Genomic DNA, 288,358 nt, shown 5'->3' with positions numbered 1-288,358 from the left:
TATATGATTGAGACATGAGTTTTTACACAGAAACTCTATAGTGGTCATTAAACTACTTTCCCTTTTCTGCTCCAGGTTCATTTGTACATCATTAGAAGCTGAACTTCCAGAGTTTGTTTGTAGACATAAAACTTGGTTGTCAAAACCTCTTAGGCTAAAAGCCTTTAATCTTCCTATCTAGCCATCTTAACATGGGTTATGTTTGTTTTTATAAACATACTAGTAAAAGATTTGAAATGGTTTGGGCTCCGTGAGAGAAAATGCTGACTGAATAACTGAATGGATTGTTGGAAGGCTCCGTGGTGGGTGTTTTACTAGTTGTGAAATCAAAGGCTGCATAATCTCAGTTGATTTTCTGTGTCACAATACACTGCCTCCAGATGAGGGAGGTAACACATTTAGTCAGAGGAGAACTTGGAGGCAGTCGACACCCTTCTATATCATTGTTCACCATCATTGGCCCAGTACTCTGTTTCCCAGAACAAATAATTGCTTCTTAATTTTTATTTTAATTTCAAAAAGTATGTGACAGATGTGCCAATTTTTTTTTTGGCGATAGTTATAATTTCCTTTGTGATTACAAAGCTCTACAGAATTTCAACATCCTCTTGACCTAATTTGGTAAAATAGCCTATGATGCCAGAGTACTAAAAAGTGGAGCTTGTAATTTACATTCAAGACAATGGTATGGTTTTGATATGCCCCATCTAAGTTCATTCCACAAGTTTGGCTTTAACTAGTCACTAGCTTCATGCTGTCCACACTGACTCATAGAAAGCATGTTCTTTGTCAGACTTGCAAGACATGGCAACAGTCTGTACTCTTCTTTTTTCCCCTGATTAAAGCAACTGCTTAAATCAGGCTCTTTGGCCTGAGATTTGTGGCTGCCAGGAGTATATTTCTAGACTAGAGTAGAGAACTCATTCTTGGTTGGTCATGTGACTACCTATCCCAAATCTGTTTCCATTAAAATTTCTTGCCACAGTGGACAATCTTGGGGTGTTTTATGAATTGAGTTGTGTTCGCTCGAATGATAATATGAAGTTCTAACTCTGGCACTTGCATGACACAGCTGCCAACATCTGTTTATCAGTACCAGAATAGACAAGGAGAGTCTCAGAGAGTGTGGCCAGGTTGCTACTCTGACTCAAGAGATCTAGCTCCCAGGAAAAGGAGATTTCTGTTGTGTTAAGTGTTCGGTGTGTTACATGTTGTAGCTGCAGAAGATTGATATAGATGGAATCCCTTCAAGATGATAAAAATCATGACATTTCCTCTGCTGTTTTTCCAGCTGGTCTCTAGGCCAGAGGTTCTCATCCTTCCTATTGTTGCAGCCCTTTAACATGGTTCTTCATGGTGTGGTGGCCCGTAACCATAAAATTATTTCGTTACTACGTCATAACCATAAATTTACTACTGTTATGAATCATAATGTAAATATCCGACGTTCAGGATACCTGATATGTGACCCACCAAAGAGGTCTCAGCCCGCAGATTGAGAACTGCTGCTTTAGGTATTGTGCAATCGAATCTGCTAATAGTGAGAAAGTAGTAGCTTCTGAGCTTTGCCATTGGAGTTTATCTTCAAGAGTGCATCAGGTACCATCCTGACTCTGGTGGCACACAGGCAAAGGGAACCAAACTCTCATTTCCAAAACCACCAACCCTTTCATAGCCTCTCCTTAAAGTTAGGCCATGCAGGAGACAGGGATGCTGCTAGGTCTGCACTGGTCTGCATTGAGAATCCCACTTTGGAGACTAAGGCTATACACCTGGCTTTTGTTTATTGTTTTGGAGACTCTACCGAAACGGAAACCGAAGCTCTTCCACTTCTAACACTCCAACTTAAGCCTAAATTAATTTATGCTTCATCAAGTTTACTGACATTAAGTTGGACACAATATTTTATGAATTTGTTAAAAAAATTATGTATTTAAATATATGTTCCATCTCTGGTCTGTATCCACAAATACACACACACACGTACACACATATACATACATGTGTGTATTACATCTCTCTCTTTTATTTGATCAAATTGCTGACCCTTATCTTGAATACTTTATCAGTCTTTTTAGGGTCAGTTTTCTGTTTTATTGGTAATTCACCGCTGTCAGCATCATTCCTTTTCTGTTGTAATTTTCTTCTTTCTCTGGTTTACATTATTGTTTCTTAGCTTCTAGAGTTCAAAGTGTATTTAATTTTTTTTAACATAATTTTTTAAAATTGATTCTTAGGGAATATCACAACATGCACCCCAATCCTACTCATTTCCCAGTTCCTCTATATCCATCCCTCACCCTTGTAGCATCTCCAAAAGAAAATTAAAAAAAAAATACTGATTAAAAACAAAACAAGGGCTGGGGATTAGGTCAGTGGTTGAGTCCTTGCCTAGCAAGCGCAAGGCCCTGGGTTCGGTCCTCAGCTCCGGGGAGGGGGGGGGAGAAAAGAAAAGAAAAGCAAAACATAACAAAGAAACAAAAAACACTTGGCTCTTCTATCTTTCCCGCCTCTCCAACATTGCCTTATTCGACTTAGCGGCATTGGGAGCTGCAGTGTGTCACACAGTATATCCTTCTGTCCGCTGGCTTAATTAGGGTTTCTATTGCTGTGAAGAGACACCATAACCACAGCAACTCTTATAAAGGAGAAACATTTAATTGAGATGGCTAACTCTTAATTTTTGGAGATTTAGTTCAGTATCATGGTGTGATATGGTGGTGTGCAGGCAGATATGGTGCTAGAGAAGTAACGGAGAGTCCTACATCTTAACATGCAGGCAACAGGAAGGGGTCTGTCTCACTGGGTATGGCTTGAGCATATATGAGACCTCAAAGCCTGGCTCTACAGTAACACACTTCCTCCGACCAGGCCACACCTACTTCAAACATGCCACACTTCCTAATGGCGCCACTCCCTTTGGGGGCCATTTTCTTTCAAACCACCACATCCACTCATGTTTACCTGCAAATGTTCCTTGCAATGAATTGAAGGTCTGGTTCAAGGTCTCTGGCCTCTGGCGCACCATCAACACTGGACCCTCACTGAAACTCCCAGAGTCATGGAGCTTCTGTGGCTGTGGTTGCACAGTAATAGCCCCTTCACATACTGAGGGCACATACACTGGGGCAGGTCATAGAAGGGATAGATGTTGGGGTGGGCCAACTCAAAGTCCTGGATGTGGGTCTGGGTGGTAGTTGAGCTGGATTTGCCCATGGTAAGCGTGAAGTATATTTAATTTTTATGAAAAACTTAACACTAATCACTACATTTTTTAATGAACATTGGTTTGATTGTACAGCATATGTGCCCATTCAGTATACATCTGCATGCTGTTTTTTTCTTTCTGATTTCTAAGATCTTAGTAAACCATCCCATTTCTAGATGTATGGGGCTTTTGCGCTAATTCTCTTTTAGTATTTCTGGTCCATTTGATTTCTTCTTTTACCCAAAGGTTCTGCTGCTCTGGACTTGTTTGGATTGCTATCATTTTGATGTGAACTTTGAGTTTTAATTGGATTTATTTTATAGGATTTCAATATAATTATACTGGATTCTAACACATTAAAATGGTCCACTTGACTTCTGCTCTGAAACTATCACTACTGATTTTTAATTTCCTAATACATGGCACATTTGTAAATGCCTCAAGTGTTTGTAATGAACCTGTGTGGAGTGTTCTTTGTGTGGAGAACAGAGTCCTATGACAACTTACGTTTCAAACAATACAGACTTTACAAATCTCCTACATCCTTGTTAATGTTTTTAAAGATACTTGAGTTAAATTTTTCTCACTGATTGTGGTACTGTCAGATTTTTAAGTTTTATAAGATTTTGATTTCGAAGGTAAATGGTGAGGAGTGTGAACATCCATGACCATACTAATGCTTTAATGGATTTTATAGTTCATTAATGTGAAACATCAACACCCTTCTTCCCTCTTAAGAAATTTTATTCTTAATTCGATTTTGTCTTTAATACTATTGTATCTACTATTTTGTTGTTTGCACTTGCTTTGAATAGCTTTTTTTAAATCTTCCTTTGTTTTTAAGCCCTCTCTCTGTGTTGAATCATTGCACTTAGGTTTCTGAAGATATACACTGCAGTCTTCATCTTCCAGCCCTAGCATAAAAATCTTTACCTCTCAATCCAGGTTGAGACTCCCTGACCCCCAAATCCCGAATCTGAACTGCTCCAAAGTTTGAAATGTTTTGGCTGATATGATGCCGCAGGTGGAAAAGTCTATATTATGAATTACTAACATCTTTTATAAAATGACCTCCAAGCAAAATTTATACATGAACATGAAATATAAATGAATTTTAAATTCATTTATATTTGGATTTCATTCCCAATATATCTCATTATGTATATGCAGATATTCAGATATTTCTTATATCTAAAAATATCTGAAACTGGAAACAGCTCTGGTCCTATGCATTTGAAGTAAGTATGTTAAGCTGTGCATGGGCTTAACCCAGAGACAGTACAATAATTACTGATACACTCGGTTGTGTTTGTGTAATCATATTTTGTGGCTCTTTATTTCTGTGCTTTTTGCTATTTTCTTTTTTCTTGGATGCAAACATACATACATACATACGTATATATATATATATATACATAAATACATATTTTTATTATATGATTAAGTTCTTTGTACATTTTTTTCCTCCAGCTGACTTAAGAGTAATATGTTATAATTTACGATGGTTAACTTAAGTATTTCTTACAGGCATGCTAAACTGTGCAACACAATCCCTAGCTGACCAGCATCCGACTTTTTCCTCCCATGTGATGGGACCGTCAATCCTGCGTTTGTTTGCCCACCTCTGGTCTTTGCCACACTGCACTGGTTTCTTTCACTTTCCTTTTATACTCTGTAATACCTCAACTTCCTATGAAGGTTCACTTGCATTTTATCTTTAGATTTAGGTTGGAAACAGGTGCAGCTACAAGTTTTAGTTCTTCTGTGTTGATGGTAGACGTCTTCAAGTGATGAAGGACTTCAAACTAAACACAGACAAAAGACAAAATATGAAAAAGAATATGACTTCCATAGTTATCACATATTAAATTTCAGTGCACAATTTCGGAAACAATAAACATGAGGTCAATAAAGGGACAGAGAGTTGTGATTTCTCTTTAAAAAAACCTCAGTTGAAAGTTTCCTCAAATTCAACTTGCTGACATATTCCAGGAACATAAATTTTATGAAGAAACTTGAACAGCTAAAGATGTGGAGTAAGTCAAGACATAACTCAAAGAGAAAAAAATGGAAAATCAGTAAAGAAATGAACACCCTAGAAGGCTGGAGTAGAAATGACAATACCAGATGAAGAAATTATAAGGGAATTCAAAGGCAATAAGAATCAACACTATCTGAAGATGAATGATGGAACTACTGAATCAAGGAACACAAGTCAGATTGAACAAAACGGCAAGCGAGCCTGACAAACCTTTGGAGCACTTTCAAGCTGACACTGTAGAGGTTCCAGGAGACAAGCAGAACAGGCAGCTAAATATGGCTACAAACTTCCTAAATCTGATCGTTGACATCAGTACAACATTCCAGAGAGTCTCATTGCTCCTCTGACTGTGGATGCAATGAGGCCACCTGTTTCAGTCCACTATTGTCTTGATGTCCCCACTGTATATACTGGACTATGAGCTAAGTGAACTCTTTTCCCCATAAGTTGCTTTTGCCAAGTGTTTTTTTTATCACAGCAACAGAAAAAGGAACTAAAATGTTTGGTTATTTCTAATAATGTATTTTTTTTCCTGACACCTCAAATGTAAACAGCCAGTTCATCACTGCTAAGAACTGACCTTGCAAAAATAATATACTAGAATGTTTAAAGACATTTTAAACATTCAAGCAAAGGCATTTGATGGCCATTAAATGCAGATCCATAAATGCAGTGTGCCCGGTTCTTTTCTTTGTAAACATTGGAATCTGGTTGTCATCTGGTATATCAAAAATAGTTTTTTGTAATGATCACTATGAGATATTTGACATTGCTAAGAGTTTAAAATTTTAATTTTTTTCTTAGTTAAAATGACATTGAGCAGTGAATAAAAGCACTATGGCAAATCAAGAGCAGTATCTTAAAGAAAGTGGTTGTACTTATTATTCTTAATTAAAAAATTAATTGATATAAAACCTACATGAAAATGGTGTAGTGCTATAGTTAGATATATGCGCACAGGAAATTATCAATTAATATTTCCATCTCCACAAATGTGATCATTTCTATACAATAAGAATCTGCATGCTTTCCCCTAATTGTTTTGAGTTGTATAACTGCCACAGATTACAGTATCTTACCACACTCTAAAACAATGGAACTGCTTCCCCACTATTACTGTATTTTGATATCCACTGTTCACCCCCTCTCTCTTTCTGTCCCCATTTTAACCCATCAATGACCTCTATTGTGCTCTCTAATATTATGTGGTCAACGAACTGTTTTAGTCTCTACAAGTGAGAGAATGCAGTACTTGGTTTTTGGTGCCTGTTTTATTTCAGTTAACATAATACCCTCCACTTCCTTTCATATTACCAAAAAAGATAATATTTTAGTCTCTTCATTCTACTAGATACATATACTATGTTAAAAACCTATTCATCTGTCTATTACATCTCAGTTGATACTATGTTTTGCAATGCTTCATAGTGTTACAATGTACATGCTATTCATGTTTGATGTAATGATCTTATTTCCTTTGTATTGTACACAACAATGAAGTTTATCGAGTTACATAACAATTCCATTTTTAATATTTTGATAAACCTCCACACCGTTTTCCCTAATGGCTGGACTTACTTACATTCCCACCAATAGTGTACAAGAATTCTCCTTTGTCTCTAACTTTGCCAACATTTGTTATTTTTTTCTTTTTTATAATAACAATTGTTTTCACTCTGATGAGATGATTTTATGGTTTTTTATTTGTTTTACCCTGATAATCAGTGAGTGAAGCTAGTATTTTTTCATATAGTTGTTGGCCATTTGTTTTTATCATTTTAAAAGAAATGTTAATTCAGATCACTTGGCTATTGCTTTATTCATTTTTTTCTGTTATGCTGCCTGTGTTTCTTCTATGTTCTAGATATGAATCAGATGAGAAATTTAGAAATATTTCATTCTGTCACTCTATAGGTTATATCTTTTGCTATACAGAAAGAAGTTTTGTAGTTTGTTATAATCCCATTAGTCTAATTCTGCTTTTGTTGCCTGGAGTTTTAGGAACTTATCCAAAACTCTTTGTTCCAATGCCTGGAAGTATATCCCATTTTAAATAATAGTTTCAGATTTTGAATGCTGGTCCTTAATCTCGTTTATATTGATTGTCTTGTGTATATATGGTAAGAAGTAGGGCTATGGGATTTCTCAGTATTGCTTATTGAGGGGAAGGTTTTTGTGTGTATTTGCATCAACTTGTTGAATTCACTGCCTATAAATATGTGGGTTAACATTAGGACTTTCCATTCTGTTCCATCAATCTGTATAGCTATGTGCCTTTATGCTGGTGATTTGGTAGGATGCTTTGAAGTCAGGCATTGTGATGTTACTCTCTCTGATCTCCTTGATGTTTTTGTCCAATATTGCTTTGGCTATTCTTGGCTTCATTTGGTTTCATATGAATTTTGTAATTATTTTTCATTCTTTGGCAAATGTCATATTTTGATGGAGATTTCATTGAATATGTGGACTGCTTTGGGTAGATTGGGCATTCAAACTATTTTATTTTACACAATCCATGAGGTTAGAATCTCTCCCCCTTTCTCTATGTGTGTGACACCTCTATAATTTGTTTCATCAGTTTCTTATACTTTTCATCATAGGGATTATTTCCTTTTTACTTATGATGCAGGAGGCATCTCATTGCATAGTGAAAGGTGTACTTATTTTTGGTTATAAAAATAAGTATGAAGAATAAAGGATAGGTATTAAAAATGCAGCTAGAGGGGCTAGAGAGATGGCTCAGTGGTTAAGAGTATTTGCTGCTCTTGCAGAGGACCTGGGTTCAGACCCCAGGACACACATGGCAGCTTACAACGGTGTGTAATCCCATTTCCAAGGTATCTAATGTCCTCCATGGCAGTGGTTCTCAACCTGTGGGTCACAACTATTAGAGGCAAGACTATTAGCAATTCAAGCCCAGACAAGGCATTTTAAGGAGACCCTGATTCAAAATTAAAAAAGAAAAAGAAAAGGAAGGCTTGGTATATAATGAAGTGGTAGAGGACTTTCTTAACATGCATGAGCCTTTGAGCTCAACCTGCAGTAAACTATCTGTCTGTCTCTCTCTCGGTCCCTCTTTTGGTCTCTCTCTCTGTCTCTCACTGTCTCTCTCTAACACACACACACACACAGAACACACACACACTCTGCCAAATTTTTCCATGGGTGCATAAACATTGTATTGCTGTTCAATTTTATATTTTGATTTTATGACAATTAACCTTACTTTTTTCTTCATAAATTCTACCAGTTTCTTTTTTAAAGAAAGATTTTAGGGTTTCTACATATGAAGTAATGGGAAAACAGGAGTAATTTGAAATATTCCTTTCTCATTTGTGTGTCCTCTGTTTCTTTGTCTTGTAGTACTAGAAGGTACCATGTAAACTGCTAAGGAAGAAAAGTAATCAGTAGTCCTACCCAGTTGTGCCCAGGGAGGCCAGAGAGCAGTGTTTTTCAGTCTTCCAAATGCTGTGACCCTTTAATACAGTTCTCATGTTTTGGTGACCCCCCAACCTAAAATCATTTCATTGCTACTTCATAACCATAATTTTGCTGCTGTTATGAATCGTAATGTATATATCTGATATGCAGGATATCTGACATGCAACCTCCAAAGGGTTGTGAAGCACAGGTTGAAAACTGCTGCTGTAGAGGGCATGAGATACCTTGGAAATGAAGATACTTACAGATGTAAGCAGCCATGTGAGTATTGGGATCTGAACCCTGGTCCTCTGCAAGAGCAGCAAGTGCTTTCAACCATTGACCCATCTCTCCAACCCCTCTAACTGCATTCTTAATACTTATTCTATATCCTTAATACTTATCCTTATAACCAAAGATAAGTGCACCTCCACTACGCAACAGAGAAACTTATTTTTGCAGCAGATGGAGACCATTAGAGAAACCCACATGTGATCTAAATGCAGAGGACCACTCATTATGGATTCCCAGCCCCAACTGATACATCTTCAGTACAACCCTTAGCCCCTATAACTCACGAAACATCAAGGAAAAGGAGGTAGAAAAATTGTAAGAGCCAGAAGACATGTACTGTGAGAGTGTGTCATCTGTATATTACAGGGAAAATGCGCTCATGAAATTTTAACAGTATGTCTGCCTAAACAAGACCTGAATAGTGACAATACCAGTTAACGTGCCAATCTGGAGAGGAAAATCTCACAAGCCCCACCCCTAGATCAAGAGCTACAGGCAATTAATGACTACTAAGAGAGGGATAATCATTCTCCAGAGATGAACCCTCAACCTGGTTATCCAGGATCAAATGGTCAGCCACAAAACATATATATATATATATATATATATATATATATATAGACTTAGTAGGCTCTATTTATATGTTTATTCATATATGTACATCTATATGTGTATAAAACATTTATATATTATGTCATATATAATATATAAATAATTTATAAATAAATTATATTCATATATTATATGTTTATATAATATATACATATATAATATCAAAGAAAAAGAAGCCATGATTTGAGAGGGAGCCAGGGAGACATGGGAGGGGCAGAAGAGATTGGGAAATGATGTAAATGGAATATACATGTATGAAAATTACAAAAGAAGTTCTGGTACTATGTTGAATAGGAGTGTTGAAAATGAATACCTTTATTTTATTCCAGATATTTAAAAAAAATCTCTTCATGTTTTCTCCCTTTAGCATGTTGTTAGTTGTGGGTTTGTCATTTCTCACTTATTAATGCTGAGGTGTGGTTCTTCTTACACAATTTGTGGAAGGAGTTTAAAACAAAGGTCTGTTAAATTTTATCAAATGCCTTTTCTGTATCTACTACAGATTATTGTATTATTCGATCTGTTGGAGTGCTCTATTATGCTGATTCATTTTTGCATGCTGGGATGAACGCCATGTGATGGTGGCATATAAAATTTGTGATGTGTTGTTGAACTCAGTTTACTAGTACTTGGTCAATAATATTTGCATTTATGTTTATCAAGAATGCTGGGTTCTAGTTTTCTTTTGTTTTTACATCTTTGGTTTTGGCATCATTGTAATGCCTATTTTGTAGGCTAAGTGTGGCCAAGTTCTCTCCTTTTCAATTTATTGAAATAGTATAGAAAGAATTGGCATCATCTTTCCTTAGATGTTTTGTAGAATGAACCATCAAAGCTATCAGGTCCCGGTCTTTACTATATTGTGTCTTCTTGTGACTTGCATTTCTTCATAGTTTCCTATTTATAGACTTCATGAATTTTGAAATTCATCCATTTCTTATAGGCTTTTTAGCTGGTTAGTGTATAGTTGTTTATGATAGCCCTTAATAATCTTTTGTGTCAAAAAGCTTAAATCTCAAATATTAGGTATAACTTAGTGTATTGGTTTGTAAGGGCTTCTTTTCACGTCTAGTTTCAGTTTTTGGAATCTTTTCCTTTATACTTGTTTAGCTAGTTTGTGTGTTTACTCACTCCATCCCCACCCCCAAGTCAACATTATTTCATTGTTCTTTAGTATTTGTCTATTTTGTTGATTTCTGCTCTGCTCTTTGTTAATATATGTATACACACACACACACACACATACACACACACACACATACACACACACACACACACACACATATATATATATAAAACTAATGTTGCATTTGTTTTGTTTTGGCTTTTATTTATATGATAGTTGGTGTTAAAACTATCAGTGTGCCAAGATCCAAAATCAGCTGGGAGATGGACCTCCGGCTATGTCTGTAGGGGATTATCTTGATTACATTCATTGATATTGGAAGGTCCATCTTAATTGTGTTTGTGTGTTGGGGACATTATTTCCAGAGCAAGGAATGCTGGATCGTATACAATGGAGAAAGTGAGCTGAGTACCAGCATTGTTGCATCTACTGCTCTGTTCACGATTGTTTCCCATGTGAACCTTGAATTGTGAGCTAAAATAGGTCCTTTCTCCCTTAAGTTGCTTTTGTTAGAGTATTTCATCTTGACCACAGTGAAGAAAACTCAAACATCTTTTTTGTTTTCTCTCTTTCTCTCTCTTTATGTAGGTAGTCATTGACTAAAAACTTCCTTATAATATTGCTTTGTCTGTATCCCATAAGCATTTGTAAATTGTATTTTCTTTTCTGTTTATTTTAAGACAAAATTTAATTGTCCTTTGGATTTCTTCATTGACTCAGTAATTCAAGAACATATTGTTTTTCATGTATTTTTTTTTATAATTTCCTGAGTTCCTCCTGATTCTGATCTTTAGTTTCATTTTCTTATGATCAGAGAAAATGATACAATTTTAATTTTTAAAAATTTGTTGATGTTTGCCTTGTGGGGATAATGTATAGTTTCTCTTGAGTAATACTCTGTGTGCTTGTGAAAATAATATCAATTGTTTGGCTATTGTGTAAGTTCTATAAATGTTGTTAGGTCCATTTGGTTCATAGTGTAATTTAATTTTGCTCTTTGCTCATTGACTTTCTTTGCTCTGTGTGATTTGTCCATGGGTGAAAATAGGTATTCAAGTCCCCAAAGATTATTGAGTTGGAATCTTTCTTTCCCTTTTGGTCTTATAAGGTTTGTTTTGCATAATTAATTTTCCAGACTTGGGGGTCCATTTATAATTGTATCCTCTTGATAAATTGATCACTTATTGTTATCTACTAACATCCCTTATTACTTTAATAAATCTTGACTTAAAAGCTTCTTTACTTGATCTAAGTATAAAACTACTCTAGCTGGCTTGTGTTTCCATTTTTTTTTTTTTGAGGAATACAGTTTTCTCTCTCTTTATTTTCAGTCTATATTTTAAGAGAGTTTCTTGTAGGCAGCATGTAACTAGATTGCATTTAAAAAAATCCCATCAAGTTACCCCATTTCTTTTGATTGAGGGATTTAATTTCTGTGTCCAGGGTTAGTAATAAGTCAAATTTATTACTGTCATTTTCCTCATTGTTTTTAAATTATTTTGTATGGTCTGTGTATCTTACTGTTTGCTTTTATGTTTTGGTGTTTCCTATAGCAGTAAGATTGAATTATTTTGATTTTTCCTTTGTATATTTGTTTTACCAATGATTTCTGTTCCTTTGTGTGTTATTATATGTTGCTTCCACACATAGGACTCCTTTAAACATTTTTCTATATGTCCGTCTTGGTGATGCCTTCTCTGTTTTGCATGTTTTAGGAAGCATATTTTAGTTTATCCTTCCTTTCTGAACACTTTTTTTGATATAATTTTCTTTGAGGGGTGTATTATTCTTCATTGACACTTTCATTCTTTCACAAATTTGAATATGCCATTCTATTTCCTCCGAATCAAGTTTACTGCTGAGAAACATTCTATTAGTTTAGTAGGGAGTCTCCTGAAGGAACTGGAACACTTGTTATTTTCAGCATTCTCTGTCTTAAGAGTATTTTTTCACAAATCGGCTATAGTATATATTGTGATTCCTGTTAAATGTCAACTCGACAGCCTTTGGAATCAAATGGGACATTGGCCTCTGGGCATGTCTGTGAGGAATTCTCCAGACGATGTGATTGGAATATGAATGTCCCCGTGGGCTCGTTTGTTTGCACACCAGACCCTCCGTCGGTGGCACGGTTTGGGGAGGTTGTAGAACCTTAGGAGGAAAGCCTTGCTGGAGGAAGTGGGTCGCTTGAGACAGGCCTTGAAGCTTTATAGTCTGACCTCACTTCCTGTTCACTCGCTGTTTCCCGAGTGGAAATGCAGTGTGACGAGCCAGCCCTCTGCTCTATCATTTTGGGAAGTTACAGAGGCAGAAGCTGGGGCAGCTAGTCATGTCACATCTGCAGTTAAGAAGCAGGGTGATGGTGATAGCGCTCAGCTCACTTTATTTCATACCGTAAAGGAGCCTCGGACAGCAAACTTGGGTCTTCCTGAACAGATTACCCTAATCCAGTGTCTGTGTTACTGTCTTGCTGCTGTGATAAGATGTCCTGATAAAAGCAACTTAAGGGATACAGGGGTGGCTTTGGCTTATAGTCTCAGGTGATTATAGTTCATCATGGTGGGGAAGATGTATTAGCAGTCACAGAGGTCATGGTGGCAGGAGCAGGAAGCTGTTTGCACAATATCCCCAAACAGTACCAGTCAGGGACAAAATGTTTAGATCAGTGGTTTTCACCCTGTGGGTTGTAACCCCTTTGAGGGTCGAATGACCCTTTCACAGGGGTTGCTTAAGACCATCAGAAAATAGGGACATTTACATTATGATTCATAACAGTGGCAAAATTACAGTTATGAAGTAGCAATGACATAATCTTATGGTTGGGGTCACTACAACATGAGGAATTATATTAAAGGGTCACAGCATTAGGAAGGTTGGGAACCACGGGTTTAAATGCATGAGACTGTAATGCATTTTACATTTGGATTCTAACAAGTAATTCAAGACCCCTAGAACTGACTCGTCATCAGTTTCTTTCCAATAATTTGCTTTTCTTCATTTAGTTTGTTGAATAAATGTTTTGTCTTTTATCTTGTGTTATCCTTCTGGAATATTCATAATTATTTCCTTCACTGCTCTATAAATCTCATAGACTTTGCTAATTATTTCCCCTTTTTCTTTTCCTTTCTCTCTGTCCCTCTTCTCTGACCCTCCCTTTATTCGTTTCTTCTTTTTTACTACTATTTCAAAAGACAGGTTAAATTCATAAATCACTTCTCCTGTTCAATCTAGTCTGAGGCTGAAGCTCTCGGTTGTACTTTTCCTCCTCGGTGACTGAATTTTTCAGCTCAAAGATTTTGAGAAATTATTTTTCACCATCTCTATCTCTCTGTTGAATTTATCATTAAAATAACAAATCTATATCTTGTACAACACTTACCCTGTTCTAATTTTATAGAGCAACTTTCATCAGGAGAGCTGTTTTCCTGTAGATAGGTTGTAGGATGTCAGTTGATTGCGGTACACCACTGGCCTCGGTTACAAGGAAGTACAAAGGAGAAATCTCTGTGTGAATCTCCAGATGTTGTCAACTCACCAGTAACTCCGTGTCCTAGTGTAGTATGTGATTTTTGCATAGGATGAAGACTTCCAGAAGTGAATGATTTCAAGAACTTGGGGGCAGGTTTGACTTCTGGTATTGGGAGGGACAGCGCTGAGGTGTAGGCTGTAGAGGCTGCCCAGGGAGTCTTGATGCTAAGGGTATGGAACGTGAGGATATGTCTTCAGATCCCACTTGTTTGTGCTCTTCTAGAGAGAGAAAGACCTCTTGTCAGTGACAAGAAGGACATGGTGCTCTGTGAATATGTTTTCTAGCCCCTCAGTAACAAGATATTTTGTCATCTGGAGCCTTAATCCGTGTCAGTAACAATACCATAGACACACACACACACACACGCACATACACACACACACACCAAATGGGAGATGTGTCCTTGGAACTCACAAGTATGAGCCTTTATAGAGGTAAGTTTTTCTGTCAACGGTGGTAGCAGTGTGGGGATGTAGAGTACAGGGGGTACCTATATCTCTTTAGATTCAAGTGCTGCAGAACACAGCTTCCGTTTTACAATGTTGTATATGAATGGTAATTGTGTTGGGATGCATGGGCCGTAGGAGGTGCATCCTTAGATTGCACTGGTAGAGTGGAATATATATAGAATGCAGGCATCAGGTTCCAGAGGTGTGAGCCCTCGTTCCTTAAAGACTGGCGGGAACTTTCTTGAAGTTTGGGGGACATGCCTGTACTATGGGACTTAGAAAGGGTTGACCCTTCTGAACTACCGTGAAGCAAAGCTTCTTGGAGGACTCTAGGCATTGCCTTCTGTTTGGCTCCATGCCTGTGTCAGTTGGGAAACTCTCCTGTGTGTAGGATTTCTGCCATCTACAGTCATGTGGTTTAAGGACTCTTCCATTTACTGTTTATCCAAAATCCAGAGTGCCCAGTCCCCTTGACCTGAGAATAGGGAGTCAGGGCTCTGCTTGCCATGCCAGGTCTTTGCACCTTACAGGATGTCTATTCCCCATTGCTGAGTTCCAGCACACTCTCTCATCTTCAAGAGTGACTACTCCTTTTTTTCCCCTACAGTTCTTTGTAGAGAAAGTGGTGGCTAGGTACTTACACTTCACCATTCTGGATTCTCTCCTCTTCATGCTGTCTTTATACCATCCATTTGCAAACTGTGTGGACAATTCTCTTTCTTTCAGAAAAGTGCCAATAAATAAACATAGCACTCCCCTTTTAGGGGAGCAGGATGACATGAGATGGTGAGGGTAGACTTGGAGATCACTTGGCGTGATCTGAGCTGCCTGACTGATCTTTTTTCCAGTGACTGAGTGGTAATTCAGTGCCAGGGTAGAGGAGAAGATTCTTGACTCTGTGCCACACTCTTCAATCTAGCTCTACAATAACAAAATGACAGTTGGATGACCATCTGACTCTGTTGTTGTTTCCTGAGATAGAAATAGAGTAAAATTTCAGTAGAGAACTTTAATTTCTGTTTCTCAAACAGACCTTAGAGTGTGAGGACGTATTTGTTTATTCTTAGGAAACAACATTGTAGCTACCCTAGTCTTCTCAAAGGGCTTTTATACTTACTATTAGATGCAGAAGGTAGATTTTTGCAGGAAGATGTGAAGAAATAACTTACTGTCTGCAATGAGTCTTTTTCAGTCCTGCCAGCCAGCTCCCAAATAACGACACTGAGACTTATTATTAATTATGAAAGCTTGGCATTAGCCTAGGCTTGCTTTTAACTAGCTCTTATAACTTAAATTAACCCATTTCTATTAATCTACATTCTGTCATGTACCACCCATCCTGCTTCTTCCGTGTCTTCTGGCATCTCTCTCAAGCACCTAGATTCACCTCTGATTTCCCCTCCTCTTCCTGGAAGTCTGGCCTATACCTCCTGCCTAGCTATTGGCCATTCAGCTCTTTATTAAACCAATCACAACAATATATCTTCACACAGTGTACAAATAGCCCACAACAACTGTCACAGTTTGTGTATGTTGGAACCATATAAATTAGTGGTTAATATGGAATGTTACCAATGGAGTCAGCTAGAATTCAGCTCATTCCAAGCTTTTGTTCTTGCTTCAGTATATGATTGATGGGATTTTCTTCATACGTGTCTAGCACATAAGCATGTTACAGGGATGAGAAAGGCAAAATAATAAAGATGTGCTTAGCACAGAGCATGCTATTAAAGTCCTCAGCAAATAAATGTGAATTTGTTATTATTCCTAAGGCTTGGGAGTACTTCTCATGCAGAAGCATATATGCTCTTCCACACTCCTCTCTTTCCTCTGGTTTGGCTCTCTTTACTCAGTAAATTTACTTGTTAAGGACATAGAGATTCCTGGGCGAGGCTTAGATGAGACAACGTGGAAGTGCATTCAAAGCAACATGCTTAGGGAAGAACGAGTCCCACATGAACAGTTTCCTCATATAGTGTGCAATCATCCAGTCAGCCTTTGGTCTTACGGGCATGTGTTGATGTCTGCTTGTACTCAGAGAGGCTGTCGTTTAATGGGTGAACAATTGTATAGTCTTGAGGTGTCACTATGATAGTGGAGACAATGAGTAGAGGGGGAGTATGGGGATGTCACCTGATGCTTTTCTGGAAACTGTCTTGGAACAGATGGCATTAGCTGGATTTCGAAAAAGAAGGAAAGAAAAACCTAGAAGTTATCCAGGTGGATAGAAAAGGGTTTAAGAGCAAAATATTGAGTTCTTTGGTGCTTTCATAGACTTGGGAAAGAGGAGGGTTGGATGATGATCATTTATTTTCCTTTACTGAATACATACATATATATATATATATATATATATATATATAAAATTTAGAATAATCTAGTTTCATTGATTAGCAAAGCAAAGTGCTGGTGCATGGCTATAAAGCTAACCTGGGTTTTCAAGCCACAATTGTCATATATAATCCCACTTTTAATAAATAGTATAATCAGTTTGCATCAGTAGTTACATTGAATTTACTCTGATATTCTATTCTTTTATAATTCCTTCACTCTAGAAGTTTATTCAAATATCTGAATTAGGTACATCTATTCTTGATCCTTGGTGTCCTATCCATTAGCCACATGAGTACATGCTGTACTAGAACATGCGTCTCTCACAAGCACTCTGTTTGGATAGATGGAATGAAGAAGTTCATATTTCTGCATACTTTAGGCAGTGGTTCTCAATCTCCCTAATTCTGTGACCCTTTAATACAGTTCCTCATGCTGTGATGACCTCCAACTATAAAATTATTTTCATTGCTGCTTTATAACTGTCATTTTGCTACTATTATAAATAGTAATGTAAATATCTGTGTTTTCTGGTGGTCCTAGGTAACCCCACGTGAAAGGGTTGAATGGCCCCCAGGGGGTCTTGACCCACAGGTTGAGAACTGCTGCTTTGGCAGTTCCTCCACCTCTTACTCTTTCCCATTTCCCTGGTGCAGTGCACACAGTGTGCCGTCACCCTGCCGACAGTCTTGTCTCACCTCACCTCTTAACTCCCCCAAGTGATGAGAACAAGTGGATGTCCCTCCTGGATGATGATAAAGTTAAGGGGATACCCTGTAATCTCATCTCCTTCCGTCTTATACATTCCACCTATGGCTCACATTCTCATTTCCAGGGATTCGTAGCAGCAGCCTCCATAAGGTAGCCTTCTGGGAAGCAAACCCTTCTTCACACTTGGTGCAGATGGTCACTGTGCCTGCTTCACTTTCTAAAAGAAGCTTTACTCCGTTTTGTGGTTAGCTCACACTGTTCCTATAATAATGTGCTTTAGTAGAATATTGTGATGAAAATGGTTATGAGTCATCTCGGAAAGTTACCTCAAAAAGCGTTTTTGTGCATTTTTTTTTCTTAAAATGGAGATTTGACTCTCCCAGCCCCGAGACTGTCAAACAGAAGTCCAGACTTGTTCTGTTACTAGAGAGGGGTGTCCGTGGACGATGTGGGGTGCCAGCTCACTCCTGCCTTTTGTCCTCTCCACTCACTTCCAGCCGCTTGCTGTGTTGGCTGACTGCCCAGAGTGAAGCCCTTCTCCAGAAACGTTCCTCTTCAAAGAGAAGCCATTCAGAGTCCTGTCCTGTACTTCCTCAATGGGATGAGTACCCATCTGGTGACCTTCCAGTGGAGCCAAAGGCCTGGCCCTTCGCTGTATTTGGGGCAACTCTAATTGGTTATGTTGGCTCCAGGGTATCATGAAAGGCATCTGCTGCCATGGTATCTTATTTAGATACTTCTTTGTCCTATCAGGTTCCCTTAATTCACTTGGTGACTAGCATTCCCCAAAACTCTCTTTCTGATTTCTTCCACACACCTTTCACTGGGGTGCATTTTCCTATTCTTTGGCGCACACATCATGACATTGAGGAAAGACGAATTAGAGACTAGCCTGCAGTCACACAAGGGGTTAAAATAAACTGAGATAAGAAAAACTAGCTTCATCCTAAGTGATTTTGTTAGGTGTTTCATATATCCAGAAACGGTGAAAACACTAATATTATTGTTTCCTAGCTCCGTATTAACTGATTTTGACTGTTTTCCTATTCTTCTTGAGAAAAACCTGCCTCAGTCAAATGTGCTCATGAAAGAGCAGATTTTATCCAACACTGTCGTTACCTCATCGCAATGACTCATCATTCGGAACCCTGGACTTTACTTCCCTTTACCCAATATCTGTTATTTATTGGTGGGAATTCCAGTGGTGGAATTAATTTTTATTTTCTGTTCACAATTCGGCTATTACATCACATTTCCTCAACAGGTAATATTGATCTCTTCCTCAGCTGCAGGCACAGTGCCAGACACTATGGAAAAACCACAAACAAGAAGACTGTTCTCAAGTCAATGACGTCCACTTTGTGTCTGTGGGCCCGGGATAGAGGCCGATGTCAGGTGGGGAGGTGAAGGCCCGGAGGCTGGACTGTAATGAGGGAAGTTGGGGGACAGTATACATGAGCTATAAGAGCACATTACAGAAAGCCATCCCAGAGAAGAGAAAAGTAATTAGGGGAAGCATGAACAGTTACAATCTATGGAGATTAGACACAACTAATAATGAATATCTTCAATTTTCTACTCTCAATCTGTTTTCCAGATAATGACAAATACACAAGAGACAGAGAGCTGCAGCTAGAACTTGCCAAATACTACCCCAGTGAAAGCCTCAGACTGCAGAGTCACTGAAGACTGATAGGTGGTGGTTGTTTTAGTCGTTATTTTGGGGGGTTAATTTGTTATATGGTAATAGGTAAGACAAACACCTGGGTTAATTATTCGTCCAAGCACAAGTCCTTTTACAAACTAAGGTCCCAGTATCATTGGCCTAGAAAATCTGTTTTTACAGGATGCATCCTTTTTTTTTTTTTTTTGTTTTCGAGACAGGGTTTCTCTGTGTAGCTTTGCTCCTTTCTTGGAACTTGCTTTGGAGACCAAGCTGGCCTCAAACTCAGAGATCTGCCTGCTTCTGCATCCTGAGTGCTGGGATTAAAGGCATGTGCTACCACCGCCCGGCTACAGGATGCATTCTTATACTTTCAAGCTGCCCGAGGTATGGGACAAGGGGCTCTTGCTATTCTCCAGCGCTTCCTCGTATCATCCAAGTATCAGCAAATACTGGCCTGAAACACTTTGGGGGTGGGGAGAGATATTCAGGAGAAAGCCCAAGCCCAAATGGAATGTTTTCCTTTTGGTTTTATTTGAATATAGTTTGCTTCATTCCAATCAGAATTGCCACAGCCAAGTAGAACTGTGTCTACATGATTAAAATACTGTGTTAATGCCAACAAAGAGGCTCTCTGAGGTAAACAACAACAGCAACAACACTGCTTCCACACTGAAGCTTGCTTTGCATGACTGAACAACCTTTAGAAACACCTCTAACGCCATCTGTGTTTGGGAGCCACAAAGGATGTAAAAGGAAGAGCCTGGGGTGGCTGGGGTAGAGGGAGACCTCTCAGAGGGACCAGTGTTTGTGTTAGAGCAGGAGTTATGTCTTGAAGAGATTACTTCCTACATCTGTGAGTAACTTGATGGTCTCACAGGATGTCAGGTGTAGGCGATAGCGGCTAGACAAACCTACCACCTTTGGACCAGGAACATTTTGAAAAATTCTCTAACCGCCTACCCTCAGAATATGACTTGTCTTCAACATATTTTGTTTCTCTCTCAGGGAGCAGTCTTTGCTCTGACAAGGTGGCTCTCCAGAGTCTTGTTACACAACAGATTACAGAATCAACACTTGCTCTGGAAATCTGCAGCAATTTGTGCTGAACTGACCCTCCCTAGGCCTGGAGGATTTGGCAAACCGAATGAGATTTAAAAAAGGCAAAGCAGAGTTCAGCTATTTATTTCTTTATTAGTTAATGTAACCTAAACAGACTCCAAATGATGATTCAAAAGCCACGGACCAGTTTTGCTTAGCAGAGATTTGATGAAATAGTTGACATACGATAATACTTACCATTACATCATTGAAACCTGAGACAAATTCGAAAGGGTAGGGTGGTCTTATCCCTCCTAAGCCCATAATATAAAACAACTTTCTTATCTAGTTCTATTTATATGCTGAAGCAGTTACATTTCTCTGGGAATAAAACTTTTAATGTGCTCTAAACTCTGTTCAGGGAGAATTGACTTAAAATTCTTTCCCAGTGTCCTTGATAACCTTGGCCATGTCCCTTTTAACACCCACTTTCTCTACAAATCTTTAATCAACTCAAATGTTTGCCTTCACTCCTCCTACAACTTGATGGCCCTAAGTGACACCCTCACAGGAATGATGCTACTTGAAGTGTGTAGAACACGGTGCAGCAAGCTGGATCTTCACATCTCCCATCAGTTCTTGCTCCATGTTGTCCCCATCCTTCCCAAACACAGGACACATCCCTTACTGCCTTCTTTCCTTTTACCAAATGACTGTTTCCGACAGAACCCGAGAAGCAAACAGAAGCCGCAGTAGGTGTTTGTCGAGGGATGTTGAGGGCAGGAAATCGATTACAGAAAACTGGAAAAACAAAAAACAAAACCCCCAAACAGAAGGGGAACCTGGAGCTAACCCAGCGAAAGTGACAGCAAGAAATATTTCCTCTCTCTTAAAGTTGGTGAAGGTAGAAGACAAGTTGGGGATATTGATGAAGCTCGCTGACAGGGCATCTGTAGAGTTCAGACCCCTGAGGAGAGAGTCTGGCCAGGATGCTGCCATAGTGTTGAAGGATCCAAGAGACTGAGGAAGGGACCACAAGACGCTGACAGAGGAGTCGGGGGAAATGAGTTTGCAGAGCCGTAGTGTCATTGTGGTAAGAGCACGGTGTAAAAAGCACCATTTAGAAAGGCAGTAGCGCCGGGCGGTGGTGGCGCATGCCTTTAATCCCAGCACTCGGGAGGCAGAGGCAGGCGGATCTCTGTGAGTTCGAGGCCAGCCTGGTCTCCAAAGCGATTTCAGGAAAGGTACAAAGCTACACAGAGGAAACCCTGTCTCAAAAAACAAAGAAAGAAAGAAAGAAAGAGAGAGAGAGAGAAAGGCAGTAGCATAATAACTGGGGCAATCTATCACTTTGGTCCACATCTTAGCCTGCTCTCTTGCAAATGTTGTGGCTGCATTGAGAGACCCTCCAGGCAAGACCACCACAGAGCTGATATCCGATGCAAAACACACAGGGATTTATTACAGACTTGGGCTTGGTCCCTGTCCTGGTTAGCCAGGTGAAGGAGGACGGCCCTGAGCTCTCAGGGTGAGGGGTTTTTAAAGGAAAAAACTGTGAACAGGGTGGTACAAGCCTTGGCGTCATATAATTGGGTGAGGGTGTGTAACCTTTGAATTTACTGGTTGGAGGTTACAGTTATCATTTTGGGGGTAGGCCTGGACAAGTCCCAGGCTTTGTCCTTGAGCTGCCATGGGGGCTGGCTGGACTTGCATGTTCACATTGACCCATGCGCGTAGCTCTAAGTTGGTGAGGGGTCCCAGACAGTAAACAACTGGCTGAACCTTGAGCAGTCAGAGTACATGCAGAAAGGGAGCTACTGCAAGGACTATGTCATAGCCCTTCTAGAAACTGCTTGCTCAAGTCTCAGGAAACTGAAATTAAGGCTTGATCTCTGAGAGAAGACTGAGCAGCCTGTTATGGCATCTGCTTGGTCCTTTCAAAAACAACAAACTTTGAAACAAAACTGTATGGACTCTGACCCAAGTGAAGAGTAGATAGTGAGTTCTAGGGAAAAAACATGGCACCCAATGATTCTCCAATTAGATTTCTTCATTGAGGCCATTCCTCATCTGCTCAGCACCCCAGCTTTTAAAGGCTCACAACTGCGCTGTGCCTGGAAATTGTCCTTGAGCAGAGGAAATTGCTTCTCCCAAGGTTATTCTATCATGGGTAGCTCAGAGTCAAGGTCTGGCATCCAAAAGCTCCAAGTTCTTATTTCAGGTTAAGACTTTCCTGGACAGACATCCTGACACTCTTAAGATCATCTGAGGTCTCTGTTGAAACCAGACTGAATGTCAGCGCATCCGCCTACTTCCCTATGACTCTTCCTCATGTCCTTTCAGTTGTATCTTACAAAAGAAGTCTCCTAACAGTTCCCACCGACTTTCATGCATCACCTCCAGCTCTGCTTCCAGAAAATGAATGCGAGCTAGTGGAACAGGACTAATCCTGGGAAGTGGCTTCTGGAATGGAATCTCGTGGATGGATCACTCACAGATACTTTGGCTCTAGGGACACAATTACTAGTAGTCAGTGGAATGATGGTAATCCTTGGCATGCAAAGGAAGTACAATTGTTAGAATTTTTTTTTTTTTAACCAGAAATGAACCAGCAGAGCATATAGGTGGAAGGGGACACACCAGGTAATGGAACACTTTAGGCATTTCAAGAGTATGAAGGAAATGGTAAGGATAAGAACTATGGAATTGGTTGGCTTTTTGGAGTACTGTTTAACTGTTAAAGAGATGGTGGCATGTGCAGAGATATTATTCACTAAGTCAAGAGGAAAGATAAAAGCTAGATTGTCCTCTGTGAGCATTCCAGGTAACCTTTAAATGTCCTAGAGCCAGAGGACAGAATCAAAGAGCAGGCTGAGTTAATCATTGAAGTAGGAAGGTTTGACAGAAGGTTGAATTCCTTTCAGCAGATGTTTTGTATCAAGCTCAGGGAACGAATGGAGAAGGCAGGTGACCCTGGGATTTGGGAGGGCAAAATCCAAGTACATGCACTTTAGAACCAAGTCCCCAGAAACCTAAAGTTTTACAGAGTTGGTCCAACATTTCCATTAACAACTGGAGATTTCTTCTTGTTTTAAGGCTATGCAAAGGCCTGAAATGAGCCAGGTACTTGCAAGAGTTGGGCCTAGATCAAATTCCCTGTTGGGCAACTGGTGTCTTGTAACACATGCCAAATACCTGCACAGCCAGGCTGGACGCTGCTTTTTCCTGATAAAGGAAAAGCATTTTTATGCATATGAACTAAGGAATATATGACAGCTAGTTTGAAAGCGTATAGATTAGAACAAGTACTAAGGATGTTGGATCAAGGAAAGTAGAACACACAATTAGATGAGTGAATGCTTAAAGCTGTCAAGATTTCTGATAGACAGCACTTTGTGCCCACAGCCACAGATTTGCTCACTCGCTTTCCCTCTGAACCATCTTGTCCTAAAACATTGACCTTTGTTACTGCAGGGCACTGATCTATGAAAGAGGCAATGACACACAAAGGCAACTCTAATCAATGGACTTAGCTTACAAATATTCGAAAAAGCTCTTCATATCGTAACTGAAGAGTTATCACTTAAAACAATAGACTGATTCCTCCTGCCAAATGAACGAAGATTTAAAAGATTGAGAAAATGGTATGTGAGAATGTTGAAAATTAGGCACTTCCATAAATAACTAATAAGATTTCAAATGGCTATGACAGTTCTTGAGAGGGATGGATACTGGTGTACATTATCAAAATGTTATATTGTGATGGGACAAGACAGTACAGATGTTCCTCCATCTTGTATTCTTGCTGAGACCATTTCAGGCTTAATTAGAATCTAGATTCCTTGGTGAAGAATCCCATGGAAAACTACCCAACTCTATTCTAGGAACCAAAGGTTAGGAAGTCCCAGCTACCCTACCTTAGATTTTGTTAAAACTGCTTGTTTGTGCGGAACTTCCTCCAGGAACCACTTACTTATCTCAACTGCTTGTTTTTGTGGAGCCCCTCACCCCCGACTGGCTAACTGCTTATCTTGGCTTCTGTTAAAACTTCTTGCTTCAATCTGCTTACTAGGTGAATTCCCCACCTCCCTACCTGTAGTTGCTGAGTGAGATGCCTGGATGAATCTCTGCCCTTAAAAACATGTGTCCACATGTTCTGGACACTCGAGGCCACACCTAGGTCCTTAAATATTTAGGTGTTGTCCCAGGCAGTGGGAATAAAGACTTTCAATTGGCTACACACTGTGTCTGAGTGGTCACCTCTGGTGAGCTCCCCATAACAACATATTTGGCCACGTTGAATAATAGTTATTGCAGTCTTTTACATTGTCTCATTTTTCTTTTAAATTTTTAGGAAACTATATAAAGAATACAAGCCTCTGATTTCTTACATTCTACAAATATTTGTATAGATTTATTTTGTTTCCAAATTGTAGTTATCAAGAGTGGAACTAGATGAGGAAAGGGAGATGCTTATTGTGCAAAATTCAAGGAATTACTTGGTGGGGGGGACTTTGTGGTGTTTGTCTGGTGGGACTTTGTGGATGATTTTTCAGGGAGAAGAGCCCCCAAAATATATACCATTGCCTGAACTGAGAAACCAGATAGGAGTTTACAGCAGGCCAAGCACCTGATGACATAAGTTTGTGATCTCAGCTACTCAGGAAGACAAGAGCAGGAAGGATCATATATTCAAAGTCTATCTGGGCTACAGAATGATTTCAAAAGCACCTCAGGCAACTTACAGAGACCATGTCTCCAAAGGAAGAATTAAAAGAAGGCTGAGGATCTAGGTGTGGTAGAGTACATGCCTATCATGCACAAGGCCTTGGGTTTAATCCCCAGCATTCCCTCCCACTGGCCAAAAAGTTTATGGCCCTTTAAGCAGTAGGAATTTGTAGCACAGAGGACCAGAGGAGAAAAACTCCAGGCTTGCAGAGGCATTTCTGTAATGATCTCACTGCTGAAGGTTGAGGCATTCATGCATATGACAAAATTGCATGGGCCTGAGCACAGAGCTACTGATGAATGATAAGGGTAGACAGTGCATGACTCTCAGAGGGCAGAAAAACACGTTCATTGTATTTTAGCACACATAAAAAAATCAAGCCTTGAAGGAATCTAGTTTATCTGCAAATAATTGAATTGGCTATTTTTGTTTAATTTTGGGTTCTTTGTGTGTGTGAGTGATATGTATATGCATATGTTCGCATGTTTTTGTGTTTGGTTACTAGCATGTGCATGCTACAGAATATATGTGACAGTCAGAAGACAACCTCTAGTATTCTGCCTTGTTTGAGCCAAATTCCCTTGTTCTTCACCTACATGCCATTGTAGCTGGCCCATGAACTTCCAGGGATTCTTCTCTCTCTACTTTGCATCCTGCAGTAAAAGGGCTGGGATCATAGATGTCTGTAACTGTGTCTGGTTTTTTACATGGGTTCTGGCTATCTGAACTCAGTCCTTGGGTTTGGCAAGTGTTTTACATACTAAGCCCTGTTCACTGTCCCAAACTTTGACAGTCTTTAAAGGAAAATAACAGAATTCAGTTATTCATGATACAAAATCATAACACCTAGTACCCAAACCAAAATTACTTGTAATTTTTGCAAAGAAATTTCGTAAACTTGTAATTTTTGTAAAGAAGAATGTACATGTGATTAACAGCCAGGAGTTAAAAAAAAATCAAGGCTAGAAAAGTTACCTAGAAATTGTAGATGTTAGAACTATTGAAGATGACAGACTTAAAAGACTGGAAGATCATGAGGAGAAACATGGAGGAGATAATAAATACCAAATGGAACTTTAAGAAATCAAAAAGATAATATTGGACTAATAATTCATGCATGTTTACCTCTGGCCATAGAGCATAACGATATAGAAATAATTTTGAGTCATTAATGGATAATACCTGACCTAAGTACTCAGTAAAATGGCTGAAAATAATGGAGATTTTCATCATGTTCCTGAGAGTGGACACTTGTAGTCTAAGCTGTGTACACTTGGGGTCTCAGAGGAAAAAAAAAAGAATGTCAATTAAATAGGTTAATAATTGAAAAAAGAAAGCTTGATGGAAGCCATACACCTGTAAGTCCAAGGCCCTCAATGACATTTAAACAAAATAAACATAAAAGTGAATCACTGTGATGTGTATCACACCCACACTGATGAAAGCAGTCAAGTCTGAAGATCACCTAGTGGTCAATGATACCTTATCGAGAGGGCTAGAATGAGTATAAAGTTTTCATCAGAAATCATCCAAAAGCAAGGGCAGTGTCTCTGCAGTGTAGATGGGGAAATGGAATAATATTCTGAAGAGGTAGGGACAATAATTAAATCTTTATGAAATTTAGAATTCCAACCTAGTGAAAGCATACTTTAAAAATTAAAATAATGCGTATAATTTTTTGAGGCAAAGAAAAGAACCCATCGCTATTATGTTTTTATTAAGAGAAAGAAAGGTTTTCAGAACAAGGGCAAATAGCAGTAGATAGAAATTTGGATCTATAAGAAGGGAAAAAAGGTCACAAATTCTAAAAATAAAGGAAAATAAAGTATGTATGTATTTGTTTGTATATATATATATATGTATATATATATATATATTTCCTAAATTTCTTTACAAATGATATTTTAAGATAAAAGAACAAAATTTATTCTTTTAATGTGTAGAAAATTAGAGCATGAAATTTACACAGTGAATTGAAGGGTGAAATGAAAGCATTCTCTTCTTATGTTTTACATGAATTAGAATATGTGAAGATAGATCTCACAGTCTTAATATAGAGTAGAAACCATGGAGCAGCCATGACACACACCATGATCAAGTTGAATATGTAATAGATAAGCCAGCTGGTGGTAGTTAATACTCAACACAAAGGGAATCAGAGACAAGGCTACAAAGACAGACGAGAAGGAGCAAACTAGAACCATGAAGCCAAATGTTAGCTTTAAACCCAAATGGCTGGCATGGTGGCTCATGATGATCCCAGCACTCAGGAGGCTGGGGAGTGTGAGACCAAAATGAGCCATCTTAGAAATAAGACCAAAATGCTTTCACCCTAAAATTAAGGCCTAAGATTTCTCCTTTTGGGAATAGGCCATTAGTTTCTGAAACCAGTCAGTTCAGATTCCAGAAACCAGGAAGTGTAAAAGTACAGAGTCACAAGATAGTCACGAGGTAATGCCTGCCAGACTATGGAATGTCCTCTCCCTGGTTTCCAGGGTAACTGACCACAGAAATGTCCTCTCCTGAGGGCAGCCAATGAGAAATGGTGGCAGGCAACCACTCCCTTAGAAGCAATTTCTAGAAGTCCCTAGAACCGAGCCAATCAGAATTGTATCCATACTAGCACCCCTAAATGATGTAACCTTGTGACTTTTCCCTTTAAAAACTGAGCTTGCAGACAGGTGGGCACTTCCTCCAGCCTCCACTGCGTTGGATGTATTGGACGAAGTCCCTGCCTAGGCTTGTATTGCTTTTGGATATCCAGAACTAAACCTTGCTTTTGCATTCTGGCATGCTTGTCTTTGGTGGTCTCTCTGGGGATCACGATCTAGGCACAACAAGGAGGAGGCTGTAGAGTTTGAGGGTAGCTTGTTCTACATCATAAGCCCTAGATCATTCTGGGCTACATAGGTAGACCCTGTCTCAAAACAACAAAAGCAAACAAACAAACAAAAAATAAGGCCCTGAACAACTACAACAACAACAAAACAAAACTAAAATCAGAACAACAACAACAAACCAAGCAACAACAAAACTACTAAAGCCCAATCAAAATGACTTCATTTAATTTAAGTGGTTTAAGCATTCTTTTAAAATACTGGGATTGTCGACTAAATATTGAAACTAAGACTGAATAATTCACTCTCTAAAAGTTATATTTTAAATGTAAAGAAACAGGTTGCAACTAAAATATAAAAACTATGCAGTATGCAAACATTAACCATACATAAGATGTCACTGAGATCATATTAATAACAAAACTAACTTCAGAATATTGTTATTACCAGAGACATATTAAAAAAAACCCCTCTTACTAATGATAAAATGATCAGGAAGACATAATTCCAAATGGGTATTTGCTTAATAAGAAAGCTTTTAGAACATAGGAAATAAAAACTGACAAAGTACAAGGCAACAATTTGAGACAGGCTTCCTTATGGGTCTAGAGCTGGCTGAGTAAGTCTGGCTAGCTGGCCTGTGAAGCTCAGCAATCCTCCTGTCTCTGCCTCCCCTGCTCTACTTCCCACCACATCTCTGGGGCTACATCCAGCCGTACCAGGCTGTTATGTGACTACTGGGAACCTGAACACAGGCATCTATATGTACACAGCAAACACTCTTTTCTACTGAGACATCTCTCTGGCCCCAAATTTCTTAAATAGAATATCAAAAGCATATTCCGTTATTTGTAACAGATATCTAATTTTTCTGAAAGACATGATTTTCAAGACTAATAAAACCATAGATTAGGAAGACAACATTTACAGAGCACATATTTTTTCCCCAAAGGGCTTATTTCCAGAATATGTAAGAAATACTAGTACAAAAATATCATAATTGAAAACATGGGGAAATGACCAATTAGTATGGGAAAAAAATGTTAAGTAGTATTATGTGTATTAAAAATACCAAGTAAAGGCATAATAAAACACCAGTAGATGCTATATCATCAAAGAATGTTTGAAATGAAGAAAACTGACAAAACCTCCTGTTGGTGAGGGCATAAAAAGCAAAAGTTCTCACATTTTGATGGGAATGCAAAATGGAAAACTCATTTGCAAAATGAAAGTGTTTGACTGGTTAGTATACAACTAATGGCTCATTATTATGCTAGTAATTACATTTCAATATAGTTACTGAACAGGAGTAAAAATTTACTCATATATATGCTGGCTGGTTCCTATGACAAGTAGACACAAGCTAGAGTCATTTTGGAAGAGGGAACCTTAACTGAGAAAATGCCCCCATCAGATTGGCTTGCGGGCAAACCTGTGAAGCATTTACTTGATTAATGATTGATGTGGAAGGATCCAGCTCACTGTGGGTGGTTCCACCCCTGAGCTGCTGGTCTTGGGTGTTATAAGAAAGCAGACTGAGCAAAGCTTGCCAATAAGTATCACCTCTCCATGACCTCTCCATTAGCTCCCGCATCCTGGTTCCTGCCCTGTTTGAGTTCCTGATCTGACTTTCTTCAGTGATGGGCTGTGATATGAAACTGTAATCTGAAATGAACCATTTTCCTTCCCAATGTCATGTGGTCACTCCACTAGAGAACACACACAGAAACTCTTAAAGCAGAATAGAAAGTTTTTATTGCTGACTCTAGCCTGCAAAGGGAACTTGCCCAAGTCATGCTGCCTAAGCCTTACCATTTTTTTTTGTCATTAATGCACAAAACTATGTCCTGGTTGGCACACTTCAGTTAGCAAGAACGGGTAGCAATACGTGAAACTACAGAAGCCTAGAAGCAAGCTTAGCACATGTAGGGACTTTCCTGGATCCTGGAGCCATGGACTAGGTCTTTGATGGATTAGGTATTTATTCAAGTTTTGACAGGTGGTGGGGCCTATGAGCTGGCTTTTAAGGTCAGAATGGTGCCTTCAACATGTCACTTGTGCTAAGGTCTGGGGGCCTGTTATACCAAGTTGCCTTAGTTATGGTGTTTTATCACAATAATAGAATCTTACCTAAGACAGTATACAAAGACTTCCATATGAGCAAATACATTTTTGAGTAATAGCCCAATCTGGAAGTGACCCAGATTTCCATCGCAAGGTAAATGGATGAATGGACATTGTGTACATTAATTTTATGGAGTAGGAGTAAGTGGAAAAATAAAGGAGCTACTGACAAATAAAATAATGTAGTTGTATGGCAAAACCATGCTGAGTGAAAGAAGTTACATTCAAGAGTACATGTGTAGGAGTCCATGTCTATGAAATTCTAGGAAAAGGAAATGAGATTAATGTACACAGATCAGTGATGAGGTGAGGTTGACTGTAAATTATTATAGAAGAACTTTATATTTAATGCATTTTGTATCTTGATTATAGTAGTAGTTATATGGGTGTATCTGTCAAAGTATGTTGGTCATAATTAATCCATACACTTAAAATGGTACATTGTATATGCAAATAATATATCTATACATTTGATTAAAGTAATTAAAGCTGAGTAACCATTGAAATAAAATTCTCTCAGACTATATCAGAAGAGGTTGGATGGTTGCTTCTTGTAGAATATTATTTTAAGGTGTGTTACTTTTGCTTATGTTGCATTTGTTTAACTCTGTGAAGCTGTGTTACTGTCCCTGTGTAAAACACCTGATGGTCTAATAAAGAACTAAACATGCAATAGCAAGGCAGGAGAAAGGATAGACAGGGTGACAGGCAGAGAGAATATATAGAAGGAGAAATCTGGGAGGAAAGGAAAAAAGAAGTAGCCAGAGAAGAAAGGCTTCCAGGGGCCAGTCACCCAGCTACACAGCCAGCCAAGGACAGGAATGAAAGTAAGATATACAGAAGTAAGAAAAGGAAAAAGCCCAAGGGCAAAAGGTAGATGGGTTAATTTAAAGTTAAGAAAAGCTGGCAAGAAACAAGGCAAGCTAAGGCCCAGCATTTATAATTAAGAAAAAGCTTTCATGAGTGTTTTATAATTTCCCCTTCACTTTCCTCCCTCCATATTCTTTATGCTCTTTCTCAAATCTATGACTTCTTTTTCAGTTAATTGTTATTACACACAAATATGTATAAACAAACACACACAAACACACACACAATGTAGAATAGACAATCTGTGCATAAACTGTGGAGTATGTTTTTAATCTGTGTCTATCGACACATACATGTACATGTATTTGTTGGTGTTCTTTGGAGAAACAGAATTAATGTGATATATACTGGCTTATGTATTTTATTCACTTACATTAAGGAATTGACTATGGAGGCTTGGTGAGTCCCACATATGATGGGGAAAGCCCAGACTGTAAGACCAAAAGAACTATAGCTCTCTTTCAAAGACAGTCTGCTGTGGAACCATGATGACCAGAGATTGTAGTTGAGGCTCATGTCTCACTGCAGGAGAATGCCCTCATACAGAAGGGTGGGCAACCTTTTGTTCTACTTAATGCTGACCAATTGGACAAGGCTACTCAACATTTTGGAGGGCAATCTGCCTTGCTCAGATTCCAGCAATTTAAATGTCAATCTTATCCAGAAACGATCTTGCAGAAACTTTCAGAATAACGTTTTAACAAATATCCAGGCACAAGCCAAGGTATACACAAAATTATCACTAGAATATCACTTTTTCCATTTATTGCTTTTACAGTCCTTGCTTGTTGAAGCTGGGGTATTTGTTGAGTGTTTAGCCAGTAGAATGAAGACAGTTTTGTTTGTTTATTAATCATTTTTCATTTCATTTATTTTCAAAGTTATTTTTACTGAAGTAGCATATACAAAACATAAAATTTATCAGTTTTAAAATTTAAAGTGCATATTTCTTTGAAATTAAGAACATTCACATTCCTATGCAACCACCACCATTAACCATTTAATATAAGCATTAGCAAGGGAAAAGAGATCCATGGAAAATGCTATAATCTTACTTTTCATATTTGTTTTTGTTTGTGCTAAGATTGAACCCAGGCCCTGTGTGTGCTGGGAAAGTTTACTTAGTGAGCCACAAATTCCAGTCCAAGTCTTTATTATCATTATTTTGCTGAGACTGGGAACTGAGCCTAGTACTTCATATATGCTGCTCTGCCACTCTGCTACTGGGCTATATCCTCTGGCCCAAGACTCTACTAAAACATATTTATTTACTTTTTTCTGTTTTACTTACAAGTCTGTGTGAGTGTATGTTATGTGTACTGGTGCCCGAAGAAGACAGAATATCACTGGATTCTCCCTGATCTGTGTTTTCAGGTAGTTATTAACTTCTGATATCATTACTGAAACACCAGCTCAGGTCCTCTGCAAGAGCAGGAAGTGCTCCTTACTACTGAGCTCTCTCCAGCCCTCATGTTTCACCCACAGTCACATGCAAATGACTTATTGAGTTTTGGCAATCTTACTTTACCTGTATTGTGTCTCCTTTATCCCTCAGCCCCCTTTTCAACTGAGTTCATCCATTGATATTATATATATAATCCTTCAGTAAAAGAGACTGGGGAATCTGCATTGGGATTCATTAGGAGTCATCTGCTAATTCCTGCTACTTTCTTTTATATTAATGAATCATCTATTAAAATAATGTTAGTCCTTTTTTTACCCTTTTAATCATTGGTTCCCCAAGGAAGGAGAAATGCCTATCCAATCTGACTGGTGAATTTTGATGAAGTGGCTGGCTATCTGTCCTTGAGAACTGCCTCCCCTGCAGAGAATATACCCTCCTCCACCCTTTATCCATTTGATGTAAAGGCCATTTGTCTGATGATCAGATATGCAGGTTTCCAGTCTGTGAAATTCTGGAGTTCAGACTTAGAAGCTGATGTGGTGGCATAGGGAAGCCATGTTCTCCAGCATCTGCTTCCATGTTGCTTTTCCTCTGCATCACCTCTGATTTCTATTAGTTGGCTTTGGGCGCCTATGCCAAGCTGAGAGTTTATGTAGTTATCCCCTCAAACCCTAGCATCGTACATAGATCAGTCTCCATGTAGGATATGTAGAACCATGAACTTCCCAGCCCAATAGGTCTTCTTGGTTGAGTATCTGTTGAAGGTGACTATTCCATACCAATGTGAGCCCTGGATCTCATTTTAGGAACCATTGAAGACAGATGATGATAACAGAACATCATCACCTTTACTTTATGATTTTAATGTAAGTTCTTATGACTACAAAAGAATGAAAGGCTTTATACCTAATATTTGACTTTCATAGTATCTGCATGGTTAATCATCTCCTTTTTTCATATGCTAAAATGTCAAAATGACAGGGTAAGTGAAGCTATGTGCTCAGTCCCTTCAGAAAGTTTTCTGAGGCTGGGTGTGATGGTGTACACCATTAATGCCAGCACTCAGGAGGCAGAGACTGGTAAATTTCTGTGAATTCCAGGCCAGTCAAGGCTACATAGTAATACCAGTTTATTTCCTTACAAAATTATGACCTTTGTGTAAGAGGTATATATATATATATATATATATATATATATATATATATAATTCAATGCATCCATGTTCAAAAATTATGTTCTTTGATAGCAGCTGTGGTTACCTGCACAAGATTGTGTCCAACTATATGCTGTCATGGAGCAGGAAGACTCAGAAGTCTCCACTGCTCCCTTAGGATTCACTGGAAATCAGTTGTTTCTGGGGAAGTTTGGTGATATTTTATTTGTGTTCTAACAAATAAAATTTATCTAAAGATCAGAAAACAGAACAGCCACTAGATTAGACATCAAGGCCAGACAGTGGTGGCACATATGCCTTTAATCCAATCACTTGGGAGGCAGGGATCTGTCCTGATCTCCGTGAGTTCAAGGCCACACTGGGAACAGAGTCAGGCAGTGGTGGCAAACACCTTTAATCTCAGCACTTGAGGATCTCACATCTTTGCTTGGGAAAAACACACACCTTTAATCCCAGGAAGTGATGGCAGGAAGCAGAAAGGTATATAAGGCATGAGGACCAGGAACTAGGAGCTTTTGAGCAGCAGTTCAGCTGAGATCCATTCAGGTGAGGACTCAGAGGCTTTCAGTCTCAGGAAACAAGATCAGCTGAGGAATTGGCGAGGTGAGGTTGGCTGTGGCTTGTTCTGTCTCCCTGATCTTTCAGAATTTACCCCAATATCTGGCTCTGGGTTTTTTGTTTTTTTTTAATGAATAAGACATTTTAAGATCCATGTTGCAGGGAAAAGGGGGACATTGCCTCCAGTGACAGGGCCACTGGTAAAGTACCCAGGCTCCTGTAAGCAAACCTAATGAGTGTAGCTAGAGTTTTCCTGCCTGGCCCATAGTCAGGACAAATCTCTCTCACCCACCAGTCCCATAGCTGCTCAGATCCAACCATGTAAACACAGAGACTTATATAGCTTACAAACTGTATGTCCATGGCAGGCTTCTTGCTAACTGTTCTTATATCTTAAATTAACCCATTTCCATAAATCTATACCTTGCCATGTGGCATGTGGCTTACCAGCATCTTCACATGCTGCTTGTCCTGGTGGTGGCTGGCAGTATTTCTGACTCAGCCTTCCACTTCCCAGAATTATTCTTCTCCTTGTCCTGCCTGTACTCCCTCCTGCCTGACTACTGGCCAATCAGTGTTTTATTTACTAACCAATCAGAGCAACACATTTGCCATACAGAACATCCCACATTTTTTTTCCCAAAAGGAAGGTTTTAACCTTAACAAAGTAAAATTACATATAATTTGGGAATTTGGCCGTAGCTTCTCTACTACTTCCTGCTGGAGGTGGGCACTGTATCTTATGGGGACACAAAATTTTAGGATTATGGAATAATCCATGAGGCTGTATTGCCTAAGCCAGTTGCCTTGAATCCAATCTGGACATTGAATTATCTGGGCCATGGTGTCATCAGAGACCTTTCAGGGGATCTTGGCTGGTCAAACCTGATGTATCTTAATCTGGAACAAATCCATAGCCTCTGGCTTTCTGTAGAAACAAAAGCAGAGTCTCCTTTCCAAAGCAACACATTTTTACATCCAAATTTTGAAGTCAATGTATCTTTAAACTATACATATTGGTTTAACTCAACATCTTTTACGATCAAATGTTTTTCTGCAGTTAAAAATCCCAAAGACAACACAATCCAGATTCTCTGTGTAATATTCATCTTTACATGGCTTATTTTTTATATCAATTTTATTGTCTCTTTAAAGACTTTATTTTTTAAAACTATGTATTTGTTTATATAACTGTATATATCACCTTTTTTGTCTCTTTCAAGCCTACGTATATTTTACACACATTGTAAACTTTTACATCTGAATATGTCTTATTGTGAATCTATTACTTTAAACTGCAGCATTTGTAAGACTGAAATGGCACTATGGCTGCTGGCTCTGCCCACCTCAGCTTCCCAACATGGCGGTGGTATGTTTACCACCAGCTCTGGGAGCTATCGTGGGTCTATGCTTTTATCCAAGTAGCGTGTAGCCCAGAAACCTATTTTTTTGTTTTGTACTAGCAAAGGCTAAATCCACCACGCAGCTTAATGTGCCACTTGCAGAGGCCTCATTCCCCCCAAACTGAAAGTCAAGCACACACGCTAGGAACCCACCAGTAGCTCAAACCGGCAAGCTGCCGCTCATTTGAGAGAGACAATTAGGAAGCTGATTTTAGCTCCGTTTTAGAATCTTTTCTCAGCTTTTAGGTGGAAACTCTTGCCAACTCATTGGGCGCCATTTGTAGCTAGAGTTTTCCTGCCTGGCCCATAGTCAGGACAAATCTCTTTCATCCTTCTTGGGTCTCTGAGGGAGCTGAAGATTAGTTAGTTATAGTTGAAGATTAGTTAGTTATAGTTGAAGACTAGTTAGGATAGAAAGTGAATTAGGTACATTTAGGTCTTACCAAAATAGGATAGATAATAGAATTATTTTCTCTGAATTTGTCAAATAAAAATGGACTAGACATTGTTTAGGTATTTATTACTTGTATAAATTGTATATAGTTATTGTACTTTTGTATATAGTTTTTCTTATGTTATTATAACCTTTTCCCTTTTTTTCTTTTTATTAAAATAGAAAAGGGGAAATATGGTGATATTTTATTTGTACTGAAATGTGATTTTATTTGTATGTTAATAAATAAAGTTGCCTGGAGGGTCAGAGCTAATAGCAAGCTATAGCAGAGCTGGGTGTTTGTGCCACACGCCTTTAATCCCAGCACTTGGTAGGCAGATCTAGGTAGAGCTCTGTGTGTTCAAGGATACAGCTAGCATTGGAGACACATGCCTTTAATCTCAATACCAACCATAGAAGACTTGGAAGTCTCTACAGACAGGCAGTAATGAGGCAATCATGTGTTTGGGTTTACAACCAATGAGAAGGCAGAACAGAAAGACTATATAAAAACAAACACACAGGAAGTAGGTCCTTTTCGGAGAGGTCTCTTGGCTTAAGAGGCAAGCTGCAGCAGGCCGGTAAGGCTCTTAGCTCTGATCTCTTGGCTTTCTTCTTTGCATTGGTTCTGTGTTTCTTATTTAATAAGATGGTTGGTTACATCTGCAAATGAGGCTCATTGTGTCCCATGTGCAAACCTAGATAAGCAAGTGGAAGGGGAACTGGTTGGGAAGAGGAAAGGGGTCAGCAGAAGTAGGAAGTAAACAATAGGGTAATGAGAGAGGAACTCAATCAAGATCTATTGTATACATGCAGGAAGGTATTACAATAAAATCCATTCTCATTATGGATAACTCATGTATGCTAATAAATTGTGTTCTTGAATAAAATCATAAGAATATCAACTCAGTCATTTATAAATTAGGGTTTTTGTCTACTCAAAGCATTCATTCAAAATTCGAGTCAGAATACGCAAGTTCTGGAGCAAGCAAGGTAGTACACACCTGTAATTCCATCAGTTGGAAGGCAGAGGCAGAAGTCTGAGGCCAACCTGGTCTATAGAGCTAGACCAAAAATCCAAAATAAATAAACAAACAAATGGAAGAATGCGAACATCCTAAACGTATGTGTAAACTATTCCACTACCCCATTTTCTTAAATGAATCAAGTAGAACTTAAAATTTTCCATCTGCATTGTTTTATGCATTCAGGAAAAGCTTGCCAAATCTTATGTGTAGACATCTAGTTTTATTGTCCATCAAGTATTTTTGAGCAATCTACACTCCGATGAAAATGTCCCTAGGTACTAAAAATGAAAATTGATATTATACAGTCAGCCAACACATATCGTTAACATTTGAAAAATCAGTGGGTGGCTATTGGTAAGACAGTACAGATTTAAAATGGGAAAAACAGAGAAACTAATTTTAGTATTGTTAGGAACTGAGATGGATAATACATGCGTTGGGAACGATGTTTGTATTACACGTCAAATCCCATTACAAAATATGTCATTAAAAGGGAAAGGTTTGTAGTGAAAGAGATGTCCACACCCCTGGCTGATGGCCCATTTGTTTCAAGCATCATTCAATATAAAACAGAGACATTTCCCCTACCTTTGGAATTCACTAATGAATTTGGCTTACATTGCCATGTACCTCTGGCCAAAAGATTCACATATAGGCACATTCCCCAATACAGAGATCCTAAAGCTGCATTCTTTATCATCCCTCACCACATTCCCTTGAATTCCCTCTGCATTCCTGCTGGTCTCCTGACCTGGACCACAGATTTTACTTTTATTAAAGTTTTACAAGTGGGTGAAAAGTATTTGAGACAAGTCAACAGTTCTTTAAGAGCTTTTCTGTGATCCGATTATTCCAGTTGATAAAGCATCGTCTTCCAACACATGTCACGATTGGGAGCATCATCTTCAATGTCTCAGGAATGTGACTGGGCAATCCCTTTGGTCTGAGGGTTTTCAGAGGATTGATTTAGTTGGGTTCGAGTGAAAATAAGAATCCAATCCTAACAATGTCTGCCTCTCTGGGAATACAAATGGAGACAACATGTGATACAATTGTCTAAGCTGAACCGATATAATTGAGCAAGCAGCAAATGACTAACTCTTGGAAACAGACTTCTTCCTGAATTGAATAATTTTACTCGAAAAGATTGCCAACCTAATTTGGGAAGTACTACAACCTGACTACAAGGAACTAAATCTCCAAGTGAAAGTACTTTGTGGTGTTCAGATAGCCATCTGCATGCAGTAGAATAATGACTGAGCTGCTCCATTTGAGAGTTAGTTAAAAATACCAGGGGCTGCACTTTGGACACTAACTATGGGACTCTTTCTCCAGTAGAAATGATTGGCAATATTTTGGAAAATGTAGAAAGCGTGCCTTCTTAATTTAGACTCATCCACAGACTTACTACATTGTATTATCCTCAGCAAAATATTTGCCAGCCAAATGAGCTAGAATACTCTCTTGGTTAGGGAATGGTCAATTTAATGATGTTTTGTAGTTGTGGGTAGTTCTTGCTGAAAGAGAAGCAGAAAGCAGAAGAGAAACCCCTTAAAACTTTCCTTCATGTGCGATTCTTCAGTTACATTACATGCAAGCCCTAGATGAGTTCATTCATTCATGTGCAGGGAGGCAAAAAGGAGAGCTGAGATGGGGACCTGTCCAGGCCCAAATTGCCCCAGTGTGACACTATTTCTTACTCTCTGTGTTCCTAGGGCCGTGACTCTTAGCTGATCACAACATAATTTAGTGCCTCTGCTGACCACTTAGGCATTGTCCCAGTTTTCTGGCTCAGCACATCAAAGTAATTTGCTGTTTTTCTCTTGATACAGTGGAACCACAGGAAGTTACAATCCTGTTTATCAAAGGCCAGCTCATGTGTGCATCATGGATTTGAAAGTAAAGAATGCAAATCCAACATCTTAAGTCCTTTCTGTTAGTCCCAGATGCTTTCTAGACAAAATCTTTTTTTTTTCTTTTTCTTTTTTTTTTTCTTTTTTGGTTTTTCGAGACGGTTTCTCTGTGTAGCTTTGCGCCTTTCCTGGAACTCACTTGGTAGCCCAGGCTGGCCTCGAACTCACAAAGATCTGCCTGCCTCTGCCTCCCGAGTGCTGGGATTAAAGGCGTGCGCCACCACCGCCCGGCTCTAGACAAAATCTTGATACCTCTCAAGAGACCAAAAGGAAAACAATAGCTTCTATCCTAAAAATTTGTCTATTTTTTTTTTTGTCAACAAACAGCAAGTTCTTCTGAATTCACTTTCCTCCTTTCTTAGCAGTCTGTTGGGTTGAAACAGCAGCGGTTTCTTTTTGTTGTTGTTGTTTGTTTTGTTTTTGCTCCTACTAATATCGATTATGACTTTATGAATGTTGCCTAGCTTTTATCTTTCTAACATGTTATCTTTCTGGTTTGTTCTGTAAAATGTTTAAATTGGACTCGGTATTTTACGTCATTATTATTCCCCTCTGAAAATTATCAAGGAATGATCCAGATCCTTATTAAGAACTTACAGTAAGCAAATAAATTTTTTGTGCTTCTATTGCAGTTTTCAAAATATAAACCAACCATGCACCTGTACATTCTGGAGCAATTAACTACCAGTTCTACTGTATGACCTACCAATTCTGAAATAAAATAAAGGGGGTTGCTTGTACAGCCCAGTCAGTAAAGTACTCGCTATGTGAGCATGAAAACCTTAGCTTGATCCCTTGAACTCCCATTTAAAAAAAAAAAAAAAAAAGCCGGGCCTGGAGGTATATACGTGTAATCCTTGCACTGCACTGGTAGAGACAGATGGGCCCCTGAGGCATATTAGCTGGCCAGACAGCCCAACTTACATGTTGAGCTTTTGGCCAATGAGAAACTCTGTCTAACAAACAAACCACACACACACACACACACACACACACACACACACACACACACACACACACACAAATACCAAGGCAGATAGGAATGACATCCAAGATTGACCTCTGGCATTCATGTGTATACACATCATCCCCTCCCAATATACATGCACACAGAGAGACATACACTTAAACATGCAGATGTGCATGAAAGAAAATGCACAACACAATTTTTTAAAAGTAAAATGAAACTTCTGTTCACCAGTCACACTAGCTACATTACATGCATTGGATGTACTCAGTAGTCCATGTGACCAGCAGCTTTCCTGTGGTACAGTACAGGCAAGACATTTGCTTTGTTACAGAGAGAAGCCTACTGAACCATTTTTTGCCTTTTTAATAGGAAGGAATGAAACAGGCATTGAAATGTATTTTATGGTCTCGAAAAGCAACTGATTTGGCACCCAATTGTCAAAATTCTAGGCAATCAATAAGAAATCTTGTAAATCACGTGTTTTCTCTGCATTTTTTCATCTTATTTTACACTTCAGGAAACACTGTGTGGTTACAAGATTGTCCCATCATTCCCCAAATTTGGTCAGTGGCTCAGGTAGAATTAAAGCTGACATTCCAGACCACTTAATCTGTGGAAAATCCAGGGGCCAGACAAAAAGTGGCTATGTATTGCATGTGATGAGAGCCTAAGATTGCCCTCTGGAGAGCCTACCAGTGTTCCTTGTGACCTGCATTATATAGAGTGAAGTGCAAGCCTTTTTGTTTGCAAGGATGTAAGTCATCCTTGGAAGGGAGGGCTTATTTGTTTCAGTGCCAGCAGCAGATATGTAGTGACTACAGCGTGCATCCAGTTAGCATGTATGGAAACTTAGAAACGTAGAGACGACTTTACATTTTTAACTCTGAATGCAGAAATTCTATTAATGAACATGTATGATCAAAGTGAAACGTAAGTTTGTGAGCAATGCCCTTATGGAAAATCATACATTTCCTTGTCTATTTTTCATTTGGAGGTCATGTTTGAACATAAAACTCAGCAACAGAAGTTTGGCTAGAAATCCATTGGATTTCTGAAGTTATAGGATAACTGAAGTTATGGCCAGAAATCTGTAGGAAAATACTTGTAAATACCAATTAGCAAGTAAATATGCTGATTCCTCCCCTTAGAGACCTACTACAAATTCATAGCGCCAACTTTACTCTTTGCAAAAGGATAAACCCTAATATTTCAAGGGGCTAATGAATCTGTCTTTCTGATTCTAATACTTAAGATTCAAAGTCTTTCACTCACCCCCTGTTAGAGCAGAGATATTTGTTGTTAGGTAAGAAAATGACGTCTTGCTCTGTCTATTTCTGTTCCTTGAGCTTAGAGACTCACCCAGCAGTCTCCTCCTCCATTTGTAAATGCACATTCAGGGCTAGTGAATTTAACTCATCTCATTTACCCTTTGTGAAAAAGCCACTGTATCAGAGAAGCCCCTGTGAGACTGTCTCCAAAAATAATAGACAGCAATGCCCCTTTTGAAGATAGTGGAGGATTAAAAATGTAAGTGGTACAGGGATGGTAATCTTCATTACATCCCCAATTAATGCACCAGTCTGGTTGCTGCAAAAACTGATGGTGTGTGACAGGATGACAGTCGGCTAATGAAAACTTAACTAGTCACAGCTGCTGTGCCAAATGTGGCCTCTATATCAGCACAGAATAGCACTCTCCGGAGCTGATAGGATGCTACTGAACTGATGAACGCACTGTTTTCAATAGCCACCAGAAACGACTATCAGAAGTTCACACTCACATGGGCTGGACAATAGTATTTATCGGACAGTCAGCCCTGGCCTGAGAGAATTCTTTCTGTATCACAACATTGTTAATTAGATGTGATAGAAAGCAAAGGCAGCCAATGCCTTCCTTTACAGGACACGTACATTCCAGATGAAACGAGGCAAATTACAAACAGATTTAGGATCCTGTTACATTCGTGATTTTGAAAAATAGATCTCAGCTTTGGAAGGGCACACCATGGAGTCTTCACCCAACTTTAACTCTTCCTAACCTTAGAAAGAAATACTTTCCTTCATACATCTCTGTACTTGAGAGTACCACTGTGGCCTACTTATGGATAGTTTAGAAGACTGCTAGTGAGAAGTGAATCTATGAACAAGAAAGAACGTTGTAGCAAGCTCAGGCTGTGTAACAAGCAGCACTACCATTTGAGCTATTGAGCCTGCAAAGCCAATGATGCTGGAGGTAGTTCTAGAAGAGAGAACTGCTTGGACTCTTTCTGAAAAGCTTCAATAAAAGAATTGTACCAAGGAAACCTGACACAAGACCTTGCTCTGTGGTACAGAACATCAGACACTTTTTAAAAGCACAGGCACATGGTAGAATTTGAGCATCTATTAGTATAACACCAAGTGACCAGTCAGTCATACCTTACCATGCTGAGCTGGATGCCACCACAATAAGTGGTGAGTTTAGGCCCAGCAGCCAATCCATTACAAAGTGGAAATAGTAGATCCATCATGAGCCTAGAGCAAATGTCAGGTGAGTGCCACCTATTCTTATTTCACACGCCAGTGTTTCATTAGTGCCGCTCCCTTGGCTCTCAGATACGGGATCTGGGAGAGACAAAAGCCTGAGCTTGATTCATTATTAGTCAGCCTGGTACCTCTGTGAAACTAGGAAAGGACTGCTTGCTGCTCTACCAGTCACGTGGAAAAGGGAAACTGAAGGACAAGTGGGCCTTTCTTCAGGCAATAATCCATTTTAGTCATTTTGTTGGAATGGGTAGTAGATGAAGGTAGATATTTTGAGACCTGTGTGCAACGGTGAATTAACTTAGTTGAATGCAAATACATAAACTAACAGACAACAGTGAATGATTTAGTTGGTTGTCTAGAAACACGAAATGAACAATACTGAAAGACCAGCGATAGAGAGGTCTATGAAAGAGACATTTGGGTAGCCTCTAACACCTAGCATAAAATGTACATAACTCTGTGCTGTGTGATGCTGCTAATAGGCTAAATAACTATGTGGACATGGTCTCAACCTGCCTCTATCCCCAGCCACTTCAGGCTTATTCAATGACTAAGACATGTGGACATGGTAGAAGAGAAGGAGGCTTTGTATGAGCCTTACATCATGGGTTCTCTCTCATTCATAAGAGCTGACCAAACTACGGGTGTTACTGATACTGACTGTATTGGTGCTCAAACCAATGCTGCATCTCCACCAAGAACTATTTCTCAAGAAGACCAAGGTTTTGCTCTAGCTCCCTTTCTGCACTAAAGGGAAAAGTAATTCATTCTAATAAGATTGTCTTGTACTACATAAAGGGTTGAGATTCTGAGCCTGGGCTAGCATTACTACCTGAAGGGCTCACAAAGTATCTACTAACATGGGCATTCACACTAGATTGCCTAAACAAAGGAACCAGTGTTATGGCAGAAGAGATGGGATGATGATCTCATGACCATGGAACCTACTAGTCTTGCTACACAGCACATCATCCCCAAACTAGATGACCTGATAGAAAACAGAATGGAATTTCTTCCTACCAACTTGAAAGGACACTTACAAGGTGATGGTGCTATCCTACAGGATGTGGTGGGCACATTAACCAGTGGTGTCAGGGAGTCAATAGTATAGTTTCAAGGGTCTCAGACTTTTCGGTGGTAAATGAAATGATAAGCCACCTAGATTAGCATGGATGCCGCGGGAGGGAGGGAGAACTTTGAAATGTTTTATGTGTTGGAGAGAAGCTATACCTGGGAGGAGGGGACTTAATGTGAGATTTGTGTGACTCCGAGCACTATGGGAGTTAGACGGCAATGAAGTTGCTGAGGTCCTGCTCAAATCCACCTTAAAGGAAGGTGTACCTAACTCACAGAGAATGCGCATGTCAGATAGCCCTCTTCTCCTCTGGAGTCTTGTGCTCAGCCAATGGAAGGCCTCTTTCCTGGGAGATGGTTTTTTTTTGTTGTTGTTGTTTTTGTTTTTTGTTTTTTTAATTATCTGGAAGCTGACCCCGGGTAAAGAACTGCAGCTTGCTTGCCTAGAGATGGGAAAAACTGTGTCTTGGTGTTGACTATCATGCTTCCCATGGGATCAGGTAGAAACTAGTATCCGATCTCAATAGCATCTTTGTTTATGTTCCCTCTCCACCCTTGCCTTTTGCAATTAGAAATATTATATGCTATAATAATTTGCCAATAGCCAAAACAAAAAGGAGAGATAAAAATCATCTGCTGCATATACTCCTATTTTCCTCCCCCATATCGTTTTCTCAAAAAGTCCTTGCACAAGAATCCTCACAGGTTCTGTTCCTAGGGAGCTTGTGTGAGGATGAGGCATGAAGCAAATTTCCAAGAATCTTGATGGGTATGAATCCCAAACACAACTATTTATAGTCAAATGGATTTCTCAGTAAAGGAAGATACATGCCCACACATATATTGTATATTTCAATGAGTAAGTCAGCTTCTACCATCCATCCTCGTCAATGGGCTGGAAATCTTTTCAACCAGGAAAAATAAAGCTTCAAATCCTGCATGGTGGACATGCCTGCTTCAGTGACTTGTAGATACATGCATTTCATTGGAAAGGCATGTAGTGTATGCTTGCATGGGAGTGCCTGGGATGAATGTATGACTCAGTCACATGTCTTGGAAAAGAACCAGTAGACATAGAGGCGGTTGCATAGATCACAGGTGAAACACTTTGAATTATAAATGTACTTTAGGAATTTTTTTTTTTTATCTTAGGCAATAAAGCGGGACCTTTAAGTTAGGCTAATTCCTTGGACTTGACTATTAATGGATTTTTACAGTTAGAAATATTACATTGGGATGATAACTTACAAATAGGTGAAAGAGAAAAAGGAGAGATAAGATCATTTTCTCTATAGACAGAGATGTGTGTGCACTTTGCAGGTCATGGTGATGAGAAAGTCCGTTCAATGTCTTACACGAAACACCACTGGAACAGGAACAAACTTCTAGATCAGAAGATCTGGACCACAGAGCACCCCCAAATAAAAATTTAAAAGCCCACTTTATTTGTCTGCTAGAAGCCTTCCTGGAGCCACATGTGTAGTTATTGAAATATTTGATAAATGTCAGAGCGACTTTGGCCCAACGTTTTAGTACATTTGGTTTAGTTTCATTAACGATTTAATTTTGAAGTTGGCCTTGTCAGTGACCTCCGAAATGCTAAAAATATCAAAAGAAAACTTAGAAAATTGATATTATCTAATAATAAATAAAAGTTTGCTCCAGCAGTTTTTCATGAAACCAGGGATATTCTAAATCCCTTGAAGGGATTACCTATCAAGTGACTTTGGGTGAGAACAGATGACAAGAATTTTTAAAAGGGGCTGATGTGGAATATAAATAAGACTTCACTGGAGAAAGGGGAGCTACAATAATATCCGACTGTTTGTTCTGGACAGGTGAAAAAAATTGAAATACAAATAAGGAGCAGTGGGCTGCATTTCCATAGATTTCCCCCTTCCTTAAGCACCCTTGGGATGTCTTTCAGGCCTTTGGAACCTTGTAGCTAGCAGCAGCTCTGACCCTCCCAAGTTTAGCTATATGTAACTGCCCCAAGATGTCTTCTTGCTTGAGTAGTACTCTCTGACCTGACCAAGAAAATGTCATCTTGGAAGATGGTTGCCGCAGGCTTTCCCTATGGCTCACGGGGCTATTTGCTTCACACGGGTCCTGTTCTCTGAGTCACGCAGCGTGAGCTGGAGGTTTGGAACCTGGTCAAGGACTGATCTAGGCAAACGATAAGCTGACATCAAAAGGCTTGGCGCTCAGGTCTATGGCAGCACCTAGTGGGACAGACACTTCTCTAAACCCCGTGTGCTCTCTCGTGCCAGCCAATCTGAACTGGAAATCTTACAATGAGATGATTTCCCATGAAGTGTCTGGTACTGTACTGTATGTTTCCCACCAGGTCATAAATGCCATGACAACAGATTTGGGGGAAAAAAAACCCCATATTTTAGGATTGCTAGTTCTAATTATGGCCTAGTCCCAAAGACAAAAATTCCAGAGGGTAAAGCACTGGCAGAAGAGAAGGCAATTGCTGTATCAGAGGAGCCCAGAAAGCTCCAGGGGGATCTGGTCCTGGAGATGCTGAGGATGTTACAGCTTATGAGTTCTCTGGTTCCTCTAGCAACCCAAAGTGATAGCGCTAATGAACATCTGGCTGACAGCCTCGGCTAGGGCTGCCCATCTGTTGAGAAGTAAGTCTCCACTGGACATGGTTAGAAGCTTGGGGCTAGAATCTCAACTGACCTAGACATTTGCACATCCTTAGTTTAATATACACCCATAGCTGAAGACGGCATTGTCTCTCAGAGTAGGAGGGAATCACCAAGTCTGCAGTGTGGAACTTTGCAATAATAATAATAATAATAATAATAATAATAATAATAATAATATGAACCAAGGCAAGATGGTGGAACATTTTGCTGAGTAGGGCAAGGGAGATATGTCTGGGAATTCAGAGACCATGCTAGTGGGGAGAGAGAGAGAGAGAGAGAGAGAGAGAGAGAGAGAGAGAGAGAGAGAGAGAGAGAGAGAGTGTGTGTGTGTGTGTGTGTGTGTGTGTGTGTGTGTGTGAAGCACATCTATACTGATCATCAACCTCTGGATTCCTAGAAAAATACCCGATTCCATTCTCTAGAGATCAGCACCCATTGGGATTTCCTTTACCACTTCAACCTTTCTAGAGTCTCTAAAGAAACAAATCTCAAGAAAAGAAATAGAATTGTGAAGAGAGAAAATATCCTCTAATCGAATCAGCCTTTGTATTGGTTACCTTTCTGTTACTGTGATAACTTACCATGATGCAAAATGACTAATGGAAGAAAGAATTTATTTTGACTCACGGTTCCTGAAGACTAAGCATCCATTATACATGGGAGGTGTGACAGACAACAAGAGGTAGGTGTGGCAGCAGGAGCCGGAAGCTGAGAGATCACATCCACAACTGCAGCCAGGAAGCAGAGTGAACTGGAAGTGGGCTGAGGCTATGAACGAACTCTCAAACACCACCCCCAGGGATGTACTTCCTCAACAAGACTTTATCTCCTACACCTCCCCCAAACGATGTCACCAATGGGGGACCAAGTGTCCAAATATGTGAGCCTATGAGGGACATTTCTCATTTAAATCACCTCATCCTTTATTTTATCTAACACAAATCAAGTAAATAGCTTTCTAACGAGGGCACACTTTTCTTTGGCACTGGACAAGTTCTACCTTTTCCCCCATAGGATATTGTAAAGACTGAGGGCCTAATCATTCTCTCAGTCTTTTGGTATTTATTTAATGACAGCTTACTATCAGGTACTATGATTCTCTGGAGTGACAAATATGAACAGGAAGTAGATGGATGCTCTCAAATGAGTGCAGGACTCCTGAATACTAATATAGCAATCCCCACAAAATGCCCCACTTAAAATATGAGGCGTCACTAGTGACTTAATTCTTAGGTGCCATTGTCTTAACATTCTTACAATATTTGAGCCAGGGACCTGCATTTTCATTTGTAGTGGGTCTCATAGATCATGGAGCCGGCCCTATTCACAAAGATTATTGGAAGAACAGCCTGAGTATCTAGAGTAACTAAACAAGAGAGTATTTCAAATATTGTGATAATATAAAAGGAAGACAAGAATTGAATTCCAGAGGGACATGTGTCTACATGCACTTGCTGGAAGCCAAACACTTTAATGTAAGATGTGCAATTTTAGTGACAATTTCATAGAATTCTGTGCCTTATAACTGTTATAATTTTTCCTAGACACTGGAAAAATTGTGTTAATTTGTGCTGATTAGTCTAGCCAAGCTCAGTGCACAAAAAGCCAGAGATTATGATTTGGAACGTTATTTCTAAGTCATCTCGGTATGTCCTCACTTCCCATAGCCTATTCACAAGAATAAACTTTTAGGTCTTAGTGCAGGGGAAGATGATGATGCAAAAAGTCCCTCCCCTCACCGTGTGTGTGTGTGTGTGTGTGTGTGTGTGTGTGTGTGTGTGTGTGTGTAAATATTCACACAAGCATTTCAGCTGTGGACAGGCAGGTCATTAAGCATTTTGTTTCAAGTTGTCACTGTCTTGAGCTGGTTACACAGTGAGCATGTTTTAGTAGTCTCAAATGATTAGACAACTGTGGGGAGAGAAGGATCTGAGAGCAAATGTAGGTGAGTGTGCAATGCTAATGGAGATTCACACACAGAGACAGATATGTAGCTTAGGTAACAACAAAGATAACGAGAACCCAAAAACAATACTACTCTATCTATAGTAAATCCATGTCTTCTAGTCTATGAGTTGCTTTGGTACGTTCAGGGTAGCCTTTTGTTTCCCATCAAATGAATGGATTTGGTTTTTTTTTTTTTTTTTTTAGAAAAAAATTTAAATGTCAGAATTGAATACTTTAGCACCCAACTTTCTACTCTCTTTTAAGATCATTTTTGAAACTTCAGGTGTATAGATTATCTTTAAAAAGATTTCTAGTACATTATGTAAAGAATTTTAACATTTTTTTTTTTTTATCCTAAGGGCCCTCTGCATAGGCGAGACAGTTGTGTGGCTTGATCTACTTAAGGGGCCCCCTGGCAGTAGGATCAGAATCCATCCCTGGTGCATGAGCTGGGTTTTTGGAGTCCACCACCTATGGTGGGGCACCTCGAACAACCTTGAGGCAGGAGGAGGGGCTTGGTCCTGCCTCTACTGAATGTACCAGGCTTGCTGACTCCCCATGGGAGGCTTTACCTTTCTGTAGGAAGGAATGGGGGATAGGATGGGGGAGGGAAGGCTGGAGGGGTGGGAGGGGAGAAAAGGGGAAATCTGTGATTGGTATGTAAAAATGAATACAATATTTCTTAAGAAAAAAAAGAGTTTAATTTCTACCCTGTTCAACATGATCAACAGTTTGAAGAAACTCAACCTTATTGGTTTTCATCCCTTTTATAAGAAAAAATTAAATGCAGGACAAGAAGAGGAGGATGGAAGAAGGAGGAAGAAAAGGAGGAGGAGAAGGAGGAGTGGAAGAGGAGGAAGAGTCACAGATGTGGAGGGAGAGAGGGGGAAGTAAGTGGAGAGGAGGAGGGTGTGTGTGTGTGTGTGTGTGTGTGTGTGTGTGTGTGTGTGTGTTTGTGTGTGTAAGCATGTGCACATGCATGTGGCATCAGAGGACAACCTCAGGTGATATTCCACACAGGTTGGGACAGTCTCTTTTGTCCTCTGTTTGATCTATCAGGCCAGCTAGTCTACGTTTAGAAAACTATTTGCACCAAGCTCTGTTCTACATATTGAGAACTGTGCTTGGTGAAAAGATTAAGATTGGAGTTGGAAAGGACAACGAACCAAGAGTGAAATGCAGAAGTTTGGAAAATCTTTAGATCCAATTTGGAAAACATGAGCAGCAGGGAAGCAAAGCTATCTGAAGGGTAAGAAGGAGGCCAGAGAAGAGACAATGCCTGGCACATGGACTTATTCAGTTTGGGTGACATTCATTATAATAGGCACCATACCATGCTAACAAACATTTCAGATCTAAACTAAGAACCAAGAAGTTTTCCAGAGAGCTTTGAGGAAAGGAACATACTGAAACATGGTTCCTAACATTCAACATGGAGAAGCCCTTATCACACATTGCTGTGTAGCACTGTGCATTAAGTTCTCAGAAAAAAAAGTGACAAGAATAGGTTGGTTTTTTTTTTAAATTAATTTTTATATATCAGAAAGATGATGGATTACTGAGTATTTCTTAAAATATACTAGAAGTGTTAGCCCCAGTGCGTGTGCATTTATGGTTTTAGGACCAAAGGGCCTGGAGAGGTGAACATATAGATAAGACAGTAGCTCTATTACTTCCATTGTTAGGACAAGCACTACCAACACACAGCCACGAAACTGCGCCCTTTGGAATGTTGAGTTCCATGATGTGATACAAATCTCAGCTACTTGGATGCTTCTTAATCTTCTTAACTATTGAAATCTTTCTCAGTGATTGAAATCATCTCAGTGCTAACTCAGAAGCTTGGGTCCACTGCCACATTCATTATCTCCAACGCCCCTCTGGTGTTTCCGAGTTGTTTCTTCTCATCGTCCCCAGTCTCTGCCCTGGATTTTCTCCTGTGTGACTGTTCTTTCCATTCTCCATACCACGTGCTCCCAGTGTTCCCCACTTGCCCTGAGTGTTTCTTTTTATGAAAATGCTAATGACCTGAGTTTGGGTGCGGTGTGAACTCAGATTTTGAGGATGATGGCTATAAATTGAATGTTTATGTCTGACCACCTTTCAAATGTTGGAACTGGAAGCCCTCATGTGATAGTTTGGAGAGATGAGGATTTGAGGAGATGATGAAGTCAGGGGCTGGAGCCTTCACAACACAACTATGTCTTTAAAAGTAGAGACACAGGACAGTTTGTTTCTCTTTGTACATCCTCTAGGGAGAGGCCATGTGTTGACAGAATGAGGGATAGAGAGCACCCTCATCAAATCCCCAACCATGTGGAACTCTCATCTTGGACTTCAAGCCTACAAACCATAGCCTGGGGCCTATGCTAGGACACTTTGTTCAGCCTTGGTGTAGGGAGGAGGGGACTGGACCTGCCTTGGCTGAGTCTACCAGGCTGGACTGACTCCCGAGGGGAGACCTTGTCTTGGAAGAGGTGGGAATGGAGGGTGGATTGGGGGGGAGAGCTGGGGGGTGGGAGGAGGGAGGACAGGGGAATCCGTGGCTGATATGTAAAATTAAATTAATTATAAAATAAAAATATTAAGAAAACCAAAGTCACATAAAAGAACATTTTGTTTAAATCATCCACTCTCTGCTCGCATTAACGCTGTGATTGCACAGCAGTACTGAAGAGTCAAATCAATAAAGAGAACTTCAACCATAGTTTCTTTGACATCCATGAACAGTGCAGTCTGTCCGCATTATTTGCTGGCTCTACAGCTTCCTTACCTTGGTCCGGGCCTTTGTCTTGTCCCTGGCCCGACTCCTGGTGTTCCCAAGAGCCATCCACTTTTTATCATAGTATAATTTAACACCTTATCTCCTGGTTTTAACTCGTCACATCATAGAGCATGTTTTAACTGAAAATGTTTTCTGCTGTGGGCCAGTGCTGCCTCAATGCACAGATGTTTTGCAGACCTGTCTCTCCTTGTCTAGAAGGCAGTCTACCATTGGTGTGAGACTTTATCACTGAAAAAAAAAGTGCCAAAACAATGCAAACAAACAAAAAAACAGTAGGAACCCTGAAATTGCATTTTGAAAAAAAATCAAATGAAAATTAACACATAGAGATAGACATGATCAGTGATTTAGATCAGATGTCCTCTCCCTGGATAGCACACAGGACAAGGGGTGTTTTGTGTTCTTTCCTCTGGATGTACAAACCAAATATGATCTTGGAGTCTTTATGATACAATGGAAGCAACTGTGTGCCAACAGGATAGACACAAGAGTCTATAAAACCTCAAACTGAATTGTATATATGTATTTCAATTATATATAAAATCAAGAATGCTGACATTTTAATTAATCATAGGCTATATCCCTATTCCCAATTGCCAAAACATCTGTGTACTTGGTAGTTGAAAATTATGTTCATCATCCTGGAATTGAGGAAGTTGAGAGTCAAATTAGTCATCAAAAAGTTTGAGAGCCAAATAATTATTTAGAAATATGTAATAGCAAACTGTAGGGTGTATTTTTTAGAGATATTTTACCTCTGTTCAGAAAATTCTGACAGATTTTGGCTCTCCCAATGTCCTTTATAAAAAGATATTTTTCAGTTCAGATCACCCTTTTTCCTTTGACTCACATTTTTAAAAGATCAGTTAATATTCATGATTGATATATAATTAATCATTAATTCATGGAAGTGAGAAAGAGTCTACTCCTCAGACTTCTAAAATTACATCAAATCATGGTTTGTATATAACATAAAGAAGATGCAGGGCTCTGGTTACATAACTCGGTGTCCCATGGTCCTAGAGATGAGTTTGCTTCACTTTCTATCAGCTTTTATTTCTCATTGCTTCCACAGCAGCTTTGATACTATTCAAGAGGAATTCTGGAAGATGAGTAAAATCAATGTGGGTTAGATGGCTCTTGTCTAATAAGAGGGATAAAATTATCGATGTGTAATCCAGATCTACATCACCACTACATATGGTTTGCTCAGTGCCCCCACTGGGATAGAGGAAGGGCAGATCTTTGCAATTTTCATCAATTTCTGGCCTCCCCTTTGGGGCAGAGACTTTAATTAATGGGCAAGTCAGATAAAAATGAAAGAAATCTAAGAGCCTGAGTTAGTTGATTTACTGAAGAGCAGAGAGAGTATGAAGGAAGAGAGATGGTGATGGGCTTGGTATGAGGGAGAACATATTTTGCCACAAATTGGTAAATCAGGATCAAAGAATGAAGGATTCCAGAGGAGACTTGATGAAACAGAATTTTAGGGATAATAGGGAGTTGAGTTGCTATGAATGATGAATCAGACAAGCAAAGACCAACATTCTCTGCAATAATTTCTGGCTAGGTTACTGGACTGTTAATTTGAGTGAAACATTCTGGGAAGGCTGAGATCCTGGAGCTCTGTGGTGCTGTGGAACAATCCTTCTGTACACTGTGTAAAACACACTGTGGTTGGTTTAATAAAGAAGCTGACTGGCCAATAGCTGGACAGGATAAAGTTAGGCAGAAAAACGAGACTAAGGACACTGGGAAAAAGAAGGGTGGAGTCAGAGGAGTCACCAGCAAGACACAGAGAGGAAACAGGAGGTGCAAATTGAAAGAGAGGTAATGCCATGTGGCCGAATGCAGATTGATAGAAATGGGCTAATTTAAGTTTTAAGAGCTAGTTAGTAATAAGCCTGAGCTATCAGCCAAGTATTTACAATGGATATTCAGTCTCTATGTTGGTTATTTGGAAACTGGTGGGTGGGAAAGAAAAGTCTACCTACACTGTGGTTTATTTGGATCCAGGTTAGAGGAAAGATGTGCTTTTCTTTAGGCTGATTCTTGTTAAGAAGTGTGAGTATGAGACTAACAGGTGTGTGGCCAGTACAGGGGCAGAGAGTGTCTTAAGATTAGAAACATGTCACATGTTGTAGATCAGAGATAAAACTCTTGAGAATTGTATCTGTGAATTTATGGTTTGTAAAAAAATAAAAATAAATCTCATGGATCAAGGGAGCATGCTTTGCAGTCTTAGGCTGGGCAAAGAAGACTAGTGGTTGGGGACAGATGATGATTGGTGGCAGGACACAGTAGAGGATCGATGGGGAGCAGTACTGCAGGGTGGAACCTCTTGCCGGCCCTGGATCCAGACACCAAATGATTACATGGGTGCCTATCTAGTCTGAATTGGGCAAGTCACAGGAGAGATGCTTGAAGAATTACCCCACAGCAACTGGTAAGAGGGAAACCTGGCAAAATAGACCTGTGGGAGTGCACAAAACCTTCCGTATTGCGAGGCTGGGTTCCCAGAGCCTGCAAGCCAGGAAGAGGAAGGCAGACAGACATTTGTTCTTGGAGAAGAGCCCAGTGGCTTGGGTTGCTTCCTTGTCCATTTGTGTTTGTGGGGACCCACTCCTTCTTCTTCCGACCTTCCAGAATCTATCTTGTCCCTCTCTCTTCTGCTTGGCTCAGAGGCTCTTCATGGATAAAGCCCTATCAGTGTTAACTGGGCAATTCCAATAATTTCCCGCCCAGCTAAGCCTTCTGTTTGTATTTAAAATTGCCACTAGAAAATGTACAGTTAGATGTTAAAATCTGTGTTACTAACTCCATTTTTAAAATATATTCTTTACTTTGATTAACATTAAATAAATATCAACTTTAAAAATCTTCAGAAGAAAACATTTTGTAAACAAGGGGCCCTGGGTTTTCATTTTGCACTGGTGCTAACAAATTATGTATGTTACCTTGAGGAATGAAACTTGTAAATCATAGTTGCCATATGATGAGAGTGTTGGACGAAAATGGAGTCAACACGCTCTGCTCTTGGAAATGATGATGGGGTGGGGCCTTTGGATGGGTAAACTGAGGCAGAACGAAGGATTGCTCTTAGAATATGAGCAGGGAAGGATATTGCTCAAACTGTATTTCTACAATTTGTTCATGCAACCTCACTTTTCCTGGGCATGAACTACTTTTTCAATTCCAGCAGAGGCAGTCCCTGATACTAGAGGTCATTTGATACGTTGGTGTGCTGTTCAATTTCCCTAAGACTTTCACTTCCCTTCATAGCAACAGACGCTCAGTGAGATGGTGTTTGTGGGGCCATCTGCCAGTACATGTGTTCTACCTTGTAGAAGGTGGATCAGTCACTCCAAAGAGGCTGACCAGGGTGAAACTAGATTTTTCCAGTGCTGCTTGCAATAGGTGGGATTGTGATGTTAGTTCCAGTTAATAGAAACAAATACAGAAAACTGATGTGATATTTCTTAGCAGAGCTGGTTAAGAAGTGGCTGTTAGCTGGCTGGTGGTGCACACCTTTAATCTCAGCACTTGAGAGGCAGAGGCAGGTGGATCTCTGTGAGTTCGAGGCCAGCCTGGGCTACAGAGCGAGATCCAGGACAGGCACCAAGACTACACGGAGAAACCCTGTCTCGAAAAAACAAACAAACAAAATAACAAAACAAAACAAAAACAAACAAAAAAAGTAATGGCTGTTGTCTTACTTTGTTATCACTCACTTGTGGGTGAAGTTTAAAGAAACTTAAAATTTAGGGAAATGGGGACACACAGTTGAAGGAAACCTCTTTCCCATAATGTGCTAATACTGTAGACATTTGTTGTTGTGAGAACTGGATAGTAGCTCTCATAAAGATCAGTTAACAGGCAGGCTAAATCTTTAAAATATTCTTAGAAATTTTAACATATCAAATTTTATAGCTGAAGATATCAAGGTCTTATAAGTTAAATTACTTTCATGCACACATGTAAATAGGTTTTGCAGGCTCTGTCTTTTGGCTTAATTTTCTTCTGTTGGTGATTAATTTTAAAGGGCATTCTTCCTCTAAATGTTTTTATTTGTCATGCTTTCAGAAATATTACTACATAGAAAATGGCAATAATAATTTTAAAATTTTAGTAGTATTAAGCTAATCAATATATAATTTTTATATTATTCTGTTTTATGTTAACCATACAGTGATTTCTTTTTGTTGTTATTTTTTGAGAATGAGTTTCTCTGTGCAGTCCTGGCTGTCCTTGAACTCACTCTGTGGATCAGGCTGGCTTTAAACTCAGAGATCCACTTGCCTCTGCCTCCTGAATACTGGGATTAAAGGTGTGTGCCACCACCACCACCACCACCACCACCACCACCACCACCACCACCACCACCACCACCAAATTAATCTTTTCCTTTTAAAAAGTAATTTGAAAGGTTTCATAAAATTTTAATCTGTTGTTTCGCATGTTAGAATATATTTATTAAATTCTTATAAATGAAAAAAGTTAGTTATGGATGTTATAATTTAAAGATGAATAGCACTTTCAGAGAAATTTCTGCAAACTCTATTATCAATAGCTCAGTGTCTTCAAACAAAATATTTAAAGCAGAGAAAAGAGCACAAAAAAGAAAGAATTGGATGAATTTTTGCTCTCCCCAACCAAGTACTGTAATAGGCACAATGCAAGGTACCTTCTGAGTTTAGAAGAGTGATCAGTTGGTGTGTCCTTATATTGGAACGTTAGAACTCCTCTCTCTCTCTCTCTCTCTTTCTCTCTCTCTCTCTCCTCCTTTCTCGTTCCCTCCCTCTTTCCCTTCTTTCTTTTTTCCTTCCTTCCTTTATTTCTCTCTCTCTCTCTCTCTCTCTCTCTCTCTCTCTCTCTCTCTCTCTTGCCTTTGGAAATTGAATGAGAAGGGTAAAAATAGTATCTGGCTTCTATCTTTTTTGGTGAATTTTTTTAAAAAATAATTTTGATCAAAATTATTTTTTTTGTAGAAAAAGTCTATAATAATACACTTTGGTACATATGTAGAAAAAATATTTTCTGGGGGACACAGTGAGTTGTAATGAAGCTGAGTTTTGTCTACCATGATGAAGATGAGGACATTTTCATCTTCCATGTCCAATTTTCTGTAAAGATAGAATTTTTAAAATGGATAACTTCTTGTACAAACAAAAAGTAATTTAAATGCAGGCACCCAAACCAGACCACACATCATGTCAGCTCTGAAGGAGTTGATGAAAGCATTCTATAAGTCTTCGTCTCATAACTGAGAAAAACAGAAGGCAGAGTTCGGAGGCATAAAGGTGTCTGTGAGACAAGTTCACAAGGCAGCGGCACGTGGAGGCATCTATAAATCAGCATCTGCTGGCGTTTTGTCTGAATCGTGGACAAGCACATTTGCTGAAATAGTCCGCTTATTTAAACTTTATCCTGACTATTGTCATAGTGAACACTGGTTTCACTACATTCTTGGAATGGGCTTGGGAGGAGACCGAGGCCAGAAGGAGGAGGATGAACCGGAGAGAAAGCATTCCTCAAGGCAGGCTGCGATCTGCAGAAAAATCTCAGGAGTGTCTCTCAAAGGTACTCCTGTTCTTAATTTTGCTTGAAACCATGCACACCCTTTGATGTACTGGCTCTAGTAACACACACCTTCTTCCTTTCCAGCTAGCCATATGAACTTATTTAGATCACAATCCCCTGCCAGAGGCCAGGAAGGAGATGTGTACAGTAATTCCAAACATGGCCAGAAAAAGGAAGTGGCTCGGTCGTTTTCATAAAAGCCAACGACACCTATCAAATGGCATTAGAAATATGTAGGGAGGACTGTTCACAGTTGCTTCAAATTGACATGATAGTACCTGCCTCACATGAAACTGCGTATTACTGGATGGTCTTTTAAGCATTCACACAAAGTCATGCAGTCAGCAAGATAGTTTCAACTGCCCAGAAAAACAGATGTTAAGTAGTGATTGCTCTTTGATTTAGAAATGAAGTCAAGGGTCTTCGATTGCTTTTGAGTAAGTCAAGCTGCCTAAAAGCAAAACAACTCAAATGAAAAACATTCTTTTTGTATTGTGGGTTTCCCACTTGCAACTCACATCATGTTGTCCTTGTGTGCAATGAGATCTATTACAGATAGTTGGAAAAATTCTAAAAGCAAAGATTGAACATAAAATTACTAGTAACTGTAAAACACCAGGTTCCACATCCTTAGTTATACTGCAAGGAAACTACTAGTTATCAAAGCATGTCTCTAATGTAGACAGGCCAAAAGCCATTTGTTACCTGTTCATTTTACACATTAAAGAAAAATAATTATGTCATTTCCATTATATGTTGCTGGCTCCTTCTTTTAATTTTTTTTTTCTAAATTTCTAAATAGAAAATGTCACATTACCAAACATAATACTGCCTTTAACTTTTCCTCATTAATACTTACATGCTGATTTCAGACAGATGAAATAGCACCAGGAAACTGGCAATGCCTTTAATTTTGCAGAGGGTTAGAGTCTTTCAGTAAATCTTGGGATGCATGTCTTCAAAAGCAGCTTAGTCTCTTTTCTACAATCCCTCGGCCCAACTGCTTGGGGACTCTTTCATTCATTCTCTCTGTGGACAGAAATCACCGCCCACCTTTTTTAAATGAGAGCAAAAGGTTCACTCAACATTCCTTCCCATTTTGAGTACAGTGATCGTTCCTTAAGTTTGATGGCAGCCCAATCTCATGATTAAGATGACAAATAATTATCAAGAATGTAGGACTAATGTCTTATTACATCTTTGACTGCCCAAGGGAGTTTGGTTAGCTCAAGTATGCATATGTATGTGCGCATACAGACACACACAGTATGTGTATGTTTGTATCCGTAAGGAGCAATTGAGATTTACATAACCTTGCTGATTGTAAAGGAAATGTTAATTTTTCAGTATTAATATTTTCTCCATGAGCATACAAATCCCTGCGGTATAATTTAGTCCAATATTGCTTGGACTAAACTGTAAGCAGTGACAGCCAAAATCCTGTTTACCAAGTCTTAGGCTATTGCTCACGTGTTTTAGACAATATTCCATATTTTAAAAAAATAAATTAGGGCACTCCCTTAGAGACTGAATTAATAAGACTTTCTAGAATTTGAAAACAAAAAATGTAAAATAATCAGCAGAATATTTCCAAATACCCAGCTGTTTGGTATTATATAGCTCAAATGCCTGGGTGTTTTCGTAGGAAGCCCTTTATCCTATTGTTTGAAGTCAGGTGGCGATGGTCTATGTCAACTCTGAAAGTAAGCATGGGGCCAGGATTTGCCCAGGGTTTATATGTGGTCGTTGTGTGCTCAAAGGAAACAGGCAATATGCTTAATGGAAATCAGGTGTCATGCCCTAGAGACATGAAGTAGGCACTCATTTCTAAAACAGTGCATTTCACATGTGGATGAAACACAAGCTGCTATAGATAGTAGTGTTTCTTTGAATTAGGCTTCATTAAATGGCAAGTGCATGATGATTTGCCCACCTCTAAACCACACATCTCACTGACAGCTGCACTTTCACTTTTGTGTCCACCTTCCATCAAATTTCACCGAACAGTTTCTTTTCTGTTCCATCCTCCAAACTCACAGAACATCTACATTCTTCTGGGAATTTGGAATCAAGACCAAGTCATTGCCATTCAGTTGGGCTAGTCATTTAATCAGAGGAAAAACAAATTGGGGGACTTTGATGGCCCAGTTGGGGGCAAAGGAAGCTGCTCAGAAATGAGGCACAGTGAGAGATGAAAGACATTAATCTGAATTCCAGGGACCCCCAGGACCTGGCTGTGGGAAGCTGCCTTTCATGGGATGGTGGTGGTGATGACGATCAGATGATGAAGTTAAAATATCTTTTGTTCTCTCGAAGTCTGAGACACATTTTGTCATTTGTAACCAAGACGCTGGACTAGGCCATCGTAGATGTGCTGTGAGGGCCAAATCAGGTATGTCTGGGAAACTTTGAAACTTACAGAATTAGGTAAATACTACTTGTGTTTACTGTCAGAAAGCAGTCTTGTCTAAGGAGAAGAATACCAGCTGTTATAGTATTACAGGTCTTTGTGGGACACTAGCATTCATGGTTAGAATCTCTTCAGTATGTCTTGTAGATGGGCATTACTGTGCCCACACTAGTGCATTTGGTTTAGTCTGGTGATTAGGTAAGAAATGAAAATAAATCAATTTGTTATAATATGGAGGAAAATAGCCTTGAAAAATTTGGGAATGACCTGATTTATTTATTTATTTATTTATTTATTTATTTATTTATTTATTTATTTATTTATTTATTTATTTATTTATTGTGACAGGGTTTCTCTGTAGCTCAGGCTGGCCTGGAACTTGCTCTGTGCACCAAGCTGGCCTGGAACTCACAGAGTTCTGCCTGCCTCTGCCTCCTGAGTGTTGAGATTAAAGGAGCATGCTACCACTGCCTGGCTAATTTAATATTTTTAAGCCAAGTATTTAATGTTATCTAAAGATCTTTTGAAAATATTTATAAAAATTCTAAATCAGAATAAGCTGAAAGCTTGCAAAATTCCCAATTCTTCATATATAAATGCAAACCAACTAATAGAACTGAAAGCAGTGATTAAGATGTAGGGACAGCATTATAACTGACAAATAGGCTTTTAAATTATTTTGTTTATCTCCAACATCTGTGTTTCATGTCAGTGACCTCATGTCAAGAATGCTTAGCTTAAAGCTATGCAAAGGCAGAGTGGATTTGATGAAAAAAACCTTAAATGCATTCATTATCCATAGATTCAGTAAATATTTCAGTATGGAAAATATCTTATTTATTTACATGTGTTCTGCAATTTAAGTTTTACAACTAGCCAATAGACAAACTCATGTTGTAAATAAATTTCTGGAAAACAGTTAGAAAACAACTGTGTCTGTGCTAAACATGCATAATTATTTTTCTTGTCATTATTCCCTAAACAATTCAGCACATCATTCGTATAACATTTATACTATATTAGTTATTATACATAATCTAAGGATTACTTCAGATAATGAGAGGATTGTGTAGGTTCTGTACGTATACAATGCCACTTTGTGCAAGGAAATTGAGATAATTTCAGAGTTTCATATCTGTTGGGTTCTGGAGCCAACCTTCTGAGGTAGGATACTAGACTGAACATTTCTGAGCTGGTCACATCTTAAAATACACACAGGCACACACACAGATACATTTCTGAAGTAGCTTCTTTTACACACCATTCTGAAAGTTGTATGTTAGTACAGCCTGGTTTGTTCCCATTTTCTCATTCTCACTAGTCAAAGTTTCTTCCCATCTGTGGAAAGATGCATTTCTCATTACCTGAATCTGGAAGTCATATGGAAAGTCAAATCCTCAATAGGTTGGGTTTGATCAGTTCACATCTGATGTGGGTTCAAAATAGCAAGTTATGGGGGAGACCCAGCCTTCTCCTTTCCTCCACCCCTTTGTGTCGATCATCATTAATACCCAGAGGTACTCTCCACTTGCTGGCCATGCTAGCCTGGGAATCAGGTGGGTGATCCGCACTCTTCTTCTTGTCCTCCATTTCAAAGTCCCCAGTCTCATCCTCAACCTTTTAGTAGATCATTTGCAGGGACCTCTTCTCCCTCTCGGACTCCACTCCCTGGGGACTCTGCTAAACCTTGTGATATGCCTAGCTTTCCTCCATTGTGTGGGCCCTTTCAGACCCCTCTTCTAGCCCCATCCCATTCCTTTGTGTCAGCTTCCAATATCTAGAAACAAGTCTACCCAGGAAACCAGTAGATACACAGGGCAGGGACTTAGAATCACTTCCTAACAGGCAACCCACAGCCACTACATATTCCTAAGATCCAGAGAGGGCAATAGAAACCAAAGAACAGAATACTCACCTAACAAAGACAAGACCAGATATCAACATTAGAATCACAATCATCCCAAACCCAGAAACACAAAAATACAATCATTAACATCCAAGACAATATGCCTCCAGCAGAACCCCACAACCTTACTACAGTAGGCCCTAAGAAATGCTCTATAGAGGAAGCACAAGATAAGGATTTCAAAATAGCAATTATGAATACATTCAAGGCACTAAAAGAAGACATGAATATATCCATTCATAGAGTCTGTGAAAACACAAACCACAGTGAACTAAAATTATGAAAACAGCTCAAGAAAGTAGAATGTAGAATCACTAAAGAGAACCCAAACAGGAAATGAAAAATTCAGGAAGCCAAACAAAACCTCTTCACCAACAGAGTACAAATGATGGAAGAGAGAATCTCTGTCATCGAAGACACGATAGAGGAAATCGACATCACAGTCAAAGAAAACGTTACGTAAAATAAAATCCTGGAACAAACCATCCAGAAAATGTGGGACACTATGAAAAGAGCAAATTTACAAAAAATAGGAATAGAGGAAGGAGAAGAAACCTAAGTCAAAAGGCACAGAAAATGTTTTCAGCAAAATCATGGAAGAAAATTTCCCTAACATAAAGGAGATGCCTATAAATGTTCAAGAAGCATATGGAATTCCAAATAGACTGAACCAGAAAAGAAAATCCCTTTAGCACAAAATAATCAAAACATTAAATATAAAGAACAAAGAAAGAATATTAAAAGCTGCAAGGGAAAAAGATCAAGTAATATATAAAGGCAGACCTATTAAAATAACACCCGACTTCTCAATGGAGACTCTAAAAGCTAGAAATGCCTGGACATGAGTTCTATAAATTCTAAGAGACCACAGATGCCACTCAAGACTACTATACCCAGCAAAACTTTCAATCACAATAAATGGAGAAAGAAAGGTTTTCCAAGATAAATCTAAATTTAAGCAAAATATGTCTACAAATCCAGCTCTACAGAGACACTAGAAGGAAAACTTCAACATTAAGAGATTAACCACACCCAATAAAACACAAGAAATAAATTATCCTATACCAGATAATCAAAAGATAGGAAAAAGCCCCACGTCATAACAACAAAATAACATGAATCAACATACATGCTCATTGATAACTTTCAACATCAATGGTCTCAGTTCACCAATAAAAAGACACAGATTAACAGAATGGATGCCAAAACAGAACCCATCTTTCTGGGTATCCAAGAAATAGACATCAACAACAAAGATAGGCATTACTTAGAGTAAACAGTTGGGGAAAGATATTCCAAGGAAATGGACCCAAGGCGCAAGCCTGTGTAACCATTTTAATATCTGGGAGAATCAACTTCAAACTAAAAATAAACAGAAGAGAAAGAGAAGGACACTACACACTCATCAAAGGAAAAATCCACCAAAAAGACATTGCAATTCTTAACATCTCTGCTCCCAATACAAGGGCACCCAAGTTCATAAAGGAAGCACTATTACAGCTAAAATCACACATTGACCCTCACAGTCATCCAGATAAAACCGAAACAGAGAAGTGCTGGATCTAAATGATGTCATAAATCAAATGGACCTAACAAATATTTCCAGAACATTTCACCCAAACACAAAAGAATATATCTTCTTCTCAGCAGCATAGTCAGAAGTTTTCCTGTGTCCCTCCTGGCCTTCAGTCAAGACAAATCTCTCTCACCTGCAGCCCTGCAGTTGCTTATAAAATACTCAGAGGCTTATATTAATTATAACTGCTCTGCCATTAGCTCAGGCTTATTACTGACTAACTCTTACACTTAAATTAACCCCAAATTCTTATCTATGTTTAGCCACATAGCTTGGTACCTTTTTTTCAGTTTTGCCTTGCCATTTTGCTTCCTTTGTGTCTGGCTGGTGACTCCTCACTCTACCCTTCCTCTTCCCAGCATTCTCCTAGTCTGCTTGCCCTGAGTATACTTCCTGCCTGGCTACTGGCCAATCAGTGTTTATTAAACCAGTGTACAAGAGCATTATCCCACAGCATTTCCCCTTTTCTGTCTAATCATAAAGGAAGGTTTTAACTTTAATATAGTAAAATTATATATAAGAAACAGTTATCAAGCAAGAATTACAGTTACAATACCTTGATAGTTATAATTGTAATTTCCTTGGTTATGATAAAAGATAAATTAGATATGAAACTTTAGACACACAAATATAGGATAGATGATAGAATATTTTCTTTAATTTTGCCAAATACAAATAGACTAAATATTGTAACTGTAATTCTTACTTGATAACTGTTCTATTATACATAATTTTACTATGCTAAAGTTAAAACCTTCCTTTTTATTAGACAGAAAAGGGAAATGTTGTGGGATGTCTTTCTGTATGCTGTGAATATGTGTTGCTCTGCTTGGGTGATAAATAAAGCTGCATTGGTCTATGGCAAGGTAGCTTAGCGGGAGGTGGGAAATCCAAGCAGATAGACAGAGAGAAGAAAGGAGAGGAGAGAGAGACACCAGTCACCACCAAAGGAGAATCAAGGTGCCAGAAGACCGGTAACAACATGGCTATGTGGCAAAACATAGATTAATAGAAATGGTTTGATTTAAAATGAAAGAGCTAGCTAGTAAGAAGCCTGCCATAGGCCATACAGTTTGTAAATAATATTAAGCCTCTGAATGATTATTTTATAAGTCACTACTGGACCAAGGAACTGGGTGGGACCAGAGAAACCTTCTGGCTACACGGTAGCTCATTGATCCTTCTCCACAACTGACCACACGTCTAAGCCAGATGGGATCCTAGCACAGGGAGGGGAAGTGAACACATGCCCCCCCATGCCTAACCCAAAAGCTACTTCCAATTGATAACCTCTCACAAAATAAAAATTAGTTTTCTCCAAGAGGTTCTCACTGGGTATGCAGACAACTCCTAAGGGCAGGCCCTATTGACTAGCAGTAGATGGCCAACACAAACAAACTCAATGGTAGTTTTTTTATATATATATAATGCTTTTTCTGGGATTTTTTCTGTTATAGGTCTTTCACTTATATATTATGTTTCCTGTTTTATGGGATTCCTGTGTATTTGAATGAATGTCTCTGTATTTCTCCTGCTTTTCTTTGGTTTCTTTTTTTTTCTGTTCATCTGCTTCTTTTCTATTCTGATTTGTTTGTTTTTATATTATATAATTATTACTATTTAGATGCCTCTTTGTTTTCTAATGAGAAAAAGAAAGAAAGGGTGCTGATTTGGGTGAGTGGGGAGTGTGGAGGACTTGGGAGGACTTGGTGGAGAGGAAACATAATCAGAATGCATTGTATGAAATTCTTTCTATTTTCACTAAAAATATAAAACAAGCAAGACCCCCAACAAAAACAAGCAAACAAAAACAATAAATAAAAATTAGCAGGCTGGCTACATCTGGTACTAGAATCCAAATGTAACGTCTATGGGCTTCTGAGATAAGCTACAGCATTATCAGACAGTAACATGTGCCAGGGAGGATGTGAAGAGACCTAAGTAGCAACTACTGGGGTGCTCCATGGTACACATAGTTGAGGTCCAAAAGGCAAAGTGAACTGAGACCCTTAGGTCCACTCATCAGCTGGATGGGGGGAGGAGAGCCTTGGTTTGGTTCGGTGCTGTGAAGAGTGCACTGCAGTGAAAAACAACTGAACTTGGCAGAAACAGCCGACTCGTTAAGTGGTTAAGAACTAATATCTGCTTGCTGGACAGGTGAGGTGGCTCAGCCAACAAAAGCGCTTGCCGCCAAGGTAAATGACCTGAGTTCTAGTCTAGTAAGGGCCCCACATGGTCGCAGTAGAGAACTGACTCTGTAAGCTGTCTTCTTACCTTCTCATGCATGCTATGGCATGTATGTGTGTGTGTGTGACACACACACACACACACACACACACACACGTATAACTTTAAAAATAATTGCCTTTTTATGGCATTAACTTTATATCATTCTTAATGAAACCACAATGCACCAATATTAAATTTATGTAACGATAGAGCCAAACCCAGGCTGCTATGCAAGAAAGATGGATTAGGAATATTATGTGACACAAAAAAATGAAGTTGCATCATTCATAAATGTCCAGGACTTGTCTCCATTTGAGGGAGGGTGTTTGCTATTTTTAAAACCTTCCAGAGTCTCTGACTTTGCCTCTTCTCTCTCTGGGGGCAGTACCTTTCATGACACAGTGCCCCAAACACTGCTGGATGGAATGAACCCAGAGACGCACTCAGTTCCCCAGACAGCATCTGACCATGCGTCTGTTGTTGTTGGATGAGTCCCGTGGCTGGGTTGACCTTTCAAAGCTGATGCATTCTTAACAGCCCATGGCTCGAGGTGTTAGGATGTCAGCCAACTTGAAAGAAATATAATCCTAGAACACAGTGTATTGTTAATTTTTTTCTCTCCTTCAATAGATTTTCAAAAAGAGCTTAGGAATGAGAAAGTGAAATGGGGACAAAGCCAGGGGGAAAAGAGAGCAAAAGAGATGGTTCACGATCTCATGTTGGGGGGCTGCTACTGCAGTGATCAGCCAGGAAAGCAGCTGCCAGTGGTCTTTTCCTTAATGCTCTGTCCCAAGTATTGCTCATCAGAGTGTCTGTCCATCGATGGAGAACCAATGGCAATACAACATGTTTGTTTCTGCCCAAATAAGAGGACGAAGGTAACAGAGATGCCACACAGCTAGAAGAATCTAGCTTGTTCTTTTCTTCCCTGAACAAAGTTCTTGTTCCTTCTTAAGACCTGCTACAGAGCACAGTCATGATGGAAATGTCTTTCAAGCTAAGTGTCCTTCAAAACTTCACCAAAGTTTGTAATTTGACAACTATCTGTTAATGGCAATTGTAATTTCCTCTGGCTCGGGCTACAGCTCACTAGCTAGAAGGACTAAAATTCAAAACTAAAGGTCACAATAGAATTACATAAGGAATGGGCAAGCAAGCTTGGAATTGACTCAGATTTTTGTCTTACTCTTTTATGGCCCCAGATTTGAGAGTTTTTTGGAAGTTAACAGTAGAATAGTTTTTGAAAATCTGCAAGGAGGAAAAAATAAATCTAACTCCCAAAATTCTGTGTGATATGACAAACCACAGTAAAATTTTGAACTATTCCTAAACTACATCCTCAGCCTTTCTGATTGACTTTTGAAAGCAGGTATCACAAAGTTGTCTAGACTGGCTGCTACCCACTGATCTCCTTCATTACCCTCCTAAATACCTGAGATTTCAGGATTGCATCTCCATGTGTGGCCACAGCAATATTTTGGTAAACGTCTGTAATAGAAATTAGGGTAATACATTATTTCCCTCTATAATTTTCCATTCTTAATTGCGCTACTGATCTGAGACTGCTTTTGTTCTATGTATTCATTAATAACTGAAATACCAAGGAACACAGAAATGGCCTGACTGTACATAGGTTGAGAAAAATGACTAAAATCCAAACATCTGAGTGTGGTTTATTGTCCAGTTCCAGACAAAAACTGAGGTCTAGGTACAGCAGAGGCCAAAGTCTTAGAATTGTATGTAAATTTCTAAACTGTTCATCTCACTCACTTAACCTCCTGCTCCTTTACGCTCCTCCTTCCTCTGCCTTCCCTTCCTTTCCCTCACCTCTTCTCCCCTCCTCTCCCTTCCCTGCCCCTCTCCTCTTCTCCTTTCTTGTCCCCTCTCTTCCCTTCCCCTCCCTGTCTTCCTTTCTTTTTAAAGTTGGTGCCTGGCCAATAATAGGAAAAGAGACATTGAACTCCGGTATTGCCCTCAAGTCAAACAAGACACACACACACACACACACACACACACACACACACACACACACACACACACACACACACACTATGTCCAGGCTAGCCTTCAACTAACAGCAATCTTCCTGCTTCAGTCTTCTATGTACTGATATTGCAAGAATGCACCCCAAATCCTGGCTTTCCCTTATTATGATGGACATTAAAGCAGGAATCCTATAAGCAAGTCTGTGATACTAGTCACAGCGTACTGAGGACACTACCTGGAAACTTTGATTTTTCTAATGACTGCAACTCTAGACTGCAATAAGCTGTACTCATCCCTTTCATGGCATTGCAATAATAGGAACATATGGACATAAATAAGAACCTGAAGGATACAAGGATGAAAGATGCAGGCCAAAGAGATTCTCCATCACTTTGTGAGCAAAACCCCCTGAAAACGGGTTGTTCATATCTGCCATCAAAAATGTATAGGTAGGGGCTTCAAAGCCTCCAGAACTCTTTGTTTTGGCCTCAAACTCAGATTATCTATCATGGGTAAAGAATAAACTGACTCCCTTGTAAGGGAAGTGTTCAAATCCGGGGGGGGGGGGGAACTTGCTTGTAGAGTGCAAATGCATGAATCAGTGAGATTGCATAAACAACTTACAAGGTTGGCACAAACACACACTGAATGGTATTTTGTGGTCCATGTCACAATATTGGCACCAACACACACACTGAATAGTAGTTTGTGGTTCATGTTATTTTACAGTTTAGATGTGAAAAGTAAAGTTCAGAGGCGCTAAGTAGACATATTACCAAACAATGGTTATAGATTTTGTTATCACATTAGCAAAGTATACAGAGTTAGACAAATGCTGATTTCTTTTAAGTCTTTGTGTGTAAGTCTGTGTGTGCATGCCTAAGCACATATGTGTTCACATTGTGTGAGTGCAGGCACATGCATGCGTAACACATATTCAGATGTTGGAAGGCAACTTGTGATCTCAGTCTTTGCCTTCCACCTTGTTGGAGACAGGGTCTCTCATTGTTTGCCATTGTGTGTACCATGCTAGCTTGTTCACCGTCTTCTGGTAGTTCTCCAGGCTCTAATGCCCATCTTCCAGTAGGAGTAGCGTACTTACAGCCACATGCTACTTTCCAGATTTATATGGATTCTAGAAACCAATTAGAATTTGGGTCCTTACACTTACAGGGCAAGTGCTTTACCCCACTGATCTAAGTCCCTAGCGCCAACGAAGCCTAATTCTTACTAACTTCCTCTCCTCATCTCCCTAAAAGACAGCAGAGGGAATATGTCTTGAAGGAATTAGAGAAGAGTTAGAGCTATGAGACCAGATCCTATGGTGGATAAGATAGGTAAACAGGTAGGCAGCACACACTCTCCACTTCCGACTTCTCTGCTGATCTTGAAATCAAAATTATCCAAGCATGATCTTCATGCAGACTCCTGTATTTGTCCCATGGGTGACCTTCTAACTGGAAGTTCACAGCAGTGGTTCCTGTGTAGATACAGAGTGTGATGGTCCTCCAGGAGAGCTGTGCACACTGGAGAATCCTACCAAGCCTAACTGACAGCCTTGGTTTTCCTTACAGTGAGGTCACCTCCAGTAATAGGATTCTTTCAAGGATAGGTAAAGATAAACCATGATGTTTTACTGGGTTTTCTGAATATGTAATATGAAAAATTTGGCAAAACTGTATTTATTACTCAGCTTTCTGTTATTGTGACAAATAGCTGAGATAAATCAAGTTACAAAAAAAAAAAAAGAAAAGTTTTACTTGGGTCATAGTTTTGGAACTTTCAATCTGTGACCTTTTGCTCCTTTTGCTTGTGCAGCCTCATGGAGAGGACCTGGTGGAGGAAGCTTCATGGTCATGTGTGAAGGAAAGGTGGAAGAAGCCTCTTAATCCCCCCCCCAAGAATGTACCCTGACTACATAAACCCTGGGTCCCATCTCTTACTGTTTCCCTCAGCACCCATTAATACACATGGTGGAAACCAAGCGTTTGACTCATGGACCTTACCCAAGCAACAGCACCATGGGACACTGACACATGGACTAATGTAGGTATTTTTGAAGGATAAACCTGTTTAATCAAACCTTTAGAAAAAAATAATTACTATGAAAAAAGGGTTGCGATCCCTATACTCACCGAATCTTCGTGAACTTCTTCCTCGGCTTTGAGTGTTAGACGTGTGTAATCCCATCTTCATGGAATGTGTAACCTAGATTGTACATGAACCCATCAATGCTGAACTCAAATATGTGTCCAAACCAGGAAGGTGTGGCAAAGAAACTGGAGCCTCACCCAGTTACCGAAGAGCAGGCAGCTCTAAGTGACTTCTAAATAAAATCATCCCAAAGCTGATATGAATTATCTCAGTACTTTCAGAGAACACCCAGCTAGGGAAGTAACAAATAGCATGGGCCATTGAATTGACAATATTTCATTTGGCTTCTTGTGTCCTTTATTTATACACTTGGCATATGTACCATTGGGAGGTAAAAGATTGTAGAAAGCACATCATTTTTATCATGCTGGGGGGCGGGCATTGTGATCAGTGTATCATACTTGGTAAAACCGCTTTAGAGCTCCCCTCATAGTTCAGATGATCATTAAATAATAGAAGAATGTAGGCAGTTATGAGCACAACCATTCCTTCTCTGGATGTAGGGCTCATGAACACACACAGTTGTTCATTTACGTGCCATTACTAAAACAGGAAAGTAGGATGTGTGAGACTAAGTCTCACTAGCTAAATTGTGTTGCACAAATGAAATGAAGTAAAGTGAATAGCAGCAATGCCAAGATTAGGAGGACTGAATCATGAGTTTAAATTCCTCAAGTCTTTTAGTAAATATGAGTGATTAATATTTATACTGCATGGTCTACTATCTTCAATTTCAGGTATACAAATGAAATGTTCCATGTAAGGGTTGTGATTTGGGACAGAAAATATATCTTTTGAGATTATGTATCAGTAATAAACACTGTCTCTGTCCACACAAGGAAATGCAAATATTTTGTAGCTACTATATTGCATAAAACGGCTATAAATTCTACATCTACAGACTTTTTTAAAATATGCTGTCCACCTGTGTGTTTGTAAAGGACATGAACCGATCTAATAGTTCAGATGCAATTAGTTGAACAAAGACATTTTCTCTCCCAACAATAAAGCCCAGTTTCTCCTGCTTCCAAATGCCAGTAGAGCAGCTAACTTTCTCCTCACTATTTGTCCTTCCTTCTTTCACTGTTAAAATACCATTTTTTCCTCACTGACTACAGGAGGCTTGAACTCTTGGGGTAACATTGCAACAAAGAACCAGTGCTTCCAAATGTGGTCTAGACTAGCAAAGGTTTCACAGCAAAAGGGCAAAGTTGTTTTTTTTCCTCTGTCCTGTCCAGGTGAATTATTTATGTCATCATATTTATGTTTAAAGGTGTCATAATCTGGAGACAGAAACTGTACATTCACTTTAGGTTTAAAGCATGTACTGTTAACTTGCACTCAAGCAATTTCCTCACAAATTATACTCACTTAAGTAGGTTATTTGTTCCCAGAGGCCTCTCCATATGAGCTGCACTCAAGCTTGCTCACCTTTCTCTGTAAGTCCTTAGATACATGGAGTGGAAGTTTGAGAGCATGGCTCCCATAGGCTCATATGTTTGAACACTTGGTCTCTAGTTGGTAGAATTGTTGGGGAAAGTGTGGCCTTGTTGGAGAAGGTGTGTCATTGGGGTGGCCTTTGAAATTTCAAAAGACTCCTACCATTCTTGATGCTCTCTGTTTCCTGCTTGTTGTTCAAGAGGTGAGCTCTCAGGTGCTGCTCCTGACACCTGCTACCACCTCTCCAATATCATGGACTCTAGCCCTCTGAAATCATTAGCCCCAAATAAACTTTTTCTTCTATAAGCTGCTTTGGTCATGGTGTCTTATCATAGCAAGATAAAAGTAACCAAGACATGTGGTTTGGCTAGACCTAGACTCTTCCATCATCATCCTGGTATAATTTCATGGTTATATTACATCTAGAATAAGAAGAAGAGAGACATGTTGCACACTAAACTGTGATTGGTTGAATAGTTCCTTACCCCATGTCCACCACAAACTACTCGTATACCGCATTATTATACTACTACTCCTATTCTTACTAATTATCATAATTGGGACCAACCCCCATGGTAACCCAGAAACCAGGTTTGAATGCTCCAATCTCAGACTTCTGGACTTCTTGTGGAGGTGAGTTCATCATCTTCTAGATTAACTTCTTACATTCTTACAGCATCTGTCTCATAGGAGGTAACTCTTCTAATGGAATCCCGTGTGTATCTTTAGAGGACACTCCTTTGAAAACAATATGTTGCTTAATAATAAAAGGACAACTCAATTAAAAAAATTGGCAATGTATTTGGATAAACATTTTTCCAAAGATGATGTGTAAATTACCAGTAGGCACATGAAAAAGATTCTCTGCATTAGGAGTCATTAGGAAATTCAAATCAAAACCACAATATGGCAACGCTCACACCCATCAGGACACTAGACTAAAATAGACAGACAGTAACATGTGCCAGAGAGGATGTGAAGAAATCAAGGAACTCTTCTATACTATTGGAGCCACAAAGTGTTGTAAATGTTTCAATCGGTTTAGAAAACAGTTTGGCAGTTTCCCAAAAAGTTGAACATAGTGTCACCATATAACCCATAAATTCTACAACTAGTTATATGTAGGAGGGAAGTGAGTGCCATGTCTACTGAAAAGCGTGTACACAACCATTCACAGGCTCAAAGTGAAAACAATCCAAATGCCTAGCAATTAGCAAGTCCATAAATACAGTGTTGCATGTCCACACAGCATGTCAGTCAAAAGAAAAAACAATGTACAAACCATTACTACCATATAGGTAAATGTTGAAAATGTCCTAACTGAAAGATCTAAAAAGACAATAGGGTATAATTTCATTTATACAAAGCACCCACATAGCCAGAATAAACAACTTTATAGACAGAAAGTAGATTATGGGTTCTCAGGATCTAGGAAAGGGAGTGACTGCTGAAAGGCATGGGCTGGAATAGGGATAATAAAGGCATGTGGGACTCAGATAGGAATGGTAGCTGGATTACTCCCAATATACTGAAGAGCACTGAATGGTAATGGTTTCAAAAGTGAATTCTATATCACAATTTTAAAAGACTTTATACTACTTAAAAACCATTGAACAATTGATTTTAGATTAACACTGAAAAACTGCTATTAATGAAGTTTTGGAGGTGATACTATATCCAGAATAAGAAGGTGAGAGACATAAGGGAAATATTGATTAACTGACTGTTTGTCTATGCTGTCTCTGCTACAAACCACACACACACACACACACACACACACACACACACACACACACACACACCATTACATTACATACCATACATTACATACCATACCACACACCACCCCCACCAAAAACCATACATACACACACACACACATCATGCACATTCAAACACAAACGGTCTAAACCATACACATATATACCCACACCACAGATCACACATACCACACACATACATACTACCACACCCACATGCATACATACACATCACACATACCATGCACAGACCACCACACAGGTACATACACACCACACGTACCACTGCAGAAAACTATACACATACCATACACACAACACTATGCTGACACAAAACATGCATGGAATACTACACACCACACACACACACACACACACACACACACACACACACATCATACATTTTTTGCATTACATTTGGTCATATTTACAACGTGGTCTCTTCTTTTCAGATTGGTGTCCCAATTTTTTTTTTAAAAAAATCTTATAAAATAAGTCATTCTTTAAGAGCTTCCATTAAACAACAAAGTTCTTGGAACTTAAAATATAGTGGCAGTCACAAAACCTTATTTGTGTGATAACTGAAGAAACATTTGACAAAAAATTCACTGTTATAGCAGGGCTCTGGAAGGGTTTACAGCTTCCCTTAAAAATTGTGGACAGGACCTGGCAATACAAATTCTATTTTATTACCAACAAAAAAGAAAAAAATGGCTAGGGGTGAAATGGTCTGCTATATTTGGTTGGGGTGGGCACTCGTCACTTTGCCTGCTTCTACCCTCTTTCTCTTCCTCCCTCCCCCTTTCCCCCCTTCTAGTATACAAATCTTTGCTATCTAATTAGCTCAATTTGAGAACTGTTGATTTAGGCTCATTGATGACTTTATGCTAGCCAATGTGGTCTATTTGGACAAGCTAACCACATAGAACGTGTCCAACACAGTTCTCCATTCAGATTGGGAAAATTCTTCCCTTTCTTTCTACTATAAAATACTTATGACTTGTCTTATAATGGCAGCTATAAAAGCATCTTCATTTCCTGCTGTGGGACGGTCTGTATGTCAAATTGCTCTGGTTGGTCAATAAATAAAACACTGATTGGCCAGTGGCCAGGCAGGAAGTAGGTGGGACAAGGAGAGAGGAGAATTCTGGGAAGCGGAAGGCTGAGGCGGAGAGACACTGCAGCCGCCGCCATGACCAGCAGCATGTGAAGACGCTGGTAAGCCACCAGCCATGTGGCAAGGTATAGATTTATGGAAATGGTTAATTTAAGATAAAAGAACAGTTAGCAAGAAGCCTGCCACGGCCATACAGTTTGTAAGCAATATAAGTCTCTGTGTTTACTTGGTTGGGTCTGAGCGGCTGTGGGACTGGCGGGTGACAAAGATTTGTCCTGACTGTGGGCAAAGCAGGAAAACTCTAGCTACAATTTCCTCTCCCACATGAACGGGATCAATCATTGTAATGACTCTGTCACGTGATCTAAGCAGAAGCACCCGGAAGAGACACTAAGAGCTTGGAGTGACCAACGACTTTAAGTACTCTAGAGAGTTTCATAATTACATGATGTTGGTCTTGTACTTTGGACATACCTGTTTCACATTGTATACTTTGTGAAGACAAAGGACACCAAAACTTGAATCTAACAGGGTCAAGTATTCAGTGTTTAGGGAAGGAGGCTCTGGGAGTGAATTCATTGCATTTGATGTTGACTGAGGAATGCATTGAGATCAACACCTCTTTTATGGGTGGCACCCAGGCAACTGTGGCTGTCCCCACTAGGGCTCTAGAGCTTCGGTTGTTTTTCAGAGTTGTTTGCAATATGGTCAAGATGGCAGGACTACTTCATACTCCTGTATTAATAGGTCATTAGCTCTCGGCTGCCTCAGTAAAAGGTACGACTGTGTGATGAGACTTTCTGCAGGTGATATAGATCCTGAAGGAAATGACAGCTATCGTTATCTACTGATCCTTCTTTGAAGAGGCAAGTGTGTGGTCCAGCACAGTCACCACCATAATCCCACAGTGAAGGCTGTCATTCTCAAACAATAATTGACGGGTGATCTACATACAAAGTAGTGTTTGGGTGGTGAGGACTTCACTTTGTTTTCAATTACTTGGTTTGAATTTCTCTCTTTGTCTGTGTCTGTCTCTCCTCTCCTCTCCTCTCCTCTCCTCTCCTCTCCTCTCCTCTCCTCTCCTCTCCTCTCCTCTCCTCTCCTCTCCTCTCCTCTCCTCTCCTCTCCCCTCCTCTCTCCTCCGGCTTTGTCTCTTTTAAGCTGGAGATGGAAAGTACAAACTAATGCAGATTGGAATGCCAACCAACAACATATACGTCAACTCTTAGGAAATCATAATTAGCCAGTCCAGGAATCCTCTCACCCAAATACCAACACCCTTATTAAGGCTGGGCAGGAAAACAAAAGGAAGCCCATAAAAGCCGCTCTGGGACTATCCCTAAGCTGGAGAAGCACGCGCTTTTCAGGATGTGTCTCAGTCCTGAGACATCTGCTGTAGGCCTCCAGGAATGGGGCCCTTGCAAGTCTGGGTGATGTTGAGCAAGGCAACAGCTTTTCTCATCCTGGCCTGTGTTTGATGAGACACAGTCTTCATGTTTTGCCCGAATGAAAACCAGTGATCTCTTTGCTCCTTTTTATCCTTCTTTCTCCCTATTGTTATTTCCAAGATTCTCCCCATTAATATATTTTATCATTTATTTTTGTTGCACTTGAGAAATTTAGTAACTGAAAAATTTTGGTATGTATAATCTTCAGTGTGTATATACTTTTATTTCCTTAGAAAATACCAAATTAAACAATTGTTTCTCTTTTATTCCTCATTTGAAGTGTATGATGTAGAGTTTTCTTAAGGAGTAGATATGTTTCAAAATTGCTTCTCAGTATATGTACTGTCTTTATAAACGTCTTTTACATAAAGCTGCCTCCCATTTTGGAAACACTAAATGTGTACCCGTGAATCAAAATTACATTATAATGTGAAGTATTATTAAGCTTTATAAAAATTTATTTTAAACATATTCTGGATATTAGTAAGTTTGAAATGTGTGTAGTCATTTAAAACAGCCCCCAACATAGATTTATAATCAAATTTAAAATCCAAAGCAAGTAAACCCTTAGACTGTGAATTTAAGTCAGATAGTATGCTTTCCTGTCCTCTGCACAAAAGATCGCCCTGAGTCATCTTTTCCTCGTACATCACTAAGTAGGGATTTCATGGGTTTTCTTTTCTAATTCAAGTGTCTCTTATAGTTTTGAAAAAAAATCTCTTCAACAAGTTCTATGACTCTCCAATAGAATTTGGAGTGTAATGTACAGTCTTTTCCCACACATTCATATATATATATATATATATATATATATATATATATATATGTGTGTGTATATATATATATATATATATATATATATATATATATATATATCCTCTGCAGTTCACATTTATGGGTTTTCATTAGTCCACAGTCTGTTCTCTGTTAAAAGTATTTCAAAATTTAAAAAATGGTGAGTCAGTTTTGACTATGCATTCACCTTTGTTCTCAAAACGTCTTAAATGTTGACAGAGTAAAATTAAAAACAGTCTTGGGCACTATAAACATCCTTTCATTTGTATAGCTACAATTCATAGTGTATGTCATTTATGAATTAGCAGGAGGAGAAAAGAAAAGGCAGTACTAATTTAGTACAGATAAAAATGCCAATAACAGTTAGCATGCTATAGGGTATTTGAAGGCAGTTTTTATTTAAATTTTTGCCTGGGATTGATGAGTGGACTGAGCTGTTATGGGAACATGTTGTGTAAGGGGAAGTGGAAAGTTGGTTAGAAAATAGTTTAGGGATAGAGGAGCCAAATGACAAATAGAAATTGTTCATTTATTAACGGTTGTCATGCTCAGAAGGCAACATTTTAAAACATGTTCATTTTATTGCATCTGCTAAGGTAGAAGAACTTACTCCACACTCCATACTGCAGTGCCATATTTGAGTCTCTCCCCATTTTATGGTCAGGGAAATTCCAGGCAAATTAGGAGAAAGGCGATCCTATCTTCCCTAATCACTGTTCTTGGAGGGAATAGAAAGAGAAGAAGGTTTATTGATGACCATAATTTCCACTACCAAATCACCGAGAAAATATTTCATTTCCAGGAACACTGACACAAAGAGAGAGCAAGCTCATATATTGCTGATGAGTCAGGGTTGGGCAAAGAAGGCTACAAAGGCTTTTTTCTAGTAGTGAGTCATGTGGTAATGGCATGTTAGGTGGCGAGTTTTCTAATTGCTCTTTGTAATCAGCAAGGAGCAATGGTCGGCTCATACTTTGCAGATGTGAGACACGCACAACAATTTTTATGCCATTACATAACATTTCGGATTTGTTTCCCTCCCCCAAACCTTAATGCTTTTTCTCTGTCTTCTATGCATTCTAAATGGATTTTTAAAAATATTTCACTTTGATTGTACTTCGTTCTCTGCTTCTTATTGTTCTTCCATGACGTCATTGTTTCATTTTACTCTTCAAAAAATATCTCAAACAATAAGTTTAGACGACTATTAGGTTTTTTAAAGTACTTTCTAAATATCCACCACTTACTTCCATGTATTAGGAATTGTTCTCTAGAGGAACATAACCAATAGCATGAACACATACTATAAAAGAACATTTACTGGATTGGCCTGCAGGGTAGAGGCTGGGAATTCCAACAATGACCATCTGCATGCAGTAGAGGCAGAGAATTCAGTCCTCGAAGCTGGATTCTTTAGCAGTCCTAGCTCAGTGCTGAAGGCCTGGAGCTCCCTGGACAGGTGCTGGTGTGGAGACCATACTGGAGGCTACAGAAGCTGGAGGGTGGTGTCCACAGAGGAAGTCAGCAGCAGCGAACGATGTGCTTGCGAGGGAAGAACAAGTGAAGACAGGCAGAGGCGCACTGGCTCACTCTTGGATTCTTTTTCAGGTCAGGGTTTCTCTGTGTAGCCCTGGGTGTCCTGGAGCACCCTCTGTAGACCAGGCTGGTCTCAGACTCAGAGATCCACCTGTCTCTGCCTCCTGAGCATCTGGCTTGGATTCTTTGCCTGGAGGAGTGACCTATGCCTTGGTTGCTGAAGGGTCTGCTGACATCCTGCCTAGATTGGTTTGTTACAGTTTCCTATTAAACTTACACATGCTGTAGCCAAAGAAACACCCTCATGGATCTATTGCACTCTCTCTCACCTTATTGTGGTACAGAAGTACAATGCCCCCCCCCAGTAGTCTGGATGCATCATACCTCTTAACACTGTAATTGCTTTCTTAGCCTATTGACTCATGGGCATGAGGAAGCCACGAGCTGTATCTCACAGGGGGAATAGTTATTTGCAGGTGATAGCATGACCTTAGTGTCAAACTCAAAGGTTTCCACTGTAATTCACCCATCAGAGCCTGCAAAAAGCCATGAGTAGCAGCCCTATTCACCACTGGCACTTTGAGTCTGCTGGAACATAAGGTCCGGGTGGTAGAGCAGCCCATGTAGCAGCATGCACCTGTTTCAGAGTCTTCTTTTCGAGGCCTCACTCAGAACTCATAGCTTTCTGGGTCCCAGGGTCTATGGGACAGAGTGACATACTCAAGTGAGAAGGGTGCTTCTTCCAAAATCTAAGTAGTCCCAGTGAGTAGCTGTTTGTTCTTCATCAGTGGCACAAGAGGTCAAGGTCAGAAAGTTATTCTGCAAGCTCCACACCAGTGGAGCTCCTACACGTTTTATTATTATTTCCTTTTCTCCACTCCTAGAAATTTTACTGATGTGTAGAGCTGTCAGATTTTTGGTTAGATCTATTTCCTATGCTCTGATGCACAAATGCTTTACCAGCAAGACCAGAGTGACCAGAGTGGAAGCTTCCTTCTGTTCGATGGATCTATTTACTGTAATATCATCCATGTAATTGATGTTTTGTAGAAGATACAGGCAATAAAGATCCCTGAAAATGAAGTTATGACACAGGGGTATATAATTAATTACACCTGAGGTAGAACTATAAAGCTATAGCGCTGGCCTTGCTAGCTGAAAGAAATTGCTTTTGGTAGGCGTTGTGGAAAGGTATGAAGAAAAAATAATTGTTAAATTGAAAGCTGAATACTGAGAGTACCAGGTGGGTTAGTCTGCCAAGGTATGAAAGTACATCTGGGTCAGCAGCTGCAATTGAAGTCATCACTTGATTAAGTGATGGTAATCACCCATCATTCTCCAAAATCCACGTACGTTCTGCAAAGGCTAAATAACAAGGTTCAGTAGATATGTGTGGGAAACTACCACTGCATTCTTCTAGTCTTCGATGGTGGCATTATTTCTACAAGCTCTCCATGGCTGCAACATTGGTTTTGATTCACTGTTTCTTCAGGTAGATGCAGTGCTAATGATTCCTATTTGGCCTTTAAACTACAATAGCTTCACTCAATGAATCTGTCAAATGATGGCTTGGCTTGCCATCTTCTTTGGGGAAGATTACTGCTGTTCCATAGACATTAATTACTTCAGTCAAGGGTAGAAAGGCCAATAATCAGGGGTCGAGGGTGGAGGTGGGGCTCCATCTACTACTAAAGGTGGAGATGATACTTCCTAAGGCAAAAATAAACTCATCAAGACCCGAGAGTTCAGTGCTGTAGACTTCAACATGGTCCTTCCATATATCTCCATCTCTGATTACAGTATCCCACTGTCTTCCAACCAATGTCCTCGATTTAAATGAAAACACACTTCAGACAAACAAAGGGATAAACTTTGACCATAAGTCAAAGATCAAAGAATGAACTTGAGTTCGTTTTTTGGCAACTTTAGGTTCATAGTTTCTGGAGAAAAGATTTTCTCTCAAGATACTTTGAGCATAGTCAGTGGGCCATCTTCAGAAATCACCAAACTCATTAGATAAATTTATCCTTATAATTTTGTTTTCCTAGAGCCACTCCTGGTACCCAAATCTGTATTAATTAGACTACTGTAGAGAAACAGAATGAATAGACTATAACACACACACACACACACACACACACACACACACACACACACACACACACACACGATTTATTATACTAGCCTATGCAATGGGAGGGGGTAATTCAACAGTGACTATCTGCACATTAGAGAGACAGAGAATCACATAGCCACTTACTGTGTGAAGCTGAGGCCCATTCTAAGGTGTAATAGCTCCTGTGGTCTATGTTGTGTCTAAAGAAAAAGCAGAGGACTTTCCTAATGCCCAGGAATGGACTTTCTACCATGTTCTGCAAGTTCAAGCTTGGCCCAATTAAATCAGAAAAAGGGAGAAATGTTTTGGATGTTATACTAAGTATTCAGAGAACATCTATTCAAACAATCTTCAAGAAACTACTTTTTCCCATCACCTTCATTATACAGATGAGAAAACTGGACTTTAGAAGAGTTCGATAATTTGCCCAAGATAACCAGCTGGTAGTATATGGCAGCATCTACCTGCAAAGTGAAGCAGGGACCACAGACCATTCCCTCCTGGCTACACTGTCTGCTTTCTAGATCTGACTCTTCTAATCGTACATTTCACAAGGTGCTAGAAAATCATCAAACTAGCAGTTCCAGAAGAAAAATGGAAGGGTTGTTAGGATTTAGGTTCAAGTATTGCTATTAGGAATAAGACAAAAATATAAACATAAACCAATCATGTATCTATCCCTACCATTAAAAAACTAAATTACTTGTAGTTGTGTCTTGTTATATGAAAGATAGAACTACATACAGTGCTTTTGAAGGTAATAGTTTTCAAAACAAGCAAACAGTGACATTCATAAGAGAACTCACCTGCTTTTTAAAGCTCGTGAAACCTTCATGATCCTCTTTGCTCATTAATGACTTTTTAGATTATCATTTAGTTTATGTCTTCTTAGATATATTGTCCATCAGTGCTCCTTTGCTAAGGCATAGATATGGGTGGGTGATAGGTATCAATTCCGATGTCTGGGAAACATACAAGATTAAGTGAACAGTGATACTCAGTCTAGATAGAAGGAGTTCGATTGATCTGAGGTGAAGTCTTTAGGACTGGAACTACAGCTTCAGAGAGGTAAGATTACAATCTCTTGGCCTTGGTGGTTTGGGGCTGTGATAGTGCAGTGTATAATGGTGGGAACACATGGTGGAGGAGACCTGTTTACTTTCTCAGCAGGAGAGGGCTAGAGAGGGGGAGAGGAAGAGAGGAAGAGACGGATAGGGAAAGATAAGTGATTGGGGACAGGGACAGGGAGGGAGGGAGGAGAGGGCCAGGGAGAGGAGCAGAGAGAGGCTGGCACAGGGTCTCAGAATTTACTTTGTTTCCTCCAGTGAAGTAATTCCTTCCGCCAGGCTTCACCTCTCAAATGCTCTGCCTCTGGGAATCCCAGCTGATACAGTTTGGATGATTGTGGCATGGAACCATCTAGAACACCTTGACTGTTAAAGATTTGAAGGGGGATAAGGAGGTTAAGGAGCCATCTCTAGGCTTTCATCAGTTTCCCACGATTATTGATAGAACGAGCTACATGGCCTTGCCTTGCAGCTCTAGAGGAGGCTAGAAGATTCAGGAGAACAGAAAAGAATTTTGGTGGGCCCTGTTACCTTTGTCCAGGCAAAACATTTCAGAGATATTTTCACGTATTTGTATTGGCAGAGGGCATAACATACTGCTTGATACAGGGAAAACTCTCAGTTAACACACATCCCGTTGAATTTGTTGAGCGGTTTGATCCAATTCTTTTGCTTTCGTTGTACATACCGTTAGCCTACTTCAAGGGGAAACCTGGTTCTTTGAGTGCCAGATTTTGTCTGAACAACTCAGCTTTCATGTATCAGAAACAAATGTCTTAAAATAAATCTGAAAACAAAGTTGAAGGATGGATGGTAACTGACTCTCACCATGAAATCCTGCCACTCATCAACACATGAAGGCGCTCCTTTATTTTTTTTGCCAGAACATCTGTTTGCTGTTGTGTTGACATGGCATCTCCAGTGTGATCTCCACTTAAAAGCATGTCATTACATATTGATCCATACTGAAGGTTGCATGTGGGATCTTGTGAAACTTCCTGATGGCTCTATCACGGAGAGGTAGTGCTCAGCGTGCATCCACGAAATCCCCATTTCCCGTGGAAGGAGCTGCACAGATTTACTCTGTGCACAGAGACAGGTTTCTCACATGGGGTGCAGGAGGATCCTCATGCTTCAGTCTGAGAGGAGTTCATCTCTGCCTCTGAGTAGTACCAGAAAGGATTTGAGGATAAAAAAGGGTTGTGTGGTTTTTTGTTTTGTTTTGTTTTGTTTTGTTTTTTGTTTACACTGTTCACAGCCCTTTACTTGGAATTTTAACTCTGTTCTCTCATGTCCTTCTGTGATCCTGTTTCTATTCTATCCTCTGATCATTTAAATCACCTTTCACTCCCTGGCTTCTCATCCTCAAGCGGCTCACTTAATGCAGATAGTCTCCAAGGGAATCTAAGCAACCTGAGTGACTTCATGTGCCATCTCGCTATACATATCTAGTCTGTACTGGGAGCAGCAAATGAAAGGTTCCAGCTTCCCCCTTGTCACTATCTACAAAACACTAACATAAATCTCAAAGGGCCCAAGTCCGGTTCTGGCTTTGGTATTATCTCCCGATGGGGACATGGGAGTAATTTAACCTCTCAAATCTTTGTTTTCCTTTTGGAATTCGCCCTGGTTGATCATACAGAGCTGTTATGAGGTTAAATAGTGAGAATGGTAAGAAAACAATTTAATGTACAACGCTATAAAAATTACTCTAAACAAATATAAAGTCATCACTATGACTGTACTCCTCGGGTATCAATTCTGAATGACCCCTTTTTGTAAGGCATCTAGCCTTCAAGCACATAGAATTCAATATTCTCGGCAATAAGGCCTATCTCTCCTTCCCCACGGTGTTAGCCTCCTCATCCTCTGTCTCCTGTATATCCTCTGTTAGTATGCGACCTTACTATCCATGGGCTTTCCTTACCCGGGACCTCAAAGTCACCTGTAGTTTATCCCTCTATTACATTAGCCACATCCAGTCAAACTTCACATCTTATTTTTCTCTCCAAATTGCCTCTTCATTACACTAACCATTGCATTTGGACTAGTGCTGTCTTGTCCCATTCAGATCTTTGTCTGTTCTCTTCTTCAGGTCCCTCATGACTGCCTTAGTTCTAAACCAGTCATGGCTCATCATGAGAGAAGGTTGGTGGGTATCCTGGGGCCCTTGTCTTTGGTGGTGTCTCAGGAGATAGTCTGTGTAAATAAGACAGACCGAGTAGAGTAGTTCATTTTTTTCTGACAAGACCATGTGCTTCATTATTTGGAGGAACAAGAAGTAGAAGAGAAGGAGGAGGAGGAGGAGGAGGAGGAGGAGGAGGAGGAGGAGGAGGAGGAGGAGGAGGAGAAGAAGAAGAAGAAGAAGAAGAAACACTTCTTGGATAAATTACAGACCTATTTTGGGGATCTTGGTACAGGGATTTAGTGCATGTTGGACAAGAAGAATAGGCTGATATTTTCCTGCCACTGCAATCAACATTTCATCTGCAACAAAAAGCAACCATTAAGCCGGGCAGTGGTGGCGCACGCCTTTAATCCCAGCACTCGGGAGGCAGAGCCAGGCGGATCTCTGTGAGTTCGAGGCCAGCCTGGGCTACCAAGTGAGTCCCAGGAAAGGCGCAAAGCTACACAGAGAAACCCTGTCTCGAAAAACCAAAAAAAAAAAAAAAAAGAAAAAAAAAAGAAACCATTATAAAACCACAGAACTGTACTGATGAATTTACTTCCAAGTTACTAAAGACCATGGCAATTTTGTTCACTTAAGGTCAAGCAATAGGCATTACATCCTAGGTCTCAAGCTGTCCAGCTGTGTACCCTGAAACATGTGACATTGAAAAGCAATCTTACATTTTTTGTGAGAACAGAAACAAAGATTAAAACCCGAAGTAGCTGCAAAACTTCTCAATATGTTATTCTTTTATCTGAGCATCTTCTATGAAGCCTTTGTTTTCACTTATTATACAAAAACTTGTGAACCAATTAAAAACAACGTTAGGTCTCTTGCAGGCAAACAGAGGATGGCTTTCTTCTCCACGTGTTTTAAATTAGTCCAATTTGTTCATCAGTGGAAAACAAAGCAGTAGACTGAATTCCTGGCAGGGGCTAATCTAGAAATATCAAAGTATTGAAAGATTAATACAACATTAAGACAGAGGTCAAATGTTAAAATATACCGCTATGGAGAGGCTCAAGTATAATTTCAACTAGGCGTGCCTGCTAGCATCTCTGACATGTTAATAGTTCCTGCTTTGGGTCTGAATAGATTAATGCACAGGCACTGACCTTTCCAGTTTTGAAATGGCTGTGGTTGTATAGCCATGACGAAGTTATCTGCTTGAGAATGGTTCTGTTTTCTAAAGAATGACAAGACTTAAAAATTCATTATCGCTTTTGAAGCTCTTCAATCATTTGCTTGCTTATTTTCAAAACTTCCCCTCTTAGAAGCTCAAGTCCCATGATAGAAATTGAAAATAGGAACATTTGCATACGTTTTACACTGTGCTAGTATCATTTTTTAATACAGACAGTAACTCTGTAAGTGGACGCATGTACATAGGAAGAAACCAAGGCAGTGAAAGAAAAAAAGAGAATGAAAAAGCCCTTCCTTGCAAACACTTTGATCACACACACACACACACACACACACACACACACACACACACACACACCCTCCCAAAGTGCTTGTTTTTCTTTTCATTAACCTCTCTATTCTTATATCTTTCAATACATTAATAGGGCATAATTTATTCATTCACCAAATATTTTAGGGGGTTGGGGAGATGGCTTAGTACCTAAGTTTGGGTTCCTAGCACTTACATAGAGGTTGGATATGGTAGTGCTTTTCTAACCTTATTGCTGTGTGAAGACAGGTGGAGAACTCGGTGGTCAGTCAGCCAATGAGAGTGAGACTCTCTCAAGAGATAAGATGGAGAGTGAGAGAGGAAGACACACAAAATCTTCCCTGACCCACACATGCACTCACATGCATGCCCACCCACACTCATACATGCGTGCCTACCCATGGTCACACTATGGTGGTCAGGTGGGTCAGATAGAACAAGGAATGTGGCAGGACATGGGAATGGAGAGACAGGCCTGTGTGGTAGTAGCACAGGCTGTGATAAAGAGCTGGGGTTTGGGAATTCAGCTGAGAAAATGGCCTTTGTACCAATCCTTTATTTGCGAGACACTTTGTGTGAGCCTCAATTTCCCATAAAACAAGTAATAGCTGCTTCAGAAGGTTCTCATGAGATTTGAGCAAGCAATGTGTGTGTGTGTGTGTGTGTGTGTGTGTGTGTGTGTGTGTGTGTTATGTTCCTGTGGCTGCTGTAAGAACTAATCATAATCTTATCTTGTCATAGCAGAAATGTATTTTTTTAAACAGTTCTGAAGATCAAAAGTCTGAAATCAGTCTCGCCGAGTTAAAATCAAGGTGTCTGCAGGACTACACTCTCTTCCTGAGGCTTTGGAAAGAAGCCATTCTCTTCCTTGTCTCTTCCACCTGTTGGGGATTACCAACATTGTTTGTTTGTTTGTTTGTGACCACATCTCTTGAATCTCTGCGTAGCCCCACCCTCTTCTGCTGCTCTCTTGCAAACTCATCTGTGATTGCCGCCGAAACAAGCCACCCGAACAACAGAGGATCCTTTTCCCCTTCTTGTGACTCATCAGCAAAGACCCTTTCCCAGGCAGAATAATGCAGAGAGGAAGTAGGATCTAGTATTTTGGGTGGCAGAGAGGCAGGGTGGCATTCTTCAGCTTAGTGCAATGTGTAAAGACTCTTGTTACATCAGAGGTCCTCCATACATGCTAACATTCACCATTTCCGTACTCTTATTGGGCCATCGAGAAGGGCCATCACATCAAAGGTCAGGATGTTTTATCCACTCCCCCCTTCTTCCCATTTCTAGGCAAGAGTTAGACAGCTGTGGGCTTCCAGACAAGCCTGTCACTATGAAATCCTTTAAAAAAAGAATCCACAGAGATAAATAGCTTTGTGTTGATGCAGGAAATACTTTTTGTTCATTTTGCTAATGCAGCCTTACCCATTAAGGTGATGGTGCTGAGGACCCTGTGGAACATTTCAAGGAGGACTTCTTTCTCACAAGTCATCGGGCAGGCATGGCAATGGGCTTTGTGCACAAGATAGAATAGTTATGTATTGATCTCTTCTCTTTCCCTCTGAGTGTTACTCTACCTGGCCCATCAGCATATGGGGAGCATCATCATCGCAGAGGATGAGTAGCACTTAGGAGCAATTGAAGAGTCAGAGCACTAGCCTGCAAGTCATTATTGCTTAACTCTACCCAGACACATCAACCTTTACATTGGCTTTGACGGAGACAAATATTTTCATAACTTGCTGATCCTAAGTCAACAGGGCAAATCACAGGTTTTGACATGAATGCTTATTGCTTAGAAAAAGTAAAAATTGGCATTCACTTAGAAAATTTCTGTTAATTGGAATAATGAGCAATCATGTTTCCAGAATAAGTAGTGAGTAAAGGGCTATAAAAGGTTAAGGGTGTGACACACTCCAGGTTCTGAGGTTTGGTCACTGGACTGAACTTCACACATTTATACTTTGATAGTCATGTGTCTCCTCCAAGTGCACTGGTATCTAGTACACGTGTCTGTCAAATATAACACATATTGGTTTGCATCTTTACCGCTCCCATTTCTTTTTAATCAGATTATGTCCATAAATATATCTTTGGTACCCTCACTGTTCTTGAATCAGTAAGGTTACTAACAATGGACTCTTTTCCCATCTGTGCTGAATATCCCCCAGAATGGAGAAGCTGAAGCAAAAGGCTTGAGACCAGTAGTGTGTTTGGGCAATAGATTCCAAAAAGCCAGAATAGGGAGTTGAAAAATTAAATCAGGAACTGCAGAACAGCCAGTCCAAGAGCAGTGGCCAAGCTATAGGCAACTTGAATACTCTTTCTGTGAAGACACGTTGAGAACTTGTAGAGAAGAGCCTGGGGCTCTTCAGCTCAGGAGACAGTACAGTGGACTGGTTCTCCATTGGCTTTCCTTCTCTACTGGCCAGGGACCTCTCACAATTTCAAAATTGTCCATCTGAATGCTTAGGACTGCAAGTGATGTGGGCAGTGAGGCTCCAAGGCAGAAAGAAAGCTAGTCCACACAGGGTAGGAAATTTGCTCCTGTGCATAACTAGTTGCTGCACTAGAGTCTGGACTGGCAAGATGGTTCATGAGAAGGTGACAGATACTAACTACACGGGAAACCCAGTGTCTTAGTTCTTTTTGTTGCTGTGGTAAAATACCAAACCAAAAGTGACTTATGGAAAAAAAAATGAGTTTATTTTGGCCTATGACTCCGGAGGTCAAGTTCAAAAATGGCAGGGGTGGTATAACAGCAGGTTCCTGGAGCAGGAAGCTGAGAGATCACATCTTCAACTTCCCACTCTAAGCCCAAAAATCAAGCTGGAAACTCGGCAAGGCTTTGACTCTCAATGGGTGAATGTGTAGTATATGTCTTTTTTTTCTCCTCCCCACTCTCTGCTCTCCCCCACTTTATATATTCCTTCTTTCCCTTAATGTATTTCCCACTTTCATATCTTATGTATTAAATATAGACATACTTGATATATGAGAAAAAATATGTAATATTTGTCTTTTGTTATTTGGCTTTATTTTGCTTAACATGATCTCCAATTCCATCCATTTTTCTGCAAATGATAAAGTTTTGTTCCCCTTTATGACTGAGTTAAACTTCATTATGTATATATACCACATTGTCTTTATTCACTTATATATGGGTATTTAGGATGTGAACCATGCAGCAATATACATGGGGGTGCATATATCTCCTTGGTACGCTGACTTATATTCTGTGATGGTTAACTTTAGTTGTCAACTTGTTGTAACCTAGAATTGCCTGGAATGATAATCTCAGTTGCCTAGATTAGGTTGGCCTGTGGGCATGTTTATGGAGACTGTCTTAAGTTAACTGACGTAGGAAGACCCAGCTCACGGTGGGCAGCACCATTCCTTAGCCAGGGTGTTCTGAATGACATAGGAGTGAAGATTCTGAGCCGAGTGCAAGCCAGTAGCATTCATGTATTCACTCCTTCTGCTCTTAACTGTGGATGTGATGTCTCAGCCGTCTCAAGCTCCTGCTGCTGTGGCATCCGTGCAGTGATGGAAGTGTGAGTCAAAATAAACCCTTTTCCTTTTAAGTTGCTTTTTGTTGGGGGTCTTTTAACACAGCGACAGACATTAAACTAACTAGATTCATTCAATTATATGCTCAGGAAGAGTGTAACTGGGTCACACAGTGTTATCTAATTCTTGGTTTCAGGGAACCTCTATGCTGATTTCCGTGGTGGCTATGTAACTTGACACTCTCATGATCAGTAATAAGGATTTATCTTTCCCCACATAGTCACCAATACTTGCCATTTGTTATCTTGATGATTATTATTCAGTTTGGACAGATATTAAATCCTAATGTCATTTTGATTTGCATTTCCTTGGTGGCTAAGGATGTTGAATATTTTTCATATCTTCATGGGAAATTTTACCTTTTTAACTTTTTTATTTATTTTTTGTGTCATTCACACCATCTTCATCTCATTCATTTTCCCATCCCTTCATATCTGCCTTCTGCCCTTGCAACCCCCAACCCCCAAATAAAATAGAATTTAAGAGAAAAAAAGAAAGAAAAAAATCAATCTCATCATGGAAGCTGTAGTGTGACACAGTGAGTCATACAAATAAACCCTTTTATCCATATATCTTTTAACTAGCAAGTGTTCATTGCAAAGAGCCATTGGTCTGGTTTGAGGCCTCTGGTTTCTGCTTACACTATCGATGCTGGCCCTCACTGGAGCACCTCTTGGTTATCCTGTTGCTGCCCTGTGTTGTGGAGATCCTGCAGCATTGGGTCTGCAGGTTGGGTTCCTTCACGTGCTCCAGATGATCACAGATAGAGTGGATGTTGGGATGGGTCAACTCATAAACCTGATTCTGGACCTGAGTGGATGCAGGGTTGGTCAGCTTGCCAGCTCTCCCTTGTCCTCACCACCAGGGTGAGCTCCCCTGTGTTGTACTGGATAGTTCACTCCTTGAAGGGATGAGCAAGGGGTAGGACACCTACACCTTCAGGGCCAGCTCTACTGTGTGGCCCAGGCATGGTGCAGGGGCCACTCTCCTGAGTGATGCAGTTGATAAGGGGCAGGAACAACTCTCCCGCTCTTATGACCTCTTTCATCTGCCTTGGACATGGATGTGCTGGGGTAGGGGAGGGGAGGGGAATTTATATTTCTTTTGGGGGGGATATCTAAACAGTAACTAATAAGTGCTCAGGATACAACATCTATGCTGTAATGTTGAATTTGCTGCCAAGAGACTCACAGAAACAGTGAGGATGTTTGACAATTAAGTGTGGAGTGCTTCAGAAGTAGATGTTCAGAAAAAAACTAAACCATAAAAGTAGTAGATATAAGTTGTGCTTGCTCCTGGGTATTTCTCTTCATTTTGGGTAAAACCAGAATTCCCCCTGAGCAATGACTCCTATCCTCTTGGCCTATGTGCCATGGCTTTTACAAGCTTGTGACATTCACCTAGGCTAGCTGAAGCAAGGTGGTTCTGGCCATGCGCACTGACATGTGGCTTATACAGAACTGCTGTAATGAAATGAAACTTTGGCCAAAACATCTGAAAAAGAGAGTTTCCCTTGTGTCTGAATTGACAGCAAAGAGAATGGAAAATACAGCTTTGTAGAAGTCACATTGTTCCTTCTGTGACTGAGGTTGCCCAAGGAGATGAAGTTGAAAAATGGAAACAAAGAAACTAAGACTCAGAGAACTCTGAGTTTCTACATCAGTCAGTTTTAGGAGCCAACGTTCACTAAGACTCTTCAAATATACAAGCCAGTAATTTCATTTGTATGTTAATGCCAATTTGGGGTGGGTTCTCAGTGTCCTCCATGACAAAAACAGCAACACATTTTGTAACTTAGGTAACTTTTGGGTATTTTTTTCCTTTTGGTTCTCTCTCTAATTTATTCTGTTTTCCTTAGTCTATTTTTAATGATCTCAGTATTTGATTTCTTAGTTCTTTTTCCACTAGAGAATAAATGGAGAAGAATGACTATTAGATAACACAGAGACTCAAAATAGAATAGGGCAATAACTTATACCCATGTGCTACTCTAAGTGGGGTATAAAGGGGAAAAAAGAGGATATGAAGTTGGGAGAGGGATATGAGGAAGATGTGGGAGGGGGGACAAATATAGATACTTATATTCAGGTAGGGGTTGCCTGGATAGCTCAGTTGGTAAAGTGTGGGACTCTTAATCCCAAGGTCAGGGGTTTGAGCCCCATGTTGGGTGCCAGATAATGTGAGAAATCCACGAGAGTCTGCTTAAGGAGTATCAGGTATTTATTAAGATTTTAAATGGGAAAGTACACTCATGAGCACAGAACCAAGTAAATATCTGTTCTGTCCAGGAGTGAATGCACCTGGCCGTCTGGTGTCCAATCACACCAAGAAGAGAGCATCATATACAGAGGCAAGAGGTCACGTACACAGATAAGAAGCACTGCCTCTGTTGGGCTAAGTAGCCCAAGGTCATTGGCTGAGCGATTACCCACTATACTAATAAAATTATAAGGGCAATAAAGTTCACCCTGGAACTTGACTATTGCACTGTGGCAAGCAGATTTGTGTGGATGTCATAGTTAAGTCCTCTTCCAGCATTATCATGTAGATGAAGGGTTCATAGACTGCATACCACCTCCTTGTCATTGCCACATTTGTTTTTATAGATATTGATCTTATATGCAAACTCTGAAGGTTGAAATACTAACTTGGAACCTAATCCCAGCCATCTTTGAAGGCCCTGCCATTTCGAGTAGAATACAAGAAAAGTGAATCTGAGTTTGCAGAAAGAACATTCAGTCTGAATTCCAGAAAAATCACAAAGTCAATAAGATCATTGCCTGCTTTGTTTGTTTGTTTGTTTTGTTTGTTTGTTTGTTTTGAGACAGGGTTTCTCCGTGTAGCTTTGCACCTTTCCTGGAACTCACTCAGTAGCCCAGGCTGGCCTCGAACTCACAGAGATCCACCTGGCTCTGCCTCCTGAGTGCTGGGATTAAAGGTGTGTGCCACCACCACCTGGCCATTGCCTGTCTTTTATAAGTTTTGAGTTTGTCCATCAGACATAGTTGTGTGTAAAAATACAGCTATGTCTTACATTATTATGCAACAGGGCATGGTTTGTAGTAGTGACTTTCTTCATTAATGGGACAAAATACTGAGCCAAAGCAACTTAAGCTAGGAGGTTAAGTCATATGGAGAGGAAGTCTATCATGACAAGGAAGGTGGGACAGCAAGAGCCCAAGTCTGGTCAAGAACATTCAGAGGTTTGTCTCCCGAGTGATTCTAGAGCCAGTCAAATAGACAGTCAAGTTAGCCACCACACGATCTATGGCAAAAAGAATACCAGGGAAGCAAACAACTTTTCAAATAAAGCCAAGCAGAGCCAAAGTGTCCAGGAAGGAAACCAGTAAGAGCAACACTGGCCAAGGATGCTCATTAACCCCAACTCATTCTCATTTAAAATTCTGAGGATGAACTCAATATCCTGCTGCTTTGCATTCAGCCACTGTTCTTATCCTCAGAGTTTTCAAAGCTCCATAGAAGTTATGGTATGGTCTACCTAGTCTTGGTCTTTCTCCTCAGTGTGCTTCACTCTTAACATACTATGTCTCTTCAAAACCACATAAACAGCCATTTGTGCTGATCACATCTTATAGAAATATACTTAATGGATGGGCATTACCTTTGCCTGAAGCCACAGAAAAATAAAAACATTATATTTATTTAAATACAGAGTTTGAATTACATTGGAAGAATGGGCTAGGATCTTTGGTCCACAAACTTGGAACACCTGGTTTAGAAACAGCTGTCTATATCACTTCCCGTCCAGCATTTCTCTTCCCACTTCAGGTCTTTGCCAATACTCAGCACCCATTACATAATTTTCAGGTAGATAAATGGTTTGATGTGAACTTATTTTCAGTAGTAGAGATTGACATTGTGTCCAAACACAGCCAATGCTTTATTGCTATTATATTTTAAATTAGATGAAAAAGATATTTTAGAGAAAATATATCTATTTTTTCTTTGTCCTGGTTTATAGGTACTCAATATGCATTCAGTTATTCCAAAACAAGAGAGCATTTCAAAAATAACTTCCAAAACCTTAAAAAAAAAGAATGTGGTGCAATACTTAGGATGGAACTAGAAAGTCAGAACATCAAATAGCAATCCTCCCTCTAGCTGCTGCTCTATACTAACCAGGAGGTGGCCTGGTTAAACACAATGATTTTGATTTATGTAGGTCCTCAGATACACTATGTTAACATAGGGAATCATTTTGAAAATTATTGGGGTATTTAAAATTGCTCAGTGAATTACTTTAATCCCTTCTGATGAGAGATTTCATTACATCTGAGAAAGGCTTGATTTTGTTGACCTCCTAAGTTCTGTGCTTGGCCACATCAACCTGAGTGCATGATTAGTGGAGAAAGCGCCTGTGTGGAAGATGTCACGTTTCTCCTGAACCATAGCTGCAGCTCCCTATTTGTCTCTGGATCACAGTTCTTTCCTGACAGAGGTCCAACCAAGGTTCCCATTCACTCACATGTGACTTCAGTGAGGGTTGCATATATGTTCTCACAGTACATCTTGGCCCCAAATACAAGCTGGGCTACTGTCAGCTTTGCAGGCTATAGTGCTAGGAAATTGGCCTGGATTTTATCTTCTCTGTCATCAAAGTAACTCTCATCTTAGTTTCTGTGCCTAGGGCTTTACATTCTGTGAGGCAGAAGAAACAACTAAATAACTATAACTTAATCTTGCTTTACATTCGGTGGGGTAGAAGAAGCAAATAAATAGCCAGAACTTGATCTCCAGATAGCAAGTAGGTCTATTTTAAGGTAGCTGAGATGACCAAGTTTATCTTTCTAGCAAAGCAAAGCAGAGAAGCTGAAATCTACTGGGTAAAATTAAAAATGTCCCCCACCCAAAATATCTGAAGGTACAGATTCATGTTCCATCCCCAGTACCCCTACACACCCACACATTTTTTTTTTTTAGATAGAGTACAATTTCCAGAAACAATAGTGCGAGATTTTGCCTCAGACAATCTTGGTGTATTTTATAGAGGATGGAAATAGGCATTGTTGATTCATGTATTAAAATTCTATCTTTAACTTCAAATAGATAGTTTTATAAACTGATGTTTTCTTTATAGTGGCTAAACATTAAATGGTGGTTTTTGCTTTTCCCATTAAAGAAGTACGCAGGTTTTCTCTGTCTTGGTCATTCATCTAGTTCAAAGGTTTAGCTTTTCAAAAATGTTGGTCCAAAGGGCTAACAAGGCATGGCTATATGACGTGGGTTTTACTTAAAGCCAACTGACCCAGTGCCTCAGAAGACACACGGTGATTAACATCATGGTCATCCAGTAGAGTCAGACTCTTTCTCTTTGCTTGGGGGGACAAAAGGGCTGCAAATGACAAGAGATCTATGGGCAGGCAATGCAAACAAGTCAACAGAAGCTGAGATTCTAGGCATGTACACCAGCGTCATGACAAACGTTGCCAATGTTCTTCTTAGGTGAGACATAGAGGAGACCAAAGCCTGGTTTCTCAAGGCAATATCTCTAAGCTTGGAATGAAGCTTTATCACTAGCAAGTAAATGGAATAGTGGTGGTAAAGTGGACATAGAGCTCAAATTTTAGTAGGTGGTTGAACAACTTTATTTTTATACTAGTTTCTCAAAAAGTTATGAACTTAAGGCTCAGCAGCATGTTGATAACACCATTAAAGTGAGAAGTCATTCAAGGCTATTTACTGAGTGCCTGTTTTGTCCCGCATACTATCTTAAGTGGTGTGCTTGGAGCAGTTGTGTTAGCTGCTTGTATCCTTGCTGTGATTAAATACCTGACAAGGATCGACTTAAGAGGGTCAAGGTTTGAGGCTTACAGTTCAAGAGTGCCATCCATTGTGGTTACATTGCATCCTGATGCAGTGGGGAAGCAGAGAGCGGGGGTGCTAGTGCTCATCTACCTTGTTAATTCCTTTGGCACACCATCCCAAAGAGTGGTGGTGCCCCATCTTAGGGTGGTCTTCCTACCTCAGTGAACCTAATCAAGATAATCTCTCACAGGTGTGCCTAGAGGATATCTCCTTGTGGTTGTAGACCCTGTCAAGTTGACCATCAGTAATTAGTCATTAGAGGAGTGAATGAAGGGACAGAGGAAGCTCAGATTCCTACCCCGGCTGATAAGGGTGACATCTAATTCATGAATTTCAAAGGAATAAAATGTGGCCAATTAAGTGTCTTCTCCTATTCGGGGAGAGATGTTTTGTGGTTTGTCTTTAGCCATGAGGTTTTAGGGACTATCTTGGTTTACTTTCCTGTTGCTCTGTTTAAATACTTTGACCAAAGCAACTTAAGAAAAAGAGGTTTATTAGAGCTCACAATTCAAGGGACTGGTCATCCTGGTAGAGGAGTCACAGCAGTAGGAGCTTGAAGCAGCTGATGATATTGCATCTACTGTCAGGGAGTGATGAATGGACATATGCTACTGTTCACTTTCCCCTCTGCACTTGCACAGTTCAGGAGTCTCTGACCAGGAGTGGTCATGCCCACAGCTCAGGGTCTTGTAACATTGTTTAAAACAATCAAAATAATTCCCTATGGTATAACTACAGGCCCATCTCCCATGTGACTCTAGATTCTGTCAAGTTGACAGTCAACACCAACATCTTAGGGGCCCTCATCTGAAAGGGGGAGCTGGATGCTGCTCCCCTAACATCTGGATCAGGAAGACAACTAATTCAAGAACAAAGCATTGGTATCCCCACATGGCCCCAAACATTCTCATCTCTAATAATAAAAGTAACCCTTTAACTGCTGGACTTGTCAGCCAATTCTTGTTTTTAGTTTTAAGAGTGTCTATCATTAATGGAAATTTGATATAGTCCATTTTTTTGCACCTATGGGGACAAATGTACAGTTTTTCTTATTAGAACCTGGATTCTCTTAGGGGCTGGAGAAATGGTTCAACAGTTAAGGCACTTGCTCCTCTTTCAGGGGGTCAGAGTTCAGTTCCCAGGACTCATAAGGTGCCTCACAACTTCCGTTAACTCCAGCTCTAGGATATCCAATATAATCTTCTGGCTTCACCTATATACATGTGCATATGCACACATGCAAATAAAAATAAAATATATCGAACATTAAAAATAAAGATTGAAAAAAAATAAAATAAAATATATCTATTTAAAAAAACATAGATACAGTGAATCACATTGTTTTTTTTATAAAATTAAACCAAACTTATGTTCCTGAAATAAACTTTCCTCTTTTTTCCTTTTCTTTATTCTTCTCTCATATAATACATCCCAACCATAGCCTCTCCTCCCTCCACTCCTCTCAGTACCCCCACCCTTCCTTTCTCCCCCACATCCACTGCTCCTCCATATCCCCTCAGAAAAGAGCAGGCCTCCCAGTGATATCAACCAAACCTGGCATAACAAGATGCGATAAGTCTAGGCACAAATCCTCATATGGAGGCTTGACAAGACAACCCCATAGGAGAAAAAGGGTCCCAGAGGTAAGCAAAAGAGTCAGAGACACCCCCATTCTTACTGTAAGGAGTCCCTGAAACACTGCAAGATAAACAACCAAAGCATGTATGCAGAGGACCTAGTGCAGACCCATGTAGGCTCTGTGTTTGCTGCTTCAGTCTCTGTGAGTCCCTACGTGCCCCACTTAGTTGATTCTATGGGCTGTGTTCTCCTGGTGTCTTTGCCCATGCTGGCTCCTACAATCCTTCCTCCCCCTCTTCTTAAGGGTTCCCTGAGCTCTGCCTATTGTATAAACTCTACTTGAATCATACTACATAGTTGCAAGATTTGGTTTGCTAATATTTTGCTGGATTTTTATTTATATGTATATGGAAAATGTTGAGTTTTGTTATCAGAGTAATACTGGTCTCACAAAATATGGGAAACATTCCCGTTTTATGTTCTGGAGTACTTTGTACAGAATTGGTATTATTTCTTTCTTAAATGTTTAGTAAAATTTACAATCAGGGAGGAAGTTTTAAATTATTAATTTGGTTTATATATTATGAATAGAGCTATTTAGGCTATATTTTGATTGGGAGAATTTGAGGAGTTTTGCCCTTTTGTGAGCTCACTCACTTTCCCTCCATGTCAGATTTAGGTTTGTGAAACCATAGAAATGTAGACGTGGAAGGTAGCTGCTTATTATTCTTGAGATGTCTGCAGAATCTGCAATGATGAATTCTTCATCGCGGATATTTATAACTCATCATTTCTGTCCACTCTGCTTGCAGTATTTAAAGATAATAGTCTCTTATCTTCTGGGTTGTATGGTTGCTGTAAAGGAGTCAGCTGGGATTCTTGTCTCATTTGATGCAGTGATTTTTTTTTTAATTCTAAATACCTTTAAGGTGATCTCTTTATTTTTGATTTACAACAGTTTGTCTAATATGTGCCCATTTGTACTGGACTTCCCTTTATAAACTTCTTTCATAGGTTTCTCCTAGATCCTTGGGTCTGTAACTTGTTGGCTTCCACTAACTTGGGGAAATGCTACCTGTTGTTAGTAAGTCAAGTTAGTATGGCCAGGATACAATTTTGAAAGAGAAGGACAAAATTTAAAGATTTTTACTGCATACTACACAACACACACCTATAACATATCTGTAGTAATCAAATAATGTAGTACTGGGTGGGGAACAGTCTACAAATATTAAACCAGAACCCAAATTGTAAAAGATTCCCAGATAATTCCTGTGTATATATTTCAGTTTTGAGAAACAATCAGGTACACTAAGAAGAATCCATACTAGATATCCTCTACCATTGAACTGGCTCCATGTTGGTTCATGCCTCTTAAGATGCCTTCACCATTTTCTTGCTCTTTTTTGGCCCAAACTTAAGTGTTGTCCTTGGTCTTTCATTCTCCATCTCCTTTCAGATCATATCTACCATAAGATGTCAGAAGAGGAAGTGACATAAATTATCACTTAGGTATTCTTCCTTGGGCTATTTCATTCAGGTCCCAGATCTGCAGATGTCATGTATTCTAAAAGCCTTCCCCAATTCCTGTTACAGGGGGATTTATACCATCCCTCAAATTCATAAGCCAAGGCCATAACCCCAAATGTCACCTCTATATTCAGAGGTAAGATCTTGAGGGATATATTTGAAGTTGAAGGAAGTCATAATTGGTAGGGCCATATTGCAGAAGGTGTATTCTCTACCATAGATGCAAAATTAGAGATAGATATCTATCTCTAACTATAGTTACCCATGGGGTTCTGATCTTGGTGTATGAATTTGAGGGAGGGTATGAACCCACCTGCAACAGGGATGTTCAGAGGCTTTTAGAACAGATGATATCTGCAGAGCTGGGGCCTGAGTGAAGTAGCCTAGTGAAGAATGAGGAAACGATGTGAGTGAGCATCTTTCACATATTGGATTTTGGAGTTATCAGTAGTAAAGAAAAAAAAAACACACAAAACACCAGCTCTTTCTTTATTAATGGTAAGAGTCTGGTTTGCAGTCAGACCTATCATCTTCAGGTATGTAGTCAAACTAGCATTTAGGCAATATTGGAAACTTTATAAGGAAATTGATCAGAATTGAAGCCTTGCTTCTAATCCAAAGCTAACAGTCCTCCCAGAAACTGGTTCACTTGCTCTTCGAAGGGTACATTCTTGGGATATCTTATTAAGTGGTGATATGCCTGCTCCATTAATGGTGGTGACTTAAGAACATTTCCCAAAGCTACTCTGAAGAAAAACATCCTCAGAATGTTTTAAAAGTCTCCTTCACTGATATGCGTGGCGATCGCTAATCTCAGTCTTTCTAAGTCAACTGAAAAACTATGTGAGATCATGTGTAGACGGAGTCTTTGTATGGGCTGCCAGTTGAAGCTTCCTCGCTGTAGCTTTCCGCTGTTTACCCAAGTAACAACCCCAGACAGATGAGAGTTGAGACCTGTTCCAAGGCAGGAATGGGGAGTGTAAAGCACTGAAATCCTTCCACATACACCAACCACACCCCGTTTTCATTATCTCCAAGCAGGGAGGTGATCAGGGAGGACTACTAAATACAATAGGCATGCTTTCTCTTTGATTCACTCTTTCCCACCTCAGACAGTCACTATCACGTGCAAGAGAGAGCATCATGCCCAGTTCAGACCCAACAGTCTCCTCCCTCTCCCCCGCGTCCTTAGGGATTGATGTCTGCCTCATTTGCTCAGTGCCTTCGTACAGTGTCCATGGGAACATTCATTTTTGCCCCCACCTGATCAAGAAATATGTTTTTGAAAACATCTTAAATTTCACCAAAGTATATAGCCGTCTGTTGAAAAGGCACACAGAGAGGATACACACTGTATATCCTGCTGCCAAAGAACATGCTATGTTCTTGTCTGATGGATTCTCTCTGACACACTTCCCTGGCATACAGCATTGCTGGGTGCTTTTCTGAAGGAATGGCCAAGGGAATCTGACCCTTTACATTGCATTCTATGTTGACCACAATTCTACATATGAAAACTCACACAGGACTAGCTAAACGTGTAGCTTACCTACTTTTCTATACACGTGGCTTAATTTTCCTCAACTGAGCAAAATTGCAAAAGGTTTCTTAAAAAAAATTTCCTATAAAAATCTATGTGATTGTAACCATTGCAATAATAGGAAAGCAAGAATTATACATTTCCCATCATATGACATGTAAAAATGTCTGTAGAAACTGGGTGGTAGTGGCACACGCCTTTAATCCCAGAGGCAGGTGAATCTCTGTGAGTTTGAGGCCAACCTGATCTACAGAGTGAGTTCCAGGACAGCCAAGGCTATGCGGAGAGACTCAGTCTTGAAAAACCAAAATGAAAGAAGAGTCTGTAGATACACAGAAGAATTTGTACAATTATAATTTTTAAGCATGTATATTAAAAGCACACATGTTTTTATTTCTACCCAGTTTCTTCTTAGTGAGCTACAATTTCTGACTATTAAAATCATTAAGAATTGTTTAAGAAATATCTAGTGGGCTTTCAATGACAATTACTTAGGTAAACTATCTGCTTATTGTCAATGTTTTCAATAAAATCTGCTAATCCTCCATCATTTGCTGCAACAATTTACTTTGAGATCATTTTCTTTTCAGTTTGTGCTAATAATCTTTTTCTCCTAACAAATAATTCCAAGTTTACTTTAGTACAGATGGTATGTGTCTATGGCCAAAAACACTTTCTAAGATGCACCTTGGCTCAATTAACTGGTTCTAAAGAGCATCTTCGGTGTAAATAAACAGCCACAACAGAAATGCAAAGGAAGCTAACCAATCATCCCCAAGAGTGTCATTGCTGACTTACTCCAATGTATAGGTCTGATTAGGTTAATGCTTAAACATCAAATCTAGAAGACAAACATGTAAGAAATTGAAAATTGGCCAAATGATTCTACACATGATTTACTGGGAATGGTAACTTAGCAGCTTCTACCTATTCCATGCGTAAAACAAGATCATGTAAGCCCTGCCAGATAAAAATGATTATAGCCTTTAAATTTGCTTAAATACCAAGAATGGTAATCTGAGCTCCAGACACTTAATGGAAAAGACTGATGAGTTCGTTCTTCATAATTCAGCTTTTTTCTTAGATCTCCTATTGGCATAAAATTAGTTTTTAAAAACTTGAATGCCAGAGACTGAAGGAGATATTGCTAATACAGTAGTGATGACATATATATCTGTATCTATGGATGCTGCAGTAATTAATTAAAATAAATAAGCATCTGGAAGCTAGTTTAGCTCTCATTTATCTCTTGTCAATTACATGGCCAGTGAATTGTTGTTTTATTTTTCCTAAAAAGGACTATTATTCGAATTTATAAAAAGAACAAGTTCCCTTTTGGAAATACTCTTAGCTGGTCCTGGTAGGTTGTTCTGAACATGTACTGCCACCCAATGGATAGGTGCCCAAATGACAGCAGCATTTAGGTTCAAACACCACACTTGCTTCTCCAGAAGTTCCATTAGAGCGTCAGTGTGGTGGTTATGGTCCAATTGGGATGGTGTGCCCTCGGTCGTGAGCTAGAGAAGGACTCTTTACCTAAAACACACTTCTTCTATAAATCCTAACCAAATAGCTTCATCCCAAATGTGGTCCAAGGTGACCGTAGTGAAATGGCTGAATAGCAGATGTGGCATCAAGTAGCAATGATCATTTCACAGGAACTCTTCAGGACAAGCTAAACTTGTCTTTCCAGGTCCTGGTAAAATTGTGTCATGAGGAAGTGAATCTGGGAAAAAAAAAAAAAACAACAAACAACAACAACAAAACCCAACCAAACAAAAAACAAAACAAAACAAAAAGACCACTGGAACAAAGCTTCAGTTCCTTCTCAGCACTTGCAAGGATGATTTGTGAAGGTCAAGGTTGCTTGAAAGGCTAGTTGACTAGAGTGTTCCCTTTCTGATAGAATCACTTTTAAAAGAAGGAATATAACTTGCCGTAACATTTCTTAAAATCCCTCCTAAGAGAGATCTATTCAGCAAGCTGTGGGAGGCCCTGGTGTTTCTTGCATCTTTATTCAGAACTTGAGATCCCTAGAATTTTGTTCTGTAATAAGTTTTCAGGGAGGAAAAAGGTCCTCCTGCCAGAGGCTTGCTCCGTGGAGAAAATCCATCATTCAGAAAAGCAAAAGGTGAATTGCTAATTCAGTGAAATCCTGCTTTGGAGGCTTCTTTTGTTCAAAGCATCATGTTCATGAAGTAACAGAGGGTTCCAAGTGTCAGATGGGACCCATACACATAGGAACCAGAGATCTTTGAAAAATAAACCAATGAGAGTTGTTAAGATAGCCTAAGCTTAGCAAGACCCTACTGGGAATGCTTTTTAAGAAATGTTACAAACAGCAACTGTCTTTCTGAATTTCACATTTTTATCATCTTAACACATCTTATCCAAAGGGAATAATTACCTAATAAATAATATATCACGTGACAATTCCAGTTATAATGTATGACAAGCAAGATTAAATTGATGCAATAAAATGTGATGATAATTTGTTTAACAAGCACCTCTGAGTTGGTAACTTGTGTAGTATGAGTAAAAAGTTGAGTAAAAACACAGAACGCTCACTTACTCAAGAAGTACTATTATGGCTCAACCAGGATGTGCTGTCTTGAGTTCTTTTTTTTTTATTTTACTTTATTTATTTTACAATACTATTCAGTTTTACATAATAGCCACAGATTCCCTTGTTCTCTCCCTTCCTGCCCCCTCCTCTTCCCCCCAGCCCACCCCCCATTCCCACCTCCTCCAGATCAAGGTCTCCCCCGAGGACTGGGATCGACCTGATAGACTCAGTCCAGGCAGGTCCAGTCCCCTCCTCCCAGATTGAGTCAAGCGTCCCTGTATAAGTCCCAGGTTTCAAACAGCTAATTCATGCAACGAGCCCAGGACCTGGTACCACTGCCTAGATGCCTCCCAAACAGATCAAGCCAATCGACTGTCTCACCTATTCAGAGGGCCTGATCCAGTTGGGGGCCCCTCAGCCTTTGGTTCATAGTTCATATGTTTCCATTCATTTGGTTATTTGTCCCTGTGCTTTATCCAACCTTGGTTTCAACAATTCTCGCTCATATAAACCCTCCTCTTTCTCACTAATTAGACTCCTAGCGCTCTACCAGGGGCCTAGCCGTGGATGTCTGCATCCAGATTCCTCAGTCCTTGGATGGGGTTTATGGCACAACTATTAGGGTGTTTGGCCATCCCATCACCAGAGTAGGTCAGAAGACAGAAGTTACAGCTCGACAGTGGTGGCACACGCCTTTAATCCCAGCACTCTGAAGGCAGAGGCAGGCAGATCTCTGTGAATTCGAGGCCAGCTTGGTCTACAGAGCGAGTTTCAGAACAAGCTCCAAAGGAACACAGAGAAACACTGTCTTGAAAAACTTAAAAAAGAAAAAAAGTTACTTCAAATTATGAATTCCATCTTATTAGATGTAAGGCCATTACATTATCTGATCACCAAGTGGCCCCATACCTTGTCACTATCATAAGAAACCAGCCTCCTGCGCTGAAAAAGAACTCTTAAAATGTTAACAAAAATGGTGACAAAGACAGTGTCTTTATTGACAGAAAAAGTTCACTTGACCAGACTAGATTAACAGTAACAAAGTCCCCTACTAAAAAGTCATAAAAATTGTACACATGTAAGATACACAGTGAACTCTGCTAACAAATGAAACACACGGGAACACAATTTCTCTGCTGGATCCTCATTAATAAATTTGCCTCTAAGGAAGTTGCTAGAGCACCACAGGAGACCCTAGATGCTAATCAGGACAGAGCCTCTTCCAGGCCTCACTTGGAATTCACAGGGATTGGGAGTAAGTGGAGAAGGGTGTGGACAGTTCAAGTCTTGCCCAAATCACAGAAGGACCTCTCCTGTCCCGTTTGTCTTACACTCGACCGAATTCCCCAAGTGACTCGCTTTGAGTCATTCTCTTCTTAATTCTTACGAGCTCCCCAGGGTATCAGTTATAAATTCCACTCCTGCATTAAAAGCTTTCAAACAACTTGGGAGTTGAAAAACTTCCCAAAAGGCGTAAGCATCTTCCAGGGTGTAATTTGTGTCTAGGAAGTCACTGATTTTAATCTGTGTGGGGCTCACTTTAGAGACCATAAGGCGAGTGGACTAATAAATATCTTCATAGACTATTCATATTTTGTATGTTTATTCCCAGGGTTAGGGTTAAGTTCAATTTGCCTAATTTTATTCTGTTATCTATAACATTGTCATCCATCATTAATAACCATAGTTACAGGTTATTTGTAGATCCTCTGTCATGTTTCTAGTTTCCTAACCCCTTTTAAGGGAGATATTTTGTTTTCGTTCATCAAAATTTATTTCTACTCTTCTCATCTCCAGTGGAGAGAGAAAACAAAGTGTTCTGTGGGAGAGGGGTATTTACTGTGCAGAGTCTGTTCTGTGACCTCCTCTGGACCCTCTAATTTCAATAGTATACAATAAAAGTTGATTGTTTGGGATGATAAAAAAAATGGTGCTTAGAATAATGATTTTGTGATAAATCAGTGCTTTATGAATGAGGGGGAAAAACAAATCCCAGAAGTAGTTAAAGGAAGCAATGGCAGTGGTTCAAAAAGCATGTGGTATTTCACCCATACTTTAAGAACACAAAGAAAGCAAACATTTGGAGCATCTGAGATGTTTCCAGACTGCTTCTCATCATCCACTCCCCACCCCCATCCACTCATAGAAATCACCTGTCTTTCTTCTGACTTTGAAGCTTTTTCTGTATCTTTAAGACCACGCACTATTTCTTGTTTGTCTGTTCGTTCCCATGGTCATTGCCCAATGACATCAGGGCTAGCCAACTTCCATCCACAAGGATCTGAGTTTGCCCACAGCTATGTCTCCCAACTGTCCTTGATTTCTGTTCTCTTCTGTTCTGTGTCCTCAGCTGCAGCCTGTCCCTGGAACTATTCCCAGTTTTAGGAAATAGTTGGGAGAAGCTGACCCACAATACAGGAGGACTAGGAGAAAGATTTCTCCAGCGTTTTCTAACTTTTTGGACCTGTGTGGTGTCGTGGGTGGAGTCAACATCTGGCTCTGCCTTTCTGTTGGTCCTTGAATCTTCTTCGCCAGGGTCCCACCAAGTAGATAATCTTTTTCTAGAGAAAGGAAATGAAGCGCCAGGAAGTTAAATTATATACCCACAAGGATACAACCAGTAAGACTCAGAGTCAAGACTGGAATCCAGGTGTGGCTGACCCCCAGAATCCTGCTCTTTGATCTTGGCAGGACATTATATTGTAGACATCCATTGTTCACACAGTAGAAGACAAATGAAGTAAAATCCAGACGGCTAATCAATTGTGTTTTACCTAAAATAAGTAAGCTAAATGCCTTGTTAATCCATTGCAGCTAGTATTTTTTTTTTAAATAGCTGTATGTGAGGAGTTGGTCTATGTACTTTTTCTCACAAACATGGTGTATAAAGCAAGGTATTATGCTGGGTGGTGGTGGTGGTGGTGGCAGCAGTGCATGCCTTTAACCCCAGCACTCAGAAGGCAGAGGCAGGTGGATCTCTGTGAGTTCAAGGCCAGCCTGGGCTACAAAGGGAGTTCCAAGAAGGACTCCAAAACCATACAGAGAAATCCTGTCTCAAAAAGGAAGGAAGGAAGGAAGGAAGGAAGGAAGGAAGGAAGGAAGGAAGGAAGGAAGGAAAGAAAGAAAGAAAGAAAGAAAGAAAGAAAGAAAGAAAGAAAGAAAGAAAGAAAGAAAGAAAGAAAGAAAGAAAGGAAACAGAGGCACAGAATTGTTAAGAAACTCTGACTCAGAGATCTGGGAGAAGCCATTAGGATGAAGTCCTCATACGCATTGTACTCTGGTTTTCGTTCAGTCTTATTTCCACTGTTACTGCATGCTAAAGTTGCCTTGTGGAAGGACTTGTGTGTGCACTATTCATTAAGCTTTCTATCAGCGTTGAGAGGAAGAATATTACCTATTTTTTTTTACAGCTGAAGAAATGAAAAATGACCTCAAAAAACTTTCAGGATGACTGGAGAGGGTATTAATAAACCAAAAAAAAAGAAAAAGAGAAAAACTTCCTCATTCTCCTGGCAAGCTCATTCATCTTGGGTTTCTCTTGAACTTCCACATCACTTCTGCAATGTTTGAATCATTGGAAGAAAGATATTTATTGGACTGGATTCTGACTATTGGTCATCGTTATATTCATGGCATTAGCATCTATTTTCACCTTCTCTTTGAAGGACTAAGAAAACCATTTCAATGCTTTGCCTTTTAATTGCACACAAGTTGACTTTCATAGACAGACCATTAAAGTATCTGTCAGTGGCCACCTACTCCATCTTCCCAGAGTACACAAATGTTTCTAATGTGACTGGTTTCCAATCATCTGAGGCTATCTGGTAGACCTGGGCAGTACAACTGAGCTGGCTCTCCTGGAAGTGCCACAGGCTCATCTGTGGTGTGTTGAGAGGAGCTCACATGATTCTTGACCTGCTGTACCCATTGTCTCGTTCAGTCCTCAGCTCCACTCCTCACGCTGGCATGCTCTTTGTCTATAGGTAAAGTCTGAGCTCTACTCTTAAAAATGCCACATCCTGTTTGGGAATGAACAGTTCTGTGATTTTTGTTCCTTGCTCATTCCCCCACCCACCCCCTTTCCCTTCAGGCCAGATTCTTGGACAATTTCCTCGTTTCATATTATAATTCCCAATTGTATTAGTGTTCATATTTCCAAGTTGAACCTCATTTTATGTTTTTATGCCATATTTCTAGCCTCACTTTTCCATGGTGCATTATATTTTCTATTGTTGTAATTTTTAAACATCTGCCAACTTGATACATTTATCATGCGAGCAGGGGATACTGTTTACCCCTCACCCTTTACCAGAACAGGAATAAAGATATTAAATTAACCTGGTTCCACTCCAATACCGTAGAGACCTTACTGGACACCTTCCCTGCTCCAGGGGTAGCCATTTATCACTGCTTTTGGATGTCATATCTTGGCTTGTTTTTGGCCTATGTGACAGGGCTTCCATAAGAATAAATCCACTTCAAGGGAGATTTTTGTGTTGCAATGCATTAGCTGTGATATTAAAGGTCGGCCCTTTTAGGTCTACTGAATTCTTTCCTTCACACTAATTTTGGTAATTCATTCAAAAGAGGGATTAAGTGTGCCTGGCATTATGCACACACTGTATTTTGTTTAGAGTTCCATTATCCCAGATGTTCAGAATAAGCAGCTGTGGGCATTTTCAGGAGGAAAATAAAATATTCCCAGGCACCCCATTATGTTCATAAATTCTAGAACTGGCAGATGACTATAGAATCTGTGTTTTTGCATGTGCACACATATGTAGTCGTATGTCACTGAAGTACAGGGATACATTCTAAGAAACATGCCATCAGGTTATTTAGCCATGGTGGGAACATTTTGAAGTATACTTACAGTAACTAAGAAGGTTTCAAGTCTCTAAGCAATATTATCTTATTGGACTAGCACTTATGTAATCCATTATTGAGAAAAATGCCATATGCAATGTGTGTTCACATTTGTGCTGTGTCAGAAGCATAGTGATTCATCAAGCTGAAGTAACTGTAGGCCAGGAGGCCCTAAAGAGCATTTCTGGAGATAGGCTTCTAATCTAGGCTAAGACTCCTTGTCTATATAGCTATTGGTCCTATCTAAAACAACCAATCTTGCAAAGTCTTGTATATGAAGTGCTTGGATGAGTCAAAATTGTTTCTAAAATGCATCATATAGCATCTAGTTCAAGCATTTTGTTTTAATCTTTTTTTTTCTAATTGATGTGTGAACAATGTTTTGTCATCGACCCAGTAAACTCATGTGATGTGCCTGGCTCTGTGTCTTCTTTGAAGCAATAGATTGGGGGGACTCAGGCTTCCGTTGTACAAAGAATATTTTATTCCAGAATCAAACCACACATTGGGAAGGAGGGGATGGGGGTTGCCAAAAACATCGAGGAAGAGGAGTTCTGTCACCAAGTCTGGTCTGCAAAGTTCATTGCAACTAAGCCTTAGTTACTAAGGGTTCTCGAGAGTAAAATGGAAACTTCCTTGCCTCTGCAAGGCTCCTGCCTTAGAGACTTACAGAATCGTAGATGTGGGAGGATATGTGAAGGTCAGTTTGTTAAGTCTCTAAATTTAGCAGATCTTCCTTGACTCCCAGTGCAGGACTGTCCTCTGTATGGAAGGGAGGTAGGGGCAAGAGTTCACAGTGCAGAGGTGGTCCTTACCTTCCAGTTCTGCATGCAGTGGGAGCTGGGGACCTGCCTTACAGAGTGCAGTAAGCACAAGGCACAGAGGGATGTTCAGAGACCCTCCACCCCTTGAGGGAGTAGGGAAAAATGGCAAAGCCAAGCCAAGTCTCCTTTCCCCACTTCCCTTTCCAACCACAGCAGCAGATTTTGTCCCTGTCTTGGTCTTTTGTCCCGGGGCTTTCACCAGATCTTAATTCACAATTTAGCAGGAAGACAAATGTCCAGGGCTTCCCATCTTGGTACTTTTCTTCGAGCTCAGAGTTCAATGAAAGCAAAGAGGGACACACTGTGGAAAAGGAAGGGATCATGCCTGCCCCCAAAGCACAAAAGAGTTGCAAAGTTGTTTATTCACACAAGCACCAAAGAAAAATATGCACAGGATTCAACCAAAGGCATGCCATTTGAAAGTCATTTCCCAGGGTAAATTATATCCATTTCTATTACCAATGAAATTCTCTGTCCTTTAATTAAGACATCTGCAATTTACAAAGTAATAAGACATCAAGAATTGCAAAAATGATGTAAAGTCCATGTAGTCACTGGATTCTAAAAGTGATTCTAGAAACAATTGAGTACACTAATAAGGATATGTATATTATAGGGACGTGAATGGGAAGATACTCACCACAGCATAGTGTTCAACTCAGGCTTGTGAAAGTTTGAATGACTTTTCCTTTCTTCTTGCACTCTCTGTATATGCATTTCATAGCCTCTCTGCATAAAACACATCTTTGCAATCTAACGGCAAAGCCAACATCACATGGAACAATGCTCATGGAGAGCTACTTTCTAGGTGTCTGGTCTGGCTTACAGGTTATCATAAGAACCTCCACTTTCTATTCATCCCATTTCTTTTTTTTTTTAATTTTTTTCAAGACAGGGTTTCTTTGTGTAGCTTTGTGCCTTTCCAGGAACTCACTTTGTAGACCAGGCTGGCCTCTAACTCACAGAGATCCACCTGCCTCTGCCTCCCGAGTGCTGGGATTAAAGGCATGCGCCACCACCGCCCGGTCATCCCATTTCTTGAACGTACATTCTCTTGCTCCTTTTCAGCCCCCATCTGTTGGAACTCTCTTTTCAACAACCTTATGTTGTTTCATTGGCCTTAGTTCTACAGGCCTGAAATAAGCTGAACATATATTCTTTGATATGTCTTCTAATTTCCAAAACCTCTGAAGTTTCTTTCTCTAACCTACATGTACATTCTATTCCATTCCCCTGCTGTCACTGATTGATCACTGCATTCTCTTCCTTCCTTTGGGTCCTTAGGAGCTTATCAGCTCCATTATTCTGTCCATCCAGGATCTTTTAATCTGGAAATAGAGAATCCATTAGGTGCTGATACTGTGTTTGGAGATGGAGATCCAACCACAGATATGATGCAGCATCCTCAGAGAACTCTACTCGCTGAGGTTAAAGGTGGAGTCCAGCAGAGGAATACAAGAGATACCGGGCCTAAGCAGGAGTGTGGCTGCGTCTCCCTTGAATGAGGGGCCAGTCATTTCAGACACAGAGTACAGCATGAACAATGGCACAAATGCAGGAGACTGATGTCACGATGTGCACAGGGACCCGCGGGTGGTCTGGTGCTATCATCCAGCAAGGCCTGGGGGCAAACAAGAAGTGTTTGAGCTTCTCTAGTCTGCTAAGGATACGGCCTGAATTTTGGCCTTGCCAAATTCACACAGTAAAGTCCTTGCCCCCCACATGACTGTTTTGAAACAGAGCCTTTAAGAACATAAGAAAAAGTCAATGACGTCATAAGGATGGGGTCTTGGTACTTCAGGGCTGTCTTTAGAGGAGGATACATGAGCATGAGCGAATGCTATGCTCTCCTTCCCTTCATCCACAGAGAGATACACAAGGCACCTTTACCGAACGCCAAGAAGAGAACTATTAGCAGAACCACACCACTGTGTTTTGAATTTAATTTTTTTTTCATTTTACATACCAACCACAGTTCCCCCTCCCTACCCCACCTCCATCCACTCTGAGGCCCATTGTTTGCACTGTTTTGTGAGGCCTCCTGAGCTAATAGTAGAGCCTTGATACTATAGACTGGGGAGTCTCCACAGAGAAGAACTGATAACTCATGGCAGAAGTTTTGGTTATCAGAAAAAGTATCACTGGCATTTACCGGGTTGGATCCAAGGAAGCAGGGTGTCTTTTTCTACATCGACATAGTGAAGAAATGTCTCAGATCTGCCAGACATTTAATGTAGGTGAAGTACCTAATTATTATTATCTGGGTTTAGAAAAAAAAACTTTATTTCACTTACAAATGTAAAGTGTTTTGATGTAATTTAATATATACTCAAGTATTCAGAAATGTTACAACTGTGTAAACTCGGGGGAAAATGTAATTTGAATGTTATTTTAGTAGGAAAGCCCATTGTTTAAAGGAAACAAATGTAGAATGTCTTCTCTAAGATTAATATGCAGTTCTTAATATACTTGCATTTTAATTTTAAAAGCATTTTGTGTGATATTGTGTGTGTGCATGTGAGTGCATGCACATGTGCATGTGCGTGTGCGTGTGCGCGCGCACGCGCACGCGCGCGCATGCGCACATACCTCAGCACATGAGTAGAAGCCAGAGGACAATTTACAAGAGGGGAAGTTGGGTCTCTCCTTCCACTATGTGGTTACCAGAGATGGACCTTAGGTTGCCAGTCTTGACAGCAAACACCTTTACCCATTCAGCCATCTCATTGGTCCTTTTCCACTGTTTTTAATTGTGACAAAATACACATATTATAAATCATACCATCTTAACTATTTTGAAATTCAGTGGTACTAAATAGTTAAGTTTGTGCAGCCATCATACCGTTAATCTCTGAAACTATTTCCATTTTATAATAGTGAAACTATGCCCACTAAATAACAACCTCCCCCATCCCTGGTTCTACTATTTTATCTGCCTTTGTGAGTCTTGCTATTCTATTTCATATAAGTACAATTGTCTAGTATTTCTTCTTTCACTTAACACAATGTCATCAAGGTTCACCCATATTGTGGGCATATTCCAGAATTTTCTTCTTTTATTAAGATTAATGTCTTGTTATATATGACTCCCATATTTGTTTTCCCATTTACCTATGGGTGTCCATTTGGGTTGGCTCCATGTGGGCGATGATGTTATGATCATGGATAAATGTGATGGCTCGTGGTGTTGCCTTGGTGGGAATTTAGGATCACTTGGGAGACAAACCATCAGGAAGAACAGTGAGAGGACATTTGACCTCTGAGCAAGCCTGTGAGGGATGAACTTGATTAGAATAATCGAAGTGGGAAGACGCACACTGAAATTTGGCAAGACACACACTGAAAGTTGGCAGCACCATTCACTGGGGTTGGTTCCTGGATGAATAGTGCAGAGGAAGCTGTGGGAACACAGGAATTCATTCCTCACCCTCTGCTTTCTGAGTGCGATGTGATATGCTCAGATGCTTCAAGTTCCTGCTACTTTGGCTTCCCTACCACGATGGACTCTACCCTTGAACTGCGAGTCAGAGTCAAGCCTTTCTCTCTTAAGCTGCTTTTTTTTAGGAAAAGAAACTCGGACAGCGGACAAATACATTTTTCAGCCTCTGCTTTTTATACTTTTGAGCATGTAATGGAAAGAATTGATGAATTACCTAGTAATTCCGCTTTGTCTTTCTTTGGTTTTGTTGGCTGCCTTTGCGTTTGTTTGTGTTTTGAAGGACCACTGAACTATTTTTCATAGCAGCTATATGTTTTACCATCTCATTAACAATGCGAGGGCTCCTATTTATGCACATTCTTGATATGATTACTTTCTTAATGGTATCCTTCCTAATGAGTGTAACATGACATTGTATGGTTTTGATTCGTATTTCCACAGTGGTGATGTTGGGTATCATTGTGTTAACTTGTACTCAAGTCTGTCCATTTTTAATCTAGTGTTTATGTTGTTTATGTTAGTATGATAAATTATGTATTATACCTTATCAAATACATAGTTTACAAGTATTTGCTGTTATTCTATTGAGTTGTGTTTTCATCTGTCGATATTGACTGTCTTCTGGGATATACAGAACTTTACATTTTATGAAGTACAATTGGTATTTTTTATTTGTGGCTTGTGACTTCCTGTCATATCCCAATATCATTATCAAATCAAATTCAATGAAGCTTTCCCTTGTTTTCCTTAAGGACTTTCATAGTTTTTTTTGGGGGGGGGGTGATTCAATTTAGTTAATTTTTGTTCATGTGTTAGGGGCCCAATTTTGGTAGGTTAATTCATTTTTTTTTTTTTTTTGTACATAGCATTAGAAACCCAGCTTTCTTCTTTCACAAGTAGGTATTCAGTTTTCCCAGCAGGATTGTTGAAAATGTCCTTTTCCCTATTGAATGATCTTAGGCCCATCTCAAGAACCGTTTGAACATGTGAATTTATGTCTAGACTTTCTATTCCACCCTCTGTTTGATATACTTCTCTTTATGCCAGTAACAAGCAATTTTTGATCACTATGTCCTTGGTTTTGAAGTTATATATAATGGGTCCTCCAGTTTTGTTCTTTTTCAAGATTGTTTTTGCTATTGGGAGTCTCCTGGGATTTTCCTATTACCAGCACCCCCATAAAAAAATCCTAAGATTTTGCTAGGGATTTCACTGACTATACATTGCTTTGAATAGTACCAACATCTACACAATATTAAGCCTTCTTATCCATGAACATGGGATATATTTATGACCATTCATCCTCTTTAATCTTTTTTTCAGTAGTGTTTTGTAGTTTTCATTGTGCAAGTCTTTTGTCTCATTGATTAAATAAATTTCTGAGTGTTTTATTCTTTGGAAGCTATTTCAAAGAAGTTTTATTTATTTATAAAGATTGGTCACTGTTAACAGAGAAATGCTGCTAAAATTTGTGTGTTGATTTTGAATCCTGGTAATTCTAGATCTGTGTTTGTGTGTGTGTGTGTGTGTGTGTGTGTGTGTGTGTGTGTGCAATCTTGAGGTTTTTCAACATAAAAATTATACCATCTGTGAAAAAGTAATTTTTAATGTCTAAACATTATTCACAATTTCAGAAAATCATGCTGCCACAAAAGCATTCTTGGTGTTTTGTTCTCAATGTGTAAGTCTGTGTCAGTCAGCACATGTAACTATCACATTTTTATTCAACATACAGCTATGAGCATGTGGCTACTTTATTATTCTAATCTTCTATTGTTTCATGCATTTACTAATGGAATCTATAGTGTTTTACTATAAACTTTCTTTTCATTTCTCTTTCATTATATTGCTATGATGAAATTCTAGCTTTGTCTTTTATTTAGGAGAAGATTGTATCTACCTTTGAATTTTATTAATAAAAAGAACATTGCGCCGGGCGGTGGTGGTGCACGCCTTTAATCCCAGCACTCGGGAGGCAGAGCCAGGTGGATCTCTGTGAGTTCGAGGCCAGCCTGGACTACCAAGTGAGTCCCAGGAGAGGCACAAAGCTACACAGAGAAACCCTGTCTTGAAAAAACCAAAAAAAAAAGAACATTGCAAAATGTTTTTTAATTTTTGAAATTTAAATATATTTAAAAATTTTTTAAAAAGAGAGTTGACAAACACTACTGGCCAAGTGATAATGTTAATTCAGTGATTTCTTTATATTTACCTATAATATTTTCTTTACCCATGGGTTCACATATCAGAAAGTCCCTATTTCTACCTTTCTTCCACTCATCAATACTATTGACTTATATTGGGTAAGTAGGCCAAAGATGCTAGGTGTCTCAATGAAGAAATATTCCACATCCATGAGACACGTTTGTAGGTGAAACATGTTTACGAGAAAGCTTTTCAACTCTTCTAGTTTTTGCTTGTGAGCCTAGCCTACAACAGCTGAGCCATCTCTCCAGCCCTTTTTTCAACTCTCACTTTGAAAGTCACTGAAATTAAGGCATTGTATTTGACCGATAATGGAATTTTCCCAGCCGAGGGCAGGGCAATCCTACTTGAATTCAATTTGAATCAACCCCATCAAAATGTTTCCCAACACTACCACAGGCATATTCTTCTGGGGTGACACTTATTATTTCATGACACACCATGCTCTAGAATCATGTATGTAACACTAGTTTCATGCTTTGTAAGAATAACCAAGTGTCCAGGTGTGGTGGCATGTGTGCCTTTAATCCCAGAACTCCAGAGGCAGAGGCAGGCAGATTTCTAAGTTTGAGGACAGCCTGGTTTACAGAGAGAGTTCCAGGACATCCAGAGTTACACAGAGAAACCCTGTCTCAAAAAACCAAAACCAAAACCAAACAAAAGAATATCAAAGTGATCCAAATGCCTTTTGGCTTCAACAAATGACACAATCAACAGTTTATCATCAATGCTGCTATAGTTTGGAGGTCCCTTCCCAAATTCTTATTAAAGTTCAGTTGTTGTTGTGACAGTATTAGAAGATGGATCTTTCCAGGTGGGATCAGGTCATAGACTTCAGGGGTGAATTAGTATTACTTAAGATCTGCTTAGTTCTGTTTGGACCCTTCATGTCTTTTCATTATTATTGTAATTAAGAGATTTTTCTATTCATTTTACATACCAACCACAGATTCTCCTGTCCTCCCCCCTCTCCCCCCACAACCTTCTCCCCCAACACACCCCCCATTCCCACCTCCTCCAAGGCAGGGTCATGGGGAGTCAGCAGAGCCTGGTACATTCAGTTGAGGCAGGTCCATGTCCCTCCTCCCCGCACCAAGGCTGCGCAAGGTGTCCCACTATAGGCACTGGGCTCCAAAAAGCCAGTCATGCACTAGGGACAGGTCCCCGATTCCACTGCCTGGGGCCCTCTAAACAGTTCAAGCTAAACAACTGTCTTGCTTATCCAGAGGGCCTAGTCCAGTACCATGGGGGCTCCTCAGCTATTTGGACCCTTCATTTTATCTCTGTCTCATTTCTATTTCCTTGCTCTTCTGTCATGTTATAAAACAGCATGGGGGTGTCTTTTTTTTGGAAATAACTTCTTTTATCTGATATATGAGCAATCTTATCTGTTAGCCAAATAAACTTTTATTGTTTATTATTTACTCAATAGTAAGGTAATAGAAAATAGAGTAAGAAAAATACTATATACCTAAGATTCTTATAAAAACCAGTTATCAAGTACATTATACAATGTAGCATATTGCACAAGCCTAGCTTTGTGATGACTGCCCTAGGGAAGTTTTATAATTGTCCCATGAAACTAATTTCTATGATGCTAGTTACCCACTTGTATAGGTTGGTAGACTTCTGCAGACTTCATATCACCTATAACACTGGCAGAAGGGTCAGATTCTATTTGCCACCTGGCTGCCCTAATGTTGGTGGTTCTTGCTCACTACTGTTTCCTGGCTATTCAAATCCTCCAGCTAAAACTAATTCTGCTTCCTTGTAGGCCTTAGCTCCCTGGAGGGGAGTTGAAGTCCTAAAACATTTCCAAGAACTAAGGATTTGCTTCTAGCTTGTGTCTGCGAGAGATTTGTTGGCATGGACTCATCACCGACTGTATGTCAGACTTCCTATGTACTTCAAAGCTCTAGTTTTGGGATGTACCAGAATAACCTCACACCTTGTTGGTTTCATGCCCAGTAAACCACTGTGAGAGGTGTAAGGAACAGCCTGAGATTCTAGGACCATTGACAATGTGCTTCCCAGTTCATGCAGCGATCTTCACTCTCTTAACTGGAGCCTGTAACTTGGCTTCTGATGAACTGTACAAACTACATTTACTGAAGTTTCTTCTGTTTTCATTGACCAGGTTTCCCATGAAGGATCACATAACTCCTATACCATAAGGAAGCTGATTCTCCCATGCTATTCTTCTTGTACCTTTTTCTTTGTTTTCTTTCTACTTATTTTATTTTATGTATGTAAGTGTTTTTTTCACATGTATGTCTATGTACCATGTGTATGCCTGGTGCCCAAGGATCATATTTTTTTCTTATTTTGAATAAAACTATGTGACTTCTTCCAGGCAAAATAATACACAAACTCTTTTAGTCAATATCTCCTAGCCTTATAAATGCACCAATTCAAATTTAAGACGTGTTCATTGGACTCATAACGGTGATTAGAAAGCACTCAGTTTTTGTGTGAAGAAAATGCTGGTAGCACTTTGCTTCTGGAACAGACCTACACATAGCTATTCCCTTTTTGAAAAATTGTTAAAATTGTATTTATTTACTTATTTATTTGTGTGGGTATGGGTGGGGCTACGTGAGGGCATGCATATACCATAGCACTCATGTGGAGGTTATAGGAAAACTCATGGGGATTCCATTCTTTCCTTCTACGATGTGAGTCCTGATCATCAAGCTTCACAGCAAGTACCTTTATGCACCGTGATGTCTCTCCAGCTTGGCCATATTCATTGAACTGATAATTTCCCTAAGTTCTTGGATAAACCTGTGGAGCGCTAACGAAAAAAAAATTTTTTTTGACAGCATCTAATTTTGAAGTGGTAATAAATAGGTAGTTGTGAAGACCTGCTTAGTTCAGTATCAGTATATTTTAACACAGTGTGGTAGAGGTTGTGATGTACCCTTGAGATTCCATTTCAAGATACAGAACTTAGTGCATAGGCTCCTGAGCATGCTATTGAAAATGGCATTCCAGTGTCGGGCCTCATACCTTCTTTATGTGGTGGCCAACACTCGAGGCAGAGGAATATAATCACCACAATCCTCCTCAGTTTTAGATAACTAGAAAGGAATAGTCTGTCTTCAGAATCATAAAATATAATATAGGCATTGGCTCAAGCTTCCTTTGAGGCTATCATGAAGTTTAACTCATTCGTCTGGGTGATTCTGCTTCTTTCTTTTTCTTTCCAAAGATTTTGATCTAAGGAAGAGTAAATTTTTGTCTCAAAGTTTGTTCCTCAAAGAACAAAGTTTTAATAAATACTTGGTGTCAGGAGTGCTCTGAGGCAGTGGATTCTGTGATACGAATTTGGAACTGGGCCACTTGAAGTGTGATCCTAATTAGTCTTATCAATAAAAATCAGGAATCAAATATTGGGATAATAACCTGAAAGATCGGAGAAGCAGAGCAGCAGCCACTGAAGTCTTCTTGCCTCTAAGAATCCTCAGACGGAAAGCGGCCTCAGATCCTGTCTCCACCCACCTTGTATTCCTATCTCTACCTCCTGATTGTGCTAGGATTAAAAGTATGAGCCTTCCAAGTGCTGGGATTAATGTGTGAGCCACCACTGCCTGGCCTCTGTGGTTAACTAGTGGCTGATCTCTAAGCAAGCTTTATTTGTTAGAGCATACATAAAATATCACACATCAGCCACTTGCCACCATCCTGACAATAATGGGGCTATGTCCACAAAGAACTTTGAGATTAGGAGACTTCATATTCATGTGGTCTGGGGAGATATTGTGCACAAGGCGAGATTCTGACAGTATTCTTCAAGGGAAGAGGAGCATAAGGTTGGAAGAGGGAGAGTCTAGCAATTTGGGCTCATGCTTCTTGGATATAACATTTAACACCCTGCCTGTGGTGTGTATTAGTTATAGGAGTGATGCCTAAGAAAGTGATGTTGCACACTAAGACAGAAGTATCAAAATCACCATGTTTGCTACTGAAAAAGGATATTGAGAGATGTAAGTGACAGGTTGTGGTTTTGGCCTGTAAATTTTGTATCATTATAACTTGGCTCAAAAAATCTGTATTAATAAAAAAAATCAGCTTATCTTGCCAATGAAAAATAAGTTTGTTCATTCTTTTCACACAGTATTCTATTCCCAGGGGTTCAGTAACTCTTCAGTTCCACCCCAATGTATTGCTCCAATTAGTATAGTAGGTGACATCAAAGACTGATAAGATTTGAGAGAGATTCAGAGCAAGATATCTTTATATCAGTGCTAGCAGGTCTACTGATCTCATGATATGATATTAAGATCTTCTATCAGCAGATGTATAGCTGGTGGGGAAAGCTACTTGCAGTGGGAAGCTATATGCCTTTCAAAGATCAATTTTTAAGAGGCTGTGTGGAAACCAGTGGAGCATATGACCATGAAATATCAAATTACCATCTTACCTGATCTACCATGAATATAGTCAAATCTACCAAACTCTAAAGACAAGTATGTTCAACACGAATCAATGCTAATATTATGATGCTTTCATGATATTTGCACAAGTGGTACTCCCAGGACAAAGCACAGGTAGGAGCTACAGAAGAAATGCAAGTGCCTAGAGCTTATACCATCTACCATGTATTGTACTACTAGTAAGATGGCATCTTAACAATGAACAGAGATTTAGATTAGAGACCCAGGTCTCCACTTCTTGTGTTGGAAGAAAAATATCCTGGATGTAAAACATTCACAATATTCTTGGACTTACTCTCAGCACTTATTCATTTGCTTTGGAAACCCAGAGATGAGAATATTTTAAGTTGGAGATGAGATAAAGTGTGAAAATATGTGTAGCTCATGTCAATGCCTATCATAGAGCATCTCTCACAAAAGAGGCCCTAAAATTTCGGTAATGATCAGGTAATCAAATTACCCTGGCAAGAAATATCAACCAGACTCTATCATTGACTTCTTCTTGGGGATTACATTGACCACCGAAAATAAGAATTCCCATTTGGAAAAAATCTCTGTATGAGTCTCAAGCATGAGTTCTCCTTGAAAGTAAATGCCAGAAAGGATAGACTGATCTGGAACCTAAGAACAAAGGATGGCCTCATAGTAAAGATTTGGTATTTATTGATATACAGTTAATATGTTATAGATGACGAATGAGGGAATAATAAATGGTAAGTCCCAGCAAATAACAATGAAAGGCAGACAAGAAAAAAACATTAAAGAGATGCTGAGAAAGTGAAGAATAAGACATTTAATCAAAAGAGCACTTCATAAAATATAAGGCTATGAAAAAAGCAGTAATTTGGGAATCAGAAAAGTCTTTGTTTTTATTCAATACAAAGGGCATTGCAGTCTTACCTAGAGCAGTGTCAAAGGCCACTAAAGCACAAAAGTGTTGAAATGCGACGGGGAACTGAAGGAAGGTGTACAATGAGCATGGGTGAGATAGAATGCATCATGCATTGTGGGAAAAGAATAGACAGCATGCAAAGAGGAAAGTAGTACTGAAGCTAGTTTAAGTGGGAAAGGCCGCCAGCCATGAACCTAAACCCAGCTCATCAGGCAGCACTAATGCAGGCTGAGGCTGAATTCCACACATTTGCACCGGCAACAAGCAGTGAGATTCATATGGTGTTTGGCTTTCAGGGGGCAGTGGTTTTTGGATTGGTTAAGAATTAATATAAAAACCAAGTTTTTCTGTCAGCCATGTGATGATTTCATGTCAACCAGCATGGATCACATCATTAGGAGCCTCGCTTCTGCTTTATACTTCCAAATTCTATAGCCTATGAGAAATGAACGCCTTCCCAGGAGAGACTGCTAACTTCCCAGGTAGATTTGCTTCCTCAGATTCTAACTCTGTGCTCCTGCTTGTCACCATGTCCCACACTATTTTGATGCAAGGGAAACTTGGTTCTTAAAGTTTTCACTTTTAAGTCACCTGTAAAACAAATAAAATTAATCATTGTCTTCATGGACTCAAAAAACTTACAGCTGGGTAAATGGAAAAACAACAGATGAGTAGAATACCTTTACAGGAGAACTAAGCCATGGTCTCAGTACGGGTGCACTTGACTAACTCTAAGATGTCATAATGATGTATAGGTTGGTTAATATTACCTGTAAACATTTAACACTGCAAATAACATTTATTCTTTGCCCTTAGGAACTTTTTTTTTTTTTCAATTATAAGAATTTGGTTAAGAACCAATAGTAGTAAGTAGATTTTTGTTGACAAACCAATAGGGACAACATCCCCACTCACATCTATATCAAATTTTCATATGGAGAGGATAATTTTCAGGCCAGTCATATTAACTCTTCTCCCATCCAGCCTGAACAAACTGAAAAGGGCTAGATTGACAGTGCCAAGTGTGGGCACTCTACAACATTGTTATAGGAACAGGAGGACTTCACATAAATTATAACCTTTATCCCATGAAGAGCAGGGAGAGAGGAAAAGGGAAATAATGTCACGTCTGATTTTTCTAGTTCTATAATGGGATGATTGCAGGGACTACATGTTGCAGCCATGACTGAGAGTTTGCCTAGTGGCACAACGCCTCGCAGAACAGTGAGTGTCTGTCATCTGTCGGGGCAGAGAAGCATCTAAGGGAGTTTGTAAAGAGAAAAATCTATCTATTAAGCAAGTGCATTTGACTTTCAACTTCTGTCCCAATAATCAGATTCCTCCTAAACTAATCAGTGGTGCCTTTATTAGTTTACGTAGATGAATACTATTTTGGCAAATAATGAAACAGTTTGTTATACTTTTCAAAAAGCCAATAATACAACATCTGATTCTTTTTAACAAAAAGTTTCTTCCTTTGAATACTTTCATTATTTTTTTGTCTGTGGATTATAACCAGTTGTTATTTCCATTGAATAACCCAACTTTTCCCGTTTCTGGCTCCACCTCACTAGGGCCCACTCTACTTAATTACATTTAAAGAAGACTGGAGTTAAGTAGCTGGACTCTGCCTTTGCTCAGGACTGAGTGTAATTGTGCCTTGATGCACACTGACTGCCCAGTCACTTCACTGGCTGCATATTGTACTGTAAGGGAGCTCATCTGGGTGTTCTCATGAAAAGTACTTGGACAGGGTCCAGAAGAATACCCAACAGATTTCCAAATCATTAGTCTTTGGATTGGGCCTCTACTTTGGCAACGTGTGCATAAATAAACAGACATGGCTGAAATTAATTGATTGTATTCAAGAGACATCTGTAATTCTGCAGTTACTTGAGGAGAAAGAATGAAACCATTTCATCTTTAACCATTTTCCTATTTTCCAGCTAAACAAACCCTGCCTTCCTAATTACTCACATTGTATCTTCCAGCTGATAGGAAAACAAAGGGCCTTATAATGGGCCATTGCATTTGTGAAACTACAAGACAACAAAAATAACTCATGCAAGTCCAGTGTAAGGAGGAACTAAAGACTAGCACTTTCTTCCTGAAGGGGATCTTTCTTGTCTGTGCCAAAGTTGACACAGCCAAGAGACAGATAGAGGTTTGAGGTCATCCTTTTAGAGCTCTGAGAGTGTGGAGACTGGTGGCATCCCGTCCCTGCAACAGCTCCTGGGCCTGGAGAGTTAAATTCAACATGGCCTCATTTCATATTTCCTTTAGAAAGTTTTTGCATTTTCTTTTCAAAAGATTAAAAACCATGGCAGGAAAAATGTGCAACAGTGTGTCAAGTGCCCATAGTCTTTTTGAGATTAAGCAGAGCTGCAGGACTGGCTGGTGCCACTATCAACTTCCCTAGGTCCAGAAAGAATAATCAAAGACCAAAGACAATCTAAAATAAATAAGGATATATGCCATTTCTATTCTAGTGAATCTCCACCTAATATTTAGAGGTATTACTATAGACTCAGAAAGACTGAGATTTCTCTCAAGTCAGTGTGGGGTGTGAATGAAAATGATCCCCGAAGGTTTATGTATTTGAATACTTGGTCCCTATTTGGTGTTTAAGGAGGACTTGGGGGTGTGACTTTGTTGGAGGAGGTGTGTCACTTGGAGGTGGGCTTTGAGGTTTCAAAAGCTCATGCCAGACCCAGTGATCTCTCTCTCTCTCTCTCTCTCTCTCTCTCTCTCTCTCTCTCTCTCTCTCTCTCTCTCTCTCTCTCTCTCTCTCCTCTCTGTCCCTCTTCCCTGTGTTTGTGGATGAAGATGTAAGCTCTCAGCTACGGCTCTGCACTATACCTGGCTGCCTGCCCACTTGTCTTGCTCCCCAACATGGTAGTCATGGACTACACACTCTGAAACTGTAAGCCCCCACCAAACTGTCTCCTCTATAAATTGCTATGGTCATGGTGTCTTCATAGCACTAGAAAAGTAAGAAAGACAGTCAGCAAATATTTTTTCTTTGTTTTTTCGAGACAGGGTTTCTCTGTGTAGTTTTGGTGCCTGTCTTGGAGCTCGCTCTGTAGACCAGGGTGGCCTCAAACTCACAGAGATCCACCTGGCTCTGCCTCCCAAGTGCTGGGATTAAAGGCATGTACCACCAATCACCTGGCAAACCAGCAAAATTTTAATTCTACGTGACTTTGGGGGAAAATGTTTATGGCTCTCATTTATAGCTACTAGAAGACCTTTAGGAAGAAGGGAAAGGGGGCAAGAAAATGTACATCCAGGTGGTAGAAGAATAGAAGAGGAGAGAAGGAAACCATTCTTACACTGAGAACTGTATCAGCAGAGGGAACATAGACCAGAAGCCCAGGGCCTATAGACTGGATATGAGGTTCTCATGGCCAAAGATTCATTTACTTATTACAAACATTCATTTACTTATTCTGACTGGAATGAACATGCAAAGATGGAAAGATTTTTTTTTTTTTTGGTTTTTCGAGACAGGATTTCTCTGTGTAGCTTTGCGCCTTTCCTGGAACTCACTTGGTAGCCCAGGCTGGCCTCGAACTCACAAAGATCCTCCTGCCTCTGCCTCCCGAGTGCTGGGATTAAAGGCGTGCACCACCACCGCCCGGCTGGAAAGATATTTTAAAGGAATTTTTCCCTTTCTGCACAAGAACCTTTTTTTTTTTTTTTAAAATCTTACTTGGTGCTGTCTTCAGAGTTTGGGAAGAATAAATTAAACAGTACAGTTTTCAATATTGAGTACTTGTTCTTACAACAACAAAAGGGATCTTAATATATGGGTTTTATAGATAGGAAACCAAACATTTGATAAGTTGATGTCAAGAAATTTCCTTAAATCTGACAGATCGTAGAAGACCCACACTTGATCTTGGGTTTGGCTCAAAAGCCACGTTTATTTCTTCTACCCTTCTTCCAGTCACAAAACAACCCCCCAGCTACAAAGTAAGTGTGTTTCATTGCTCAAAAAAGTTACTGTTCTTTGAACAAATGTGATATTTAATTATATGCAAATGAAATCTCCTTTTCCATATTCCTGAAGACCAAGGCATGTCTGCCCCAAAGATTTCCATTGTCTGGAAGCATTGAGAACAAGCCAATGGTGTAGAGAATAGATAGAGCCAGAGAACCAACACACTAGTGTCTTTTTGGAACCATGTAGTTTATTTCATGATACTTTATTAGTCTTTTAATTTACTTTCTCTTCTATTAAGCTTGTATCACTAAAAAAAATGTGAGTTTATATTGATGTCCAGAGTTGAGAGCAACTTGTAAGTTATCCAATCTTAGAAAGGAAATCAAGTCCCTAGAATCATAGTTAGCTAAGCATTTCCATAATCTTAAATCTTTCCTTACCAGACTCTCAAATCCTTTGTACCAAAAGCTGTTCCCCATCATTACTTACTGGTGCTTGGTATGGTAGGCAGCCAAGCTCTGTTGAATTCATTCCTGCTGACATTTTTGATGGCATATGTAAATGAGAAAATTTTCTACAAAAAAAAAAAAAACCTGATAGATGACCTCAAAAAAGAAATAGGATATCTTAGTTATCCTTTTTTATTGTTTGTTTTTGTTTTTACAAAACAGGGTTCTTTGGTAGCCATGGCAGTCCTGGAACTAGCTCTGTAGACCAGACTGGCCTTGAACTCACAGAGATCTGCTTGCCTCTGCCTCCTGACTGCTGGAATTTAAGGCACGAGCCACCACCACCAGGCAGAGTTAAATCTTAAGTGCAATGACACAAGTATAATCCTTTTAATGAATTAGAAGATAGATTTTTTTGAATCTTCACATATTAATAAGTCACCTTAGAGGTAAAAGACTCCTACATTTTCAAAACTGTCACTTTGAACACATTTTCCTGGATCAGCAATCGTTATTGTTGTACTGCTATGTTTTAATAGTTAACCGTTCCTTCATTTTTGTGAGATGCACGGAGGGCAAACAGGGGCATGCTTCTGAGGTCTGTGTTCTTTGATCCATCAGAAATCCTGTGGGTGTTACTCACTGTCTTGATCTCTATACATTTTGGCCCCTTTTGTGTTGAAAGCTCTTATTAATACTTTTGGAATATGAGAAGAATTATCCACAGGTTGACTTTTTCTTGTTTTAGATTGTGTGGTGTGAGTGTTAACATTCAGGGGACAATTAGAATTCAATACTGGTTACATTAACTGTGACAATGCAAGGTAGATGGTAGATAAACAATGACGGCGTAAGGGACAATCTTTATAAACATCTTTTGAAGTCCTAGGTCTGTAAGTTACTTGCTAGCTGTTCACTTTACTTTATATTAACCTCATAGACTTAAAACAATGTACAGTTATAATGTGCTATGGACTTTAAAAATGATTTATAATCCATTTCATTCTAGAAAGGATTACAAGTCAAGGATGTGGTTAACTTTTTATTTTAACTTATATTTAGCTTATACAGATAAAAATTTGAAGTTATATCGACCTGTAGATAAATTGTACTACTTTTCCAGGCACCTATTTTTAGCATCTGAAAAATGAAGCAATTTCATGAAACTGTGTGGTGTGAGTTAATTCATTCCTGCTGTTTATCTATTGGAGGGACACATTACCTGCATTTGTGGAAGGTGGATGGGTTTGGAATACAACTTTTCTCTTTCCTATAAATTAGATTAAGAATTTTTATGCACTAATGCAAATATTCATCATCCTACAATTCTTTAGGGTAGGTTGGGAAAGGGTTAGAGAATGAATTCCTTTTGATGCATCATTTCACTAAGATAAAGAGTTTCAAAAAAATCACTGCTCATCTACAGTATTAAAATAAAAATTTAAAAGCTTCCTAAGGCTGTCAAACAAGGAGAAAAATGCCCAGCACCAAGTAAACTTCATCTGAATGTATATGCTAGTCCACATATAACCAAACTTTGGAGAAATTTGAATCGTTATTGAATTCTCTTCCCAGTGAACTTTTAGGCAAGTTCTTCAACAATACTTGTTTTCTAGAATGGTAGAGGATGGTAGGCTATGTGGCTGCCAGTTGTACTGTATGAGTCTGTAGCTCTAAAAATCATTTCTAAAAGACTGTTGATAACATCCTGCTATTATAAAATAGCAAAGTTACAGTAAGACAGTGACTGAAATTGATACCTAGCATATATGTTTTGTAGGGCAGAGGAATGGAAAAAATTAAGCATCTAATACAATACGCATCATACACACCCTTCTTTTTCAGATGAACAATGTGTGATTTCTTTTCCCTCTTCTTTCTAAGTCTTAACTCTCCTTACAATAGTGAAATATCATCAATGATGTAATTTGTTCCATAAGTAAAGATAAATTATAAAATCCAGGCAGGACTTAGCAGCTTATACTGTCCAGGGTACCAGGAAATATATTTCAGGTTTCCTGTGATTCTAGAGCACACTGGGGTTAACCTTTTGGTGACAGCCAGTTAGTATTTTTCATACACCACACTGTTTCTAGGCAGCCTCCTGGCTAGCCAATTGCACAGGGTTTTTTTCTTTGTTTGTTTCATCCATCAATTTATTAGCAGTAAAATATTTGTTGAACAGTAGTTGATGATACTAATCAACTCTATAAAATATATTTCAAATATATCTGTGTCTGTTATAGAAATCAGTATTGAAAAAAGATTCAATGCATTTTAAGTCTGTCCTCCCTTCCATTCACAATGTGAGAATTCAAATTTGGAAATAGAACATAAGCATTTGTTTATTACTAATATTTGTATTTTATGGGAAAAAACTACAGATAGTGAAGGGAGTAGGCAAAAGCACCTTGGCCTGAGTATTGCCATTTTGACTTCAGATTCCATTTTACCTGTAGGGTAAATCGGGATCAGGTTCCCAAGCCCTAGTGGAGATGAGAACTTTCCAGTGACTGGCCAACCTCCTCCCTAAATCATAGAAATACTTGTTATGCATCTTTAGTTCTCTAGAAACATTATGGCTGTTCCTGACAGCAGAAAGAACAAATGAATCTGATTGGTTGGACTGAAAGTCTTGCATTGCATGTTCATTGACAATGATGGGACTCACAAAGAAAGTTCATAATCTTTGATTTTTTATTGGTGAAAATTGTAACTGTAACTTGGCAACAAATGTTTGCAATTTTTGTGCTTTGTAAATCATGCTGCTCTGCTGCCCCTGCTGGGGTCTGTCAGGAGGACCAAGGCTCCTGAGTCTTGATTTATCAGTCAGTCACTTATGTGGTGATTTATTAAAATCTTTGAAACTCATAAGTGCTGTCTCTATCCTTCCTCGCGGTATAAAACAGACTGTGTAATGATAGTTTTAACAAGTGTCTCATGAATGACTGAGTGCATGGTTGTCTATACCATATAAATATAGTTCTATTGTAGTCTTGCTAATAACCTGCTCCCAAACTGCTTTGTGTTATAGAAAGAAGACTAAAAGTATCTAGAGATGGGATTTCCTGAACTGGAAGCTGATTTTTGGAGAATTTTGTTCTCAAAGGTCATATACAATTTCAGCACTCTATCTCATGAGAAGGTTAAGATTTTTACAATTTCTCAAAGATAAACAAAGCAAAGAGCACTGTTCAAACTGTGGTCACCAAGAGATTTGTAATCATCAGGGGCCGAAGGGCAGCTAGGACTAATGGGCTATTGGTATGCACACTCTCCACCATCTAAATTCAGCAAGAAGTCCAGTCCTTGGCCTGGAGAGCAGGAGGGCAACATACACATGTATCAGAATGTGGATGAAAACACTGAAACATGATAGAACAAACAAGCAGGTGGGGAAATGTAGCTGCACTGAGCTCACCAGAAATGTTTGAGATAATGATTAAATGAGCCATAATGAGAAATAGTTGTTTTTATAAATATCTTTCCCACATAAGCTTTTGTTTCGGTATCTGTACAAAAAGAATAGCTATCCAGGACACTCCAGGGGCCTCCTCAGGGTCAGATGCTGGGAGGATTTTATGGCTCAGTGAAATTGGCAACAACTTTGCCTAGAGACACTGCTTGTCTCTGTAGAAAACTAAGCGGGCTTGGTTGGTATCCGCAGCCATCAGATTGAACCTGGCTTCTTTCTAACTGCTGGTTTAAGCCAGGGAATGGCCCCTTCTGTTTGTAGTGATCTTTATTGTAGGTATAGGAAAATTATGGTTGAAGGTTATGTTGCATGCATCTGCTTTATATAATTGCTTTATTTCACTTGGAAAATACTCAAATGTTCAAGAGACCACAGTTTAAAAAAATGTTGTAGACAGACAAATGATGCTTTGGGTCTTAGCAGATAATAAGGAAGTGTTTAGTTTTTCAGGGATAATTGAAAAGTGTCCCTTTTGTTTATACAAGATGTGGTTATTGTAGAGGGCACATTTTGTTTTCTTTCTCTCTACTTAGAGCCAATATACACATCACTCTGATTTCCTGAAGTCTCTTCCTCCTTCTTTTGCCAAAATTAATCCCATGCAAAACTGTGTTTGAAGTGCACATCTTTCAGGGAGCTTTCTGGACTGACCCCACCATCCTCTAGACACTCAAAATATTCCTGTTGAGTTTTCCTTATATTTTGTAAGACTCATTGATTCATTTTAATATATGTGTCAATCATAGGTTCAGGCACTTAACATATATTACAGAACAAAATAAAGGATTTTTTTCCTCAAAGGGCTTATATTTTGCTAAAGATAGTGTCACAGATTTTAACTGTTACCTTGGCAAGGCCATGATATACAGTAATTGGTCAAGTGCCAGCTTAGATGTTGCTATGAATGTATTGTTTTAAACAACAAATTACTATTTAAATTAGTGGATTTAGTGTTGGGCAAAGTACTTACCTTGATGTGGCTAGAACCATCCAATTAATTTAAAAGTTCTGAGGAAAAGGCTGAGGTCATGCTAGGAAGTGAGGCACATATTTAATCCCAGCTACTGGGAAGCAGAAGCAGGTAGAGCTCTATGAATTCAAGGTCAGCCTCACCTTCATATTGAGTTCCAGGACAGCTATAGTAACAAAATGAGGTCATATTTAAAGATTGGGGTCCCTGAGTTTTGTCTCTGGATTGGCTTTAGACCTGAACAGTAACATCAGCCTTGCCATGCATCCTCCGATTCCCATGTCTCTAGTGTCCTGAAGAATTTGAACTTGCTAGTCCCCACAATATTATTAGGCAAACTCCAAAACAAACAAACAAACAAACAACAAAGAAATGTTATTTATTGATGTATCTAAACCCACATCAATGCAGCACAATGCATCTGATTGTTAATTTGGTTTTACTCCTCTGATGAACCCTGGCTGCACAGAAGACCATATGTTAATAGTGATCATAGCCAGGTGGTGGTGGCACACACCTTTAATCCTAGCACCCAGGAGGCAGAGTCAGGCAGATCTCTGTGAGTTCGAGGCCAGCCTGGTCTACAAAGCGAGTTCCAGGAAAGGCACAAAGCTACACAGAGAAACACTGTCTTGAGAAACAAAACAAACAAACAAACATACAAACAAAATAGTGATCATAATAAATAGGTACCAATTAGGGTATATGAGAAAGTGATAGGTGTGGAAGAACAAGTATCAGAACAAGTACAAAGGAGACAGGTTGTTGGAGCTGGGATTTGGGTTGCTCTACATAAAAAGGAAAAGTCTCATGAGAAAGTGAGACTTGAGGAATGATCAAAAGATGTTGGGAAAGATAATGAGCATTTCAGGCAGCGCCACTAGGTGAGGCAAAGGTCCTGAGGCCAGAGTATGCCTAATGTGTTCAAGAAATACCGAGAGAGCTGGTGTGGCTGGAATGGAAAGCACAAAGGATCTCGAGTGGCTGGAATTGTGTGAACATCAGTAACATGGTGGCACAACTTTGGAGGTCGCTGTGAGTCCCACTGTAGAGGGAATCATTGATGCGATTGTCTTTGTGTTTTCAGAAAGTTACTTCTTTCTTCTGGACTAAGGATAGACTTGAGTTGACCACGGTAACAGCAGAGATGTGTGCCAGGAAGCTGTGTCCACTAGCTTCACTGAGTAACAGACCATCTCAAATTTTAGCTGCTGAAGGCAAGAACCACTATTTAGCTTACAATTACGTGGACTGGAAAATTAGTTTGGATTCAAGCAGGCAGCTCTTTTGGCCATTTCACAGTGAGTACATTTCCAACAGGAACTCAGATCGGACATGTCTGGAACCTGGTGTGTTCTTCACCCTTTTCCCCCCTGCTGTCAGTCTCTTAGTTCCCCAAATCCGTTCTGCAAACCTTTTTATTAATCAAATTAAAGCCTTGCTTTTGTGCCATTTCTCTTCTAAAAATCTGCAGCAACTGCTCTTTCCAGCAAGATCCATTTGATCCCCACTCACTTGGGCAGGTTGGCTAACACAGGCAACAGCATTTCCAATTTTCCCTTTGACATCTCACCTCAAAGGCTGGAAAGAGGAGAGTTTTCTTTGCTCTATTTCAGCTGCAAAAGTCCATTGATTCAGCGTTGGACAATGTGGTATAAGACTACTGGAAAACTGTAGGAAAGTCCTTTGTTTTTCTCTCCTAGGAATATGGGCCATCGTCTTTCTTTCTCCCATCTTAATGTAGACATGGTGCCTGGGGCTTCTATCCTCCAACCATAAGGAGACGACAGAACAAAGTCCTCAAGAATGGCACGGGAGAAGCAGAAAGCTTTTGGTTCATGAGAATTCTGTTGACTTGCTGACACAACCCAGAGATTGCCTAATTCTGGATTTTTTTTTTAATTAAGAAAACAACAAACACTTTTTGGGGTTTTTAATCAGGTTTCTGCTTATTGAAGATGACATTACTCCTAATTAATTCAGCCTGCTCTTCAGATACCTACGTTACCTTTTTTCAAGGCTTCCTTTCCACACACATCCACCTTCCACTTGATCCATGTTCAGAATATTCACTGATTTCCATTTCTACCTGCTCCCTTTCTGTTTGTAGCTCAGGCCACTGCTTCCCCCAAGGGATTCTTCTTTTGTGTTCCATCAACACCATCCCTCTTCTATGTCTCTAGTTTGCTATCAAGTCCTCAATGTCCAGCCTACATCTATCTCACTTCCTCCTGAAAACTTTCCACATCTTTCCAGATGTTACAGTTTAAAATAATTTCCAGGTAAATTCTTGAAAGAATTTGGCTTTATGTGGTAAAGATAACAACAAAGCAAAGAACAATATATGTGCAGTCTCATTGAACAAATTTTAATCATTGACTGATCCTCTTGGGGAGGATTGAAATGTCACAAATAAACGTTTTGCCCCTAGATAAGTCAATGAATGGATATAGGAGAAAGACAAGAAGCATTTAAAACACAAAGTTAGGTTAGAAGCAACAGAATCAAGAAATGATAAAACTCACAGGATTCCATAGACAGGGTCAAAGAACAAAGCATTCAGTTACTATCAAGAAGTCAGGGAAAGTCCCACTGAGGTACAGGACAACCTAAATGACATTAGGGTCATTGGCAAAGAGTGAAATCCTCTTTGGTCCCAAGTCACATTTTAACTGCTGTGTGTGGTGAGCTTTTGTGCATTTGGCTCATTATGTTTAATGGAAATTGGGTACATAATTCTATATATTGTACAAGGAAAACTGGCCATAAAATATTCTAATTAAAATTGTATTCTTTGTGGCTTCATTCACATGTTTTCTTTGTATTATAACCCAATATGATTGCTTAGGAAAACACATTTCATTGTTTTTGAGTCATTTCCCCATCTTGAGTTTATTAAACTTGAATTAAAATAAATTATCCTAAAAAACAAAGCACAGGGTTTTTTTTGCACTGGCACTTGAAAAACCTTTGAAACCAAATAATGTTAAAATTCAAAACATAATTTAAGTTTTAAAAATGGTAAGGTCTTGTCCATCACAAATATAGACATTCACTGTGGTAACATGGGACTCATTTTTGTCTCCCCCGTCTTTTCTGGTGAAGGCTGTTTGATTAGCATGATGTTAAATGGCTAATATTAGGCAACAAATTAAGTTGCTCATCTGATTCCTAGCCTCTTCAACCCACTTCCAACAGCCAAGCGTAGCTGAGAAGAAAATATATATATATATTAGATGTGTACTACAACATTGTCATTTATCTGAAAGAGAAAGATAAGAAAAAAATAGCTTTGGGAGAAAATACTTCAAATGTCTCTTTCTCTCTCCCTATTATGTTTTATAAATATGTATTACAGAAGAAAAGAATTCTCAGCATATTAGGCAAGCCCACTAGGAATCTCCAAAGATTGCTGTCACTACTGGATCATGATGACAGCCAGGATTCTGAAGAAATATATCTAAATTGTGGTGGGTTTTTTTTTTTTTTTTTTACTTTTTGAAAGTTAGGAAATACAGAAAAGTCATAGGTCCTGATTGCAGATTCTGGCATACTCTCAGCAAGCTTGTAGACATTGTGTCCTCTCTGTTGTAAACCCACATATGGGCCTTTTTGGAGCCAAGCGCTTCATGCAAGCCTGGAATCCTATCTACTCCTTTCTGATCTTTCAACAGTTTCAAGGAGTCAGCCTTCCCTCTTTCCAGAAAGCAACCACCCACCCTTTCAACTTTGTGTCACTAACATTACTCATCACAGGAGAGGAATAGACAACGACAATTATATGTTTTTAAGCGTTGGAAATGCACCAAGGTTCTAAATCTCTCTGAAAAATTGCCGAAGTACTTCCCCAGCCTCTGTTAATTTACCCAGATGTCATTAAAAGTTTCCTTAATTTGTTCTTCCATTCACTTCTTCACTCAACACGTTTATCACGCACCTACTACGTGCCAGGCACTGCTCTGGGATTAGGGGTTAGATCAGTAGATGAAACCTTAAAGGAGTATGTGTTCTTATGGTGGGTAAATGGTTATATTGACAGATAAATGCAAAGAACGTGGGCCAGGTAGCGGTAAATGGGTTGAGAACAACAATCACAGTAACGTGGAGAGAGAAACAGGCGCAGACCTGCTTATGGACACTGAGAGGTCAGCAGAGGCTGATCTGAACAAGACCGAAAGAAACTGAGGAACTCCAGTGGACAGATGTTGGAGAGGTGAAGAGAGCAGGAGAGAGAAGAGATATTAAATTATGTTCAGGACATGGCTGGAGCCAGTGGGTAGATGAGGTGGTCAGGGTTGGTGCAAATGACACAAAATAAGGACGTTGAGGACAGATTCGGGACCTTGATCTTTCAAAGGCTTTGGGATTGGTTTCAGATGAAAAGAGACGCCTGGGAGTTTTCAGCAGAGCCAGTGATATGATCAGGTCTATGAAGTATGACTTGGGGTTTGTGTTTAGAACTAACTGTAGAGGTCAAGTTCATAAACAGGGAGAAAACTTAGGAGGCAGCTGAGTAATGCAAATACTAGATGAGTGTTTTCTTAGAAATACACAGATTCCCTAGATGAAAAGCTACAGGGAACAAATGGCTGCTGAGAGAGGAAGAGTCAGCCTTCCCCAGGAACTAGCCAGCCCCTTAATTGGTTATTCATTACCAAGTGGTCAGCCCTAAAATAAATATATAAGCAATACTATATAGACTCATCAGCTTATATTTAGATGTTAATATGTATATATGTAATAATAATAATTAAAAATAAAGAGGCCATGAATGTGGGAGGGATCAGCGGGAATGTGGAAGGAACTGGAGAGAGGTGAAGAAGTGGGGAGAAATGATGTAGATGCAGTAATCATATAGAAAGTTCTCAAAAAAAATTAAACTAAAAAGAAATACACATATCCAACCCAGTCTGGGTTCAATGTCAAAACATGATGCTCACCTCATGGCCAGTTTCTCAATGTAGCATTTTCTTAGAACCACACGTGGTCTGCTCTGATCTCATTTCTGAATGTGGGCCAGCACTTGTCCAGTCCACCTCCACCCAAAACACTATCCAAGGAGAGGAAGACATTTGGCCTTTTGGCTCAAAATGATCTTTCTGTGTGCTTAGAAAAGTTGTCTTTGTAATGTTTTCCTCTTCCAAGGAATCCCTGATACGCCAGACTTTCATGAGATTCTGTCATGTGCCTGGATTTATCATCTTTTCACTTTGCACCCTCTCGGTCCCAACTGTGGCCCATCCAGCTGAATGTCACCAAAGCACATGGCTGCTTCAGCTGTCACTTGGTCCCTGTCCCTGTCCCAGGGATGCCTGAAAGAAGCCTTCCTGCAGCTTACATGTGGTGAGTGACATCATCCTAGGGGTACCGGTACCTCATTCTTCAGCATTAGTAGAATTTGACTGGCTTCTTCTAGTGTTCAGACCTCCTACAGTGTTCCTATTTCCAGCCAGAGAGACATCCAGAGCCCATTTAGCGGCAATAACAATCAACAGTCCTGGAGCCTTCATCCCATATTTCAGTTCTGACCACCTTCTCCCATTACCTATGCCAGAGTTTGCTGGCAACCCACCAGCCATATCAGCCCACAGATGTGCTTTGTTTGGCCCTGACGGTGCTGAAAATTTTTTGAGTAGTTGCCAATGCTTAGAAATAATGAGATTTATATGAAAAAAGTGAAATTTTTCATTTATCTTGAGAAACTGGAAGTCTTGGCTAAACCAGGTGTGATGTTCACATGGCAACAGTCGATGGGATGGAGTAGCAGCTGCATCCTTTGACAGGCAGTCTGCAGTTCCCCGCAGCCCACCCACATCTTCCACAAGCTAAGGATCCCCACAAGTTAAGAACTCCGCACGTATTTCAATGAAACACCTATGGCTTCTACTTTTATTGGTCCTTATCACATCATCTTTTTCCAGAATCATCCCATGTTCAGTGATCCTAAAAACTACTGGAGATAATGAGCATAATGTATCTTTAGAATTAGACTTTAAAGTTAAAAAAAAGTCTCCTAACATCTAGAAAAGAACAAGAGACATAAATTACATATAGGAAAAGTGATAAATTTCTCATCTTCTTAAAATGAAGCTCTGAATTGATTCTTGAGCAACCAATAGGTCTTTATGCAACCCCAGTAACCATTAGACACACAGTGATCTCTTTGTGGCTTACTCTCAACCTTTTCTATCAAGACTTTCTGAAGCAGGTTGTCTAGGAAGACAGACAAGGCAGTATGGTTGTGAATGGAAAGGTACTGGTGCCCCACTTATCATGGCCACTTCTCACCTAATGCCATAGTTTCTGTTGATTGTTGGGCCATTTTCAGCTGAAAATGGAGAAGGAGAAATTCTCCAGTATTCCATGAGAGTTGATGAACAGTCCACTCAGTGTGGTGTAAATACATAAAGGATTTATTTCTTCCAGCCACTGCCTTCAACCATGCCTAATCCATTCTTCATTTCTTGTCATTTAATACCATCTGGGATAGATCCCATAAATTTCAAGTCACTTTGAGCCACTAAAACCCATTACACTTACTTTAAAGCATCAATCTCAATTTTGATTTTAATCCTTTCTCTCCCTTGGGATCTTTCTTGTGTGGTCTACATACAACTATCCTAGTGGGTTCTGGAGGATCCTTCTACTCTGTGGTAGTCTGTCCAGGAGAGCCAGCTGTTAACTATACTGTTTCTACTTCTTTCATCCATCATTACCTAGTGCCACAAACCTATAGTTTTGTATTACCAGAATTTTCTGTTCAGAGCAGTCACCACCATGGGCATGACAGGGATTCAGATGCTGCCTACTTTTTGCAATGCCTACTTGGGCCTACAGTCAGCTCACCTGTCTTTGCCATGAGTGATGGTAGGGATGGTCTCTGTCTCTTTCCTTCTCTCCCATCCCCATCTCTTTTATGGTACTGGGACTCATATACATTTCATATACCTATAGGTAAGTGCTCTACCATTGAAATATATCCTCAGCTTTCTTTTTACTTTTAATTTTGAGATGGGTCTCCCTAAGCTGCCTAGGTTACTTTAAAATGCCCTCTACTCTAGACAGACAGACCTTGAACTTATGACCTTCCTGCTTCAGCCTCCTGAGAAGCTTGGATTACAGGCCTGTAATACGGGTCTAGTTTTGTTGACTGTCTTTGGCTGGTTTCTTCCCAACCCAGACAGGAACATGTGCACATCAGATAGAAGGCTTACACTGGCACCTAGCCATGGAACCCATCTTCCTTGAGAGTAACAGTCTGCAGGCCCCAGGTTCTGAGCCCTTCTTTTGAGCCTTCTTGTTATTTGTCTTGGTGGAGGAGGACTTTCTTCTCTCTGGATGAAAGAGGTGAATCATTTCTGATCAGAAACCTTACAGTTTTCTCAACAATAGGGAGTTCACTGAGCCCCACCCTTTCCTCTCCTCAGAACTCCTGGTTCACACAGATTAGAACATGGGGTTGCTTCAGTTCTTCAGCCTTTATGTACATCTTGAGACTCATCTGATCCTTGACTACTCTCTCCCAAGGGTGAAGTCTGAGAAAGCACTGCCCAATAGCCTCATAAATTGCTCTGTTGGAGTTTGGTGAATCAGCTAGGAGACTTATCATTAGGAGGGACAGAGAATCTGGCCAGACACGGTTCTGCTGGTGAGAAGTATGCTGCCTTACCTACCTTATGAGTCTAAGCAGTAAGACCTACTTCATGTCACACTCATTTCTAGCTCCCAGATACTACTTCCACCTTTTCTCTGGATGAAGAAATAGTTGATCAAAGACTCATGGGGTTTTTGTGGAAGCCCCAAAGACTCACACCATCAAAGATAAGCTATTCCATTGTTGATATAAACACCCTGGAATATGACCTGCCTTTTGTACATCTCCCTGACCACAGTGTGGTGCTCAAGGATAAATTATGCTACTCCAAGAGTGATTTGAAGTTTGGGAGATAGCTTTCTTTTATCCCTGCCCCACTTCCCATGACATCCATCAAAGAAGGTCATGCATTTTGCACACCCAATAATGTCCAAACATATTCTACTAGATGCATACAAATCTAAGTTGTGAACTTGGCAGTATCATCAAACCGCTACTGGCAGTGGACCTTGGTTGTGAACCTAGCCTTTGACAGCTGAGATATTCCACCAGGCCCGTATAGGTCCTGGTAATAAGGTTGACCTGAATCCAAATCTTGCTTAGAGCAAGGAACCCAGAACCCTTGGTAAGAACTTAGTTTCTCAGCCATTAAAACAGTGTCATTGATAATGCCTAAGTTCTCAAATTGTTAAGAAGATAAAACAAAATGTGCCTGGTATAATTATTCTTATGCAATACCTAGCATATAGATGGGCCCTAAGTAATTACCATTTTGATTACTAGGTACATCTCACCTTTCCCCAGAGAGAAATACTATAGATAAACACACTAAATATGAAGAAAGACCCCCTACTTCTTGGAACCAGTCAGCTTGGTAGTGTTATTCTATACAATAAGCTGGTTTTCTTGCCATTTCTTCTGTTACATTTGGATATAGCAAATGAAGGATATGTAAAAGCTGGAAGGTGGCAGAGACCTAGAAGTATGAGTTGTCTTAAGTAATGGTATATGTATGTATTCATATGCAGATATGACTGCATACATGTGTATTCATATATGACTATATGTCTTTATGTGTTCATGTTGGTCACGAAGACACTCAAATGAGGACCAAGCCAGTAGACACTCATAATTTCCAAGAACAATACAAGACACTTTGGTGACTCTACAAATTTAAGATACCTATGAATTTAGTAGGATTTCAACACACAAAAGGAACCACTCAGTGCACTTTCGTTTGATGTTTAAAGTAATACAGTATTTGGACATTTTTTTATTTATTAAATTATAATATTGGCAATAATGTTAATTCTTATTTCTAAAATGCACCTTTAACACTTATTTTTCATTTTATAGGTCTCACAGCAGAAGCCAGCTGGCCTGGAACTCACTAGACAGGCAAAACTGGAGTCAAATTCATAGTCTTCCTGCCTCAGCCAATAAATACCCAAGTGTTGGTATTACAGGTATGCACCACCATCATAGTCTGCTTAACATTTACTCTTTGAATGAGATAATGCCATATTTAAATTTCAATTTTAGTAATCTGAAATGTTGCTTTGAAGGAGATAGTAATAATAAAGTCAATCTTCTTAAGTAACTGTGTGTGTGCGTTGAGTACTTTGCACTACTACATAACTACAGTAACAGCACATTATTTCAAATTAGTATTCTGAGGATAAGATGTCACTAGCTCCCCCTTGTGGAACTGACTATTTTAGGTGTTAGAGAAGAAAATGTACAGCTGTCTCTCTCTTTCCAGATACTCGATGGCTTCAAATTAATTGCATATGTTTTTTTCTTATACACATAATCTACAAAAAGGAATTAACATAACAGAATGGATGTCTATACAGATTTACACTCTAAGACTTTTTCTTGTGTTTACTGGCATTATTTGACTGTCCTGATTTGAATTAGACCTTGTTTAATTAAGTACATTTATATTTCATTACAAAATGTTGAACCAGATTAAATTCATTGCAATATAAGTGAAATTCTCTACGAATCCAATTGTACAGATCCTATGGTATCTTCATCTACTTTCTTCTCCTGTAGCACCTGGCCTGTCGAAGACTCTCTTGATGCCCCCTTCCCCTGGGGAATGGTTCCCACCCAGGTCTGAAGGAGTTCTCAGCAAGTCGGCAATCCTCTGGGAATATCGGCAGCCACATCTACCTCTAGCTTCTCGGCATATGAAGAAACAGTCCTACCTACTCAAAACTGAAAGTGATTCTTGGACTGTAGAATTGTCAGGCATTCAAGAGACTTACTTGTTTGGTGGATGGCCAGATGCCCAACAGGCCCTTGGGAGAACATATTCAAGTTCCATCAGTTATTTGGACCCGATAATATTTCCTGTTTCAGATGATTCCAATGCTCACCTATTCAACCCAGCATCTAGCGTCTGAGGGAACTAATTAATTCCATTGCTGTTTTCCAGTCCTAACATGATGAAGATGTTTCAAACCCCACAGCCTGGATCTGCACCTTTCTCTGAAATTATCCTTCCAAGAAAAAACCTTTGGAATTTTGAAAGGGACAGTCCCAGTGTACACTGGCAGCCCAGGGACTAGGGACTATGGTAGTGATGCAAGACCCTTTCACTGTTATTTTTAAATGGTTGTATTTAATTGGGCAATATATTGACTATTTCTAGCAGCAAGTTTTCAGGTATGACTAAGGGTGGCACTCAATGCAGACTGAGAAAAGGGCAATACAGAAGCAGAGGTTCACTCACTCTAGGGTCACAGGAAGCATCCTGGGGTGAAGGGTATGTGTTGCACTTGCAGCACAAATAGACCTTTGCTCTGTTCCTTGCTAGATAAAAGACCTCGAGTGTTTGAGTTCCCTTTCACTTATAAAGTAAAAGTGATTATCTCACCAAGATTTGTGAAAATTAAATATTACTTAATACTGACTGCACAGGGCATGGAGCCTGACATAAACATGACTCTCTCTTAGGGAGGGGAAGGAACAATATAAAAAAAGGTAGGGTCATGGTAGGAAGTCTTGCCATCTAAGAAATTAATAAGGTAGGACAGCAGATGGCACACTAAATAAAAATTTCTTAGACGCGATTATATTGTGTCCACTCATTTCCCCTGATAGTATTACCTTGGGAATCAAGGGACAATATCTCAATCTTTCACACTATTTTGTAATATTCTGATCTGGGCTTACTGTTTGGGACACTCATTTCTCAAATCTGAATAGGCTCTGTGGAAGATTCTTATCTGACCTGGAATTTACATCTATATAAACAGAACACTGTGCCACATACCTACCCCTTTCCTTTGCGATGGGCGCCGCTTCAAAAGATGGTAGCAAAACCTTTCAGGAAAACTCAGCTCCTGGTCCTTACAGAGCGGGGAGGATCTTGAGGAATCTTGATAGTTAAAGTTTCACTATTAAATAGTTCAAAGTCAATTATGGAGTTGGCCAGGCCTACCAACTGGGTGCTTGCAGTTTATGCTGGAGATTCATCTATGAAGACCTAGTGGCATTCAAAAGATGCACAATTAAAGTCAAATTTTGGAGTCTAGTATTTGTAATTGCTAATTGAAGTAGTGCCATCATGTGGTGTGAGCAGAAACAGCATGCATTTAGTGAGCCATTAAGGCAAAAAGCAATTTCTTTTTAGTTTTTAATATATTGGTTTTGATAATTTGGTTAATTCATAACTCAAATTAATTATAACTTCAATTGTTTCAAATATTAACCAAAATAGCCCCCAATACTGTGAAACTTCAAATATGTGCATAGTAATTCAACTGTGTATAAAAGGCAATATATCTAAAATGAACTCCTGAAACTAAGTCATTAAATGTCAGGATCCTGGATAATGGTTAAAAGGCATTACATTGCCTTGATTTGTTTAGACCCCTTTGTAGTAATTTGACTTTTCTTTTGTTATTTTGTTTTTTTCTTTAACAGTTTTAAAATTTTAATCAAAAGATGATTACATCATTTGACCCATCTTTTTTCTCCCTCAAACCCCTCCCATTGCTCCCCAAGTCCCTTTCAAGTTCATGGTCTTTCTTCCTTTCGTTATTATTGTTCAGTGTGTATATGCATAAATATGTAAGTACAATGTGCTGAGTCTGGGTAGTATTGCAGCACATAGAGTATATAGTATTGTTTCTGTGATGTATCTATTGTATTAGTGTATTATTCTGTAGTATTATTTCTGTGATGTAGTATTGTTGCATTAGTGTATTATTCTGTCGAATTATTTCTGTGATTTAATATTGTTGTATTACTGTATTATTTTGCAGTATTATTTCTGTGCTGTAGTATTGTATTAGTGTATTATTTTGCAGTATTGTTTCTGTGGTGTAGTATTGTTGTATTAGTTTATTATTTTGCAGTATTGTTTCTGTGGTGTAGTATTGTTGTATTAGTGTATTATTTCGTAGTATTGTTTCTGTGATGCAATACTACATCAGAGAAAATCACAACTAGTCAAATTACAGAGGACATCTGATCACAGGGTGCCCCAACAGATAGCATCCTCTATACAACTCCTGTACCTAAGGCTAAGTGAACATCACTGAAGAATGGGTGGAAAGGTTATAAGAGCCAGAGGACCAGGAAGTGTGCTGTGAAATTGTATCTCCTAGAAATGACGTGGAAGTTACACCCATAATACTGCAACAATATGGCTATTTAAACAAGGTCCAAATAATAATAACACTAATAGACACACTAGCATGGAAGGGGGAAATCTCACATGACCCCACTCCTAGACAAAGAACCACAGCAAACTAAGAATTGCTGAGAGAGGGATAATTAGTTTTCCACAGGGATGAGCTCTCCTAACTGGTTATCCAATACCAAATGATCATCCCTGAAATAATATATTTAAAAACAAACATAAAAATAATAAGAGTTGACCAACATTAAACACTTAAATATGGTGTTCTATGATCTACATTGTAGACTGACAATGTTCAAATTTAAACAGTCATGAAGGAATTTAAACAGAACACACATAGGGAGAGTGAAGGGGAGGAAGGGAGGGAAGGAGGCAGGGAGAGAATGAGAAAGACAGAGAGGGAGGGAGAGAAAGGGAGGGAAGGAGAAAGACAGAGAGGAGGAGGAAAGGAGGAAGAGAAGGAGGGAGAGAGAGAGGGAGGGAAGGAAGGAACAAGAGAGAGAATGGATAGGAATAGTAATATTAACAGATAAAACAGCAATGGAACCCTGGATGGGACATGGATCACTGGAGGAATAGGATATAGCATGTTGTGGCACAGTCTTAAGAATTTAAAGAGACAGATACAACAGATGAGGTCTTAATTAGGCCTCAGAAACCTGAAGCTACAGAAAAATGTGCTGCTGTATGGAATGAAGAATGTAGTACGATCAACCATGGAGAAGTCCAGGTAGTGCCTAACTACAAGTTTTACTACTACTAACTAGTGTTCATGATACTGGAAGGTACAGGAGGAAAAAGGCAACCACATCTCCCAGCTACAAAGTCTGACCTGTCTGTAAGGTACACGGGTGTAACAGTGGCACAAACATTATAGGAGCAACCAACCACTTTCACATTAGACTTCAGGCCCACCCCATGAGATGGGAGCCGTACCTGACACTGCTAAAGTGGCCAAGAACTTGAGAGTAGATAGGACATGGGCCTAGGTAAAAACTTAAGACTATTGTTCCGCTAAAAGAACATAGCAATAAAATGACTCCTCATTACATACTGCCATCTAGTAGATCTGTGCCTTGCTCAGCCATCATCAGAGAAGCTTCTTGCAGTAGATTGGAACTGACACAGAGACCCACAAAGGAACAAAGAGAATGAGAGACTTTGGAGCAATCAGTCCTAAATAGGATATCTTCTTCAAAGCTTTCCATTCAGGCTCAGGGATATATGTGGAGTAGGAGTCTGAAAGATTGCAAGAGCCAGAGGTGATGGGTGACTTCAAGGAAATAGTATCTTCCAGACCAACAGGACCGATGCACGTATGAACTCACAGAGACTCTGGTAGAATACACAAGGTCTGCACAAGTTCAAGCCTGATGGAATCCTAGCATTGAGACAGGGAAGTGGACATAGGCTCCCACCCCTAACCAAGAAGCTATGTGCAACTGATACTCAAAGGAAAATTCAGTTTCCTCCAATAAACTCTTACCGAGTATATTAGCCATACTTCAGTCCAGGAGTAGTTGACCAACACAAAATGAACTCAGTGGTAATTTGGAAGCCTTTTGTCCCATTTTACTGTTTGGGCAACATTTTCTTTTTGTTTTTGTTTATTTTTATTTCCATTTTGTGTGTGTGTGTGTGTGTGTGTGTGTGTGTGTGTGTGTGTGTGTGTTTGTGTTTCGTGGTGTTTTTCTTTGTATATGTTTGGTTTTTTTTGTTTTGTGTTTGTTTTTAAAGAGGAAAAAACAACATAAAGTTGAGTGTGTAGGGATGATCTGGGGGAAATTGGGAGAAAGAAAATCGTGATCAAGATACACTGTATGAAAAAATTTTTTGACAAAGAGAAGGTGGGCTTTGAGATTTCAAATCCTTAAGCCAGGTCCAGCAGTATTTCTCTGTCTCCTGCTGCCTGCAGATCCAGATGTAGTACCCTCAGCTACCTCTCCAGCACCATGTCTGCCTGTGTGCTACCATTTTACCCACCATGCTGATAACAGACTAAACCTCTGAACCTGTAAGCAAGCCCCAGTTGAATGTTTTCCTTTATAAGAGTTCCCATGGTCATTGTGTCTCTTCACAGCAATAGAACATTGGCTAAGACACTACCTATGTGTTCCAACTTATGAAGTAGACTTTAAATTGAATCAGAAAGTGGTTGGTTACTACCATGGTACGTGCCACTGTCATACAAGTGTTCATGTCTTGGCAGGTTGGGCATTATTGCAGCTCGAAGGGCTCACAGATGGGTAAGATTGATGGTCACTTTTCTCCTCTAGAAGCATGCTTGGCACCTTTTAGTACTATGAAAGCTGGACAGTATGAATGAAGCTTCCAGTTCAGTATTATTTCTCCATATTGTACAACTCAAGTATGTGGTGTCTTCAGCAATAGGTTTTTAATGTGTAGTTCTGGAGTGTAACCGAGAGCATTGGCCATAGCCTGTAATGTTTAGGGATCTATGGGCCCTCACTGGCCAGTAATTCCAAAGAGGTAGTCCATTCCTTGCACTGGATTTTTTTGTTAGTGTGTAGTATCAATTAGGGACATTGTTGCCCCATTCTAGAATAATTTAAATTCTTCTTGCATATATGTAAGTATATAATTATGTATTTTAGGAAGCATCTAAAGTAAAAGGTTTGCTTATGAGTATAGCAAGAATCCTAATTAGTCTTAATAAAAACCCAGAGCCAGATATGGGGTAAATGCTGAAAGATCAGAGAGACAAGGAACAAGCCACAGCCACCTCTCACCTCACAAAGTTCTCAGCTGAAAAGAGGACTAGGCTTCTTTCTCCTCCTGCCTTATATTCTTTTCTCTGTCCAGCCAAATCACTTCCTGTCTCAACCTCCCTAGTTCTGGGATTAAAGGTGTGTGCCACCACTGCCTGGTCTCTATGGCTAACTAGTGGCTGACTTTGCCCTCTGATCTTCAGGCAAGCTTTATTTGCTAAATCATATACAAAATATCACCACATATGAGTATCTTTTCAAAATGTCTTTAGTGTTAGTTACCTCTCTCTCTCTCTCTCTCTCTCTCTCTCTCTCTCTCTCTCTCTCTTTGTCTGTCTGTCTCTCTCTGTATATCTTCTTCCACCTTGCCCTCCCATCTCCTACCCCATTTACCACTTCCTTGAACCCTTTGTACCACTATGTTCTATCTACACTCCAGTGAAACTCCTCTTCATGGCCCCGTACTAAATCCTTGGCCTCTGTAAGTATTCCAAATGGATAACACATACATGAAGATTCAAAGCTAACATCTACAAATGAGATGTGACATTTTTCTTTCTGGGTCTGGGTTAACTCATTTAGAGTAATTATTTCCAGCACCATCCACTTACCTGAGAATGTCATAACTTTGTTTTGTGTTTCTCAATAGCTGAAAAATATCCCATGTAGCTAGAGTTTTCCTGCCTTGCCCACAGTCAGGACAAATCTTTGTCACCCACCAGTCCCACAGCCGCTCAGACCCAACCAAGTAAACATAGAGACTTCTATTGCTTACAAACTGTATGGCCATGGCAGGCTTCTTGCTAACTGTTCTTATAGCTTAAATTAATCCAATTCCATAAATCTATACCTTGCTGCTTTCTCATTGGTTGTAAACCCAAACACGTGACTGCCTCATCACTGTCTGTATGTACAGCCCTCTAGGTCTTAAAGGCGTATGTCTCCAATGCTGGCTGTATCCCTAAACACACAGAGATCTATGGGATTAAAGGTGTGTGCCACCACCACCACCACCACCACCACCGCCACCACCATGCTCTGTCTATGGCTCTAATAGCTCTGACCCCCGGGCAACTTTATTTATTAACATACAATTAAAATCACATTTCAGTACAATTAGAATACCACCACAATCCCATCAATAAATGCACCGCTTTTTCAGTATACTTACATCGGTTATGAACCTAGACTTTTTCTATTTCCTGGCCATTGTGAACAGAGCTACAACAAACATAGGTGAACAAGCAAGTTTACAGTGGACTATAGAGTCCTTTGGGTATTTACCCAAGAGTGGTCCAGCTGCATCACGTTGTAGATCTATTTCTAACTTTTAGAAGCCCTTCTCTACTGATTTCCAAAGTGGCCACACCAGTTTCACTCTCACCAACAATGAATAAGTGAAGAACTTTTAAGTCTCAGCCACTCGTGTCTTTGTATGTAGAGTTCCACACAGCGTCATGGCCTAAGAAATGAGCCAGAATGTGTTTCTTTACATTTCAGTCCAAATGTTGTGGGAAAAGGCTTCTTCTGGCCAATGTAGAGTAACATGGTCCAGCTCTAGCCTTCCAATGAAAGAGCTAGAAAGTCCATAGGCCATCGATTCTTAGGATATTAAACATCAGGCACTAAGGACAAGTCTATCATGAGAAACTGGAAGCAGTGAAGGAGGACACTAGAACTGAGCCTCTCAGATCTTTGATAGGATTTCTATACTGAAACATAGGAGGAGAAATCCAAGCAGAAATCAGTTGTCTTCTTGAGTTAGTAGAAGCCAAGTAAGCTAGACATCTGGACCAGGTATCCCCGGAATCAGACAGAGCATGAGTCATGAAGACCTGGTGATGCTCTCTGTTAAGCATTCAGTTGGGTACTGATCAACACGTGGTATGAGGAAGTTAACCACACAGATAATCACTAGAGAAGATTAAAAGACTAACAGGGCTCACAGACCCAGGGTGAGTGTCTATTATCCTTAGGTGACAGGGAAACTTCAAATTGGTTGTAGAGAGAACCCAAAACAAAATATTAGCATATTACTTCTTTTTTTTTTTTTTTTTTTCGAGACAGGGTTTCTCTGTGTAGCTTTGCGCCTTTCCTGGGTCTCACTTGGTAGCCCAGGTTGGCCTCGAACTCACAGAGATCCGCCTGCCTCTGCCTCCCGAGTGCTGGGATTAAAGGCGTGCGCCACCACCGCCCGGCAGCATATTACTTCTTAACAAAGCTTTAAAGTCAATTTACCCAATGTTAACATCTCTCCAAGAATCTTACCCTGTACCAGGAGGAAATGAAAGACTATTTATAGAAATACAAAAAGCATCTTCACCCAAGAAAGGGAAATTCACTGGCACCCACTAATAATTGCCAGATGCCTTAGTGACTTTTCCGTTGGAGGGAGAGAGATGCTTCACAGAAACTTCCTAAGGGAGAACAGATTCACTGTGGCTCATGATTCAGGGACCTCAGTCCACTGTTGCAGGGGAGATGTAAAGAGTGGTTCTGACTATGGAGGAGGGGAGCATGAGGTAGTGACTACTCACATGGAGAACAGGAAGCAGAAAGCAGCCAGAATCTGGGGCCGAGCTACCACCTTCAAAGCTGGTCCAAGTGACCCATGTACCAACTAAGGCCTACCTTCTCAAGGTTTCACAGCCCCTCGTAATAGCTCCACCACCCCAGACATCAACCTGTGGAGGATACTCCAGCTTCAAACAATATCAGCAGGCTTCCCAATAGGAATACATGGTCAACGTTTTTTCTTATAATCATGGGGAGCATCAATCAATCAAATGAACAGAAATGATGAAGGTGACAGATTTGCCAACGCAAAATCGTAAGGGTGAAAATTTAAATGCTTGGAATGAAAAATAAACCGGATTATATTCATTATAAATTAGATATTAAAAAAGAATATTTTAGTAAACTTGAATTAATAGTCACCATACAAAGGGAAAAATGAAAGGTGGAAAAGAAAGGGAGAAAGGAGGGAAGGAAGGAGACTAGAAAAACAGCAAAGAGGTAACAGTGAGCATGGGGGCAGCTTTCAGTATAAATAAATAAATAAATGTTTTTACATAATTATAGTCCACACAGGAGAAGAGAAATTGTTTCAAAAAATATTAGAATGCCTAAAGTCTTCTAAATGTGACCCAAACTTCAAGTCCACTTTTTTTTTTTTTTTTTTTTTGGTTTTTCGAGACAGGGTTCCTCTGTGTAGCTTTGCGCCTTTTCCTGGAACTCACTTGGTAGCCCAGGCTGGCCTCGAACTCACAGAGATCCGCCTGCCTCTGCCTCCCAAGTGCTGGGATTAAAGGCGTGCGCCACCACCGCCCGGCTTCAAGTCCACTTTTAATGAAACTCAATGGACCCCAGGAATAACAACAAAGGAAAACTCCTTCCAAAACATGTTTTTTTTCTGAGTCGCTTGAAAAGCAAAAAGTGAACCCTTCAGCAAAGTATCCAGAAGGGGGATGAAGCATATGCAGATACTTAGAGGGGGATGAAGGAAGCTTGTAGAGGAACTAATAAAAAACTCACACTGGAGCAACCTTTCTAAAGCATCCAAAGGGGTGGGAACCAGAACTATATAGTTGTCGGAAATGATGTTTGTCAATTACATCAAGTAAGTTGCTAATCCAGACTCGTACGCCCACTGGTTTTTGCCTACTGGCTAACTAGCTGTAGTTCTTCCTTTCTGTTGCTGTGATAAAACACTGTGACCAAAAGCAACTTAGAGGAGGAAGGGCTTATTTGGCTTATACTTCCAGGTCACAGTCCATCACTGAGGGACATCAGGGCTGGACCTTAAGCAGAATTCTGCTTTCCAGCATGCGCTTGTTGGCTTTCTCCAAGGCTCCTGCTTACCTAGCTTTCTTCTATAGTCCAGCACAACCTGCCTCAGGAATAATGTCACCCAGGGACCAACCTGATCTTGATAATCCTTTGATGGAGGCTTCTCCTCTCTGATGACTGAAGGCTGTGTCAAGTTCATGGTTATGGCTAACCAGGACAGTTGCTGATAGATATTTATAGAATACACAACTAGTATGTCAAATTTGGCTTTGGTTTTTGAGGAGGATGTCGGTGTTTGCTTTATGCATCTTGAAACTATGTTATATGGCTTTGGCTTACCTTCCAAAATTGAATCCATTCTTTTATTATATAATGTCTGCGTATTTAATATTTCTTATATTAAAATATACCTTGTTCTTTGTGGCCACTACCACACCAGCTTTCTTTTGAACAGTGCTTACACAATGTGTGTATTTCTATCTTTTTCTTTTTAATTTGTCTCCTCTTTCGAAAGCTTGATTTCCTGTGCCAGAACTAGAAAATGCCCTCAAGGAGAAGGCTGTTTCATGACACACGTCTTCTTCTCTCCAGGGCCTTAGCCTTTGCTCTCTGGTGTATGAGGACATTTGTTTAGTATGTCTTTCCAAATTATATAACCTGTGGGCATGTGGGAGGATGCTTGAAAGCAGCTCACCCATCACAAGCTGGACCTTCTCCACCTGGTGTTTAGCGTTCAACTTTCCCCCCTCTCTCCTCAAGGCCTCAATTCCCCTGGGGTTCGGCCATCTCTTTGCTGGTTTGAACTTTATGTTGCTGTTGTTGCTCACTTGACAATAGGTTTTCAGAGAGAGAGAGAGAGAGAACAGGCAAACACATGTGCCCGGACCACCATTAGATTTAGTTATAGAATCCTAATTCAGTTAGAAATGCTTGAGCACAATGTGCTGCAGTTCTGTGTGAAATCTCACCTTCACGCCCAGGCTTGCCTCCTTTCTCCTTCCTGGCCCTCTGTTCCGTTTTCTCAATGCTTCGTAGGAGGATTTCCTCAATAAACCACTTATCCATGAGGCCCGACGTAAGGTTATACATCTGGAAAACCAGGCCTAAGATATTTGGTATCCTGTACATTTTACCTATTAATTTAAAATTTGTTTCATTCTAGAAGGTAAGGATGGCACTCGTGCTCACCTAAATTTGGTTGTGTATTTGAGTAGTTTTGGTGTTTGTGCATGGTCCGAGTTTCATTTTTAAAATCATGATACTTTGTTTCCTGTACTGATAAAGTTTTTTATGATGAAAGTAGCTCCATGTCTACTATATAGTTCCCAAATCATTCCATGTTTGCCTGTTGCCTTCATAATTGGGAAATAGGTCTGAATGTAAGAAGTTTTGGTTCAGTTCCTCTTCCAAAGCATTTTGTGGTTATTATTCTCTGTCTTCTAATGCTCAGTGTGACTGAGAAGAAATCACAAGTGAGGTCAATTGTTTTCTTTGTGTAAATAGTTTTTCTTATTTTTGCTGGAGACCAGAAGGATGTTTATCATAAAAATTCAATATGTACCAGCATGGTGGCTCAGTCTATGAATTGTAGCACTTGAAAGGTGGAGGCAGAGGATCTCTGTTAGTTTGAGACCGGCCTGCTCTATATAGAGAGTTCCAGGCCAGTCAGAGCTACATAGTGAGACCCTGTCCCAAAGAAAAAAAATCAACATGAACATGCAAAGTTGTGATGATACATTAGAATGTTTCCATATTTTATTAGAATACAGTGTCCTTAGAATATAGTGTAAGTTCTTCCTTTATTTGACAAAATTGCCTTCTATAACAACTTAAAATGTGTGTCAGGTCCTGTTTGCTATTTTCCAAAGACATAGATTCTCTCTATATGCTATGATGTATGCATCTCTTTTGCCTTTATTATGCTCATTGCAACTATTTAGTATCCTTTCCTTTGTTCAACCTGATTGCTCCCAGTGCATCCTTCATACTTGGGATTCATTAAACAGCCACAAGCAACATGGGGCTACTTAAACTTAAATTGATTCAAAATAAGATGAGGTGATGAACGAGGCTGGCACTGTGATGTAAGATGAGGTATGAATGTGGCAGGTGCTGTGGTGTAGGATATATGAACACAGCACTGTGATATCCTGATGGTCACTATGACAACTAGGAAGGCTACTAAGTGACTAATAGGTAAGTGGCTATATTGGCTGAAGGGACAGTTTATGATTTAGATCTCTGGAAAAACAAAAATGATAAAGATTTCACTAAACTATTCAAAATTATGTACAAACCAAAAATTGTGAATTTTCCCAGAACCTTCTATGTAATATTTTTGGACTACAGTGGACTGCATGTTAACTGAAATTGAAAAGTGAGATCATGAATAAAAGTATCTATGGTAACCTCTCTCAGTGTAAACACAGAGGACTTTTCCTTTCAAAATCTTCCTATCATGTTTTCCTATCTCCTGTTTGCAGGCTGAAAATTTGCAAATGAGTTTTATTTACTTATTTTGGGCTGCAATATATTTCTCCTATTAGGCTGATTTATATTTTATGTTTCTCATTTTATGAAAACTTCTTGAAAAATTTATTCTAGCTTATTTATTGTAATTACAATGTGTCTCAGTTCTGCCCAGTAGCTCCTTGTCTTTTCTCTCTTATTTTATGAGCTATACTGCCTGCCAGGTTATCAAAGATAGCCTGTGGGACAAAGGAACTCACCTCCAATTTGTAAATGTACTCAAGAGGCTGTGGCCATTCACTGGTTTTATTACCACCGGCTCTTTTCAAGGTGCAATAACAGAACTGGGGTTGAGACAGGGATCATACAGCTTGGGAAGGTTAAACCCTTACGATCTCATGCTTCACAGAAAAGTCTGCTGACCTCTCAAGTACAGGGAAGGGACAACCACCTGTGTCTGAGAGCACAAGGCAGGGTGAGGATAGGATTGGAAAACCCACCTCAGGCATACTGGTCTCCTTCTGTTCTTCACAGAATTTTTGTTTTGCTTGTTTTGTTTTCAAGATAGGGTTTCTCTGTGTAGTTTTGGTGCCTGTCCTGGATCTCGCTTTGTAGACCAGGCTGGCCTCGAACTCACAGAGATCCAGCTGGCTCTGCCTCCTGAGTGCTGGGATTAAAGGCGTGCGCCACTGCCCCCTGGCCTTCACAGCTTTTAAAGGGGTATTTTGTTCAGCTTTACATCATGTCTCAGATCAGGCTGCCTTACAATACGGTTGTCCTTAACATCCATGGGCATGAGGAGTTTGTCCCAGGTTCTTCTGGGGCTGCCCAAAGCTGCAGGTGCTCAGTTCCCTTATGTGAAATAGCATAGTGTTTGCATTTGATTTATATGTCCCTGTGTACAAGGCTGACTGTGTTATAGCATGGTTGGCTTATACATAAAGGAAATTCATTGCTCACAGTTCTGGAGGCCAGAAGTTTGGAATCTGGTAGCAAAAAGTTTAGGTTCTGTTAAGGCTTATTGGAGACTGACAACTTCTTGCTGTATCTTCACATTATAGAAAGAAAAATCTGGTTCTGTAGGTTCCTGCTTACAAGGGCACCAGTCCCTTTAACAGGGTTCTCTTCTTGTATGAGCTATTTATCTTCCATACACCTACCTCCAGATGCCATCAGCTTGCTGTGGGTAGGGCAGGCTTTCAACTTAATGCATCTTGGAGGATACAGACATGTGGTCCATAGTGCCAGGCAAAGGTCCTTTGAGTCCTGAAAGAAACATGGGCTTCAGATCATATCCAGCCTCTAGTCCTATTTCTATCTCTTGAAGTTTGTTTGTTTTTCACATTTGTGGAGAGATATCATCTGCTTGTGTTCTTGCCCTGAATTCCACTATTAGCCACTGCTGCTGACAAAGGCTGAGAGGTATGGCGACGAGTTTGTCTTCCGTATGTAGCTGTTTTAGGACTTTCCATGAGCTGTTATTTATCAAGACCAGGCATAGTTTGTACCCTCCTCAGAAAAGGCTTCCAATCTTCTAGTCTTTATCTTCTAAGAGAATGGGTCTTCTATTTCTTCATCATTTTGAGGCATTTCTTTTCCTCAAATCTCCCTCCTAATGCTTCTGAAAAGTCACTGTTAGGAACTTTCTAGAATCTGTACTATGATCCTTAAAGGAGATTTGCTTTGCATTGGCTAACAACACTTGACCAGCTTCCTCCTCTCATCTCTCCCTTCTTACCCCTCTCTTTCCTTATTTGAGCATCCTGCATATCTCTATGTGCATATCTTAGATTTTGCCAAAATGAAAATTTGAGATCTGGCTTTCCTTTCCCATCCTCAATTGATGTAGGTGGAGTTTCTCTGTGTCCAGCAGTCAGTTCCCAAATAACCATATGGAGACTTCTTATTAATTATAAAAGATTGGTCAACTGCTTAGTCTTGTTACTAACTAGCTTTTACAACCCAAATTAACCCACATTTCTTATCTACATTCTACCATGTGGCTCATGGCTTGTTACCTCATTTTCTTTTCTTTTTTTTGAAATGACATTTTTATTTATGAAAATACAGTTATTTTACTCAATAGGAGCTTAAACAGGTCATTCAGTAAATACAGTGTATATCCTTAGTGATATATCAAATTAAAGAACAAAAGAAAGAACCAAAAAATAACAAAACATCAAAATAAAGAAAAATAAAACCTCAATGCAAACAAACCCAAACCCACAAGACAAATGAAATTTTTTTCATTAAGCAAAATTCTCTTCATGCAGATTTAGTGGCATGAAGTGTCCTACACCCTGTGCCTGGCTTTGGACACATATTAGGGAGTCAGCCACAGAATTTAATAACCTTTTCAAAACAAGTGTAGCCATGAAAATTTGGGTCTTTGTAGATTAAGCCCTTGTCAAGGTTGATCCTATGCTATGTTGGAGTGAGAATATCATGCTGCTGTTGCTGGTTCTGAGGGCCACTGGTCTCTTCTTGGTTCTTAATGAGCAATTTCATGTTCCCCAAGTGTTGCTTCAGCAGGACCCAATCCTCCAGCAGTTTCTTGTCCTCCTGCCTCAGTATGTCCACCTTCTTCTTCAGCTGACTCTGCCCCATCAGGAACCGGCTCTCCAGATCAAAATAAAAGCTCTTCTCCTTGGTCACATCACTGATCTTCTGTGAGGCTTCCGAGTTCTCATTCTCCAATCTCTTCAGATCTGACATGGCCTGCTTATGCTCCATTTTGAGCTTCTTGTAGAAAGGATTTGGCCTGTGATAGGGCCTATTGTCCAAGGATCTTTCAGTTACTAAGATGAAATGATTTCTCAGTTCATTCCGTTGTCTGATTATCAGCTGTAGCTGAGTGGTCAGACTCTCCACCTTCTGCATCTCCTGCTTCTTGGTGAGGAGGGCTCCCTGGAGGCCCTGCACCATCCTCTGGACCATTCTGTTCTTGATGTTTTACATGGAGGCTGAAGGCCAGTTTGCTTCTGCCTCTCTCTGGTCTTTCAGTCCTCTCCATTATCTCTTCCAAATAGACTCCTCAGTCTTGCCAACATGTTCATGGGTGAACAGTCAAGGCACTGACCAAACTCTCCAAAAGGCAGTTCATGTTGCTACAACACAGATGACATCAGAAAGGAATCCAGAGCTCTCCAGGATACAATGGAATTTCCAGGGAAAGGACCACTGATGTCATGGGGAACTGACATTGCCTCACTGCTAACCAGGTTTCCTCATAACTTGACAGAAGTCAGGTTCTCCTTTCGAGAAATCTCTCCTGGTTCACAAGGAAAACAGTTCAGCACTGGCAGATTGTATTAGCATGTTACTCTATAGCTAATCACTACCCAAAGAATCCACTTTTAAGAATTTTTTTCCTTTTTTTATTAGGAAATTTTTTTCATTCATTTTTACATACCAATCAAAGATCCTCCCTTCCCTCCTCCTGCTCCCTAACATCCCTCTCCCAACCCACCCTCCCATTCCCCCCCACACACAAGAAGGCAAGGCCTCCCATGAGGAGGCACATCCAGTAGAGGCAAGTCCACACCATTCCCCCTGCCTCAAAGCTATATGAGGTGTTCCATCATAGGTAATGGGCTCCAAAAAGGCCACTCCATGCACCAGGGATGGATTCTGATCCTACTACTAGGGGGGGCCCCCTTAGCAGATCAAGCTACACAATTGTCTCCCCATGCAGAGGGCCTAGCTCAGTCCCATGTAGGCTCCACAGCCATTGATCCAACTTTCATGAGTTCCCACTAGTTTGGTTTGGTCCTCTCTGCAGGTTTCCCCATCATGATCCTTGTGCCCTTGCTCATAGAATCCCTCTTCTCTCTCTTTGACTGGACTCCTGGAGCTCTGCCAGGTATTTGGCTGTGAATCTCTGCATCTTCTTCCATCTCTCACTGGAGAAAAGCTCTGTGATGACCGGGGGGGGGGGGCACCTGTCTGATCACGGGGGTAAACCAGTTCAGTCCAGTCACCCTCTCCACTATTTCTAGTATAGTCCAAGCTGAGGCCATCCTTGGGGATTCCTGACAACTTCCCTAGCATCCATTTCTCTCTATCCCCATGATGTCTCCCTCTATCATGGTATCTCTTTCATTGCTCTCCCACTCCATCCCTGTTCCAACTCAACCATCCTATTCCCTTATATTCTCATTCCCTATCCCCTACCCTCCATTGCCCACCCTTCATCTCTAGTTGACTCATGGAGATCTCGTTTATTTCTCCTTCCCAGAGAGATCCACAATCCCTCTTTGGGTCTTCTGTGTTAGCTAGTTTCTCTGGAGTTGTGGATTGTTGTCTGGTTATCCTTTGCTTTACATCTAATATCCACTTATGAGTGGGTACTGTAGAAGTAACCGCCTTATTCAATAAGAAACACAGAACCAATGCAAAGAAGAAAGCCAAGAGGTCAGAGCTAAGAGCTAAAAACCTTACCCTTCCTCTCGAGGTGGTCCTATCTCTCTGAAAGAGACCTACTTCCTGTGTGTCTGTCTTTATAAAGACTTTCTGTTCATATCACCATAGGGTACATACCATGTCTGTCCTTCTGAGTGTGAGTTACCTCACTCAGGATGATATTTTCTAGTTTCATACATTTTCCTGCAAATTTCATGATGTCATTATTTTTCTCTGCTGAGTGGTACTCCATTGTGTGTATGTGCCACATTTTCTTTCTATTTTTATTTTTTTAAATTTTATTTTATTTTACAATATAATTTAATTCTACATATCAGCCATGGATTCCCTTGTTCTCCCCCATCCCACCCCCTCCCATTCCCCCCAGCTCACCCCCCCATTCCCATCTCCTCCAGGGCAATGACTCTTCCAAGGATTGAGATCAACCTGGTAGACTCAGTCCAGGCAGGTCCAGTTCCCTCCTCCCAGGCTGAGCCAAGCGTCCCTGCATAAGCCCCAGGTTTCAAACAGCCAACTCATGCACTGAGCACAGGACCTGGTCCCACTGCCTGGATGCCTCCCAAGCAGATCAAGCCAATCAACTGTCTCACCTATTCAGAGGGCCTGATCCAGTTGGGGGCCCCTCAGCCATTGGTTCATGGTTCATGTGTTTCCATTCATTTGGCTATTTGTCCCTGTGCTTTATCCAGCCTTGGTCTTAACAATTCTCACTCATATAAACCCTCCTCTTTCTCGCCAATTGGACTCCCAGAGCTCCACCCGGGGTCTGGCCGTGGATTTCTGCATCCAGTTCCCTCAGTCATTGGATGGGGTTTCTAGCACGACAATTAGGGTATTTGGCCATCCTATCACCAGAGTAGGTCAGTTCAGGCTGTCTCTCAACCATTGCCAGCAGTCTATTGTGGGGTTATCTTTGTGGATTTCTGTGGGCCTCTCTAGCACTTTGCTTCTTCCTATTCTCATGTGGTCTTCATTTACCATGGTCTCCTATTTCTTGTTCTCCCTCTCTGTTCTTGATCTCTGTTCTGGGATCTCCCACTTCCCCAAGCTCTCTTTCCCTCGACCCTCGCCCTTCATTATCCCCACTCACATCCAAGCTGTTCATGTAGATCTCATCCATTTCTCTGTCATTGGGCGATCCCCGTGTCTTTCTTGGGGTCCTGTTTTCCAGGTAGCCTCCCTGGTGTTGTGAGTAGCAGTCCAGTCATCTTTGTTCCACATCTAGTATCCTCCTATGAGTGAGTACATACCATGTTTGTCTTTCTGAGTCTGGGTTACCTCACTCAGGATGATATTTTCTAGATCCATTCATTTGCCTGCAAACCTCATGATGTCATTGTTTTTCTCTGCTGAGTAGTACTCCATTGTGTATATGTACCACATTTTATTTATCCATTCTTCAGTTGAAGGGCATCTAGGTTGTTTCCAGGTTCTGGCTATTACAAACAATGCTGATATGAACATAGCTGAGCAAGTGCTCTTGTGGTATGATTGAGCATTCCTTGAGTATATGCCCAAGAGTGGTATAGCTGGGTCTTTAGGAAGATTGATTCCCAATTTTCTGAGAAACCGCCATACTGATTTCCAAAGTGGTTGTACAAGTTTGCACTCCCACCAACAGTGGAGGAGTGTTCCCCTTACTCCACATCCTCTCCAACATAAGCTGTCTATGGTGATTTTGATCTTAGCCATTCGGACAGGTGTAAGATGGTGTCTCAGAGTCATTTTGATTTGCATTTCCCTGATGAGTAAAGGTGCTGAACAATTCCTTAGATGTCTTTTGGCCATTTGAAATTCTTCCTCTGAGAATTTTCTGTTTAGCTCTACAGCCCATTTTTAAAATTGAATTACTCATTATTTTGATGTCTAGTTTCTTGAGTTCTTTATATATTTTGGAGATCAGCCCTCTGTCAATGTGAGGTTGGTGAAGATCTGTTCCCACTATGTAGGCTGTCGTTTTGTCTTATAGACTGTGTCCTTTACCTTACAGAAGCTTCTCAGTTTCAGGAAGTCCCATTTATTAATTGTTGCTCTCAGTATCTGTGCTACTGGTATTATTTTTTTTTTAGTTTATCTTGTATTCTGCCACATTACTGAAGGTGTTTATCAGCTCTAGGAGTTCCCTGGTAGAATTTTTGATGTCACTTGTATATACTGTCATATCATCTGCAAATAGTGAAAGTTTGACTTCTTCCTTTCCAATTTGTATCCCTTTGATCTCCTTATGTTGTCTTATTGCTCTAGCTAGAACTTCATGTACTATATTGAATAAATATGGGGAGAGCGGACAGCCTTGTCTTGTTCCTGATTTTAGTGGAATCACTGAGTTTTTCTCCATTTACTTTGATATTGGCTGTTGGCTTGCTGTAAATTGCCTTTATTATGTTTAGGTGTGCTCCTTGTATTCCTGATCTCTCCAAGACCTTTATCATGAAGGAGTGTTGGATTTTGTCAAAGGCCTTTTCAGCATCTAATAAAATGATCATATGTATTTTTTCTTTCAGTTTGTTTATATGGTGTATTACATTGATAGGTTTTCATATATTGAAGCATCCTTACATTTCTGAGATAAAGCTTACTTGATCATGGTGGATAATTTTTTAATGTGTTCCTAAATTTGTTTTGCCAATATTTTATTGAGTATTTTTGCATTGATGTTCATGAGGAAGATTGGTCTGCAATTTTGTTTCTTTGTTGCGTCTTTGTGTGGCTTGGGAATCAGAGTAACTTTAGCCTCATAAAAGGACTTAGGTAATGTTCCTTCTGTTTCTATTGTGTGGAACAATTTGAAGAGTATTGGTATTAACTCTTCTTTGAAAATCTGGTAGAATTCTGTGTTGAAACAATCTGGTCCTGGACTTTTTTTGGTTGGGAGACTTTTAATAACTGTTTCTATTTCCTTAGGGATTATTGGTCTATTTAAATTGTTTATCTGGTCTTGATTTAACTTTGATATGTAGTACCTATTCAGAAAATTGTCCATTTCTTTTAGATTTTCCAATTTTGTGGAGTACAGGTGTTTAAAGTATGACCTGATGATTCTCTGGGTTTCCTCGTTATCTGTTATTATGTCTCCCTTTTCATTTCTGATTTGGTTAATTTGGATGCTCTTTCTCTGCCTTTTGGCTAGTTTAGATATGGGCTTGTCTATCTTGTTGATTTTCTTTAAGAACCAACACTTTGTTTCATGGATTCTTTGTATTGTTCTCTTTGTTTCTATCTTATTGATTTCAGCTCTCAATTTGATTATTTCCTGGCATCTATTCCTTGTGGGTGACTTCTCTTCCTTTTGTTCCAGAGCTTTCAGGTGTGCTGTTAAGTCACTAGCATGAGATTTTTCCAACTTCTTTATGTGGGCATTTAGTGCTATGAATTTTTCTCTTATTACTTACGGTGATATTTTATTTTGTACTAAAATGTTATTTGTATGTTAATAAATAAAGTTGTCCGGGGGGTCAGAGCTATTAGCAAGCCATAGGAAAGCCGGGCGATGGTGGCGCATGCCTTTAATCCCAGCACTTGGTAGGCAGAGCTAGGTAGATCTCTGTGTGTTCAGGGATACAGCCAGCATTGGAGACACATGCCTTTAATCTCAATACCAACCATAGAAGACCTGGAGGTCTGTACAGACAGGCAGTGACGAGGCGGTCATGTGGTTGGGTTTACAACCAATGAGAAGGCAGAACTGAAAGTCTTTATAAAGACTTTAACACAGGAAGTAACTCTCTTTCTGAGAGGTAGGACCACTGCAGGAGGAAGGGTAAGGTTTTAGCTCTTTGCTCTGACCTCTTGGCTTTCTTCTTTGAAAAAAAAAAAAAAAAGCAAGGACATTTGAAAAGTTACTGTAAACAGGTCATTCCTAGAAACAATGTTTCTTCAAGGAACACTGGCAACAGAATGCCCCTTCCTTCTGGAGTATGCAGAAGGTGTGGTAAGGGAAAATACTGGAATATCAGAGAGCCAGAACAAGCCACAGCTACCTCACCTCTCCGGATCCTCAGCTGGTCTTGTTTCCCCAGACTGGAGGCCTCTGAGTCCTCATCCAGAATGGGTCTCAGCTGAACTGTGTTGCTAGAAACCTGAACGCTTAACTAGCCAAATGCCTAACCAGCCAAATGCTTCTAGTTTCTAGTCCTCATGCCTTATATACCTTTCTGCTTTCTACCACCACTCCCTGGAATTAAAGGCTTGTTTTTTGGGATTAAAGGTGTGAGGAGTCACCATGCCTATCTGTATCCTTGAACACATGGATTTCTGCCTCTGGAATGCTAGGATTAAAGGCATGTGCTATCACTGCCTATCTAAAATATCTGGTGGCTTTTCTGTTCTCTGACCTCAGATGAGTTTATTAAGCTACACAATATTTTGAGGAACAAAATACCACCACAAGCACTGCCTTCATTGAGTCCCATATGTTTGGTATGTTGTACATCCATTTTCATTGAATTCAGGAAGTCTTTAATTTCTTTCTTTATTTCTTCCTTGACTCATTGGTGGTTCAGTTGAGCATTATTCAGTTTCTATGAGATTGTAGGCTTTCTGTAATTTTTGTTGCTGTTGAAATCTAACTTTACTCCATGGTGGTCCAATAGAATACAGGATGCTATTTCAAATTTTTGTGTCTGTTGAGATTTGCCTTGTGACAAGGTATGTGGTCGATTTTGGAGAAGGTTCCATTGGGGTGCTGAGAAGAAGGTATATTCTTTTTTATTAAGGTGGAATGTTCTGTAAATATCTATCAAGTCCATTTGAGTCACAGCATCTGTTAGGTCCCTTATTTCTCTGTTAAGTTTCAGCCTGGCAGACCTGTCCAGTGGTGAGAGTGTGGTGTTGAGGTCTCCCACTATTAATGTATGGGGTTTGATGTATGGTTTAAGCTTTAGTAATGTTTCTTTTTTTAATATTTAAATTTTATTTATTTTCATTTCATGTACATTGGTGTTTTGCCATGGGTGTTGGGTCTCAGGAACTGGAGTTATAGACAGTTGTGAGCTGCCATGTGGGTGCTGGGAATTGAACCAGGGTTTTCTGGAAGAGCAGTCAGTGCTCTTAACCACTAAGCCATCTCTCTAGTCCCTAGTAATGTTTCTTTTACATATGTGGGTGCCCTTTTATTTGAGGCATAAATGTTCAGAATTGAAAGTTCATCTTGGTGGATCTTTCCTGTGATGAGTATGTAATGTCCTTCTGGATCTCTTTTGATTGATTTTAGTTTGAAGTCTATTATGTTAGATAGCTACAGCAGCTTGCTTCTTAAGTCTATTTGATTGGAAAGTCTTTTCCCAGCCTTTTACTCTGAGGTAGTGTCTGTCTTTGAGGATGAGGTGTGTTTCTTTTTTTTTTTTTTTTTTGGTTTTTCGAGACAGGGTTTCTCTGTGTAGCTTTGCGCCTTTCCTGGAGCTCACTTGGTAGCCCAGGCTGGCCTCGAACTCACAGAGATCCGCCTGGCTCTGCCTCCCGAGTGCTGGGATTAAAGACGTGCGCAGCCGCCGCCGCCACCACCACCGCCCGGCGAGGTGTGTTTCTTATGTGCAGCAGAAGGATGGATCCTGATTTTGTATCCATTCTGTTAGCCTATTTTTTTAGGTGAATTGAGTCTATTGATATTAAGGGATATTAATGACCAGTGATTGTTAATTTCTGTTATCTTTTGGTATTTCTCTTCTTTTCCATTTACTGCTGTAGGGTTATTTATTGTCTCTGTTATGTCTGTCTTCCTTAGGTTGGAATTTTCCTTCTAGTTCTTTCTGTAGGGCTGCATTTGTGGGTAGGTATTGTTTAAATCTGGTTTTGTCTTGGTATGTCCTGTTCACTCTGTCTATAGTGATTGAAAGTTTTGCTGGCTATAATAGTCTAGGCTGGCATCCATGGTCTCTTAGTGTCTGCATTACATCTGTCCAGGACCTTCTGGCTTTCAAAGTCTCCATTGAGAAGTGTTATTCAGTGGTGGTACATACCTTTAATCCCAGCACTAACCATAAAGGTCTGGAGGTCTGTACAGACAGACAGACAGGAAGTGAAAGAGCTGGGCAGGAAGAGGAAGTGATGTAGCTGGACAGAGAGAGGAAATGAGATGGCAGAACAGAAAGGCATATAGGTGTGGGTATACAGGAAGTAGCTCTCTTTGGAGACTGAAATGTCAGTGAGGTGAGGTTGTCTGTGACTTGTCCTAGTCCTCTGATCTCTTGGTTTTTCACCCCAATATCTGACTCCGAGTTTTTTATTAATAAGACCATTTAGCTATTTGTCTTACAAATACACAAATATTCAGATTTTCAAAAAATCTTTGAGCCCAGTGATGGTGGTGCACAACTTTAATCACAGCACTTGGGACGTAGAGACAAGCCAATCTCTGAGCTTGAGGCCAGTCTGATCTACAGAGGGAGTCCCAGGACAGCTGGGGCTACACATAGAAACCATGTCTTGAAAACAACAACAACAAATCAAAACACAAACAGTTCCCCACCAAAAAAAACAAAACAAAACAAAACAAAAAAACCCAAAGCCTCCAAAACAAAACCAAACCCAGAAAACAAAACAAAAACAAAACTCCAAATCTGAACTAGGTGGATAGATTGCATTTCAGAAACAGAAAATAAAATTTTTCACTTGAGGCTCAATTCAAGCAGAGGTTAAGCCGTTGTTCTTGTCTCCTTTCCGTGACTGTGATAAAACACCCTGACCAAAAGCACCTTAGGGAAGAAAGGGTTTATTTGGCTTGTGGTTTCAGGTTGCAGAGGGGGCCACAGCAGCAACAGGAACCCGAGACAACTAGTCACTTCGCATCCACTGTGAAGAGCAGAAAATCGCTGCACCGCTACTCACTACTCGCTTTTCTCTGACTTTCTTCACTTACGAAGTTTAAAGCCCAACACAGGGAACGGTGCCATGAGGAGGATGGGCCAACTACCCCTCAAGGCAGTTCCCACAGACACGTCCACAGCCAGTCTGAGCTACATTTATAGACGGAAACTCCCTTTCCAGGTAATTCAAGGTTGTAGCGGGTGGACATTTAAACTAACCAGCGCAGCAGTAGCGTGCAATAGTCATGGCAGAAAGTATTTACACGATATAAACTGGACAGGGAATGCAGTTATCTATGTACTCAGAATTTGTTAGAAAAATCTGATGACTCTAAGTCCCTTGAGGCACACGAGTGGCCAGACCCCTCCTGCTAGGACCTCTAATGGCCAGGTTCCACCCACAGAATACGGCCTCTAACTGCTAGACCCGGTCCCCACCGTACAGACCCAGTCTCTGGATGTGAAATCCCACCAATCTCCACCCTGGAAAGCTCCACCCTCTTCCCAAGAAACTCTGTATTTAGTTTGCTGCTGTTTCTCCATTGACAGAGGCAGCCAGCCTCGTGGTTTTTTCTCCCTCCCAATAAATCCGTGTGAGGTTTGTTGTGTGGTGTGACTTCGTGGTATTTCTTGGCACCCGGCTGCCAGGATACCTTTCCATCCAAGCTGTAACGCTTATGATGAACCCTGATCCTGTCGGACATCTCTGGGAAATATTATTTTTGGAAATCTATTCCTAAAATAAAGTTACCTTTATGAAATCTTAATAGATCCTTTTGGGAGGAACCAAAATGTTCCTACATTTCTAATATCACAGAATTCAACCTTTTAAAAAAATATGGAAATAAAATGGAAGTGTCTTTATCTGAACTCATGTTCTTATTTTTAACTATATGGCATTTCATATAGTACAGCTGAGAAAATGGTGCCTCTAGATTTTTTTTATAATAAATTGTAACTTAAACAAAATAATAACCTTAATACTGAAGAGGTTTTGCTGTTCCTAATGTAATTTATTATATTCCATTCTGATCACCCACCCCACTTATGTAAATAGTGGGTTTATAATTAAAATAACATCAAAGTCTTTGGCATCACATGAAAATATCCTGATGTTAGTCATGCTTGCAATCCGGAACTTAGGGCTGCATGCTTTTTATTCACTGGACAACAAAGGAAAAAAAAAATAGAAACTGCAAGATATCAGAGGGCAAAAAAAAAAAGAAAGAAACATGAAAAGATTCACCCCACTAATAACTCAGAAACGAAACCGCAAGATTCTCAACATAATAGAGCAAAATGATGTTATTTTTTAGCTAAGTCATTACACATCCATCAAAAACTGAAGGCATTCGAAACCATTGTTTATTCTAGCTCCTAAAAGATTTTTTTTTAATTTTATTTTTCAGTGCTATGGATTATAGCTTTATACTAAGCTACATCCCCAGCCCTAAGAACCTTGTAAAACAGAGGTATCGTTATGAAAACTACAGAGAAACTTGATGTTTTGCAATTACATACTTCAATTCTGGGCAATTTTCTTGAATGTTTTCAAAATAAATGATATTATTTTGATGTTATCAACACCTTAGACTATAAACATGGTCCCATAATTGCTTTTTTTTATATTTGAATGGGTTAAAACCTTATTGAGCTTTGATTTTGCTATTAATGAATTATTGTGCTATTTATTTTAGTCACACTCTTTAAGGAAATCTTTCCCAAAGAAGGGTGTTCTGTCATTAATATTTTCTTTTTTATGTGCATGCATGTTTTCCCTGCATGTCTGAGCACTACCTGTGCACCTGGCACCCGGTGAAGCCAGAAGACAGCATCAAATCCCCCAGAACTGGCATTACAGATCCTTGTGAGCTTCCACGTGGATGCTGGGAATTGAACCTGGGTCCTCGGAAAGAGCAGCCAGTGCTTTTAGCCTCTGACTTAGCTCTGAGATCACCAAAGAAAGTTTTTAGTTTTTAGGAAGGCTTCTTCTTGGGTCATTTTTTGAGCACACACTTCCCTCCCCCCAATCAGTAGCAATAGGCTCTGGCCTTTATGTGCACCAATTTGGCTGCGTAATCGCACTGAAATAATGCCTTATTTCTCAGCCTTTTGGAGGTATTGCACAATGCTGTCACTGGACGCCAGTGAGGAGCCTAGGGTGACTGTCACGGTTTCCTTGTTTGTCTAACAGGATGTGGACATACAACCTTAGTGTTTCGCAACCTTATCAAAATAGATGTTGATGTAAATCATAAATCAAACTCATTACCCCCCCCCCCCCCCCCGCTCCAGCATTTCTTTTCCGTCCTTGAACTGGGAACATTCACCTTGCCAACTACTTTCCTCCCGGGAATTTATTACCCAATTTTACAACCCTATGGCTTGACACAGAACCGTGAAATGTCCCTTCCTCCCGTATTTGTTCCTATTTGGCAAAATCTTCTCGGTGAAAGGTTTTTATAAAAAGCAGGTGGGTGAGCCACGCTCCCTTCCACTGTCATAAAATGTTTGGTTTCTCCTAGGATTACACTTGGAACACAGTTACCCTTCACCTTTATGCGTCTTCTGCTCAGGACTGAGCGCCGAGCAAAGGCCACTTAAATCCTAGTACCCCTGCGCCAGAGACTTGCGGCTAGGAAGCCTGGATGGAGTCGCTGACTCAGAAACTACCAAAGTGTCTGTCTGTCGGTCCGATACGGTCCCTAAGTGTCTGTCGGTCCGATATGGTCCCTATGGTGGGATAAAAACCCGAATCCTACACTGGATGGAGGGATCGCAGAGGCGGGGCCGGGAGGACCGCCCCTCCAGATTACCAGCTGACCTGCATGCACGCAGATAGGAGACCCAAACGCAAAGGGAACTGCAGCAGAGAACTTTTGCGGCTGCCCAAACCGGGGCGGGGCGGAGCGAAAGCCTGCACATGCGTAGTGCCCATACGCCCAGTGTTGAGCCCAAACAGCAGGGCGAGCATCTGGCCGCGCATGCGCCTTGATGTCATCCTGAGCCTCTGCGATGGTAGACCGGTTCCCCGGTGTGTAGCGGGATGGTTCCACGGTGCCAGGTAAGAGTTGGTACGCGCGGGCGAGCTAGCCTGGGCTCGGGGCTCCACCACAGGCTCAGTCCTGCTCGGGAGGCCCTTCCTTCCCATCCCGTCCCTGGCTCCGGGCCTTGAGCCTGCAGCTCAATGAAAGTCAAGTTCTGTCCCCGAGCATGACCGACTCCCTTCTGAAGGCCTCTAGACCTTTTTGTTTAACTGCCATTCCTGATGGATTCATTTCGACAGAGACACACTTTTTAAAACGCACCGAATTAAGAATTATTGCGAGGAAATGTGCGTCCCCTATGGGTTGACAGGCCCTGGATAATTTGCAGGACCCTGTGATTATTGCGTGGAGACTTACGTTGTACTGAATGACAAGTAAGCCGTTTTGCATGGTCAGGTTCCTTAGTTCCCAGGCTGATTGCACACGTTTGGCCTAGGAAGTACCAGTTTATCCAGTAATTCAAGCCCATTTGCTTTGCTGCATGTCAAGTGTTGTGTGTTGTGTAACTTGACTCAAAGGTCATTTGACCACCATGAAATGAAAGCTAGGCCTTTGCTGTTTGAGCAATTTATTTTACTTGTGTAATTCACTTCCTGACCCAGACCTGTGCTCACTTTAGGATGTATGGAAGAGTCAATTCTATGTCAGCTGAAGTCAGACTTACCCATGTTTTCTAAGGAAATGTCCTAGGATTGACTGGGTCCACACAGGTTTCTGACAGGTTTAAAAAGTATACAGAAATCAGAACTGAGTTGAAAACTTTTGTCTCAGATGTGAATCTGTGGCTGTGTTGGAGTTTTATGGGCAATTGCATTTCTCAGTGCGAGTTGTTTAAAGCATCCTTTCTCATTTCAGATTGAAGTGTTGTATTTTGCAAAAAGTGCTGAAATAACCGGCGTCCGTTCAGAGACCATTTCTGTGCCTCAAGAAATCAAAGCTTTTCAGCTGTGGAAGGAGATAGAGACCCTACATCCTGGGTAGTTAAAGTTGTAGAATGCATATATAATGGACCCTTTAGTGTTTTTAAAGTGTGTAAATTATGTGTGTGTATGTGAGTGTGTGTTGTAGCGTAAGAGCACTGAAGTTGTATTTCTCTTGAAATCTTAAAACTCTGGTGTTTAGAAATATTCAAGTGCCACAAGGAACACTGGAGGTCATTTACTAAAAAAGACATAGTAACGTGGACACCCCTAGACATGTTTATATAATCTACAATCATTTTTGTAATTTCTAAGACACAGCGTGTAAGTCCTGCCTTTTATAACAAGATGCAGTTAAAAAATGTTCACTGTAAACGTTTCTGTCCTTTTCTTTAGCATACTCAAATATTTTCTGAGATTAAGAAAAAAAGAAGTATAATAAACCCCAAATGATATTTGAAAAATTTCCTCCTGGTCTCTGAAAGTCTGAAATGTAACTGCCATCGCCTTTACCTCAAGCCCTTCTGGGATGAAATATAGAAGGGATTTATCTGAAAATGTTCCAGGAATACGAATAGAGCTGCTCTGCCTGCCCAGAGAGGGTTAACCCAGAACTCAGTGCTCTGTGGGAAGACGAGACACTGTGTGCTCAGCAGGAAATATGTCTCCCTGACTAGGAGTCTTTCAGATCGCTTTTACTTTTAGTGAAGAGTTAGCAAGACCTTTGTACTTTTGTACTGTTTTTCTTACCTGGAGTAACATAGCTGTACTTGTGGGAGACCTCTCAGCTAGACTTACGATACATCTATCTACACTTAGGCCTGGGGAAAGGCCGTGTTCTGATTGGGAAGGGTTTTTTTTTTGGTTTTGTTTTGTTTTACCTAAAGTTTTGAATATTGGCTCCTGTCTAGTTTGGGGGTGTTTGTTTCTCTCCCCACTCCCCCAACCCCAACTACTCAGCTTCTCAGCACATAGTAACCTAAGGTATCTTTGTAATCAAGTATGTGCTTCGAGGGGTATGCCCTCTACAGAACGACAGTGAGATTAACACCTTGTGAGTGATAGGAGTTCCTTCGTGCAGCTGAGGAGATGTGAGATGCAGCTGACTTGGCAACGTCTCATCAGACTGTTTCTGTTTCAGATTGGCGGATGTTAGAAATCAGGTGATATTTGCCGTTCGTCAAGAGTATGTCGAGCTTGGAGATCAGCAACTCCTGCTTCAGCCCGGAGACGAAATTGCCATTATCCCCCCAATTAGTGGAGGATAGTGCATTGAAGCCATCTAGGTATGTGGTATTTCTTTCCTTTTTTTTTTTTTTCAGCCAGTCTTGTGGTGAAAGATCCTACACATGACAGCTTGTATATGGTTCGCTGATACTATATAGTCTTTGTGAGTCTGTCTGTACCAGTCCTTTACTGATGTGGCAGCAACTGGGGTTACTGTCATGATGGTAGGCATTGATGGATACTGTCTACCATCTTCTATCACCTCTATGGTAAGCAGTTTAATGTCAATGTGATTTGTCCCTTATGTTCGTTTAACATTTCTTTCTTATTGAGATCTTATTATGCTTGTATTTTGATGGTGGAGAAACAAATTCAGAGAATTAAAAAAAAAAAAAAAAAAAAAAAAACAACCAACCCTCATCTTTTGGGGTTGGGGAGGTGACTCCGTTTGTAAAGTGCTTGTGTGAACCTGAAGACTTGGGTTGGAGACCTAGCACCCTGTCAAAGCCAGATGAGACGGCATATACATTTATCCCAGCTCTGGAAGGCAGAGGCAGATGAATCCCTGGGGTGTGCAGGCCAGTGAGCTCCATACTGAGTGAGAGACTTAGTTTCAGAAACTAAGGTGAAAGGTAGTGGAGGAAGACACCAGTGTTGACATTTGACCTCTACCCAAATGTACATGCTGTTCAGGTTCATGAATACACACACATACGTGCACATACATACACACAAAGCCTTTAGTCACATGGTTTAAATATGGCGTTAGGTCACAGTGGCAGGACCCAAATTTGAATTTGTCTTTGTAATACGATCCTGTTTACTTTGTAACACATGTGGTTGCTCAGACCTGATCCTGCCTTCCTCGGACATAAAGAAACTATGCGAGTAGGAAGTTAAATGGTCAGTGTCCCTGACAAGACAGTCTGCCATTGCCCAGTACAGAGGCACAGCTTTTCAGCTGCGTGGCAGTGTGCAGCTCCAAGGCAACGTAGCTCACAGTGGAGTGGGAAGCATAGAACCATTCTTCAGGGTAGTTTGGGAGCATCGAGCTTAGGGTTCTAGTCAAAACAGCTTATTTTATTGTCGGCCGAAGAATAAATAAACTGCAACCTAAATTATTCTTGATTAGAAACTCTTTAAGCTATAGATTGAAAAAAAAAACTGATAGGATTTTTTTTTCCCACTAAAACAACAGTAAACATCCTACACAGAGGCGTAGGGTTGGCCCCATTAAAGACAAGCCAACGGCACTTGTTTTTCTCTTCCTCACTTTCCTGGAAAGCTGTATAGCAGATGCCAGCATGTCCACTCTTGGGGCTCTGTCTCAGGCCTGCTGTCTGGACATGCTAGGATACCCTGTTAGAGATGGATCTTAGTTTCATGTGGACATTCTGATCAGCATATCACCATGGTAATCTCAGGGAGTTCTACTTTTAAAAGCCTATGTATGTACTTGCAGCTATTCAGAAAGGTATGAAAGATTGCTCATAGCAGTGTATTGTGCTTGAGTGATTTATCTTAGCTAATTTTAAAACCTGCAAGTTAAGTTTGAGTAGTCTTGTACAATCAGAGGTATGGGGACTCAGTATGGTTGGAAGCACATAGGTGACCTATTTGGGTTCTGTGTTATCAGAAAAAAAAAGGAGGGGGTATAAAGCAGTGGTTCTCAACCTTTGGGACCCCTTTGGGAGGGTGAATGATCCTTTCACAGGGGTCACATATCAGATGCCCATATTGGTTCATAACAGAAGCAAAATTACAGGTATAAAATAGTAACGGAGTAATTTCATGGTTGGGGGTCACTGCAGCGTGAGGATGTGTATTCAAGAGCTGCAGTTAGGAAGGCTGAGAACCACTGGTGTAAAGGATCTAAGTACCTCAGGTAGCATGTAGAGAATGTTGGAAATCCTGCAAGTCAGATGCTTTTTTTTTTTTTTAAAGTTCGATAATAGAGAAACAAACACTGAATTAAGACTTCTTGGATTCTCAGCACTTTGAACCTGTCTTTAATAACTTCTCTGAGCCTTCTTTCATTTTTCTAATCAGATGAACTGCCACAGAATTTCTAATTATGCTTCTCATAACATAGCATATAAAGTCCTCTTACCTGGCCGGCCTCAGGCTTCCACTCTCCCCTTTACTCCTGTCCTTCTAAGCACATCGTATTCTTCGTTGTTCCCAAGTCTGGGCATTTGCCACTCCCTCTCATCAGCTACACCCTGTTCCCGTTTCTTCCTGTGGTCACTTCTTATCTTTCAGGGGTCAACTTTGAACATTTACTTCTTTCGAGAGACCTTTGGGATCCCTTTATCTGCAGCAGTCTCTGAGACGTGTTTCAGAAACTTGTTTATTTCTATTAAGTTAGCTGAATGTGGTAGGTTTGTGATTCCTGTGTGTGTGTGTGTGTGTGTGTGTGTGTGTGTGTGTGTGTGTGTGTGTGTGTGTGAATGGACACACGCCACATGGAGCACGTGGAGGTCAGAGGACAACTTGTAGGAGTTGATCCTTTCCTCCTACTATGTATGTCCTAAGCTTGAAACTTGGTAGTTAGGCTCGACGACAAGTATCTGTACCTGCTGAGCCATCTTCCTGAACCTGTGGTTCTTCGTTGGTTTGCTTCTCCTATACAGATATGAGCACTCTGAGGTCAGGAGCCTGTGCTTTTGTTCCCCACAGACCAGTTCCTAGGGTAGTCTCCAGCCCTTAGTCCTTTGTCGAAGGATTTCTATTCCCGTGGTTAAACACATGACCAAAAGCAAGTTGGGAACCAAAGAGTTGACGTCTGCTTACAATGTCAGGTTGTACTCCATGGCTGAGGGAAGTCCGGGCAGGAACTCAAGGCTGGAGATGAAACAGAAGCCGGGGAGAAATGCATGCTGCTTCCTGGATTGTTCCTCATGGCTTGCTTGTCATACCTTGCTTTGCCCACTTTCTTGGAGGACCTAGGACCACTAACCTAGGGGTGGCGCCTCATCACAGTGAGCTGGGCCCTCCCACATCAATCAAGGAAATTGCCCCCAGGCCAATCTGGTGGGGAAGACTGAGGCTCCTTCTTCCCAAATAACTCTAGTTATGTCAAGTTGACATAAAACTACCCAGCGTAGTATAAACAGATGGCGTTGCATAATGCTGTTTGATGGATAAATGAAAAACTAAAGAAGCCTGTCCACAATACCTAGATAGTTGGTCACAGGTGGTACCTTCTTAACTCCATGGCTTGAGCCAGATTGTGAAGGGCCCCTTGTTCCTATGGAATTATCATCTCTTCTCTTTTTCTATCTCTTGCTTGAATAAAAGGAAAAAGGCATTCTAGGTGTGGGGCTTGGTTACAGAGTGGTTAGTGATGTTGTGAGTGGTGTGGGGCTTGGTTACAGAGTGGTTAGTGATGTTGTAGGGGTGGGGCTTGATTACAGAGTGGTTAGTGATGTTCTAGGTGTGGCGCTGGGTTACATAGTGGTTAGTGATGTTCTAGGTGTGGGGCTTGGTTACTGGATGGTTAGTGCTGATCTAGGTGGTGTGGGGCTGGGTTACATAGTTGTTAGTGATGATATCTGTACAGATGAAAGTGGTGATCCCTCAATTGGATGGTGATGAGAGACATGAACAATAGTTACATTCTTGGTGTATATAGGCGCACTTGTCGAATTTCTAAAGACTCACTCATGTGGGATAGTAATAGTTGTAATTGTTTGTTAAAACTTTAGACTCATCACTCAAATCAAATCCTCCTCTTCTACCTAATAGAGAAAAAGTAGACATGGAAACAGCACGAAAGTGGAATGTGTTACTTCTGACACTCTCGCTGAGGGCTGTTCACGTCTTCTTTCTAGGAAAGATGTGGATGAGGTTGACGAGAAGCCTAAAGACATAATACAGTTCACTGACAAGCAGCTCTCAGTGGATGAAGTCTCACAGTTGGTGATCTCCCCTCTGTGTGGTGCGGTGTCCCTCTTTGTGGGTGAGTGTGGGAGCTGCTCTCTTTCTGCCTACAAATTGGTGAGTGCCTTCCATGTTAGTGTCCACAGTCAGAGGACACAGAGTGCCTTCCATGTTAGTGTCCACAGTCAGAGGACACAGAGTGTCTTCCATGTTAGTGTCCACAGTCAGAGGACACAGAAGGCCTTCCATGTTAGTGTCCACAGTCAGAGGATGCAGAGTTCTTCCATGTTAGTGTCCACAGTCAGAGGACACAGAGTGCCTTCCATGTTAGTGTCCACAGTCAGAGGACACAGAAGGCCTTCCATGTTAGTGTCCACAGTCAGAGGATGCAGAGTTCTTCCATGTTAGTGTCCACAGTCAAAGGACACAGAGTGTCTTCCATGTTAGTGTCCACAGTCAGAGGACGCAGAGTGCCTTCCATGATTGTGTCCACAGTCACAGGATGCAGAGTGCCTTACATGTTAATGTCCACAGTCAGAGGACACAGAGTGTCTTTCATGTTAGTGTCCACAGTCAGAGGACGCAGAGTGTCTTCCATGTTAGTGTCCACAGTCAGAGGATGCAGAGTTCTTCCATGTTAGTGTCCACAGTCAGAGGACACAGAGTGCCTTCCATGTTAGTGTCCACAGTCAGAGGACACAGAGTTCTTCCATGTTAGTGTCCACAGTCAGAGGACGCAGAGTTCTTCCATGTTAGTGTCCACAGTCAGAGGACACAGAGTGTCTTCCATGTTAGTGTCCACAGTCAGAGGACACAGAGGGCCTTCCATGTTAGTGTCCACAGTCAGAGGACACAGAGGGCCTTCCATGTTAGTGTCCACAGTCAGAGGACGCAGAAGGCCTTCCATGTTAGTGTCCACAGTCAGAGGACGCAGAAGGTCTTCCATGTTAGTGTCCACAGTCAGAGGACACAGAGTGCCTTCCATGTTAGTGTCCACAGTCAGAGGATGCAGAGTGCCTTCCATGTTAGTGTCCACAGTCAGAGGACACAGAGTGTCTTCCATGTTAGTGTCCACAGTCAGAGGACGCAGAGTTCTTCCATGTTAGTGTCCACAGTCAGAGGACACAGAGTGTCTTCCATGTTAGTGTCCACAGTCAGAGGACACAGAGTGTCTTCCATGTTAGTGTCCACAGTCAAGGATGCAGAAGGCCTTCCATGTTAGTGTCCACAGTCAGAGGATGCAGAAGGCCTTCCATGTTAGTGTCCACAGTCAGAGGACGCAGAGTGTCTTCCATGTTAGTGTCCACAGTCAGAGGACGCAGAGTGCCTTCCATGTTAGTGTCCACAGTCAGAGGATGCAGAGTGCCTTCCATGTTAGTGTCCACAGTCAAAGGACACAGAGTGTCTTCCATGTTAGTGTCCACAGTCAAAGGACATAGAGTGCCTTCCATGTTAGTGTCTACAGTCAGAGGATGCACAGTGCTTTCCATGTTAGTGTCCACAGTCAAAGGACACAGAGTGCCTTCCATGATTGTGTCCACAGTCACAGGATGCAGAGTGCCTTACATGTTAGTGTTTACAGTCAGAGGATGCAGAGTTTTTTCATGTTAGTGTCCACAGTAAAAGGATGCACAGTGCCTTCCATGTTAGTGTCCACAGTCAGAGGATGCAGAGTTCTTCCATGTTAGTGTCCACAGTCAGAGGGTGCAGAGTGCCTTCCATGATAGTGTCCACAGTCAGAGGATGCAGAGTGCCTTCCATGATAGTGTCCACAGTCACAGGATGCATAGTAGTGAGTGGCAAACCAAGATTGCTCTTGGAAGTGGACAGAAACTTTCAGTTTTAGTTTATCTTAGTTACTTTTTGATTAACAAGTCTTATTAAATTACAGGGATAATGAAGGTATGATAAAAGTCAATGCTAAGAGAGAAATTTTGCACTTTCCAAATATTAAGGTAAAAAAATGTATCTGTTGCTAATACTGGAAACACAGATATTTTCCTTTTAAGCATGATACACTATTGGTAAGAAGAGCAGTACAACTTTTTTCGCATATCAATGCTTTCAGGGAGCTTGCTTAAATATTATTTTCTGATCATCTTGGAGATAATTGTCTTTTGTTCTCCTAGTGAAATTTTTCTTGTAGAAAATTTAAAATAGGTTTTAGAGAAATGTACAATACTTGTTTGTAAGTGAAAAGTAATCCTTTAAAAAGCATTCTATGAATGAAGTATTTCTGTTATAGTAAAAATTCTTATTTTCATTATGTGATTTTTTTTTTATTTTATTTTTTTTAGGGACTACAAGAAATAACTTTGAAGGCAAAAAAGTCACTAGTTTAGAATATGAAGCATATATACCGATGGCAGAAAATGAAATCAGAAAAATTTGTAGTGACATTAGGCAGAAATGGCCAGTGCGACACATAGCAGTGTTCCATCGACTTGGGTAGGATTTCTTTATCTTTTGAACGTTGAATTTGGTTGCTGTCTGTCTGTATACTGATACTGACTCCGACTCCATCTGCCAAGAAAGGAAAGCTTGTACTTTAGCCCAAGGACTGTGGAGAGGGCTCCTAGCATCTGCCTTGGCTGCTTGCTGGATTGTAGCTTTGGATGGCTCTTTCCCTCATTTGCTCTAATGAAATTTAATCACCAAGACCTTCAGGTCCTGGCCCGAGTGCCTGTGGGAATGTCTGCTTAAATCCCCAATGCCTTTAGACAGTTGTTCTGGCCTCTGGGCTTAGTGCATGTTAAAAGTTGGCTACAGATCTGAAGCCGTTAAAAACAGTTCATTTTTCATACCACCAGAAAGAATGGCATTCCAGGATTTTCAAAGAAGCCAGCAATTAAGACATCTGTCATTATTTTGTTATTAGCTATAATTTTATTACTAACTGGTAATGGTACTGGGTGTTGCTGATCCTGTTGCTCAAGATTAATTGATATTTTGTCATTTTTAATTGTATGTTAAGTGTATGTGGTCACTGTAGTCTTTACATACCACCTCACACTATACCTTGTTTGAGTTAGATGGCTGGAATTAGAGCAGTGGTTCTCAACCAGTGGGTCCCGGCCCCTTTGTGAGTCTAAATGACCCTTTCACGGGGGTCACCTAAGACCATTGGAAAACAGAGATTTACATTGCAATTCATAACAGTAGCAAAACCACTGGATTAGGGAGAGGACCTTTTCTTCTTAGTCCCCATCAAAGAAGGTTTATGGATAGATGCTCATTTCCACTGAATATAACTGGCATAAATTATCATTTTCTAGTTAACCTAGACATTTAAATGCAATAGAATGACATTATAATTCCAACATATATACAGATTTTCCCACCCTCTTGGTGGTGTATTTAATGTGTGAATTAGGAAATAATGGTAATTTGTTTTCATCATCTTGTTCAAGTTTGGTTCCAGTGACAGAAGCCAGCACAATTATTGCTGTGTCCTCGGCTCACAGAGCTGCATCCCTCGAAGCTGTGAGCTATGCCATCGATTCTTTAAAAGCCAAGGTGCCCATATGGAAAAAGGTGAGTGAAGGAAACACCTCACTTTGCCGCGGGGACCTGATTTTATGCATAGATAAAGGTTGTGATTAAGAGTACTTTCATAATTTGGTTTCCTGTGCCTTGCATACCTATAGACTCTGGTGTTCCCTATCTGACATAGTGCATTTATGGTGTGGTTGTTTTCCAAGTTCAAGCATAAAAGAATCTATGCCCCAAGGAATGCATGGTGTAGAGAAGGCTGGCAGTTAGGATTTCTAGTCCACACGCTTCCTGCAGTTCATTAGGTAATCTCCCTTCAGTTAGGACTCTACTCCACTAGAGCTCTTTCTTTGGAAAGTGAGAATAATGTTGGCTGCTTAGTCTTTGGCTGAAAAAGAAATCCCCTAAAGCAAAAGAGCTTTTATCTAGTGGTTCTTTTCTCAGGGTGGAGAGTGTGTCTGAGAAAATGTCAATGGGTGGATTAGAAAACAAATAGGAACAAGGCATGGTGTTGTATATCTACATTTCCATCTGTGTGGTGGAATCACAAGCTTTATTCTGTCCTAGGCTACGAAGACCACATCCCCATATATATGTGTGTTTGTGTGTTTGTGTGTGTATAATTATATATAATAAAAACATCGATAGGCCATTCTGTCATGTTTTCTGCCAATAAGTCAAGCTAAACAAGAATGAATAATTCTCTGGTTAAATGGAGCATTCTGAAGGGACACCTCCCCCGACCCTGCTCCTACCCCCCAGAAGGTAGCAGCATTGACCAGACAGTTCTGCACTTGGGAATGTTTACTGATGCATCTGAGTCAAGAATTCCCGAGTTGCCCTTAGCAGTATGGCTGTTCCCAAAGCCGAGGAACTAATGCCAGCACAAAGGATCAGAAGAGCCACACAGGGCCAGGACTATCCTCAAAGGAGCGGTTGGCCTCGGTCAGTGGGAAAGATGATCAGGTGGGACACTGATCCAGGGGCCAGGTAAAATCTGATCCTCTCCGTGGCCTAAAGAGTTTGGGAACTACTTTGGGATTACAGGATAGGGTGTGTGTGTGTAAAGACCGCATGATTCTGAGAGAATGGAGGCGAGCCTGCACAAGGGCGGGGAGTTGAGAGCACTCCAAATGAGCTTCAAGCCATATGGCGAAGGTGGCTTTCTTTACCGGAGAGGAGAGGACAGACAGTCAAGACAGCAGGTGGGGGCTAGCCCTGCAGCTGAGAGCGAGAGGCAAGAGCGGGCACGTACCCCTAGTTTATGCCTCAAGGACTAGTTGAACTTCGAATTTGCTCTCTGTGGTCTGTAAGGGAGTGGAAAAGGGCAGTGCTCAGAGGCGATGGAGTGGAGCAGACAAGACATTAGTGACCCACCCCAGACATGCGGGGCAGACCTTTCAGTCCAAGGATTTAAAATCGCTGTTGGGAGGAAACGGAGACAAGCCAGAAAAAGCAGTTCAGCAACTTAGTAGAGATGAGAGAGAAAGTGAGAGGGAGGGAGGGAGGGAGGGAGGATGGGAGGATAAGAAGAGGTTAGGGGAAGAGAAGATGAGAGAAAGGAGCTGGCAGTGGTGGCGTACACCTTTAATCCCAGCACTCGGGAGGCAGAGCCAGGCAGATCTTTGTGAGGCCAGCCTGGTCTACAGAGCGAGATTCAGGGCAGGCACCAAAGCTACACAGAGAAACCCTGTATCGAAAAACAAACAACAAAAGAAAGAGAGAGACAGACAGAGAGAGACAGAGAGACAGAGACAGAGAGAGGAAGGAGAAGAGATGGGTCTTAGAGGTGAAAACTACAAGAATGAATTTAAGGGCAATTGAATCTGGGTTTCTCTCACTGTTGAAATGAAATCTGGCCGGTGTGGGAAGAGGCGATGCTTTTCCTCTTCCTGTTCAGTTGTCTGAGTTCCAGTCTGATTCTTTGCCTGGCTCACACTTGAAGGGCATCTGAGACATGGGCAAGGGGGCTGCGGCAGGTAGAGGGTCCTACACAGAGGTGGCAGTGGACTGCAGTGCAGGCCTGTTCAAACACTTCCCAGCTGCTCATGGAACTTCACAGCTGGTGGAAATCCAGTCCACACCTCATTTTAGAAATGTCCAAGTAGGTGAGTTTGGAAAGAAAAGAGGTTTAAAGCTAAAGACTTCCCATGTTCTCGTACATAACTTAATAACTCTTGGTAAATAAAAGTAGAGATGAAGGGGGGGCGGGTGGCCCAGATGAAGTTGTTTATTCTTTTCTGTTGTTGCATCTTGTCTTGTGACAACTTCTGGCCTGTCATCCATGTTTGTGCTCTTAGTGCCTCAGGGAAGTGTCGCTTTGATGGTTAAAGGGGGTGGGTGGTAGAAGCAGGTATGCTGTTCACTTGCCTGACTTGTTCAAGTGTGTTCAGTTCTCTCAGTTTGAATACCTGTGGTGGTTCTGTTTTTCAGGAAATCTATGAAGAGTCAGCATCATCTTGGAAAAGAAACAAAGAATGCTTCTGGGCCGCTGGTGATTAGTCCCTTCATTTTGGGTGCACCAAGTCTTGAACGTGGTAAACCATCTCTTAGGTCATACAAGTGGAGGAAAAGCAGAATGCATGAGTGTGTGGGATGAGGGGCTGCCTAGGAACTGAAGATGGGAAGAAATGGCTTAATTTAAATAAAAGATAAGGTGTCTGCTCGACTATCCTGCTGTGACTAACTCCCGATTGTAGCCAGCTCATGATGATTTGTGGCCTTCCTTTTATGGTCAGCTGTCCCCGGAAGAACCCCTGTCTCATGGTGTGTTGACGGCATCGCTATCAGGCACGTGTTAGAAAAGTTTGGCAGGATTAGAAAGTCATCATCAGTTTTGATATATATTTTACGTAACTTAAAAATGAAACTAAATAAATCATGATTTAAACAGCTTAAAAGTAGATCCCGTTTGTTTATAGTCAGTGATAATACCTAAGGAATTTTATATTACAGAGACCGCTATGACTTCAGAATCTGTAATTGTACAATAAAGCCTTTTATATTTCATGAGTTATCAGTATCCTTATGACTGTGCAAATTACTATAAAATTTTTCCAAAATTATCAGCAAAGTGGTTTGTGTTAAAATGGCATCTGATGTTTAAACGTTGGCCCACAGCTGTTTAGAGAGATTATAAAATTATTTATTAAAGTAGTTTGAATAGTTTTCATGATGTTAATGTAACATTACCCTGTGTGAAGTTATCACTAAACAATTAAGTTTTCTGCATATTTTTTTAACCAAGCATCCAGTTTTTGATTGGTCAATATATCATGGCAGGTTTGAGTGCAAAAGTCCCATGCAATTTGTTCTGAAAAATTCTTTGGCTTTATTGACATATGCTTGATAAGTAAAATCTATTTAAGTTCTATAATATGATATTGATATGCTTGTGTTATAATGTGATCATCACAACCCAGATGAATAACACATCTGTCGCTTCATATAGGTTCAGTGGGGAACTTAAGGTGCATTCTGAGCTCATAAAAAATTAAAAATACCAGCTTAACTGGATAATTGATCTCATCATAGAATTAGCAATATTCATAATGAGAATAAAGATTACTTTTAAACACAGAGTGAAGAAGTTTTTCTTTTTTTCTTTTTTGGCAAGTAACTTAGTAATCCTTGCTGGGGATGTCTTTCTGTATGCTGTGAATGTGGTGCTCTGATGGATTGAAAAATAAAATGCTGATTGGCCAGTAGCCAGACAGGAAGTATAGTATAGGCGGGACAAGCAGAGAAGAGAATTCTGGGAAGAGGAAGTTTGAGTCAGGAGACTCCAGCCCACCGTCCAGAAATCAGCATGTAACAGGCACACAGGTAAAGCCATGGAACATGTGGCAACACATAGATTAACAGAAATGGGCTGAGTTTAAGTGTAAGAGCTAGTCAGCGGTAGGCCTGAGCTAATGTCCCAGCAGTTTTAAATAATATTAGCCTGTATGTGTTTATTTGGGTCTGAGCGGCTGCAGGACCAGCGGGTGAGAGAGATTTGTCTTAACCACAGGCCAGGCAGGACAGGAAAAACTCCCAACTACAAATACTATTTATTATATCCAAGAAAAACACATTTTACCTAATTAGCTCATATATTCATCTGTGGGGGATCAAGCTCATATATCTGCATCTGTGGGGGATCAAGAGCTGGGTGTTGGAGTCAGTTACCCTAACCCTGAAAACACATTAGGTCACTGCGCCGCTGTGTATATTCTTAGGATTTTGCACTCCTGGTGTTAATGCATTGCATTTAATGTTAATGTGAGATACTTTCAAGTTTTAAGATATTTCTACTAGAACTAAGAGTGGTGGTGTATGCCTTAATCTCAACACTAGAGAGGGTCTCTGTGAGTTTGAGGCTAGCCTGGTCTACATAGTAAGTTCTAGGACACCAGGGCTACACAGAGAAATCCTGTCTCAAAAACTAAAACCAACCAAACAGAAACAACAACAAAATGATTTTTCTATTCAAATACTCTTTACAAGGCTTTCATTGAAGGTAATTATGTTTTTAAAGAGCGTAGAGAAGTCATTAAAAATGGCTTTAAAGAATCATGCCTTCAGTAAGTAGGCTTGATGCTGTGTGGGACCTGGATACTGTGCTACTAAGTCTCCAGCATGAAAATGGAGGATTAGATTTGGGATGTGCTGGAAGAACCAGAATGGAGCATCCTTGAAAGTTTGTAGTTCAGGACACTGGGAGCTTCGTTAGTCCCCACCTAGGAGTGGCAGAGTTAATTGGTTGTTGAGTGATCAAAGGCTGACGTCACCCCAACATGTAGCCATTGCCAGCTGGCCATTGAAGTGGAAGAGTAGTCTTAAAAACAAGCAGCAGCCTTTAGTAGATTGCTTGCTTTGGACTGTAATGGCATGAGGTGAGTTCCCTTACAAAGCACTATCGATAATCATGGTACGTTTGTGTTTCAACTGCCTTTGAATGGGTAGAGAATGGAAAGGGTCTTATCTTCACATGGAAGTAATAGATGCTCAGCCATTGATGTAGCCTCTAGATTTTTATCTTTTGGATATGATCTGTAGAATCACAGTATGTCTTCAGAACGTTTCAAGACATTGGTTAAGAAGCAGTTGTTTGGATCTTGGTTTTGACTTTCTGAGTACGAACGTCTTGACTAATAGGATTCCTGGGTGAGTCTTGAATCCTGTTTCTTTACTTCCCTTCCTGGTCCAGGCCTTGTGAACTATAGCCATCACCTACCAGTCATGTTCCCTCTCTATCATTTCCAGCCTAACTCACCCAGTTTTCTAGTAATGAGCCTTCTCACCAGTGCTCAGATCCCAAAGCCCTGAGTTCTCACCTCTGCAATCCAACAAAGTTGCCTTCCTTCCCACCTCCCACCCTGCTTCAGGCTTGCTGCTTTGCTGTGGCTGGTGTGGACAAGCTATTCCTGCTTCTAGATTATTCTTCCTTCTGAGATTTATGGATTCTGCTTCTTTACTTTGTTCCAGTGTCTGGATGTCATTTGCACAGAGAGCCTCCACAGACTACTCTGCTTAAAAGTAGTCTGTTTCCCGTGCTTGTGTTTTGTTATGGTACCTGATGCTGCCTGAAGTACTACATTCAGTAGTTTAGCTACACAACTCTGTGTCACCAAAGTACATGAGCTTGTAGTGTTCACTCAAGTATTTGTTGAGTGAGTACTGGTGCTGTGGGTTTCACATACTGTGTCTCAAATTAAACACACCTGACATGTAAGTTGTGCCACACACAGATGTGAAAAGGCATCTGGTTAGAGGAACCGGTAGGCAAGTGGAGCTAGTCTAGTCCACTGTGTGTTGAAATTAGCTGAACTGTCCAGCAGAGGGCAGTAGATCCAGGCCTATAATTGTGACGGCCTTAAATCACATTTTATACTGACTAGAGTTGAGTTTAGTGTAGCCGTTCTGTAAGGCCAGAGAGCTCCTTAAAGTGTGACTAACGTTTGATCTTTAATTAGTATCTTATTTAAAAATGAACGGTTACAATAGGGGGAGGGACAGACTTCTAGAGAAATTGTGTTTGTAGTTTTTAATACTAATATGGAACAGGAAAAGGAATCAATTACCTTTTAAAAGTGAGTCAATAAAAAAATTAGTATACAGTTACCTGTATGGGACAAGATGATAGCTTTAGTGCAGGTTTTCAAATGTCAGCACTGAGAAGGGGAAGTAGCATAAAGTGCCACTCTGACCAATCATTTGCCATTGGTACCTGCTGGGAAATGGAAAACTAATCGAGTGTCACTTGGCATATCAGCCACACTCCAGGGCAGACCCTGGGCCCAGGAGTAGTTGGCTAACACAAAATGGATTCCATGCTTTTTTGTGCTATTTTTTTGTTTTATTTTGCGTAGTTTTTGTTTTGTTTTGTTTTGTTTTTTTGAGGGGCAAGGGAGAGAGAGAAGAGGAAAAAAAAACAAAGTTAGTTGAGTAGGGAGGTGGGAGGGTCTGGGAAGAATTAGTGAGGGGAAAGAGTGTGGTTGGAATATGTTGTCTGAATTTTTTTTTTGTTTGTTTGTTTTTGTTTTTTGAGACAGGTTTCTTAGTTTTGGTGCCTTTCCTAGAACTCACTTTGTAGACCAGGCTGGCCTCAAACTCACAGAGATCCACCTGCCTCTGCCTCCTGAGTGCTGGGATTAAAGGTGTGCGCCACCACCGCCCTGCAAAATTTTTTAAATAAAATAATATAGGTCTTTCTGTAAAGAAAAATAAAACAGAAAACTAAAAACAAAACAATAACAACAAAAAGTTCTTCCCCCCAGCATTGTATTTTAAGCACGTGGACACATTTTTCTATAGAAAGCTGTACATTTGGGATGAGAATTCACAGGTAGGAATGCCTGATACCTAAGTGGGAGATGTTTTAACGTAGATACAGATGGCAACACAGTCACATTCTGCCTGGCCTTTACCTGATACCTGAGTGGGAGATGTTTTAACGTAGATACAGATGGCGGCAACGCAGTCACATTCTGCCTGCACCTTGCAGTGGACTGCCATGCATATCGAGATGGCACTCTGCAAACTCAAGTCTGTGTAGCTTCAGTGCTTCAGTGTGTTCCTTTCAGTGTGGGTAATTGTTTTGGACATTTAAGTCACCTCTTACTTAATATTCAAATGTTTTAGCTATCCTTTGCACATGGTAGCACATCAGCTGCTTTGAGTTTCTACCAGGACCAGAAACTTATGTTACTGACAGCCCGGGTCTTCAGAACACATCTTGAGTGTGTTCGGAAGCAAAAGGGATCCCTAAGACATGTTGACATGTGTAACTTTGCAATAAAAACCCAAGTCAAGTAGCTCACTTTCAAAACAGTTTTAATGACGTTTAACGACAGGGTATGAAAAGAACAATTTACAAGTAAATACAACTTTCCAGTCTGGTTCTCATGCTTTGATACCAGAAAGGCTTTTATTTGTGTCAATTACTACAATTTGATTGTTCCTAAGAAATCAAATAAATTCACCAAGTTGGTGTACAAACAAATACATTCATCTTATTTACTTTTGGTGGAGAGAAAAAAGACAAAACATTTAATTGAAACCTGCAAACGTTACATCTTAACCAAGATTACCTATCATGCATGAAGGAAATAAGACAATCTCCTCTTTTAAAAATAGATAATTCTAATATAGCTGTGCAATATATACATTTACATTTGGCTTCCTTTGCCAAAATCAAGTACAAACAATATAATCTATATATTTACACAATGACTACATCTTTATACTTTAAAATTCAAAGTAGTAAATATATTACTCCCCAATTCACCCCCCATGTTTATCTTTTAACTGGATGTTTACTCTGTCATGTTAATGGGAACGAACCTTCCTGAATGTACATGAAGGGCATAGTTCTAGGAGGCTGTGTATAGACTTGTTCTGTGTGTAAGGATGATGGAACTCTGCTGAGTATCCTGCCTTCTGATGAATGGAATCTTGAGGCTTTCACATGTTAGGTTACAGCTGTGTATCAGGATCGATACAGTGTAACATTATTATTTATAATTTAGAATAATCACTTGTGTGACTACCATAAATTGGCTGTAGTTGTCTTTTGTCTTCACAGTTAAAAGGCAAGTTGCACTGTTTCATGAAAGTAACACTGCCAGTTATGAAAATGTCTGTCCAGCTAGGCGTTCATAGTTTGCTGCTAAGATGAGTGGTGTATAACTTGAAATGTGTCCAGTTTCTTTATTACACTATTTTGCCCTCCTGCTGTTTACAGAGCTGTGTGATGACCACACAGGAAGCAACTTGGGTTTTTAAGATCACATTTTGTGATGTACCATTTATGAAATGGAAATTTTAACCTGACATCTTTTGAGTCCTATATGTACTTTTGAAGCAAAGGCAGGGTTGAATGGACCACGTAACTTCCTTTCAAACACTGCCTACCTGCCCCCAGTAACTTCTTGAGAGCACTCATCTTTGTTTAAAAGTTCTTGAAAAATACAGGAGTTTAGTAAAGACTGGGTGTAGGGCTCAACTGGGGACATCTGTTATTGTCCTGACCGTAGCAGAAGACACAATCTGTCCTTAAGTAGGTAGAGGCCACGGATGCTGCTTAAAACCCAGTAAGGAACAAGACAGGCCCTCCCCTCCTAAAACTACCTGCTCCAAAATTACAGTATTGCTAAAGTCATAGACCCTGGGGCTTGTGTGAGAAATGCTTTAGAGACCGTGTCTGAATCTTGCTTGTAACCCAGCCCTACCCCTTAAAAACTAATCAAAGCTGATCACCCAAGCCAAGGCTAGTCAAAGGTCACAAGCTCTATGTATATAGTAGTACATAACCCTGTTTACTGCCTACAGAAGGAGAGGGAGGCTGTTAAATAAAGGAACTGTGTGCTATGGGTACTAGTGAAGCACACTAGAAAACTGTGTGTGTGTGTGTGTGTGTGTGCGTGCACATGCGTGCAGTAGGTTAACATGGTGTGTGAAGTATTCTCTGTCAACCTAATGACTGGTTTCTCCACTCTAAAATAAAATTTTGGTTCGAATGACACAATGATTCCACACAGCTCTTAGAAGAACTGGACTCTCGATCTTGTAGCTAAGAGAGTACCAAGCTGTTTTTGCTGTGCCTCCCTGACATTTACAGCTAATATTTTTTTCCCCTCTGTTTGTTTGGCTTTATCAAGGATGAAGTAAGCCAATCACTGGTCCACTTAGCTCTGGTCGGCCACTCAGGGGCCTGGCCTTCCGTACACACACAGGCGAGCTGGTTTTCCTCTGAGCTCTCTAGGTCCCGTTCTTGGGGGTTGTATAGTAGGAAATCCTTGCAGTTGACTTTTCAGAATGAGTTGCTACCGAGCGGCCCTAACCCTGACTTCCCCTTTCATAATGAGAACAGTGAAGTTCCTGGAGGTTAAGGACCGGGCCAAAGATTGGCGCGTACAGTGCGTGACAGAGTGGCCTCCCCTGTTGTTCCCTGAACCCTTCTTCCAGCTCTCTTCTGGAGAACGTATAGGCTCAGAAATAAGGTGCAGAGGGTGGAAAGGGCGTACAACTCCCTGGGGTGCAGTCTGTTCACCTTACAACCACTGGGTGCTTGTCAAAATGGGGGCCACTGGGCTTTCTATCAGCCCGACCTAGTAAGAGTTTCAGTTTTGCCTGCCCCGGTCAAGGACAATGGGTGCCCCTGCTACGTTAGCGGTTTCTGCTGCTCCCCCAACCTGCAAATCCCTGAGCTGTTCCATTCACCTCCTTTGCAACTGCGACAGCTACACATGCAGGCGTCGTTTTCTTAGTTGTGTGGCAGCAAATGTAAATAGCCCCCTAAAGTTAGTGTATAACGGTGATCACACAGGTGTGTGCACTAAACGGACTTTCTCATCCCACCACTTGGGGTAGTGTGTGGGGGCGGGTTGGCATTCACTGTGTGGGAGATAAAGTAGATAACTACTAGAAAGAAAAGGCAGGTGACCAGGGGCTCTGTCATTAAGGGCAACAGGGAAGGAGAGAGACAGGGGAGGCAGTTAGCAAAAGAAATTGTTCATCTCTAGGTTCCTCCCAGTTATCTAACCAACTGAAAGAGAGCTCTTGCTATTCCTAAAGGGAATGCCCCTCCTCCTTTCCTTTGGCAAGGGATGGCGCCAGCAGATAGTTCTACTATAAATTTGTTATAGTATAGGTTACTAGTAAATTTTGGTACCTTGACTTTTAAACTGTCCCTGCCCCAGCATAATGTTTGTGGGGGTTTCTTTAGTAGGTGGCATATTTATCTGCAAATATTATATATATATATAAAACGTATTATGTACATATAATCTGTTTTTCTTGGTTATTCAAGCATGTTTATAGTAAGATAGGACTCAGAAGAGGCAGTCAGGGCCTGAAAGAAAGCAACAAATGTTATCTACTTTTTTTTTTAAAGAGCCTGCCAAGCAAGCACTCTATGATTAAGCTAAGCCCCAGCATCATTTTACCTTTTGCTTTTAGACAGGGTCTCCTTAAGTTGTCCAGGATAGCCTTGAACTCACTGTACAACTCAAGGAGACTTCGGACTGCTGCCTCAACTTCCTGAGCAGCTGAGATTACTGTCCTGCAATAGCAGGACTTTTTTTTTTTAAACCTAGTTTATAAATAAGATGGTCACCTAAAAGTATCCTCTATAGCAACCTTGGATGAGCAGCATACATTGAAAAAGAAATCTATGCTCGTTTTCTCTCTTTTCAACAAACATTCATATTCATTATAGTAATATAGTTATGTATGTGGAAGGACTCAGTATAATATATATAGTATCTACAATATAATTTATGTCACAGTTATATATATATATGTAATACATTCTTATATATGCTATATTGATTACATATAACATATATAATATGTGTTATGTATTATATACATACCAGGTGCTTTCCACTTTTATCGATACTGTTAATCAAATTAAAAAGAGCATTCCCCATGCACTTTCCCACCCTCAAATCTGAAAAATGTTACAATTTTTTTGAAGGCTTGTCGCGTGTAGACGCACCCCACCTTCCTGACACAGTAAATGTTAGAATGTAAACATTGGACTAGCCAGTTTAAAGAGTACTTTTCCTTTCTGTATAATGTGTGATCTTTGCAGCCCTAACCCCCACCCACAATGTCTTCATTCTCAACTGACCAGCAGTTACTCTGAAATTATCAGGCTAGTTTGCCTACTGAATTATTTAAAAACTGGACTGTAAAAGAAATCCATTCACCACACAGTGAACTCTAGCTGGGATGTCACCAGCCGCCATGCTGTGGTGTCCATGGGGCGGGGGAGGTTTAGCTGTTGAGGTCTGTGGTCTCGTCCATCTCATCTGGATTTTGGCTCATTTTTTTGTATTGTCTTTTGAAGAAGCCAAGCTGTAAGGTGACGACATAACCTGTTACCACACTGTGACTCCAGTTACCTTGATTTGATCATTACCCGAATCCCATGCAGCCCACACCACACCGTGCCCAGAAAATACCAACCATGAAAAGAATGGCATTACAACCCTTGGCTTACTCAGCACGTGCCTTTGACCTGCTCCGTTGCCCACTTTCCTGCAGCCCCTCTGGGCTGCCTGGAGGTTTGGGGTGACTGGTGCACAGGCTGCTGACTAATGTCTTAGCGCCCGTACGTTGAGGAACTTTACGTGCAGGGAGTTAAGTTGCATTGTGTGGAATTGAATATCTGTCATATCCGTTTGAAACTGAACAAAATGTTCAGGGTGATAGGGAGGTTAAAACAAAAACAAGTCCTTACTGGCTTTTCAAAGACTTGAGTAAGAAAATACAAACAGCCTTGCATTTCTTTTCTCGATGGCAAGAGGTACCATGCCATTCAAAACAGGGGCCTTTGGGAGTACCACATTTCCACCATTCATGGTTCTCTTACCTTCCACAAACCTGCAACCAGAGCCGCCAGCAGGAGGATCCCGGCAATTATGCTTCCTACTATAACCCCTGTTGGTACTTCAGCTTTCTCGGTGGGTTTCATTATCATGAGGGGAATCTGTGAATGAATACGTACGCACAACTGAGTCGTCTATTTAGCGGAGAAGTAAGATGGCCTAACACAATTCAATAATTTATTAATACGACCCACAGTTCCAGAGGGGGGCTGTGACTTGTCATAAGGGCATCCGTCCCCTAAGCATCGTGCAAAACACACTGCAGAGACAACTTGGAAACTCGGGTAATGCACAGCCTTTTTATTTCTTCTTTCACAGCTGTATTGCTGTCCTATGGTTATGCTGAGCTGAAGGCATCAGTTGCGTTTGTTGTTTAAAGTAGGCACTTCAGTTTCCAGCCTACGTTGCGCGTGCGTGCGTGCGTGTGTGCGTGTGTGCGTGTGTGTGCGTGTGCGCGTGCGCGTGCGCGTGCGTGTGCGTGTGTGTGTGTGTGTGTGTGTGTGTGATCAGATGAGACCAAAGTATCCTTGGAACGGGGGGGGGGGGGCAGCATAGCCTCATCCAACCCCTCATTCAATAACGTTGCCTCAGCTTTTAAAGTCCTGATTTCAATACCATTCACGTTTGATATAAAACACTGGGAAAGGAGATCTCAGGGGTGCGGTTGACATTTTCAGTGATGACATTGCCCTTGGTCATGACCTTATGCCGTGTCCTATGAGGATTGTGGCAGTGGGGTGGAATGGCATCCTCAGGGGCTTTGAACAGTGACACTTCATATCCCTTTTCTTGGTTGAGAAAAGAAATCACCGCAAAATGTTCTTAGAGTTAGAGAGCAAAAGGGAACAACACTTAATTTATTTACTTGATACCATATGAAACTGTACTGACAAAGGAGATGCCTTTTTTGGTTTCTTTGTTTTTCTGGTTTGGTTTTGTTTTTTGAGGCAGGGTTTCTCTATGTAACCGTGGCCATCCTGGACCTCGCTCTGTAGACCAGGCTGGCCTCAGACTCAGAACTCACAGATTGGCCTGCCTCTGCTTCCCTGGTGCTGGGATTAAAGGCGTGTGCCATCATCATCATCATCACCACCACCTGGCAACCTGCTTTTTATGGTAGGAGACATAGGAAGACAGCTCTGTGACTAGGTTTCTTCCTCGTTTGTATTGAAAAGCTAAAGTGTTCTGGATGAAATTGGTATAAATTCGTGCAGTTCACTTTTGTGTAGTAGTGAGCTACTAAGGCTGTATTCCAGAGCCCACCAACCTGATGCTTGGATCGCCCTGTACCCTTGAGCACAATACTTCTTCATGTACCTGATTTTGAAATGAGCCTTCATATAGATGTGTGCCAATGTATTATTTGGGTTCCAAGTATTCCTCAAAAGGTCATCCAGATTATTGTTTGGATTACAGATTAATTTCACAGACACAAATAGAAGTCGGTTTCTGCAATTAATTAGTACTGCTCAAAGAAAAACCAAGAAAAGAAAAATCTGGTGGATTCATGAAAATAAAACTTTGAATCTTCAATTAATATCTTCAAGGGCTGCTTTCAAGAAAGACTTTAGCAGAGTTTACATATTGCCCAAAATGCTGCATTTTTCTAACACGAGCTTTGAGAACAGTCTATATTGCTTTCCCTCTTCACTTAGGTTCATAGCAGTTTGACTTTGGATCCTACACTTTCCTTTGGCTTCGTTTCTGGGTTTCCATGCCGCCCAGCCTCTGCAGAGAGGGTGTGGGCTTTCACTGAGGTTCCCAAAGCAGAGGCAGAAAAGCAGCCTCTATTGTGTGGAATCATTTTTCCTGGGACAAGAGTGGGACAGCAGTGTTGTGAACTCAAGGCAGGCATTGAGAGAGGCCCAGAGTTCATGGGGCCCTTGGCTTTTTAACCGATCTGTAGGCTGGAGCACTGGACAGGGGCCAACGGTCCAGCTGGCCTTGGGGGCAGAGTTGTGAACTGACCTCCAGTTCTTTAACAAAAGCTTTGGGAGGAAAATGCTCGGGGCTCTGCCAGCAGATTTGTCGGGCATGGAAATCCTGCTGTATCTAAAAATGGCACATGCTAACCAGAGGATCACTACTAAGGAAAGTTGCCTCTGCCAGCCCCAAGAACAGACAGCCTTTGTCTTCTGTAAAAGGACAAGTCTCCATAGTACTCTCCCTTTTGAATGAAGGTTACATTTGTAGGTCTTTAGACTGTAAGGCCATGAATGGACATGTCATAGTGCCTGGTTATAAGAAGTACTTTAAAAAAAAAGGGTAACAAAATGCCTGATTTACATACCCTTACAATGCCCTGGTTCTAAGTCATGATTTAAGCCAGTATAACTTAGGTCTTAATGCCTCAGAGCCTGACGGTTTCTCCCAGCACAGGAAGAGGTGGTGATGCGGCTTGAGGCGTGAACTGTCACCATGGTGTCCCAAACATAACAGAGCCCCTCTGTTTTTACCTTTTTCTGGTGGATCTTCACTTCTAGAAAGCCAACTTTGCAGCATGGGGGGGGGGGGGGGCGGGGTGTGCAAAGAGGAAGGCAAATGTGTCACCGGCCTCTGTGCCACAGCCACCCTGGCCACATTTCCACCTAATGAAGCCCAGGCCTTCAGTGTTTCGGTAAGAGCCTTCTGGATGGTCAGAGGTGAGAACGGCTGTTCCGTGTTTTACACGCTAGAATGTCTGTCCCAGGGAGAGATGCAGCACACTCACCGTGACAGCGTTTTCCTCAATCACGTACAGCTCAGGGTTGTGTGTGTCAATTTCTGCTGCTGCTGTCAGCTGCACGGTCTGGAAAGTCGACTGGAACATAGAACAAAAACATGTCATCCTTGCAGCGGTAAGCACAGAAAGCCTGGCACATTGGAGGTTGGTTAGTTCCTGGCGGAAAGTCACAAGAAGGAAACTCGGTTCTGAAGATTCATCCCTTGCGTGCTTCAACTCGCCATGTGGACTAAGCCTGCCCATCCGAAGTTGCTGAGCAGCCTTTGAAATGGGCAGTGATGGGAGCCTGCTGCTGCAAATTAGACCAAATCTCAGGGTGGCACCCAGATGGGAGCCTTGGAAACACCTCCTGACATCATTCAAATTTGAGAATGATTCAAACAGAAGGCTCACAAGGCCTGTTTTTTTTTTTAAAAGAAAAGGTTGTTACTGAGATTTTTCTTAAATTTAATGAAGCTTGATACATGAAAGAAAATTACACATAATACTCTTTCACTCATACCTGAACAAGGCATGTTATGGGGCGGGACACCAGCATTTGAGTTTCTTCTATTGTATAAAGTATTACTATCTAAAATATACCTGAACTTGATTGTACATGATAGCTGCAGAAACTTTGAGCCTTCTTACATGTTAATCACATTAGGAATGATCTCATATGTCCTAAGTGTCTCTATCAGATGATACTGACTGGGGTGGATGGATAAGGACATACATTATGCTGATGTTATAAGTAAGGTTATACAGCAAGCTTACATGACATTATCAATTTGTTTATGGAAAAAAGAGTCTGCCCAATGGGAGCGTAATGATGCCAATGTCTTGCTGCTAGTGTTTGCCATACAACACAAATTGTGGGCCTGATAATGGTGTGATAGAACTAACACTCAGATTTTAGAGCTGTCTTCATGTGCTCTGGCTATTAGGACTCCACTGTCCTGGTTACTAGGGCACACGATTCAACATCTTCGCGAAGTAACTTGCTAGACTATATCCAGGAGCCAGCAAGAGAGAATATATTTCCAAGAAGTGAGCAATTTGTTTCCTTTCTGCTGGCCCAGTCTCTGGTTATTCTTAATTTTCTCAAGATGGAAAATTGCATCATATGTTAAGCCTAAATGTTGATCTTTTAAACATATATTATAGGTGAAACATTAAGAGAATTTATGTGGGGTGTGTGTGTGTGTGTGTGTGTGTGTGTGTGTGTGTGTGTGTGTGTGTGTGGAAATGGCTCAGTGGTTAAGAGCTCTCACTACTCCTGCAGAGGACTCCAGCTCAGTTCCCACCTATACCTTCAATTACAGAAGATCCAGTTCCCTTTCCTCACCTCCAAGAGCACCTGTATGTATGTGGTACACATGAACTCATGTAGACACACACACACACACACACACACACACACACATACACACACACACACACACACACACACACACATTTAAACAAAAACTGGCAGTCCAGTGAACTCTAGGCTTTATAGCCCCTGTAGACTGTGTGATGAAATATGATTGTTCTTAAAATGCTCATATAGCTGCCCACACAGAGCCGGCTATTCTTAAACAGACCCAATATCCTACACTATTAAATAGTAGAGGAAGGTGTGCAACACACACCCAGGAGAGCCAAGTAGCACACTTGCTAGCATTTGCCAAGGTTTTCCTTACAAAAGGCAGGCAATGCTTTTGGGAAGTCTGAGCAATCAGTATGTGATGAGATACTTGAGATATTAAGCTGATGTGCACTGCATCAGGAAAAGAAGTAATTACATCGTGAGCCCCATACAGGAAGTGAGACCTGAATCTCGGACTGGCATGGCTGTTAAAATAGATGAAAGTAAGGTAAGTTAGCTGGCCTCTCGTGGAGGAGGAAGATGTGCTGTGTTTGACACCCAGTAATTCTGAGGGTGTAACTATTGTGAAAAAGGATAAATTCTCCACTGCTTAAGAACTTGCACCCAGAAAGGAAAGGCTGCCTCAGAGCCTGTTGAGAGGCACTTTCACAAAGCCTGGTGGTTAAAATATTGTAGCTTCAAGCAAACTCCAGAAAACCCAAATACTTTTCACAGAGGAGTTGGAGCAACAATATTTTGATGTGCAGAACTCAGTTTTCCTTCCCAGTTGGCAAAGTTGGTTACAAAAATATTTGCCCTTCAGATCGAAGGAGCCAGGAACCCACTGAGTACCAAGACTGAGTACCAAGCTGCAGCAGCTGGGAGAACGGTGGTGCCTCCAACAGCATACATCATCTTTTAGGACTTAGAACTGTCCCAGAGGCTGTAAAGCCAATGCAACTGACAGGCAAAAGAAGATAATATTTTCAAAAGGAATCCCAACCCATCAATCTTCCCACTCCCCCAGTTCTGTAATCTTTCCCTAAGCTTCTGCCACTATTTTCATATTATGTCTTTTCTCAGTCTTAACTGCTTGTGTTTTGACTCCAGGGCCAAGGTAGGAGGACGATCTCAAATCTAACCCAGAACTCCAACTCAGAGAATGGGGACTATTGATGGTTGTGAAATGGTGACAACTGAGGGACCAGAGTTCATGGAGAACCAGTGAGGGCCATACAAATCCCTGGGAGATCCAAACTAAGATAGTTTGTCAATGCTCAGTGCCAGCATTGGAAAAGGGACTAGCTAGCCATTCCAGCAGTCAGGATCAAGGAGGTTGAGGCCCGCTCCTTCTTGTGTTACCTGTATTTACACTAAAATCCTGGCTACCCAATCCCTGCTCAAATAGTGCTATGGTAGACTCTTGCCTGCTGTGTAGGGAAACAACACCCACAATTGTTTTGGCACTTTCCTTTTCATGGGTGTGGAGATAGCCTCAGAGTTGTATGCTGTCTGGGTTTACTCATCAAATTGAAGTTAAACCAGGAGAGTAGAGCGTCTGCCTGTTTGTTAATAGAGGGAGATGTACCCTCATGCTGGATTCATCTCTTCATGGTTTAAGATCAATGACACACTTGGCTGAGAGTTCAAGGAGAGGGACAAAGGAATGAGCATCCTGATTCAGGTGTGACTAGAGAAAGAGAATTGTGGGGACATCATGAGGGAGACCAAGAAGATGCTGTCTATGGCAAGGACAGCAAAGGGATCTGCTGTGGATATCACTCTGTATAAATAAAATGCTTATTGGCCAGTAGCCAGGCAGGAAGTATAGGTGGGACAAGCAGAGAAGAGAATTCTGGGAAGTGGAGGCAGAGGCAGAGAGACACTGCCAGCCGCCTTGAGGAGAAGCAACACATTAAGATACCAGTTAAGCCACAAGCCACGTGGCAACTTATAGATTAATATAAATGGGTTAATTTAAGATATAAGAATAGTTAGCAAGAAGCCTGCTACGGCCATACAGTTTATAAGCAATGTAAGTGTCGATGTGTTTATTTTTTAAGTGGGCTGTCGGACTGCCGGGGCTTGGCAGGAACTGGAGAGAAAACGTAAGCTACAGGGATCCTTGGTACCATTCATATAAATGCCATGGGCTGCTGTGGCATCTAAGAGGCATCTAAGAGAGCTCTTCATGAGCTCTCCAGATGATTCTGAGGCAAAGCCAGACAGGGTGAGCACTGGAAAGGGATGTGAACTGACTACCTAGAGTACAGCTGCTCTGGCTTGCTTGGGCATTTTTGACGGTAGGCAGGGCATGATTTCATAAAAAAGGAGGAATATTTTTGACAATGAAGCTGCATGCTTCCTTGCTCTCCCTTGATAGACCCAGTAGGGAAAGCTGATACTTACAGCAGCGAACGTCCCGTTCCAGACTCTGGTAGTCACGTTGATGAAGTACTCTGATTTCATGTGAAGGTCTTTCAGCCAACAGGTGATGTCACTGCAGGAGGTGGTTCTGCAGTCCTTTCAGATCAGAGTCCATGGGGAGAAAGAGAGAGAGAGAGAGAGAGAGAAAATGGGTGTTACAAATGCTAAAACTTTAGAAAAAGATATAACAGTGCTAGGAAGGACCTGCAGAAACATGCACTATCAGGCTCAATTGGTAGGGATAATCATTATTTGTATTTGTACCTATTATTAGTTATGCTAATTTATATTAGTATTTATATCTATTTTAGTATTTATTATTAGTATTTAGCTCTATGAGTATTTATAGCTATATATTATGTGTTTATACTAATTTATACCTTCAAGGGATTTTATAACATGTTTCAGACTATGAACAGAGTGGACATAGCTTTTTCCAGCCATTTCCCACCTGTATTGATAACCTCAGAGATAACAGAAATATGTGAAAAGAAGGATGTTGCAGAATATTTGTTTAACCACATAAAGATGTGTTGCTGTTTCACCTTGCCTGCCTAAGGCAATTGATTTGTCTAACTAAAAGCTGAACAGCCAATAGCAAGGGAGGAGGTATAGATAGGACTTCCAGGCAGGGAGAGTAAGTAGAAGGAGGAATTTAGGCTCAAAGGAGAAAGAAAAGGAGACAACAGGGAGACCCCAGAGGCCAGCCAGGCAGACACGGAGGAAGCAGCAAAGTAGGACATGCAGAATGAAAGAAAGGTAAAAAGCCCTGAGGCAAAAATGTAAATGAATAGAAACAGGTTAAATTAAGTTAGAAGGGCTAGTGGGACAAGCCTAAGCGAAGGCTGAGCATTCATAATTAATAATAAGTCTCTGTGTCTTATTTGGGAGCTGGTTGGCGGCCCAAAGAAAATTCCAACTATAAAAGGGCACAACCTTTTCATTATACTATTTATGACTGTAAAAACTAAACACAGTAATTAATTCATGTTATCAGCAATGCGCTAGGCAAGTAAATTATTGAACAGAAACGTGTTGTATAATTTAGCCATTAATGACAATAATAAATTTCCTAGATTAAAATATGTCAGTAAAAGAGTCAGTAGTTCTCAGGGGTTAGGGGAGAGAGGAAGATGTGACTACAAAGATCACAGTAAGTTTTTAGGGTTCTTAAGTCATCTGGTATGCTGCCATAATTAATGGACCCAGGCCATTATACATTTTCAGCTCCATAGTGTGAATGCTTGAAATTCCAGTCATGAGCTCCAGTGTAAACTATGGCATAGTGGATATGTTCTGTTAGTATAGGTCTGTCACTTATGACAAATGTGCCACTCTATCATGGGGTTGCAATGGTGGATAAAGCCATGCATGTGTGAGAACAGGAGGTATATGCGAAATTTCTCTACATTTCACATGATTTTGTTATAAATTGCTTTAAAAAGTAAAGTCTTAAAAAAACAGTCCATGAGGCAGAGAGAGAGAGAGAGAGAGAGAGAGAGAGAGAGAGTGAGAGAGAGCAAGCATTAGGACCTGAGTTCAAGTCCTCAGCACCCACATGAAAAGCTCAGCCTGGCTGTGTGTGCCTCTAGCCCCGGTGCTGGGGGATGCAGTGCAGAGACAAGTGGATCCTGAGGGTTCTCTGGTAATCTAGCCTTTCCAAAAAATGGTGAGCATCCAGTATAGTGAGAGACCCTGTCTCAAAGATAGAAAACAATAGAGAAGTACCCCGGCCCCATATTTCTGTGAATGTACCATTCAACCACAGACAGACAGACAGACAGACAGACAGACAGACACACACACACACACACACACACACACACACACACACTCACACAAACCACCATATACATATGCACACACACCATACCACACACAGGGACACACACACACTGTACTATTCATACATATCTATCTATCTATCTATCTATCTATCTATCTATCTATCTAGATATAGATATAGATATAGATATAGATTATACATACACACTCACACCATGCTCCCCCAACACACAATGTACATACACACACTCCTGAAAACCCAAAAGCAGTCTATGACACTGGCTTATGTACGGCCAAAAAAAACAACAACATGGCTTATTTATGTAACAATATACATATTAATGTATTATAGAAAAAAGTTTTATTTCCATCTTTTCTGTTTATTCCATCCATCACAATATAAAAAAAAATTGCAAAGAAAGAAAGCTAAGGATGATTTCAGGATCACTGACAGGGAAGAGCCACAGCTTGCTTAGGGCTTATGGTTTACTTGCCCGATGACTGAGCTAGCTGCTGTACTAACCCCTTCCCCCAGAACAGGCAGAGCTGGGCAGCAGACAGTAAGCACACAGAGTTCCTCGTTAAAGGCTAGCAGGGGAAGTGTTGGTTTCCATGTGCTGGTTTCCAGCCTGATTGTTTCTGTCAATTCTCTTTCCCTGCTCAATCCCTCTGCCCCTTCCACCTCCAGTGGCCTCTTTGGCACTTCCCTATCACAGCCGACATGTCCTGTTGATGCTGTGAACTCTGGACCTAAGCTTGAAAATGTGTTTGCTCTATCCCACTTCCTGCTCGACCTCAAAGGCAAAAGGACACCCTAGAGTGTGAGCTGCTGGGATAAAACGAGAGCCCCAGTTCCAGGTGCAACAAACACCAGATCACTTAAAGGCAAGTTCGGCAGGAACATTGACCTCTCCTCACCAAATCTTTCGTAGTCCGGAAGTTTTCACTCTTGAAAGCCACAGGGGAGGACGCGGGTCCCAGATTTAGTGGATTTATTTCTGCCGTGCAACTGATGTCGCCAGCCTACAGAGAAGAAGACCACGTCAGACTTGGAAAGAAAAATGGTTGATGCCAGTTTTTTTCAGCCTGCCAGGAAATCCTGCCATCATGTGGGGTATGGGAGGGGCCCTAAGCTGCTTTCTCAGGGGCTCAGTGGCCAACTGCTTGTTCTCCAGTAAAACCTGAAGTATTCCAGTCAGCTGATGTGACCTCATGAGGCAGGCCAGCTTCTCATAGCCTGTCATGATTTCAATGTAATTTGTTCTTCAAAGTTTACACACTAGAAGTGTGGTCCTCAAGTTGGCAGTGTGGAGAGAAGGTGGGACCTTTAGAGTTGGGTTCCATTGGAACATCTACAGGCTAATTGGAAGGATGTGCTAAAAACAGGGAGTTCAGAATTCTAGGCCCTCTCTAGTTTCCAACTTGGCAAATGTATTTCCATCTGCCTCCTCCCAACTCCTTTTACCAACTACCATGAGTCCCTCACCAGAGCTGAAATGATGCTGGCATCATATCATTAAATAGCAAGAACTGGGCGTTAAATAAGCCTCTTTATCTGTAAAGATGCAAAATGAACTAATACTTTTCCAGTATGACATGAGATTAAGGGGCCAGTCCTGCAGACCCAACATTGCAGGATCTCCACAACACAGGGCAACAACAGGATATCTAAGAGGAGCACCAGTGAGGGCCAGCATGGGTAGTGTAGCAGAAACCAGAGGCCTCAAACGGGACCAATGGCTCTTTGCAATGAACGTTTGCACATAAAGATATATGGATAAAAGGGTTTACTGCGTGACTCACTGTGTCACATTATAACTTCCATCACAAGATATTTCCTTTTTTACTCTATTTTTTTTTTTTTTGTTTCTTTTGGGGGAAGTTACAAGGGCAGAGGTTGGATACAAAGGAATGGGGAAATGAATGGAATCAAGATGCATGATGTAAAAGATGTGAAGAATAAATAAAAAGAAAATGTTTGTTTTTTAAAGAATATAGTAAAACAAAAGCACCATGAGTGATTCAATTCAAGGTTCTTTTCCCTGGAACATTTTAGGACTTTAATTTCTTGAAGTCCACTATGCATGTTATAGGAATAATACTGCTGTAAGACCAGTTCAGTGCTCAGCTAAAGGAGACACAATGTTAACACATTTAGTTATGGCAGCAGGTACTACCTCTTGGTCCAGGCCGCATGGAAGAACCCCTGTCTGTAGCTTTCAAAGAGGAATGCCATAGTGAGACAGTTGTGTAGCTGATCTCCTTAAGGGGTACCCTGGCAGTAGGATCAGAATCCATCCCTGGTGCATGAGCAGGCCTTTTGGAGCCCACTTCTATGATGGGACACCCATGCACAGCCTTGAGTCGGGGGAGGGGCTTAGGACTGCCTCTACCAAATGTACCTCCCCATGCGAGGCCTTATCATCTTGTAGAAGGGGACAGGGGTGGGTTGGGAGGGGGAGGCTGGAGGAGCAGGAGGAGGGAAGAGGGGGATCTTTGGTATGTAAAATGAATAAAAAAATTTCTTAATCAAAAAGAAAGAAAGAAAGAAAGGAAGGAAGGAAGGAAGGAAGGAAAGAAGGAAGGAAGGAATGCTAGTGTTCTGGCCTTATCTTCAGATCCTGATTTTATTGCCTTAATGGCTCTCTTTAAAAGGTAACTGGGGTAATTAAAATGAATAGCTAGGACTGAGTCCTACTGGATGAAAGTCCAAGCCAGCTGCTTAAAGACCAGCTACTAATTGCAGCTTTCTAGACCTACTAAGTACTACATGCCCACAATAGACCGAACTTCTCACTTCTCAAGTTTCTTTCCTTAGAGGGTTCTGACCGAGTCAAATCCTCTCCTACCCAGAGCAGAGATTTCAGCCACCAGGATGCTGATTTTTCTTAGGATGGTGTTCTGCTTATAGTATGAAGTCTGATGCTGGTTTGTTGGGATCTGGTATGCATAGTGTTGCTGTGGGATGTTCTGTATGTCCTGTGGGAGCCCGTTCTTGGATTCCTCGTGGCTTTACCCAGCAGGTCCACATAGAGGATGATTAGGACCACAAACCTGAGTGCAGGTGTCTGAGATGATCTGTACTTGGCTGTGCTGTGGGATGGTCTGTATGTCAAGTTGCTCTGATTGGTCAATAAATAAAACCTGATTGGCCATGGCTAGGCAGGAAGTATAGGCGGGACTAACAGGAGAAATAAAAGAACAGGAAGGCAGAAGGAGTCACTGCCAGCCACCACCCTGACAAACAGCATGAAAAAATGCCGGTAAGCCACAAGCCGTGTGGCAGGGTATAGATTTGTGGAAATGGATTAATTTAAGCTATAAGAACAGTTAGCAAGAAGCCTGCCACGGCCATACAGTTTGTAAGCAATGTAAGTCTCTGTATTTACTTGGTTGAGTCTGAGCGGCGGTGGGACTGGCAGGTGGCAAAGATTTGTCCTGACTGTGGGACAAGCAGGAAAACTCTAGCTACATAGTGTTCTCTTTGGTTTTTCAACGTTCAGATGCAGACACAATCACCCTTAAGTCATGGGTTCTGTACATCTCTATTGCCGGTTATGTTGTCCTTACCTCGTCTGTTTGCACCCCGGTCAGATACAGGAGTGGGTTCTTTGCCTTGGTGTACTGAGGGATGTGAATGGTTACCGACGCCATGCTTACTGGAGAGCTTCCTGTTGTCACCTATGTAGAGAACAACACGTGATACAAATGCTGCCAGAAAAACCACCCCTGATGCTAGTCGAGGGGAATGAAGAGTAGCAGCGTGACTTGGTAAAGGAATTGAACCTCACTAAAGATAATTTTTCACCTAAAAATTAAAGATCATTACAACTTCAGTGGCCATGTGCTATCTGTTCTCACTAATGGGAATTATGTTGTTAGTGTGTAAAACCCACAATACAATGGCTGATGCTTGCACTCTTAGTAGTGTCATTATTATTATTATTATTATTATTATTATTATTATTATTATTATCATGAATTGATTAAAAATCCTATAAAGCATGTGGTTACCATCCTCATTTTCTGAAACACAAAATCTGAATAACAAATCAAGATTCTTTTGTCATTGAAGACATGACACTAAACTGCAGATCTGAAGGTGTGCATGTCCTAGTGGAAATGCACAGACACAGAATGGTATTGACTCAGGGAGGAGGGTGAACTCCTATTTAATTTCCAAAGTTTCTATAGCATTCTTTTCTAAATCAGCTATACTTTTATAACTTTTATAAGTTAATTTTTCTCTCTTATTCTCAGTCATACTCTGTGGCCCAGACTGGCCTTAAACTACAGCAATCTCACCTCAGCTTCCCAAGTTCTGGGATTGCAGGTGTCTTTCTTTGAATTTCTCTTTAATAACTGATTCCAATCTTTAGATTAATAGTTACTTATTCAAAGATACTTAGTTATGTTGCATTGAATTGACTCAAAGCATTTTAGATACTACTAAGCATAACTGTACAAAAGCCCTATTTGTACTGTGTACAAATGATGAGCTTTTCAAACAAGTATAAAGTAGTGTAAAAGACACTCATCCCACAATAATGCCAGTGTAGCGATGCCTTGTTGCTTCATCCTGAGTAGCTGCTTTGAAAATATATAATTTCTCCCTTACTAACAACGCACAACTAAACATACGTCCCTCTACTTTCCTGTCATCTACCTCAATGTTCTCAAAGTGTGACACCCAAGCCAGCAGCATCTGCAGCATGGCCCGTGGGCTTCTGGGAGAGATGCACACTTCCAGACTCACCACAGTCCTTCTGAGTCAGAAACCTGGGGATGGGGCTCAGCTGTGTGAGCTGTAGCAAACTCTCCCCATGTTACTGTACACTCAAGATTGACAGCCACTGGTGTATTGCAACCTTGTGTTACTTTTTCCTCATCCCATACTCCCTGACTTTGCTCCTCCTCTTCCTGCTTTGTCATCTTTATGACAAGCTTACCAACCTTGAGGGAGAAGACGAATTTAGGACCAATATCTTCAACACTGTTTATGACAGAAGGGGCATTCTCATCCGAAGAGATTTCACAAAAGTTTATGTTGGTGGACCTGTTGGGTGACATTGGTAAAACCAGTTACTTCTGTTTTCTTGTTGCTCTTGAAATATTGTATTTATTTTACCTAAGTATCTTCTAGCTTGGATTACCATCAAAATGGTTCAGTTTTACTTACAGAAGCCCCAAATGATTATTCTACTTTTTAAGCTTCCACATGAAAGGATATGAGAATCTACTGATATGAGAATATGAGAATTCTGCTTGGCTGCTTTCTGGGGAGTATAGTAATGGCAGTGTTACCTACCACTGATGTTATTTGTATGCACACATATATAATATTGAGCCTCTAAATATTTGGAATTATTAATTATTATCATAATCCAAAAGTTAAAAAATAGCAAATGTGAATGAATGCATGTTAGATTCCACAGTCCAATGTATGTTTCTGAGATTACAACAACTTCCTTTCAAATCATACTCCTTCACTGTCTTTCTGAGGACAGCCTGTGTGTTTATCAGTTGTCAAGTTTCTAACACAGGTGTAAAAGTATTGTTCTAGGGCTGACAGTTGTATTAGTCTCCAGACTTCTGTTACATTGGCCAATGTGTCGAAAAGGTAGACACTCCAGCTTTGGTGGTTGGATTGGATCTCTAAGCCAAGAGTTTCTTCCCTTGCTTGGGGCTATAGTGCAATGATGGGTACCAGTTACTAGCTCCTGCAGTATTTGTTACTAAATGTCTTTCAGACAGGGCATAGATTTATTTTATCAATCTTTCTCTAGTTTTAGACCAACTCGAGTAGTTGGCGATGAATTGAGGGTTGACTGAGTTTGTTTCCATCATTGCAGAACCACTCTTAAAATCCAAAGATTTTTATTATGAGATCTTGAGCACATGATTTAGGATTCCTGATTAATGCCTGCAAGTATAGTGATGCCCAGACCAGAGGATTCCCCAGGAAACTCTTCAGATGTAGGTGAAACTGGACGTCTTCCATTTCCTCACCTATTTCTGGTGCTTTGAAGCTACAGCCCAACCAGGCAGCTTCTTAGCCTTGTGTGGAGTGCAAAGGAACTGATAGCCAGAGTAGGATTCTGAAAAGCATTATGCATGCCCCTCCATGCATTCCAGGGCACAATTTATCTAGATTATGGGACGTTCAGTTCACTTCCTAAAAGAATGGACTAGACATTTTCTGAGACAGAATATTTTCTATCCTCTGGGCATCACTATCTCTTTCTGTCTTTATCTCTCTGTACTTGTCTCTTTGTTTCTCTCTGTCTCTGTCTCTCTCCTTCTTTCCATCCTCTCTCTCCCCCCTCTCTCCATCTTTTACGAAAGTTCTTCCAAAATTTCAAAAGGAAAATCTGTCACAGGGAGAGTTGAATATATGTGGAATTTGTCAAGGTTTTATGTGTATGAGAGGAAACAATGATGTGCCAGCCTTGTATGGAAAACGGGAAAACTGACTCAGATTTGAAACAGAAAACTCAGCTATGTGTGCATGAGTTATCCTCTTTGCTTTCCAGATGTTTATGTAAGCCCCTAAACAGAGCCAACTCCTAAATTGATTGATACGGTCTGCTTTTTGTATTTTAAGGAGATCTGACATTTGTCCACTTTTTACATAAGTTTTCTCTAGTTTACTTCGGGTTACAGTAGCAATAATCTAAATTCAGGAGGATCCTGTTAAAAATAATTCTATTTATATTTATTACATGCAGAGAATATAGTGGCACATGTATACAGTATTACGGTGGCTACTAAAGGACATGATAGTTAGGTGGGACTTTTCGCAAAAGTTTACAAAATGTTAAAGCTTTCTTTGCAGTATTGTTTTTGATGGCTATACAAACAAAAATGTGAAACAACCAATATATCTTATTACTGCTAGAGTGGTTGCACAAATTATGATTTGTTCAGAAATAGAACAAGTTAAATATGTATAACCTGCTATGAAAACCATATGAAGATATGAAAGAATATTTTAGTATTCCCCTTTAGTAGGTAAAATGTTTGAGCATGCGTGTGTGTATAATCTTGCAGATAAATTAACTGTATGTATTGAAGATATTCCAGAATAGTCTTGTTAGTCATTTGTGGGGACTGTCATCAAGGTGGAGGATAATGCTAATCTCTTCACTTTGTGTTTTTCTGTAAAATTTGGATTTTCCAAATGCATTCATGTAATGCTTTAAAAAAAAAAAAAAGCATGTGGGAAGCCATCTGGGCAGAGGATCAGAAGTCATTTCTTTAAAATTCTCCATAACAAAATTTTTTACCATATACCTTAACATTTTATGACATACTATAGACTCTAATACTAGGATGCATTAGAATAAAAATTGCAATCACAAAAAAATACATGGCTAAGATGTTAGTAAAAGTAAAGTCATATTTTAATACTGTATTTATTCCATGTTAACCTACCTGAAAAAAATATAGACTCTCACTAAATGTGTTTAAGAGAATACAGAATTGTATATATTAGAGGAGAAAAGTTTACGTGATGTGGCAATACTCATTATTGTAGCTTTGTCATTAATTGCATGTTTTAGCAAAGATATTTTGGAAACTCTAGCTACGGATACACTTATCAGGGCTGGATAACATGGGCTATGTTTTGTTTCTACATGCACCTTTGTGACTTTGATACAGACATGTTCTTTTTATCTTTGCTCATCTGTCTCAGGCTTCATACAGGATGGCATGTGTTCCTTTTTAGTTTTGGTTTGTGATTTATTGCATGAACTGTATGCTCCATGCTTTCATGGACTGGGCTGTCAAGACAGGAGTCAGAGAATGAGGTGGCCCGTATACTTACTGGGACACCAGTGCTTAATGTTTTCAGAGGTCTTTGGTTTACACAGGGGAGTGGCCTTAGTTCTGAGAGTGAACTAAGGTTGGACCTGCCTATAGCCCCTGTTGGATTTGTATGTTACCCATTTCCCCAGAAACCTGCCTCTGATATCTACTGGTAACATTTTAACTACTGTCCTCAGGTTGACCTGCATTGGAAAGCAAGAAAAAAGTATTAAGCCTTTCTTCACGGATGACTTCCTTTGGAAAATCCCTCATTTCCTCCTGGTTGGAAGAAAACCATCACCAGTCATGTCTGAAGTTTTCCATTAAGAAGCTAGACTTGGTCTAGTTTCCATATCAGCTTATTCATCCCGTGATTCCATTTCTTACTTGTGCCCCTTCAATGTCCAAACCATGGTGCTGGGGACTTCCATGTCCAAGAACAGGTCTGTTCTTGACATCCAGTATCATATTGTGAACGGAGCAGTGAGAAGTGTTGGCAACTCTCACAACCTCCAAGAGTCTGTTTCTGCATGTTAGGACAGATTACAGGCAGCTTACCACCTTCAGGGGTGCTGACCTATGACATGTGATGGAAACATTTTCCCTCTGCCATTTCCTCTGGTGCTATTCTGAGTCAATAAACCTAAAGAGTTCAAGTGTTCCTAGGCATCAATTTGTCTGCATATTTCTAATCTAGTTGACAAGTCGGAAATAAATTCATGTGCTAAGACTGAGCCAACAGTGGACTGTAGTCCTGAGCTAAATGATTCATGTACCAGGGTGAGGTCAGGGGGGAAAAGCTACCCACTCGGGTAGCAGACTTCACCTACCGGGTTAAGTGAAGTTCAGCATCATACAGAAGAGGGATCTTGAGACTGACAGAATTATCCGCTTTGTTGGCTTCTTGGCTCTCACTATGAAAACAAATATTAGAAATTACTTAAAGAGACATCTCATAAAGCCTACCTAGCATAAGGTTATGATCGCATTGCATCTTACCTGAAGGCTTGGAAATGGATGGATGCCTGATTCTGGAGGTTTTGAAGATTGAAGTCGAAGTTGATGGTAAAAGTCACCTAGACATGACATTAAAATCCATCAACCTGGGATACTGTATACCAGGAAAAAAGTTCCCCAGCAAGATGAACCCATTCTCTTGTAACTCTGGATTTCATGTCTTAAAATTTTGGTTATAGATCATGTCTGGGTACCTTGCTTACCTGAGAACCAGAGCTTAATTTCTATCAGAAGTATATGCCATCCAGCTACATTTTTCAGAGCTGTCAAGTTTTGTGGCGATCCAATATTTACTTACAGGACTTTGACCAATATTGGTCAACATAGCCACACAAAAGAGCATTATGTATGGCATGTGCACTTGGAAAAAGGTACATGAGGAAGTGCTACCTTTGTTAATGATTTAAAGAGAATGACCCCAGTGAGGGAACCCCTTCCAGGAATGTGGCTGGTGATTTTATGATGTCTGTTAAATGCCTGGTAAAGACAGTCAGTGCTCTCAGGTGTGGAGAGCTGGGATTAGACGATGCAAGCTGTACCTGCTGTTCACTCTGTAGGGCAGGATATCCCACATCACAGGTAACAGATTTCTGCGATGAGCCAACCTGGCATGTTACTTCTGTTCCATCGACCTGAAGGGAACCAAAGGAGTAACAATTAGGTGTGTGTGTGTGTGTGTGTGTGTGTGTGTGTGTGTGTGTGTGTGTATGTATGTGTGTGTGTGTGTACCCACATTGAAAGGTGGACAAGGACATCTTAGCAGTGATATTGGTTTATATTGAAATAGTTTATTGCTCTCAAAGACTTGAACACCTTGTATTATCCAAGTGGTTAACATGTTGTTTTTATTACCAACTCTAAAGACACACTCAAGAAGCTAAAGGATTGGGGAAATATGCACTAAGATGGAAATCAACTTTTGTATTTCAGCAGCACAAATATTTTTAACACAATATTTAGGAGCCTAATATTTAGAAATACCTTCTTCATAATGTTTTTGAAATGTGTATTTTTAAAAGAAGAAAAATACATGTTGGCGTTTGTATTTTAAGTAACTAACAGGTTTTGCCAGTTTTCCTCAGTTCATTTTGTCTTTAATGTAAGAGCTGCTATCTGGCACAGACCATTTAAACACAGAGGTCAGCATAGGTTTGCAATTCTAAACCTCTAAAGTTCACATTAATGTGAAATAGAAAGAAACTTTTTTTTTTAATATCCTTTAATCAAGCAGCCCAGCTGGAAAATAGATTTTCCTTCTTTTCTTTTTTTTTTTCTCCTCATAGCTTGAGAACAGAAGAATTAGCAAGAGGCTCTCCCGGTTAAGTGTATTCCTGCTTTAGTGATCAGGTCAACTCAATAGAATGGCTTTGCAGGAATGCACCATCCTGGCACCAGAACTAGCAGCATCACAAAGCTGGGACCACACCACGCTGTGGGACTGGATGCCACTGAGCAAGTGCGCCACATCTGTCTGGCACAGGACAGGCGGCCTCCTCACAACACCGATGGCTGGAGAAGTTATGAGTTGTCTCTGCCAAGGCCTGGGGTAAAGGAAAAAGTGACCCTTTACTGCTAATGGAGCCTCCCTAGATTCGGAGCCAGACTGCGTTCTCAGGAGGCTTTACTAACTGGAATCCACAAGGTGGGACTGAGCATGCCCGGGGTCAACTTGGATTTTTTTTTTTTTTTTTCAGACAGCTTGGAGGACAGGGAGGTCTGAAGTACCAGAGACAGCGATTGGGATTGGCTGAGCGAAGGAGCAAAATGCTGTGTGGGGGGTGCGGTTTGGTTTGTAGGCGTGTGTGGGGGTTGGGGGGATAGGTGTGTGGCCGGCATGGGGGGATGGGAGGGTCGGGGGTGGGGTGGCTACATACCGGCATGGTAAAAGAAGCAAAAAACAAGTTCTCTGAGAAGTCAGCCACGACTGCCGTGTTGTAAGCACTCTCCCCTCTGTTCTTCAGTGTGACTGAAAATGTTAACCTTTTGTTCTGGTTGCTGACGAGAAAGGGTTGATTTCTGTTCACACAAGAGAAGGGAGACAGGTAAAGCCACGGAAGTTAAAACTAACCCAGTATTCAAAACCTTCCTCTGTAAAAAAGAAATCCAAAATTTTATCTTGAATGAGGAGATGTAATGCGCCTTTTATTTCTACATTTTTTTTTCCCTCACAGAAACGTAAAGTTGAACATACTGCATGGCCGGCAACTGTTGGACGTCCAGGATCAGGTCAGAGATGCAAAGTCCATCACTGCCACATTCTTTATAGAAAGGGATCTACAACAAAAGAAAAAAGAACCCATCATTCTTGGGTGCTTGTGGATTAAAAACAAAACGTAAAAGAATATATACAGCCGGGCGGTGGTGGCGCACGCCTTTAATCCCAGCACTCGGGAGGCAGAGCCAGGCGGATCTCTGTGAGTTTGAGGCCAGCCTGGGCTACCAAGTGAGCTCCAGGAAAGGCGCAAAGCTACACAGAGAAACCCTGTCTCAAAAAACCAAAAAAAAAAAAAAATATATATATATATATAATATTATCCTGTTTGCATAAAGGTCAAAACTATGGGATCCCAGCACTCGGGAGGTGGAGCCAGGCGGATCTTTGTGAGTTCGAGGCCAGCTTGGTCTACAGAGTGAGATCCAGGAAAGGTGCAAAGCTACACAGAGAAACCCTGTCTTGAAAAACAAACAAACAAACAAACAAAAAACAAAACAAAAGGTCGAAACTATGGGAAACCAAACAAAGTTTTAGGAGCTTCTACATAGCATAATCATAAAGGAAAAATATTGAAAAAATACAATATTCAAGATAATAGTTTGCTTTTCTGTTTGTTTGTTTTTTTGTTTGTTTGTTTATTTGTTTTGTTCTTTTTGAGACAGTTTTTGCAACTTGCTCTGTAGACCAGGCTGGCCACGAACTCAGAGATCTGCCTGCCTCTGCCTCCCAAGTGCTGGGACTAAAGGCGTGCGATACCATGTGTGGCTGGTAATAGCTTTTTTGTGGGGAGCTAAATTAAAATAGTTATTATGGAGAGAGACAACTCCACAGGCATCTGAATTTTCAAGTGAGTTCAGCCTGCTTTAGTCTTTATTTCTTCAAGAAGCATTTGTTGAACACCTGTGGTAGCTTGGCACCTCTCCTGGGGCCGGAAACAGAGCGGTGAAGAAGAAATCTCTGCTTTGTGGAACTGAAATGCCCACGAATTGTGTGCATCACTACATTTAGGCCGCATCTGTGGCATCTGTAACACCACGGTGACTATGGAAGCTGCTAGCCAACCTCCACTTGGGAAGGGCAAGGCACACTCACGCTGAAGACTTTGACAGTATCCGAATAGGCTTCAAGGGCAGGGCTAGTGCCAGGGTTTTCCAAACTGATGTCCACACGCAGATCCAAAGGGTTGACAACATCAGAGGGCTTCTAAATACAGGAGGAGGGGGATGACTGATTACTTAGACATAGTAACTTGAAAACAAAGTCCGCAAATGTGTTTATAATTAAAAGCACCATCAGTTACAGAGAAGAGGCTTATACCGAATGACCAAGACTTCCTCTTTGGTCCTAGTTCTGCTCTTAGCCTCTAAATTCAGAAGGCTAAGGGGACTTGATTACAGTAAAAAATCTGAAGTGGCAATTCTTACTGAAATGGTAAATAATCTGATTATTTACACACAAGTAATTATGAGTATTTAGATATGTCCTATGTCAGTGCCCAGCTCTTGGGTGGTCTTGCTTCTCATTCTTAGTATCTTCTCTCTTCTTTCCATGAAATCTGGAATTGCATGGGTAATTTGATCCCATAGTAGACAAAGTCTGGAAAGAACGGAAGCCAAGTTTCTTCCCTGCTGCTTCTCCTCCCTCCTTCCTTTCCTGTCTCCTTGCCCATCTCAACCCTTTGTTCCCGTCCACTCCTAACCCTTCTCTTTCCTTCCAAATGTGTGTGCGCACATGTGTGTATGTGTGCATGTGGGTGTGTGTGTATGTGTGTATACATGTGCATATGTGTGTACACATGTGCATGTGTGCATGTGTGTGTATGCATGTGGGTGCATGTGTATGTGTGTACATATGTGCATGTGTGTGCGTGCATGTGGGTGGCATGTATGTGTGTGTGTGAGTGTGTGTATGTGTGTATGATGCAGAAGGACAAAAGCCCCAGGTGTTCATGAACAAGAAATCTTCAAATTAACAAATAAATAAAATAGCAGAACTGATTTTGATGCATCAAAATTTCAAGGGATTTTCCCCCAGTGTTCTGTGTGTGTGTGTGTGTGTGTGTGTGTGTGTGTGTGTGTGTGTGTCTGTGTACATGCACACGTATATATTTGCCTATGTGGAGGTGTCTTCTTTTACTTTTAAGGTATTATTACACAATTGCTGAGGGGGTTGTTTCATATAACTTATAAAGTAAGTTTCTGATTGGAAAATTTCTCCTAAGAAGCATGTTTCCTACAGGAAAGATTTCCCAAATCAATGTGAACTCTAGCAATCATGGTCTAATAGGAGAACAAGGAATCTTTACCATTGTCTAATATCATTCACCTAGCGCAGTGGTTCTCAACCTGTGGGTTATGAGCCCATTGGGGGTTGCATATCAGATATCCTGAATGTCAGATATTTACATTCTGATTCCTAATAGTAGGAAAATTACAGTTGTGGAGTAGCCATGGAATAATTTTATCGTGGGAGGAGTCACCACAACATGAGGAACTGTACTAAAGGTCACAGCATTAGGAAGGTTGAGAACCGCTGACCTAGTGTAAAGCGGTATTAGACACCACGTTTGAGATTTTCATGTTCAGTAGCTTAAAATGACCGAAACTTTTACCTGTTGGGAAAAATGTCAAAATAAAATTGTCAATGGAAAGTTCACTGAATTAGTCATTTAAGAAAATGCTTTCGCCGGGCATTGGTGGCGCACGCCTTTAATCCTAGCACTCGGGAGGCAGAGCCAGGCGGATCTCTGTGAGTTCGAGGCCAGCCTGGGCTACCAAGTGAGCTCCAGGAAAGGCACAAAGCTACACAGAGAAACCCTGTCTTGAAAAAAAAAAACCAAAAAAAAAAAAAAAAAAAAAAAAAAAGAAAATGCTTTCAATTTTAAAAAAGCATTTATTTAATTAATCTATTTATTTTCTTTATTCGATGTGTGTATGGTATAGGGGTATGTGTGCCCGTGTATATGTGTGTGTGTGTGGTGTATGTGCATGTGTGTGTGTGCATATATGTGTTGTGCATGTGGTGTGTGTGTGTGCTCACAAGTGTTGTGTTTGTGTGTGCATGTGTGTGGAGGCCAAGAGGGACATCAGATATTTTCCTTCATCATGCTCTACATTTTCCCCTTGAGACCAAGTCTCTAGATGATCTTGGAGTTAGCCTGGCAGTCAGCAAGCCCCGGAAATTGTCTTGTCTCTGATGTTCACAGCACTGGGGTTACAGGCACATGTATAGCCATATTTGACATTTTTACATAAGTGCTGGAGATTTGAATTCAGTCCCTAATGCTTATGCAGCAGGTATCCTTAGCAGCTCAGCCACCTCTCCAGCCCCCAGTGTTTGATTTCTTTAACCATCTTTCATTCCCTTTAGTTGCCATCCCTGTATAAAATGCAATGCCACTAACACATATAAAATCAGAATGTGACCGTAAGTATTATAAAAGAAATGTGCTTCTCGTTCACAGAGTTAGGCAAGAGATGCAGTCATTAGAAAGGTGAGCATTTCCTAACATGTAAATCCCACTTCAGACTTCCTGTGCTCGCTAGTCTTTTAGAAGAAAGGGGTGGAGAGATGTAACTCTGAGGTCTCACCTGTATGCTAATGTGGTGCTCAGAACAGCTCTGTACTTCATTTACAATTGTGTTCTTCTGCAGGAATCGTTCACTGTTTTCTTTAAATATCCCCCTGGAGGTTACTCTGGACGAGTATCTGTCTGCATCAAGTGTCATGTTAAACAGGATGGCTAGGATAAAAATCACAAAGAAATATGTCCAGTGAGTTTTGAAGAAGAAAACAGTCTTGTTTTCTTGTATCTTATTGGACAAAAGCCTGATATCAAGAAAATGCAGAAACCATATGGCATTTGTAATTTCATGTGTTTCAGTCCAAGTGAAGAAAAAAACAAAAAACTGAACCAGAGAAATGAAGCAATTGGCAATAGAAAACAACAACAATTGCACTTGCCCCAGGAAATCTACTGGATAAATTGGGCAAATTAATCCCTCTCCTGTATATTAGCTTCATCTGCCATTAGCATAGTGCACACAGAGAAGAAGTCGTCATTATGGAACGCCGCCAGTTGAACACATCCTCATTTGCTACCAACTCTACAGTAAACCTGGACACTGCATACCCTGATGCTACTGTCAAGATAATAAACTAGATCAGATGAGGCAGAATAATGGGCATGAGTTCACACCACTGGGACAAGGTCAGAGGTAAAGTATGATTCATTTTGAAATGAAGGCTCATGTTCTTTCCATTTCCATGCCATTACAGGGACTAAATGTTATTATGAGAAGTAACTGTGATCATCTGTGTACAGGGCCTGACATATTCTAGATGCTCATGTGGAGAAAGAGGTGCAGCATTGCGGCTCCAAGGTTTTAGCCAGATATTCTTAGGCTGAACAGTAATCCTACAGTTGATGACCTCCTTGACCTTGAGCGACCCTCTTTGAGTCTGTTTCTCTAGCAATCAGAAATGATTACTATCAATTCAAGGGAGTGGAAATGAGAAAACTGCTGTGTGTGGAGAAAGAGATGACAGTAACAAAGTCTAAATAGTCAGACCGGCTGCCTTTAAGAAAGTCCATGGGCCACATCCCAGAAATTAGACAGCTGGTTATAGCAGCCGTCTAATTTGGAATTACTTTATCAGATTACTTCAGTATTTTGATGTTGAATATACTTTCCAAGACAATGTATCTACATTACCTTTAATATCTCTATTAAAGAAATGAGAAATTTCTGTGCTTCCATGACTTAATGAGACCAAAAAGAATGTCAAGAACATGAAAGAATTGAATGGACAGACTAAAAGAAAATGACAAAAATATGGAAATGGAAAACTAATAACAGGGGCTGGATAACTGTCAAAAGGACAAAGTTAGCACACCTCATGTACTTTTTTTTAAAAAAAAAATAGCTTGATAAAATGGATATATAGTTCCATAGCTCATACAGTTTTAAAGATGGGATTTCATTCTTATGTATTGTTATTGCCAAGCAACAAAGTGAAAAATTATGACCTGCTCATCAGTGTAGACCTGAGCACAGCAGGATAAAGAGTCAAAAGGGCAAGGTTCCCAATGGGAAGAAAAGCCCCAAACCCAAAAGCCAATCAGTGGAAAGGGAATCTTCTGAAAGTACAGGGTTTTCAGGATGTGCCAACAGAGTATATGAAGAACACTCAAAACGTGGAAGACGCACAAGGCTTATTCATGCTTTAGGGCCAAGATAGCTGGGCAGCCAGCCATGTCTGCCAGAGAATACATTTTCCATTTTAATCTTTTAAGCAGACTAAAAATGTTTATATGGTGGTGGTTGTCGGCTTAACTATGATGGCTTCTCAGGTAGATGTGTGCTCCAAGGCAGGCCTGTGAGGTACGCCACTCAGAGGTGGGTCAGGGTTTGAACACCTGAGAGTAAAGAAACCCGGAAGCTGGATCAGTTGTGAATCCCACTTTGGCTTCTCTGCTTGTTCATTTCTTTCTTGGCATGAAGCATGACAACCTACCGGCCTGATTGTTTTCAGCCTGTATGTTAATTTGCTTGCAATTTCATTAAGTGCTACTAGGAACTAAGAGATCTGAAATATAGAGCTGGAGTCTGATGGAGGGGAGATCAGAATCCATGGATTAGCAAGGGAAAACACTCAGCTTTTAATGAAGTGGTGTTTTGCTTGCTATCTACAGAGGATGCTGAGATAACAGAGCAGTTGTTTGGTTAGAAATGGCTTCAAAGAGGATGCAGTACCACAGTCAGGTCCTGCAAGATGACCTCATCTCTCTAGGAGAGACAGGCTAACAGTTCCTGCTGACATTTGCCCACAGTCCTGCCTAAGCTTTCCCCCATCTGACGGGACACACTTCAGACTCCTACTATAGAAATGGTAAAACAACGGTTACAAATTGTATGTTCCCTTCCCTTTTCTTCTGCTTGATACCAGGAGTAATACACGGTGCTTTTACTAAGCCCACCTATGTAGACAATGGCATAGACAGAAGGTGGCCCACTCATTTAGAACTTGCCACAGTTCAATAAAATCTGTGTGTGCTGAGGATCTATGGAAGAGATCTGTGGATAAGAGAGACTCAAAGGCAGAGCCTATGATTATGCCATAGTGATTACAGAGTTTTGCAGCAGAATGCCATCAGCTAGAGCTGAGCAAGGATGCTCCAGACAAACCTCCCACGCCTAATGAACTACTCTTAGATACTGAATGTGTGGCAATTTAAGCATGTCCAGTAAAAGACCCTTGTTTCTTCTGGTCTGCAAACCAGAACTTCTAGCTAAACCTGTCAAGGCAAAGCCATCTCTGTATGGTTTATTTAAGGTCTACTCACCCACTTGATGGTTTTGCCCAGGAGGTCTAAACTTTGCTCTGAAGCAAAGTTTGAGGATTATTTTAGCATCCTTGTCGAGCAAAGTGATTTTGTCTGGAGTGAATGAAGCGTCTATAGCCACATCAGCAATGCTTTGTGACCTTAAAGACACAAATGGAAACATATGCACATTATTGCCCAGCATACCAGCAAACATGACCTTCACATAGAGGACCCAGGGCTGGTATCATTGAATTTTTCTCTCCATTCTCTCTCTCTCTCTCTCTCTCTCTCTCTCTCTCTCTCTCTCTCTCTCTCTCTCTCTCTGTGTGTGTGTATGTGTGTGTGTGTATGTATGTGTGTGTAACAGTCGCACCTACACAGAATAGAAACCTGAAATCTCTTTGCAAATGAAGTGTTAAGTCATGACCCTTCTATGTCTTCCCAACTGGGATTGGTGTAACTCTTGCTTTTTGAGATGTCAGGAGAGAGAGAGAAAAGACAGGGAAATAAACAGAGGTGTCAGAGCTGATGAATGTTGCCATGGCTTGTGTCTTGCTGCCTCCATGGTTAGCATCACCTGTCGATGATAGTGGCAATGAGCATGATGGCAGAATATGACTGAGGCATCCATCACAGGGTGCCAGAGTTTTCTATCCCAGTGTGGCCCTTTGTATACCCGAGACAGCCTTATTTTCTCTTTCAAAACTGGTGTGAAATAGAACAAATATTGGTTCCATTCTATTAATGAAAATATCTGAGACATAGGCTTACCACTTCACTGGGCACTTGTCAGTCAGGAAATGGAACCTACATTCTGAGTCCCCCCATTACTGGAATTTGAACTTTGCCACAATGACTCCTGCATACACCTTACACTATTTCTAAGGTAGCAAGCAATGATTAGTAATTTCACCTTTTTGAAAAGTACCTCCAATAGATCCAGAAAACATTTCTTTTTATTTTCAGGCATCATTGGAAAGACTATTTCAAAAGTTACTATGTATCTGTGTTTTCTCTTAATATGCAGCTAAAATAAGAAATGCAACAGGGCTTCAGGCTTACAATCTAATGCTTAATTGAATTTTAGCGCAGCTATTTGAGAGACTGAATATCCATTCTAATACAGATGACATTGATTTACATGTTTTGTAAATGTATTACACATTATTCCTAGAGTTATCCAGAAAAAGCAGTTCAGCACTTTGTAGGAAATGTGACCACAGAATATTAGCTTAGCATGAATAGTCAGCTCAGCACATTCATTTGATGTGGGTGTGTTGACTTTTCTGAAGAATCAAGGACACCTTTCAGAACAGAAGCTTAGCCACATCACTGACTAAACTTTGTCACAGTATGGTAAATGCAAAGGCACCACGTGGGAAAGTCTGCCTAGAGGCTTATACGGTGCCATTGCTGCCAAGTATGTGATTGATACATTATGTTAAATGAAGCCATGTAACTCTATAGTACTCCTAGCATGCCATTCTTTAATTATTTTAACTAACTTTATTCAGTAAATGCATTTTCTAGTTTCTCAGTCTTAACGCTATCCTTGGTTTTCCATATAACAGTTTCATTTGTCAAAAAGAAATGCATTTCACTCTTGAAAAGCTCAATTCACATGTGTACAGAGTAGTGTCAAACTCAGAAGTCATATAACGTCAATGGACTGTGTTTCTATTCCCAATATGTCTGGACAGTTAAAGCATATATTTTCAACAGGGAAAAATGGATGTATGAGTCTTCTTGACTGTATAATCCATTTCTTTTCAATTCCAGTATCTCATTAGATCATAGACCCAAGTTTTGTGTGTATTTGTCTGGTTCGTGTGTGTGTGTGTGTGTGTGTGTGTGTGTGTGTGTGTGTGTGTAGGTGCAGGTGCATGCATGTGTGTGCATGAGCATCAGGATGCCAGTGGCCAACTTTGGGTGTCATCCCCCAGGAACTCTATTGATTGAGACATGGTCTCTACTGCCCTGGGACTTGACAATTAGTTTAGGCTAGCCGGCTAGTGAGCTCCAGGTATTGTCTCTGCCTCACCGTCACTGGGGTTACATGCCACTAAGCCTGGCTTTTTGTATGTTTACTTGTTTAAATGGTCTCACTATAGAGCTATGGCTGGCCTGGAGCACTCTATGAAAACCAGGCTGGCCTCAAACTCACAGAGACCCACCTGCAGTGGCCTCCCTAGTGCTGGGATAAAAGGCATGAGCTACCTCACCTGGCTCTGTCTGGCTTTTTGACATGGGTTCTGGGGATTGAACTCAGGTCCTCCTGCTTGTACAGACGGTTCTTTAACCAACTGAGCTATCTTTACAAGCCCTTCATATACCTAATTTTTAAAACCTTGAACCATATTTCCTTCGAGTCCTTTCATGTTCCCCCAACTTTTACACCTACACAGGCAATGAAGAGCTCAGCTAAGCCAAAACAATGGCTCTTATTCCAGAGTACAATTTTAAACTATGCTTTTTAAGCACACAGGAAGTTTCGCTTTATTGTGTCCTACAAGTTTGCTCTCATGAGGTTTCCTGACTGGAAGCTGAAATGAGGCTGTGTGTAAGAAGATAACATTTAGAAACATGTGGGATAGCATTTCAAGGGCTTCTTCTTTTCTACACACTGACTCTTTACATAAGGAGGAGAAAAGTATGACTCTAATGACAAAGAAATCTATCTCTCTCTATATGCATATATATACACATATATGTACGTGTGTGTGGCAAAGATACATGCCTGTCAGTAAATTATATATGAATGTATATATACACACATACATATGTATACACACACACACATTTATTCCCCCAACTTTCAGGAAAACCATGCATATTCCTTCCTTTATGCAACTCAAACCATGATAAATACATTTCCTACAGTCTTATAAAATACATTGGGCATTACACATACTGTACAATCCAGCAGGTCATTTTAATTAGCTAGTCTTAATCTTGCACTTGCTGACTCACCAGAGTTGAACCACTTGTCCCAAAGCACCAATGGATACATCAGTGATGGAATCCCCATTTAAATCTCCATAGCCATCCAGGGACCTTCCAAAGAACTGGAGGTGGTTCCTGAAGGCTCCATCAGATCCAAGAATTTTCTGAAAGAGCAAATTTAACATGAAGTTGTAGTACACACAGCTGACTTAGAATGACAGCCTTTGTCTTGCCCCTTACATTCTCTATATGGTCATTTTTCAGGTTATCCGGTCCAGAAAATTTTGTTGTTTTCTTTCCCCACATATGATCTCTGTATTATTTTTACAATGATTCTTTCATCAAGGAAACAGCATGGATCTTTAATGTGTGAACACAAGCCAGTATAAAATGGCGAGAAGTCAGTGGGCTAGGAATGAGCTGAGACAAGTTCAGGTCTTGATTCCTATCCTAGCTAGCTTTCCTCAGGACTTACACAAAATTGCCTGTTAATGAGGTCTTCTTCACCATCCTTTGATTATCTGATAGCCCTCACAATACTTGAAAATTGACCTCTTAACTGACTTCTTATGTTTGATGCTTGACATTTGTTATTATCTATAGCATTGCAACTTATTTCTTGTATTCATATTTTCTCTTTTGGAATATAAGTTCAGTGAAAAGCAGAATTTTGTCTGTCTTGTTCTGTGCAACATTCTCAGAGATGGTGTTCAACAAATAGTAAAGCTTCTCTAAATATTTTTTGATGGAAAGAACAGAGATCTAAGGTAAGAGGCATGGATTGGATGAAGCTGTCCAGCTCTAGCCATTATGTTTATGGTTTACCTGGGAATACTTGGTGTGAATGGTACCCTGGTGACCATTGTAAATGTATACTGCTCCAGAGTTCTCGTTCTCCACCGGTGAACCAACGATCACATCATTAAAGCCATCCATGTTGATGTCCGAAAGGGCTGCAATTGCTGAACCAAACCGAGCATTTCCAGTGCCTTCAGGTCCTTCAAGGAACTGGTGCTGATTCAAGACGCCCTTGCAAAGGGGGAAGGAAGTGTTGCAGCAAAGTTTTCAATGTGTATCATCAACATTCAACACAACAATGTGAAAGCAGACAGGGATTTGATCTTAGAATTGATGATTCTCTATTTTGTGATGAGAGTTACAAATAAAAATTTTCATTAATTAAGGTCACAAGATACCTGCTCCTAAGCCAAGATTAAAGGAGGTAATAATTCTCTTTGTTGTACCTGAAAAACCTACATGAAATGTCTGGCTCTCTATCTCCACTTTCTCTCAGTATTGGGACTGTTACCTCTTTCCAAATCTTTGATTTAAAAACTTTCCGGTGAAAGGCTAATATTGTGAGTGAAATTAAGGTAGGTACAAAGCACAAGGAAACATGTTCATTTAGATCTTACTTATTGCTGAACGGTGACATAATTGTAATGGGTAGGACATGGAAAATGAAGTCACCATCACTTCATGACAAGCAACACTAAATGGTTCTGTGCAAAGGAAAAGACATTTTCTTTTATGAAACAGTTTTTCCTGCAGATTTTGTGCTCATGTATGAAAATATTTAATGGCTTTGCAAGAAAGCAAAATGCCTCACCTAGGAAACTGGGTCAGTGTTGATTCTTTCTCATTTATAGTAATTTTATAAATATTAATTAATTTTCTGAGATAAAGAAAGCATTAAGAGAGTGTTAGGTGCTGGAGAGGTGGCTCAGTGGTTAAGATCCTCTTTGCTCTTGCAGTGGACCTGTGTTCATTTCCCAGAACCCGCAGTATTTCCCAGCACTCCATTATTTAAACTGCTTTTGTTAATGGGTCAGTTTTACATTAATATATACTATATATTATTGTATCAAACATATAAAATTTCCCAGCAACTAGCACAATTCTCCCTGCCCCCTACACCTATCTGGCTTCCTATGTCAACCCCTGCCTTTCATTTGCTTTTTTTGCTGTCCTTGCAGAGCTTCAGATTCCTACTGAAATGGATTTAGAGTTCTGTCTACAAGTTGGAAAAATGATGCCTTCTCCCTTTGAGTCAGCTCAGTTTTATGGCAAGAATCTGAAATTCCAAGGATTGGACGTGTACCTAACTGTGACACCAAGCACTGGAATTTTCTGACAAACTAATGTAGAAAGCATTCTAGGTCATCTGGAGGTTGCCGAAGTTGCTGGGACAATTGTTTTCACTCTGAGATGAAGAGGTCAGCATGCCCAGTGATTACTATCATTTCAAAGAAATGTCACAAGATGCTTTAAAAGTGAACAAGTATTTATATTTATGTGTATGCTAAAAATTATTTGTGCTTATAATGGCTTCATTTGAATAGGAACACATACCCCAAGACCTCTCATGAAAAACAATATATATTAAACTCCATGCCTTTTAATGTCTTTTTAAAAATTGTAACAATCGTGACACCTTGAATTGGATGAAATACATGCCATATTATGCATAAAAATTAGTGATTATTCCAGAATAATGAGCATCCTTCAAATTTTAGATGAACTGTTTATTGGTGCTAGAGTCAGTTAAGCTGTCTGGTGGTGATTTTTACCTTTGTGATGGTGAAGAGGTAGACCTTTCCCTCTTCCTTCTTGAGGTCATTCATGTACATGGGAGCACCTACCAAGAGCACGTCTGTAAAGGTGTCTTTATCCACATCAACTGAACACAGCACACTACCAAAATAGGAGCCAATCTGGAGTAGCAAAGCATATTCGTCTTAGGAGTCATATTATCACATATGTATCCTAGCACGTGCAACTCTAGGTGTTTCTGATGCCAATGAGCAAGAGGCCACATTCAAAAGAGGAACCCGTAGTAGCTACGTGAGCTGTGATTTAGAGGAAGACAGGAGGGACAGGGCCAGCCAAGGACAGCAAATAACCATGCTCCCATGAAAAGCAAAACAAAACCTGTTGTAATAAAGATGCCTTATCGGAGTGTAGGGAGGGGGTGGAGGGGTCAGGGAGGGAAGTATCATTTGAATAGAATCTTAAGAACACAAGGTGTTTTCTAGGTGAAGGGAAATATGAATGATGTAATGCCAGTGGCATGGTCCAGCACAGGTGATGTCGCCTGGGAGAAAAGATGGGAGAACTAGGTAGAGATGAAGTAAAATTAGAAGGGCCGGGGATCTGAATGCCATCCCAGCCAGCAATGTTCAGTGAGTGCCTGTGTGAACATTTCTTAAGGATTTAAACATTAATAAGTGATTTCTTCTATGACACTGTCATTTTTTTCTCAAAATAGAAACACAATTCTTTAAACTACTAAAGAGGAGACAAAAGCCTGATCTAATAGCTACTTTGTGACTAGTTTGTGGCTCCCTTATTCCTATAAAATCAATGGCAAGAGAAGTGTCAGATTCAATCCCAGTGAACCTTCTGTTGTTAGGATTTAATATAGACATGAGTAAATTCAGATGACATTCCCAAACACAGAGGAGCCACTCAGTGAACACCAGTTTCCACTTGGACCACTCAACTGTCCACCTGCCCCAGTTATCCATAAAATTAACTTCACTTGTTAGTAATGATGTTTACCTGGTCCCCTCTGTGAGACTGAATCACTGTGACAGTGCCATCCTTGTTGACACTGTATAGCACTATCTGGCCAGTATAATTTGCCCGAGGAGCGCCAGCAGCGAAGTGGACACCATTTTCAGTCGAAATTGTAGCCACAGAGTAACCTAGGAGAGAAGAAGTTCTAGAGTAAGCATCCCTCACTGTCTCAGCCAGAGAGGGCTTTCGAAGGTAGCAGAGATGCTCAGAAGTCTTGATGTTAGATGTGATGACTACTCACGCTCCTGTGATGAATTGTCCTCACCTTTCTTTGTAGTTCTGACTGCCATAGACAGGCCCTCAACTTATAAAGCTGTCCCTTTGATCCTGGGTTGTTCTCATCAGCTACCCCTCAAGTCTGGCTTATTGCTAATTTTAATTGTCAACTTAACACAATCTACTATTACCTGAGAAGAGCATTTCAGTGAAGGTTTGTCTAGATTCAATGCTCCCCTGGGCATATCTGGGAGGAATTAGGCTGATTATATTATGTGAGTAATTGAGGTGGAAAGACCTGCTCACTGTAGGTGACACCATTCCTTAGGCAGGGGATCCTGACTGGATAAGAGTAGAGGAAGTGAGCTAAGAGTAAGCATGTATCCAGAACTCATTTCTCTCTATTCTTGATGGTGTGTACAATGGGACTGGCTGCCAGTGAAATACTGGCGGTATTAAAGTTCCTGCTGCCTTGATTTCCCCACAGTGATGGACTATAACCTGGAACTGTGAGCCAAAGAAATCCTTTCTTCTTTAAGTTGCCTTTGTCAGTGTATCTTATCACAGCAACAAGAAGCAAAACAAAGACACTGGCATTTAACAAGTGTTTAATGAATAAACAGATGGATTGAAATGGTAAAGTTGCTTCATGGAAAGAACACAGGTCCTGGATTAGAGTTCTAGGTTTAAATTCTGGATTTGTCATTTGCTAGGCTGTTGAAGTTGATAAAAATTATTAAGGTCACAGGCTCTCAAATGATTTTGGAAGGATTTGTGTAGCTAGAATACAGATACTGAACATCACTGGATGCTTATCATGTGAACAACACTAACAAACAAACAAACAAAAACCCCCAAGAACTTTAAGACAATAGAAAGTCACTAGTTAGTGTATTGCCTTTTAGGAACAACTTCTATTTTGGAGAAACAACCATGTTCCAGGGATATCTGCCTGAACAGATTTGTGTATTTTAGAAACAGTGGAGTTAAATAACATCATCGGTCACATGAGCTTAATAGACCTCTACAGAGATTGGTGTGTAAAATTCAGCTTCCCAAACTTATGGGCTGAGGCCTGACTGCCAAAGAGGTAACATCTGTGGATTAAGAACATGTAAGCAGAGAACAATTCAGAGGCTCTGCTGAGCTGACCTGAGAGTTTAAAGAAAAAGAACCTGAGTTGTCTGAGCCGACCGCTGTAGCACCTCACCTAAAAACGAACTGTGATTTCTATCCTGCAGAACGTGCTCAAAGGCCTGCTTAGGAAAGATCAGGTGCTCACGAGACGTCTCCTGGACAACTGTTCCACTCCAGCCAAAAGCTCCCACTGCACCTAGCATCAGAATATCCTGAAACAATTGAAGAAATGAAGATTACGACAAATCACCTTTAATGCAAAATAATTCAGGCTAGTCAAAACATTGAAATAAATTATCACAATTTAAGGAAATTTGCACAGAAAACTATATATATGTATATATACATATATACATATACATATATGTATATATATACACACACACACATATATATATATAAAACTGTTTTGATTCTACTGGAGAACTAGCTTACCATGAGCTATTCCAACAGTTTTCACCCTCTCATAGGTGTCGCCCAAGACTATCCTATATATCAGATATTTACATTATGATTCATAACAGTAGCAAAATTACATTCATGAAGTAGCAACGAAAATAACTTTATGGTTGTGGGGTCACCACACCACGAGGAATTGCATCAAAGGGTCGCAGCGTTTGGAAGGCTGAGAACCACTGAGCTATACCGTCCTGGAAGAGCTTATTATAATGCATCATGTAGAACTCTTTGCAGTAGGCCATGGCACAGGATGGATGCCCAGCCGTCTTCAATTCAAAGGCACACATTTGAAAATGCTGAACCTTTCAGAACTTACAGAAGAAACAGATGAGAATTTCTCATCCCACACAGTCCTAGGAAAGGCTCATGATAAACAGGAGACACACTAAAGCAATAGGAAGTGCTGACGTCAGAGGAGGGGGAGATGCTGCTCTTCCCTAGCATGTCTTGGGAGACCTTCTGACCAGTGGTATTTCCAACTCTCTGTATGTTTGCAATGTGTGTTTATGCTTGGATGTGCATGCTTGTGCACAAAGAGGCCACAGGAGGACATCGGGCACACCACTCTATAGCTCTCTACTTCATTTCCTTCACATGGAATCTCTCACTAAAGCTGAATCAAAGACGGTGGCCAGCAACCCCCCAGGGATCCTTCTATCTCTGCACTCCCCACAAGTGCTAGGGTTACAGGTGCATGGGCAGCCACGGGTCCTCACCTGAATTGTGGGTGCTGGGATCCGAACTCGGGTTCTCATGCTTGTTCAACTAGCTCTTGCTGTGGGATGGTCTGTATGTTAAATTGCTCTGATTGGTCAATAAATAAAACACTGATTGGCTAGTGGCCAGGCAGGAAGTATAGGTGGGACTAACAGAGAGGAGAATTGAGGGAACCGGAAGACAGGAGAGACACTGCCAGCTACTGCCATGACAAGCAGCATGTGAAGACGCCGGTAAGCCATGAGCCATGTGGCAAGGTATAGATTTATGGAAATGGATTAATTTAAGATATAAGAACAGTTAGCAAGAAGCCTGCCACAGCCATACAGTTTGTAAGCAATATAAGTCTCTGTGTTGACTTGGTTGGGTCTGAGCGGCTGTGGGACTGGCGGGTGACAGAGATTTGTCCTGACTGTGGGCAAGGCAGGAAAACTATAGCTACAAGCTCTCTTACCCATTGAGTTATTGTTCTAGCCCTTACGGTCCTTCATTCTTTTCCTCAGTCCTTTTCAAATGTTCTCGCATCTACATCCCTATATCCCATGTGTTTAATCATAGCTCAGCCACAAAACTCACCTGTAGCTGTGACAGTCAATGCAGTGGACTGAAAACAAGCCTAAGTCAGTGATGGGGAAGAGCAGACAGCTCAGGGTCCTCTGCATTGGTTCAAACTCAATTTAAATATCAAAGTCTACAAAGTCCTTAGGAACAGGCTTGGTCAGAATGAAAGGTGTTATTGTTAAGGGTCTTTTTGTTGTTGTTGTTGTTTGTTCATTTGTTTTGATATAAGGAAACAGGGATATGGTGATGTGGGGTTAAAAATATCAAATAGGGAAAAAAATATATCTCATTCTGAGGAAAAATACAAAATTTTGAGAAGAAGCATAATGTAAGCACAGACTCTAAGCTGGGAGTATACAACTGGACAGTAACTTCATGTAATTGTGTGAAAATATTTCTGTACTATTGTATTTATTTACCTCTTTCTACAGGAAAGATTTCTAACGTTTTTCGGCATCTCTAAGTGTTGTTGAATCAGTAACATGAGCATCTTTTATTCCAGGCAAAGGATGAGCTGTTCTTGGTCCTTGGATCTGTTTATCACCCTCTGACTTCAAATTCATCCCTAAATATTTCCCAGAATCTTGCACCATTTTGTCTCTCATTCCCCTCCAATGTCCAGGACAGGATTTGGGTCCAGACCCAGAAGGTGTTTCTGAGGACACCGGATGAACTCCCTGAGTTACCAAGACATGGACTCCAGGTCCACTCAGGTCTCACACATTGCCCATCTTCAACAACTCTCTGTCTTTGCTTGTGGAAAATGATACCACGGCAATGTGGTCTGTGACTGTGTCAGGGATAAAAAGGGCTTTTTTTTTTTCCTCTGACAAATGTTTTAGGTAATTAATTGATTCCCATGAAATTCTTATAAGGATAATGCTTGGAATTAGTGTAGTGTCTTTGCCATAGGAGGCTCAAAGCTTTTATTATAAAAGATATTTTCCTCTGACGTAGGGAAGGAAGAATTTAACTGCTTTCTTTCTAAAGTTTAAAGACTGAGCCCAGGAATCTGAATCATTGCTCAGGGAATGGCTGTCTTTCCTACTGTGTCTAAGCTATTGTGTCTGTGTGTGTGTGTTCTGGTCAGTGGCAATATTTGCTTAAGCTTATCTGGTATACACACATTTTGAGGAGAGTAGTCTGCGCTGAATCCGACTTGTGCCATTTCCATCTGGAAGTGGTCTCCTCCTTGAACAGTACCTGTTAAATATCATTTTCAAAATTATACTATAGTCAGTGATCTTAAAACAAAATTTAAAACATGGACACACATCTGCAAGCATGTGCATTCATGAACACACACACACACACACACACACACACACACACACACGCACACATACACACAAGTGTTCTCATGTCAATGTACAGCTATAAATTGGAGGATTCTAGGATGAGGAAATCACTAAAAATAGTGTCCAAAGAAATGTTCAAAGTTGGCTTTGAACCCCCATTAAGCATTAATTTAATATAATATTTATGCTGTTCCTGATATCAAATTAGCTTCAGCAAAGAAAAAGTATTAGTGAAGATGAAAACTGAGATCAGAGTGTTCTTGTAAATTTATCATTAATAGTTAAGAAATTATGTGGGGTTTGCTTTTAAATACTGGTGTTCCTAATGCACAGATACTTCAGATGCATTGGAAGAATAGGTGATTATTTTGTACCGTAGACTGGACTGACGGAAACCTGAGCCAGCCTTTGGAAACCAAGACTCAAGACTAAAGAGTTTCCTAGCTGGGAAGTTTGTTTTAATTGCACTTAAGTATCTGTTGGTGTCTAACACAGCAGAACTCTATTGGTAGGCACATCCTTTTCAGTGTGGTCGGAATGGTTGTCTTCCAATAATGTTCCCGAGAAGCAAGCCTAATTCTTCCACAAACACGTCAATAGAACAAACTTTACTACTGTGAGGGGTCCTCTTGCTGAGGAAGTATGATAATTAACACTGATTGCATAGGGACAGTTTGGGGGAGAAATACGTTTATGTTCCTCAGAATTCTTCAACAATAAAAAATGTCCAAGATCATTTCAAGTTAGCCTTAAATTACATTGCAATTACTCCTACTCATGGACTCCCAGCAAATTTCCTCTTACAGATGCCTTAGTAGTTTTGAATAATTGCAGGAGGCCTTAGGTTTGGGTGATGATTTAAATAATTCAGAAATATCACACTTCTGCAATAATTTTGGGGTGGGACAGAAATTTTTAGTACATCAACAAAAGATCAAGGTTGGACTGCAGAAGTGGATATGTTTGCAATACCTTCGAACCCAGCTTTTAGCTAAGGAAGGACCTGATATGTAGGTGCACAATTAAACATCAGCTTTATTGCTGAATTGTTCTGGTTAAGCTCCTGGAACTAGGATTTGGGTTGCATGGAGCTTTTTTTAAAAGCAACTGTGAAGAGTGTTCTGGTCCTCCAGGTCTTGTCTATCTGCATGGATGACAATTCTGCCCTGAGTATGTTCCAAGGCTATGGAGGTGCATCAGTAGAGCTATAATAAGGAAAGCCTTTCCCCAACCTGAACTGCTGGAGATCATCACTGTATTTTCAACATTTTAAAGGTATATATGTTTACTATAAACAAATTCAAGAATTTCTGAAATTACATAACTTAAAAAGAAAAAAAATATGATTTTAATAGATGTGGCTAGATTGTTCTCTCAAAAGTTGAAAAAATTCATCATTTTATCAACCATATGTGAGCATTGCACCTCAGAGACTTCTAGAAAATTAAACAGTATTGATGTGTCATCTTTTAGGCAAAGCACAAAAGTGGCTGGATACATATTTTTCTTCTGCTCGCCAATCACTTACATTTCTCTTATAAATTATGTAGTCAATGTGTTTTGTCCATCTTTTTTGCCGACATGTGACATATCTGAGTTAGTCTTTATGCACAGTCTATGAGTTAATATCCATATAGCAAATACATTATATGAAAATAACAAATTCTCCAACAAGAAGTATTTGAAGGGAAAGTTTGTGCAAGGCCTTTTTACCTTCAATGCTGAAAATGTGTTCTCCAAGTGTCCCAGCCTTTTCCAGAAGAGCTGCTTCATCGGCCACATTGAAAAAGAATCTCTCTGTTGGAGTGCTAGCAATGGCTTTGATTTCCTTGATTAAATTTTTAGTATCAAGGGCATTTCTGTTTAAATACCCAAGAACCTTGAAAAAAGAGAGAGCAGGACAAAGGTCATTCTTCTTCTACCTCGATTTCCCTATCTGTTCATTTCAGGACATTTCTGATCATCCCAGAGCTTCTTGCAAACACTCCCACAGCCACTCATTCAGTTGACAGGACTGAAAACAAGCAAAAAGCAGAGAGATTGTACAAATTGCAGACCGGGAAAGTGATGGAGTTCAGAAGGACTGTGTACCCATCACCCACCAGACATGTCCAAACCAAAACTACTTACTGCTATGCCGAACCTCAATATTTCATCATCATTGCATTTCTGGATCACCTCTTTCAGCATCGACCCATCATGGGATTCACCATCAGTCACAACTACCATGACTTTCGTAGCTCCTGGGCGACCACCAGAAGCTGGTAAATAAGCCTCGTCTCTGTGACAGATAAAATTGCTCATTATTAACAGAAGCTAAGTTCTAGACCCCTGCTTTGAAGTAGAAATGGGAAATTAGCATCTTTAAGCACATCAGTCATAAACTATGTTGTGCTTTCCACATCAATTCCTTCTATATCAATGCCAGTGTTTTATTTAAGAGCGTTCTTCTATTTGTAGCTTCTTCAGAGAAATATAAAATATAGTTCACATTTAATAGTAATTTCAATAGATTTCATGGTGTGTGTGTGTGTGTGTGTGTGTGTGTGTGTGTGTGTGTGTATGTGTATTCTAGCTAGCTTTTTGTTGCTGTGATAAAACACCAAAACAAAAAGAAACTTGTAAGGAAAGAGTTTATTTGGTGTATGGGTTATGTCTACCATCAAGGAAGATACTGAGGGCAGGAGCTTGCAACAAAACTATGGAAGAAAAACAGCTTACCAGTTTGCTGCATCTGGCTTGCTTGGCTACTTTTGTTATACAGCCCAGGCCCACTTGCCTAGGGATAACACTGCCCACAGTGGGCTGGACCTGCCCCCCAGGCATCAATTATTAATCAAGAATATGCCATGTAGTCATGTCCATAGAACAGTCTGATGGAGGTAATTCCTCAGTTTAGCCTTCCCACGTGACTTTGACTCTCTGTCTTTGTTTCTGTCTCTATTTTGTATGTGTGTGTGTGTGTGTGTGTGTGTGTGTGTGTGTGTGTGTGTGTGTTGTATATGGTCCATACATGTTTTCCTGTATATATACATAGATACACAAGCATGAATGTGCATATGGAGGTCAGAGATCAATATTTAGTGTCTTTTTTTCTATACCTCTCCACTTTAGTTTTTAAGACAAGGTCTCACTAAACCTGGATTTCAATGGCTCAGCTATATACTGCATGACCAGCAAGCTCTGGAGTTCCATCTGCCTCTCTCCTCTCCAGTTCTAAGGATACAGATATATACCATAGCATCTTATGTGGGTTTTGGGAATCCATGTAAGGTCCTCAGTCTTGTGAAGAAAGCACTTTACCCACTGGGTAATCTTCCAGCCCCACCAATATCCTTTTTTTATATTTACAGAGTCAAATCTATTAATCCATTTTCTTATATTCCCTTTATATTTGATACGGCACTTACAAAAATATACATGATCTCTTTTTTTAAAAAATCTAAAATTATCATTAAAATCTCATGTACATGCTTAATCCTTTAATGCTTTAATTTTTTTCATATTTTGTATTTTCTTTTCTTTAGACAGGGTCTTACCATGTAGCCCAGGCTGGGATCATAGGCATACACCAATATGCCAAGGTAGATTGAAAATTTAATTCAGGTAAAATCTATTTTGATGCAAGAAGCAAGGTACATTATTCAGCTTTATTTTTTTTTCTATGTAGACAGCCAACCAAAAAGTTATTTCTCTCTGTCTATTAGAATCTCCATGACATTCTTCTTAGGTGATGCCACCTACTTCATAGGGTAAACTATCAGCTAGCTGTATAATGATTTCTGTTTCCTGTTCATCTCTTCTATCTTCATATTTATGTCTTCAGTGCTGGCTATCTGTTCTACCCACTTACCAATACTCTAAAGCCAATGATTTTCAAACTGATAAATCATTTTTATTATGCAGAATATTTTATGTGTATAGTATTAGGAAACATGGAAATGAAGAAATATATTCCATGTTTTCAGCCAGACAAATTTCAATCATGGAGCTCATGTCATATCCTTTTTAAAAAAGTGAAGTTTACCCTTTGTGGGTACAGTGCACATCAAGAGTGATTTGAGGATGGAACTGCCTCATTTAGTTTTTATTTCCTGAATTGTCCTATAATGGTAGGTATTCGATGAAATAAAATATGTGGAAATAAGGGGATATTTACAGAAAGAATATCAGAATTCCGTGTGTGTGTGTGTGTGTGTGTGTGTGTGTGTGTGTGTGTGTGTCTGTCTGTCTGTCTGTCTGTGTCTGTGTCTGTGTACCTGTGTGTTCTGGGAGGTGTTGACTAGAATTTGGGTAGGTCCTGATTTTTGTTCATTGTGAAACTGTGGTGGTAGGGGGGAAATCCAGGGCTTTAAAAAGGTAATAAAAGCCAGACAAGCCACACCTCAACAAACAGTGATCATGCCTTATTTTGGAGAGGAAAGCTTGCCAGGCCTCCAGGTTCCTTCCTGGTAGATAGGCCCCAGCTACATTCTCTGCTGAAGACTGAAGTCCTCTGAGATTGATATCTTGACAACATTCTTTCCTTAGTCTGAGTTACTAGACTGGAACGAGTTCTCCACTTAATAACAGGTGACTCATTTTTATGGCCTGCAGTTTATGAGATGGTCAAGCCCCCAAAGAGCTAGAGACAGAAATATGAAGCTAATTATATCTCCTCACATGGACAGTGTCTTTTAAGACATATGAAGAAAATCTCATCAGTTGACGAAAGCAGCAACTTCAGTATACACACAGAGAAAAGGAGGGGACAGATAAAATAGGGAATGAGGAGACACACGTGGCAAATTTCATGATGGCCAGCTATGTATATAAGGAGAAGTGGGAAGAGGAAAGGTTACAAGGAGGGTTTTGCCTGATGATGGCGTGAACAGCCACCAGCATCATGAGCAGTGAGGAAATGGAATGAGGCTGCTTTAGGGCATAGTGAATGTTCTGAGATGGTATTCCCAATAAAGACGCTCAACTTCAGTGGGATGCCTGATGACTTTGGGGAGCGAGCTAAGAGATGACACATAGCAATGGGGGAGCCCACACAGGGTTAGTCCTCACACCAAGGGTAAGGACATTGTTCCTGAAAGGACTGTGGAGGAAAGAGGTCTTTGTTCAGTGACGAAAAACCAGGAGAAAGAGCCCGAGAAGAGGCCAGAGTTGGTGGCAAACCCAGAAGTTTATGGTGTTCCATGAAGACTGAGTTCAGGGCAGCAGTGTATGTCTGCCCTTATCAAACACTCAGAGGTGCTCAGGGCGATGGGTTTGAGGCAAATCCATGAGGCTAGCTGTTGTAGAGACCATGATCACCTAGTGGCAGAGCTACAGGCTTTGCAGAACAGTCGAGAAGAACCACAGACAACTTGTTTTAATGACTTTTGAAGGAATAAAGACAGGAGGTGGAAAAGGTTGTGTGTAGGTTTAAGGGCAGGCACATTATTCTCATTTTTAAAAAATGACAGGCAGACGTTTCATAAAGTGTCCAATAAAGCTTACGGAGCAGAAAAAGAGAAACTGAGGTAAGAAGGAGGTGGATGCCATGCCGTTGTAAAATTCACACTCCCTGTGTGTTGCAGCAGGAATAATAATCTTAACATTTAGATTCTTGTGCATAATACACCATGAGCTTCATTAACGGGTACAAAATACTCTATTAGCTTTATTTGTTTGAAGTTAATATTAACAGTGATAGATTCTTTGATTTCACACTATTTTAATCCAAGACCTTTGTATTTTATGCAGTTCATGAACAATCATATAAAATCACTCTGTCTGTCTGACCATCCAGAACCATGGTGTATGACCTCAGTTCCTCTGTGCCATGTCAAGGGACACAGGTCACAGAAAGCTCAGGCTTGTCTCTGCTGGTTACTTTTGTTTTGACTTTTCCATTCCTTTCTCTTCCTTTGAGCATTTTGATATTGTCAAAGGGTTGACTCGATAGCATTAAAACTTACCTTGCAAATTTTATTGCTTTGAAGGTATTGGTGAGGTCCCCACCATATTGGGAGGTTCTGGATGTGGCTTCAACCATTTCCTCTTTGGTTTTGAAAGTGTCCAAGTTAAATATAACTCTTGGGCTATTGGCGTATTGAATTAATGCCACCTTCAAAAGAGAAGAAGTCTATTAATGATCATTAGCTTATAAACAACTTATATTTAGCCAATATAATAAGAAAGGTGAATTTATATGTGTAGTCTGACAATTTAAAGAAACCAAATACAATTCTGTGCTTGAAAATCATTTTTCTTTCTGTGGAATTATCTTTGTTAGAGCTAGGGTGTTAGATATCCGTGTGGGGCAGGGAATCTCTGGCCTTCAGAGGACACACCAGTGGAAAGAACCTTATTTGAGAGAGCAAACAGAAAGATAAACTTCTGAACAAGGTATCTAGGGGACAGTTTCTAATCCTGTAGACCAAGGAACTTACATCTTTCTATCTCTATGCCTATTTCTGAGCATTAGAAGAATTCTCCCAGCCCTGGAGATGGGATCGTGTGAACAGGAAACAGGGGTGAGTGGTGAGAGGCTCTCTGGAAGACATAAGACTCGTAAGAAGTAGGAAGTGGAAGGACAGCCCTTGATGGCTGAGTCCAGTTTGTAGTTTTGACTGGGAGGAGGTATGACAGCCACTGAGAAGGCATGAGAAACACAGTGATCATCCTGTACATCTTACTATAAGATAAGATGTGCAACTGATTCTAAACTAACTGAGGATATCAGCCAGATATGATCCTATGACACAGCCATAGACCTGAGTGCAGAGAGGAGGACTTAAAGATACAGTGTATATTAATTACGGGCCATAAGAAGAGAGACTGAACTCAGCTAGAGAGGAGACAATAGAGTGTGGTAGGAAGACACAGAAGAAAGTTGAGAATTCTGGAGACTATTAATTCAGCTGGGACAGGTATGGTAACTGATTTAGAGACAGGAGAAAAACAGACAAATGGGGACAGTTTCTTCTTAAGGAGATTTAAAGATGGTGTTCTCCAGAAACCAGGGTGATATGTAGCCTTCATTAATAGAAGTTTCTAGTAAAAACCACAGTGGAACTTCCATGGTCTCAGAAGGCTGTTTGCCCACTCCCCTGGTATATAAAATCAATATCAAAACTACATATATTGCTCCTCATACTGGGTCACCTTGCCAAGCCTTAATACATGGGGAGGTGCTTAGTCTTACTGCAACTTGATATGCCATGTTTTGTTGATACTCATGGGAGACCCGCCCTTTCCTAATCTGAAAAGGAGGAGAAGGTGGGGTGGGCATAGAAGGGGCTGGGGGAGGGACTGGGAGGAGAGGAGGGAGGGGAAACTATGGCTGAGATGTAAAATAAATTAATTAATGAAAATATAAAAAACAAAACAAAAAAGAAGATATAATAGCATCCAATTGAGACTTCTCAAAACATAGAAAATTTCAAATTATTGAAAATACTTTCTTATGTAAAATACAAATCAGATTATACTAGATTATAAACAAAAGGCTATAAACTAATATCAGAATTATGCAGTTATTTTTGAATTTCACAGAATTCAGATAATTCTTTTAAAAGCAAAGTATAAACATGAGGAATTCACTATTGATAAAAATGGATATAGGGAAAATAGGTATCTAAAATACATTATTTATTATTTTTATTTATGTGTATATGTGTGTGCCTGTGTGAATTTATGTGTACCATATGTGTGTACAGGTGCCTATGGAGGCCAGGGGACTTTGGATCTCCTGGGACTGGAGTTGTAGGCTGGAGACTGAACCTGGGTCCTCTGCAAAACAGTAAGTGTTCGTAAGCACTAAGCCATCTTTCTATTCCTATAAAGGTATTATTATTAAACTCATGGGTTAAAGAATTAAAATAAGCAGCTTTTAGAAGTGATACTAATGTTATACACCATTTTTTGGATAACTTTGTCAAAAATAAAACTAAAATCAACAACACTGAATGAAACCATGGGCCAAATACTGACCTTAGAAGTGTATGTTTCAATTCATTTCCCAGGTCACATTAAATGCATTAAAAATGAAGATCTGACAAATGAAAAATTTAAGACTTCACATCCAACATTATTTTCCCCAAAGGAGAGCCACGTGCTCATTTATGATTTTTGATGTCCTTACCTGTGTCTTTTTAGGTCCTATATCCAGGCCTTGTACAAATTTTTCCAAAAAGTTCTTTACCGCCTCCCAGGGATAAATACTGTTTGATTCATCACATACAACTACAACATCTACCAGGGAAGGGCAAGCTGTGCAGGGAGAGATGAAGGAAGAACACATTTTCCAAAGATAAGTCAAACTCCACCACCATATACGCTTCAGATTTACGGAGAGGTTGGGTTGGGCTTGGTACCCCTTCCCCCATTCATCATAAGGCATTGCTCAGACATCCTTTACATTCATATCTTACCCTGAACTGCGGGTGAAAAGCTGGTCAAGGACTGAAAGTCTGGACTGATGTCAGAACAAATTCCAGTCGCATAATACTGATTTCCACACTGATGTGCCCACAGAGGACCACAGGTCTTCAAAGAAAGGAGAAAATAATATACATACACAGGAAATGTAACCTTCTACTTCTCCTTTTATGGAATTAAGACAGCATATTCATTCTTTTCCAAGATACTAGGATTTACCAACTCACATACACATATGTGTATATACATATATACACATATATATTTATTTGCACATGTGTGTGCACAAGTATGTGTTTTACTTACACTTATGTCTTTGTGCTACTTTTGTGCCCAGTGCCCTTGGAGGCCAGAAGAGAATGTTGGGTTCTGAGAATTGAACCCAGGTCCTCTGGAAGGACAGCCAGTGGTCTTAATCACTGAGGCATCTCACCAGCACCTGATTTACCAATTTTACAAAACTAGCAAGTCAAAAATGCATTGGAAGGCGTGAAGGGATAGCTCAGTGGTTAAGAGCACTGGCTGCTTTTCTAGAGGACCCAGATTCAATTCCCATTCTTCACATGGCAACTAACAACCTTCTATAATTCCAGTTCCAAGACATCTGACATCTTCCTTTCATTTCCATAGGCACTGGCATGTACCTTGTGCACAGACATATATTCAGGGCAAAATTCATATGGTTGAAATAAAAATAAACTCTCAAAATTCTTTATAAAATGATTTTGAGTGACCATGCTCTTGGAAGGCTAAAAAGACAAGAAGAAAGCAACAGATGGGCTCCTTCATGATTTGCCTTCAGGAAGAGAGATGTGGCCATCGGGGTATCTGTCAATGGAGAGAGAGACCATGGGTTCCCCCACCAAACTACTTCTAGAAAAGCTCCATAAGAAAATTGAATGCAAAGTTGGCTTTTAGTCTCTCAAGTATGAGGGTCTCATGTGACTCATTTATAAAATGAAGATAATCATGTCTTTTTGCTTGTAAGATTGTAAAGATTGAATATTCAATGATCCATAGATATAAAATATTCAGAACAAGTCAGGGAAAGAGCCATTGCTGCATTAACACATCATTGTGGTTGTCTGAACATGGGGGTCTCCTCCTGTCCCATTCATCTAGGACTTCTCAATAGGAACCAAAAATCCAGCTGCCTCTAAGGACAGGTAGGGGTCGTCAATAGTGCCTGAGCCCAGTATGGACACTATGGCAAACAAAAAACACACTTCTTACATTCAGGAGCAGGCCTCCGTATCCCTGCTCATGTGTTATTTTAAAACTCTTTGTTTTTCTTTCTGAGTTTATAAAGGCAAACTTTGAGTAAAACTTTATTCTTGTAAAGCACATTAACACACAAAACAACACAATTGAGGTAATGAACTGCTACCTTTTACCCTTGCTATAAGCTATTTCTTTACTGTGAGCTTCAAGGTCCCTAGCTGGCCGTATTTATCTCCTTGCTCAAGCATACATGTCCTGACTCTTACTATCTCCACAAACACAGCACCAATTCTTCATTTTCAGCAGCCCTGTGTTGAAAGCTGAGAAGTGGTGATTAAATCATGATTAAAGCACACAGGAGACATTAGACTCTCTAATATCAAATTTTCTAGAGGAAAAGTGAGGAAGAGAGGTCAAATCTAAAGATACTAAAAGTTACCTAAAGAATTTCACATTATGTAAAGCTGTGACCCATGCATAGCAGAGCACTAAACTTATGGACAGATCAATTATTAAAACTCAATAGAGAAGTGTGAACTTATAGGAAGCAATTGGAAAAACAAAAGGACTTTATTTGACCCAGTTTAACTGTTAGTGGCTTAATCCTAGCAGCTGTGCTCATATTTCATGCTCAGTGAGCAAGCACGGTTTTCCTGCCATAAAACTGGAACATTTTGCCAATTAGGAAAAAGTCATTGTTGCTTCTGGCTAGTGCACGCACGCGCACGCACACACACACACACACACACACACACACACACACACACACACAGAGTAGAGCACAATCATTCATGCCCATGTCTGCATCCTCAGTCACTTTATCACCTTGGCAGGTAACTCATGATATATGCAAGAAGAGAAGCTCTTTTTCATAAGCAATGGAAAACAGAATTAAGAAGCAGAAGTTACAATATGCCAATTGTTACTGCCAAAGCATTCCTGCTTTAAGCCCAGAACTTAAGAAGGTTCAGAAATATGTGGTGATTGTCAGTCTTTTCCACATAATTCTTAAGAGGAGCTCAAGAGCCTGACCTTTTCAATGTGTAAAGAAAGTTGGGTCTTTTCCTCTTCCCAGCTCCTTTACAGTGACTACTAATTTTCTCTTTGTTAAAAATTTTATTGTATCTAGAACTAAGGATTAAAACCTTTAAAGTACATCTACAGTCCATAATTCCCAAGATATTCTTCTGATTTAGCCAACTGCAAAAAATAAACAAAAACCATAAAACCAACTCTGTTCTAAAGATCTCAGAATATAACAAAGCCCCGAAGATACCTTGCAATAGTTGTTTATATACTGCTTTGACACATATGATAACCAATATTTAATTTATATTTAGTGGTAAGAGTTTTTCTAAGTGTAAATGTCTGTTATTATAAATAAAATGACAATATTGGCTACAATTTTTAAATCAAGTTTTTGTTTTTTTTTTTTTAAAGTAAGATTTTTGGTTAACAGGTCGATAGCACAGGCAGCCTAGGCTTTTGAAGACAGTTTTTCAGAGCTGTCTAACTAGATTATTTTCATATGAGCCAGAGGAAATTTCAAATGTGATTTAGTTTTTACTTGTCTTCTTGTCTTTCAACTTTCCAGGGGATGGAGAGGGTATGTGAATTTTTTTCTCACTGTATAGTCAAATATTTTCAGGAATTTCTTATATTAAATCGGAGCTCAGAAATTCTTCTTGCCTTCACAAAATTTCCTTTTGTAGCTCACTAGGAAATAAGTGACAGGACAGGCAGATAAATGACATGATAGACAGTTCCTCACTTTACAAAGGATCAGAGTAGCCAGAGCTTACAGCAGTGATTAAAGACAGAAGCGCTGCTTGGCTTTAAACCCTGCCTGCTGAATGGAAGGTGCCTGCACATGCTCCCTGAGGAAGCAGAACCAGGACCTGGGATTTTGATGGTATTCACACCTGCTCCTCACACCTCCCAGGGGAAAAGGGCTTCTTCTGAGGCTTCCCATTTCATCGAAAACATTCTATTGCTTGCTGATTACTCAGGAAGGCTCCACATCAACACTGTTACATCTCCTTGGTTATCCAAGGAACATAGCTGATCCAAAAGCAAACTTCAACGTTTAAATCTCCAGATTGTATTCGATAAGGGGATGGCAGGGGGACACTGACCACAAGTTCTCTCCAGAGGAAGGAGGATCTGAGAGCACAACACTCACTAGAAAGCCACCGGTCCCCGGATTCCTGGTGAGGGTCAAACCCAGGCTCATGTTGGTTTTTATCTCCGTAACATTTGAGATGCTTGCTGAATCTTTAGGAGAGAGAGAGAGATATTTTAAAGTATTAACTATTTACCATTCACTTAAGGCTATAATAAAACCAAGCAGGCAGACTAGTGTTTCTACATAGGTTTGAATGGGGCATAACGTGTCTGGAAACTAGACATATGATGAAGAGTGAGGGTGTGCTGTCTTCAGCCACTCACCGCTCACTCCTGTATGAGGCACTTGGGCAGCTTCACTGTCAGGGTATTTAAATATGTGTCTTTAAAAGAAAAATGTTCTCATCAAACAAAACACACAGTGAGGGTACCATGCATTTCTGTTTGTCACCTTGTCTCCTGCTCTTGTTTTTTCTTTTTAAATCGGGCTTGTTTAAAATAGCCTTAATGAACACCATTTGATAGACTCTGGCTCAAAGCAGTAGGAGAATTTCAAAACAAAACCATAGGACCAGCCAGGTAAAATAAGAAATGAATCTGTCCCTCCAAGCTATGGCACCAACCAGTACCTGGCTATTTTCTCTCCTGAGCCACTAAAATCCATAATTCTCCTCGGTAACAAGTTCTCTAGTTTCAGGCAAGCCAGGGCCACTACTTTCATTAATCCTCAGCTGGGTTGCTTCCCACATTTCCCAGGGAGACTGCTGTAAGACTTCCCTCTTCTTTGGAAGCCTTCAATTCAACACTCCTTCCCTCAGCCTCAGTGAGAAGTTCACACACTGTGGCCATGAATCACACTCTCCAGGGAGCTTGGTTCCTCCACACTGATGAGGGTTACTGCTAGGGCTTCCTCCTCCCTCCTTCCTGTCTGTCTTGGAGGAGGAGGAGGCTTTCTCCTCGGACTCATTCTGCCAGGCACCAGTGACACCTCTCTGGCTAAATTAAACGCTGCACTGTCATTGGCCAATACACACTTCATTTGTACCACCCCTTTGCAATCTCTGCCATTTTCTGGAAAGAATTCTTAATCTTGTTACCCCATAGAGCAGTCTTTCCACCTCGCCTGTATTGCCTAATTTCTAGAAATGTAGACCGGCTATCAATCCTTGTATTATCTATCTGTCTGTCTATCTATCTATCTATCTATCTATCTATCTATCTATCTATCTATCTATCTATATCTGTCTATGTATCTATCTATGTATCTATCTCTATCTATCTATCTATCTATCTATCTATCTATCTATCTATCTATCTATCTATCTATCTATCTATCTATATCTGTCTGTCTATCTATCTATCTATCTATCTATCTATCTATCTATCTATCTATCTATCTATCTCTTTATTACCTCCCAGACCCACTGGACTTACAACTATATTAGTTTGTTAGTTACATATGTTTTGGTAGAGTAAGAATTTCTTTGGTATAGAAAAAAACCAATGAAACTCCTGTGCGTATGCTCTTATTTTTAAATTTATTTTTTATGTAAACATATTATCCATAAATCAATGTGTCAGTCCATGTGTTAACTTAAAATTAAATAGGTGCGTGTATGTCTTCTGAACTCCCCATGTTTTATTCAAAAATGTTCTATGATCGTTTTCACTGAATATCCAGCTATACCTCAACAGTGTTATTTTTCCTAGGCTATCTAAATAGTATAATTGACCCAAAAGCAAACCCCGATGTTTAAATCTCCAGGTTTTGTTTAAAAATAGGGGTGGTGGGAAGACACTGACCACAGATTCTCTCCAGGGAAATGAGACTCTAGAAGAAAAAATCTTACCAGAAGGCCACCACCTAAGTGCTGAAACACTAAGATGACACAATGGCTTGAGGTGATACAATAACATGGGTGGTGTGTGGTTCCCTTTGGTTGATGTTGTTTTTCCTGTAATGCTGGGGACAGAACCCAGGCCCTCATATATTCCTGGATCTACCATTCAGCTATGCACCCAGGTGTTAAGGAAAATTTTTGAGTATCAATTCCATATATGATTGAGTGTTTAGCATTCTATCACCCACATCCCTTTTTATGTGAACGGAAAATGTGTACTCGGGCTTCACACTTCAATCCCTGTAGCCTTTGACATCACTGACCATATGACTCACTGAAAATAGGCTTATTTAGCACCTACTGTAGGGGCAGAAAACATGTTACAAATTTGTCATGTAGAGATGTGTAAGGGATACTCCTGCTCCTTTTTCTAACATGTGTGTGTGTGTGTGTGTGTGTGTGTGTGTGTGTGTGTGTGTGTGTGGTCTGCATGCATATGCCTGCACTTGGAAGCCAGAGGACAACTGTGGATGTTGTTCCTCAGGCACCATTTACTGTTTTTTTTCAGACAGGGTCTATTACTGGATTATTCACCTAGCTGGCAAAACTGGCTGACCCGAGCTCATGGGGCCCACCTGCCTCCAAATTTCTATTGCTGTTTTTGCAAGTCTGAGTCAGCACACTTGACTTTTTTACACAAGTGTGTGTGGCCATGGCTGTTTTAAATTTTTTTTTGCTTTAAATTTTATTCTTCTTTCATACATTACATCCTAGCTGCCGTTTCCCCTCCCCCTCCCTCCCCTCCCCTCTCCCTCCACTCCTCCCAGTCCCTCCTCGGACCTTCTCTCTCCCTTGATCAACTCCAACTCCTCTGGTTTCCCTTTAAAGAAGGAGGAGGAGGAGGAGGAGGAGGAGGAGGAGGAGGAGGAGGAGGAGGAGGTATATGCAGAGGACCTAGCTCAGACCCATACAGGGTTCGTGTCTGTCACTTCAGTCTCTGTGAGCCCCTATGAACTCTGCTTAGTTGATTCTATGGCCTGTGTTCTCATGGCATCCTCCACCCCTCTGACTCCTACAATCCTTTCTCTCCTCTTCTTTAGGGTTCCCCTGGCTCAGTCTAGTGTTTGGCTCTGGGTCTGTGCAATCTGCTCCCATTGGTTGCTAGATGACCCCCCTCTGCTGACAACTGGGGTAGGCACTGATCTATGAGTATAGCAGAACATCATCAGGGATCATTTTATTGACTTTTTATTTCCAGTCATGTTTGGTTCTATCTTGGATCTCTGGGATGTCCTGTCACTGGTTCCTGGCCACCTAGGCAGTGCATGGTTGACTATTTTTATGTGACTTTGGGGGACTGAACTCAGATATTTGTGTTTGCAAAGCAAGCCCTTTACTGAGTCACCTCCCCAGCCATGCTTCTAATACTTAATAACTGTTATTGAAATCCATCTTTCCTCTGAGTTTTTTAACAATGCTCTTTATCATTTCATGTCTTAATTCTTGAGGACTTGGGCTCGGCAATGTTTGTATTCTCATGGATCTCCTGAGGAGCTAACCATTGACTTGTATGTCCTTTTACTTCCTTCAGGAAATACTGTGGGATATTACTCATTCAGCTTTCTAGTCCTACATCTTTATTAAATATTTCACATTGTAATATAATATATCTGCAATGTAAGTAAATAAAATAGCAAATAATTTTAAGTTGTGTATTTTTATTAGAATGTAATTATTCTGCATAATCTGAATATATAGTGTTTCTTAGACCCTTGAATCTCAGCCCCAGAACTATTGTGTTTTATACATAATGGCTTACTCTAGTAAGAGGAGGTAGAAAAATATTGATAGTCTCAGATTTCTGGCCATAATTTGAAACATAAAAATGGTAGAAATCAGTCCATGACCTAAGGCAGAACATTATCCATGAAGATTATTAAACCAGGTCTTCAAATTCATTTAAAAATTTGGATATGAGCTGGTGTCCATATGATTAAATAAACAAATGTCTAAAGCTATCTACATTTCTTGAAGACAAATTTAAGAACTTTTTGTCATTTTTGTCTCAGTTTATGACAAATGAGAGTTTGCTATTTGTAAAGAATCACATTGCTAAGTACAACTCACTTTGCAGGTTCAGCTTTTCACAAGTGGTAGCGGGTACATCAACAGGGCACTTGTATACATCTCCCATTCTGTTCTCAGGAAAGCCACTCCATGGTGAACCAACCAGTAGCCTAGAAACAGGATGTTCTCATGAGTCATAGCATGCTATGGACAGTTTATTAAAGAGAAAACTCACCACAGGTCAGCAACATTACATTTCACTTTAAAGTTATATAAATTCATAGTTCAAAGGTGTTCACTTATAATTTGACTTGTTTCCTCATAGCTGATCAGGATACTTAATGTCTGTGATATGGCTGCTTTGCTAAACACCCTGAGATGTCTCTCCACAGCAGCTAGAGAAGCATAATGTTTGCCACAGTATGAGCCATGCAAGTAATTGCAGATTTTCTACTAGGCAGTTGCATTAGTGCAATAAAAGTGACAGTCAAAAATAATTTTAATAATGTATTTTAGCTCCACATAATAAAAACTATCATGTAGTCAACGTAAAAGATTTCAATGAATTACTTTTAATTTTCTCTTACAAAGTATTTAAAATTTGGTGCATATTTTATGCTGAGAACACATGTCAATATGCAAGTAACATTTTATGAACATAAAGGGCACAAACAGTTAGATACTTCTGTATGTATTGGCAAAGTGCTGAAGCATGACATCGTATTCATTCATACCCAAGAGTGACAACAACTGACATTTTTGGAGTTCTTTCTATGACTTAAGTTCTGTCACAGGCTGTGTTATTTAGGCAGCAGGTGACGTATCTTGGTGGTTTTATGGTTACTGTCTTTAGAAAGCAGATATTTGCAGAAACACTGAACACATGTATCTTGGAGACCTCCTTACTGATTGCAATATTTTGGGTGCATATCTAGAATACAGGATGAGTCTGGTATTCACATCCTTCCTTTGGTTAGCTTCATTTCCCTTCTAGGGACTCTGTTTCTCCTCCCTACAGAAATACTCACTAGATGTTTATGCTCATATGGTACTGAACAGAAAGAGAGTATGTACTGTTAGATCATTTTTCTCTTATGCATGTGTGTGCAGATGCACATGTGTGTGCAAGTGAGTGTGTGTAGGCCAGACAATAACCTGAAACACTATCAACCTCCTTTGAAACAGGATCTTTCATTGGCTAGGGACTCCTGAGTTAGACTGCACTGGCTGGCAGGGAGGCTCCAAGGACCCACCTGTCTCGGCCTCTCTAGCACTGGTAACAATTGAGTCACCATGCCCAGCATTTTTGCACAGGTTCCGGGGCTCCGGGTCATGCTTCCGAGACAACACTTTATCAACTGAGCTATTGCTCAACCCGATCAGTTTAATCTTCAGAGGCCATAGCTGGTTTTGTATTGTGTAACATCCAGTTACTAAGGAAGTATACTTGCTTTATTCTTAGGTGTGCTTTTTGAAGTTGAGAAGATTATCTATGAAATATCTCTGTGAGTGTTCTGTGCTAATAATTTGTCATTATCACTTATACTTTTGCTCCATGCTAAATGTTATGTGGTAGACATATAGAAATCCTGTCTACTAAATCCAGCATAACTATTTAACATACACAACCAATAAAACAATTATATGAGAGAGATGAAGGATAGGAATTAAGCTCTTCTGTGAAACAAATGTTAATTAAAATGGTCAAAGGATGCAAAAAGAGACATAAAGGATGAAAATTTATACTTCAACAGTAAAATTACCTTATTCATTGCATAAAAATATTCTTAGAGAACACCCGGAATACTTAATAATTCAATTAACTTTTATTTAAGGTCAAAACTGAAGGATTTGTCCTCTTAGAAGCAGATAACTTAACATTACCTATTAAAATGTAATCCCAGAACTCAGGAGGCAGAGCCAGGCGGATCTCTGTGCGTTCGAGGCCAGCCTGGTCTACAGAGTGAGTTCCAGGACAGGCTCCAAAGCTACACAGAGAAACCCTGTCTTGACAAACCAAAAAAAAAAAATGTTACTTGTACTCAACACTTCAATCACATTAGGCACACAGGCTAAGGCTCTTGAAAAGTCAGAAATCTGAGTGATGGCTATAACATTGTGACAGTATTTATTTTAGTTGTGGGGAGCTGCTGGTGGCATTTGGCATGTATGTTTGAGCATGTCTGGTGTTCTCCATGACCACTGAGAGGAAGTTAGGAATCTCCTTTGTACTGTGAAAACTGTTTCAACAACAGCTCAAACCTTCTCCCTCTTTAGTAGTCTCTAGTACTCATTTACAGGGGGTCTACACAGCATTCTTCTGGTTTTCTTGCACAGACACTTAAAAAAATCAGGTGATATGCCTCTAATTTCCTATCCATCCCTGTCATATTCTTGCCTACTCCTGGGGTTGAAGAGTCCAGAGTCTTACTGAATTCAGTTTTCTAGACCAGAGTCTCTTATGCTTCCAGACCTTCATACATACCATGCCATTCCATGCATGGCAGGTTCTACCCATCAGCTACATCTCCTGTTGGATAATCCTCCCTCCAGAAAGCCATCTGGCTCTTTGAACTCTGAGGACTAGATCCTCCAGTAGATAGGAAGGTTATTGAGGGCAGAGATTCTGTGCCTGTAGGTCTAAATATTTGCTGAACAAATGAATGAAAAAATAAGCATTTCAGTTACTAATTGGAAGACTGTCTCGGTAAAGGAAAGGTTAATTAATAATCTATAATTATCTTTTAGCTGAAGGACATACTATTTTTGTCCAAGTAAAGGTGAAAATAAAGAGCCAATATACACACACACACTCACACACATACACACGTGTATATGTATAATTTAGTGTTACCTATTAAAATGTTACTTGTACTCAATGCTTCGATCACAGTAGGCACACACAGTAGGTTAAGGCTCTTGAAAAGTCAAAGAGAGCCCAAAGGAAGCATACACCGTGACTGTTTTGTCAGCTATTTCAGATTCAGCCTGTACCTTCTACTAGCGTCAAAATTATACTTCTAAGAAAATTAATGTTTTAAATTTATCTTTGAAAATTTCAAACATGTATACAACATGTCTTGATGATAACCACTTTCCACTCCCAAGCCACTTCCCTTGTACCCCAGTGCATCCTCTCAACCTCCTTTTTAAAATTTCCTAATGAGTCCAATTAGTGTTACCCATAAGCGCATGGGCACATGACCCTTCACTAGGGGTTTGGCAGCCGACCAGTAGCCACACCCTGAAGAAAATAGTCTTTCCCTTCCCCAGCAGTCATCAATGACCCATAACTCATCTGCTAAGGAGTAGGTTCTCATGCACCCTTTCCTCATCCAGGATGGAATGTTGACTGGCTCGATCTTGTGTTGATCACGTAGAGATAGAACACAGCAGCTGGGAGTTGATGTTCTCGATGGCTATGCAAACCCAGAAGTCATCATTTCCCAGCTTAACTCCCCATCCACTGACTGTTCCGTTCTTTTGCCTCCTCCCCATCCTGCATAGTTTCTTGGGTCTTAGATGGCGAAAAGTTGATACAGATGACCCATGCGAAACTCAGCACTTTGTGTTATTTTACACTTGGTACTTTGGTCAGTCATGAGTCTCTGAGCACAAAGAAGCTTCTCTGGTCAAGGTTTAAGGGATGAAGGGAAGTAGACTGCAGAGTCTATTTAGGAAGAAAACAGCACCATGATGGTCAATCTTCATAGCCAAATTTGACTGGATCTGGAATCAGATGGAACCACACCTCAACTGTGTCTAAGAAGCTTAATTCCCAGATGGTTGAACTGAGAAAGGAAGACCCATCCTAAATGTGGGCAGCAATCATCCACGGTTAAGAGGGGGGAGCTTTGATCCAATGGAAAAGAGAAATCTAGCTGAGTTCTAGCACTCATGACTCTCGGCTTCTTGACCAGAGATGAACTGTGACCGGCCTGCCTGCCTCATGCTCCTGTGTTCATGCCTTCCTCACCATGATGGCTGTGCCCTCAAACTGTGAGCTAGAATGAACCATTATTCCTCAAAATACTCCTGCCATGTGTGTTGGTAGAACAATGAGAAAAGTAACTCATGGAATACCTTAAGACACGCAGTTACAGAAAGTATGGCTCTGGCCCTTGCCGTTCTGGGAATTCCTGTTAATGCTGGTAAATCTTACAATATTTTGGGGTGGGTGTAAGTTTTTCCAAAAATTACCTTATTTAATCTCCAAAAAACAAATCTGAGATTATATTACTGGCATTTTACAAACGGAAGTGCTGAGACAGAGAGATGAACAATTCACTCCTTATAAAGTTGCGGGTCATGGTCAACTGTGTTCCTGTCTGAAGATGTGGATTTTAACCTCCAGGCAGCTCTCTTTCCTCTTCAGTGCAAGAAGCCCTGGGGTAGGCTTGGGAAAACTCTCTCCACAGATGAAATGAGTTCTAGAAATCGGATGCAATAGAAACTGGAAGCAGAGGGCCAGGTCACACTTCCTGGGAACAGGGATATGGCTACGTAGTGCTGAAGGGAACCACGGTTCAGATGCGTGCGTGCCAGGGTTGTCCTTGGGAGGGCACAAGTACACAGCAAGGGGCAGGCCGTGCTATTTGCAAGGACAGTCAAGGACAGAGCACGTTCAGTAAATACCAGATCTGATCACACGGGTGACTTCTTTGATACACATCTCCTTACCAAAGCCCAGGGGGGGCACACTGAGGAAAGCGAAGTATGTCTGAACGAAAGCGCTCTGTTTCTCAGTGTCTCCAGCAGCAAGGGTATAGCACCTGCTCTCTGCTAGTCTCCTTGAGAAGAAGCCAGAGATACTGGCTGCTTTTCTCTCCCACTGAGAGCCCTGATGGGCAGGCCCCCTCACCTCCTCTCAGAATTCAGGATTAGTTAACCTTAAAATTAGAGAAGGGTTAAGATGCCACCATCACCCTTACTACTGGGAACATTGTGACTCTCTTAAGGTAAGCAGACACAAAGAAGAGGGAGAGGCATATTTCTGCTCTATCATATGCCACTCAATAAGGGGTAAATAAAAGCACTGAGATGTCAGGGAAAAAAAACAGAAATAAAGTTATTTTCTTCATCTGCTATCTTAAATTATTAACAGAAGACAGGAGAAAACAATACAAAACCTGGCTATTTGGGGGTGTACCTGAAGAACAAAGGAGTCTTCGTCCCTAGTTCACGCATGACTCATTCTGTAAATATCATAGCACATTAGGTATCCACCTCCAGGCCAGCAATTCCAGGGAAGGTTCTAGACCACTGCCACGGCCTTTACTGGTAATATTTCCCACCCTGCAGCAGACACCTCACCACACCCACAGATTTTCATGGAATCCTCTTCCTTACAGCTCACCCCCATGAGAGGAGGCTATGAAGTCACCAGAGGCCACTCCCAGGAAATCATGACATCCTTAAATCAACTAGACAGGAAGTTAAGGAGGCTGGTATTGTCAACCATTAAATTTTATGGCTGTAACAGGGAGCAGTACAACAGTAAAATTTTTACAAAGGGAGGTATGGCATCCACAGGTGGGAAAAACATGTTGAAACATGGCAGGAATTCTTTGTAGTTATAGATTTCATTAACGCTGAACCAGAAAAAAAAATAGAGCTGTGTGAATAGTCATGAGTGCTGATCCTCGAAACTAAACAAAAACCCAAGATATAAACTTCTTCTTCCCTACAGTGAAACTGGGAATTCTTCCAAGACTGTCTTAAATAACGCTTACTGTTCAATTATCTTGTGGGAAAATAGTGATTATGTAGACTCCCCAAAAGTAGCCAATTTGCCCACCTCAGTGGAATTCAAAGTGCTTTGTTTAGTTAGTAAACAATATTTATGGTGGCGTAGGTCGGACAATTTTAAACCCACAATCCAGGAGGTGCTAAAAATATCTTCCTTTATTCTGTGGGTCTCTAAGTTCTCCAGACATTTCATCAACAGTAAGGATTTTTATAGAGATTGCCAATGGAGGCGCAGTTAAAACAATATGGTATTGTCAAGAAATGTTTAATGAGTGCCTATGGGATGGACATGTTGTACAACTCCAGGAGGTACCATTCTTATGTAAACTATATGTCCTGGCCCTGTACAGTAGACCACCTATGAGTTTGTGTACAGTGGCAAGACCTACTGTTTTAGGGTTACTATTGCTGTGCTAAAACACCACGAGAAAAAGCAAACTGAAGAGGAAAGGGTTTATTATTACACTTCTATTTTACTCTTCATCTCTGGAGGAAGTCAGGACAGAAACTCAACCAGGGCAGGAACCTGGAGGCAGGAGCTAATGCAGAGGCTAAGGAATGGTACTCTATGGCTTGCTCCTTATGGCTTCTTCAGCCTGCTTTTTATAGAACCCAGGACCACCAGCCCAGGGATGGCACCACCCACAGTGCGCTGAGCCCTCTCCATCAATCACTAATTAAGAAAATGCCCAATAGGGTTGCCTACAGCCTGATCTTACAGAGGCATTTTCTCAAGTGAGGCTCCCTTCTCTAATGACTCTGGCTTGTGTCAAGTTGACATAAAACTAGCCAGAATACCTACTATGGACCATACTCAGTTGTAGGTATCAAGGAAGTCACTAGAAAAATTCTGGCCTCAAATTTTACATCCTAGGGAAAAGATAGATAATAAATCTTGTAAGTGAACCACATGGTGGCAGTGATCAGTGCTTTGGAAGGAAGATGAATGGAATAGAGTTAGGAGTGTGAGGTGGCGAGTAGTATAATCTTTATTTGAATGGTTAGAGAAGCCCCCCTCCCCTCCAAAAAACTGTTCAAGATTTAAGGAAATTTAAGTATTCAAGACTTAAAGAAAAGAAAAAAAGTCAGGAGACTTTGGTGGAAGAGTAACCTGGGGCTGCAACAAGTTGGAAAGCCCAGTGGCTGGGGGAAAATGGCAAGAGGTGGGATCAGCTTGGCAAGGGGGCCAGACCAAATATAGACTTGCATTTAATTAGTCCTCATTTCTCTCTCTCTCTCTCTCTCTCTCTCTCTCTCTCTCTCTCTCTCTCTCTCTCTCTCTTTCTTTCTTTTTGTTCTCTAAGTAAAAAATGTTTCAGGGGGGTGAGTAGAGTGATCATAATGTGACATACTTGGGGAACTGTGACAGGTACTTCATTAAAAAGATTGTACTGAAGCCACAGGGGAGCAGGTCAAGTATTTGTAAGGTCCTTGCGGTCTCCTGGGTAAAAGCTGGCGGAGACTCACAGAAATTCAGAGAATTCTGCTGGTGAGCACTTGTTTTGTTTAAAATAGTTTGTCTAAGTAGGGCCAGCAGGATTTCTTTAGGTTGTCTTTCAAAGGAAAACTTAAACAGAGGAAGCAAGAAAGAGGGACAGAGGGACAGAGGGATGAACAAGCTCAAGGCAAACTCTTGGAGTTGGGACGTTAAGCAGAATGAGTGTCATCATCACAAAGGGTGCTGTCAGCTGAGCAAGATTTTGAGATGAAGAAGCTCAACAGCTGTGTGAGAGACACCTGGAGTTTGAGATGTCCTCTAGACCCTCGAGGTGATACCTTACTCATGACTGGAGCCTATTCTACGTAATATCTATATTAACATTAGAAATTTCAAAGCCACAGTGTATGAATAAGAATATCATCCTTTTATTATTCTAGGATATTGACAATACAGTGCATCTGGCAAGTTATAAATAGAGCCTTACTTTTGCTAGTTAATGGAAAAGGTATTTGTGAATGAAGGAAGTCACCTATGAAATTTTACCCCTTAGGGAAAGAGGGGGCAGGTAGACTTTTAGGTCACAGTATTGCTGTTCCAAACTCAATAGTCAAACTCTTTGGTGTAAGTTAAAAGCAATGTTAGTATGTCAACCTCATTATGTGACCACAGACTCTTCAGCTTCCAGATTGTTCCCTGAAGTGGTGAGATGGCAAAGCCTTCAAGGTTTTTCAATGTCTCAACAGAGTCCACCAACCTCATTATCTCTAAAGCATCTTAAGTCTTTTCTGCTCCATAAAAAAACCCTAGAAATTAATTTTTTTCTACTGGAATCAAAGGAGCCAGTAAATACCAATTGTGGCTTCAAATCATCTTCCATGAAGTTTTCCTGAAGTTAAAATCAAAAGCTGAGATACTCACTATAAAGACTTATGGTGATACAAAATCCTCCACTTTTACCCACCCTAGGGAACCAAGTATGATTTTTAAGATTACTGCCTTTCCGACATCAATGCCCACGAGACAATATCTTTCTGCTGGGTGCTTTGGAGGCCATTTTTTTTAAAATCAAAGATAAACACTTGAATAGCAACAGCATTATAAAACTACACAATGGTTAATGAAGGACTCATCTGAATTATCTCCTTTGGTCCTTATAATTACCTATGAGGTGTTATACCTATTTCTGTTTTTGTATAAAGACACTGTGTCTACAGTGGTTTGAATGAGATGCACCTGCCCCATTCCCAGACACAGGCATTTGGACACTTGGTCCCCAGTTGGTGGTGCTGTTTGGGGAAATTTGGGAGGTGTGGCCTTGCTGGAGAAAGTATGTCACTGAGGGCAGACTTTGAGAATATAGCTTCATCCTTCTTCCATTTTTTCTCTTTCTTCTCTCTGATTTTTATTGGGATATGACCTCTTAGCTTTCTCCTCTTGATGCTTGCTGCCATGTCTGCTCATAATGGACTCATCCCTCAGGAACTATAAGGCCAAGTAAACTTCTTCCTTTGGTTGCCTTGGTCATGGTGTTTTACCATAGCAACAGAAACTAGTACAGAGTCTCAGTGGCAGCAGAATCTACACTCACTTCTATGTCCCTTCCTTCCAAATCCACAATTCTACCATACTGGGTCCACTTAGAACTCTTTTAAACAAGAACTCAACACATGTTCATCATACGGAACTTAAAAACATTAACAACTACCTTCTATCTATGCCACTTAGCATTTCCCACATACGTGTTCTGATGGAGGGAAACATTTTAGATGATTGGGTACCAGAAAGACGAATGTGTCAAAGCTCTTTACTTTTGTAAGTTAATTTTTTTCTGGAGCAGGCACTTGATATTATCATGAGGAATATCTGACATGATGTTTTGAAAGCATGGAGGATTTTTCCATAGATCATTGATATATCCCAAGCATTCTAAACAGCAGGTATCTTTCAAGTGTGAGTCACAAATGTGTGTGTGTGTGTGTGTGTGTGTGTGTGTGTGTGTACATGAGCATCACAAACTCAAGTCCAGAATGGATGATGGAAGAAGCAAGTTAGAGCAAGAGATATTTAACATACATAGCCTTTGTATCTGCTATAAAACTGAAAATTTCTCACTCCTATATGACTTTTTATTTAAATTTCTCCTACAGAGACATTTTTTGGGGGGACTATCACACTTATAATAAATAAAGAATTTTACTGAAATTTCTCTTAACCAAAAAATTAAAATAATTATACATGCCCATATATAGATGCATTGATTTTTTTTATGAAGTATTCATTCATAGTTCTCCTCTCTTTATAAGGAAGTAGAATGCACAGTCCTTGATGAAACAAGAAAATACATTTCCAGGACTGGAAATACCCCTCCTTCTTAGTCAGTCATCGTCTCACAAGTGATTTCAGTTACAATGATTTTGAGTCACATAATGGACTCAAGTTTGTTCTTGGGGCAAGCCTTCAGATCACACAAACAGAAACAGTGCATATCACTGCTAGTTCCAGGAAATGATCTTACACATGTCTCAGGCCCTTACAGATTGTTTGTGATAAGGATTGCATCATCCGTGTTGGACATCCGGTGTGTGAGACTCGGCCTGGAGGCAGGCTGGCCCTCCTCTGTCTACGCCGAAAGAAGAGCACACCAGGCTTTACTCTTAGCCACAGGACTGCACAGCAACTCTGCTTGGGAAGGTCAGCCTGCTTTTCAAACTCTGCAGCTCACAGGAGACTGTGGAAAAGGCTCAAGAATTAATAAAGAGATGTCCCTGATTCTATTAAAGTAGAAGTCTAGGGTGTAATAAAAATCTAATAAATAATGCTACTAAAATAGCCAAGTTGGCTTCATTAAAATCGAGTAGATCTTGAAGTAAAACATGCCTATGTTCTTAACATCGGACACACAAGGACAACTCAAACTGTACTCCGAAATAACGGTGCGATTTAAGAACACTTCTACTGGAGCCTTGAACGGGTTAGAGGAAAAGGGCTGACAGATGGAGTCAAGGGTAAAGGAGATTGTAAAGGAAATCAGAGTAAGCAGACAGGAAAGGGGCAAGACCTACTTCAGAATAAGCAGGAAGACAGCATTGAACTCGTGTGTGTGTGTGTGTGTGTGTGTGTGTGTGTGTGTGTGTGTGTGTGTGTGTGTGTGAGTATGTGTCTGTGAGACACCCTGACTCTGAGCAAACACTCACAATTTATTGAACGGATTCCTAGCAAAAGTTAACTTCATTAGTATCAGAAGGAAAGTTAATGTTTAAACAGTTTTTCCCACATCTGCTACTTCCATAACGTCTGGGCAATTGTCATAAATTAGGAGTGGGGAAGGGCACAGCGCCAATTGTCAAAACAAACGGGCCATTCTGGAGCCCAGGTTCCGCATTATTTTTCTTCTTCTCTGGGAAGGCAGCCTGTCCTAACTCAGGACCACCTAGCCCTGGTGCATTGTATCCAAGGAAGGCCCACTGATAGGGATGGGCTAATGACAGAGGCCATGAAGAAATCTTGTACCGCCAGTGTCCTGGGCTTTGGGAAGGGAAAATGAGCTCTGCCCTTAATGGAGGTAGAAGCACGAAAACATGAGCAATGACAAGGTTTGGCCCTGGATTGTCCCTTCTCTCTTATTTCTGCATTCCTACTCTGCATATAAATCTTCCTCCTAGACGGTTCCACTCTCCGGAGGGCAAGTTCCATGCTCTGTGTTTCCTACACCCCACATAGGCACAGTATCCAGTCACAGTGGATTAGGTAATTTTGTCCATGGCTTAGCCTGTTCTGTTCCTTTGCTTGGCAAGACTGAGGCGGTGAGAGGATTTGGACAGGCTGGCCCACCAGCTTTGCTCTCTTCTCTGTTTTGTGCCTTCAGCCCCTTAGACAGACATGAATTGTCCCTTCTCCTCTGTGTGGTGCGGTATGTCTGCACAGGCTGATGATTAGACACTGGCTGGAGGGAAGGAAGACTGTGATCCTAAGCTAAAAAGTACACTTTACCAGAAAGTTCCATATTGGTATTGAAGGCACCAACCCAGCCAATTATAGAGTAGGGCCTTGTTTCCTAATAGCCTATTGGTGAAATTATTATGGCCACTCTACGTAGCTAAAAGGAAGATTTATTTAGTGGGTAACTTACAAAAAAGGGAAAGGTAGGTTGGGGGTCTGGGGAAGGTGTATCAAAGTCCAGCAGTGTTCTCTGGAGCTCTGCTCGGTCCACCTCCACCCCTCCACTGGCTAGGGTCCCGGAACAGAGAGAACGCTGGCCCATCCAGCTCTCAGGTCTCCAGGTGCCTCCCCTGGCCCCTGGCATGACAGTTGCCAGAGTCTCAATGGGGGTTGGAACTTCCAAATCCAAGCTGGAATGGCTACCCACTACAATAGCCATTGTCATTATTTACACAAGGAATATTATGGGAAGGCTAAGGGAGGATTTTGAATTATCTGATGTCCCTGATCTCGATGTCACCCAATCAGCACGAGAATTTCAATATAATCGGCTAATACCAAAGCCTTTTAATGATATCTTGAATTCTTCTTACACAGAGAGAAACATCAAGACTGACCCTCACTTTCTCAGGATTCTACATTATGTCCCTGTCATCTCTTTGTCATTTTAGTCTTATTCAACTGCCACATAGCCAGCAGTTGAGTTCTTCACCAATCCGTAACAGACATCATCTCTAATAGCATCTATTACAGATAGTGTTTTTTTTTCTCTTAGGCTTATTTTGCCCCTGAAAAGTTGATGCTGAGAACAAAACAAAACCACCTCAAACTCAATGCCAGATTGTTCTTAGCTAGGCTGTGCCTTTGTAGTAGACCACTGGAGTTCATGTGGAGCTCTTCTTCAGCTCATAAGTCTTCAGGTAGTCTCAAATAGTTCACCCCATAGGCTATCTATGGTGAATCACTTGGAAGCAGGCTTCTCATTTAGTCATTCAACACATTATTATTCTTTAAATGTTAAGCTGTATCTTAATTATGTGTTTGTATGTGTGTGCAAATGAGTGCATGTGAGTGCGGGTGTCAGATATGCTTGGGATTGTAATTATAAGCAGTTGATAGTCATCCTACATGGATAGTGGAAATCAAACTCTGGTCTTCAACAAGAGCAGTATGCACTCTTCACTAGGGAGGCATCTCTCCAGCCTCAAGAAATAGTTTATGGATTTCTTGCAAAGGAGCAGTGCAAACTTGGGTTCATTGGCAACTTAATGAATTGGATTCTAAGGTCAAAACAGGGCTCTATCACCATTCTAGCTTGCTTCCTTCTCTATAGTAATTAAAGAAAAAGTTATAGTTGGTAGAACTGATGCTCCCTCCTGTACTCCAAATGATTGCAGCAGTGCAATCCTTGGAATGATTAGCCTGGCTGTTCTCTCCCAGGCTGACAGACTACTTCCAACAGTGATTGCTTTCTGGATCTCTTCAGAGTAAGTAGATCAGGTTCTTCTCCAGCCCACCTGTGTCCATCATTTTAATCCTAGCTCAATCTTTGCCTCTTCTAAATGCCTTCTAAGATGAACCATGATAGTTGCATTGTGTTTCCTCATCACACAGGTAAGCATGTCCCAACGCAGAAACAACATGGACTTAAAATAGTCTTAAAAAAAACCCTAGTGGATTAGTGAATCAAAGGTAAGTTTACAACATGAAGGTTATACATGGTAATTCTCAAGTAAAGGTCACCCAAGGTTCATGTTATTGTTTAAAAACATCCAGAGGGTGAAGATCAGGACCTAAAGCTCCAGGCTGAGTGGGCACAGCTTAAATCCTTGGGCCACAATGAGAGGTTGGGCTCCATGGACCTGTCTACAAATGGGCATCAAATTGGACAGGGGAGGAACTTGCCTTCCTCAACATAATTTTCAGGGTCTTCTTATTTTTTTGATTTTTTTTCTACTGCATTCACAGTAAACTTAAATTAGTAATGGATATACATATCCATTACTAATGTTCATTATATATACATATACACATATATATGGATGTATATTTTTCCTCCAGTTTCTCAAAGGTAGTCATTTTCACCAGATAATAAAGCTCTGGTTTATAAATGTAATCCTTTACATTAAAATTCTTGGGTACTATCCTGGCTAGTTTTATGTTAACTTGACACAAGCTAGAGCTTTCTGAAAGGGAGGAACCTTAATTGAGAAAAGTGCCCCCATAAGATCTGGCTGTAGGGCACTTTTTAAATTAGTTCATTGAAGGTGGTGCCATCCCTGGGCTGTTGGTCCTGGCTTCTATAAGAAAGCAGGCTGAGCAAGCCATGATGAACAAGCCAGTGAGCAGTACCGCTCCATGGCTTCTGCATCAGCTCCTGCCTTCAGAACCCTGCCCTGCTTGAGTTCCTGTCCTGACTTCCTTCAATGATGAGCAGTGATGTAGAAGTGTAAGCTGAAGAAACCCTTTCCTCTCCAACTTGCTTTTGATCATTGTGTTTTATCACAGCAATAGTAACGTAAACTAAGATGAGTACTTTAGGATAGAACTAAATGAAGGCAACTTTGTGAGTTTTCTATGAATACAGATGAGAACTCTTGCTATCAGGCACATTGAAAGCTGACTTGGAGCAGGGGGCTAAGCCCCACTGAAGGAGAAGATTTTGGAAGTTGTTCTGCCCCTCCCCCCAAGAAGGGACACCAAAATAACATTAGCTAGATGATTACTTTTAAAACTCAAGGAAGATCAGTTCAAAGGTTAAGGAACCAAGGCAATATCCATCTGTCTATGTTTTATCTACCACCTTAATGGTCAGAACTTGTATTGTCAGTAAAACTTTTAGAGAAAGTTTTCTATCTGGGATTTCTCCTCACTAAATAGTACTATTCTAGTATCCTGATAGTTATCAATCTACAGTTATCAACTCTCAAAGAAAAAACCCCTCATTTACAAATATTTGATCAAACAAACAAGCAAACAGAAGAGCTGGGTGCACCTTTAATTCTCAATACACTCTGAAGACAGAGGCAAGCATGTTTCTGTGGGTTCTGGGCCAGCCAGAGTAAGACAGTGAGGCTGTCTAAGGGCAATTTTAAAGCATTATCCATTAACAGTATATTCATTCATCTATTTGGATTAAAAACGGATTTAAATACCAAATTTACACAATTACATTTTATTGAAATAATAAGGGAGAGAATAGTCTTACCATTTGCCCTGTGCCGTTGTGAGCTGCTGCACTGCATAGCCAAACTGTTCACTTGAAGGACCGGAAAATATTTTTGCTCCTGGGAGGCCAACATTGTATGCCAGACAACTTAAAATACCTATTTGAAAATAGAAAACATAGTCCATGTTTACAATTTTTAATGTAAGTGTATAATAGAATTGTTAAAGACCATGTTAAAAAAACAACAACCCTTGTTGGACCTGATAACTATTCTCCTAATCAGTGTTGATAAGAAATAATAGCTACTACATCTAAAGTATTTATGTGGGCCCTGGCATGGGTCTAGATAATCATATGAAAATTTATTGCTTTAACTATGCAGCCCCAGGAGATAGTCACCAAAGGCATTTTTGCTTCACAGAGATTTTTGAGGCTCCAGGTGAGTCTCTCATGTCCAGTGCTAAGGAAGGACAGGATTTGAACAAGAGACTGAATCAAGACACTAGGCTCTTAAACTGTTGTCCTATCTCTAAGAATTATGAAATGATTTAAATTCTATTTGTGTTTCCTCGCAGAACAAGGCTCTACGCTACTCACACAGTGCTTGAAGGGTGCCCTGCTCTTGACCTGGTCGCCACCTGAAATGTGTGTTAAAAACGCAGTGCTGGGGAGGGAGGAAAGTCATAGCCCAGGAAATCAGCATCACTGTCTCTCTCAGAAAGGGATGCTTTGTAGGCTAAAGATTTAGGAAATGGTGCATTATCTTTTGACTCCAGTGGGAACTGCCAAAGCACTTCTGTCTTTTGAGTTTTCTTACTTAATGGTCAATAAATGACAATCACGAAAAACAGCAAACCAAGGGAGACAATACCTAATAGACTTTCTGAAAAACTTTTGTTTCTGATAGAAGAGGAGAGAAGAGTAGGGTTAACTCCCTCTGGCATTAGAGCATTGATTCTGGGAGTCCTTCACACTGTAGAAGCCAGGCTCTGTGGAGCTCAAAAGATGGCAGTGTGCCATATGCCTTGGGGCTTCAGCATTCATCTTTGCAGAGCTTAAAAACACCTGGACTCTTTAAACTGAATGCCACCGCTCCTGTCCCCTTCGTCTTCACAAGGGAAGACTTCACTTGGGGGGCAGCGTTAAGGCTGCACGATGTTTCAGACGCCTGTGGTTCCACACACCGAAAGCCTGGATGAAACGGCTTGCTTTCCCACTGTGCTTCTGAACTTAGGGGAGGAGATTCTATAGACTGTTCCAAAAGGAAAAATGAAGTCACTGGCGATGCTTTGGGGAGTGGAAATAGTCAATGTGCCTTTTTAAGTGCCAAAAATACTCCACTGGGCGTTTGCTCACTCAAAAAAAAAGCCCACTTGTTATTTCTTAGGAAAATAAAGTTGCCGGGAGGAAAAGGGTACATATTAATTTTGAAATACAATGTGATATAATCTGCACAGGTCAACATTGGAAATTCGACCTGTAACATCTGTCTCTCCATAGGGCCACTGTTCCTTTTTAATGAGGAAAAAAATGTAAAAGGAGATAACGTCAAATTAAACAGAATACTGAAAGCGACATTCAGAATGCTTGTGTTTCTAATTATTGCTTCATTTTCACCCACTATGAGAACTTAGCAAATACTGTTTGAATAGTTATCAGGTCTTACATATTCTAGTTAATATTTGAGAGGTGATGTCAAACTACTGTCACTTTAGACATATCTAACACCAGAAAGAATACATGTGGCTGGACGTACAATAACACAGCTCCCTCCCACTATTAAGTTAGACTTTGGCAAATCATGGAATAGGAAGTGAATCAGGATGGAGTTCATTTTCTTATTCAATTTTATAATATACTGCATTTATAAGGCATTTATTTCACGTAGTGGCAAGTGTATGCTTTCAGAAATGTGTTCTTGGGTGCTTTTGTTATTATGCAATCATAAAATGCACATAAACACACAAGATCACTATTACACTCTTGGGAAATATAATCCTTTAAATTTTTATTGAATTATTTTCATACAATATATTTTGATTATATTCTTTCTTCTCGACTCCTCCCTGTTTCCCTACCCAACCAACTTCATGTCCTTTTTCTTTCTTTCTCTTAAGGGTCTGTGGTACTCTCTGTCATCTGTTTTTTGACTAAAATGCTCCTATACAACATATACATATAGCATATGTGCATTATTATATATTCATATAGACATATATAATGATTGATTTGCAAACAAGGAAATTGGAGTTCACTTTAACACTCTAATTGTATTATAAATGTATGTATATTATAAATGTGTATGTGGAAACCATTTTTAAAAATGGAAAAAATCATTTCATCCTTCTCTTTTAAACCCCAAGGTCTTGCTGTAGCACTGAGAAAATCCAGTTTCCTCACAGAGCTTCAAAGGTCCTTTCCTACCTGGTGCTCATGTAGCTTTCTGGCCTCACCCTCTCCTTGCTTCACCGGGTCCCAGACACATCCCTTTTCCTTCTGTCCTTGAACACGCCCAGAACATTCCAGTCACGGTCTTTGATATCTGTCTCACTGCCTGTAGCTTCCTCCAAACTCTAGATATCATTCATCATAGCAGCCTGGTTAGTCTCTGTTCCAAGGACTTCTTTAATCCCTCGATTTAGCAGCAATATTGTCTTCCCACATTATCCCACTGGGGTGACAATTACCTGCAGTTTTCTCATGTGTCCCTATTTCTCGATGTCTGCTTCTGTCAACTAAAATGCAAGCCCCTTGAGAGTCCAGATCTGGCTTTTATTTACCCATATTTTCTCAGCACTTAAGGTAATATATATTTGTGTGTGTGTGTGTGTGTGTGTGTGTTGCACATGGCTAGTGCACATACCCATACACATATGGAGGCTAGAGAACAGCATCCAGCATCCTGCTTTATCAGACCATTGGGAAAGTCTTTCACTGAACTTGGAGCTAGACTAGCAGCTGGTGAGCCCCAGCATTCCCCTGTCTCCACTCCCTACGTGGTGAGGAGCTGGTTTGACATTGGCTTTACTTGGGTCCTGGGGCTTTGCACTCAGGCCCTCTCTCGTGTTGTTTACACAGAAGTATTCTTAGCTGCTGAGCCATCTCGACAACCTCAGCAGCTGAGATGATGTGTACTGAACAAAACACAGTTTAAATTAACATTTATTTCTCACTGATGATTTTTAATATAAAAAACGGAGGGAGAAATAATGCACAGCCGGGAGTACATTCTTCAAATTTAAGTATAGTTATTTTTTAAATATTTCCTCCCAACATTTTTCTCTCTATAGTTTAAGCCAAAGTACATATCCTATTATCCACTATACCACTGAATCCAGGATTACATTAAAACCTACTATATCTTTTTTGTTGTTGTTTTTGTTTTCAAGACAGGGTTTCTCTGTGTTGTTTTGGTGCCTGTCCTGGATCTCACTCTGTAGACCAGGCTGGCCTCAAACTCACAGAGATCCTCTGCCTCCCAAGTGCTGGGATTACAGGCATGCGCCGCCGCTGCCACCACCACCCGGCAAAACCTACTATATCTTAATGGTCATGTATTCATGACAATGGCAGAATTATCTTTACTTATTTGAACCCTAGAATAACCTTGTGTGATTGCAAAGCCCACTATCACCAATTGACAAATGAGTAAAGTATAATTCATGAAGATTAAATGTCCTTATTGCTTATGTCCAAGTGTTTCCTCAAGTCTTGACGTGGTTCATTTTCTCCAACATTACTGTTAGAAATTCTGTTAATAAATGATCTGCTCATGTTCTCATAAAGCCTGTCACTCATCATCACCATCCCTTTATTCTACTGATCCTAAAATTCTCCTTTTCTGCTATTTAAATCATTTCCTTGAGACTCTGCTTCTTTTGATGAATCTAAGCATTATAAAACACACTTATTTCTCTCCTAAAATGTACTTACATCTCAGTATCTGTGCCATCAATTCACACTGGACAGAAGCTATCTTCTCAGTTTCTGTAAATCTAATACTTGTGTGTAAAGTATCCTGTCTAACTCAAAATCTATTTCTCCTTTGTAATCCTAACATTTGTAAAGATACTTTCCTATTATCTCTTTAGGATCATATTGGTATTAAGAACTACATTTAGTTTATCTTGAACTTCCCTTTTCAACTATGCCTACATGTCTATACCCACTAAAAATTGCTCATTCAACAAATATTTATGTAGAGCCTTTGTGTCATGAACTTTTCCACATCCTGAGGATATAGCAGATGAAAAGAACAAACAATATCCCTATTTTCTCTGACTTTCCATTCTTGCAAGTTGACAACAAATGAAAAATTACATCACAACATGATAAACATAGAAACAGCAAGATACACCAGTCCTCAATACAAGTTAAATGTTAAGACAAGCTTGAAGCCGCAGCAGCTAACTTGGGTATTGACAGATGAGTTGGAATTCACTCTATGAAGAGAAAGACAAACTCACTCCAGGCACAAGGATCATCAAGGATTGTCATGTTCAGCAGTCAGATACATGTATACAAGAGAAGACTGTGGTAATGGTGAATACTTACGGCTCAGAAAGCTATAACCATCCTCTTTCATTTCTGTAAATGTTCCTAGTTCTATATTAGCTACAGTGTCTAACCAATTTGCACTTTGTCCTGCCAGGAGCATATTATTACCCAGACTACAAAGCTTTCATTATCCAACAAGAATTTTTGTTTGTTTGTTTGTTTTGTTTTTTTTGAGACAGGGGTTCTTTGTGTAGCTTTGGATCCTGTCCTGGAACGCACTCTATAGACCAGGCTGGCCTTGAACTCACAGAAATCTGCCTGCCTCTGCCTCCTGAGTGCTGGGATTAAAGGCATGCACTACCACAGCCCAGCACAATAAGCATTCTTAAAGCATTCATCAAAGATGACCTTGTTAGCCAGTTGCTGACAGTAGCCAAGCCAGAGTATTCAAGTAAATCTCATCAAATGCTCACTACATAGTTCACGCCACTCTTGTGTAGTGGGGGTATGTTAGTTACTTTTCTATTGCTGTAAAGAGACACCATGACTAAAGCAACTTATAACAAGAAGCATTTGATTGTGGGTTTGCTTCCAGTCTCTGAAGGTGAGTCCATGACAGCAGGCATAGCACTAGAGCAGAGGCAGAGCTGATATCTGATCCAATAAGGCCACACCCCTTAATCCTTCCTCAAATAGTTCCACCAGTATGGCAGCAAGCATTCAAATATATGAGCTATTCTCATTCAAGACACCACAGATGAGGATAGAGGAATACCGTCCCTTTTCTAAGTTACTCACAGACGTGGTGTGCCCTGGACATGACACTCCAAAGCATAAGTGACTTTCCCTCTGCTCCAAACATATGCAGCTTCTACCAACCAGGGCTCTCGGGAGTGGAGAGCTGGGCTCCACCTTCCTGAAATGGTGCTGTCCTGCACCCACAGATCTGAAGATCTAGGTCTTGCAGCCTACACAATATTGGTCCCTCTTTGAAGGAGACATTCCTTCATCTCACACACCAGCATACCTCTGCAGGAATGGACTAGAATGAATCTGATAACTCAGTGTTTAGCCCTGCTTGTTCATCCGAGTTACATTCCGTAACTCAGAGAATTGTAGATGAGTCACAATAAAGAAGAAAGCACTGGGAGTAGTGAAGATTGATACTTAGCATCATCTGTGCTGCATTGGGCCAAGTTTCTTACCTTCTACAAGACTCGTATTTTTAACCTCTGAAAATAAGGACTTAGTCTAGGACTTCTATGTATAGAAATCCTATTAATTAATATAGTTTCTCATAATACAAAGTAATTTGAGATGCTTATTATATATGAATTTCTCATTTTATATGTTGTGTTTCTTAGATGATTGTCTCCTCATTTAAATGATTAAAAATTTCAAAGTTGAGATTTTTTTAAAGCAATTTTTGAAAGCTTCTATAGAACACCTCATTAATTTTAGATATTTTGGTAGTTGGTGTTAATGATCAACTTGACAGGATCTGTAATCACTTAGGAGGAAAGTGAAGGGTTATTTATTCTTTGGACACCTGTGGGGGACTGTCTTGATTAGGTTAATTTGGGAAATTGATTAGTTGATGTGGGGAGAGTCATCTTAACTGTGGGGTTGGGGCCATTCACTGAGTAGGGATCCCAGACTACATAAAAAAAAGGAGACGTTGAACTGGGCACCAGCACGCATCAGTCTCTGGTCCCTGGTTTTAGATGTGATGCGACCAGGTGCTTCCAGCTCCTGCTGCCATGACTGACTTCAGCCAGGTACTGGGAACTGGAATGAAGTCCTACTGTTTTGAGTTGTTTTTGTTTTTGGTCAGGGTTTGTTATTATAGTCATGGGGAAAGAAAGTAAGAAAGTAATCTTTCAAGAATAGAGGCAATTCTTTATATAGTTTCATGTTCTTCTTTAAGGATTTAAAAGAAATTATGTGCACATATATACGTGGAGGTCAGAAGAGGCCATGGATCCCTTGGAGCTGGAGTGATAGGTTGTCATGAACCTCCTGATATAGATATTGGTAACTGAACTCCTGTCCTCTGCAAGGGCAGCATGTGCTCTTAAAATCCTGGTTTTCAGTTTTCAAGGATACTCTTGTAATTCTCTTGGTGTTATTCAAAGGTGTATGTATTGTCAAGACCATTAAGTACAAAGACTAACTTAAGCCAAGTCAGTAACCTCACAGTTGAATCCAAGTTTTAATAATGTTTAAAAATAACAGTACTAGAAAGCAATTAACATTGACATTTAAGATAGGATTCCTTATACAAACAAAAAACTCAGGGCTTTATTTTTTTTAAACGTTAGTATCTGGTATCATTAACAAAACCAAACCTATCTCGTTTACATGATGAACAAATTAATCTGAATAAATTTTGAGTACTTCTTGAGTACAGTAAAAATCATCATCAAGAGAATGCAGTAGTGAAGTATTTTTCTACCTTAGAGAAACTCTCACCCAGGCCATCAATGAGCCCCCAAATGAAGATCTCAGCCTGTGATTCCCTGCTCCAGAGCATGGTATAGAAGGAAGGCCAGGCAGCCCTCAACATCCTAAATTTGTATTGATAATTTCTATATAAACAACCTTTTACGGTTCAAGCATCCTAAAAGAAATCATTCCATTATACTTTCATTGTGCTGCATTCACAATTTTGTTTGACTCCATGATGACAACTGTAGCTAGCTATGCTTACATTTGCAAATTCTGCTCTTTGACTTTGCTATCCAAATGCAGGAGACTGTGTTCTCAGCCTTGGAGAGCCTGCCATCTAGATCTGAGGTGGTCTTTCAAGATTCTTCTTTCTCCTGGTTTTCCAGCTCTCCGCTTATCTTTCTCCATTACCATCTCTTGCTCATCTCTCCTGCATGTATGCCACATCACTGTTTTCAACATATTTTAAACAATATCATATGTCTTACATGCTTTTAAATGTCAAAGCTAGGGACTGAAGAGATTTCTCCGTGGTTAAGAAATACTTAACTGTTTTTGCCGAGGACTCAAGTTCAGTTCCCAGCATCCATGATAACAATTCCCAGCCGCCTGCATCTACAGTTCCAGGGAATCGGAGGTCCCTTTCTGGTCTCTGAGAACACCTACATGCGCATCATGCACAACAGACTCACAGAGGCAAACTCATAGACATAAATAAAAGCTATAAAATGTCAATGCTCAACCAATTGCTATTTAATGAAGGGATGCTTATGTAACTTATGAAGGAACTATCTTTGCATAGGAAACTTCTTGATTAACTACTGTGAAAATAAAAGCTGTAGGACAGAGACAATAGAAGCCAGGCTACTGAAGAATGTGTGCACATTCTAATATTAGTTTTCTGTGGTTACTGCAGAACATTGCTACAAAGCCAATGACTTCAAACTACAGAAACTTGTTCTATAAGAAATTGAGTCAGGGTGTCAGCAGTGTGTGAGCCTTCTTGAGACTCTAGGGAAGAATCTATTTCCTGCCTGGTTTAGCTTCTGGGGACTAAGGGCACACTTCAACTTGGACCTGCATTGCTCTAATCTGTCATGCTGTCACTTAAAGTCCTTGTTTTTGTCATATCTGCCTCTGTATCACTCTTATTTGAACACATTGTTGGGCTTAGGGCCTTCCAGGTAAAAACAGATGCTTCATTTCAAGAGCCTAACTTAATTGCACATGCAGAAGCCTTTTACCAAAATAAGGTAGCACGTACTAGTTCTAACAGTTAGGACATTGACATGTTTTTTCCCCCAGAAATGACTACTAAGTTTGTTCTGCTGTCTGCTTCCCCCACCAAGTCACATTCATGCTACAAAATACATCATGTTTCAACCCATTCTATGCTAACCCTAGGCCCCAAATCTCACTTATTATCAACTCACCACAGTCCCAAATTTATCATCCAAATCAGCCAGGAGTGATGTTTCCATACTGTATCCCAGAACAAAATTCCTTCTCATCTCTGGGCTTCCCAACTTAACTTCCCAAACAAATTATCTACTTCCAAATATAATAGTGGGGCAGGCACAGGAAAGTCAATTCTACTCCAAAAGGCAAAAATCAGAATAAAGGAGCCACTAGTCTCAAAACCATTTGACATTAGAGGGGAAGTTTTCATTGGGTCTGAGAATAATTCTGTTATTCATGACTTTGTCCCATGAACTATTGGCACTACAGGCCTTGCTACCCACAGCAGTGGTCTAAAGATCCTTGCTCTTCCTACTTAAAAGGGTAGCATTTCTACTGGCATAACATCCTTAAAAACCTCTTAAACCTTTACATGTCAAAGGGACCTGTGCCAATAGATGAACAATCATTAGCAGATCTTTCCTGGGTAACCTCCTCTGTGCTGGATAACCTGGTTGTGCCAAGATAGTTTGAGGACTCGCGGTTAACATCCTAGTCTGTCCAGAAAAACTTTGTCTAGCCAAGCACTGGCCTTCGTGCTGGGCATGCTTCTGTAATGATGAAATTCATAATATTGCTTGGCTTGGACTACTACGAGGGAATAGCCCAGGAGCTTATTTCTCATAGTTCTGAAGACAGGAAGTCTGATTCCGGATGCCTGCAGGGCTGGGTTATAGTAAGAGCCATCTTCTAGCTTGCAGATGGCTGAGTTCTTGTTCTCTCTGCTTCACTAGGCAGAAAGAGAGAGAGGGAGAGCTAGTCTTTGTGTAAGGACACCAATTCCTTGCACGAGGCCTCCAGTATTATAACCTAATTACCTACCACAGGCTAACCCTTAAATACTTTCACTGAAGATTTCAATACATAAAATGTGGAGGGATATAAGGACTCTGAGTTTTATGTGCTACAATCTGCATAGGCTGAGGATTTTCTGGATCATCAAGGATGATGATTCTTAGTTCTTCTTCCACTTGCCTTTTCTTTTCACAGTTGCTGTGTTAGCAAGGAAAAGACAGTCTTCGCCTTCAACATGAGATCTGGAAGTTGGCTCAGCTAAATGACCCAAGTACAAGCTTCACAACTGTGATTTTTTGCACAATGTACAGGCATAGTTAGATCTAATTTTCTGTCACAATACAAGGGAAGTCACATTTCCTCCAGTTTCCAATAAGGATTTTCCATAGTTCCTTGTAAGCCTGGAGGCAGCTGGAGCATCTGTTTGTATTAACATTCTCTTCAAGGTGCTATATAAAGAGCCTTTTGCCAAATAAAGCAATCGTCTTAGTTAGGGTCTCTATTATTGCGATGAAACACCATGACCAAAAGCAACCTGGGGAGGCAAGGGTTTATTTTGCTTACAGTTGCACATCACAGTTCATATTCAAAGGTCGTCAAGACAGGAACTGAAGCAGGGCAGGAACCTGGTTGTAGGAGCCGCTGACACAAAAGCCATAGAGGAATGCTGCTTACCTCTTGCTCCTTCCTTATGACTTGCTCAGCCTGCATTCTAATGGCATCCAAGATCATCAACTCAGGGGTGGCACCAAGCACAAGGGGCTGAGCCCTACCATGTCAATAACTGATTAAGAAAATGCCCTATAGGCCTGCCTACAGCCCAACCTTATGCGGGCATTTTCACAGTTGAGGTTCCCTCCCCTCTGATGACTCTAGCATGTGCCGATTTGACATAAAACTAGACAGTACAGCAATAGGCAAAGGTTTTATGGACTAAGTGGTGACTTATTTTTGAGGGGGTCACCATTCAACTCAATAAAATTGGTATGAGAAGAGTGTAGAAACTTTGCTCCTTTTTTTTTCCCCCACAGAGTTGGGCTTATATTGAACTGCACTGGCAGATAAATACATCCCTGCAGGCCAAAGAATAGGCTTGCAAACATTTGCTGTAAAAAGGCGAGTTCACAAGTTCATTCCCTCTTTCCTGTAGGACAACGCACTACCGGGACAGATGTTCACCTAGCCTTTCAAACAAACACCATAAGACTAGCTGGAATGGGTCAAAGGGGACCTATGTTAGCATACTCATGCAACTTGTGAAGCTGTAAACAGTAACATCTTTGTCTGGTTCACAAATATTTGTTTGCAGTGAATGTATTTATCACGTATTGGACAATGACTCTATGTTCACATAAAGGAAATAGCATCACTCTGAAATAAACATCTAAATGTATTATGCAGGCTCAAGGAATGCTGTGGGCTCCACTCAAAAGTCCTGCGTTGAAGCCCTAGTTCCCAGTGTGAGTAAGTGCAATTAGAGAGAGGGACCGTCAGGAAGTGACTCAAATTGAATGAGGCCATCACAGTTGAACTCTAATCCAACATGACCAGTGTCCTCCCAAGAAGAGGAAGCAACAGCGAGCTATCTCTCTCAGCACACAGACACAGACACACACATACACACACACACACACACACACACAAACATACACAAGGACCATGCAAAGACAAGAAAAGAGACAGCCATCTTCAAGAGCCCCTCCCATTTCTGTAGTTGTCCCCAAAGCATTTAGAATGCTGGCCTCCATTACTACTAGAAAATAATTTTCTGTTAGTTGAGGTATCTTGTCTGCAGTATTTGTCATGCAGTGCTAGCAGATTAGAGAAGGGGATGTCTAATTCTATCAGAAAATTTCAATTTATTGCTCTACTTTCAAAGATTATATCTATATAAGCACATATATAAATACAAAGAAAGATATATAACCGATGTTTCACATAACGCTCATGTTTTTATGAAAAATTCAAAGTGATTGTGTGTGTGTGTGTGTGTGTTTAGGGGAGCTAGTGGGGAGCAAAGAAGAAGAAAGAAAGAGAAAAGAAACTACATCAAGTCCTTGAGAATGGCTTCATGTGCTCAGGTCATGTCAACGCCTTTCCACATTTCAACGATTCGATCTTGAAAGGAAGAGCCATCTCAAACAGCCGCACTATAATTGTTTTTTTGGGTCCATTTACTGTGACTTGGTGCCGCCTAGCAACTCAATAGATTTCCTTCATTTTCTAAAGGATGCAGGAGGGTGAGCTGCACTTGGCAGACTCGCTGTCTCCTGACAGTTGAGCTCGAGACAGTGAAAAAATCGTGCTGGCCCAAGAGTTGCTGGGAGAACTCCTTGCAGTTCCTTCATTGAAGTGATGCTCTATTTTCGACTTCTCGGTAAATGTCTTCTGTGTAAGAGAGGAGCCCCTTTCCTGTCTGGTGTCCCCACTTTTTCTCTCCACCTCACGTAGTTGACTAGTCAGGGCCTGTTACCTGGCTTGCTCATTACAAAGTAAGTGTCACACATCTTCAGGCAGTATATAGGGGAACAATCATTATTAAAACGAGCACTGCTTCTCACATCTCTGCCCACAGGGAACTTTGCTATAAAGTGTCTTTTAAAATAATTTTTCATATCATATACTCTGATCACACTTTCCCCCTCCCATACCTTCTCTGAGATCCTCTATCTCTCCCCTCCCACCCAATTCCACAATCTTCTTTCTCTACAGTTTTTTTTATTTTGTTTTTTTTCCAGATTATACTATAACTACATTTCTCTCTTCCTTTTCTTCCTGAAAACCCTCCTGTTTAGCCTTCTCCTTCAAATTCATGGTAACTGTTTTCCACTAATTGTTATTGGATGCATATGTATGTGCATTTTAAGGAACACACACACACACACACACACACACACAACACATACACACACTCTTCCTAAATATATCCTTTTCAGTCTATATAATGTTACTTGTGTGTATGTTTTCAGGGCTGACTCTTTGGCATTGGACAATCAATGGGATAATCACCCCTTCCTCTCCCACCTTTCCTCAGTTGCTCATAGTTCGTTGTGTAGAGTTGAAGTCTCATGGGCTTTTCTCCATCCCCTTCCACACCCCTATTAGTATCATCCTTCTTGAGATCATCTTTTACATGGTCTTCCCTGATCATCTGAGCCTTCCTTCCCACACCTTTTTACTATCTCCTTGGTAAGTCCTCAGTCCTCTCCAATTGCATCTCATGGAGTAGTTTGCATCACAGCTACATGCTCAGTCCTCCTCTATCTCTAGGACAGTGATTCTCAACCTTCCATGCTGCGACCCTTTAAAACAGTTCCTAATGCTGTGGTGACCCCCAACCATAAAATTATTTTCATTGCTACTTCATAGCTGTAATTTTGCTACTATTATGAATCATAATGTAAATATCTGCATTAACTGAGGGTCTTAGGAGACTCCTGTGAAAGAGTCATTTGACCCCCAATGGGTCGAAATGCACAGTTTGAGAACCACTGTTCTAGAACCTCTTCTCCCCCCTACCTAAAGCTCACATAGCTAACACCATGACTCCCCCACATCCGATCACAATCTGTCCCCCTGCTTGCTATGAGCCTTATTCCAGAGAGCCATGGATTCACTCTGCCTCCCAGCTACTCTCACATATCAACCTCTCAGAGACTATTCCCTCACACCTATGGCAGACAGACTGGAGTGTTCCTCCCATGATCCTCATCTCCTGATATACATGCCTTTCGGTGAAAGTAGGACCCTCAACTTTATATAATACATGGGAAGATTAAAAGCAAAGATAGAGGTAAATGTCATGGTGAATACCTACCATCAGTGTGATGAGCAGAAAGGCAATCCTTTTTTAGGCAGAAAATCAAATGAGACCTACCTCCACCCAACACCACCATTACAGCCTTCTAAAAAAAAAAGTCTGAAAAGGCTCCAATGAAGCCATGTCCAGACTCTGGACCTTCAGAAACTCAGAAAAGTGCATATAATTTCACATCAGTACAGTGTGGCAATTTGTCATACCATAATAAATAACTAATATAAAATCTATAAAACAACATAATTGCTCCCATTTCTACCCAGCATTCTTTGTCTTCTTCATTACATTTTATTTATTTATTCATAATCAAATATAATTCCCATGCCATATGCTTTTATCATCTGCCCAACCTATTAAAATAGGTCAAAAGGGAGACACGGTGCTTTTGCAGGGATTGAAACTTCTAAAATTTGAGGAAGAGAAGTTCTTCAAAGAAATAAAATTATTTTGCTAGACAAATTTGTAGGTAAAATATTTATTGGGGATAAAAAAAAAGCAACCCCAGGAACATTTTCAAAAACTGACAATAAAATACTGATTCCCCAAACACATCTACAGTAATCTTTTTCCAACAGTTTGTGGCTGCACATTTTTAAATTGCCTATTGAAATGACAGTTTTTATAAAATAATTCTCTAAATGCAATGACACAATTCACTTCTTTCTTTTATCATGGTGAAATTATAGCAGATAAGTAGATCCTCTTCCTCTGTACATTTTATTTTTAATGTCATGTAAATGTTTGGGGTTGTTTTCCAATCATATAGGAATTAGGACGTTTCAAGGCACCTTAAGTTTTTTTTCCAGGGATTAATCCAGAACACTGGACTGCAAAATTTAACAATCGGCTTGAGGTTGATGTCTTTGTTGTTGAAATATATTGGGAGAGAGACAATAATATTAACTCTTTTATATTTAATAAAAATATCAGGCTGCGTGAGTGTATGGGCAGGGCCTGTACAGAGATATTCCTAAAACTTAATTTCTGTATGTTTTATACTTAGCCTTTTGTCCATAAGAGTAGGGATCATGCTTACTTTATTAGCTGGCATATGTCTCAGTCCTTACGGTTAGAGACTATCAGTAGTAATTGTTGAATGAACAAAAACCAGTTAACCAATTAACCTATAAACAATGAACAGTGGATGGGCAACAAAGACCTGTTTAATAAAGAAATGACTGAGAGTTCTGGCTGATTCAAAGCAACGGAATGTAGGGTGCTGAGCTGACTTATCAATGGATGGACTAGTAGACACATTAATGACTATGTGTTACATATTATTCTGTACAAATACAAATTATAAGTGCATGCATTAAAAGTATATACTGTGAATTCCTGTGTTCATGCAAATATACATAGTTTGTTTTCTATTTAGAGTTCTACAGAACATCTCAATTTTCTTCTAATGTAGTTGTAGGAGAACCCTAAAACGTTGTTCACATTTGATGCTGGTAGCATAGCAGAATTATGACAAAGGCAGAACTAAATTATTTTTGTAATGTAAACAAATATCCACTAATGGAGCAAGGGCAATAGTACGGCTGTGGTATCTACGAGCTTGGCCTGTGAGGTTTGAGCAGCCTTGTGATTAAGCTTCTCAGTCTGTGACCACTGCTGCTTTCTCACCATAAAAATAAGTCAATATGTGTTCCTCCCATGCATCAGATAATGCCTGAGAAACTCTCAACCAAGCCCAACCTGTGATCGGCACAAAGGAAAGCCAGTTTCTTTTTGTTTTGTTTTCACTCTTAGTATCATTGTGCTTGCTTGAGACTAGCACACTTCTTGGGAACTTTCACAAACAACACCACTTTGTAGGACACACCCACTTTCACCACAGATAAACGAGCATATCCTGAACAAATTCCCATTTAATTTTCTAAATCTGCTGCATCATGAGTAGTCAGATGACAGATGGCTGCATTCTGCTGACACACAGAAAAAGCACACCATAAAACCCAAGAAAATAGTATCAGTCCATGGACCCTCCCAGGAAGCCACACTGACAGGAAGTGGGTGATGCAGACCCTACTATGGAATTAAGCAAACAGTCTTCAACTCTAAGTGCAGCTAATCATTATGAAGAATATACGTGGTACAGGAAATGGAGATAGATCACATAAGATCTTCTGCATACACACACACAACCACAGGAAATCTGGTTTTAGTAGTATTGTCTTCAGTATAAAAAGGATCACAGTGCAGGCAGAAGGTACCTTCTCCTCATGAAAACAATCAGGTTTAAAAGCTGCAGCCCTTTAAAAATGAGCACATGGCATGTACAGTTAAGCTCTGTAATATTTGGCTTACAGATACAGACACACACAAAAAAGTATACAAGTTGAATGTGAAAAGTGGTACCTTCAACTTCTCATGACTGCAGTGGCATAACCCTGACCTTGGCTTTCATAAAGAAAGAAAAATGAACTGGGAGAGTGACATACAGCAACCTTAGCTTTTGGGAGGGAGAGGCTGCTTCCAGTTTCCTAACGTCTGACACTCAAGTGGCATATGATGGGAATGCCATTATTTTAATGTTCCCCTAAGTTAAAAACATGATAATAAAAATGAATGAATACCAGTCTATGGATTTACAATATGTAAAGTGTTCTCCCCTTCATAACATTTACACTTGATCCTCCTTGTGAACCAACAAAGTAGAAAGTCATTTGCTAGTGATTTATCTAAAGCCACCTAGAAAAGCGATGGCATGTAACCTACTCTTCATAACTTCAGTTCTATGTGGCCCTGAGCAGGAAACGCTCTCAATACAAGCTTGTTTTCTTCAGTGGTTTCCCCTAAGGGGACATTTGGTAATGTCTGATATAGTTTTGATTGTCACACTGGGGTGTACTATCTAGTGGGTGGAGGCCAGATACACTACACAGTATCCTGTGCTTCCCGGTCCATTCCCCTCCCCCGGGTCTAGAAGAACTATCAAGCCCCAGATGTCAGCAACGCTGATGTCTAAACTGTAGTCTAAACAGTGAGCAGTCTCATAAGCAACATTAAGTTGTTTAAGTTTCCGTGGTGGAATATTTTGATACTCTTCCATCAGGAGGCAGAATCTCATTTGCCTCTCCCTGATGTGAAGTGGGACTTGCTCACTGTTGGATGAAGAGATGCAGTGATGTGATTTCTAAGTCAAAGACAGAGATAACCATGACTTTCTCTCAGCATTCTTTAAAGTTTTGATCATTTTTAATTATGTGCATAGTGTGTCACGGTGTAGGTTTGGACACATTAGTGCAGGTGTCCTTGGAGGACAGAGGTGTCTGGTCTCCTTGGATCTAGAGGTACATGTGATTTCTGAGCCTGTGAGCCACCTTACACTGTGGCTGGGAATTAAACTCAGGCCCTCTCCATGAACAGAATGTGCTCGACACCACCAAGACATGTCTTCCAATTTCTTCCCAGTATTCTTTTGAGATTCTTGCCTTTGGAGCCCAAGTCACCACACATGAAGTCAGGTTATGTAGCAGATGCCTTGCTAGAGAGACAAATGGATACTCCACAGAAAGGGAATGCTGCCTGCCCTCTGACAGCAGCAAATGGCCAGAATCCCATCAGGACACTCCTGGACACCCCAGCATAAGAACGAGACATAATAAACGATGGTTAGGACACTGGCTTGGGGTGACAGCACCGTTAATAGCTAACTAGTGCAATCTACAGACTGTTGGCCACAGTGAATTGCTGTGGCCAACAGAATGTCTTTCTTCCCTGCTGAAAGTTTCTGACACGTGAAAGTGCCAAGGATTGTCTTTAAGTGAAAGCTGTTGGGACTGTTTGTGACAATAACAATGAAGACAAAAGGGTGGTTTTCAAGGAAATATTCAGAGGGTGATCAGAAGGCATCTTGAAAACACATATAGGACACTGAAGGTTGGAGTCCCAGGTGCTAGTCATTTTAAATTCCAGGTGTAAAAATGAAGCAGAAGCATGCTGAACTAGATGAGTTCTTGAGATTTCTTTGGGGTCAATATCAGAGGGCCCTAGCTTTAAATTCTTTGACCTGAATCTATAGATATTTTTCACAAGATATACATCCCAAAGTCGTAACTTGAAAGCAGTGATTCCTTGTGAATAAAGGGGATGAATGTATCACTTTATATTTGACAAATTACAAAAACTAAATGAAAAATATAATGTTGAGGAAGTTGATAGATTTCTGCATTGCAGATGGTTATATTATTGAGTATGTGACAAGAGCTAACACACACACACACACACACACACACACACACACACACAATCTCTGGCATTGCAACACTGCTTTGGGAAATCATCCAAAAGGAAACAGGAGAAAAAAAAAAGCCTTCTTGTATAGCTTCATTATATACAGTAGGGGTGAAGGAAACCCCACAGGATGCAACCTAAATATCCAACAATGGTACAATAGCTAACCAGGAGAAAGCAGGATACATTGATTCATGCCTGAAGGAAGACTGCTTAACATACAGATTTTCTCTGGAATGCTGTTTGGACTCTTTCACACTTCATTAGAGCTGCAGCACTGCATCTGGAGGCAGCTGTTCTAGAACAACAGAGTCAATTAAAAGCCAAAGATACATACATACATACATGCATGCCTACATATATGAAAGAAATAGGGACTAGAATAAGAACACTTGTGTATGCCAGGAAAGCTGTGACAGAGCAGCAGAGCACTTCCCTACTGACCTCAGCTAGGAAAACATGTACTGGGAAAATCCAGTGTTTTGCTGTTGTGTTCCTGTCCCACCACAAAAGCTCCTCTGCTATTGATTTGGGGGCTCTGAATATAGTAGCACACCCTCTTCTCTTCCACAGTTTCTTTCACAGATCAGATTCCCACAATAAGCCATGATCCAAATAGTAAACAAAAATTTTAGAAACAAACAACTTGTGTCTTAATTTGCATGCTAGTCTAAGTAGCCCAATGAGATTGCCTTCTCCATGCTCCTGGAGCATAAATCACCCCTCTTTCAAGCATATCCAAGCTACTTGCCTGCTAGACACTGAATAGTCATCTCATATTTATCATGGTCTTGCAGAGATTATGTTTGGGTAGTCCTTATATAGTCATCCAATGCCATGTCACAAAGTCTGGGTAAGTCATCTCACATCACCTTATCACATAGCATTGCATCATCACAAAGGAAAAGGTAGAGTGATACTATATCTTTTTTTGAGGGAGACCACATTCACACAACTTTATTACAGCACTTTTATTATTATTCTTTTTTATTATTTGGTACTGTTATTAAATTATTAGTATTTTCTGTGCCTATTTTCTTTTTCTTTTGCAAAAAGGTATTATGATATAGCCTGGCTGGTTTCACTACATTATATAGACCAGGGTGATTCTGGACTCATCTCCCTGAGTGTTGGGATCACAGTTGAGCTTGACTGTACACAGACAATTATGCTTAATTTACAAATAAAACTATGATATATATGTAGGTAAAGGGGAAAGGTTTTGTAATATCTATGGTTTCAGACATCCCCTGGAGGTATTGAAATGTAACCCCTAGGGATGACAGATGACACGGTAAACACATATTAATGACGAGGCAAATTTGCAAATAAAAACTTGTGAGAAATGGACCATCAATTTCATGTGTTACTGAAGTCCAAGAAAACGAGAAATGAAAAAAATGGGGATGAAGAAATATTTTAAAATATGCTGGTTGAGAAATGTCATGAGGAAAATAAGGAAGAGTATAGAAATATGACCCCAAATTTTTGAAATGGACAAAAGCACAGCATGTAAATTGTAAGTGAAACTAAAAAATTACTTCTTTGACACTTTATAAATTTCATAACCTTCTGGTGAGAATGATGAAGAACAGGCGTGACAATGAGCTGTTATATAGATCTTACACTAATTAAAAGCTGAGGTCATGAAAATCATTTCCTGTTCACTTGAAAATTTAAATGACAAAATTTATGAATAAGAACAACTTGTAAATATAAGGTAAAATGTTCATCTGTTTGGATTTAGCCCTACAACTCAACCCTGTGGCCTCCATGTTTCTGTACTTTGTTTCTGCAGCTCAACTCAATCCTAATGTTTGACGCAACCCTGTGACCCTGCAGCTTGGTTCTGCAGCAGCATCTACAACATTTCTCCAAATGGGGTTCATTACCTAACCTCCCACAAAAAGATCCTATTTTCATGTCTACCAGTGTTTTGTCTCTGACTTCTGTAAGGCATCCGTGAATTCTGATGAAGCATCTTTAGTCATACTCTGTAACTTATACACACGTAGATATAATTACTGTGTAGTATGAGATGTTGTGGTGGTTTGAATGAGAATTTCCCCCACCCCCAGGCTCATATAATTGAATGCTTGGTCCCCAGTTGGTGGGATTATTTGGAAAAGCTTAGGAGGTGTGTCACTGCAGGTGGGCTTTGAGGTTTCAAAAGCTCATTCCATTCCCAGTTAGCCCTCTCCACTTTGTGCTTGTGGATGAAGATGTACATGCTCACCTAGTGCTCTGATGCCATGACCTTCTGCCTGCTGCCATGCTCCCTGCCATGATGGTCATGGCCTCACCCTCTGAAACTGCAAGCCCTCAATAAACTCTTTCTTCTATAAGTTGCCTTGTTCAAGAGGTTTTGACACAGCAAAAAGAAAAGCAACTAAGACATTTGAGAGTTCAAGCAAACAATTGGAATTCCAAAAAAGATTGGGATAATAATTATAAGAAAAACCAAAACCAAGGTTTGGTAATAGCCAACTATCCAGACTACTTGGTAAATTATAGCCAACAAAACTGATAGCCTGTGTGAATGTATTGTTACTTAATAAAGTCTGACATAATGGAAAAATGAAAAGTTACAGGGCAAAAAGATAAATATTAGACATTCTAAAACTAATTCAAATATCTAAGCTGTTGTTTAAATTTACACTGTAAAAAAAAAAAAGGAGAAACTTTTTTTCCCCAGAGCTTCCTGTCAAGAATATTACAAAGGGAGTTGTGGCATGGCTCAGCAGTTAGGAACACTTGCTGTTCTTCTGGTGGACCTGAATTCAGTTCCCTGTACATAGGGAGGCTAACATCCCCAACTCCAGAGATCGAACACTGTTTTCTGGCCTCTAGGCATCACACACACACACACACACACACACACACACACACACACACACACACACACACACAAGTAAATACTTTAAAAGAATATGAGAAAAATGAGCTAAATTTACCCAAACTTTTTCTCCTAAAAATCGTGGTATATGTGTACATAAAAATCGTGGTATATGTGCACATGTCACGTTTCTGCCTGCACATGTGACCCAGTGAGACTACGGGAGTCGGAGGATGATGGTCAGGAGGTGGCTTTCTCCTTCCTCCTGCAAACACAGGGTCTATCTTGTTGTTCAGTTGCTCTCTGTATTCCAGGCTAGCAGACCTGAAAGCTTCCAGGAAACTCTTGTTTCCACCTATCATCTCCCAATAGGAGTGCTGGAATTATAGATGCAAGCCACCACATCTGATTTTTCATGGTTTCTGGAGATGAGACTCAAGCCATCCTTGTGTAGCAAAGATGAGGTATTTTGTGAGCTCACAGAAAAAATTTGAGAGACTCAAAAAAAAAAGGAAATGGTTTCCATTTTATGCTAATAGCTCGGTCTTGACATCAAAATCCAAAGGAAGAGTGCATAAAAATCAAATCAAAAACTAATATCAATCATGAACATGAATACAAAAACTAATCCAACAACCCATTACAAATGTTGATCAAGTCAGACACAGTCCACTAATACGAGACTTTCATCATGTCTGAAAAGCAGTCAATGTCATTTGCTGTGTTAACGGATTATAGGAGAAAATTTACATGATCCTCAAGATGCAGGAAAAATATTTATTAAAGTAAATCAGCTGTCAATTTAAAAAATAGGTTGGCACAGTAACAGGGAAAGAGAATCATATGATGAAAGAATATCTTTGAACAGCCCATGGTCAACAGTGCACTGAGCACTGAGGTGCTGACATACTGAAATCTGTTCATGACAAGGACTCTCCTCTTGCCTCTTCTTTTCAATATTCAACACAGCATTTATTACTGTATTGAAGGCCCTGTTTGGGTCAGTGTGACAAGAAAAGATTATAAAAGGTTAAAAAAATAATATACACCTGATAGGATAATGAATGAACAACTACAATCAAAGAAGATTAAAATATGTTTGAACCAGTGAATAAAATAACCAATAAATTTAGTTGTGTGTGTGTGTGTGTGTGTGTGTGTGTGTGTGTGTGTGTGTGTGTGTGTGATGGCATACCTTTGGAGGTTAGGGAACCACTTTCTCAGGAGTAAGTTCTCCTACCACTCTGTCAGATCCTGGGACAGAACTATATAAAATAACGATACAGAAATTACATTTCAATGTATCAAAATCTTGATATCATTTAGAAAACCATTTTAAGAAATTATTGCTTATAATAATATCAAAAAATATCACATTCCTAATGAAAATTTAACATACATACATAAGATGTAAATTTTCTCCTATAATCCATTAAGAGTTCTCTGTACAGAAAACTATAAATCATTACTGAAAAGATGAAAGACCTAAGCAAATGAAGAATTTATTAGAATGGTGGGTCAGAGAACTCATTATTTGCAAATATGTCCGTTACCCAAAAATTAATTTACAGCCTCAATACAGTTAAATATTCTAGACATTTTAAAAGCTAAAGAAATGCATTGGTATTAACAAGCTAATTCCAAATTATATATTAAAATGTCAAGACCAAGACACTCCCGAAGAAGAAATAGATAGAAAAATGCTCTATTGGAGATCCTGTGCATCTCTGCTCTAATTAAGACAGAGTAATTTTGGAAGACAGTGGAGAAGCAAGAGCTAGAGGCAAGTATTCACACTGCTTGTCTGGGATAAAGGAGAGACTGAAGAATGAACTCTTCATTCAACAAATGGTGCTAAGATTATCAGTTATCTATATAAAAAACATGATTCTTGACTTCTCTCATTCACAAAAATCTACTACAGAAAAATGTAGGTCTACATGAAAATTCAAAGTAAATACTGTTTTAGGGAATGCAATACAATATCTTTATAACATTGAATTAGGAACTTCCCTTGAAGTTACAGTTAAAATAAAAGAAAATGAAAGCAATTATCACAAAATCCAAGTTCCACTACATTTCCATTAAGAATATTATCAATACACATCATTAAGAGAATAAAATGGAGCGGAAGGAAGGCTGTCTTTGGATCACACATAACTGGCTGGTAAAGTCATATAAATCAACACAAAGATGGACAACTCTGCTGTGATTCTTAAATCCATTTGTGTTTCACAAGCAAAAGGTTTACAAGGCCAGTGATGGTGCTCAGAAGGTTAGGACACTTGGTGCCAAGTCTAGCTACCTGAGTTCCACCCCAGAACCCATATGTGGAAGGAGGGGACTGACTCCCACCAGTTTCTTCTGACCTCCACACATGTGCCAAGGTGTGTGCTCCTCCTCCACTAAATGAATAAACGCAAGAGCCATTTTTAAAGAATTAACAAAGTCCTTGATACAGAAGAGGGAGGAGGAGGCTCGTCTTCTCAGAGCTCACAGTCAACCAGAGCAAACAGCATTTGAAAACAGCACGGGAGAGCTGCCAAAAGGGTCCACATGGGGAGTGACACTGAATTGCATGAAGGATGTGTGTGCTTCCTGAGACACATGTACTTCAGTGAAACAGAATTAAATTGATTTGCAAATCAGGCGTCGATAGTTTGAGTACATCTGGACAGGAGGCCAGGAAGCAAAAAAAAAAAAAAAAAAAAAAAAAGAAATTATAGGACTGTATGTTGACCAGAGGCTAACAGTGTCATAAGGCCTTGACCCTCTTCTGAACAATAATCAGAAATAATATTGCAATGATACTATTACAGCCTGATTATTTGGGGGCAAATATTAAGCATTGTTGTAATGAAGGAATTTCTTATTTGCTATATGTGCATAGATCATTTTCAAATCTGTATTGTAGTTTCATTAGGATTACATATTATATTTTTATTCTAAAAGATAAATAAAGATCATGTAAGAGTCTTATAATTTTCAGGCTAAATTTTCCTTTTGCTCCCCCCCCAACACCCAAAAGACCATTAACAAATACCTAGAAAACCTTATCAATTAATGTAAACTATCTGCTTCATGCACCCAGCTCTCTGCTGTTGCTCTCTACTATATCTATCTATCTATCTATCTATCTATCTATCTATCTATCTATCTATCTATCTATCTATCTATCTATCTATCGAAACAAGGTCTCTTCTGAATCTGAAGCTTGCTGTTACATCTAGATTGGCTAGCCAGCATCCTCCCAGGATCCACCTATCTCTGGTCTCCCAGGGATTTAGAAAGGGTTATAAAATCCAAGATGGTTCTTACTCTACCAAGCATTGAAGAAGCTGTGGGCTAAAGGAACTGAATGTAACCGTGAAACAATTCAGAATAGAGCTGTCTGGCTGCTCTGGCCAGAATCCAGCTTGTATTCTGTCTGCACAGCTACATGGTATCCATGGCAATGAACTCAGGCCTGCACAAAGACAAACAAAGGCCACCTTTCGATGAATGACAGCTGCCAGTGTCCAATGTGGCCATTGGAGCGGTGGCTTTCCTCATGCTTTTTAAGCAACAATGAACTAATCTCAGACACTGACAATGTCTTTGTGTGACCATCCAGTGCGCTTTCATTTGCCTAGTTCTGTTGCAACACTAATCTCACTTTTCATACAGAAAGCTTCTTACTATAGACTGTCTCCATTCACTTTAAACTGATAAAAGCAAGAATTGCAGTTGCAGGTTTAGAGCACAGAATGATAAAGCAGGAGTCTTTGCTTACAATTCTAGTTTACTTTTAACTGTTTGGGCAACGAAAACAGACAAATCTTCAAGAGAAACTACAATACATTTAAAATCAGTGGCTGCCACAGTATTCTGTGAGCTGAAAGGGCTAGAAAAAGTCTGCAGTTTAAGTTTGTACAGCACAGTGAATATAACTTTTCTGTACACAAATCATCAAGTATAGACTGGACAAAAACTGAATATACGCAATTGCAATAATTGTAACTCTAACAATATTAAGAATAGGGTAAAGGAGATGGCTCAGTGGATAAAGCGCCTGCTCTGTAATCATGAGGACCTAATTTGGGGTTCCCAGCATCCATGTAAAGGGAGCTGGCATGGCAGTGGATAGCTATAAGCCCAGCACTTGGATGAAAGGGAGACCAGAGATAGGTAGATCTTGGGAGGATGCTGGCTAGCCAATCTAGATGTAACAGCAAGTTCCAGATTCAGGAGAGATCTTGTTTCAGTAGATCAATAGATAAATAAGTAGATAGGTAGGTAGGTAGGTAGGTAGGTAGATAGATAGATAGATAGATAGATAGATAGATAGATAGATAGATAGATAGACAGATAGGTAGGTGTAGTAGAGAGCATCAGCAGAAGACATTCAACATAGACATCTGGCTTCTACACATATACACATGGGCAAGTACACACATACTTGTGCATGTACACACACACAAAACACATACACACAAAATTAGGAAGAAATACCAGCTTTCCTCACCCCCTCTCTCTTTTCTCTCTTTCAAGATTCTTTCCATAGACACCAAAGCTGTTCCCTCTCACTCTTGGGTTGTGAGTGTTTGATACCCGTACAGATGCTACAACACAATTTTGGAAAAATTATACATGCACCATGAATGAGTATGATTAGAAAATCTGAGCTCTAACTATAATAAGTTACATGCAAGTGTTTCCATCTTTGTTTGGATACTTTTGTCTTGTCTTCTCTCTGCTCTCTCTTCCACTTTTCTATCAAGTGTTCCTTGTGGTATGACCTCATTTCATTCACTCCTCACTTCTACTTACTCAGTCTTTGGAGATTCTCACTACCCAAGCAGCCACACTCACTTAACTTCTTCAAAGTTGTCTTGTTGACCAACACTTCCTTCTCTAAGAACTTCTGTTGCGCCTCACTTCCTACAGACTTCTTGCTAAGTCTCCAGACACCATTCTTTCTCTCCCTATACCACTTGTTCCTCACCTGATCCTCTAAAGTAGTGCCCAAGTTCCGGCTAGAGACTTCTTCCTCTCTCTTTGCCTGACTCATCAACACCATGTGTTCAGTTGTCTCCAGATGCAATACCTCCCATTTCTCTCCCTATCTCACTCACTTGACATATGCTAAGGCTACTATATAACACTGTCTACTAACTAGAGGCTGTCTCTAACTCAACTTCTCCAAATTGATCATCTCTTCCCTACAACTTGCCTCCATTAGCACTCCTTACCTCCATAAATGGCTGGACATTGTGTGTTACGTATCACGAATGGCTGCATCTGCTTTATCTTTTTCCCTTGACATAATGAAGTCCATGGCCAAATCCTGTCTCATCCCTTTCCTTCATAGCATTTAAATTTTACTTTACCCTCTTTCCCCACTGCTATTCTCTGAGGTCTTTTTTCTTTATCATCATCTCTCCTGGTGTGGTAACTAACACTAAATCTGGTTCTCTCCTAGACGTGCATGGTATCTTCTACCTGGTCTCTGTCCCTTGTCCGCCTCCTGGTCACTGGAGTGCTCTGGCAGTGAGCAAATCTGAGCATATCATTTCCTTGTTCAGGTACCTTCAAAGGCTTCCCTCATCCTCATATAAGACTCTGTCTGTGCCATAGTTGAACAGCCTTAAGGCTGGATGACCCCTGACCTCTCACTCTTCCTTCTCTGAGCTTGTGTTGTCTGTTTCGTGATCTGTTTTCATTGTGTCAGTGTTCCTCTCTGACAGAGGAATTAAACTCAGGTCTCCTCCTAGTAATCTTGCTGTCTGCCTCCTCTTTCTATAATACTACTTTCATCCAGGTAAAATGATGGACCAAACCTGCAGCCTCCACAGTCCTCCATGGAAGATCTAAACCCGAATGACTCCTTTCTGTTCCTATGAAAGCTTCTCTGGAGGCTGGAATTTTTAGTGTCACAATGATATTTCTTCCCCTAAACTCCACATTTTGTTTGGTGTTCCTCATTAGCTGTTTGAAAACATAATACTTATTATACCATAGAAACACATAATAATTCTCAGTTGTAGAAATCCTAACTAAGTTTAAAATTAGATAAAATTTTTTGAAGAGGTTGAGTGGAATTTCCTTTTGATGATTTAGAAACTCAAATACAACACCAGGCACTAATTGCTTCTCCATCTTTCTGTGATGCTACCCACAGTATATTTGGTTTCATCTTTCAGGTAACTACTGGCATCATGGTTGCAGGATGGCTGAAGCTTCTTTGACCCTCACATCTGAATCTAACAAAATCATATCATCGGCAGAATGAAGATTCTTTTCCCAGAAGTCACATAATACAGTGGTTCTCAACACTTTTGGGTATGTTTATAAGATTTGAAATGTATACATTGTATACATATGTGGAGTACCTGTGTGTGCTTATGTGTAGGATTGGTCAGTATAGAAAAAACAGTTGGATAGGGAAACTACCAGCCAGACGGTAGTGCTGTGGATATTGCTCTGTATGCTGTGAATGTGTTGCTCTGATTTGGTTGATAAATAAAACGCTGATTGGCCAGTAGCCAGGCATGAAGTATAGTATAGGCAGGACAAGCAGAGAGGAGAATTCTGGGAACAGGAAGGTGGAGTCAGGAGATGCTGCCAGCCACCACCAGGATAAGCAAGATGTAAAGATACCAGTAAGCCATGAGCCATGTTAAGGTGTAGATTTATAGAAATGGGTTAGTTTAAGTGTAAGATCTAGCTAGGAAGAAGCCTGAGCCATTAGGCCAAACAGTTTTAATTAATATAAGCATCTCTGTGTGTATTTGGGTCTGAGCGGTTGTGGGCCCAGGTGGGACTGGAGAAAACTCCAGCTACATGGTAGAGGACTTTTATGAATGCCAAGAAATTTGGACTTTACCCTGTATTAGATGTGGTGGGAAACACCAAGTGTTTGAAGTGAGGGTGTACAGTATTGGACCCAGATAAGTGTTTTAGAAAGGTAACATGCTGACGATGAGAATGATAAGCTAGAAAGACATGAAATAAAATGGGCAAGCCAGTTCCAAAGTTACAGAGGTTCTGACACAAGAAGATGAGGGCTGGAATTAGGTGCAATAGAAGTTGCATTGATTGGTAGAATCTAGAGTGCAAGGGTGAGACTTAAAACATGGCAAACACATTATCAGCCTCCCTGCTTGCAAGGCACACTGACTGTGAGCCATGGTGAACTGTAAAGGAGAGATCCTGGAAGACGGGTAGAGGGTTCAGTTTAGGAAATATTGAGTCTGGCGTGGGAATCGGACACATCGGTGTGGAAATGCAGTGTTTTGAATTCAAGAGGTGAGTGAGGCTGGAGACCCTGCCTTGGGGAAGGAGCTGGGTCTAGCAGCACCTTTAGGATGAAGAAGGGAGATCCAGGATGGAGCTCTGCAAACACCATCTAGCAATAGGTAGAAGATGAACCTCCAAAGGAAGTGAGACGAAGCTGAAGAGAGGAGAGGAGAAAAAGAGAACAGAAGCCAGGGATGGGGGCATTTCATGAGGAAATCAAAAGTTAAAAGGAAAACTTACCATGAGAGGAACCTATTGATTAGTTTCCAGACAAGGAGAATAATACTACAGGAGAAAGAGAGGGCTGACAGCTCAGCAGGGAGATAAGAAGTGATGTGTGATCCAGATGTGATCCAGAATCCGTATGGAGGATTCCTTGGCCCATGAGCCCCCCGGAGAACGTGTGACTTTATTCATGTTAAGGTTACAGTTGATTTCCTCTCTGGATGTGTCCTTAGTTTACAGATTATCTATGTGCCTTGTGATCTCTCTTTTCCACCCTCAGCCTGCCCATGAACAATGAAAAGTGATACATATGGAACAAAACTGAGCACTAGTTCCTCTTATCCACTTGTGAGCAGGGTTATGGAAAATGAACTTGAATCTAAGTGTTAAATTGAGATCCAAGATGAACTGTCTTCTAATGTGGTCTGCCTGGGTGCTGTAGAGAATGTAAGAAGACACAGGAGTTCAGCTTGCCTTTACATTTCCACCTTTTGTAGGTATTTGCAATCACAACTGTGCATGCCTATGATCTAGAAAGGCTAATATATGTGTCTGTTTAGTGCTACATAATGTTGACTGTTTATATAGCTAGGGTAAAATAAAAATTTGAAGGACTACTGGCCTAGAGCTTTCAACTAGATGCCAACCTTAGATACTCAAGGCAGCAAGCATCACATTACCTGCCTAAGGATCTCAACTGCCCTCTCAAATGGCAAAATTTTATTGTGTGATTTCGTTTAATTAGATGATTAAAATCAAGAGAGAATGTGTTCCTTGAAAATACAAATAACTAAATCAAAAGGAAGGAATAAATATGTGGAGTAGTTTTTTTTTTTTTTTTTTTTGGTTTTTTTTTTTTTTTTTTTTTGGTTTTTCGAGACAGGGTTTCTCTGTGTAGCTTTGCGCCTTTCCTGGAACTCACTTGGTAGCCCAGGCTGGCCTCGAACTCACAGAGATCCGCCTGGCTCTGCCTCCCGAGTGCTGGGATTAAAGGCGTGCGCCACCACCGCCCGGCTGTGGAGTAGTTTTTAAAGATGCTGTAGAAACCCCATCTACTTGCTGACGACACTGAGTCATCCTTGTTAACTAACTACAGAAGAAAATCCCAGTACCTGACTTCATGCCTCTCGGCAACACATTCCACCAACATCCTTCTCATGGCTCCTCCCCAGAACAAGCCTCAACATTTCAAGATTAGAAAATGATGTGCTTCAGAAGCTTCTCCAAATAATACCAACAATTAAAGGGAGATGAAAAGCCTGGATTTGTGTTTCCAGTACCTCTTAAGAGAGCCTCAGAAACGGAATTTCAGAATCCAACCCAGCTGTCTTAAACCCCTAGATTAGAGCTGATGGCCGCTGAAATCAATTGTGTGTCCCCAGGACAGAGCATGTGTGAAGTATGGGTTACAAGGTACCATCCTATTATCTAACGGTGCCCTGCATCTGCTAGAGTGTTGGGCGGCAGCACAGTTCTCTCTTAACTCTCACACACAGGAAATTCCACAAGGCTAACCTGGACTAGTTTTCCTCCATCTTAAAGAAAGATTAGCCTCGGAGAAGCACAGTTCAGGGAATGCTTTCCTTTGTAAAAATAATTGACAACTAGTGACCATTAAGTTCTGTTAGCTGTTTAGAGTCCAGATGCAATTGCTTTCTTCTCCCTTCCACTGCCCCCAAAGCCTTCATCTTGGGCAAATGCAAGATGTAGATAAAGGTGGAGAGAAAGTTCTCCTGAATCTCCCAGCAGCCCTGCTGGTTCCTCCACCCTCCTTCCTCACTTAGGGCAAAGGAAGTCAGGCCAGGCAGCCTAGCTCTGGCCTCAGCTAATCCCTTTGCGATGTCTAAGATGAAGAAAGTGGTAGAACTGGCTTAAGTTTACTTTCTTTGAAGGACGACATAACAATGAGAGGAAGGCAGGAGGGAAGGAAGAATTCCCCTCCGCCTAGTTTTTAAGAGGTGCTGGGCTTTCCTCCCTCCTGTGAAAAGAAACACCAGGGCGCCTTTCTGAAATAAGAAATAGGGGGCTTTGTGCACGACTGTAGGGTGAAAAACACACATCAGGGTTTCCTGCAAAGCCACTCTTTGGGAGCTGTAAGCAAGCTGCAGTACTGCGCTAGATCCCGGGTTCCCTGATTCAGGGCTAGCTCAGCACCTGCCGGATCTATAGCTCTGTAGGAAGTTGGAAGGTGGGATGCACGGTCTGCGGGCCACCCACGAAGGCTCCGAATGTGTGAGTGTGGGAACATCTAAGCACAAAGCACTTCGAAAGATGACTTTGAAGGGTGCTTGATCGGGTGAAACACGTCTTAATCCGGACGTGTGTGTGTGTGTGTGTGTGTGTGTGTGTGTGTGTGTGTGTGTGTGTGTGTAAGCGGCTCCACGCTGCCGGGATCCCGAGTCCACGTGGATGCCGAGCGCACCCCTCCGCCTTCTATCCAGCTGCACTAGATGCCTCGCGGCTGTCCCAGGAACACTGCGGGTCTCTCCAGCCTAGTACGCGCACAGCACCGGAGTTCAGACTTACCTTGAGCGAGGAGCGCTAGCAGCCGCAGCAGAAGCGCGCCCCCTGCCTGTCCCGGCTCCATCTTGGGTCTGTTTTGGGAAATCTAAGGTGCTCTGGGGGTGCACACAGTACCCTTGGTCGAGGGCTCCCAGAAGTTAGAGACTTTACAGAAGCTGCCCCGAAGACTTCTCTCCTGGCCTGGATGAGAGCAAGGAAAAGTTGCTGCAGCTTCTGAGCTAGGACCCGCCCCTGCCCGCCCCTCAGCCTGGGCAAACTCCGGATCTGCCCTGCCACGCCCCACGGAGCCCAGCCCCTGCAGCAGCGGCTGCAACTCCTCCAGGTCTCCAAACAGCGAGCCACGATGCCGCGACTCCCACCCAACCCCCGCATCCTGCAGGCAGTGAGGATGGGACTGCCTGCCTGGTGACCTTTCCTGCCCTATCTCAGACTGCCCTAGCACACCCGACCCAAGAGTTCAGGACCACTCCCCTCCCCGCCCCCCACTTCGTCCTCGGTCCACAGGAAACCCCTATCCAGACCCCCCCCCCAGTGCAGTTATATCAGACCACAACCCACGATAGCTCTCAGCAGGAAGCCATGAGCCCTGAACGCCACTCCTAGGCTGCTCCTACGTGCGTGCCCTTCTCTGCTTTTCCTGAGTGGGTGGAGAAAGGGACAGAAATAAGCTCAGAATGACCAGGTTCGACACTAACTCATCAGAAAGAGCTGCTCTCAAGTTATGATTATCCCCGAGGTACTATTTTTGCACCACAGAGAGGGGTGTGTGTGAGAGAGAGGGGAGAAGATCGTTCATTTCCGAGGTGATGAGGGAGTCAGACTGCCGAGTTTACTTGATTTATTTCTGGACAGGTGAGAAGAGGGAAGAGCCGCTGAAGACTCACAACTCTTCCTCTAGTTTGTGCCGTCACCATTTTCCGGTCTTTCAGACTCGGGAGAGGCGGCGTTCTGTACCTGACTCTTTCACTTCCAGATCCAAGAAATAGAATATCCACTTCTAATCGCCTCTAATTCCGACTTTCCTCCAAGGGCTCAGCCACAGATTCCTACACCCTGACAACACTAGAGTTATTCCAATGACTGCTTTCTATGAAGTAATCAAAAGGTCTCCCAAATTAAAGAATTGATTGTCTAATTGCTATTACTAACATCATTCAAAAGCTTTTGGGAGCCGGCCCCTAAGCAGGAAAGGACTCCCTGGGTCCATGGGACAGCAAGACCCTTCTAGGTAGAACAGACGTAACTGCTTGGTAAAGACCAAACACTTCCCTGTTTACTAAACGATGGGTCGAGTCGAAACTTTGAATTCTTGTTTTTTTTTTTTTTTTTTTTTCTTTTTCTTTTTCTGTGTGTGTGTGTGTGTGTGTGTGTGTGTGTGTGTGTGTGTGTGTGCGCATGTGTGTATAGGTTTGTGTGTAAGATGCATGTTTCTGTACGGGTCCATACGTATGGAGGCCAGGGAACAAACCTGACCTTATTGTGTCTCTCACAGGCCTGGGTCTTGCTAAATAGGCTAGACTCATGACCGTACCAAGTCTACACTCACTAGATGCTAGAACTTATGATTAACACTATAAATTCAGCGTCCCAGAACCTTGTAGCCCCAGGTTGCTTCCTGTTCTCTCAACCACCGCTGTTTAGCTTTACTCACTGATCCTATCAGACACTTCTGACCTTGTGTGTGTTGTGCTTAGTAAGACCCGAGGTGGCTGCTCACTAACCCCGACACACAGCTGGGCAGCTCCCAGTCTCCTGGTGGGAAGCCTGCCAGGTTTCAGGGAGATGACTATCTGTCTGTTTCCTTCTGACTCACTGAAATGTGAGTTCTGTTTGGAGCAGACTCTCGTTTGGGAAGCAGGATGGTTCTTTTTAAGTGCTTTGTCTGTGTTGGGGAGAAGAAAGTGCATCTTTTGGGGGATGTTGCTCTTAGAACAGGACAAATCAGCACCATGCTGCTGTGGGAGAGGAGCAGATAAGGAGTTAGCTGTGTTATATATATATATATATATATATATATATATATATATATATATATATATATATATATATATATATATTGAGCAGGCAAAAATGTTAGGAAAGAAAGCGCACGTTTGTGGATTACAATGTTTAGCCAGCATGAAGTGGCTAAGACAAAATTATTTCCAAAGTCTTACCTCATGCATACCTTGCCTGGGTTAGTTAGTTGGGAAGCCACGTTCACTTCAGGAAATAAGGCAATGGCTAAACTTTCCCTCTGTAGCCCCAGGATCTTTTTATGCCATTCAAACTTGTAATAAAAACTTTTGTTTTTATTACATTTGCCATATAAAATATTAGAACAGAACATTTTCAGATGTTTGTATATTAATTTTTAATACCAGTAACCATTACATATTTACATAAATGTGATGCATTAAAGAAAATAACCTCCTTCAAATGTAAATCAACCCATGAAAAGAGCAGCATTGCTTTACGTTTTTGTTAATTATTACCAGTATCTGGCTGAAAAATAGACATGTTAATTCACATATCTGGCTTGACATGTGATCTTGCTGCTATGATCCTTTGAGTTAAACCATAAGAATTAGTGTGTTGTGTAGTTTCTACACCCATGGCAATTTTAGACAATCTTCTAATGTTGTATCAAAATTCAATAAGCAGTAGTTTCTTTTCTTCCCCCAGTTCTTATCTTTTTTATTAACTCATACACTATCCCTTGTTTCCTGGTTTGTGGGGGCAGTCAGCCAGACAACACTTGCCACCTTAATGTCTGTCAACAGAGATGGCTGTAAAAATCCCAGCACCTTATTCTTCAAAGGGTGCTCTTACTGAAGGTGACTAAGTTTGCCATTTTCATTGAATCTACCGTATTTCAGGACAGCTAGTTTACCCTTCTTTATCTTCTGCTTATTCTTCTTGGGAGTCAGGTAAGACTCAGGAAATCTCTGCGTAATATGAAGGGTGGGTTCCTTTTGAGTGTAGTCAGAGGAAATAACAGCCATCTTCCAGCTGCTTAACAGCCAAGAACAGCCTTTGGTGATCAGGGAGAATTCCTTCCTCACCCCGGATCTTGGTCTTTCCATCTTCTATAGTGTCAAAGATTTCAGCCTTCAGAGTGATAGCCCTCCCAGAAAAGGGTCTTCCAGAAAATCTTCATCTTCTACTACAGATGGATGATTAGAAACAAGAAAATCCATTTCCTAAAAGCTAGTTAAGACATATGAAACATACTAAGGACTTTTCCTATTCTACAGCATTAAAATCCACTGGTCTCCTTGCTTCCCTCCACATTGATGACAATTACTCAACATTTGTCTTATGCAGCCAGAGAAAATAATAAGTGGCATGGGCAACTGATGCCACTTATTATGATTGTGAACATTGTTTTGGCATCACTGAGCAATTGGAAGAGTCTTTGAACACTCTGAGGCTGATCATGGGTGGAAGAGGCTTTCCTATGTTTTTCTTCTCTCAGAGCTAGGCCAGAATGTTTTTGAATGAGGGAGGGCAGCCTGATGAGGTTTCTCATGTTCCTTTCTGACCTCTTCTTGCTTCTTGTTCATCTTGCTTATTTCATTCCTATAGCAACACCATTCTAGAAAACTCTGTTCTCCTTTTTCAGGGCTATCACCAAGACTCCTTGCCACCAAACTAACTTTGTATGCCCTGTGCCATGGCTACCTGAGCCTCCTTCTGTTGTTGCTTGTAAGATTTCTCACCAATTGGCAGTTATGGTGGTTTGAATGAGCATGGCCCCCACAGGCTCATATATTTGAATGCTTAGTCACCAGGGTGTAGAACTGTTTGAGACTAGAAGGATTAGTAGGCATGGCCTTGTTGGTATAGGAAGTGTGTCACTGGAGTGGGCTTTGAGGTTTTAAAAGCCCACACCAAGTCTGTTGCCTGCATAACAGGATATAGCTCTCAGTTACTTCTCCAGCACCATGTCTGCCTGTCTGCCATCATGGTGGGGAGCATAATGGACTGGCCCTCTGCACTGTAGCAGGCCCCTGAATTAAATGTTTTCTTTTATTAGTTGCCTTGGTCATGGTGCCTCTTCACAGCAATAGGACAGTACCTAAGACACAGTCTTCTACATAATCTGTATTTCCTTCTCTTGTCTTCAGTATGCACTTATACTTGTAATTATAATTTTCCTTCAGAGATGTGAGCTTGATTGCTATAAATCTTCAGATATTGCGATGGGGAGATATCTTAGTAGGCAAACACAAGGACATGGGGTTGGATCCCCAGCACCCACATACAGATTGAGAGTGGCAGCATGGATCAGTGCTAGAGATAGAGACAGGTAGGTCACAAAGACTCAGTGGCCAGTGAAAGTGGTGAGCTGCTAATTAAGTGAGAAACTGTAAAAAAAAAAAAAAAGCCTTAGGCAAAATCCAAAATCCCTACTGATAAAAGTTCAAGAGAATCTAGGGATACAGAGGACATTTCTCAACATAGCAAAGGCGATATACAATAAGCCCACAGCCAAAATCATGCAAAATGAAGGAAAAACTCAAAGCATTTCTACCAAAATTGGCAACATTCTCTCCACTCCTGTTCAACACAGTACTTAATTGTTACCTAAAACAATCAAGGAAGAAAAAGAGATAAAGGGGATATATAAATTGGAAAGGAAGATATCAAAATACCATCCTTTCTAGAGGATTTGATAAAAGACCCTAAGGTCTTTCACCCACTGGAAGTCTCATACAACTGATAAACATATTCAATAAAGTAGCAGGATACAAAACCAGTAGCCTTCCTGTACACCGAAGACATACATACTGAGAAATAAATCAGGGAAATAATTTCATTCAAATAGCCCCGGGAAAAATACTTGGAATAACTTTAACAGAGGAAATGAAGTACTTGTACAATAAAGACTAAGATTCTGACGAAAGAACCTGAAAAGACACCAGAAGATGGAAAGATCTCCCATGCTCATGGGTTGGTAGGATTAATGTCACAACAATGACCATCCTACCAAAAGCAATGTACAGATTCAATGCAATCCCCATCAGAATTCCCAAGAAATTATTCACAGAAGTTGAAAAAGATAACCTCAAAATTCATGTGGAAATACAAAAGACCCAGAATAGGCAAAAACAATCCCGAACAATAAAAAACCTACTTTAGGTCCCTTTATCCCCAACTGCAAGTTAAACTACAGAGCTGTCGTAGTAAACACAACACGAGACTAACTTAACTATGGATGCAATGATCGATGTAATAGAATTGAGAGCATACACATAAGCTCACATTCTTACAGCCTCCTGATTTTTGACAAAGTGGCCAAAAACATGCATTGGAGAAAAGGTAGCATTTTTCTATTTTATTTTTGGGTTTATCATTTAATTGCAACATTTTCCCCTTCCCCTTTCTCCTTCCAAACCCTTTCATCCACCCTTCCCTGCTCTCCTTTAAATTCAGGGCCTCTTTCTTCACTAATTGTATTGCATTCATTTATGTGCATACTTATCTATTTCTAAATGTAACCTGTTAAGTGTGTAATGCTACCTTCATGTATGTTTTCAGGACTGACTGTTCAGTACCAGACAAGCAGTTGGTATGTTCTTCCTTGAGGAAGATCACCTCTCTTGTCCCCCGATTTCCTTAGTTGCCTACAGTTCTTTGTGTGGGGTGGAGGCCTTATGGGCTTTTACCATCAATTTTGGCATGTTCATTATTGTTATCCTATTTTAAGATTTTATCTTACTGCAGTCAAAATGGCCAAGATAAAACAACAACAACAAGACCCACAAATGACAATAAATGCTGGCACAGAAAAGGGATCACTGCTTATACTGCTGGTGGGAGTGGAGCCTGGTGTAGCCACAATAAAAATCAGTGTAGAAGCTCCTTGAAAGCTAGAACTAGATTTACCACGTGATCTATCAAAGCCACTCCTGGGTCTATTCCACACTTACTGGAGAGATACTTGATCAGCAGTGTTCATTGATGCTCTGTTCATAATAGCCAGGGAGTGTCAACAACCTAGATATCCACTGATGCTAAATAAGTGATGAAAATGTGCTGCACTACACAATGGAATATTATTTTACTGTCAAGAAAAAATTAAATTACAAATTTCACAAGTAAATGGAAAGAGCTGGAAATAAGAATTTTCAGTGAGGTAACACAGACCCTGAAAGACAAATGATTTATGTTCTCTCTCATATGTGTATGTTTGCTTTGAGTTTTTAGATATGTGTCCTTACATTGGAGTAACCACAGAAGGTAGGAAACTAGCAAAGTGGGAGGGTGATTTCAGGGAAAAGGAAGCAGAATGTAGGTGCTATGAAAAGTAAAGGAGAAATAATGAAACTGGAAGGGTTAAATGGCATTGGGGATGGGAGGGCAGGTGGAGGAGGAAGTACTGCAGTAATTAATGCTAAAGACCTTTGGAAAATGCCATAGGAAATCCTACTGTAGAAGCGCACATATTACACACACATAAAAAAGAGATTTCAATGGAGTTACCATATCATGGGGGGTACAATGCTTTTTCCAGACATTATAAACTATCTCTTGGCATCCCAGTGCTTTTTGAGTTGTTCAGTGGGATGCTGTAGACACTTTCAAGCATTACCAGCTATTGTTCTTGGATATCTTCCAGAGCTTGATGATAAGAACCTATTGCTGAAAACACCATATACCTGAGCCATAGGACGTGGAGATATCAAGGTGGTATCAACCTGGAAATTTCAACTTTGTTGGCTAGCTTTCATAGTGCTAGAAGATTCTGCCCATGCTATCAGGGGAGAGAAGTTTATTAATAGTCTTACCTCTCTGTGGATATTGGGAGGTACTATAATGACTGGCCTGGTGAGATATATCTACCCACTGGTGTAATAATGACCTGAGTGTGATGGGAGTATCCAACCACTCTGCCTGGATTTAAAGACTGGCTCACAAAACACAACCTGTATCTGGTACCATTAACTGGAGAAAAACAAACACTGTGGGTGGATAGGAGCCTTGGAGGAGACCTTAACATTATTTGTTAAATGGAGATGGAAATAAACTGCCCCATGAGTTCCTTTTTTATACCTATAGATTAGTGCATTTCTCAACCCTCATCATAGAAGCTTTTTGAAATTTAAGTTACTTTAAATTTCATATATGTTTATTTACATAAGTCATCCATACTCCCTCTAAAACTTCAAAACTTCTTTCTTTTTAAAAAAATAAATTTATTTACTTTACAACCAGGTAGCAATTTCTCCTCCCTCTTCTCCCAGTTTCTCCCACCATCCTTCCTCTGTTCCCATCCCCAACCTACTCCTCCACCATTTCTGTTTAGGAAAGGGTAGGTCTTCCATGAGTATCAACAAAACATGGCATATCAAGTTGCAATAAGACTAAGTACTTCCCCAAGTATTAATGCTGGGCAAGGTGACCCAGTATGAGGAGTAGGGTCCCAAAAGCCAATAAAAGAGTCAGAGATAGCCCCTGTTCCCACTGTTAGGAGTCCCACAAAAGGATCAAGCTACACAATTGTAACATACATACAGAGTGCCTAGGTCAGTCGCAAGGACACTTGCTTAGCTATATTCACAGCAGTTTTATTTGTAATAGCCAGAACCTGAAAACAACCTAGATGTCCCTCAACCAAGGAATGGATAATGAAAATGTGGTAAATTTACACAATGGAGTATTAACTCAGCTGTTAAAAACAAGGACACCAGGACATTTGAAAGCAAGTGGATGGAACTAGAAAACATCGTCCTGAGTGAGGTAACCCAGACCCGGGAGGGCGAACATGGTATGTATTCACTCATAAGTGGATATGAGCTGTAAAATAAAGAATAACTATGCAACAATCCACAGATCCAGAGAGACTAGGTAAAAAGGAAGGCTCATGGTGGTGGTGGTGGGGGGAATCCAGATCTCCCTGGGAAGGGGAAATAGAAGAGATTTCATGAGTAGACTGAGGGTAGGTCGGTGTGGGGATATGAGTGATCAGATTGTGGGGAACAGAAGGGGAAAGTGCTGAAAGAGACTACTAGAAGGGGGAACATTTCAGGGTCAGGTAAAAACCTGGTACAAGGGAATCCACCAAGAATCTACAAGAAGACCCCACTTTGGACTCCTAGCAATAGCAGATATGTAGCTTGAACCGGCCATCTCCTGTGACCAGATTGGTGTCTAGCCCAATTGTCATCAGAGAGACTTCAACCAGCAACTGGTGAAAAGAGATGCAGACCCACAGCCAAACATTAGGCAGAGTTTGGGGAATCCTGCAGGAGAGGAGGAAAAAAAGATTGTAGGGGCCAGGGGAGGTCAAGGACACCACAAGAAAACTCACAGAATCAGCTAACCCGGGCTCCTAGGGGCTCACAGAGATTGAACCAACTTCTTTCTTGAGTCTTCTAGGTTCTTTTGAGAGAAAGATGAGATTGAGTCTGGGTTCTATGTTTTCTATTTTCTTTTTTCATCTATGTGGGAGATCTAGTTGCCCTTCTTACCTTTCAGTCCATGAAATGTGCTTATGCCCTCTTAATCTTTCTCATGAACTTGTTTGAGCAGGTTTCTATTCATAATGCTACATTAGCCGGAACACATATTTCTCCCTCCCGTGGGAAATCCCTAAAGGCAGTGAACATGTGCCATTAACTTCTTTCATTCTTCGTCCTTAAGATAGGGCCTGCCACTGAACTGATGCACCATAAATACTTGTTTTATTAATGAATAAATATATTTGCTCAACTAACGACTAATTCCTTTGCTTAATAAAACAAAACAAAACAAAAACAGAAAAGAAGAAGCTAATATTGTAAAGGATGAAAAGGCCCAAGAAAAGGGAAGCATTGCTCAAAAAAACAAAATATTAGATTGGTTGCTTTTTTTTTTTTTTCAGGACACCTGCTTTATGATCAAGGCAGCTTACAACTCTCAGCTGTTCTGCTATCCGGAGAAAACTTGATCTCAATGAGAGATCAGTTGTTATTCGAGAGGGGGAAAGTTCATTATGCTTAAAATTAGTGTCACCCAAAGTATAGTTAAGTAGTTGAAAAGATATAAAGAAATTCCAGATATAAAGGCATCTATGACAGCCTGCTTGAGATGGAAAACCATGAACACAACTTACTCTGGGCATCTTCTAAGCATTGTGTGACATCTC

At 40.4% G+C, this 288,358-nt stretch overlaps 3 protein-coding genes and 1 long non-coding RNA gene across 5 annotated transcripts in view; 1 reads left to right on the top strand and 3 right to left on the bottom strand.

Moving 5' to 3' along the window:
• The window catches only part of LOC143268761 (uncharacterized), a 13,905-nt gene extending 10,805 nt beyond the window's left edge, over positions 1–3,100 (bottom strand). For both annotated transcript variants that reach the window (XR_013044883.1, XR_013044884.1), the window contains exon 1: positions 2,965–3,100. This is a non-coding gene — a long non-coding RNA (uncharacterized LOC143268761). The remainder of the gene's footprint in view (positions 1–2,964) is intronic.
• Positions 3,101–143,875: 140,775 nt separating this feature from the next.
• On the bottom strand, positions 143,876–150,066 carry LOC121822748 (disks large homolog 5-like). The gene has a single exon (XM_042261538.2). The coding sequence runs from the start codon at positions 149,888–149,890 to the stop codon at positions 149,378–149,380; it is 513 nt and encodes a 170-aa protein (XP_042117472.1). The 5' UTR covers positions 149,891–150,066; the 3' UTR covers positions 143,876–149,377.
• Positions 150,067–161,010: 10,944 nt separating this feature from the next.
• Positions 161,011–174,327, top strand: Mocs2 (molybdenum cofactor synthesis 2). The gene is made up of 7 exons (XM_006979433.4): positions 161,011–161,242; positions 162,081–162,202; positions 163,287–163,431; positions 167,206–167,333; positions 169,552–169,702; positions 170,665–170,788; positions 173,180–174,327. Exons 3-7 carry the CDS (start codon positions 163,334–163,336, stop codon positions 173,246–173,248), a joined length of 570 nt encoding a protein of 189 aa, XP_006979495.1. The 5' UTR covers positions 161,011–161,242; positions 162,081–162,202; positions 163,287–163,333; the 3' UTR covers positions 173,249–174,327.
• A 7,550-nt stretch (positions 174,328–181,877) lies between these two features.
• Itga2 (integrin subunit alpha 2) lies at positions 181,878–279,483 on the bottom strand. Its single transcript, XM_006979432.4, has 30 exons — positions 279,250–279,483; positions 249,170–249,287; positions 234,894–235,003; positions 230,984–231,075; positions 227,574–227,688; positions 227,285–227,412; positions 225,117–225,265; positions 221,299–221,449; positions 220,882–221,047; positions 218,997–219,073; positions 216,207–216,345; positions 214,763–214,908; positions 213,772–213,915; positions 212,027–212,230; positions 211,229–211,365; positions 208,277–208,416; positions 205,521–205,672; positions 203,023–203,133; positions 201,907–201,989; positions 201,590–201,731; positions 200,255–200,347; positions 199,698–199,774; positions 199,529–199,612; positions 195,843–195,945; positions 194,460–194,570; positions 191,808–191,912; positions 189,087–189,200; positions 185,336–185,425; positions 182,610–182,726; positions 181,878–182,092 (listed from the first exon to the last, which is right to left on the bottom strand). The coding sequence occupies exons 1-30, from the start codon at positions 279,308–279,310 to the stop codon at positions 182,012–182,014; spliced, it is 3,540 nt and encodes a 1,179-aa protein (XP_006979494.2). The 5' UTR covers positions 279,311–279,483; the 3' UTR covers positions 181,878–182,011.
• Positions 279,484–288,358: the final 8,875 nt, after the last annotated feature.

Source organism: Peromyscus maniculatus, chromosome 15 (genome assembly GCF_049852395.1).
Source record: "Peromyscus maniculatus bairdii isolate BWxNUB_F1_BW_parent chromosome 15, HU_Pman_BW_mat_3.1, whole genome shotgun sequence".
NCBI lineage: Eukaryota > Metazoa > Chordata > Mammalia > Rodentia > Cricetidae > Peromyscus > Peromyscus maniculatus.
The sequence above is the reverse complement of the archived record's forward strand: the minus strand, read 5'-3'. Positions and strand labels throughout refer to the sequence as shown.

Excerpts from the sequence above, each read along its gene's own strand:
- LOC121822748 (XM_042261538.2), bottom strand. The coding sequence starts at position 149,890 with ATGGTCCAGAGGATGGTGCAGGGCCTCCAGGGAGCCCTCCTCACCAAG.
- Itga2 (XM_006979432.4), bottom strand. The coding sequence starts at position 279,310 with ATGGAGCCGGGACAGGCAGGGGGCGCGCTTCTGCTGCGGCTGCTAGCG. Across the intron at positions 212,231-213,771 it reads ACCTCTTCACCATCACAAAG|GGCGTCTTGAATCAGCACCA; the intron begins GTAAAAATCACC and ends CCCCTTTGCAAG. Across the intron at positions 211,366-212,026 it reads TTCACACCAAGTATTCCCAG|AAAATTCTTGGATCTGATGG; the intron begins GTAAACCATAAA and ends TTGCTCTTTCAG.
- Mocs2 (XM_006979433.4), top strand. The coding sequence starts at position 163,334 with ATGTCGAGCTTGGAGATCAGCAACTCCTGCTTCAGCCCGGAGACGAAA. Across the intron at positions 167,334-169,551 it reads TGCGGTGTCCCTCTTTGTGG|GGACTACAAGAAATAACTTT; the intron begins GTGAGTGTGGGA and ends TATTTTTTTTAG. Across the intron at positions 170,789-173,179 it reads AGGTGCCCATATGGAAAAAG|GAAATCTATGAAGAGTCAGC; the intron begins GTGAGTGAAGGA and ends TCTGTTTTTCAG.